This window comes from Brienomyrus brachyistius, chromosome 3 (assembly GCF_023856365.1).
Source record: "Brienomyrus brachyistius isolate T26 chromosome 3, BBRACH_0.4, whole genome shotgun sequence".
NCBI lineage: Eukaryota > Metazoa > Chordata > Actinopteri > Osteoglossiformes > Mormyridae > Brienomyrus > Brienomyrus brachyistius.
In genome coordinates this window covers 12,616,630-12,852,749 of record NC_064535.1, presented here as the reverse complement: position 1 = coordinate 12,852,749, position 236,120 = coordinate 12,616,630, and the positions used below count along the sequence as shown (strand labels likewise).

At 46.9% G+C, this 236,120-nt stretch overlaps 21 protein-coding genes and 2 long non-coding RNA genes across 58 annotated transcripts; 9 read left to right on the top strand and 14 right to left on the bottom strand.

Moving 5' to 3' along the window:
• Positions 1–12,637: 12,637 nt before the first annotated feature.
• On the bottom strand, positions 12,638–19,342 carry sufu (suppressor of fused homolog (Drosophila)). Of its 2 annotated transcripts, XM_049007733.1 has the most exons (13): positions 18,986–19,342; positions 17,606–17,740; positions 17,092–17,228; positions 16,448–16,590; positions 16,268–16,353; positions 15,782–15,854; positions 15,549–15,702; positions 15,365–15,467; positions 14,730–14,768; positions 14,181–14,315; positions 13,882–14,020; positions 13,730–13,798; positions 12,638–13,651 (listed from the first exon to the last, which is right to left on the bottom strand). In XM_049007733.1, exons 1-13 carry the CDS (start codon positions 19,132–19,134, stop codon positions 13,562–13,564), a joined length of 1,452 nt encoding a protein of 483 aa, XP_048863690.1. In that variant the 5' UTR covers positions 19,135–19,342; the 3' UTR covers positions 12,638–13,561. The 2 variants fall into 2 exon arrangements, with proteins under 2 accessions (XP_048863690.1, XP_048863691.1); XM_049007734.1 differs by lacking the exon at positions 14,730–14,768.
• Positions 18,368–32,999, top strand: slf2 (SMC5-SMC6 complex localization factor 2). 3 transcript variants are annotated; one of them, XM_049007729.1, is made up of 22 exons: positions 20,694–20,874; positions 22,186–22,309; positions 22,558–22,886; positions 23,341–23,487; positions 23,616–23,670; positions 23,852–24,660; positions 25,476–25,558; positions 25,641–25,748; positions 25,866–26,033; positions 26,186–26,288; positions 27,098–27,185; positions 27,292–27,433; positions 27,535–27,619; positions 27,719–27,895; positions 28,041–28,135; positions 28,328–28,415; positions 29,580–29,696; positions 29,805–29,882; positions 30,068–30,154; positions 30,308–30,376; positions 30,488–30,662; positions 31,860–32,999. In XM_049007729.1, exons 2-22 carry the CDS (start codon positions 22,189–22,191, stop codon positions 31,880–31,882), a joined length of 3,147 nt encoding a protein of 1,048 aa, XP_048863686.1. In that variant the 5' UTR covers positions 20,694–20,874; positions 22,186–22,188; the 3' UTR covers positions 31,883–32,999. The 3 variants fall into 3 exon arrangements, with proteins under 3 accessions (XP_048863687.1, XP_048863686.1, XP_048863688.1); XM_049007730.1 differs by lacking the exons at positions 20,694–20,874; positions 22,186–22,309 and adding an exon at positions 18,368–18,438; XM_049007731.1 differs by lacking the exon at positions 22,186–22,309.
• Positions 32,996–40,816, bottom strand: pdzd7a (PDZ domain containing 7a). Its single transcript, XM_049007732.1, has 15 exons — positions 40,804–40,816; positions 39,930–40,238; positions 39,676–39,813; positions 39,421–39,595; positions 39,165–39,341; positions 38,861–39,008; positions 38,045–38,105; positions 37,368–37,835; positions 37,005–37,294; positions 36,642–36,733; positions 36,436–36,527; positions 36,227–36,298; positions 35,335–35,859; positions 34,696–34,796; positions 32,996–33,801 (listed from the first exon to the last, which is right to left on the bottom strand). Exons 2-15 carry the CDS (start codon positions 40,093–40,095, stop codon positions 33,622–33,624), a joined length of 2,685 nt encoding a protein of 894 aa, XP_048863689.1. The 5' UTR covers positions 40,096–40,238; positions 40,804–40,816; the 3' UTR covers positions 32,996–33,621.
• Positions 40,817–41,856: 1,040 nt separating this feature from the next.
• sfxn3 (sideroflexin 3) lies at positions 41,857–48,583 on the top strand. The gene is made up of 11 exons (XM_049007233.1): positions 41,857–41,969; positions 43,687–43,854; positions 44,463–44,633; positions 45,366–45,464; positions 45,597–45,672; positions 45,755–45,840; positions 45,926–46,053; positions 46,358–46,407; positions 46,488–46,537; positions 46,721–46,768; positions 46,858–48,583. The coding sequence occupies exons 2-11, from the start codon at positions 43,691–43,693 to the stop codon at positions 46,952–46,954; spliced, it is 969 nt and encodes a 322-aa protein (XP_048863190.1). The 5' UTR covers positions 41,857–41,969; positions 43,687–43,690; the 3' UTR covers positions 46,955–48,583.
• A 122-nt stretch (positions 48,584–48,705) lies between these two features.
• selenou1a (selenoprotein U 1a) lies at positions 48,706–51,669 on the bottom strand. 3 transcript variants are annotated; one of them, XM_049007234.1, is made up of 6 exons: positions 51,562–51,669; positions 49,988–50,161; positions 49,716–49,807; positions 49,498–49,638; positions 49,242–49,406; positions 48,706–49,148 (listed from the first exon to the last, which is right to left on the bottom strand). In XM_049007234.1, exons 2-6 carry the CDS (start codon positions 50,124–50,126, stop codon positions 49,050–49,052), a joined length of 636 nt encoding a protein of 211 aa, XP_048863191.1. In that variant the 5' UTR covers positions 50,127–50,161; positions 51,562–51,669; the 3' UTR covers positions 48,706–49,049. The 3 variants fall into 3 exon arrangements, with proteins under 3 accessions (XP_048863191.1, XP_048863193.1, XP_048863192.1); XM_049007236.1 differs by having other exon boundaries at positions 51,566–51,669; XM_049007235.1 differs by lacking the exon at positions 51,562–51,669 and adding an exon at positions 50,731–51,105.
• Positions 51,670–53,659: 1,990 nt separating this feature from the next.
• On the bottom strand, positions 53,660–58,169 carry ftr14l (finTRIM family, member 14-like). Its single transcript, XM_049007232.1, has 7 exons — positions 58,058–58,169; positions 55,923–56,348; positions 55,509–55,604; positions 55,183–55,416; positions 54,906–55,065; positions 54,645–54,704; positions 53,660–54,425 (listed from the first exon to the last, which is right to left on the bottom strand). Exons 2-7 carry the CDS (start codon positions 56,313–56,315, stop codon positions 53,902–53,904), a joined length of 1,467 nt encoding a protein of 488 aa, XP_048863189.1. The 5' UTR covers positions 56,316–56,348; positions 58,058–58,169; the 3' UTR covers positions 53,660–53,901.
• si:ch211-198a12.6 (uncharacterized protein LOC563253 homolog) lies at positions 58,080–62,826 on the top strand. 2 transcript variants are annotated; one of them, XM_049007231.1, is made up of 2 exons: positions 58,080–58,209; positions 59,567–62,826. In XM_049007231.1, exon 2 carries the CDS (start codon positions 59,674–59,676, stop codon positions 61,297–61,299), a length of 1,626 nt encoding a protein of 541 aa, XP_048863188.1. In that variant the 5' UTR covers positions 58,080–58,209; positions 59,567–59,673; the 3' UTR covers positions 61,300–62,826. The 2 variants fall into 2 exon arrangements, with proteins under 2 accessions (XP_048863188.1, XP_048863187.1); XM_049007230.1 differs by having other exon boundaries at positions 58,158–58,325.
• A 1,184-nt stretch (positions 62,827–64,010) lies between these two features.
• Positions 64,011–69,613, bottom strand: stox1 (storkhead box 1). Of its 2 annotated transcripts, none has more exons than XM_049007228.1 (4): positions 69,147–69,613; positions 66,237–66,389; positions 64,475–66,161; positions 64,011–64,344 (listed from the first exon to the last, which is right to left on the bottom strand). In XM_049007228.1, the coding sequence occupies exons 1-4, from the start codon at positions 69,475–69,477 to the stop codon at positions 64,200–64,202; spliced, it is 2,316 nt and encodes a 771-aa protein (XP_048863185.1). In that variant the 5' UTR covers positions 69,478–69,613; the 3' UTR covers positions 64,011–64,199. The 2 variants fall into 2 exon arrangements, with proteins under 2 accessions (XP_048863185.1, XP_048863186.1); XM_049007229.1 differs by having other exon boundaries at positions 64,011–64,238; positions 64,828–66,161.
• Positions 69,614–73,733: 4,120 nt separating this feature from the next.
• Positions 73,734–87,915, bottom strand: ccar1 (cell division cycle and apoptosis regulator 1). Of its 3 annotated transcripts, none has more exons than XM_049007984.1 (25): positions 87,829–87,915; positions 87,120–87,289; positions 86,861–87,033; positions 86,629–86,715; positions 86,141–86,173; positions 85,880–86,058; positions 85,436–85,562; positions 85,089–85,281; positions 84,870–85,011; positions 84,635–84,790; positions 84,302–84,527; positions 83,033–83,146; positions 82,767–82,933; positions 82,013–82,223; positions 80,999–81,082; positions 80,720–80,908; positions 80,089–80,280; positions 76,491–76,700; positions 76,281–76,398; positions 76,119–76,201; positions 75,725–75,871; positions 75,518–75,638; positions 75,256–75,432; positions 74,225–74,430; positions 73,734–74,146 (listed from the first exon to the last, which is right to left on the bottom strand). In XM_049007984.1, the coding sequence occupies exons 2-25, from the start codon at positions 87,241–87,243 to the stop codon at positions 74,090–74,092; spliced, it is 3,516 nt and encodes a 1,171-aa protein (XP_048863941.1). In that variant the 5' UTR covers positions 87,244–87,289; positions 87,829–87,915; the 3' UTR covers positions 73,734–74,089. The 3 variants fall into 3 exon arrangements, with proteins under 3 accessions (XP_048863941.1, XP_048863942.1, XP_048863944.1); XM_049007985.1 differs by having other exon boundaries at positions 73,741–74,146; positions 87,132–87,289; XM_049007987.1 differs by lacking the exons at positions 82,013–82,223; positions 82,767–82,933 and having other exon boundaries at positions 73,795–74,146.
• A 2,692-nt stretch (positions 87,916–90,607) lies between these two features.
• zgc:110319 (uncharacterized protein LOC796111 homolog) lies at positions 90,608–96,341 on the bottom strand. Of its 2 annotated transcripts, XR_007396841.1 has the most exons (9): positions 96,212–96,341; positions 95,864–95,964; positions 94,825–94,960; positions 94,668–94,734; positions 93,772–93,883; positions 92,224–92,290; positions 91,720–91,894; positions 91,386–91,636; positions 90,608–91,136 (listed from the first exon to the last, which is right to left on the bottom strand). XR_007396841.1 is itself a non-coding variant. In XM_049007434.1 (8 exons), the coding sequence occupies exons 1-8, from the start codon at positions 96,277–96,279 to the stop codon at positions 91,565–91,567; spliced, it is 798 nt and encodes a 265-aa protein (XP_048863391.1). In that variant the 5' UTR covers positions 96,280–96,341; the 3' UTR covers positions 91,209–91,564. The 2 variants fall into 2 exon arrangements, 1 of the variants encoding a protein (XP_048863391.1); XM_049007434.1 differs by lacking the exon at positions 90,608–91,136 and having other exon boundaries at positions 91,209–91,636.
• si:dkey-228d14.5 (uncharacterized protein LOC796266 homolog) lies at positions 96,237–103,136 on the top strand. Its single transcript, XM_049007435.1, has 9 exons — positions 96,237–96,350; positions 97,681–97,791; positions 97,890–98,073; positions 100,018–100,065; positions 100,714–100,785; positions 100,915–100,982; positions 101,076–101,206; positions 101,692–101,869; positions 102,063–103,136. Exons 3-9 carry the CDS (start codon positions 98,009–98,011, stop codon positions 102,248–102,250), a joined length of 750 nt encoding a protein of 249 aa, XP_048863392.1. The 5' UTR covers positions 96,237–96,350; positions 97,681–97,791; positions 97,890–98,008; the 3' UTR covers positions 102,251–103,136.
• A 2,204-nt stretch (positions 103,137–105,340) lies between these two features.
• On the bottom strand, positions 105,341–112,057 carry eif4e1c (eukaryotic translation initiation factor 4E family member 1c). Of its 3 annotated transcripts, none has more exons than XM_049007437.1 (7): positions 111,906–112,057; positions 110,362–110,453; positions 109,956–110,051; positions 109,281–109,344; positions 108,141–108,254; positions 107,874–108,013; positions 105,341–106,293 (listed from the first exon to the last, which is right to left on the bottom strand). In XM_049007437.1, the coding sequence occupies exons 1-7, from the start codon at positions 111,921–111,923 to the stop codon at positions 106,179–106,181; spliced, it is 639 nt and encodes a 212-aa protein (XP_048863394.1). In that variant the 5' UTR covers positions 111,924–112,057; the 3' UTR covers positions 105,341–106,178. The 3 variants fall into 3 exon arrangements, with proteins under 3 accessions (XP_048863394.1, XP_048863393.1, XP_048863395.1); XM_049007436.1 differs by having other exon boundaries at positions 110,362–110,456; positions 111,906–112,043; XM_049007438.1 differs by lacking the exon at positions 111,906–112,057 and adding an exon at positions 111,639–111,763.
• Positions 111,892–128,207, top strand: LOC125738483 (uncharacterized). Its single transcript, XR_007396843.1, has 3 exons — positions 111,892–112,021; positions 112,781–112,837; positions 125,820–128,207. It is a non-coding gene; the product is annotated as an uncharacterized LOC125738483 (long non-coding RNA).
• Positions 114,712–130,575, bottom strand: tet1 (tet methylcytosine dioxygenase 1). Its single transcript, XM_049007432.1, has 11 exons — positions 130,274–130,575; positions 130,129–130,179; positions 123,346–125,467; positions 123,098–123,188; positions 122,228–122,321; positions 121,794–122,002; positions 121,541–121,691; positions 121,297–121,386; positions 120,249–120,380; positions 119,881–120,145; positions 114,712–119,555 (listed from the first exon to the last, which is right to left on the bottom strand). Exons 1-11 carry the CDS (start codon positions 130,313–130,315, stop codon positions 118,708–118,710), a joined length of 4,095 nt encoding a protein of 1,364 aa, XP_048863389.1. The 5' UTR covers positions 130,316–130,575; the 3' UTR covers positions 114,712–118,707.
• On the top strand, positions 128,249–129,859 carry LOC125738482 (uncharacterized). Its single transcript, XR_007396842.1, has 2 exons — positions 128,249–128,598; positions 129,300–129,859. It is a non-coding gene; the product is annotated as an uncharacterized LOC125738482 (long non-coding RNA).
• Positions 130,576–137,883: 7,308 nt separating the features above from the next.
• On the top strand, positions 137,884–143,592 carry slc25a16 (solute carrier family 25 member 16). Of its 5 annotated transcripts, XM_049007847.1 has the most exons (11): positions 138,190–138,318; positions 138,503–138,613; positions 138,917–139,053; positions 139,477–139,569; positions 139,667–139,800; positions 139,927–139,990; positions 140,086–140,207; positions 140,432–140,498; positions 140,594–140,756; positions 140,966–141,034; positions 141,130–143,592. In XM_049007847.1, exons 3-11 carry the CDS (start codon positions 138,960–138,962, stop codon positions 141,284–141,286), a joined length of 963 nt encoding a protein of 320 aa, XP_048863804.1. In that variant the 5' UTR covers positions 138,190–138,318; positions 138,503–138,613; positions 138,917–138,959; the 3' UTR covers positions 141,287–143,592. The 5 variants fall into 5 exon arrangements, with proteins under 5 accessions (XP_048863806.1, XP_048863802.1, XP_048863804.1 ...); XM_049007849.1 differs by lacking the exons at positions 138,190–138,318; positions 138,503–138,613 and adding an exon at positions 137,884–137,957; XM_049007845.1 differs by lacking the exon at positions 138,503–138,613 and having other exon boundaries at positions 138,165–138,318.
• A 99-nt stretch (positions 143,593–143,691) lies between these two features.
• Positions 143,692–154,482, top strand: alox5a (arachidonate 5-lipoxygenase a). The gene is made up of 14 exons (XM_049007840.1): positions 143,692–144,005; positions 147,887–148,085; positions 148,179–148,260; positions 148,341–148,463; positions 148,981–149,087; positions 149,644–149,816; positions 149,927–150,073; positions 150,227–150,430; positions 150,589–150,675; positions 150,765–150,943; positions 152,249–152,370; positions 152,490–152,590; positions 153,576–153,746; positions 154,077–154,482. The coding sequence occupies exons 1-14, from the start codon at positions 143,856–143,858 to the stop codon at positions 154,254–154,256; spliced, it is 2,025 nt and encodes a 674-aa protein (XP_048863797.1). The 5' UTR covers positions 143,692–143,855; the 3' UTR covers positions 154,257–154,482.
• Positions 154,483–155,200: 718 nt separating this feature from the next.
• Positions 155,201–171,500, bottom strand: marchf8 (membrane-associated ring finger (C3HC4) 8). 4 transcript variants are annotated; one of them, XM_049007841.1, is made up of 8 exons: positions 171,098–171,500; positions 165,420–165,610; positions 160,785–160,864; positions 160,037–160,618; positions 158,637–158,817; positions 158,190–158,325; positions 157,937–157,951; positions 155,201–157,370 (listed from the first exon to the last, which is right to left on the bottom strand). In XM_049007841.1, the coding sequence occupies exons 2-8, from the start codon at positions 165,513–165,515 to the stop codon at positions 157,069–157,071; spliced, it is 1,392 nt and encodes a 463-aa protein (XP_048863798.1). In that variant the 5' UTR covers positions 165,516–165,610; positions 171,098–171,500; the 3' UTR covers positions 155,201–157,068. The 4 variants fall into 4 exon arrangements, with proteins under 4 accessions (XP_048863798.1, XP_048863799.1, XP_048863800.1 ...); XM_049007842.1 differs by lacking the exon at positions 157,937–157,951 and having other exon boundaries at positions 171,098–171,490; XM_049007843.1 differs by lacking the exon at positions 160,037–160,618 and having other exon boundaries at positions 171,098–171,468.
• A 939-nt stretch (positions 171,501–172,439) lies between these two features.
• On the bottom strand, positions 172,440–181,176 carry zfand4 (zinc finger, AN1-type domain 4). Of its 14 annotated transcripts, none has more exons than XR_007397154.1 (12): positions 180,777–181,176; positions 179,530–179,784; positions 178,701–178,776; positions 178,486–178,553; positions 178,195–178,381; positions 176,467–176,623; positions 175,502–176,200; positions 175,216–175,270; positions 174,249–174,366; positions 173,369–173,752; positions 173,279–173,323; positions 172,440–173,143 (listed from the first exon to the last, which is right to left on the bottom strand). XR_007397154.1 is itself a non-coding variant. In XM_049009536.1 (11 exons), exons 3-11 carry the CDS (start codon positions 179,705–179,707, stop codon positions 173,617–173,619), a joined length of 1,674 nt encoding a protein of 557 aa, XP_048865493.1. In that variant the 5' UTR covers positions 179,708–179,719; positions 180,777–180,849; positions 181,162–181,176; the 3' UTR covers positions 172,440–173,616. The 14 variants fall into 14 exon arrangements, 1 of the variants encoding a protein (XP_048865493.1); XR_007397155.1 differs by having other exon boundaries at positions 172,440–173,098; XR_007397153.1 differs by having other exon boundaries at positions 173,234–173,323; positions 173,414–173,752.
• A 406-nt stretch (positions 181,177–181,582) lies between these two features.
• On the bottom strand, positions 181,583–196,407 carry washc2c (WASH complex subunit 2C). Of its 2 annotated transcripts, XM_049006471.1 has the most exons (31): positions 196,251–196,407; positions 195,705–195,824; positions 195,073–195,237; positions 194,832–194,900; positions 194,417–194,590; positions 194,111–194,204; positions 193,709–193,770; positions 193,381–193,485; positions 192,998–193,085; positions 192,861–192,917; positions 192,629–192,753; positions 191,945–192,014; positions 190,933–190,992; positions 190,538–190,732; positions 190,278–190,441; positions 190,045–190,146; positions 189,855–189,935; positions 187,748–187,846; positions 187,548–187,655; positions 187,158–187,330; positions 186,892–187,009; positions 186,602–186,763; positions 186,048–186,206; positions 185,762–185,890; positions 185,553–185,633; positions 185,336–185,401; positions 184,692–184,748; positions 184,182–184,379; positions 182,857–183,363; positions 182,340–182,511; positions 181,583–182,221 (listed from the first exon to the last, which is right to left on the bottom strand). In XM_049006471.1, exons 2-31 carry the CDS (start codon positions 195,822–195,824, stop codon positions 182,076–182,078), a joined length of 3,906 nt encoding a protein of 1,301 aa, XP_048862428.1. In that variant the 5' UTR covers positions 196,251–196,407; the 3' UTR covers positions 181,583–182,075. The 2 variants fall into 2 exon arrangements, with proteins under 2 accessions (XP_048862428.1, XP_048862429.1); XM_049006472.1 differs by lacking the exon at positions 184,692–184,748.
• Positions 196,408–196,416: 9 nt separating this feature from the next.
• On the top strand, positions 196,417–200,787 carry LOC125738023 (AP-3 complex subunit mu-1). 2 transcript variants are annotated; one of them, XM_049006476.1, is made up of 9 exons: positions 196,417–196,552; positions 197,482–197,764; positions 197,902–198,073; positions 198,290–198,427; positions 198,536–198,621; positions 199,286–199,419; positions 199,510–199,717; positions 199,894–200,038; positions 200,122–200,787. In XM_049006476.1, exons 2-9 carry the CDS (start codon positions 197,492–197,494, stop codon positions 200,220–200,222), a joined length of 1,257 nt encoding a protein of 418 aa, XP_048862433.1. In that variant the 5' UTR covers positions 196,417–196,552; positions 197,482–197,491; the 3' UTR covers positions 200,223–200,787. The 2 variants fall into 2 exon arrangements, with proteins under 2 accessions (XP_048862433.1, XP_048862432.1); XM_049006475.1 differs by lacking the exon at positions 196,417–196,552 and adding an exon at positions 196,655–196,966.
• Positions 200,788–201,309: 522 nt separating this feature from the next.
• LOC125738022 (vinculin-like) lies at positions 201,310–223,226 on the bottom strand. Of its 2 annotated transcripts, XM_049006473.1 has the most exons (22): positions 222,802–223,226; positions 217,116–217,186; positions 216,288–216,438; positions 216,093–216,201; positions 215,640–215,762; positions 215,285–215,445; positions 212,961–213,051; positions 212,622–212,769; positions 212,387–212,540; positions 212,052–212,227; positions 211,771–211,961; positions 210,910–211,109; positions 210,404–210,532; positions 210,149–210,298; positions 209,548–209,656; positions 209,149–209,451; positions 207,303–207,427; positions 205,731–205,916; positions 203,943–204,140; positions 202,935–203,138; positions 202,707–202,811; positions 201,310–202,626 (listed from the first exon to the last, which is right to left on the bottom strand). In XM_049006473.1, the coding sequence occupies exons 1-22, from the start codon at positions 222,967–222,969 to the stop codon at positions 202,480–202,482; spliced, it is 3,399 nt and encodes a 1,132-aa protein (XP_048862430.1). In that variant the 5' UTR covers positions 222,970–223,226; the 3' UTR covers positions 201,310–202,479. The 2 variants fall into 2 exon arrangements, with proteins under 2 accessions (XP_048862430.1, XP_048862431.1); XM_049006474.1 differs by lacking the exon at positions 203,943–204,140 and having other exon boundaries at positions 222,802–223,225.
• Positions 223,227–230,316: 7,090 nt separating this feature from the next.
• LOC125738915 (urokinase-type plasminogen activator-like) lies at positions 230,317–235,713 on the bottom strand. Its single transcript, XM_049008445.1, has 8 exons — positions 235,592–235,713; positions 234,565–234,658; positions 234,297–234,339; positions 233,463–233,640; positions 233,217–233,368; positions 233,000–233,128; positions 230,901–231,049; positions 230,317–230,805 (listed from the first exon to the last, which is right to left on the bottom strand). Exons 2-8 carry the CDS (start codon positions 234,619–234,621, stop codon positions 230,611–230,613), a joined length of 903 nt encoding a protein of 300 aa, XP_048864402.1. The 5' UTR covers positions 234,622–234,658; positions 235,592–235,713; the 3' UTR covers positions 230,317–230,610.
• Positions 235,714–236,120: the final 407 nt, after the last annotated feature.

The following is a 236,120-nucleotide window of genomic DNA, read 5'->3' as shown; positions in this document are numbered from 1 at the left end:
ACATAGGAAAAAGTTGCATCTGTCTTCCAAGCTCTGCTGCATGTCAGTCTCCCACATATGTTTGATAAAAGAGTGATCTGGAGACAGGCCCCACACAAGCAGGGCAGCCGCATATGAGCATTTGTTTATACATTCAGGTGCAAAGTGCACATCAGAATCATTAATTCTGCTAAAATCAGAGTACCCAGAAAAGTGAAATGTGCACGCAAAAGACGGAGGAAACTAAACCCAAACCCACAACCGGCTGTATTGTGAGGCAATAGTGCTGCCACACTGAGCAAATGTTACAAACAAATTATTCCCCCAAAATTATAAGCTTCTTAATGTCCTTGTAGGCTTTGGGCCAGGGAGGAACAGGCTAGTTTGGCACACATAATTTACAACTCCAGAATTTCCTAATAACACCTTCGTATTCTGTAGAAATCTGAAAGCGGCGTAGGTGGCCTGTATTTGCTGTTTCACCTTTATATGATTGATCAGCGAAAGAGAAAGTTTATACCATCAGCTCAAGAGATTGACTAAGAAAAACAGCTTTGACACTGCCTGGCTCTTTCACCAAAAAGAGTACAGTGCAGAGGTCTACTGCACAACTTCTTCTATTAAAGGCTGACAGACCAAATCAGTGCTATATACCATTTCATTTATACTATAAACCAGTTTAAATATGCACTAGCTTGCAATACAAGCTTCTACGTAAGTGTAAACTGTCAGGTTACACGGCGAAACATTTTGATGACAGAACATTTCCGAGAATGCCGTTGACCTTTATATTACAGATGTTTACATCGCATGAAACAAATTAGGAAACTATCCTACGCAACTTAAGATTTTTTTAGGTCATTCACTGGAGCTCTGCCAAATGGCAGTCTGTGACCTATTTCTGGCTGCTAGATCTTTTGTTGTTGATGATCGCTCCCAGGAGGCAAACGCTGTCTGTAACCTCTATATCTTCACCAGCGACAATAAAGCCAGCTGTCGGTCATCAGCTTCGATTTTTTTCCACATTTAGCCATAGTCCTATACTTTCCACTGAAGAATCTTCAGATCTTCTTCAATTAGAAGTGTGGGATCATTGATATATCAAGGGTTGCTCATGTTTCTTCCATCAGTTTTGAGCCTGCAATGACCTTTTTCCAATCCATGATCTCGTATTGTGTGATCTGCATACAAGTGGCAAAGGCATGGTGATGCTATTGAACCTGACAAAGTTCTCCACCAGTCAGGAACTCGTCAACTTCTCTATATTCCTTACTGACTCCAGTGTAAGGAATTTTCATAAGTAAAAAGAGCTGCCAGGTTGCACCCACCACTGAGAACTTTCCATCATTTGACATGGTCAACACAACGCAAGGTTTTGTCTTCGTCAAAGCTCATGTTGGCCTCCGTCTGGAATTCTCAGTTTTCCGGATTGTCCAACATGTGTTTGCAATGACGTCTGTTGTTCCCATACCATTCCTGAATCCAGCCTGTTCTCCTGACCTTTTTTGTTCCTAGGTGCTGGAGGCTGGGTAACGACCCTAAAACTTTTCCTCACCTCTACATTCATGCATATCTGCATCTCACAGGATATGCAATGAATCTCTGTTTCTCCATGGTAATGAATAAAGTGCCTCTATTCTGTTTTTCAAGTATGTTGGCATAATTAAGGCTCATTGTCGATTCTTCTTCAGTAGCTTCCATGTATCTCACCTCATAAGAAATATTTTGGTCGTCGATGCCTCAGTGGTCTAACTTTATTTCTAAAATGGCTCTGAAGCAATGTCCTTTTCTTTCCATGTGTCTTCAGTAATTTCCCAACAATTCATTTATTAACTGTCCTCTCTGGTTTTCTGTTCTACCTATACTGTATTACCCACCCACCCCCCCACCCCCCCTCGGCTGTCTGGCTCTGGCTTATCTGTCTCGTGATATACCAGGTCTTTTTTGGGTCCATTTCATGAGTTTTTTTTTTGGTCTCCTCGTATCTTTCATTATCACACACAGCATATTTTGTTGTAAAGTGTAACTGCATGGTGTTCCGAGTCAGTGAGATTTATTGAGAATAATGGATTTTAAACATATGGCACGAAATGCCTCACAAGAAATCTTGTCCCTAGTCTTAGGATATAATGCATTTTAGCACAAAATCCACAAATATACAAATGGTACAGAGGTACTTATCTGTCTTAGATATGATTTAAGCTTTGACTTCATAAACTAAATGTCTCTAGAAGTCTCAGAGTTCAAAAGCCTTCTTCTTCATAGTCAAAGTGAGTGTTAAATCCCTCTCAGTCCAATGTTATTAGGGAGGAACGTCTATGGAAACAAACAAAAAAGACACCTGAGAGAAACCATGGTGTTACGTGCTGGAGGCAAACAGACCTGTTTTTAATAACTAGAAGAAGAAGCTACTAGTGAATCTCATCACTTTTCTTACCGTTTTCAAAGCATTTACCTTCAATATCCACATCGGTCATAAACTAATCATGAGTAACAAAAGAGAACTTTGATAGCATGTTGCTCTTTTTCTGCAGAACGTTGCCGGAGGTGCTGTATGATCTGAGATCGGACTTTTTTTTTCCCCGAGCAGGTAGGAAATGCACGGCTAGCGTTCTGTAATTACTACCAGGCTTATGTTCTCCGCTGACAGTTCGCATTGTGATGCATAAGCCCAGAGAATCCCTCTTTTGTTTTTTAAGGATACATGTTGCATTTAACACGCTAGTAAAACTTAGATACAGGCCCTTGGTTTTGTTTTGTTTGTGCGTTGCTAATCGATGTCACCGCTTTTTTTAGAAAGGCTATTTTTAGCACCTTGGGAAAGAACATTGTAAGTTTCATATTTCGGGCGGGAAAAAAATTACACCTGTGAGCATACAGGCGTTTCGACTGATTATTTTCAGTTCATTTGGTAGGAATAGTTCTTTGAACTATTGTATGGACCCCTATTCTAATTAATATATTAATAAACCTAAATCATTCAAGTGTCAGATTTTCTTGTTTCATATGAAAAGTCTGTTATTGAAATTCTGACCTGATCAGGGTTCTAATAATATTACCTACAAATAATTATATATCTCTAGATGGAGGCAGCCCTGCGATGGGCTGGCCCCCCATCCTGGGTTGTTCCCTGCCTCGTGCCCATTGCTTCCGGGATAGGCTCCGGACCCCCCGCGACCCAGTAGGATAAGCGGTTTGGAAAATGGATGGATGGATGGATAGATGGAGGCAAAGATACCCAAGTGCCCCTATTTAGTCCAGCACTGTGTTGCTGCTCGCTGTCACCCTGGAGAAACATGTCAGCACCTCACGAAATGCGATAGCATCTACCGATTTTACACATTAGGGCGTAAAGCAGCCGGTGCAGAAATTGACTCGTTTGTTGCTGTTTGTGGGAGTGAAAAGAGTGTAAACAGCTTCATCTGAAGCGTAAGTGGAGTGTATCGGTGAGACGTGCCGTTTCCCCATCGCCGCTCGCAGAGGGACGCCGCTCAGAGATGTTATCGCATCCCTACCTCCCTTCACCCCACTGCACCACGGGAATGGCAAACTCCCTCCAAGTGTAAAGAAAGCGAATTCCAGGTGCGGAGCTGCTGTTTCTCGCCCTTAGAAAGCCGCTGTCTGCCTGTCAATCTGAGTCAGGTCAGTCTGGAGCCACAGTTTGGCACTGTGGACAGTTTGGAATGCTATTTGGAGTAAGTCGCGTTTAATTAGGCGGCTCTCCTTTGCGAATGGCCATGTTGCCACATTATTATAATCCCTCAATGACCACTTATGGCCAAAGGGCTGGGAAACATCTGCTTAATCTATCCCAATTCACAGCACGTCAGCTGTTTTGGGCGTGGTGAGTGGCTCAATGGGCTAAGTCTCTGCGCCTGTGATCAAAAGGTCATTGGTTTAAGTCCCAGCCTTGGCAGAATGGTCACATGTCCATGGGTTCTTGAACAAAGCCCTTAACCCCCACCCCAGCTCCGGGGTGCTGCATGTGGGCAGATCCTCTGCCATGACTCCTCCAAGCTGTGGAGAGCAGGATGAGGTCAGTGAAGTGAAGCAGTCCAATGTACTTGTGCAAATGACAAATACGGCATGTTTGTTTGTTTTGGTGCAGGAATACCACAGAGAAGGAAGCCATTTTGGCTGTTAGGGGCCCATTGGTGCTGTTTGGTCTGCCCCTTTTATCAACTGCTGTGCAGTTTCCCCGGGGTCACTGTGCCCAATATCATCCCCACCATGTTCCTCGCTCACACGCAAAGATGTTGTCACCATGCTCCGTAAAGATGGACAGGGAAATATTCCCATTGCAGAGCTGCGGGTGCTGAATCATTCATGACAGGCTTTTAGGGTCCAGTGAAAGCCCCCCCAGCAGTCAGAAGTAGGTCTTGGATGCTCGCCAGGTATAACATACCCTTTGTGGCTGTGCTTAGCTCCAGTCAGATGGGAAATAATAAAACAATAGTACTGCGAATTATACTAGGCCCACCTGTCATGACGTTACTGCTGATTTATCTGGTGCCTTGGTTACAGTAGCATGAATTCCCCTGTCTGAAATAGTTTTGGCACTCAAAAAGCATCCATAAAGAGTGAACGGCACTTGGAGCACTTCAAATGATTTTATTGTTAATGTATAATCAACATGCTCATAACAGAGAGCTATTGCCCTTGCTCTTGGCGTTTTATCTTGTTTTTCTACAATGTCTGTGTCACTCCCAATCCACACCAATAATGTACTCTAGGAATAAATGTCCTCACCAGTTTGCGGGGAAACTGGAACATGCCTTTAATGGACTTATCTGTGTGGAAGAGAGACCAGCTACTTTACTTTTCTACTTCATTTTTTTTTTAATTTCCTGTCAAGGTGTAGGTTTGCACGTTTATTTATTTAAATTACTTGTTTAAATGACATTCGTCTTTTCATTGCTAAAGAGGGATCTTTCTGAAATCGCTGCCTCATACGAATCCTGTTTGTCGTTCCACCCAAGTTTTCACACATAGTCTCACCTGGAACGTTGTGTCAGGCCCAAAGGCGAGCAGCACTGGCTTGTGACACTAAAACGGTCCCAACATTCAGTGGGACTCCGCTGTGTATAATTATACACCAGAAAGTGTGGCAACAGGTAACATTTGTGTCTAGAGAACTGTACCAGGAATTTGGCACAGCGGAGGAACACTTTCCTTCATGCGGTTGCTCTGATGTTAATCTGTTTATATTCTGTTTTATCCGATCCTGCTGTGTTTGCCAGGAGCGACTGCTTTACTGTCAAGTGATGAACGGAAGTCAGAAAATACAGAATGCGTGTCGAAACACCTGTGTGGCCATAAATACTGTGCAAAATCTATTTCACGTGCTCTTTAATATGCGTGAACCACTCTTGACTTAAACATCAGAATATGCATGAACAGAAGCTGTGAAACTTAATATTAAACCCCCAGATTATGATGCAATCTCATGTGAAACCTGCCTCTAATTAGGATAGTGACAGGATAGCAATCTTTGATTTGCCTCTAATTCTCTTACAAGTTACCTGATAAGCTTAATAAGCCTTCTAAAAATATCTCTCACGGAGATAAGGCTCTTTTTTAAAACCAAAAAACAGAACCCTCTGATTAAGCACTGTAAACTATGCATAAAGGAAATCTTACATGCTAAAAATCAAAGACAGTATTCTTTATCTTTTTCACAGTCCGTTTTTGCAGGAATTGTCATCATACTTTTGTACCTTTATAACATGTATTGGGAATTTTTGAAACAACCTCTGTGTGACGTGTACATATGAAAATATCGCATAGAAATCCATCCACCTTCTATTGCACAGACACAAGGTCCTAAAACAATCTGTATGCTTTGGTGCTGTGGCAGGAATAAAAAGGAGTCTTACTGAAAGAGTCCTTCTGAAAAAATAGATTTTAATTTACAAATATTAAATATGTTTAACGACGACTGGCCTCTTTATGGACAGACTTGTTTCTTGGGATGTCTTCATCATGTAAATAAATAGTTACACATGCTCAGCTTTTTCCATACAGTCATCTGCATGAATGGGTTTCCGAGTCATGGGTTATATCTGTTACACACGCATATGTTTCCACATGCAGTAACACCCCATTTAAGGTTTCGTCACCATGGTAATTGTTACCCTTGAGAAAAAATCCTCACTTGGGGCGATGGCATGATGTCCTGTGGATGAGATCGTGGCTCCACAGATTACACCTCGCGTGAGTCAGTGAACCTGAAGGGAGGAAGATCTCGGCTGCATTCCGACAGCTGGTAGCGGAATGGTATCCTGGTGAAGTTACCCCAGGTTAACCTTAGCATCTCTGCTCCAATTGTTTTTTAATACCATTAAGATTTAGGGCAAGTCCCTTATAGCAAGTCACATTCCGTAATTTAAACTGTGATGTTACTGAATTGATATGTCAATCAATTATACTTAATGAAGTTCGACATCCTAAGTCGGGGCTGCTCAATCCTGCTCCTAAAGATCTAACGTACCACACCTGATATAGATAGTCAGGTTCTTCAGGAACATCTCAGTTTTAGAGTCAGCTATGTTGAAGCTAAGCTCTGCAGGGTGGAAGATCTCCAGGAGTAGGAATGAACGACGCTGTCCTAGGTTATAAAGCCAGAATTTGCTTTCCTGTTGTTGTATTAACTTCCGAGCCAAATGAAGTTGCACTTCTGACGGGCCAGTGGTGAAGGAATTATTTTATTCACGTCTGAAGAATTACAATGTTGTAGTAACATGTTATTTTTATGCCACCTTCTCTTTCTCCACAGTGTCTAAAAAACCATGAGTTAATTTTTCGTTATATTGTTGTTGAATGTTGAAAAAAATAGCACCGTCTTTCTACCCTAACATCCTTATATGGCTCGAGTGTCAGCAAGTAGAACAAGGGGTCAGATTAGATCGATTATATACCGAACGGAAAAGTTGCTTCGTGTAATCTAATGAGTCAGTGTAGAAGATGGGGTGAAACTGAGGTAAAACCCTGGTCTTTTTGGATTTAACTTACCCATTCAAGTCGTAAGGAGAAACTGATGTCAGAGCAGGAAGCGTGGCCCGAACCCCGGAGGGAGATAAGGCTGAGAGGAAAAGCCTGGCCACCCTGAGCTGGCAGCCGCCCCTCTCGGCGGAATGTAGCATTAAAGCGGGCGCTACACGCGGCTGCGGCAGGGCACGTACACGAGGAGGGACAACGCCGAGGTGAGAGGCAGCCGCCCTGTACAGGCTTGCGTGACAAAGTCTCATAGCAGTTTTACCACTGGCCCAAGCATGTGTGACAGTTTGGAAACTTGGCAACGGCAGAACAACAGATGAGCGCAAACGCAGCACACAGACCGAAGGAGGGGTGTTACTCCATGAACGCTAAACCCTATCAGTCAGAAGCGGCTCTGGGGGCTCATGTGTGCAAATATGTCCTTCTAGCCTCATATACAAGCTTACATAAACTGGCGTGAACCTCGCAAATTGGTGAAGCGCTCACGTTTTACTACAATGTTTACGCTCTGAAGGAAACAGGGTTATCCACCACAATATACTAGATACAATATTTTCACGCCTCACAAGTGATTCGTTTATTTCTACGCAACCGGGCTGCAATAGCTCCAACTCCTAGCTGTCCACTGAGTCTCTCTATGGATTGTAGGATTCAGCTCTACACAAATTTATATAATGATGAGATAGGTACAAAAAAAACAGTTGCGTACAATCAAGGGATAGTGATAATCTGTTCTTTTGCTTATATTTTACATATGTTGCTCTATTTTTCTAAATATATTTTAAGGATATGCATGTTCTACAAAAAGGTTTATTTTGGTAATTAGTGGTCTGTTGACTGATCGGCGTATGTCTGAAGCAGGTCATTGTTCCTTACTGTATGTAATCACTATGCTCGTCTGTCACGGTTTTTCGTTCTGAGTTGCTGTTTGCGGGAGCTTCTTTTATCATTTGATAAAATACAACCCAATTAAAATGTGTTCAGTGTGGGACAATTTGGCAGCTGCTCCCCAACTTACCCCTGAGAAAATAACCACAGTGGCTTCTGCCTTCTGACAGCTGCTGATTTGCTGTCTACCTGCCTGCTTTACATTCTCTGCATAACACAAACAATCCTCGTGCATGGGTGCATATCAGGCCCAGTCCCCGCTAAAGGGTTATAAAGTGAATTGTTCCCCTTTTGTTGGGCATATCCGTGACAGAAATACGATGCTAAAATTAGTTAGTTCCTCAAACACCATACAGGATCATGTCTGTAGTCATTGTTTAGGAAATTAAACAACACGAGTGAAACAACAAATGCTGTAATGATTCTTGGGCTACATTAAAAGAAAAATCAGACTTTATGTATAGATCCTCAGATGATATACTTCAGTTATCCCCATTTTTAGCAGACGCTGATGTTCTCTCAAGAAGGGCGTGATTTCCTCCCTTCTCAAGGAGGCACCTTCTTCACAGAAGGAACCTCGTGGTCTGTTCTCTTTGAACAAGACATGAATATGACAGAAAGGCATTTCGTTCGCTAGCTCTCATGACCCAGGTTTTCAGCATAGCCCTCCCCAAAGAGTGGATCATCACCTAGGTGAAATAAATAAGTGCTTCTGGTGCCATGGGCTCTCAAAAGCTCTCCCTCTCTCCCTTTTTGATATCCACTTAGTTTCTCCCTTCATGCTATGGGATAAAAAATACCATCCATCTATCCATCCATCCATCCATCCATCTAACTGCTTATACTGGTCAGGATTGTAGGGGGCCTGGAGCTTATCCCAGTCCATCACAGGGCACAAGGCTGAGGTATATCCCTGATGAGATACCTGCCCATCACAGGACACAAGGTTAAATTTACACACCGGACAGGATGCCATTAAGAACCAAAATATTACTGGCAGCATTTTTGTATCATGCATTCATAGTCAATTAATCTTTATTAACAAACTTGTGGTGCTTCTCACCAACCTTAAATCTTAAAGCATCTACAAGACAGTGTTGTGAGGTATCATATGCCTTGTGTTCATAAATCAATCACAGAAGTAAACTGAGTAATTCAGTAGTTACAGATGTTACAGAATTGCTGAATACAATGTAGTGTCACATTGGTCCTGGAGTATAAAATGTGGGGTAGTTTTGACCTTGGTTGAAATATCGATCCATCACAGGGGCATGCTTGCTAAATCGTACATTTCGACATGCATTTCTTCAGACTGTGAGATGATAAACACAGGTTGCCCCTGATGAAATAAATATTATTTATCAGCGGGCAGAGTTGGTAATTCCAGAGAGTAAAAGTCCAGACCAAGATTTTGTTTAAATCAACCGGATGAGCATAAAAAGTCACAGTCACAGGGTATTCAACTAGTTGGTTGAAACAAAATCCCGTTCTGGACTTATACCCTCCGGACCTGAATTACCCAACTCTATCAGCAGGTACATAGTTAAAAGTAATGTTTTACAGAAAACAGCACCTAAAGGGTTAATAATGCAGGCAGATTCCCACTCCAGTGCCAAGAAGGCAAAGGTGCCTCCAAAGGAAATGTTCCAGCACTGAAGGGAAGTGTTCCCCACACTGCACCCAGTCCAGACATCCAGTCCAGACATGTCCCATTTCCATCAGGACTGGGGTCAAAGTGAGTCAACAAAGAATTTGCTCCCTCCAGCAAGGTGATGTAACCACATCTTTACAAACAATCCAGATTTTCAGACCAGGTTGTCCTTAGGGTGCAAAAGATCTTTTTAGTGGCAATGGGGGCTCAGTGCATTAAATAAAAATCAAAAGGATGTGACTTAAGGAGCAACCAACAGTTTCAATGAGCAGCCTTTTTGACGGGGAACATAATGGCAACAAATGTTAGTTTCTCAAAATGACGGAATACAAATAAGAAACCATTCACTTTGATAACAATATACGGTTATGAATTAATCCATCCATTCATCCATTCACCTATTCATCTTATTCTGTAGCAAGTTATTCTGCACAATGTCGGAGTGAGTCTGCAGGTTAAGCAGGAAACACAGGACACAAGGCAAGGCAACAACCTGAACAAGGTGTCAGTCCAATACAGCACACAGACATGCGCGCAAACACCCTATGGGCAATTTAAGGACAGCACTTCATCACTTGGAGCACTTGGATTCCATATACCTACAATCCAGCTCTAAAACATAAAGGACCTTACAGCATATTTCATCCCTCCATCAAAATTCAGTACACACTTGTCCTATTCAGGGTCATGAGAGACCGGAGCCTATCCCAGAAGCTACAGGCACAAGGCAGAGAATATAGGGCAGTAACCCATCACAGGACACACACACACACCAATCCCGCATACAGTCACACGGCATATATTAAGGCTTAATGATTGAAATGGTGCTGTGCTGGTTGTTAAATCGTTATATTGTAATTCTTTCCCGAAGCTGAATAATTCCACAGGTCCATTTAACCTCAGGCAGTGTGTTTGGGAGGAAACAGCAACGTTTAATCAGCTGCACTCATGCACCATGCGCTTCTAGTCGGGCTGCAGTGGAAATGGAGGCCGAACGGTGAAGATTAACCTCCTCGTGTGTTTTTCTTCAGTCCCACGGACACACTCCAGTAATCACAGAGCTCCGCCGTCGTGAACGTTCACTTCTCCTAGGCAGAGGATGAGGTTCAGCGGTTGGCCAGGGGAGCAGAGGGGAAACACAGGAATGCTGTGGCTGGCAGGGAGCCAGGTGTCCGGGTCTCCGCAGAGAATGATACTACAGGTTTTCAGACTACTGTAGCAAGGGAGCACCCACATAATTACAAAGAACACGACCTCCGCAATCCTATTTCCTGTTGAATAGTAAGAAATGTTTAAGCTTACAGACATTAATCCATTTAAAAATTTTTCTTTTTGCATCCAGTCCGTAGCCACAAGCCCCATTTAGAGACCTGCTTCCTACTGTGAGCAGTCCAGTGATCTCAGGGACCGTCAGACAGAAAACATGCCATGTCGGTTCCAGGTACTTTGCCTTTTCTGTACAGCGACAGCTGAATATTTTGAATTTTGTTTGTTACAATACCTTTATTAACCCTTAAAATGAAAAGGTAAAAGGAGAGAGGAAAAAAGACTAAATTAGCCCTTTCACATTTAGATGCATAAACACATGCTTGCATATTATGTCAGATAATTGTGACATTCCAATCGGCCTTTTGAAGACTTGGGAACGTGTCCCTTACAGACAAGTGGACACCCTAAGACAATAGGTAAAAATGAATAGGCTTATATAGTGCCTGATACTGTATGATAAGGTATACTGGCTATAGCAACATGAATGCTAGAAATGAATGGTGTTTAAAATTGACATTTTTTGACTGTTTGGTATGTGAGAGGTATGCATCTACACTTTTGCGTGCTTAGAGCTGGCACGCAACATGCTGCGGAGAGCACGCACACAGGCAACCGCTTACACAATTGCAATGAAGACCAGGAGCCAGGAAGTGGCCCAGTGTGGGTGTTTCCCGAGAGACTCACTGAAAGCTAAGCGGAACTTTGGCGATCAGAAACATCACGGCAGGCAGAACATGCTTTAAGATGAAAGGTTCATTACAGACACCAAGGCTACAATGCTGACCCAGCCACTTTGTTAAGGCCCAATGACAAGGAGGACAACAAAGCAGTGGAAGCTAGCTACCATGTAGCTTGTCTTTTTAAAGCCACAGCATTGACACGGACGTAGAGAGAGCAAATTGGGGTTGATTCATCTGTCCCAGGTGTGACACTGGCAGCCGCCCCGGGTACCAAATCCATGTCGTCTTGAAGAGTGTTGAATGATCTGTTGGCCATTCCATCTACTCCCAGTGTCACCTTTCCTGTGTATTAATGCCTTCCCTGGTCCCACAGGCAGAAAGGACTTCCAAACAAAATGGTGTAGTAGTTCTTGGATGGTAGGTAATCTTAATTAATCTAATTGAAATTAATTTAGCAAAAATCTTTTTCTTTATTAAGGTAGTTTCACATTTGATCTCTACTTTCTAATATTTATTGCTCCCAGTTCTCAGTGAAAGCCCATGATGCAGATATAGCAACATGCACTGCAAGTGCTCCCTTAAGAAAAACACTAACACAGTGTATGCAGTCATTTCAAAAGGGATGGAATAATGGAAAACAGCATCAGAAAAAAATACGTTCATTCACAATTTTCTGGAACACTGAGGCCTTCTAGTGGCTCAAATAGGAACTTAATCTGCATCAGCCCATCTGCGGCAATTGACCAAGCTGTTTTTCAGACAAGAATGTGAGAATTATCTCCATCCCTAGCGACAGGTGAAGTCTAAGTAATTAGGACCATCTGCTATGATGTTTGGGGGAGGGATGGAACACTTACCCCACCCTCAAATAATTTCATTTACAGTTTTACAGACTTTCTGTAAAACTATTTGCATACAAGACTAAAGAAAGACTTTAGTGGAAGTCTGGGAAAGAAATGCCAGTATTCATAAGGGTTTGAGCATCCCTTCGGTTGATCAAACATCAAACAGCTGTATTAGAAGTCATGCCCCCACAACCTCCACCACCACAAATTAACGTACCGCAGCTCTTCTGGGTAGCAGTGTCTTCAAGGGAAATAAGGATTCACTGTGGCAGAGAATCCCCCTTTGGTTTGTTGCTAAGTCAAAACAATAATTCAGAGAAACGGTGACATTATGTAAATAGTTTTAATGCTCTTTCAAATGATAAACAGGCAGACAGTTTTCCACCATACAATGCAAAGACAACTGCGAGTCACTGTGCATAAAAACCTGCACTAAAACATTATCGGTTAAAAGAAGGCAAGAGCATGTGAAGGGAGGCTTGCAGAAGCTGTCCTATTTCTGACAGAGCAAAGGTCCACGAGGGCAGATATAAAGGGGAAATGTTCCTACTGACATCAGGGGTTGGATATCAACCTGGCATCCATCAGCTGTAAACGGGAAACATCCAAGTGGACAGCCAGCGACCTTACAGGGGCAGGGTAAAAGAGTTTGGCCACAGTATTGTCTGGTATGACAGGAAAAGGCACTGACTTGGGTTCAGCCCCAAGACGGTCACATGTGACATAAGAGTCACTCAGGTAGTGTAATAACATGCAGGGGCTCTGACTGGGCAGACGCTCTCCTTGTTTATATTACATAAATACAAGCAAACTGTTCTTAAAAACTAACCGATCGACAATTTACAACTTATAAAGAGGAATCTTCCTTGTTTGATTGTTCAATCCACATTTAGCACATAACAATCCTTGGGCACTGAAATATCAGGTTGTCATATTTCACTGAAACGTTAAAGGAAACCTATTCAGTCCTCAGGCATAATAAAAAAAGTCTACCCACCAATCAAACACATTTTTGGCATAATCCCAGAGAGAAACACACAGACACACACGCACTAAAGTATATAGCATTTTTATGGCCCGCAGCTGTAGTGACTGGTCCGGAGGAAAGATTGCGAGACCTGTTGTGTGTTCAGTGTTCACACCACAGGGATGCTGCCACAAGGCACCCAGGGACAAGGGGCTCATCCAGGCCCAGGAAACCTGCCTTCAGGCAGCAGAAGATTGACAGAGAGCTGCCCCATCGGCAGGTTGGCTTACTGCAAAGGACTGTCGAACACACAGTCTGGCAAGATGGAGATCTTCAGTTTCTTGTCAGTCCAGCTGAACTCCCGTGGCAGAGTGAGCTTTGTGGGGAACAGGAATGGATCAGAGATGAGCCAGGGCAGCCCCAAGAGGGGTCAGACAGAGCACATTCATCTTACCTCTTCTCGCACACTGAGGTCTTGCAGGTCTTCCAGCATCTGCTCCACAAACTCCTCCGTCAGCAGCACCTACCCCGGGGAGACAGCATGATGCATCTTCTCCATCTTCAGGCCGTTCTACAGACGGGCTCAGACTGACGCTCGGGGCCTACCTGCAGCCAGGGCCCATGAGCTGCGTAGGGGTGCTCCTCCGTGGCGAAGGCCCCTTCCACGCCCAGGGAGACGAAGGTGATGGCTGTGTCCCCACTGATGCTTTTGTACGTGAAGTGACGTCCATGGAGCAAACGACCCCTGTGGGGAGAGTGGCGCAGGCTTGGAAAGGGCCAGGCTCCTACCCCAAGGCACAGAGCATAACCAACGGATCGAGGCTTCTACCCCAAACACAGAGTGTACGCCATGGAGCAGAGTTCATATCCAAAGCACGAAGTATTTGCTGGATCAAGACTCGTACCTGAGGCACAGAGGCAGAAGAGTGCCAGACTCCAGATTGAACTTGAGGTGAATGCTCTCCAGCTGCCGTGTGCGCACCAGCTCGTGGGGGACAATGGCTGCTGATCTCTCGCTCTCCAGGCTGTCCTTCCGACTCCTGTCAGGCAGGAGATTCTGGTCACAAGCCCTACCCCCTCTGCCCGGCCCATTCTCAATGCACTGATCCACTGATCCACTGAAACTTCAGTGTCTGTAATGCGCCAGACCAACGTCACGGACAAACAGTACAGGCGGTGCGGTGCTTTCAGGGCCTGTAGCACTGGGCCGGAGCATCAGGTGCCCTGCCTCATAACCCAATTGTGCCTGGCCATCTGGTCAGCAGGGGAACGCGACCCAGGGACACCGGTCGGGACACGTGAAGCTGAGATCACACGGTCTCTCCGTGGCGGCAAGCCGGCGCTGTACCAGCAAGGCCGTCTCTGTCTGTCACCTCCTAGCACTGCGCAGCGAGGGCATGGTGCCTGACCACTGCCTCCATATCTTACAGACCTCCTCCACGTTCTGTTCTTACCTTGACGTCTGCTGGCTCTGCAAATGGCCCACTGATTGTCTATGGAGAAATTAGGAGAAAAACATGCTAACCGCTCATGTAGCCACAAGCTGCCACAGCCGGCCAGCACTTCAGTCTAGCAGTGTGCAAAAAATAAAAAAATAAAAATAGCCCCTTCTCCCCACAAAGGTCTGCCGTTTATGACACATTCTTAACTCCGGTATCTACAGGGAAAGATTAACTAGGCTGAAGTCCAGCAATCGTCAGAATGCAGTGGGATGAGCTTGACCACTCGATCACGGGAGAACGGCACCGTGAAGGAAGTCATTGCCGCCTCTGCAGCCCAGAGCTGCGTTTATATCTGAGGGGTGGGGGGAGCATGAGAGGCTGAAGCCACGGCGACAGGAAGGGGTCTGCATCCCAACACGGTGAGACGGGGCGTCGTGCAGGGACAAGAAGCGCAGCAAAACAGTCCACAAGAGCGATAGGTCACGGGACGTCCAGCCAACATCAGCTAAGAAGCCCTGGGAAAGCTTTTGGGGATTTTGGCCTCTCTTTTGGAGTAGATTACACGCATGTGGTGGAACAGCGGCCCAGCCCCAGTACAGTGCTCGATACCACGGAGAGAAGCAGCTCTATGGGATCTGAGGACTTACTGGGCCCGGTCATGGCTCTGCCTCTGGCCGCTGATGGGAGGCAGGACACTCTTGGAATTGATCTCCAGTCCTCTGCGCAGGGCCTCCCGGATCTGCTCCGTGTCTGGGGATGGCGACACACAGTCAGCAAAGGAAACAGTCTGAGCCCCTTCGATAGCAGACGGACAGCTGGACAGAGACCCACCTTTGTCAGACAGGCGGCGGGGCTGCGAGCCGATGCAGATGCTGCGGCTGTCGTCCTCGTCCTCGGGGGGGCGGCTCACGTCGTCCCAGGCACATTTGGCACTGACGCCGCTCAGGTTGGACCCGTCGCTGTCGATGCCCTTGTCCACCCGCTCCTGTCCCCCAAACGGCAAACGCAGGTGAGCCAGCCTTTCACACAGGGCACGATGCACCCCTTCCAAGTAGATGACTCACCTGCAGGTGTGGGTCTATGTCAAATACTGTCTCCCCCCTCCGCATGTCTGTGATAAGCCACGGTCCACCGGCTCTGCACACAGAAAGGTGGTGAGAGAGACCCTGACCTGTGACCACAAATATCAGCCAATAGGAACAGCCATGGGCAGGCTTAAGATACGAAGCATACTGACTACAGTATACTGCTGGTTGTTAGCTGGGTAAACTAACTGGTTGTCATGGTGAAAGTGGAAAAACATCAACATGCAGTACAGCAAGCTCTGGGGCTGTAGACATCCTGGGCAGACTGAAAATACACTGGTTTCATCCTGATTCATTCTTTGTCGCACTGGGAAATCTCCCCCCAGGGACTGGGTTTGTCTATCTAAACACTGTAGTGTTGGAGCATTTCCCGCTGCTCTGAGCGTTTACCCACTCACAGCTCAGCTGTCCAGATTGTGACGAAAGGCTGCCTAAAGAGGCGCGACTTGGAGCAGATCTACTCACACACGGACGCCGCGAAGCAGGTCCAGGACACCTTGGCCGTTCCACTGCTGGGCCGCCTGCAGCTCCTCTGTGCAAATGCCTACGATCTGCCAGAGGGAGAGGCAGAGCACCAGGGTCATCAGGGGAGGAGAGTAGGAGCACAGGAGGCTGCAGGGCCCGAGTCTCACCCAGGATGCTCACCTGCAGGAAGGTGACGAGGCCGAAGGGAGTGCGGACGGGCTGCAGCTGAGCATCCTCCGTCAGCAGCATGTGCTGTATGCGCGACTCGCTGTTGTCCAGTGGACTGTGCCACGACACGTGGTCCCCGCTGCAGAAGGTGTTCTCTGTGGAAGAAAAGCCGGGGTCGGATTCGTCTGCTGGGGTCATGTGAAGGCAGACAGCCCCCTTGCCCTCCCCCCACCAAAATCCCACCAACCAGTAGAGGGAGGAGGCAGCATTGTGATGTAAACAGCCTCAGCAAATATTAATCAACTTGGCAAATAAAGTAGGTGAACTCCTGACTTCTGCAGAATAACAGCCTCTCGATACAATATAGCACAATCTGATAAAGAAGGAGCCGAAAGCCGCATCCCCTGCCTGCAAAGACAGAGACTGTGTGCTCAGGCTATTAGCCAGCCGCAGGGAGAGAGAGCAGGGCACAGGCAATATGCACAAGCTGTAGGGTGCTATCTGTAAGGCAGAATGACCTTCACAGTTAAACAGAGCAGTTATTCAGATGCTGACCCTTTGTGTGGGCTCTGTGTGTGTGTGTTTGTCTGCGCGTTTGTCTGCGCGTTTGTCTGCGCGTTTGTCTGCGCGTTTGCCTTGATACATAACAGCAGTACCTGACTGAAAGACATATCGCGCCAGGCCCTGCATGAGCTCGGCCGGCCACGTGGGCGGCGCCGTTTCACCCGCCTCCCTCTTCAGTCTGAAGGTGAGCTCGAAGCCAAAGCCGCTGGGGCCATCTGGGCCTGTGAACCTGTCAAAAAAAGTTAAACAAACAGGAGCACTGCTTTACCAGGTGATCCAGAGGGAGGAGACAGGCTGTGTGTCCAGAGGGCTGGACACCCACCCCATTAGCAATACCTGGCTCTACGGTCCCATAAAGCGGAAACAGATGTGACTTCTGGGATTTCATGCATATAACAAAAAACAGATGTGGTGCAGATTATATACTAAACAGATGGGGTAAACCTCACAAAATTCAGTTAAACTCCAAAAGCAGTGCAAACAGGACAAGGTACCAAGAGTGAACAGAGCCATATACCACAACACAAAGCCTGGCATTATGTGTGACAGCAGACCTGCTCTTGGGGTATTTGGGATGGTGCCTGTGTGCTGCGGCTGGGTACTTACTCATGCACCCGGCTGTCCCCATAGAGGTCGCTCAGGCCGAAGCTGACGTAGTGCCAGTGCTCCTGCACCTCCTGCGATGGACTGCCCACGTTGCGGTACATGCTGATGTAATCCAGGGGGTCTGGCCCCCCCAGCCTGCGGAACGATGCGGGAGACAATCAGCAGAATAACAAAGAGTGTGTCTTCATACTGGAGCCTAATTTCCACCCAAAATACAAAATAATGGAACTTACCATCTGATTCACAAAATAACACACCACTTAGACTAATGACCTGAGAAAACACCAGGTCCAGAGCTACACACCCACCCACCCCCAACTGCTGACAAGAACCATTAGTAACATTTCAGAATCATTATTATTAAATAGGAAAACTCTGGGGAAAATATAATTAATGCTGGAGAAAGGTCTTGTTTTGTGAACTGTGTGGGCAGGTGTGGATAGCCATAATAACTCTGCATTTGTGTGGCTTGTGTTTATATGATCAGTGTCACCGATTCAAGTGTTGACCTAAACAGAATAGTTACATCTCTAAACAGCCTATATATATATATATATATATATACACACACACACACACACACACACACACACACACACACACACACACCCGTGTGGGTGTCTGTACCTAAGAATGTACCTAAACATTCTCAGCTGTTACCAAACAGGATACTGAACTTTGCCGCGAGAAGCTGCCAATCACAGCGGGAGGTGATAGAGTTCTGGGCTTGTGATTCGCTGTCAGTCAGTCACACGGCCCGCTGTCTCCTTAAAGGCAGACCTGTGGCCATACCTAGCTTGTGTGTTGTTTCTGTCTGATGCATTGTGATACAAGTAAGTAGAACATTAATACTACGCGGTCGTGGTCAACCAGAGACCCCCCTAACGTATCTGTGTGTGCGTGCACCACAAAGAGGAAACTGACGCACTTATTTTCCCCTATCAGCTTTGATCGGAAAGTGGGAATGGAGCGGGGCAAATGGGTGTCCTGCTTAACGGGTCCATATCCAAGGTGGAGCCCCAAAGACGTGTGCCAGCCGATCAGCACGCTTACACGGTTGCTGCAGAGACTTAGTTTGGCATTAATTCAGTCAGCTTCCATGATACTGGGACCTCCACTTGTTTGAAACCGCAACTTCACCCAACTCTTTGGGAGTTGGCCGGCTAATTTACCACGTTTAAAGTATGAATTTAAAGTAGAGTTCCGTTAGCACTTCGTTCCTAAATGTAGACCTGCCGACAAGCAATCGTGTTTTGATAACGGAAGGATTGGAAATCTTGTAAAAGCTTTTGTACGCCCCAGCTAGCAAAACTACATGTCCGATCACCATTAGTTTAATACAGGCTGGGTCCCTGACAGGCCAATGAGCGCCTCACTCACCAGTATTTAACGATGGCAGTCACTTGCAGGGGGTTTGGTTGGTCGGGGTACAAGCGTCTGCTTTCCCCGTAAATAGCTTGCAGACCCGGTGGAAACAGCGAAGCCAGCCCGTGGCTTGCAGTCCCGCTGCTAGGCCGCAGTTCATCCATTTTCTGTGGTGTTCCAAACGGGTGAAAGACCGCCAGAATGGTAACTAATTGCTTTTTAGCTTTGCTTAGCACGCGTCTCTGTATCGGAATTCAATACTAATGAAATATTTCTAGTTTTGTATTATTGCTAAGAAGGCACGTAGCTCCAGTTCAAGGACCAACAGCTTGTTGCTTCCCCCAACAGTATTGGCATATAATTGACGGACACATGCTCTACTCGAATCAGAGTAAAGGGTGGGTGGGTAAGCTCTGTGCAAACTTCCTATTGGGTGTCTCGGAATGCACTCATTGTACAGTGCGCGTAGATGTAAGGTATTTGTAAACGAAATCTGAAAAGTGAAAAATTATAGTATTTCTGCTTATCTTTGTCTGTCCTCCTCGACCCCTTTCTGTACTTTTTCCCCAACATTACTTTTTTTAAAAGAGGTATGCGTTTAAATATGAGTATGTACCATGACATTTTTCCCTTCTCAGTCAATCACTAGCAACATCAAACATCTAATATGAAAACTGTATGATGGGTAGGAGACGAAAGACAAGCAATCCAAGTTGAAAGTGGGGGAGAACCTTGTACATACGAGAATACCAGTTACTGAAGAAATGTATTAATTTATTTAACAAACCCATTTGTCCAAAGCAACGTACAAGTGAGGCATGTAGAACATTACAAATATGTATTTTCTTCAGTGTAAGTCGTCTTCTCTGTCGGCAGATTAGCTTGCTCACTGGCATTTTCATAGACGATTTATAGCGATGCGTAGAGAATTTGCGTTTAAAAAAATCGCTTTGTAGCAACCCCAAAATTTAGGCTATGATATTCATCGCGCATTGTTCCATTTGATTTTGCAGCCCATGGGGTAAATTCTTAACAGAGGTCACACCAGAGCAAATCTGCGCATAAATCACCATTGTACTTCTGCTGTTTTAGGAGCATGCTGGGACCTTAGTTTATGACTTCGTACGTATATAAGCTCACGAGTAAGCATTGCTCAGATATGAGCAACCCTAATAAATTAAATTGTCAGAATTTCCTAGAGAAATGGTTGTAAGATTGTCTTCTTTAAAAAATTCCCCTCCTGTGGTCAGAAAAGATTCTTTAAATACTTGTAATGTTAATAATAGGTGACAAATACGATTTAACTTGAGAATAACAGGAAACCAAAACAGTGATGTTGCATAACGACACTGACATCAATCCGTCCACCATTCCAAACCCCTATCCTACTACAAGGTTGCATTGATATTGGTGGCTGTTCCAGGGTAATGTGTTCCCCGAGACGGGATTTCTCCTTTATCTGGGTTAACTTAAGATAGAAGTTAAGATTGTGCTATAGGAATATTTCTTCCTTAGACTATTATTGGACAATAATTACTTATAGTTTAAATTGACCCAGTTAACACACATTATGCTGCGAAAATGGCTGGGGAAAAACCCTTGTTGGCGACACTATATTTATACTTTGTTTCATCCTTAATGTTATTGCGTAAGCTTTACAATAGGAGTAGATTTAGGACAACTGCTCCGCAGCACCGAAGGAAGGAAACTGGGGCTGAGCTTTTCCGGTCTTCACCCGCGCGCCGCGCGCCGCCGCCAATGGTGGAAAAGGCCGCCTACTCGCGCTTCCAGTCAGATGTACCGGGTGATTTCGGAGCTTGGTTTCGGTCTCGAAAAGCGATGGAAAGGGCGCTATCTAACGAGCCCTTGATTGTTAAACGAATGACCACTGGAATAGGGAAAAGGTAAGGTGCATTTGTCAACCTCTAACGACAGATAGTAGCGGCAACTAGTAGCTATTTAGATAAATAAACGAAATAACGAGCCCGCCCACTTTTTAATGGTGACTTCTGAACAGTATAGATACTCTTAAAATTAAGCTTAAGTGACGCCTTAGCTGTACGTGAGGTGAATACATCGATGTTATCGTCGCACGCCGTAACACGCTTTGTTTAGGTAGGTGACAGAAAGTCGAGGCAGAGAGCGAACAGGAAACACTTCCGTGGAGTGGCCGGCGTTTAGAGGGGAGTGCTAGCAGCCGCCGCGGTGTTGCCGTGCGAGTCGCCAGTTTGGGTGGAGCAGGACCGTGACTTGCTGGTCGCTTTCACGAAAAGGCCTAGAAGTCACCGCGTTTGTCATCAACCTGGCAGAAGCATTTCGGGGGTTGCTCCTAAATACGTATGCTATTTTGGTCTGAAATACATGTATTACTATTTCGATTATTTACATTTATATATGTGGACTAACATTTTGTGCGCTGGGAGCAGCCGAAACACAAATATAAGCACATTTTCTTGAGAGACTGTGCGTCGCGTTTGTAAAAACTGTAAAAATGTAATTGCAAGGCATTGCATAAGAACTTAGTTTAGAATTCTTTTGTTTTTTTAAAGCTGGCAGTCTTGTGTGAGTAATAATTTGAAGGACATTAAAGTGAAATGTATCTGGCCGCCCTAACCAAACAACAGTCTGCCTTCCCGAAATGAAATGGTCTAGAATAGGGGTGGACAATCTTATCCACAAAGGGCCGGTGTGTATGCAGGTTTTAGGGATAACCTTTAGGTCAGCTGTCACAACCCTTGTGTGAGGACTCTCCAGCCAACCATTCCTCTAATTAGTAATCTAATTAGGGAGTTGCAGTGAAAACCCATATATACATTGGCTGTTGCTAGATAAGATTGGCCCCCCTGGTCAAGAACCTCCACTGCAACTTGGTTCTTTGCCCCTATTATAAAGGAGGGCAGATTTCTTGCTGCAGGGATTTCCTGCTTGCACCTTAAACCCGAAAACCGTACAAAGTTATTGAGGAAGCTTTTAGGAGCTGATTTTATAAGTGATATCTGCTTCTTGGTTGCACACCATGTTGGTTCTGCTTTTACAAATGTTCCATCCTAAATCGTACATAAGACGCAGTAACTCTTCGAATGTCCGGCTGTGTCAGTGTACTTTTTATTATATGCCCGTGTAACAGCATCCCCATTGGCATGAAACCATTTGAAATGTGTGTGTTGACTTGGGCAATGGGGGAGCTGTTTCACTATGTAGGCCTGTTCCCCCAGTACATGGCTCTGACTACACGTGACCCAGTGCCCCAGTCCTCTATGACACACATGACCCAGCAGGGCACCACGCCTGGCAAGGGCACAGCTATGAGCAGCCTGAGACAGCACTTCCAAATCGTGGGTGAGCCCTTGTCCCATGTCTGTCGGGCCTTACTTACACCCCAGGGGGCTCTACTGCTGTTGCTTCTGCTTCGCTTAGCCTTTGGGCTATGTCAGTTATGTGCGTGTTCCTGCTCACGATCCCTTGACTGATACCTGCTGCTGGCTGATCTGCTGTCCCTGAAACTCCAAAAGAATGAGAAGCCTTTTTGTTCTTTTTCAGTTGGACAGTTATGGCTTGTGTTATTTGGTTGCATTGTTACCCTACAGTGAGAGACTTAATCCCTTTGGGTGGCCCACGGCATGTGAGAGTGGATGACAAGCGCTCTCGCCACTCCAAGCCAGGAGTGCTGTCCCTGCAGCCCCCCCAGAAGGCAAACCAGACCCAAAGAAGTGCCAGTTCATTCTCAAAACAAGCCTTGATCTTGGAGAAACCCGAGATGAAGATGCAGGTACCTTCTATCTTGTTGAAGAGGATGCCGAATTGCACTTCCACCAGCTTGGCTGCCACAGGATCTGCATCTCTCAGTGCTGGTGCAGTCCACAGAGAGGGGGACCGTGGCTGCAGATCTAGTCAAGTGAGGAGTAGAAGCCTGGAGGTAATGATTTCTGTTCATATTTTCAGTTAGTGACGCATCTTTTTTACTAGCGAACATGCAGTTAACCTGTGTACTTCACGTTTTTGACTCTGAAGCCTGTGTAGTTCACATTGTGACTCTGAATGTTATGTTGTGCTACTTGGAACTTCTCTGTGTACTGCCTGGCTTGTGTAGATTCACCAAATTGCGTTTGTGTGTAGGATATATGTAGATACAGAAAATTGTGCATTGAAGACGGATTAGGTTTAAAGTGCAACTAGAACATATTGGAGTTAAATGCTTACATTCTTTTGGATACTTTCCATGTTTCCATCAGTACTGGTTGCTCAGTCAATCAAAAGCCAGTACATACAGCTCAGGGGCGGAGGGGTGAAACTCCACCAGGCACCAGAGCGCTTTCCCTATGGTGACCATAACAACATGTAAACCTCCCTCTGCGGCCCCTGTGTTTCAGGGAGCTACTCCTGGCAGCAGCACTCAGGTTCCTTCTCGCCCGAGGATACACTCGGTTTTGCCAGCCCTGCTCCCCCAGTCATCGGAGACTCCCCACCAGCCTGAGAATGAGCCTCCAAAGCAGACCCTCAACTCCCAGATTAGACACGTATGCCATCTTTAGTTCTGTTGTCTCCATAGTGTCACTATGCATACAAATTTCTGAACACTGCTGTGAGCCCTGGGGCCAGTTTAAAATGTGTAGAATTTTCCTGACAGTTCTTCCTCTCTCCAAAGGGAGGGGCATCAACAGAGCAAAGCCCTCGGATGAATGTCCCCATTAATGCTGCAGGTAAGATGAAATGTCTTATTTACCACCTGCTGAAAATACCACACCTGCTGTACTTTCGGCAACTTGAACTCTTTGGTGAAGTGCAAAAATTATGAAGGTTTCCAATTTTTTCTTAATTTGCAAAGTAGCTGGTTATTTGGAACATGAGTTTTTGTTACTTAATTCCTATTCATTCCATTAGGTGGCAGTGCTGCTGTATGTCCTTCCTCCTCAGTCAAGAGGAAGGCAGAGCCTGCTGTAGAGGGGACGTGGCAGGGGAAGAGGGCCTGTTCAGTGTTCCTGGGCTCAGGCATTACTGGGCTCAGGCCTACCAGAGACTTGGGCCTGAACAAAGAGCAGAATAGCCCAGGCATCAAGGTGCTGAAACCCGATAAGCCAGCTACACCACTGTGCTCCCAGCAAGCTCAGAAGACCAGGGAGGCTAAGCTGGGTGAGCCAGCTCAAGCAGTCAGTCTAACCCGGATGGAGGCATCCAGAGTACACCAGACGTGGTCAACCACATCGGGCCAGAGAAAGCTGGAGAGCAATGAGACCAAAGGCCAGCCTGCCAGGAAGCCCCACTGGAGGCAGCCTGTGGGGCACGGTATGGACAGCACCCAGAGGCTTGTCTCAACCACGATACCTCCTCCTGACACAGGCACTGACCAGAGTGACACTGCCACTGAGGCTTATGACCCTATATCTGAAACCACCCTGAAAGCTTTACCTGACTCCCCTGTCAAGCCAAAAAGCAATACCAGTTCCAGTGGGAGTGTGGTAGCCCCTTGTGTTCCAGACATTGGGCACAGGGGTGCAAAGGAGGCCCAGGACAGTTGGGAGCTGGAATCGGACTTGGGCCTTGGGGTCTGTCAGCTCAGCAGCAGCAGCAGCGAGAGTGAGGAAGAGCCCCTACTTTCCTTGCAGCAGATCCTGGAGCGCAGCGCTCTGCCCCCCGCCACGCCACAGAAGGGAGCCTTCTCTGAGCCTGGAACGCCCCAGACTAAAGCACCGGTAGGCATCCCCCAGCAGATCCAACCCAGAGCTACATGGATGTTTAAGATTCATGCGGTGTTCTTTATATTACATCTGAGTATTTGTATCAAAATGGGTGGGTAGTGAGTGTTGTGGTTTTTCCTTCCCTGCCAAATCAGAAGTCACAAGCCATTTGTGTAGATCCAAATTCAGTCCTCATTGCAACAATGACGTTACAACCAATGCCGGACACTTGCAAGTGTGTCCAATACTGTTTTACGCCACATTTTATACATTTTCTCATCACTTAACAGTATCTCATCACTTAAGCATCATCATTCCTTCAACCAATCACAATCATTGTTTTCTCCCTTAATCCACACCCCTAGGTGATAAGTTTGTCAATCGTTTCTTTTACTGTTCGGTCCTTCGGCCGAACATAATTGTAGCACAGCCATCTCTACTTGGTTTTTTGAAAATACTCAGCTATGAATATTTGGCGAACTCAGGCGAATTCCTTCCCTTCAGTAGCAAACCTTGGTAGCTTCAGCTTGTTGCACATTGTCTAACTAGAGGGATGATAAAATATTTGTCCTTCAACATAGTGATAAGATATAACACCAATAAAGTTGGATATTCATACATTTAGGACTAACAGAAACTTTGAGACTAACAAGGTGCAAATACTCAATTGATTACATTGTTTTGATTACATTGTAATGATTGCATCATGAGTATTTGGCATGCTTCTTAATAATATCATAATGGTTATGTTCTGCGTTGTATAGTGCTAAATAATATTCCATATGAGCAGATGAGTGGCTCTGATCTGACTTAATGTTTCATCTCTATAGCTGCCACCAATGAAAAGCAGTCAGTTGGGGAATTACAGGAATACACTGGAAGCGATGCTGAAGGAGAAGGAGCACAATGCCAGGTGACTACGCTTGCGCCGCACTGCCTCTGCTTTTTTTGTGTTTGTCGTTAGCAGTCATATTAATGGCACTCTTGCCGGGCAGGCTGAAGGACAGTGAGATGAAGATGCTTCTGTCCTGCAAGGAGGCCATGCTGAAGCTGGAGGAGCAGAGTGAGGAGGTCACTGAGGAGGCCGTCCCTCAGGAGCACCGGTACCCACCACCCGCAGTCCGTGCTGTGGCTGGAAGCCTGCCTACCTGTGTGTGTGTGAGTGTGAGTGAGATTCAGCTGGCACACATGGAGTGAGTTTGCTGTTCTGCCCTCCCCAGGGATTTCCTGCAGAGGTTTTACCTGGTCTCCAGTGCCATCCCAGATCTGCACCCAGGGGAGGAGATCTTCATGTTGGCCAATTGTGGGCGCCTGTTCAGTCTGCAGAACCTTGACCTCCGAAAATGTGCGGTGACCCCACAGAACATGGTTCAGAAAACCCTCTTGCAGTAAGGCGACACCCTGATCGTTTAATGGCTGCCCATGTGCAGCAGTCGATGTGGTAGCGCCTCACTTTTGCTGGGGTGCAGGAATGCTGCTGTTCTCTAGGGTGGAAGGCACATTGGTTATGTCCTCTTAGAGATTCTCTGTCTTTGTGCAGGGCTGATGCTGAGAAGCTTCCCCTGCTGGTGAGTGCAGGATTGCTGATAAAGGCATACCGCTCAGTGCCCTGTCCTCCTCCGGTGTCCTTCCTGCTCTTCCAGGTATGTCTTACTATATATTATTACTATTTCATATCTTTCCCTCATTGGGGAGAGTTAGTGTGGAGAAGCCCAAAGAGGCTTACCACCCAGACTGTTGTATACTGACAATGCAGCATGAGGGTGGATCAGCGTTCGTTTGGCCTGCAATGTCATGGCATTCCCTAAGCCCATTACTTGTTTTACATGGGCCTGTCGGTACCAAGCACTACCAAACCATTCTGCAAGACCATGTTTACCCAGTGATTTAAACATTGTAACTTGAATTTGGTGCCACGATTCAGAATAATATTGCACCAATTCACACAGCAAGATTTGGTGACGGTGGTTTGATGAACATGAAAGTGAAGTTGAACATCTCCCATGGCCTGAGTGAGCACCTGAGTGTATGGAAACGTTTTTCCTCCACCACGTAGTGACCTGACCACTGTTATGCATGAGGAATGGCTCAAAATCCCTCTGACCACTTCGCAAAATTTGTATCTGTCTTTCTCAAAATGAATTGATGCTGTAATGGCGGCAAAAGGAGGCCCTACACTGTACTAATAAATTGTGGTCTAAAACCAGCTGTTTCAATTTCATTGTCCAACTGTGTGTGTGTGTGTGTGTGAGAGGGAGAGAGTTTTTCCATTTAACCCTGGTTTTTATTCATGTATTGTATATTAATTAGCATTTTACTGTCATAGCCAGGATGGGCAGTTGGAAGATGGATAGACAAATGACTGGACATACTTGAGGATATATGGTGTCTCATTTAAAAGAGAATGTTAACTTTTTCTTTAACCAATTGCTTTGTGTTTACTATGTCACAGATAATGTCCATCCATCCAGACAGAAAAACTTCCACACAGATTCTTCGGTCCTTGAAGCATATTGCCATAATGGCTGCAGAACAGATTGGTAGGTCCCGCTTCTGACAAGCTGCTTCACTGTGTGTAACTCTGTTCCAGACCAGCAGTAGGTTGTGATGGCCGGGAGCTGAAGTGCGTCTGTCTCTTGTCTCTAGTGGAGAACCAAAACGGGGAATTTCAAGTATGGATTCCCAGCCTGAGGGAGGTGGCCCTTATCTTCCTCAATATGGGGGTGCCATTCATCACCCTCTTCCCCCTGCAGTCGCTACAGCCCCCTTTCTCAGAGGGTGACCTTTTGTGAGTATAACACCTCCCTCCCCCTCGGTGATGTTTGTATGAATAACATTAGCACTCAGTTTGTCCAAAATCTCTCTTTGTTTTGGTTGTTTGATCTCTAGGCAGAGTGTACTGATCCAGACTGAGCATGTTCAGGATACTAAGCCAGTGACCTTCCCAGAACATAACGTGGAGAACGTCATTAAGGTGTGCTTTAAGGGGAGGCTTCCCTGAATGGTTACTACTAGTTCCCATGAGCTGTGGGTGTTGGGACTAACATCAATCTAAATGTGTGGGTGGGGGCAGTACCTGGCTCTGAGCACCTCGCTAGCCTCCAAGGCCTACAGCGATGATGAGCTGTTCCTGCTGCTGACCGCCATGTGCAAGCTAAGTCTGGAGACCCGGCTGCAGCTCCTGACCATGGAGGACCTGATGTTCCTGCTGGAGATGCTGCTGGACAACAGCAGAGACTGGGATACACAGGTGAGTCTTTGACAGGCTCTCCGCTATGATAGTGATGTCCAGTGAAACTACCTCCTCCGGACCAGGCCTGTCAACTGGAGACAGTGGGTGTCATGGTCCCTGACTGGAGAGAGTTTCAGACTTCACTGTGGTCTTGGTTCTCCAGCTGCCACGTATCTGCCTGGCCTTGGCTGACCTGTCGGACGACCACCACAACCTCCGGAGATTGGTTCATCTGCTTCCGCACAGCAAGAGAGGGAAGTAAGTCGACCAGTGCTTTCTGTTGTTAGTGACTTTGACTTATTGTTAATAGAAACGGTAAAATGCCTGCTGGAAATCAGGCAGGACAGGGGTGAGAGCCTAGTTTCTGTCACCGTTGGTTCTGCTTACTCATTTGCTAGGTTTGTCTGTTTTATGTTGAATGCTCCATTTTAGAATTTCTGTCTTCCATAGGCAGCTCAGGAAGCATGTCAGTGTGACCATTATCTCCAAACTGTTAGACCACAGATTCGTCTATGAACCCACCAACTCTGACTTTCAGGTAACACTGTCTGTCACCTTTAAGACTGGTAGTCTTGTAGTCTCAGCACAGATCCTGCTGTTGTACTCTTAAACAAATGACTGAAATGTCTTGTTGTGTGTATATATATGGGATTAGGGCTGTTGCGATCACATTGTTATGTAATCATAATTATATGGTGCATGCACCATCACCTGGACCTTAGATGATGGGTGAAACATTTGTCCAGATGCTGGCTCTTCGGTATTATACGGACATCTACTTGCGTCCACAATTTGGTATGCAGATGAATTACGTGCCTAAGATATTGAGATGCATCTTTGTGATACCCAAATGTTTATTACATTCACTTAGCATAGCACACTACATACTACTGTTTTTAGTAAATCATGGGAGCAATAAGCACTGAAATGGTAGCAAATAAAGGGATAGACCAGCAGCTGCAACATCTTTTAAAAGAGGAGATATTAGGTAAAAAGATAAAGATGCCGGTGGTGTAGGGGTACTTTTTGCAGTTGGAAGTCTGACATGTTTATTAAATGTAAGGAACTTATACAGATCACTAACTTTTGGGTGTCACAATAAGCATCTCATTAATATTTTAGATACACTACTAAACTGCTTACCAAACTGTGGACGTGAGTAAAGGTCAGTATAATGCCGAAAAAGTGGCATCCGGACAAATGTTTCACCATTTAAAGCCCCATCATCTCAAGCCCTCGTGATGATTGTGCATGTGCCTTATACAGACGTCCTCCTCTACTTGTGAACTTTCAGACATACGAATGAAGAGGACTGTAAGTCCAAATTGTGTTCATTGGGCTACTGTTTCCTGTCCGCGACATCAATTTTTTTTTTCCCTGCACACCAATTCCGTCTAGTACAACTTCCTGCCACGCAGCAGTGTAACGTGCATACTCCCAGCATCCTAGTTCTTTGTACTTGCATATACCTTTAAAATGATGTGGAATAACGGTTTACAAACATTTAAAGTTATGAACGGCCAATCTCGTTCGTAAGTAGAGGAACGTCTGTAATCGCGGTTACATTGTGACGTGATTGCGACAGCCCTACATGGCATGACAGGAAGCAGCTGGTATGAATGTAAGCAATAGTCTGTTGTCAGCGCCTGGGATTTGTGCCTTGAGCCAGCCTGTGTAACTGGCTCCCATGTCCTGCCCCCAGCTGTCAGTGTTGCGGCCGTTCATCCCGCACATGCGCCCCTCACTGCTGCTCAAAATCCAGTTTTCTGTGAGGGAGGGCCAGGCCCTGGAGGATGGAGTCACTTCCCAAGACCAGCAGGTGAACCCAGGGTCTCCCTCAGCTCTGGCTTTACTGCAGAGTCTGTCATGCTTTCATGACGTCTTGCTTCCGATTCATCTCTGAAATTCCCTCTTCTTTTTGTTCCAGGCTTATTACCTCTGCTACAGCCTCCTGATTCTAATTAACGAAGCTACAAATTTTGAGTCTCTTCCCTTGGGCCAAAAGGTAATTGAAGAAATTACTGATTATTTCCAGAATATGTTAAATTAGAATGAACTATCGCTTATGTTGAATATGAGTTATGGTGAACAGTTCTCCAAACCTACATGTTAAGTGGCCCTTTGCCTTCCGCCCTAACTACGGTCGTGTGATACTCTGCTCTCACACATGCTGCCCCCCTTCTGTTCCAGAAACACCTCCATATACTCAGTGCAGAGCTGGAGAAGCACATCAAATGTGACATCAGGGAGACTGAGAAGTGTCTTTACAGGAGTAAGGTGTGCTCCCCACTGGGCCGGGGCCTGTACCTGTCTGTCTGTCAGTCCCCCCCACCCATGGAATACAGCAATCCAAGTGTAAAGCACAGAGGTGTCTGCATTCAGCACAAATGCAATACCTAGTACCATACTGTAACCTTGTCTGTCCTGCAGGTGAAGGACTTTGTGGCGAGGATATACACTCGATGGCAAATTCTTCTGCAGAAGTCCGGGCCTTCTGAGGTACTAGACTGTCTGCAAGACTAAGGCAAAGCTCTGCTTGTAAATGTTATTAATGAAAGGCTTTTAGCTTTTTAACACTTTTTTTTTTTTTTTTTTTTTTAAACTCTCCAGGGTCTGCTGTATGATTACTGGCAACCCTTGCCTGAGGATGCTGGGTCCGACAGTCAGCAGAGCCAGTTAGATACTTGTCAGGATGCAGCCATTTGCACAGATGTGCCCGAGCCCAACCGCAGTTCAAGTCCTTCTCAGTTAGCGGCTTTACTTCCTGACGATGGTCACCCTCTGAGTATGTTATTTACATATATTAAGTGACTGACATCCCATTGAGATATTTAAATAAGCTGGTATTATACTTCGTCCACATAAATCTCTCTTTGGTACTTAGGCCTCAAGGCCTGGTAAATTGGTACCTGATCACCTTGTCAACAGATGGGCTGTTTTCGAACTGTTGATCTTAGGGTTTCCATGCTTTGAGACCCAATTTCAAGGGGTGGAACTTGAGAATTTTTCCTGTTAGTCTACTGGGCTAGTATAGTAAAAAAAAATGTACTACAGCTAGGGCTGGGCAATTTAAATTTCAGCTTAATGTGATCGAATTGTCAAATGATAAGCTTTTGATAAGGACCATTCTTTGATGATGCTCAACAGCCTCTTGCATTACAGAAGCTAAGAATAATAATAATAATAATAATAATACATTTTATTTATAATGCCCTTTACATCCCAAGATCTCAAAGGGCTGCAAGTTAAAATAAGAGACAAAATAAACAGTTTAAAAGATATAGTTCCAGTAAGTCATATGGTACTCTTTTTAAGAATGGGCAACCTATGGTCAACAAATGCACCGCAGTGTTGAATTAGTGGAGCACGCCGCATGTTCCTGTTTTGGGAATATGGAAGGGAAATGTTCTCTCAGAGGAAACTGAAGAAAGTGACAGCTCGGCATCCACAAAATTTAAAAAAAAAAAATAAACCAGGTAAAGAGACATTGGTAGTGAGGTGGTACTTTGGCAATTTAAAGATGAAAACTTGTGCCAACTAAATCAGCAAGCATTACATCATTTGATGCTTTGCCATCATGGCGATCATACAGAATGCAAGTGCTTAGTCACAGAAATCAGCAGTTAGGGTTTCCACTCTCAATCTGAAGAGATTCGGGACAAACGGTGTCCCATACTGGTTTTAAAATGGGACACGGCATTTTATTTTTCAATACGTGATGGCTGACAACTTTACCAGCATGCTTGCAGATTTGGGTGTGAGCAGTAGGGGCGTCTTCTACTAATATTGTGAGACTACCACGTATGTTGCGAGCAACCAAAGGCCATTGCATCTTACAGTAATACATTTTTCAATATATCAATTATTACTTTTAAGTTTACTCATTCACAGTATATGTCATTATTTTTGACATTTTATTTTTTTTGCTTCTTTTTTAGCTCTGCCTATGTCACTAGTAACTTTATGGCTATTTTTGTTCCAGTTTCTACTGCTGGTAGCAGCTAAACGCTGTGTGCCCAGACCAGTGCAACTCGTTCTGGGCCCTGCGACATGGACATATAGCTCTTCTGGATCCTTCATCTCAGGCCCTGCAGCACGGACACGTAGACCTTCTGAGTGTGGATTAGCAACTGCCTTGTGTTTTTGCACGCACAGCCGCTTTGGACCCGGTGGTAATGAGGGTGGGAGGGCGAATGCAGCCTCCAGTTCACCTTAGCACCCCTGAGAACACTTCAGGCCATTTTCACTACTGCTCACTTCTGGAGGTATTCAGAGCTGACCGTAAAGGAACTGTCATGTTTTTAAGTTCAGGTTTGAACAGTAACATTTTGTTTAATAAATATGCAGGCAGGTTTTCAGGTGTTTTACTTCAGAAAGTTAGTAAAGGCGCAATGCTTTGGTCATGTGTTTTGTCGGTGTATGCCATGCAGCCCTACACAAAACCATGGAGTACTTTCGTATGGTCGGTCTGTCTGTCGGCCCTTGAGCAAGTTTAGTCTTTAGCTCAGATCTGCTTCATGCCTCTCACCTTGGCTCATGTACTGCTGTGAGATGTTCAGTGTTTTGTGTTCAGCCTGATACCTGCCTTATTTTAATTGCATTACACACCTTATCTGTGTTTTCTATCAAATGTGGCAAACGTGAAATGTGGACGTCATGCCGACGGTCTCTGCTGTGGTGGGTGGGCGATGTGCGGCGCACTGCACATATGAATCGCCGCCACTCTAAGCATATGCAGCTGGCTGTAACCTGCCGTCTGTGCTGAGGGGCTCATAAGATGGGTCCCTGAACACAGTCCTGCCTCGGTGAAACCATGAGTGTAAAATAGCCTTATGGAAGCTTGCCCAGACTTCTGAACTCTCCTTACTCTTCTGCTAATATGTCATGTCCTGGGTCTCGAGGGAGCCCCGTGCTGTAACTGACGACATCATGCTGCATCTTTCTGCTGAGTGATGTGCTGCTTGTACGGGATGCCACCCAGTTCCTGCCATGCTGCACGTTAAATGAAACACAACAGGCTAATTTGTATTTTACTGCAATATACTTATTGTAATAACCACAAACAATGTTTAAAAACCTATTTTGTAAAAATGAGATTCATTAAATCATTCGGTGTCTTTCCTCTCGATTTAAAAAGGTTCCTCTGTTGTAGACTGGGAATGCTTGTGCTTGTCGATAACTAATAGATCCAGTGATAGTTATCTCCGATCCTGGATGTGAACCTAACATCTTCTGGCTCAGGTGCCCATTTATACGGAGAAGCCATGACATTTGCAGATAATGACTGTAGTACAGTAGAAGGACAGTAGGCATGATGGATCCCTTTATAGGCTCTGCGATTATCCATGATATGTTGTTTCTTCTTGCCCCAGACTGGTGAAGCCATAAGCCTAATTGGCTTTGAATCCCCTAGATTGACTCCAGATCGTGGAGGTATGAGTTTTGTGCAAGGCTATGCTGACTTTCCGTCCGTATATCTGACATAGAGGGGATTCCCTCACACTCACCGACTGTGAGCCATGCCCCATAGATCCCAGCAGGGTACCCCGTTCAGTGGGAGCTGGGGGTTGCTGAGTGTTTACACCTGCCTGTCCTGGGTTGTGTTTCAGTTGAGAACCAAAACAAAGGCTCAAGTGAGGCATATATCTTGCTGGCACCTCCTATGTTGACTGTGTGACAGCAGGGCACCATTCCTGGTCTTTCACCAAACTCCCAGTCAAGCGGCAAGTGATTCCCTGCGTCCGTCACACAGCGGCATCTTCCTGCTGTGGCTCTGGGCGTCTGTGGCCCTTGGGCACTTTAAGCACGAACACCATGGGGTCTGTGGCTTTCTTGCTGAAGGCCTTGCGGATGATGTCCACGGCCTGCTGGTGCGTGACCCCCTGCAGAGACTCCCCGTCCACCGACACCAGCTCGAACCCAGCCTGCCAATACACAAAGACAGGTTCATCCATCAGAGCCGTGGTGGGCAGCAAGAACTATGAGAAATGCTGAAATAAGGCGTCATAGTTTCCTAGACTAATTCCTCTACTAATTGATCCTGGTATGGAAGCTGATATTCTGCTGACCATCACTAAAGTGATTCTATACCTCAAAATGTGTTTTGTCTCCTAAAAATGAACCACGATGAAGCTGACTCTATAGGAGCAGCAGCACTATGCTGATCAAAGGAAATGCATAGATGACCTAAATGGCTCGAAATGGGCGGCCTTGGACTATCCCATGCCCACGAGGATATGAGAGCTGGGTTTTCTGATGTCTAATAGGAGGAAGCCGTGATGGGCATCAGTTATAGGCCTGGGCTTCTGGCTCTGGAGGAACAGGGAGCCAGCAGTGTGGCCAGCGCTGGTCAGTCCCTCAGGGGACACTGGTGCCATGTTCTGAAGGGGCCATTCAAAGGTCATCACTACCATTGTGGATATATGGGTGGAAAAGCAGGATGCCATTTAGGGCCAGCAGCAGGCAGTTATCTCGCTGCCTCACCATTCCATGAATAATGAATGTGTCTCAAGGCCTTATGGAGGGCTGGGTGCTCCTCAGAGCTGTGAAGGGGGATGCTGTCCTGTTACTGCACGGGCCAGTAATCGCCACTTTCCTTCACAGCCTCTCTGCATCTTTACTACGACCCCATTGCACAGACACATTTAGCTGGACCACAGTAATCCTAGTGAAAATTCAGGTAAATGAGGTGGCACCTTTTGATGTGTGTGAAAATCACAGCAAAGCAGAAGGAATGGGACCGTGAGTCCCTGAGCTTGGAACAGGAGCCAACAAGAACTTGGGTGATGATGCTGGGCTGTGGCTGGAGCCAACAGTACCTTAAGCCCTTCACTCGTCGATGCTGCACCTCCGGGAAATATCTTCTCTATCTTCACAACTGGCTGCACCTTGGACTCGATCCCACCCGAGATGCTGATTCCTGGGGAAACATGAGGAGAAGGTGGGACTGGGCTGTTCCTCAGGGGTATCACTAATTCATTCATCTGACGAGGCTTTCCTCACACATACTCCTTAGTGCTGTGTAAAGTTTCACCCAGGGTGCTCTATCATCTGGATCTCAGCTAGCATCCCAGAAGTGCTCACACTCTGGCCTCATTTATTCTGTCTTTCCCAGTGGCCGTTCGTTTTATATGAGCGATTCATGGAATGCTGATGTTATCATATTGAACAGCCCCTGGCTGCTAACAGAATCATAGGTTTCATTTCTTTGCTGCTCCACTACCATCCACCACTACCTTCAGTCATTTTTGTAGCTGTGAAGTACAGGTGAAGAAGACCTTCAGTTTATGGGCCACAGAATGACTTGTTTTGGTAACCCAGTCATAATACATGACCTGGAAAGTAATAAGTCTACTGTATGTATTTTCACTGTATCAATTCTGTATATTTTATTATTCTTTACTAATATTAATTGATCCAGGCCCAGGCAAGCTACGATGACGGAATTGTAGACTCACCCAGGGACTGCTTCGTTTTGGAAATGGTGACACTCTTCAGTTCATGGTCCTGGGGTCGGGCACTGGTGTCACATCTGTCTATCTTCTCCCTTCCTGCGGAGGCCGCCATAGACACCGGGGTTGCAAAGACTTGCGACAGCAGGGGTCTCCGCGGGTGCGCTGGGCTTGCTGTGCTGTGCACTGCACTCCCCTTGGCCTTGGCGTGGCTGTTCCGGAAAGGGGACCTCCCCCTCTCAGGGGCTGGGGACATGGTTGCCACTTCATGGCACAAAGAGTGGAACATGTCATTGCTCGGCGTCTGAAGGGAGGCACGGTTGGTACTTCTGATGGACTCGGCCAGAAGCCAGTTGGGGCGTAGAGGCACAGGTGAGGTGGGATGTGGGCAGAGTGGGTCGGCGGTATGGCCGTCCACCGGTACATCCAGCAGTGGGGTCCCAGACAGCTGCAAGCGTGCCATCTCCTCTGCTAGCTGCCGGGCTCTCTCCAGCTCCTGGGTCGGCTGCAGGTGGAAGCCTCCCCTGTAGTCTGAGATGAGACGAACAGCCAATTAGAGGCCGAGAACTAAGGTCAGGTGGCACTTCCAGCCACGCGGCTGGTAAACACTCAGGCCGCTGTCAGATGGAGGGCTTGGGTTACAGCTCTGTAACGCTGCGCAGTGGACAAAGAGCACAGCGGCTCACTTTCCAGGTCAGGGAGCGCAGCATTAATTACCAGCAAGAATGTGTCCTGCACTCCAAGGTCAAAGGTCACCAGCGGCAACTCTATACAACATGGCAGACCACACGGAGAGCAGCTGAGAGGCCATCATGTAATGTGCCATGAAACTGTTCTGAGCTAAGGACTTAAATGCCTGTAGGGCTGAATAACCTAAGAGCCTCTGACTCCAACTGACCTGGGATGGGCGTGATGAGGTGGCGTCTGGGAGCGAGCCCCGCCCTAGGGGAACGCAAGGCGGGAGACCTGGCTGAGGAGCAGAGGTGGTGTCAAAATACAGAACATTAACAGCTGTCTGCTCACTTAATACTCATCACTCACACAGAGGGCGCCCTCTGCTGGAATAGTGCTGCATGTGCAGAGTGTGGGTGTATGCCGTGTGCTCACCAGATCGACACTTCAGAATTTCGTAAGCCTCCAGCTCGAAAGGAAGAACCAGGCTGTCGAAGCGTCCCAGCTCTGTGGGCTGCAGCAACATTCTGTGGACGAGAAGATGTGGGACAATTCTGGGATCATCTGACTGCCACCAACCACACCAACATTTTGCAGAGCTCCATTAGTGTGACAGCAATCTCCACCCTCATGCAGCCCACCTGATCTCCCGCAGCAACAACAGCTTCTCTGGTCGGTCTAAAATCACCAGCAGGGGGTGCACTAGTTCCTCCACCACCCTCTCTGTAAGAAACTGATGAAAAAACGGGGAAAAAGGAATAGCTGAGACGACAGTCAGTTGTTACATGTCAGTGGTTTTGGGATTCTGAAACTTTGTATTCATCAGTACATGGATATTCTATCTCCTTGTCCCCATTATGTGTGATCATTAGTCCTGTCATGCTACACATACTACCATATTCCACAATCTTGATCAGGAAGCCGTGTGGTTGGGAGTGTGGTATGACCCTCACGGGTTGACATTCAGAATGATGATTTACAGTACGCCAGCTGATGCTGCTCACCCTCCTGCAGTGCCTGAGCACTGCGATGATTTCGTCCTTTTCCAGCAGCTTCTCGGCCATGTCCTCCACCGCATCCAGCAGCGCTAAGCCAGGGAAAGGCTCCTTGTCCTGCGACGGAGATTTGGAGCGGCTCTTGTGTCTCCCTGCGACCCCCGCCTCTTTATGGTCTCGTGAGGCCTCTCTCCTGCGGGCCCCTCTGAACAGCAGGCTGACAAAGGTCTTGGAGCGCCGCAGCGCCCCGCCCTCACGGCCCCTCTGCCGCTTCTGCTGCTCCCTCTTCTGCTTTTCCTCTGCAGAACACAGGGGGGGGGTTAACCAGCAACATGCTAACATGCTAACAGGCCTGCTCTCCACCCATCCTACCTGCCAGCGTGATGTGACTCTGGGAGCGCCGTATGGGCCGGGGCGGCCTGCTCAGGGCCATCAGGACCGCTGTCTTGGGGGAGTCCCCCACGGAGAATGTCCTGGGGCGGCTCCATCCCCCTCTCTCCGCACTGCTGCTCCGAATGGCCGTGTCTTTCAGCAGGACGGTGGCCCCCAGGGTCCGGCTGGTCTCCGTGGGGATGGTGGCACCCCCCCTTAGGGTGAGCTCTGGCTCCAGAAAGTCAGTCTGGATGGCGGTTTCCGTCTTCTGGAAGCTTGGGATGTCCAACGGCTCCTCTGTGGTGATGCAGACGTCGGCCATTTCGGTGCCAAAGGCCGACACGCTTGACGGGAACATAATGTGAGACAGGCCACTTAGGGAGCTGATGGGTGTCCCTGAGGACAGCGACGAGGTGGACGAGTTGCTGTCTGAGCCCTGGGAGGAGGCCTTGCGGGGGCCGTTGGCCACTGGGAGAAGGAGAGAGCCAGCAATAGGCCTCAGTATTAATGCTACGGCCAGCGGGCCCTGGAGCTCTCTGTAACCCTGCTTAAGGAAGCCAGCACAGCACATTACATCTACTTACTGCACGATGTGATTGTCATAAAAGGCAGGGAGTAACCTAGCTGTCCACCATGACTTCATAAACTACACCATATCAGAACAGAAGGTGACGTACATTTGTTGAGCCAGCTGTATTCCGCCACCATTTCTTTGTAAGCGGGATATCGACCAGCTTCCTGCAACAGAAGTATCAGAAGTCAGTTTTCTTGCTAGCCGTTTTTGGTGGCGTAGTCTGGGTGCAGTGTGGCCAGCCTACAGGCAGAGGGCAATCATCACGCAGTAAGACAGTGACAATCAGGTGTGAAGGACAAGATGGCGGTCCTGTCTAGAGGATCCAACTGGCAGCCTGGCATTGCCACACAACTCTGCGGAGGGGGGTAAAGAGATGGATGGGATTTGGCTTAGCGTTACATTTGCCGGGGGAGGGTGATGCTCCGCCGCTCACAACCTGATCCCCTGAGCCTGTCAATAATGCAAGTGGGGGTTTGTTTGTCGCCACGGGAACCTGAGCCCCCGTGCGTAAGGTGAGTAACCAGTGATGGGCTTCACTCCAGTGATCTGTGCACCCCCCACCCCCCATCGGCCCGCATGGCTTCACGCCCTCATTCCACACTCCAACACACTGCCACATGGGTCCACACGGTCAACACGAGCTCTGTCTTCTTTTTTGTCAAACACAGGACAAGTAACTTAACGGAGGTTTCTTTTGCCGTATTCTATTACCTCTTTCAAGAGAAACACAAAATAGCATCTAAATGCAGTGGTAGCTATTATTGTAAATAATAAAGCCACATAAAGGCTGTTAGCCTTAAAAAACGAGTGTGATAAATTGCCCGGAGTATTATTCGGACATGGTTGAAACCAAGATATCCTGCCTAGAAGGAGCCCCAAGCAGCTGGGGTGAGAGTAAGCAGGAAAGCAGTGAGCTCACCTTGATGGTCAGCATGATGTGCGTGTGGCTCTTCAGCACCTCCACAGCACTGCTGTGGCTGATGTCCTCAAAGGTTACCCCGTTAGCAGCCAAGATCTGATCTCCGATTTTGATGCCATTCTGCTCTGCCAAGCCCCCTGGGTCCAGCCTGGCCAAGAGACCCACGTAAGGTAGTGGCTACTAACTTGTTCTTCAAGGCGACCAGTGAAAATTACAGCAACCAAAAAGCAGGCCTGTTCATTGTTAAAACAGCTGACAATCTGCAGCATTCCCAAACGCCCTGGCGGTTTTCTCAGGCATGTACTTTGACACGTAGATGCCAAGGCCAAACTCCTTGCCCCCGCGGATGTTGAAGCCCAGGCAGTAGTCATCTGAGGTGGTGTAAAGGTGCACAATCCTGCGGAGGGCGCCGTCCGAGCTGGTGTCTGAGGGGGTCCTCCCACTCTCTTCCACCACCATCCTGCGGTGAATTAAGTCCACCCTGCAGAGACACGTACACGGACATTCTGACAGCTGTGAAGCCACCTGGTTCCACACAGCCCGCTGAGGGGTGCCCATACCATGTGGTCTTCTCCTTGGAGTAGCGTATTCCGGGCACCTTCCCTACGCGCCGTAGGACCACACGCAGCCGGCTGTTGCCTGTCAGGACCTTCACGGCGCTGCTCATGGTGATGCTCTCCAGGCTGATGCCGTTCACCTCCACCAGCTTGTCTCCGACACAGAGACCCGCTTGCTCTGGGGGAAGCAGGACACGTATGCATATGCACGCTCGCGCCCACGCTCACCTCGTCTGACGTCACGCTGCTTGCTCTCACCCGCAGAGCTGCCGTCCTCCACCTTGCTGACGAAGATGCTGAGGCCATGCTCAGACCCTCCACGCACGCTGAAACCCAGCCGGCCATCAGCGCTCTTCTCCACCGTGACTGTATGGATATCCTCGCTGTCATCGCCCCCTGGGGGTGTCGTATGGACAGGTACAGTGAGACAGGACAGTCCGCCATGGGTGAATCGCTCTAGACGTGTCACAATACAGTACAGTGAGCCGGCCTATAACTGGTTGCAGCCCCACCGCTCTTACCATCCACAGGTGAGTTGATGAGGATGACTCTGCCCATGGGTGAGGAAGATCTAATGCCCCGATGTCGTTGCTGCTTTTTATGCAGGTAGCGTGTGGCTGTGTGAGCGCCCCCTGCATGGCTGCTCGGGAAGGCCCCATTGGCAGATGACTGGGCCATGGTGAGTGGGGCTTCCCCAGCATTGGGTGGGTGTCACCCACCACTGGGCACTGTCACCTGGGCTGTCTGCACTAAAAGTTGTCTCCACACTGCCTCCTGGGGGCCATGCCTGCACCTTCACCTGTCTAAGGCCGATTCCCCATCTACGGTCCAGGAGGCACACAGAATGTCAAACATTTAATACAGGAAGAAACCCCTATCTTTTATGTACCATATCAAACTCTAACCGTTTTCTCATTTGTTTTTCGTCAGCTAGGAGAAGGAGCTTGACCACGAAGCAACATGTGCAAGTTTTTCCAGCACCTCGGACAGCGATTGCGAACCGGCTGCATCTACCGGCAGCCTGAACACAAAGCCGCTACTTGACGCGAGTCGCATCGCTGGTATTTAAACTTGGCTCTCCTTCTACATTGACACTGACGCGTTACGATCGGTTTAGGCGTAAATGTTTCAACTAGTAGCTCATAATTGTAAATAATTTTCCCCAGAGAAAAGTTATTATATTAATTATAACAGTTGGTTGTAAGAAGTCAAAAACCTTGAAATTATCATTTTAAATTGTATTGATTCAGAAAATGTTAGTGACCCAAAACTCCATATACATCCATGTAAGATGCTGCACTGGCTACAGATTGCGTAATGGCTATGCAGCTACGTAGTACTCAAAGAGACATCAAAATAAGCCTTATACGAAACTATTACCGTTACCTTTATGTCTTCCCGTTCTGCCGAATGACCTCACCTGTCAGAACGGTGAGTCTCAGGTGCGCCAAGACCTGCCCCCTAAAACAATCTCATTGGTTTAGCGGAATTAGGCAAAGGCGGTGTCTGGTTCGGATTGGCTCTTCGGGATATCCTTCTTACAAGGCTTGGGGCTTCTAGAACGGCGTGCGCTGCTGAAATTAATATCGCCTACCAGGTTTCAGTTTAAGTTTCTTGTATTACTATAAATAAGAATAATTTCATAATAATAATAAAAACACACAAACCTTTTAAAATTTGTAAACATTCATTTTATTGGCGTTTTCATAGCAGCCTTTTACGTATTTATACTTTTGGTTTAAAACCGTTCATATCACCTACCACACGGCCTCTTCCCGTTGAACTCATTAACTTATTCATTACCTGAAGTAGGAGCAAAACTACAAAATGCTAGTAATCTAATACACTAAAAAAGACACGCCCTTAACTCGTATTTTAAGCCAGCCACATTTTCTGACTTAATGAAAAATTAGTTATAAAAATCATTTAAATTAAAAATAAGTTCCATACCATTGAACACAATTGTAGAATTTAGAGTTGGACTATGTAATTTTAAATTCAATCTATGTAATGTAGCCTGCATGGATTATTAAATGGCTTTAATTGCACTATATATTTTATGCTTCATTTTTCAAAACGTCTGTATAATCTACAGTTCTGTCCTTGATGGTTGCAGTTATATAAATATATATAATGTTATAGTGCCGTTCATTAAATGAGTTACAGGATGTAATATTAAAATGAAATATACACATGTAGGCTAAAACCATATTGATATAGGAACTGCTCACTAAACGTGTTTGATAGCATTACGTTGTAAAATGTATCTTGCTGCTGTTTAAAAAAAAAATGATATTGATGTTGCTATAAAAAGCATCTATTAGCAGACCAATCATGAGGCGGCTCTTATTCACACCCTCTTCACTCAGCCAATCCAGTACGAACGCTGTCTTCCATCATGGCTCCGCCTCTGGCCAGACCTAGCCAATAACTAGGCGGCAGAGCGTCAAGGTAGTTAGGCTGGGAGTGTTCGTGTGCCGGTAGCGTATTTTAAAGGTCATACATGTGACGGTTGTCAAGTTGTAAGGAAAGTATTATTGAAGTGACCCCAGGTACGTGTTCTGACTTTTGTGTATAATGTGCGCGGCACCTCTTCCGTGTTGCTGTTTCAATTATTATACAGAATGGCGTGCCGTTGAGTGTTTAGTCGTGCTGTTACTGACACGAGAGATTTTCACATTTCTTTGCTCGATTTACTAGTTTTATCTCTGTGATATGCTAGCCACAATCTAATCATATGACGAACATCTGAGCAATTAGGAATAGTCTATGTTGTTTTAACGGCTATTGGGGTGGGCTCAGAGAACAGTATGTCTCATGGTTGACCATCTGTCGTATTAGTTCTAGCGATTAAGATCTCAAACCCATTGCAATAATTGAGAATTATCGAGAATTGAAATGTTGAGAACTGACTCGTGTTTTCATTGACAGTCGCTGATCGTCGAGTTGTTTAAGGTTCAGTCAGTACCAATAGCTTCACATCTCCGGTGTTTACTCAGTTTTTTTCCAGTAATCCTAAGGCATGTGGTGAGATCTCTAAATTACCCATAATTTGTTTGTTTTCGTGTCCTAGGCGTCCTGTCCTAGATGTTCCCAGTCTTGTGCTCTATGCAGCTTGAGAGACTCCTCCCATATGCCCCCCTCGCCATTGATTTTATAAGTGGTTAGAAGACTGCTAACCTAGATGCTTAAGACAAGGGCGTAGATTTGTGTATGGCTGGTAGCGGCCTGTAACTAGCAATTTTGTGAGAGTATCGTAAGTGTTTATGGGATGGGAGGTTGGGGCTGATTTAATGCTTACCAATGCTGAGACCAAACCTACACTCTTGTTCTAAGGGGGGGGGGATCAGTGGGTGGCACTGGCAAATCACCTGTAGGATTCAAGGTTTGAGTCCTAACCTTGCATTGTGTATGGGGGGGGGTGCATTGTGGGGACCAAGCGGCATTTCATGGTTGGCATCTAAGTAGCAAAGCCATGAACCCCTAAAACATCTTGCTGTCTCTCCAAATGTCCCTATAATGTGATTTTATTTTTAATTTTTTTAGAAAAATCTGTAACTAGCTAAAGTTAGGGCTCAGTAGGAGTTAAGGTTGTCATTGTTGGAATTAGGGTTTTTTCCATAGAGATTAATGGAGAGTCCTCACTAAGATATGAATACAAATGTGTGTGTATGTATGTATGCATGCATGCATGTATAGTGCCATGCCTGTTCTCTCGGTGTTTGCTTGTTTTCCCCAAAATATGGGTATCTTTGGCCCAGAAATGTTCTCTTTTCCAATAAGAGGTTTTTTTTTCCACTGGTCAACTTAAACAGATCATCAAGATATCAACTTATTTTCCAGGAAGGCTGTTGATGCATAGCTAAGAGCTTTGGTGTTTTGCCCAGAGTCACTCCAGTCAATGAGTAATTTGTAGTAAGTGTTAGAGTAGCTCACCTTGGTCTGCCGCATGCCTGACTTTGAGGCTTTCAAATTGGAAGGGGAGGAAAGTGACGTGTGAGCATAATCAGCCAAGCGATCAGATAGCACTCTCACTGACACGTGATGTGTGAGATGATATCTGCATGCAGGACATTTCCACCATGTGATGTGTGCTTGTGTACAGAGGTGGAAATTTCAGGTGCAGAAAGTACAAATCCAGACCAAGATTTTGTTTCAATTAACCAATTGAGTATAAGGAGTCAGCTGGTTGGTTGAAACCAAATCTTTGTCTGGATTTGTACTTTCTGCACCTGAAATTTCCACCTCTGCCTGTGTGTACCTCTCCAGGACCATGTCGGCAGAGCTGCCCCGTGACATCAACATCCGCGAGCCTCGGTGGGACCAGGGCACATTCATGGGTCGGGCCCAGCACTTCTTCACTGTCACCGACCCTCGAAACGTCCTCCTGTCTAGCGAGACACTGGAGGACGCGCGGGTGACAGTGGAGAACTACAGGTGGGAGGGAGAACTGCCATGAACCTGCCTTACAGTTTGTTACTGACGATGCTTGGTGGTATCTGAGTGGTTAAAAACTCTTTTCTCAATAAATTGCAAATATAAAAAGCCCGATCAACGTGCATGCATGTCAATGGTTCGTTTTGAATTTGCAATTATCTATGGAAATGTACTTGGTGAGAATTCACAGCTGGGTTTGTACTGATATTAATCATTCATATATGACAGGGGTCCCTAATTATTTCCATCGGCAACACAATGTCAGGATTCATTACATCCAAAAAAGAATGCCAGCCAGTGGGGGGGCGGGGGGGGGGTCTCGACAATAGAAAAAACAATTATGCAGACCGGATAAAATTTTGTTTCAGTCTGAATCGGTGATCACTGCTATAGTGCAAAGATTCATATTCCATTTCATGGTTTGCATCTAAGTAGCAAAGTCCTGAACCAATAAAACACATTGCTGTGTTTCTCTATAAGCAGCAGATACAATAATGAAGCACACAAGCACTGTGTATGAGCAGGCAGGACACCCAGCTGCTCTCATGTCTCACGGTGCCACCATACTGGCCTCACTCTCAACCACTTAACTAATCATGTGTCAGCAGGCGTGGCATCGTGAAGCCAGGCCTGACCGAGGACCAGCTGTGGAGGGCCAAGTATATCTATGACTCTGCTTTCCACCCGGATACCGGCGAGAAGATGCTTCTGATTGGCCGCATGTCTGCGCAGGTGCCCATGAACATGACGATCACTGGCTGCATGCTCACCTTTTACAGGTGAGCGCTGCCACGCCCCCACCCCCCATCCAGAGCACGGACGCATTGTAGCACAGAGGCTGCCAGCATCCTGTGTGACGGTGGGGCATGATGGAAGCACAATCCACTGTACAGTTGACAGTTAGGGAGGAAACTTTATTTATTAACTGAACTCAAAGGCTTGGGGAGGGGAGGAATCACGAGGGAGTCAAACAAAGGCAGGAGGGTAAAACAAGGACTAGCAAGAGCTAACATAAACATGACAAAAAAAACCTAACAGTGAAACATTCAAGGAACCTCCACAGAGATAAACAAACATGACAGTGAATGACGTGAGGGAAAGGCAGGCAGTGAAATACACAAATAATGAGGGATTCAACAAGGGACAACTGTGGGCTATTACTAAATCAACCAAAACCCTAAGGACAAGGAGTACGAGGAACAGATGAGGGTATTAAACAATCACTACAGATTCAAACACTAGGAACAAGAGTTATAGAACATTACGACAAACCAGATACATGCAGGAACAAAACAAAGATCCACACTGGAACATAAACGAGGGTAAACATAACAAATAACTCACGAGACTAGGGAGGTACAGTTCTCAGCCACGCAGCGGCATGGGAAGCAAGGAAACCTGGGGAACGTAGAACAGGATGGCCGATGACACCAGCTGGCCAAACAGGGAACTGACAGACAAGGCCAGGACCGATCCTGACACCCCGTGTCTACTTTGACTGTCCTCCACAGGACCACTCCAGCTGTGGTGTTCTGGCAGTGGGTGAATCAGTCCTTCAATGCCATCGTCAACTACACCAACCGTAGCGGGGATGCTCCACTCACTGTAAAGTAGGTTTCCACTGGGGGTTGTGGGCTGTCCTCCCCCTGTGGAATGCAGCTGTACGGCTCGACAGTCATGTGACCCGTCATAACCAGGTGACACAGCTCAGACAACATGTGGTCCTTCCTGTGTTTCCGCAGTCAGCTGGGAGCTGCGTATGTCAGTGCCACCACTGGGGCTGTAGTCACAGCACTGGGGCTGAAGTCTCTTACCAAGGTACTGCTGTCTGCATAGGGCTCCCTGTGTCACTCTTTGCCAGCCTTTGTCACTCTAAGCTCCTTCTCCGCTCTCCCTGCAGCACCTGCCTGCTATTATGGGCCGGTTTGTTCCCTTTGCTGCGGTTGCTGCTGCCAATTGCATCAATATCCCCTTTATGAGACAGAGGTAAGGCTTGGGGGCTGTTAGACTGTGCTGCTTTCGGGGTGTGACGTTAACTGGGCTGCTAACAGGGATCTGCTGCCTTCTTCAGAGAACTGAAGTACGGCATCCCGGTGACAGACGAGAACGGCAACCGCTTGGGTGAATCCACCACAGCAGCCCAGCAGGCCATTTTTCAGGTGGTCGTGTCTCGGATCGGCATGGCTGTGCCAGCCATGGGTAAGGGCTCCCTTTGGTGGCCAAGCGGTCACCATTCTCCTGTATTCATGGGGTGGGAACGCATGCAGTGAAGTATGTGTGTGTGACCAAAACGAAGGGATGGCAGCCAGGGAACACTGTGCTGGAGGTGAAAAACGCTGTGTACCGTGAAAAGAGATTCGTAGCAGTTAGAACACTTGTTGCGGAGGCGTGTGTCAGAAATCAGGCTAACCGGCTAACTGCAGCTAGTTGGCAGGGAGGCTGTGAGGCCAGAGACTCACAGCCAGCCAATGTGAGAACAGTTGTCTGCTCTCTCTCTTCCCAGCTATCCCGCCTGTCATCATGAACGCGCTGGAGAAGAAAGCTATCCTGAAGGTACTTCCTGGGAAGGGCCCGGCTTGGGGGCGCTCTGTGGAGCATCCGTCTTAATGCCCTGTGTCGCCTTCTCTTCCCAGAGGTTTCCTGTACTCAACGCACCGGTGCAGGTGGGCCTAGTGGGAATTTGGTGAGTATCCAGCAGGCCACACTCCCTAGGGGCTGCTGATGGATGTCCTGCACACATGTAACATAGATGCTTGATGCAGCTGCTTTTTTTGGGAGTGATTAAGTCATAACAGACATAGCAGTGCCCCCTTGTGGCCAGGATTGTACCCAACTTAGTCTTCTTTTTTTGCTTTCTTCCTTTCAGTCTGGTGTTTGCCACGCCACTGTGTTGCGCCCTGTTTCCCCAGAAGAGGTACGGCTACATTTAGCTGCCGCCTTCAGCCCTTCGGCTCCCTGCGGTAGGAGCATGCTCACAGGCGCCCGTCTCTTCTCTGTCTACAGCTCCATGGCAGTGAGCAGCCTGGAGGCAGAGCTCCAGCAGCGGGTGGCTGAGATCAGTCCCAAAACTGTCACCGTGTACTTCAACAAGGGCCTGTAGCTGGCCGGCCAAGTGCCGGGCCCCCTACAGGCACAAGAGGGGCGATGCACCGGCAAGCCCACTGGTCATTCCGGAGGTATTTGGACAGTGTGACTTCAAGCCAGTCACACAGTCTGCTTTACAGTTACAAGAAGTCAGTTTTATAAGGCAGACTTGGTGGTATGCCACAGTCCCTGTAAAAACCACATTAGTGTTCCGTATGTGCCATGTGAGGATTTCCATGCTGTATTGTGTTTTAGCCTGAAAGGGGCAGCTGGACCCTGCTCCATTCTCGTCATACAGTCTCATTTCCAGGGTTGCCAACTCTCACGCATCTGGCGTGACAGTTTGTCTCACACACTCGCACAAGATATGTTACGACAAATCTGTATTCCATTATAAACCTAAAATTAGCTACATCAAAATCGTTGGGGTAGTTTGCAAATCATACAGACTATTTACAAGGTAATTAAACTGCTGCATTTACGTAATTGTGTGTGCAGACTTGTCTGGAATTGAAAATCTCACTCCAGCCGCCTGTACAAAGCTGGCAACCCCGCTCATTTCATTTCAGTCACTCCATCAGTACGAGTATTTTAAATGCTCACTTTTGATTTCCAGAAGCATCTGTGCGGGAAACGCAGAGTACAGCTGACAGGGCGAAACCTGGCCGATTGTTACCAATTAGAATGTCTTCCAGCTGACTGTGTGTGTGTGTGTGTGTGTGTGTGTGCGCGTGCGTGCGTGTGTGTGTGTGTGTGTGTGTGCAGGAATCCGCTGTGGGTTTTACACTTGCCATGGTCAGTGTGACCAGCCCGCTGCCTGTGGTGCTTCCCCCTCCCTCTCAGCACACCCCTGTAGCGTATTTACCTCGTGAGCAGTTTCGGAGACGTTGTGACGGTAATCGTGACCAAACCTATGCATCCGTGAGGCTCTTTCAGTGTTCCGTACAGCCGCTGTTGTGCTTTCTGTGGTCCAGTAGTAGAAAACTCACATCAGAGATCCTTTTAAGACTGCGAGCAGGCTGGCAGGACAGCCACCTGTTACAAAGTCTCCTTAGTGTGGCCACTGGCCGTGAGCCTGTGCAGACAGATCTGGCTCTTGCATGGTTTCCCTCTTTAATCTCCAATATGATGGTGATGGTGTCACAGGTCACAACTGAGCACATTCCCTTGATACACACTTATGGGGGTGGTCAGGCCACATACGAAAGAACAACATTTGCCAAAGATTGAATTGGACCTTCTGCACAGGTTCTAGGCCACCGTTTCTCAGCCTGGTCCTCGAAGACCCCCAGATGGTCCACTCTTCTGCTCCCTCACAGTTCTAGCCTAAAAGTAGACTGTCTGGGGGTCCACAAGGGCCAGGCTGAGAAACACTGTTCCATGCCATCGTTTTTAAACCAGTGCTTTGTGGCTTAGGTGTTCAACAGCTTTTAAGTCTTAGTTTTTTTCTTCTCAAAAAACAATACAATCAGTTAGTGTAATTCACTGGATAAATTAGCTTTTTAGCTGAAGCCACCAGCAGAAATCGTTTGAAATGGCTGTTTAAAGGCACAAATGTCCAATATGCAAAGTGACTGAGGGTAATCCGTCTCAGTGTTGTATTGATTGTGTGCACTGTGTGTGTAATAAAGGGATGGGGAACAAACACACTGTCCTTACATGTGTCATGGGTCTCTTGCTGTCCTCATTTAGTTGCCCAGCTCTGTGGGCCTTATAGCGCCGGGTTCTGGGGGTCTCAGTCGTCCCAGTGAGATGCAGTCAAAACCAGAAGCTCCAAATGCCTTTTATTGCGAGCTTTTGCTGCAGCCGGACCTGTCTGTGCAGGGGCGCCCTCAGCCATGGCTGCATGTGTGTGTGTGAAGTATCTAGCCAGCTCCCTCGGCAGAGTTAGGCGAAGGCTGTCATATGCACGCACACTGAGCTGGCTGTGGACGCCCCGGGCACAGCCCTTGGTTTACACAGAGCAGCGAGTGATACAGGTTCAGGACGCTTCTCTAAATTTGAATCTACTTTCTGTAAACTAGTGGGGGGAAGCAGTCACCTCCACGCCGAATGGCGCCCCCCGGTGGAGACCCATGAGAAGATATGAATAAAAGTCTCTCAAAAACACACTAATGTTTCTCTGGCAGGATTTTCCTGGCTGCTTCCAGAACAGAAGTTATGTTGACTTTATCCCCAAACTCCTTCTCGCGGTGCTCCAGCAGGATGCCCTGGAATCAGATACAGTGGCAGTTCAGAAGACGCCTTCATTTATACTCACATCTGAGGGCAGCACTGAGAAGCAGCCGCCGTACAAGGCACACCTGCTCTCCTGCTCCGATGACAAACACGCCGCCCAGGATGAAACCCTCGCCCTTCACATTTCCCGTGTGCCCGTTCCTCCAGGCCCGCAGGAAGTTGGCCCACACTCCCAGACGAACGATTCCCAAGCCGCCCATCTTCCTCTGCGCAGGTCCGTAGAAACGTTGCTGAAAGGGAAGAGGCCATCGGCATTGCGCTACCGGTCATGACAGCACCTCACTGGGACAACGGTGACAGGAGGAACCCCTGACCCCTCACCTTCTCATCCAGAAAGACGTCACCAGAGAAAAACGGCTTGAAGTCCTGGACCTCGGACTCGATGTTCTCCTTCACGACGGCGTAGAGGGGAACGCCAAGCTGGTCCAGCTGGGGCTTGAGGGAGGAGAGCTCTGTGGCCTCCTGTGCAGAAAGCAGTCCACACTGTCACAGCTCCTCCCCCTACAGCAACCCCACAGCCCCCGAAACGGCACCGGTACCTCTCTGCACAAGAATCATCCAGGCCGCCTCACGGCCATGACAACGGCCCCGGATCTCTTCCAAAGGGACCCAGCCTTAAACGTCTTCTCATCTGCAGACAGACAGGCAGCACTCATGGGACAACGGCCTTCCTAACTAAACGTAATACAATCAGACTGCTAACCTTAATGCACAATGGCCATAATCAGAAAAGGTCCTTGAGAGAAGAAGAGCTTTCTATAAGTGGTTCACAAGCAGCCCAGTCCTGCATCAACACCAACAGTTTTCTCACCATCTGCTATTGTTTTCAGCTCGGTCTCCCCCAGGTACTCCACACTGGCCGGCTCTGGCTTATCCAGTAACAAATCAGTGTTGGCGAAGAAAATGCCTGCAATGGCTGCACCAATTGCTCCCAATCCCAGTGACCACATGGCTAGGATCTCCCCCTACAGGGTAAAGGACGGCACTGCAAAAACAAGGTGTCAAGGTTACTTCCATGTCTTAAATTTACGCTAGAGAAATGAAAAACCAAACCTGGACCGGGACAGAATCGGCACTGTTCACCACAGTCATCCACTTTATATCAGATACACTTTTTTTAAAGCAATACTGTCCATCTGCACTTTTAAAAAATGTTGATAGTCTAGCAGTTAACCATCTGTAACCTAGCTTGCTTCAAAAGCTTGCTGTAGTAAACTATTTTGCTGGGGGAGAGAAGAGCAAAACACTATCGGGTCCAAACAGAGCCCTATGAGCAATACTGAAAAAACAGGTACAGTGTTTTACCAGTGAGATTAAAGCAGACCTTAACCAAGCCCTGTCTGCATTAATAGATACCACTGTACTCTCATGTAAACACTTCCCAATTTGGCCAATACAAGAAGCACTGCTGTGTAAATCGTAGCCTGTGACTCATCACACTCGCTTTCCCTCATTCTTCTTCTCTTTGTTTGGCTGTTTGTTATATTTATTCCATGAATAGCACCTTCCAGACCCAGCAGCAACTAGAAAGGTGATCAGCCCTGAATCACTTACCTTCTCCGAACAGAGGCGGCCTGTTCATCAAGCCTTAACCAGAGAGAATGCAGCCAGTGAGAAGCTGATTTCCCTGCAGCCTACCTTTCAATTAATTATTAAAAGCAGGTTTAATCTCAAGGTCATAGGGTCAATGACTGGCTCAAACTTGACAAACCTTCTTATGTAACCCCTATCTGAGGATACAAAGTACATGTATTGTGTAAACACTGAAGGAGACGCGCTTTTGTGCTGCCAGAGACAGTTAGAGCCCCACCAAGCCGCCTCACACCGGATGTACCCGTTCGGCCCCGCAGCACGCCACCGGAAACCGCAAACAGACACGCTTGCCTGCGCTGTCCCCATTATTAGGAACTGCTACGTAGTCGCGGTACAAAGGTTAAAATCCTTTTCCCGTACTGCCTGCTGATTTTAAGCATACAAGAAATTATCACACGTTTTAACTTTTATAACGCCAATGTATACATGCATACAGTGATATCGATCCATGGTTATAAATAAAGCATTAACGGTATCGAATTTAATACGATGATACGGAGTGAACATGAAACAATCAACCACTATAATCATTCCTGTGAGTTTTTTTTTTAGTTTTCAGTTTAAGTGGTCTAAAGCAAAAATGTTTTTGCATATTCGTCCGTTTAACCAGACGAATGATCTTCTGTTAATACGCTTACTACGAATTTAATTAGACGTTCACGATACTATTAGCAGTTTAAAAAGCCCGGCAGTACTGAGGATTATGTTACGAACCTCATCTCATACATGTACACACCTGTCAACAATTCAGACACGATCGGTTTATTAACAGATTAAGTAAAATCATCGTACCTACTGGACAAACAGACCAAGACAGGACAACGATCTACCGATGGTCAGCTAATGCTGCCAGGCATATAGCGTCAACCTATGATAACCCGATCCATCCAGGAAGAGCAATCGAGCACTGTAATGTCCGGAAGTTCTTTCAGGGCTAATACAAGTACATTAATTCAAAACTACTGCAATAAAGAGTCAAAGACGATCATAATTATAATAATAATTATTATTATTATTACAAACAAAAATGATTGGACAAAATGTACTTTTAATCACATCTTTAGGGTTGGTGTGACACTCGTGCTTTCAGACTCACGTTCACGCAAGAATTCTTTCGGCAAATCTGTGTTATTCTATTTTAAACCTAAACCTATCTGCTTCAATAGCGTTGGGGTAGTTTGCAACCATACAGACTATTTAAAAGGTAATAAAACTGTTATATCCATGTATATGCGTGTGCATATGTGTGCAGAGTTTGAATAGAAAATGTCACGCCATCCTGCTGACCAAAATTGGCAACCCTGCATGTTGATGCAGAATTTTCGGTTCACTGCACGACGTGCATGAGCATTAAAAATATGCTCTTTCCGTACAGTTTACACACTAGCTGTTTTAACTGTATCACTTAGTCTTTCATTTGATATAGGTTGTGTGGGTTACTTTTCTAATATAAATGGACAACTTTCGATCCCGCTACACATAGCCTACAAATATTTCTAAATGCTTGCTTGGTCCAATAGCAAGTTAACTTTTTTAGCTCCTCTTACTGGTACGTTTGTCTTAACATAATGGATTTTAAAGAGAGAGCACCTATTACCGGCATCATCATCATATAGTTGGTTATATTTTATTATTATTATTTTAATTTTTTCCCTCCCAAACTTATTTTGGTTAATCGGGTTATTTCCCTCTTAGGTAAAGGAAATCCTGTCGACTTTAGGTACTTTATGTGCTCTGTGACTGCATCAGCACTCTTCACATACTGTACTGTGTTACTGTAACTCATTATCAATAACGATAGAAGGAATCCATCGGTTGGGGGGGGGGGGGGGGGGGGGGTCGGGCTGCCAAAAACTACCTCATCTGCATGCCCCCATTGTCTACAGCCCTGCAAACCAAACCAACCCGTCAGAGCAGCCTTCTCTCACAGCTATGCAGCACGAATCACACATTCGGCATGATCTGAAGTACGTTCATCACATCCTTCTACCATATTTTTAAATAAATATATTGTTCAGGGAACTGATTCTGTAATATACATTTTTGTCGATGGGAAAGTGAACCAACAATACAGTTTTGTTGCCTTTGTTTTATATCTTGAATCCATCCATCCATTTCCTGTAACTGATATACCTATTCAGGGTATGCGGGGGTCCAGGGCCTATCCTGGATTTTGAAATTATTTCACGTTGTGACAAGAATGAGGACATTCATCTGTCCAACCTGCTCTGCCTTATGTCACAGCAGGTGGGCAGTCAAAAACAGGCACAGGCCGTGAAATTATTGTTTGTTTCTTTACTTGGTAGCTAAGTGGTTTGGACCCAATTCATACTCACTCCTGTAATATATACGGTGCAGACGGCTATAATTTCCTGCGCATACTGTAAACCCAAGAGTCTGAGAATAAAAAGACAGTAATTGTTTACTGTACACCCACAGGGCAGGTGTAACTAAGAGGCTTTGGGTATGAGGCAACTCCACCCACAGGCTGCCCTGAAGCAGAGCATATGGACGCCCAAAACAAGCCCTACCAGTGATCTACTTCCAATGGCATTCAGGGAAACCCATTCTAGAAGGAGAGCATCTTCAGTATAGCCAGCATGAGAAGCAGAAAAGATGCAGCTCCACCCATGTGCTCCTGTATAGGTACACTTCACTACCTCACATACCCTATGCATGGCTTCTCCAACTTATATATTAACTTGTATATTAGGCCACATGTAGCAGGAAGATGGAGTGCTGAATGACCCAGTGACACACATTCTCACACATAAACCCACACTGCTGTTCTCAACTTGCCTGTAACTAATACTATCATGTGTTAAAAGTATGGAGTTTTTCAAATCATTTTGACCAATGCAGTAATCAGTAATTATCAGTGCAGTGGGTATTGATTTGACATACATATCCATTTAATTAAAGAGTGTTATGGATGTAAAGTTTTGCATACATACAACTTCATATTGCAAAATCAATATGTAAATGACACAAATTTATGAAGTTCCTGTGAGTATCCTGGGTTTTTTTTTAGCTGCAGAGCAGAAACATATTATTTCCCTATCAAGGTATTGGGAAAGATCAAAAACGCATACGATGTTTTCATAGGGTGGCCTCCTTCATTCTGTTGGGGGCCTAGTGAAGGGATATGGATGACCCATATCCCCAGAGCCCAAAGCCCGGGTACAATGGTTCAGTAAATTTGGTATGGACTCGGTGGATGAGGTTTCTTGTATCGGAGATGCTGTAGTAGCACAGGATTCCAGCCCGGTGATCCAGAAAGACCCCAATCCTGGGGGAATGGGGCACAGCCAGCGCCGTGCTCACACTGTCGTGTACAAAGCAGCATTTTGAGCGTGAGCAGTACAGACTCCAGGACTTTTCGTTCCAGCCGAAGCTGCAGTTGTTGCTGGCGCCTTTCCTGCTGATCCCTTTATAGACCACAGCTATATCTACCTCACTGCCTTTCCAGTCCAGCTCCCAGTAGAATCTGCCATCTTTCAGGCCCTCCAAACACAAAACCTGCTGCCAGTGGTCAAATCTCTGAGGGTGACTGGGATACGACTGCTCTTGGCTCCTCATCGTTAGCTCCGTGTTCCCCTTGGAGAGGACGAGGTTTTTGTGGGCCGTGTTGGGATCCAGCACGAGCTGACAGGAATCTGATGGAAGGAGATGAACACAACATAGTCACAAGACCCATAAAAATGTGCTGTGTTAATCAATAAGGAAGTGGGTTGACTGTCCGGAAGTCACACAGAATGATGCACACTGGACTACAGAAGAGGGCAGCATCAGCCTCTGCACAGGCTCTTTCTGTTATTCAACCCGGAACATTCTGGTGTACAGACAGCTCATGTCCAATAGGAGTGTTTGCTCACAGGGTAAGATGTCATCACTGGCCTTGAGTTCTCTGGTGTCTATAATTTGAATCTCTTTGGCTGTTGGGTGGCAATGAACAGAAGGCAGGTATGAATGAAACAATCACAAACCATTTCAAGCACAGGGCATGTCAGTATCGTATACATTTAGGCACCATAAAAGTGTGAAAGTTCACCTAATTCAAATTTTTTAAATTGTATTCTTGACTGATTAAACAAAAATGCTGTGTTCCATATCCAAAAAGCATACAGACTATATACCTCTAGCAGCAATCTTGTCCATTTCGCCCTTGCAGACATCCTCTAGTTGCATTGTCATGTCCGATATGGCTTTTCTCAGAGCAACAAATGAAACCTGGTGGTTTATACTGATGTTGGACAGATCTTCATAGTTGGAAGGGGCACCAAAAGTCTGCCAGCTCTGTTCAGAAGGGAATGGGGACAGACAGGTACTGTATACTGTGAGTTCCCATTAGGTGTCCTATGAGAGACACTACTCATTGTCTGCTGTGTGCTGCTACAACAGAAGAAAGATTACCTGAAGAAAATGGATGTGATCGTCGGTTTGCGAGAGCTGCTCCAGCTCCGAGTGTTTCCTCCTCAGCTCCATGATCTCCTGCTCCAATCTGCTCAGGACTCCTTCTGCTTTGGAGACCGCAGCCTTCTCCTGAGTTCTGATCAGCTCTTTCACCTCAAAGTGTCTTCTCTCAATGGAGTGGATGAAATCGGTGAACACTCTTTCATTCTCCTCCAAAGCCACCTGCGCAGAATGCTTCAGGAGATGCAGAGAGAAGACACATGATTGGTTAAGTCAGATTTCCCCCAAGCCAGCTCTCTTCCCCCTTCTCCAGCATTTATGTCCACCTTGAGAAGCTCCACCGTCTGATTCAGATCCTGCCATTTCTTCACCTTCCCCTGGATCTTCTGCTGGGACTGCAATAAGGTCGGACCTAGAAGCTTCTGTGAATTTACAAAGGTATGTTGTAAAGCATAAGGCAGCCAGTCTGCAGTGCCTGCCAGCACTTCTCTAACAGTGTCTTATTCACATTGACCCTCAATAAAAGCCCCAAGCTATGAAATAAATGCATTGAATTAACATCGAAAGATTCCATGTACTAGGTTCACAGCTTCAGCTGATTCAGTAGCATACATATTATTATTAAGCACACACCATGATCAGGAATTTTCAGGTAAGAGTCAGCTTAGTCACCTAAAGAGTCACTTAAATTCACAGTGGGCCACACAGGTGGGCAACCAACATGCACTTTATGTCCTTACCTGTTTCTCCGTCCTTTCTACTGCAGCATGGACCGTTTTGTGGTTTTCATGCTCATTCATCATGCAGAGTGAACAGATACAGAGCTGATCTGTACAGCAGTAAATCTCCAGCAGTTTGTCATGACGAGGGCATATCTTGTCCTGGATTTTTCCTGTGGCTTTGACGATTTCGTGCTTCATAAAAGCCGGGTATTCATAGTGAGGCTGGAGGTGAGTCTCACAGTAAGAGGCCAGGCAGGACAAGCAGGACTTGACAGCCTTGCGCTTCTTCCCAGTGCAAAAGTCGCACAGCACCCCCACATCTCCAGCTTTGCGGTGGCCGAGAGATGACCTTCGCCCCTTGCCCACTGTGCCTGGCTGTTCGTGCTCTCCTGTGCCGTTTCTCTGAGACATTTGGTGGCACTTTGTACAGAGGCGTCCTCAACACTGGTGGCAGAGACAAGTTTCAGTGAAACTCAGCTTGGAATGATATGTGCAGGAATGTGAGGTAGGAATGGAGTACAGGTGAGACCAGTACAGCCAGATCCTATTGAAGTTCAACCTGGAGGTGGTACACCTGACCAAGGCAGCCAATCAGGCTGCTAAACTGCAGCTAATGGAGCAAATCATGTCAGTCTTTTTAAATCTTTAAACGTCTATGCCAGATTTTATTTCAGCAAAACAGCTTATTTAATCACACTTTGTTAAGATCGTACAATTAACGTCAAGATCTTTAGAGTAATTTAGTACCATGGCATCAGTTAAATCTGAGAAATACAAAGATATAACTTAGTGGACATAGAAACACACACACACACACACACACACACACACACACACACACACACACACACACACACACACACACACACACACACACACACACACACACACACACACACACACACACACACGATTGCCCTGCATTGAGAAACGTGCCAATACGTGTGTCTTTCTAGAACTGAGCGAGTGCAATGCGCGTTTGCCATTGCTAATCACTGGGAGTTTCTCAAACGGAAGATAGAAGGAAACCCAGAGGGGCTGAAAAAGTGCAGAATTTTTATAAGTGCAATAAATAAATACTCACGTTTATTTGCATATAATTTTATTTATTAATTGGACATATTTAGTTAAGAATTCCCCAGTACAAAAAGTTTATATTTCGTGGTCAAATAACATGTTAATATTTGTGTTAGATAAAAACCATGTTACAAAGAGTTTTATAGAATGGCGTAATCTGATCGAGTTTTATAGATCATAATCCATACCGATGTATCATTTTTATTTCTTTTGCCTAATTTCTTTGCCTAAACAGTTTAATATGCTGTTTATTATTTTTATAAATTTATTTATTATGTTTACTATTTTCTTCTTGAAATATCGGTAATAAATTTATAGGTAAATTAACGGGAAAGGGGGGGAGGTGAAAGCCAATTCATAAAACCCCGTTTAAATGAAAGAAAATCGCAGCACTCTATATGTATGAACACGGAAAAAAAAATAAGGCCAAATTCAAGAGATTATTATCGGCTAATATGTATCTTGTACAGTAATCTTGTCCCTGCTTGGAATCTTGTCTCACCTCCATCCATATTGCATTTGCATTTTACATTTAATGCAGTAAACAAACAAAAAGAAGAATATTGAAATTGGTAAATAAAACTGACTGCATTTACAAGCAGCATTCTGCTCATATAAGAGGCATAAATACCAGAGGGAAACAGTTCAGCAGTTTTGTAAAATCATAAGATTTACCAGATGATTTGGTTATTTGCTCGGTCAGTCGAGTTGTAAACACTTCGGGAAACTTGTCAGATGAAATCACATAAATACTAAACTGAAACCAAACGCAGGTAATTCATGACCCACTTGTGTGTGCAGGGTAATTTATCACGCGACAAAACAATACAATGTACAATATTGTGTGTTTGCCTGCTATCTATTTAATCTGCTGCCTACTTAAATTGTTGCACATTCCTTTTGATTTTTACATTTTTTGTAAATTTGTAAAGGAGATACATGGGCAAAGTTTTTCGCCGTCTTGGTGTCATGTCCAGCGTATCTGCAGAACATACACATACACATACACATACACATACACATACACATACACATACACATACTTCTGAACAACGAAACACACACAGGAATCCTACCAGAAGCGGCTCTGACCTCCGGCCCACAGGGGGCAGCGGCGTGTCACTATACAGGATTGCTTGCGTTAAATCCTTTGCATGAGGACGTCGACGCTGTTGGCGCCCGTAGATCAGTGGCGCCAGCGCAACAGAGAGAAGAGCGGAGAAGGAGGGTGAGCTGACGGACAACCGGCCAAGAGTTAGAAAGCAAGCGATCCAGACGCAAATTTATACGGGAATCTTCTCTTCCCAGCTTCGGGTAGATAAAAAAATAGTAACGGCGTCTCGGGTAAGTAACGAGTGGGTTACGGCGCTTGAAGAAGCTGCAGGCTAGCCGTTTCCGACTACCGTACTGCCGCCTTGCTAGCTGCTAGGCGAGCCCCAGATTCGAGTTTTCCGGCCTTTGTGTGGCGAAAACTGTAGACTAAGGCCGATGGCGGCCGCGCTGGAAGCCTGTGTTTGTGGGCAATGATGTAGATGCACCCGGGCCGTGAGGGGTAGGATGGCGGGCTGCCCTGGTTAGCAGGCCTTGTTGCGAATGCTAACCTTGGCAGCCCCGGTTAGCACGGGCCGCCGCTGCTCCGAAAGCGGCAGTGGAGTCATGTACTCTTGGCTCCGCATGCATTTCGAGGTTGAAAATGATTTTTTTCCAGACTGGAGGGAGCAGGGAGGCCAAGTGTGGCGGGGGGGGGCTCCTCTCCACCTCGACCCGGCTGCTTTGTTGATTATATAAGATGGGGGGGGGCTTTCCTGGGCTTTTATGTCGATCGCAATAACATGGTGTCTTTCAACCGAGTACCACTAAGTTCACGTCAAGGCGCCCCGTGAGTTCGCCGTCGTCGCCCCCAGTTCCGCGGTGCCCGTTACCGTGTGAAGCAGGCGATGGCCTGTCTGGCTGAGCGCACCGCTAAAATGCGCTTTCAAGGGCGGAAGTCGGCGGCGGCCATCTTAGGGCAGCTCTTCGGCGGAGTGGGGCTCAAGATGCCTGCGCCGAGCGGTCTGGCGTACGGCGCGCCGCCGCAATCGCCCCCTCGGCTTTGTAAATAATTTATAAGTAGAATGATCGGCCGCTTCTGGGTGCTCTTAAACTCAAACTCAATTTTCTAGCTTAAGAGGTTGAACCCGGTTTTGCGTGTGGAGGGCCGCGATCGGTTTCGGCCTAGCCGCTGCATCTGCAGGCGTGATGCGTTGGGAGCTTTCTCGATCTGCCTAGGCCCATGCATTTAGTTGGTGGGCTTTTAAACGCGTTAGAAAGGCTGGGGGTTCTTGTGATAAATGTACTTTGCTTTTAAAACGAGTCGCTTAGTGTCGTCGATGCATTTACTGTACGTGAACAGTGTGTCTGTGTGCGCTGCCGTTTTCTACGCAGCTAGTCACCAGGAAGTAGGTTCTTGACAGTCTTGTGGTGATGGGACCCTCCTTTTTGAGTCCTTATTTACGTTTAATCTATGGTGCTTGACGTGTGGGTTGGGGGCGAGGGCGCCTGCCCAATGTCCTGATGTGAGTCCCGTGTCCCTGTCCTCCCCGCAGGTGGCGTGCTTTGCATCAACGTGCAGGGGCTCACAGCAGCGCTGCCACAGGACAAGCCCCGCTCGCTAAGAGCAGCCAGCTAAGCTGTCAGGCTGGAGTCCGTCATAATGGCAGAGTCAGAGACTGAGTGCGACACGCCGGGGCTCGACACCCTGGGCTCTGAGTGTGTCATACCGCATAGTCAGGTCACTGAGGTGCACTATACGTCAGGATCTGAGATCATGGCTCTGGAAGTGAAGCGAGAGCATGATCTGGACCACATTCACGGCGCCCACCTGTCTAAGATCGACATGGGCTCTGTTTCTTGTGTGGATTCCGACCAGAGCATAACAGAGACGGATCACGATTATTCAAAAGCAGAGCACCAGACAGACCTGCAGTGTTACACCGGGGCTGAAATCAAGTGTGTGACCAGTGAGAGCCTGCTGGGTGACATCATGAAGACGCAGATAGGTGGGGAAGATACCACACACATAATCAAGGCAGATGACCAGGCACTAATGGTGGAGACGGAAAATGGTGTGGTGATCCATGAGGCTCAGAGACTGATTTGCAATGAGTGTGGGGAGCTGTTTGACAGTGCCTCTGACCTCCACCAGCACTATGAGATTCACAAAGCGGCCGCCCCCTACTGCTGCATCCAGTGTGGCGAGAGTTTTGCAGTGGAGTCCAGTCTGAGGGAGCACCTAAAAATCCACTTGAAGGAGAGGCCGTACGGTGCAGGGGTGGAGGTGGTTGGCAAGAGTTGCATGGATGCCTTCGGACTGAAGGCCCACTCGCTGATCCATACCCCCGATAAGCCTCACCACTGCTCTGAGTGCGGCAAGAGCTTTGCAGCAGCCATCACCCTGCGGGAGCATATGAAGTTGCATTCGGAGGAGAAGCCCTACAAGTGCTCACAATGTCGCAAGAGCTTCATCCGCCGGCGCCACCTGAAGAAACACCAGGAGATGCACGCCCGCGAGAAGCCGTACAGCTGTGGCCAGTGCGGCAAGTGTTTTACCGCAGCGTCCAACCTGAAGCAGCACCAGAGGGTCCATGTGGGTGGTCCCGGCCCTGGCGACAAACCCCACCGCTGCACACAGTGTGGCAAATGCTTCGCCGCAGCTGCTACCTTGCGGGAGCACGAACGGGTACACTCGGGCGAGAAGCCCTACAAGTGTACCATGTGCCGCAAGAGCTTTGTGAGGAGACGTCACCTCAAGAAGCACCAGCAGATCCACTCCGGCGGGAAGCCCTACAGATGCTCCCAGTGCGATAAGAGCTTCAACCACTCCTCCTCTCTGTCCCGGCATCACCGCATCCACCAGGATGACAAAATGTACAGCTGCACCCCAGGGGGGAAAGCATTTCCATTTGCCTCGAACCTAAAGCGCAGCATGCATCCGGGAGAGAAGCCATACAGCTGTAGCCATTGTGAGAAAAGCTTCAATCACTCGTCCTCCTTGTCGAGGCACCAAAGAACTCACCTAGATGGACAGACATACAGCTGCGATCACTGCGGCAAACACTTCAACCACTCCTCCTCACTGGCCAGGCACCAGCGGGTTCATCTGGATGAGAAGGCCGTGTACACGGCTGCCCAGGCAGAGAAGGGCTTCCCTCACACCACTATCCTGAAACACCAGCGCATTCTCGACGCAGAGAAGCCCTATCGCTGCTCCCAGTGCGGGAAGGGCTTCAATCATTCATCCTCTCTGTCACGACACCACCGGATCCACCTAGACCAGTGATGCATGGGTGGGCGGGCAGGTGCGTCCTGTTGGCTCAGGCGCCTCCCGTCACGCTCCACTCCTTAGCTACTCCAGGTATACGAAGCTGCACCGGATGAGTGACCCTTCTGACAGTCCAGACTATTGGGCCGCGACTCGCACTCGATGTCAGGAGAAATAACCTTTTGCTGACAGCTTGACGTTGGGTGCCGGGCTGTGTTCAGGCAACACGCAGATAACCCTGAACACGTCTCGCGTGAGATTCTGCTCGCGCCTCGCAGAGTGTTCTGCCTGCCCGCCTGCCTCAAAGTTACCATTGACTTATCACAAATTGATGTGGACGGTGCGATTTCCTACCTTCCGGTTCTTTGTGGACTGTAATGGTGTAAATAGTTTGTCGGTAGGTACTCTGGGTTGTTCTGGCCTGTTTACCTGTGGGGTTGTCATGTCCCGTTAAGGGGGATTGTTGAGTGGATTCAGAAAGCTGTCAGCAAAGGATTAAGACTCCAAGCGGCACGGATTCTGTCATCTGGGTGTTTTCCCGCGTGGAGAGCCCCGGGCCGTGTCCCTTCGAGATGAGTCCACGCGCCTGCAACTCAGCCCTCTTTAACTTTCTCTCCACATCTACGTGGCACTTGTCTGCCGAGCGCCTGGCACCGTCCAGTGGCGGATTGGATGCTGGCTCGTGCGTGGGGGGGTTGTTGTGATCCTGTGGCATTCTGAAAACTCCTTCAGAGAGGCCCCAGCCAGGTCCCTGGTACTGTAATACCAAATGTATGCTATAACAATATGTGGTTGTGTATATTAACACATTCAGAATATTCCTTGCAATTGCTTTGGAAACAATGAATTAGCATTGTATAGCACATAGTTAACGTTTATTCAGAATACATTCTACAGGCTATCCAGTTTGACTGTGTTATAGATCGTAGTGTGTACTTATCAAGACAAATAGCATAGCTCGCTTTTACTGAGACCTTAGCATCTTCAGATGTCCAATTCCATTGGTTTGTGCTTTCTACTTACTGTCCTGTGTACGATTATTTTACATACATGGGTTTTTTTAGAATATCATTTGGATTATTGAAAGGGAAACGAATGGGATGTTTTTATGGGGGTGTGAGCGTTCTTATTTGCTTTGGGCTAATTGTGCTTTAGCGCGTAGCATAGACTTAATCATTGTGTTAGAGATAGGTGCCTTATTGCATGCTGTGTAGAATTGTATGCCAAGCTGTTGATGAAAATATTTGTAAGGTTTTGGCTAGCTCTTTTTGTTCCTAAACATACTAACCTATGTTTTCCTTTGACTTCATTGATACGTTTATTTTGGTTTGGCTTCTATGTATATGAAATGTTTCCAATATGTTACTATTGTCTTTTAATTTTCCTGTCTATTGATTGGCAACAGTGTAGATAATTAGAGTAAGTAAACAATCTGGTTGGTCCATACTTTTGATTGGCCTCTGACTGCAGAGGCCCCCCATTATTCCAGCTGTCTCCCAGGTTTGGAGTGACACACGTGTGGATAAATAAAGGTTGTTGACTGTTCACCCTTGTTTGTATTACTGCCTGACTGGTAGGGAGCTGGGGGTCTGCTGTGGGAGGGTGTGGAGCGAGAACCACTTGGCGGACAGAGCCCTTCACGGATCCACTGTAGCTATGATGCTGCTCACTAATCCCTTCAGTATTCATCAGTTGCATATTATGCATTAATGTTAATATTTGGCAGACAACCTTGTGCAAAGCATGAAATAAAGGTGGGATGTCATCACATTCAAATGGCTGCCTGTCTCTGACTTGCTGGGGCATTAGTCAGACAGATGGTTCCAGGTGGGAGGGCTTCGTGGTGCTAGCAATGTTTCCCTCCACAAGCTGCAAGGTCTATTTCCTTCTCTCTGGTTCAGTGTAGGTACCTCAGTATGATGGACTTTCCTAGCGCAAGACGAATCATTGGGGCTTGTGGCGAATGACATCACTGCTGATTCCCTGCACCATGTGATCCCGTGTGTTATTAGGGGCTGGTTTAGTCCTAAACCAAACCTATGTTCTTGAATAGCTCTCCCTACACAATGATGCTTGGTGGTTCAAATCGCCCTCAGAATTAAAGGATATGTTTTAATAGCTATTTATTTGGTCTCTGAAACTTGGTGCAAGTTGCAGACCCGGATGCTGAAGTAGAGTTCAGTCCTCCACAGAATGTAATGCTCATTGCCCTTAGCATTTGGCATTATGCTGCTGTGATGTTGGTGTGTTATGGAGGTGGGGTTCTGGAGTGTTTGTACAGTGCCACACACCCAGGACGTCTGCATTCAGATTGGTTGACCTTCCCCCAGACGGAGGATAAAATACACCAATAAAAACAGTGCAAGCTAATTGGAATGTGCATTTCGTACTGTGGGATACTGAAATTTCAATGGGATTGCTCTTCCATATCTGAGATTTTGCAGCGATTTGTCCACTAGAGGGCTCTGCTGTCTTATCTCCAAACATGATGAACAGCAACGCGTGCAGTAAATGTGCACTTTGTGACAGTGCATGTGTGATGAATTTTGCCGAACTCCTCTGAATGCTTCTGTGATGCCTTTTTAAAAAGCTGATGCTCAGATATTGCTGCTCACTTGCAGATCGCCGCCACCTGTAGCTACAGGACCTACGTCATCAGATTTGTCTATTTACGATTCTTTAAATATTTACTTACCGTGCCATTAATGTTGATACTGGTAACTCAGAAAGAGGGTATATGGTTTTATTGATTGAAAGTACTGTCAAAAGTGGGTAAAAATCTAATGTTTTTTCCAAAAATCAGCATATAAAATTCAAGACTGCCATAAATATACAAATGTTCATGCAGGGACCCCTGGCTCTATTTACACATGTACATCAGCTGGCTGTGTGTCCTGACTGACACACCACTGTCCTCCTCACACATTCATGATGGGTGTGAGCTGCATTAGTGCACCCTGGGGGCGGGGCTGCTGCGCGTTTGGCTGCGTGACCTGCAGGAATTCCTGCCGCTGCAGGCTCGTCAGGGCGTCGCAGGTACTGGGCGTCAGGCTGACCTGAGTCCTGTGGGCAGATGGAGAAAATGGGCTCAGGATACACTACATGTGCAGCAATGGAGGGGGGCGGGGGGGGAGTTTTTAATAGAGGAAGGTTTTAATAAATCATGTGGGGACTGGCTTTGTGGGCTGCTCACCTAGGCGAGTCAACGCCACTGTCCCCTGGGCTGCTGTGGTTCTCCCCTGCCTCTGCTGGTCTGTTCTGATGGGCTTTGATGGCAAACAGCCTGTTGTGGGGCTCAGGTGGCCCCTGGGGTCCATCGTCCAGCCCCGTCCTGCTAGACCCTCCCCTGGGTGGCAGGCTGGGACCTTCTGTGCTGATGGTCCACGCCTGAGAAGTCCACCTGGCCCCACCTACACCCCGGGTCTCAGGTGATGGGCCCGCATTGGGGCCACTGGAGTGGCCCTGGAGAGAACCTTCCCTAGTATCGCCAGGGAAGCCCCTGCCCGGCGCTGTGCCGCTTCCCACCCCCAGGGCGGTGTGAGAGGCCTGGCTGTGGGCGGTGCACATCTGAGATGCTGCACTGCAGTCGGTCATGGAGCCCTCGTTCAGGTAGAGGGAGCTGCAGGTGTCGCCCTCTGGTGGCCCATGGTGGAGCGTCCTGCCAGTGCGGGGCCTTTGAGGCACAGAGATGTCCATCTCCCCGGTCTGGCCGCACACGCTCCTGCGTTCCGAGGTCCTGCCTTGTTTAGTGTCCTCCAGCCTCCCATCCAGGGAGGCTCTGCTTCTGGTTTTATTCTGCTTCAGTTTGTCCTCTATTCTCAGCGTGCTGGCGTCAGGGTAACCAGGACTGCACTCCCCACCAGGGCTTGAGCAAAGGCCCTCGTTGGGGTCTTCCATTACAGCGGACGATCTGCCGGGGTCTGTGTGGCAGGGATCCCAGGACTTTGACCTGTGGCTGACCCGGCTTGCCCTGTCGGGCAGCTGGGCTTTGCCATCCCTTCTCCTCTGACCCCGGTGGCCATGTTTGTGTGCTCTCTCTCTTCCCTGGAAGGGGTTCTCAATGCGCTTCTTGTCCAGATCCTTGCCATCTCCACAAGGCTCCATGCGCCGCTCATCTGCGGCTGCCACCGCCACCACTACCTCGGCGTCTCCTTGCTTCCCAATGGCAGAGCGCCCTCTCCGCCTGCTCCGACTGGCCTTAGCGGCCTGCGGCTGGGGGCCCTCCGTAGAAGTGCCCTTGTGCTCCCCAATTTCCTCCAGCTTCTTCATCAGCACAGTGTGCTTGGCCAGGTTGTGCACGGTCAGCGCAGGGTTGATGCGGCGGATGATGGCATGTTCCAGGTCGCGTGGTAGCTTGTTCAGGTTGTCCTCGTCCCGCACCGGCCACTCCTCGGGGGGGAACTGCCCGGAGAAGGTGGCCAACTCCTTCTTGGCCCTGTCCTTCTTGGCCGGGTTGCGGCGGAAGAGGCTGAAGCCAAAGCGGCGCCCAGGCTTGTCCTCCTGCGCTCGGCTGCCAGCAGGCGTGCTCGTCCGGCTCCCCTGACGGTCCAGGGCCGTGGAGGTGGACCGGTGCTTCACGGAGGCCCGGGGCTCGCTGGGTGGCCCGAGGCTCTTGCTAGTTTGCTCGCTGAAGCAGCTGCAGGAGCCGCAGTGAGCTGCAGCCGCGGCCGCTTCCATGCAGCTCTCGGTGCTCAGCAGGTAGGTGACTGGAGGGGGGGACGGCGGGTCATCTTCCTCGGAGGGCCGGCACCGCTGGTGGGTGATGAAGTATGTCTGCGGGGTCACGATGAAGTAGCCCTCCCCTGTGTGGTAAATCTTCCTGTCCTTGATCAGGGAGCCCAACGCGCTGTGCAGGATGTCCGGCCCCGGGACGGCCATGCCTGGGTGGACGGCGTGCGATAGTTAGCGGCCACTGTGAAGGTGACTCTGCTCCCGGGCGGCTTTGTGTCACCTACCTGGGTGGGCTCTGGCCATGTGGCTGAGCAAAGCCTCTTGGGTGACGGTGACGCGGACGTCATTCATGTCCGAAATGACGGAGCACAGCACCTCTGACAGAGGAATGAACTGGGACTGTGTTATGGGGCTCATCTGTACAGGGCTTAAGTCACCTGTGGGGACAATGCAAAGATGGCCGAGTCAAAGGTCATGGGTAACAGGAAGTGCTTCCTCTGCAAAACTCAGTCTGCTCACTGCCCCCACCAAGTCAAAGGAGGTAAGGACAGGATGTACATCAGCTGTTTTTTTTTCTAACATGCAGAAAATATGAAGGTCTTGCAGATTATATTTGAAAACTATTTTTCCTTGTACCTCTGCAGTCAGTACTGGTGATATCAGCGTACAGTGGAATAAATACTATTATTAGCCTTCTAAACCGATTAAAATTGGCGTGATGCACACTAACTAACGATGTTATAAAAAGCACCTATAATGCACCTACTACCTTTTGAGACCTGTCTTAATGCTCTCTGCCACTAGTACAGATTTTTTCCAATTCACAAATTTATATTCTGGCAGTCGACTGATAAAAAGAATTGGTCTCTCCACAGCTGGTGAAGCTGAAAGCATGACTCTGCCCACACCGTTCCTTGATTGGTCGAGCTATGTGTGAATCCACGGGTCAAAGTTCATTTGAGATGAAATCACTCTGCTGAACCAGAACTGAAGAATCTGTATGAGACATGAATATTTTTTCATGGTAGTATGACCACACCTCACCGCTATTCACTCATCTCCTCCCCTGCTAGGTGTTTAGTTGGGAATGAAACGCTGATACACAAACAGGTGTAGGGGGAGGTGGACAATCTGCCTCCCTGTAGGGGAACACAGCTCAGGACAGTGTGTATGGCAGTGGTGGTCAGTGAGAGGGACTCATGCTGCCATTAGAGTGACACAGGGGGGCTCCCAGCTGTCACTGGATATCCTGCTCTAATTCCGCTCATTGTTCAAGGGATTCTAAGGAAAAACTGGAGATGAAAAGAACACCAGGAATTAGAACTGGGGAAGGGGGGGGCAGTGTCCTTTCAAAGGAGGCTCTGTCCCAGCATGCAGGGGGGACAGTGTCCTACAGGTGAACGGTGTTTGTGGCAGTTGGGGCAGCAGTCATGACGGGGTCTAACTGGCCCGTGCCTGACTTTCCGCGCTGCTGGTAACTCGAGGACGTGCGTCACACACACACAGGGCCTTTGTCGCATGCAGCGAGTGGTTGCAGGCTGCCATGGCAACCGCACGTCATGCCAGGAGCCACGAAAAGGCCCCCACGACCCCCTCCCCGGCTTTGTGTGTGAGGTCTGGCCAGCTCAGCTCTGCGTTTGATGCAATCTCGTAGGAGATGAAGTATGAGGTTTCTAATGGCACCAGTGCCGCAGGAAGTGACATTGAGGCCGGGGAAAAGCCAGGAAGCCTGACCAGTGTGAGGGGAAGCCCGTTTCCAAACTGTGCTCTCAGAACTTAATCCTAATGCTTATGTAAACCGGTGCGTGGGCAGGCCTGAGACAGAGTGTTATTTTGCCGTGTCGTCCTGGCAAAATGCCGCTACTCCCTCCCTGGGGCCTGCTGGCCGTCTGTTTTGTTGGAGATCAGCTCTGGTTTCGGCGTTCATGTGGGAGCCGAACAGGTTGGACAGGGTGCTGTACCAGGCAAGGGCCACTGGATGGCGACTTCCTGCGCTGGCTATCTGACAGCCCAGGCTTTGGCGTTCCTCGGAGGCCATGGAAGGCGGGAACACTCTCACGGTAGGAATTAACTTAAAGCAGCTTACACATTCACAGAGGTGACATCTTTTATTCTTTAGATCCATCAGAAATGGTTAACTGCCTGGAACAAGTTGCAGGTGTGGTGGTGGTGGGGGGGGCAACTGGGAGTGGCAGGAAAAGTAGCCTTTGAGCCTGAATGTTGTGGCTTCTAATTCCAAGGTCAGCTGAGTGATGTCATCATTGTGCCCTTGAGCAAGGCCATTAACCTGCAATCTCTCCAGGGCCGGTCTAACCCCGCCATCCCTAACATGTGCATGTCGCTCTGGATAAAAACATCTGCAGAGTAAAATAAACGCACAACATCAGCCGATCGTTGCCCCGAGGGGCAGAGGGAGTCTAAACGTATAGATGAAATGGTGTTTTGCTTGTGTTTAACCCTTGATTCTGGAATTTGGGAGGGCTTAAGGCCCCAACTGAAGACAAAACCTCCATCATCACTGGAAAATGGTATCCTGTCTATTCCACTGGCCACAGACACGGAGAGCTGTCCACTCACAATCAATGCGACGACTGGTGAACCTTAACACTATAAAGGCTGGGGGTTCGAATCCCTTGATGCACACATGTGCCCTCCCATGTGGGGTGACCCCAAAGTGTGAATGTGCACGCTGTCCCCAGCTTAATGCATCACAAAAGGCATGGGAATGACCTGAGTCTAGCAAGGTGTCGCCCCCCCCCCCCCGCTGTCACCCTCCCCCACATTCCAGCCATTTACGCTCCCCCACAGGCGATGGACACTTAACGCGACATGGTGGACCACCTGGTAGACACAGCGGGGCCAGGGGTCCTGTATATCATACCACCATGCAAGCCCCTGATGTGATCCTCATGTGGCCACTCCTGCATCAGGGACTTCCTTCAGACTGAACAAACAGCCCAAACACTACCTATTATAGCGTGAGAGTATGAATTTCATCACCACATGAATGCGACTAGAGCACCAGCCACACATTCTGAAGTTTCCCAACTCCAACAACTGGGCGTGTCTTGGTCAGCTTGCAGGCGAAAACTGAGACAATTTATCGGTGCTTCACCCCGCGATCACCGCCCCCCGTCTGAACTTGCACTGCTTTTCATACAGGAAACGGACTGAGGCGGCGCTGATGGACGTACCCACGGCTCTAATGACGAAGCCCGTCGGAGATCTCAGCGCCCGGCGCATCCATGCATCCCGCAGCACTTCCACATGGTCCGCGGCTCCCTGCACCAAAAGCACCAGATTCTCAAGCCATCCCTGGAAGCTCACAGCCGCTACCGCTTTGACAAGCCTTTTGTTCCAGAAGCTGCGCAGGTTTTGCGCCTGAAAGTCTTCGAAGATGTCCTGTCCACTCCGGACGTGAGTGCCTTGCGCCTCGACAGCGCCTCCAGCGCGCCGACCGCTCCGGCCCAAGACCAGCGCCAGTGACGCTGCGGACAACTGCACAACCCGCTGAGGCTGCGACATTGTTTCACCTTCGATCACATTCAAAAAAACTTCGTATCGGATCACAGAAGCGTCCGGAGCGCCGCCCGCATAGCGAGACTCGGCCGTCACTCGTAGTTCGCTCGCATTCCTACGGAACACAGCAACTGAGTCGCCGCGCGAGTGCTTCCAAGGTAACCGGGATGACGCTCAGGAGGTGGAGCCAGGCGTGCGACACCAGCCAATCATTAGCTTTCTGCTAGAGATATGGGCGTGAACGGGGTCGTAGGCTCCCGAAGTCAGGTGCATAGTTGCTGTTCATGGTCTGCGAAGTATCGAGTGGCTTATTGTGTAATGTCCCCAACTACTAATGCTCATGTCGTCCTTGGTGGATCAATGCCATTGCATACTGTCGCCTTGCGTTTGCACAGCCGCCGCTTTGGAATTTTCACTGCATTAATGCTGTGGTATTGTCTATGTATTATTTATTTGTAGGCTATTAGTTGTTCTTAGATAATAAGCGGGGAGTAGAGTGTTATTTACAATAATACATGTTCAAGTCCTGCGTCAGTGTAGGACGTGTACAGCCTCCCACACAAAGCCCTCTTTGTTACTGCAGTCTGTGAGTCCTGTTCCCTAGGTACTCAGGCATTGTCAACAGCCAAGAATCACTAAGAAAGAGGCACTGATGGACTATAACACGCTGGTCGAGGGTAAGCAGAAAGAGCTAGTGAGATTCTTCGGTTTGCCCTCAGGTTCCCAGCGTTTTGTAGTCCAATCTTTGGAAACGCTGTAATGTTCTGTGCAGATAGACAGTCTATAAACATCTGTTGTCACAAACCTGTGTTGAGTTTGTTTGTGTGTTCCCGCTTAACACTAAAGTATGTTACGTAGCATTTCTCGCTTTGTCAGGCTACAGTGTAGCTGCATAAATTGCTGTGCGTTTTACTATCATGGCCAGAGGCGGATGGTTCAGGTCCAGAAAGAAACAATTCAGACCAAGATTTTGTTTCAACCACCCAGTTGAGTATAGTCGCAGTAAAGAGTAACTTACTCAACTGGTTGGGCGAAACAAAACCTTGACTCGGATTTTTACTATCTGGACCTGAACTATCCACCGCTGATGTTGGCGAAGTCCCAAGAGAGCCGTGTAATTCTTGTGTATTATTTCTTAAATGAAAATTGTGTATCAGTGGCTAGAAATTACGAGAGTATACGTGTATTTTCTTCTCTGGTGCAGTACTATAAACCAACTACATATATTTCCTATTAAAACAATTTAAATATCTTCCAGGTCTCGGCGGTAGTACATTCTCTTTGAAGTTCAAGTTCACACCTGCGAGATTTGAAGACAACTTTTCATGTCTTGAATGTTGATCTTCTCCCGGTTACAGCAGAACTTAATATTTGATTCTCTTATATTTTCTAAATCTTAGTTGCCGTAAGAATAGGGTTAGCACTGTTGCCTCACACCTCCGGGACCCGGGTTCGAGTCTCCGCCTGGGTCACATGTGTGTGGAGTTTGCATGTTCTACCCATGTCGTTACTAAATTGCCCATAGGTGTGCCTGTGTGAGAGAATGGTGAGTGTGCCCTGCGATGGGCTGGCCCCCCATCCTGGGTTGTTCCCTGCCTCATCCCCATTGCCTCCGGACCCCCCGCGACCCAGTAGGATACGCGGTTTGGAAAATGGATGGATGGATGGATGATTACTTGTCATTGTTGACACACCACAGCACACAGTGCACAACAACAACGAAATGTGTCCTCTGCATTTAACCCATATGTGACAAGTGGCTATCACTACGACAGTCAGCCTGGCCAGAGGGTGCATGTGTCACGATCCGGGATGTAGCTGACGGGCGATCGTGCGGGTAAGGAGCAGGCAGGCAAGCGGGATACGGGAAAACGGGGGTTTATTCGTGGGAATCGGGGCAAGGGACATCAGACATCAGGAAACATCAATGACGGACACAGGACTCGGGTAAGACACGGACTGAAATACACAGGACTGATTGAAAATAATCAGACACAGCTGGGTACAATCCGGAAAACACACGTGGGTAGGCAGGGGGCGTGGCACACAGGAGGAGCCGACGAGCAGGGCATGACAGCATGGTCTTGCTAGAGAACACACTACATCAATAACTTGTCCTAGACTGAGCAGTCTGTTGACCATTTGCTTACTTCCCAATGAGGAAAAACAACATAAAGGAATTGTCAGTCACTTGTAAATGGAGTACAAATGTGCACACACACCTGTGCATTCAACCAATTAAATTTTATGACCGCCTAGAACTGTTCAATTTTTACAGATTATAAATATACTGATCTTACTGTTGAAATAGAACGTATATTCGTATTTTGACAAATACGAAATAACGTGAATATATACACGATAACAGGAAAATTAAGAATTGCGACTCATCTCGTCATCATGCTCCGCAAACGTGCTTGATGGGTTTCGCACGCACGTTTTAGTGGGGTAATCAAAGCCGTGCTCACAGACAGTGACGTTCCATCAACCATGACGTCAAAGGTAAACAATACATATGGATGACCATCATTCAAATAATATTAGAGTTATAACAGCGTAACCGTGATGACCCTTAAAAGCTGATTGATTTGAAGTCCTCCACACTCCTACTTGTTCTGTGTTTGTGTTTCATGCAGACAAACTATGATTAATTTGTCAACAATTTAGCAAAAGTTGTTCATTGTAAATGGAAGTACGTGTACTGTGGTCCTGGTGTTTTGTTTTGATATGACAACATGCTTAAAATAAACAGAAGAGAACTTTATTTTAACATACGTCTATTTGTTTATTCTCACACCGGTTTAGCAGTATTTAACGATTAATCGGAGGATTCATCAAACACACTGGTACCGTGAGTACCAAACACATATTTATCTCCTTTAGGATCGATCTTCTAGAATAAATGCTGCAACATGTCTTCAGTCTACTCCATTACTCATAGTCAATAGTCTTTTGTAAGTTAAATCAACACTATACTTTTTCTCCAGTTATGAGAAATCAAACGCTTTGGCAGATCCGTTTTTCCCTGACAGAGTGCCGGTGATCCAAAGGTCGTCTCCGGGTTTAGGAATGGTACACCGCTTGGCAGCCGCAGTTTTAAAGACGCCAACGTAACCGCAAAGGCCATTTTGAGTGCGGGAGGTAAGTGGAGTAGCGTGAAACCCGCAGAAAGTCAAGCACTGAGCCTCGCGCGTAGTACCTTGTTTGACCACAAGAGGGAGACACACCAGGTGAGGAGAGGGAGAACAGCAGGTTCTCTCCGAGGCGTCGTCTTCTCCTTGATTTTTTATTTACGCATATGAAAACACACCACTGCCAGATAACCTAGCAGGTAACAAAGGTGGCCGCCAACTTCTGAGGGAAGTCGATTTTGCAAATCGCATGCGCTGGGGCTACCAATATTACCACACACTGTCCGAAACGAAGTGAAATTGCCCGGTAAAGTTCGCCTAGAGCGTCACAAGGGCTTCGACCAGCACTGAACCTCCCATGAGGTTCAAGCATTCCAGACAACATAATAATAATAATAATAATAATAATAATAATAATAATACATTTGATTTATAATGCATATAGCAGGTAACACATGTAGTGTTTTAATACAAATCATGTCCAGGTTAAATCACAACAAACTGAGAAAAGCGTGAACTATAGGCCTGATTTCTTAAAGCGCCAGCCCTGTACATAAATGATGCTTTGAAGCAAACGTAGTATCGTACGACACCCTTTATTTACATATATGCTATATATGCAGTCAGAAGCTTATTTGGTTTACTGTCCTTTTGTATCTCTTGGAATTGCATGTGAAATCGCAGCCCTTTCTATTGCAAACCTGGCTCCATCTCTCTCGATCTAAGGCTACTGCTTTCAAGCCACGCCCCCTATCCCACTATTTTTTTGTGACACGCATGGCGGACAAAAACTTACCGTGGACGCGTTTGATTTCTGTATCAGATACCCCTCCATTCCTGTCGCGTTATAAAATAGCAGCTGTGATCATTTTATCTTTTTTACTGAATCACTTCCACAAGGGGGCAGCAGATTCCCTGGAATGAACCTATATAAACTGGCTTTGGGTTTGTAATTGATTAGCGCAAAACTAGCGAACACTCAGCCAATCCAAGAAACCAAACCAAACTTAATTTAATTAAATTTAATTTAATTTAATTTAAAATTCACTACACTGTGTGCTTGATCATAGCCTTAATTTAAACCTATACTCGATAAAAAGTCGAGACTGAGCTGGCATGGTAAAAATTGGGTCGTGGTGCTAAAAGGTTGAGAACCACTGCTCACAAAGTGCTTTGTGGCTGTTCAGTTCATGATGGCACAGGGCAAAACACTTTTTTTTCCCATCAGTTTATTATTGATTAAAGACTCAGGAAGTTTCACCACAAACATAAATAACACACTTATTGCTAAAGTGGAGCTCTACACACAAACAAAAAGTGTGTACGGTCAAATAACTGCAAAGCAAAGGTTGCTTAGCATAGTTAAGAAAAGAACCAGTTCAGTTAAAATCGTTAGAGAAGAATCTGGAAACAGAACTGCATCGGTAAACAAAATTCTGTACATGGCCACAGCAGTGACACCTAACCCACATGTACAAAGGGGCGGCTCAGTCCTCTGAGCCGTTGGTTTGTACTTTTGGGTCGTTCTCTTCCTCAGGAAGGTCCTAGAACACAGAAGACCTCCGTCAGTCTATCTGCAGCAGTGTGAAGTTCACATCAGACCTCTGACTGGGGACGCTCACCTTTCTTAACACGCCCTGCAGTTCCTTCATGACCGTCGTCAGGCTGCACACGGTCTTCTGCAGCTGGTCCTGTAGGCAGCTCTGTGTCTCCTCCGTGGCCGCCAGGTTCTTCTGCGTCTGGGCTAGGCTGCTCTTCAGCTCCTCCACCTCTCGCAGTAGGCTGCTGTTGGCACTTTCCAGCTGGGATATCGCCTTTGCGTCCTCCTCTGCGAAACAGGCGTAGAAAATGAAATTATGCTTTGATTTCACATTTGTAGCACTAGTCAGAAAAAAAAGAACTTATACCTCTGCTTGCCAAGTAAACCTAACTGTAGGTAGAGAAATGGACTCTGAGGAACATCCCCAAGGTACAGACATTAACGTGCCCCCAATGGTACAAAATTGTTCTTCATAGTCAATTTCTGTACCTTAAAATGTACAATTACATTCTTTGACTCCCTACGACTTTTGCACAGTAACGTATATACAGTAAATAGCCTTAAACATTTTCTTTGCCTCCTTAAGACTTTTACACAGTACTGTACATACAAATGAGAGTGTGTGGCTTGGGGTCCAAGCGCAGGGTGAGAACATTTATCCGATGCCCCTGGAGAACTGAGGCCTCAATGGAGTTGAGACTGCAAGATGCTCCCTGGGTTACGATGGTCCGTGTTACGATATTTTGACTTTACGACGCTTAAATGTCTTTCACTTTCAGTACATTATTCAGCAAATTACATGAAATGTTCAACACTTTATTATAAAACAGGCTTTGCGTTAATGATTTTGCGCAACTGTAGGCTAAAGTAACTGTTATAAGCATGTTTAAGGTAGGCTATAGGCTAGGCTAAGATGTTTGTTAGGTGTATTATATTAAAATGCATTTTTGCCTTACGATGGGTTTATCAGAACGTAAGCCTATTGTAACCTGAGGAGATGCTGTATTCTGCTGAGGTTGGGATTCGAACCAGTGACCTACTGATCATTCAGCCAAACACCACTAGTCATGGTCTTGAGTGGCACTCAGGACACACAGCGACAGCTGCTTGTACCCATTTTAGTGTCCTGCAGCATCAGCTTCTGCTCGATCTCCTCCCTGGCTCTCTCGCTCTTGTCCAGCTTCTGCAGCACACTGCCGACATCCACCATGGCACCGTTGTACACGATCAAGCCGCCCGACTCGTTCGGCTCCCCCTTCACCTTGCAGGATGGCAGCAGTGCCCTGTTTCCTGTGCAGACAAGGAACACTGAGTACAGGCGTGTAGACTGGGTGCCACTGGGCACCAGTGGGAGACACCTGGTTTCAGCTCGTACCGGAAAGGTTGTCAGGTGACTCCTCGCTGATGGGCGGGGCGACCTCATCTTTCGGCTGGTCAGTCAGCTTCCGGTAGAAGCACGATTCTCTGATCAGGGGCTTATTTAGCAATTTCTTGACCTGTAGACAGATGCCAAGCAAGTGACAGAAGTTACTACAAGAACTGGTGAGAGTGAAATCCCAGCAATCTCTGAATCACGAGCTACCTGAGCACGAGAGAGGTGCAGCCCCAGTGTGTACATGATCTCCTCCACGTCCTTCTCCAGGAGGTAACCGCAATGGCTTTGATCGAAGTACACGAAGGCCATGAGGAGATCTTTGTCGTGTGTGATCATCTGCTTCTTCTCCTTTTCCTGCAAAGTCAAGAAAGTCTTTAGTGGGCGAAACTGTCGATTATGACTGACCGTGAGCAGCATTAGCCATAACCAACTCATAGGCACAATTAGCGTAACATGGGTTTCGCCCATGTCAATAAATGCATTAATTTGTTTTAATGTGCGTACTGAACATTACATGACAAATACGTGTATTATTACGGCCTTTGTCTTTCGCATTTTTGGTACAGGAGGCAGGAATCCCCACGATGAGGTCAGTAAGCACCTTGTCCTTGGAGGACTGCTCTCTTGACTTCCTGTCATCTCGACGGTCATCCCTCCGGTCCCTCCCATCAGAGTCTTCGTCATCTTAAATTGGGGGGGACGGGACGGTGGTTATTCTACATTACGCTGGATAAACACTAGCCGTAATGGCTCCCCTCCTTACCCTCATCATCCTCAGCCTCCTCAGCCTCCAGGGGGTCATACTCCTCCGCATTCGTGGTGCTGTCCTCATCCTCATCTCTCGACTCCTCTTTCCTCAGTGTTCTCTCCTTGTCTTCCTCCTAATATGACGGCGAATCGAACATTCAAGCGACTGAAGCCCCGTGGTCAGACCCACGCTGCCCCACCCTGCTCGGCCTTCGCCTCCACCCACCCTCTTGTCCTCTCGGCCTTTCTTCGCAGACGGCTCTCCATTCTCTTCCTCCTTGTCTCTCTTCGTGTCCTTCTTCTCTGCCTCCTTCTTGCCCTTGTCCCTCTTGTCCCGCTTGTCTTCTTTGATCGGGACTGCAGCCAAGGCTTTGTAGATCCTGTAGCCAAAGTCACGCTGCAGCATCTCGTTAAACAGCTCGGCAAACAGGGACACCTGCAGGACGAGCAAATTCCGGTGTCACAATCACAATCTATTCAAATGTAAACAGACAAGCAATACAATTCCTGATATAGATACAACTGACTAACCAATATTATGTTGAGCAATTCTGGAAACAACAGCGTGGAATGAAACATGTCACGCCAAACATAGCCGTAAGCAAACAAGATTCAGGGATGCATAGCTACACAGGTATGCTCCTTAACAAAGCTTAATTGCTCATCTTGCATATAAAAGCGTCTTTACATCGGCGATGCTTCTCTATTTCGCACTACTACCTGAATGTACAGTACTACACACAAGTCATAGGCAGTCAAACGAAAAAAAGCTATTGACCTGGGTAGTATGTGTATTGAGAGGAAAACAAACAATTATTAGTAACAATAAAAACAAAAAAACAAAAACAAGTTACTAAGTCTTATTGGATGGCTAGATGAACACTGCTTCAGTTCCCAAACTTCTCTTCCAGGGCACCCCAGCCATTCCATGTGTTCATTACATTTGTGAACCAGCACACTCAGTTAAGCCAATGAGATATTGATTAGCCAATCAGGGTAAGGTAGTGGTTGAGTCAAAAAAATACACTGGTGTCTTGGACGGTTGCGGTAAACGCTGGGGTGACATTTTGAAAGCTGACACAGTCTAAGATGCTGACATCTTATTGATGACCAGACGCAGGCTCGTTAGCTGGACCCTGTTAATGACTAATCTGCAGAATATTTTATTATATTGGACAGGTCTTTCTTGTGGGTCCTGTTTGAGGATCTCCAGGCCTCTGTTATTCTCCTCTGCTTCTGCACCTCATCCGCACGCACCGTGAGTCACAGAATCAGCTGCAATCAGTCACACCTCCTCAAGCCAAACTTGCCCCATTAAAGAGCACAATCTCCAGGCTTCGATCTGTGAGACTCGAGGTCATTTAACTGCATCAGCCACTCGTTTGTCTTGGAGGTAGCTGCCCATTAAGAAACACAAACTGACAGGATGTCGTACGCTGTACAAGAGATGTCAGGGGAGGCAAACATCTGACCAACTCCATCACAAGACTGAACCTGGGCCCACTGAAGACAGATGCAGAGAAGGTACTGGAAAAATTGGAGAACATCATGAACAATTTTGGACATCGCCTCCATGGGGCGCCCCCTTTGGGCAACTTTATTCAATGGCTCATTCCACAATGGTGCTAAGAAGAACTACGAAAGATCCTTCCAATCGACACACCTCTACAACGCCCCCTTTAGACGTGCCAGGCCACACCATCAACCATAACGTGTCAGGACAACATTTTACACATAATAACCCACAAAACTATGTATGACTACATACATCTCTGTACGTCACATTCTTTGGTTATGTATATAAACAAAATTCCCCTGGGATTAAGTGTGTCTGTCTATCCAAGGTTGTGTGCCTGCAGTTATCACACTCTTAAACGTTGTTTCGTTTCATCCTCAAAATGTCTCACAAACAAATGTGCGTCAAAAACAGAAACTGACACCGCACAACAATATACCGGAAAGGGAAAGAGACGCGTCGGAAGTCAGACGCACAAATAACCGATGGCAGGACTATTTTGAGAACGACACCAGTCTCTCTCTCTCTCTCTCTCTCTCCATCTTATTAGGCACGAAATGGCAAGAACAACAAAATCAGAAAATTAATTCAAGGAGTTACACTCCACGCATGGAGACGAATGAAATAAGAGAAAATGTTAAAAGAGCGAGTCATTCAAAGAATAAAATCGTGTCTCCCCCATAAATAATGACCGGAAATTATGCCGGAATCAGAAAATAAAGAAACAGTGGCAATCTTAATGCATATTTGACAGTGAGAAAAAAAATTAAAAATCAACAAGCACACGCATGAGCATATGGAAAACGCTTAGATATGTGGCTCAGAGATTTAACAAAACACACTGCTTACGTTTTCACATTATTCATTACCCTTGATTCTATACATTTTCCGTGTTTTTGTCTGTGGAGCATTACTGTAGCCTCACCGTCAGCATTTCAATGTACAGATGCCTCTAACATTGTGTAATGATAAATAGAAGACGTTTACAAACAGATCTGCTTTCTTACGCTATCTAATTTTATTTTAAATGATGTAAATATATGTAATATAAATGTAATTTACCTAATCGATACATTGAATATAATTCATATTTTATTCTAATAAAATTCTGATGGTAAACGGATAAAATATAAACTGTGAGAAACAGACTGAATGAACATTTCGGCATCACTGCAGTTCTGCTATAACTGGCCGTAGTAGATGCTGGATTCCTGGGTGGCTCAGCGGCACTGAGCTCTGTGGCTCTGGTTTGAGCCGGATTTATGCCATTTGCCGACTGTGACTGGAAGCAGCGAGTCCCGCGGGCGAGAGGAGAGGGGAGTCAGCTGATGGGACCTCTGGTTCCACTGCACTAGCGCCTCCCAGCTGCGCCCCTGCATCTTACGATCAGGGAGACGGCAGCGTGCACTACGCCAAAAGGCACGGCTCGCGCAGTGAGAGGAAGTGGCACTGGGGCAGGGCCTGGCTATGCTGCTTTAAGTGGCAACGGACAAGACCAAACTGGAATGATGGAGCACTCCAATCAAGACAAATGTAGCCAAGTCTCAGATATGAAAAATAGTTATACTTGTGATTCTTAGCAGATTAAAATATAAACAAGCCACTAATGTCACATGTGTAAAGGCATATTAATACTACGATGCAAGTACCCGCTTGTCCTATTCAGGGTTGCGGAAGGGTACGGAGCCTATGCCGGAAGCTAAGGATGCAAGGCAGGGAACAATCCAGGAGGGGGCGCCAACCCATGGCAGAGCACACACACTATCACACATACTGGCAATTTGACAACTCCGATTCACCTTAGCATGTTTTTGGACTGTGGATGGAAACTTGAGCACGCAGAGGAAACCCAACGACCAAACGAAACAAACGTAAACATGCCAGGGTGGACAGTCAAACCTCAGTCCAAGAGGTATGAGGTGACAGTGCTAACCACTGCACCACCATACCGCTGCATGCAAGAATATATGACGGCAAAAAAAAGCATGTGAAAACCGAGTGAATAACACCGGAGGAGTATAGATAACATGTTACCCTGGTTCAGCCGCCCCACAGGTACTAACAGTCAGGCACAGTGAATACAGGAGACCGACAAGCTGATCTGTAACTAAAGACCTTTTGTTGGCTCAGTAGCTGACATGTAAAATGCTATTTATGGCTAAGATCTTATTTGATGTCTTTCAGCACTAAGAGGTTGGTTTTTCAGGACAATGAAGCAGCAAATACATTTCTGACGATGTGTCAAACGAAGCCGGGGCTGACCACAGTCACATGACCTCCCCTAAGGGCGGTGTAGGGTGTCACTCGCCTCGAAGGAGTGCTCCTTGTTGTCTTCGAGCCGATAGTCCAGCAGCACGCTCAGAGACATGATGCTACAGTCGAACTTGCCATTCTTGGCCCCCCAGTTGGGATGGACGATGATGCTCGGCTCCTCCGGCAGGATGTAGCGTCGCTCCCGCCGCTGCCTCTCCTGCTCCTCTAGCCGCCTGCGCTCCTCCTCCTGCGGGGGGGGGGGGGGGCACGGAGCACAGTCCTCTGCTGTGTAAACTAGGGCTGCAAAATTCTGGGAAGTTTCTGTTAATCCCCATATAATCCCCTTAACTTCCCATGGAAAATTTCCAATTTGGAACAGTTCTTCAGGTTAACTTCCCATGGAATGCACAGTCCTCTGCTGTGTAAACTAGGGTTGCGAAATTCTGGGAAGTTTCTGTTAATCCCCATATAATCCCCTTAACTTCCCATGGAAAATTTCCAATTTGGAACAGTTCTCCAGGTTAACTTCCCATGGAATGCAACATTTTCAGAAAGTTTCTGAAAAATTTTCCACTCCTCTGTTGCCCTAGTTAACGAACGCTTCTATCCCCATCATGACAGAGTACAGTCTATGCCGTTTTAAGCTAAGGGCGGCCCACTACCTTTCACCCCACCCCAAGGAGTACCTCTCGGTCATCCTCCGTGCGGCCCGTCTCCTCCTCCTCCGCAGGCCCAGCCTCGGGCTTCTCTGTCTCCTTGGTCTCTTCCACTTGTTCCTCCCCCTTCAGCTGCTTGGTCAGCCGTGCAATCAGCTGTGACTTCAGCCCCTTGGAGCTCAGTGACCGGCTCTCTAGCTCCTTCCGCAGGTCGCTTACCTGTATGACAGTCGTCCCCCCCAACATTACGCCTTCTGAAAGATAACCTAATGGCATGCTGGAATACCCGGACCTCCCAAACACTTGTACCTTCATTGTCTTGGGGTCCAGCTTGGACCAGTGGGTCGGAGTCGTGACTTCCTTGGAGTCATCCTCATCTTTCTCTTCCTCCTCCTGAGGGACGAGATGTTCAGAGAGACGGGAGAACGTCAGTGGCCTGCTCTCCTACCTTTGGGATTGTGACACAAAGCTGATCCGTGCAAGTAGCATGGTCACAAATGAGTCTCTCTCTCCTCCTAAGTGCTCCATTGGGCAAGCATACATTTCTAGGGCACATACAGGTTTTCTAGCCTCTTACAGAGCAAAATGCCACCATCAGCCAATCAAAGCCAGGTCTGTGGAACACAAAAAGGTAATCAGTGATGACAGGTCCAAGCAGGGGATTAGGGTCGATCGAAGCTGCTTTCAAATTGGCCTTGTGTGGATTCTTAGTCCTATGCTTTATCATGCTTCCATATCATTTCTGATTACTTAAAACTATCATTTTGCTTTGTCTGTTACTGTCCTTCCAACAACTTTCCTGGAAAATTAAGGACTTGGGGGGGGGGGGGGGGGGAGAAAAAAAAGGTCTAAGTAGAGCTGGACAAAGACGTAGCATGAAACCGAAAGGGCCAGACAGGAGACAGAACTCAAAAGTTTCTGGAGTTCAGCGGATACAGAGGCGAAACAACTTTAGAGAGGGAAGCAGAGGTACTAAACATCTGTGCGACTGGTCCTCCAGGTTCCAGCAAGCCTTTCAGAGACACGCTTCTACGTGAGAGGCCACCTCCCGGCTGCAGGCGGCCCACATCACAGAGGCAACACAGCAATTCATCTTAATTTAACTCAGGGTCAAACACAGAACACGGGTGACACTGATGGGCTGGAAGCTGTTTTACCAGCGGCCATGGGGGGTGGGTCACGATGTGTGGCGGCTGTGTGACGCGGGGTGGGGGGGGGGGGGAGGGGAGGGGTTTGTGTGCTGTCTGTGATACTTGTCTGTTTGTGTTTGTTTCCTGTGCCTGTGAGAAGCGGAAATGAGAAGACAGGATTAGCGCTCAGTGCCTGTTCTCCATCTGCTTCCTTTCGTTCAGCCACGAGTTTCTCTGCCAGCTGCTCCTTGAGGCCCCGGGACAGCCCCTCCCACTCTGAGCGGGTAGGAAGACAATGCCAAACATCCGGGAGAAATAAAACCACTGTCTCCACATGTGCGCCCACTGTCCGGCCCTTGTGTGTCTCCTCAGGGCGGTGATAGCGAATCTCTGCAAAACGATACCTGTCGCAAAGGAAGAAGCGCATTGGAAAGAAACATCTGTCAAGCATTGAAAAGGCCTAAATCCATAGGCTACACAGTGCCCCAGAGCCCGCCCCCCGCGTCCGTCAGCGCTCCTCTACAAGGCCCCGCCCACCCGCCCCTCCCCCCAAAGGGATCACATCAACCAATCACAGCTGTAAACAGCAGACCAAGGCCCAGACCGGGAGCGTCGGACACAGTAACACCCCCCCCCCCACCCCATCTGCATGAGGCAACCCAGAGACACAGTGAGGTCCAGTTAAATATGTAAGATATTTAACATGGTAGGAGGACGGGGGGGAGGGGAGACACAGGGGGTGACGCTGTTCCTCGTTCTGCGGCCTGAGCGTCGGACACACGGCTGCACGCGGGGTACAAGGGTGGACAACTGAAAACAAGGAGGCGTCCGGAGAGCAGAGGAGAGGAGAGGAGAGGAGGCATAGGTGGAGGAGGAAGCTGGGGTCCGTGCAGCACTGAAAACGCGGCGTGGATACGGCAGAGGGGCCGGCGTGCGGCGGAACTTACCACTGCGTACATAAACTCAGGTCAATGCCTGTCAGAGCCTTACAACAACGTATCGCCGTCTTGATGAGCACAGAGGCGTCGTTCTCGGGGTCGGCCCCGTCCAGCGAGGGCGACCAGTGCCCCCCGATGGCCATAGCCTCGTCTTTGCCTCTCATGCCCACCAGAAACTGCGGCACAGCAGCAGAACAGTCAGCAGGGCTGCCACCCCCCCACCCCCCCCCCCGTGCGACTGCGCAGATGGATTGCATTGCCAGAATGAGGCCTACCTTGATGAGGCGAGCTGGGTGCTGGAAGGAGTCTCGGAGCTCTGGGGGGTCTTCAGCCAGGGCGCAAGACTTGTGGTACAGCTCATCCATGCTGGGGGTGGCCAGCAGCATGACCTGCAGGGAATGATCAGACGGCAGGTCAGTGCAGGCTAACATGCTCACTCAAGCTAACAAACCTTCAGAAGCACATAAACTAACACACTCCCTCAGGTTAACACATTCACTCATGCCAACACGCTCATTCAGGTTTAACACATTCACTCATGCCAACACGCTCATTCAGGTTTAACACATTCACTCATGCTAACACGCTCATTCAGGTTTAACACATTCACTCATGCTAACACGCTCATTCAGGTTTAACACATTCACTCATGCTAACACGCTCATTCAAGTTTAACACATTCACTCATGCTAACACGCTCATTCAGGTTTAACACATTCACTCATGCTAACACGCTCATTCAGGTTTAACACATTCACTCATGCTAACACGCTCATTCAGGTTAACACATTCACTCATGCTAACACGCTCATTCAGGTTAACACATTCACTCATGCTAACACGCTCATTCAGGTTAACACATTCACTCATGCTAACACGCTCATTCAGGTTAACACATTCACTCATGCTAACACGCTCATTCAGGTTAACACATTCACTCATGCTAACACGCTCATTCAGGTTTAACACATTCACTCATGCTAACACGCTCATTCAGGTTTAACACATTCACTCATGCTAACACGCTCATTCAGGTTTAACACATTCACTCATGCTAACACGCTCATTCAGGTTTAACACATTCACTCATGCTAACACGCTCATTCAGGTTTAACACATTCACTCATGCTAACACGCTCATTCAGGTTTAACACATTCACTCATGCTAACACGCTCATTCAGGTTAACACATTCACTCATGCTAACACGCTCATTCAGGTTAACACATTCACTCATGCTAACACGCTCATTCAGGTTTAACACATTCACTCATGCTAACACGCTCATTCAGGTTTAACACATTCACTCATGCTAACACGCTCATTCAGGTTTAACACATTCACTCATGCTAACACGCTCATTCAGGTTTAACACATTCACTCATGCTAACACGCTCATTCAGGTTTAACACATTCACTCATGCTAACACGCTCATTCAGGTTTAACACATTCACTCATGCTAACATGCTCATTCAGGTTAACACATTCACTCATGCTAACACGCTCATTCAGGTTAACACATTCACTAAGACCAGCAGGCCCACCTTAGCGCTGTAACTGTGGTTGGCGTCTGGTGGCTCCAGCACCGCTGTGTTCTTCACCAGGGAATCTACCTCCTTGTGCATGATGTGAAAATTGCAGTAGTTGCCAAACTGGAAGGGTCGGGATAGGGGGAACGCATCCACCCAGGTGAACTCGGCATTGAAGAAATCGCTGGGGATGTACAGGCTCTGATAGCGCCTGCGCAGTTCCATCATGTCGCAGCTTCGCCTATGGGGGGGATGAGCGAGCGAGTCGCGGGTGAGGGGGGAGCAGCGGGGAGCAACTGGGAGCAGCAGGGAACAGTGGGGAGGCACCTGAGGTTCAAGTAAACTCACCCATCCAGGGAGAACTTGGAAAACTGCACGGTGTAGCGAGGGGTGGCCCGACGAGGGCGCCGCGGGGAGCGCTCACGGCGGGGGGAGCGGTCACGCGAGCGCTTGCGTGTCGGGGTCCTCTCTCGGGAGCGTCTCCGCTCACGGTCCCGCTCTCGGCTGCAAAGACAGGCCGTTAGGAGGAGTCGAGCCCAGACCGCGGTTCAGCTCCCAGTCCCATTAGCCGATTCCGGCCCACCTGCGATCGTCCTTCCGGAGGATGAGCTCGGGCCGGTCGTTACGACCGGGAAAGCGGGGCCCGGGGTCTAGGCGCCGTACCGGTTGCTGCTGGGGCATCATCCTGACTGGTGGCTGGAGCAGCCCCCCAGAGAACACGGAATCTATGGTACAAAGATACAGCTATCATGACCACCCAAGAGTTATAACCGGAGACTCCAGGAATGGAATGTCTCCTCACCTTTGGAGGGGGGCTGTGGCAGCAGGGGCTGCGGGGGGGTCTGCAGCAGTGGGGCGAGGGTTGCCGCCGAGATCTGGGCCTGCAGAAGCGAGGGGGGTGGAGCCTGGGTGGGGACACTGAAGGTGGTGGGCGGGGGCAAAGCCTGCAGCATGCTAGGCCCAGGCTTCATCATGGCAGGCCCAGGGGGCTGGCTCTGTAACAGAGGAAGGGGGGCTTAGGAGCTCAGCCTATCACAGACAGGCCAGGGACACCATTCTTCCAAAGCATGGCCGCCAAGACTGAAAACACCAAGCACGGCTACGAGCCAACATGGCGGTCGGCGTCTCCGGACGTCAGCGTGCGCTCACAGTTTGGCTGGCCAGCTGAGGCAGCGTCTGAATCCGCTGGGCGTTCCACTTGAAGGGCATGTTGGGGTTGTACACGGCCTCCACCAGCACCCGGTCCCCCACCTGGGGTGTCTTTCCCTTCACTGCACTGCAAAGCGGTACAGAGTCAGACTACAGTCCGGCCATCAGAGGACAGCAACCACAGGCAAGCAGGCAACTGCGCTACACTGTAAGAAACTCTCCATGACAAAACAACACAGCGAAATTGTAACAAATTACCCGTCACATTGGATCAAACTAACTGCACCAAAATAAACCAGCTGTACCAAAAAAAAACCTGTAACACTGTAATAAATGAGCCACACAAAAATGAACTGATATGTAAAGTGTCCTTCAGAAACGCATGCTGCTTCATGCCGCTCTCGCGATTCAGGGACGCAGTCCCTCCTGCTCATCGCCGGCTACCTGAGCTGGAAGAAGACGTCCTCGTCTACGAAGCCAAAGGTGTCGTGCAGCTTGCTGACCACACCGGTGAACACGCGCTGCTTCTGAGGCTGCGGCTGCTGCTGGTGACTGGAGCGCGGCGTCGGGTACGACACGGTGATCTGCGCGGCCGGCTGGGGACTGGGCAGAGCCACCGGGGGCTGCAAACACACACCGGTCACGCACGCACACACACAAAGGGGGCTGTCTGCTGCAGAAATGCGTCGGCGGTCTCGCAGTTACCTGAGAGAGCAGGCCGGGCTGAGGTTGGGGCATCTGGGACAGGAGAGAGAGAGACAGGCAGGCAGGCAGAACGTCACAGCCAGTCCCCACGCTGCCACCCTTTATACAATTTTATACAAAGCGATGTACAACTGAAAGCAGAGTCCCTGGAACAATTGGGGGATAAGGATCTTGCTCTTAAGGACAGTGAAAACACTCTGCCAACTCTGGGATTTGAACGAGCAACCTTCCGATTACAGGCAGAGTGTCCTAAACAGCTGAGTCACACTATTTGTGTATTCAGTGCAGGCTCATAGAAACGCTGGAATCTGTGGTTGGCCATGCTGGGCGAGATGCCAGCCCACTGCAGGGTGCACACACTCATAGGGCAATGTATAAAAAACAGCCCACCTGCACCTCTTGGGATAAATGGAAGAAATGCATCAGCATGCAGCGGCACTCGCTATTCCCTCTTCCCATAATGCATCTGTGCAACATGGACACACTACCTGGTGAGGGACATTGTACAGGGTCTGCTGCGGTGGAGGGGGCTGGGGCTGCTGCTGATACTGCTGCAAGGCTGTGTTGATCTGCGACTGAAAGGAACAGACAAGATGCTACTGAAATCAGCTGTCACCCACGATATCACATGTCCCACTGGGGAGGACAGATACACACAATGACAGGACTGCAGCCAGTAGAGAGACGGGACCCCTGCAGACTATCGTCCATCTTTCTCACCTGCTGTAGGGCGGCGGCAGCTGCGGCCGCTTGCTGCTGCAGGGTGGCAGTCTGCTGGGACAGCTGGTAGCTGGCGGCAGACTGCGAGCTGAGCGAGGCAGCAGCCAGAGCCGATTGTTGGGAGTACATGGACGGGGAGGCGCCGAGGAGAGAGGGCTGCTGGACACCCAACGCTGTGAAAAACACCCACGTAGGTCAGTCTGAGTCCAATTCGTATGATGCACAAGCAAGCGTAGGCAAAATGAGCAAAGGACAGCACCCGTGTACTGACAGTGCAGGCTGTTAAGATCCAGCGGCTGCCCCGAGTGTCCTGGCTGTGATACGGCCGTCGCAGCGAATTGAGCTGCCCACGGTGGGTTCTTCTGTCCCCCAAACTGAGCCATCACAGCCTTCCGTGCTTCGGCTTCCTAACGACGACACCTGTGCGGTCTATCAGGAAAAGATCACCGAAACATTCACACATTCACCCATAACCGTGGTCAGAAGCAAGTTCGTCACGTGTAGCTGCGACATAAACATGTTAAACAGGCGCAGCGACGTTCATTTTCCAGTACGGCCCATTTTTCTCGTAAGATTACATAACACGTTAACTTAAGTTAGCTGGCAAAATAACCAGATTGTATGCATGGTGGGCATACAGTAATATGAATTCACTACGGACTTCAGATCCTTTACAGCTGTATAATAGTAGACGACAGATTGTAGGCATGCTGTCCCGGCAGCCATCATTCTGTGCCAGTGGAGATTAGCTGGGACCATCGATCATGACGGGCTTGTTTTGTTTTCATGCAGTGTAGGACAGGCCCGAGCTAGCAGATATCCAGAGCGCCAAGCTTGATTAACGACTCAAGATTTTCACCGTATTGCTCTGCGCTTTCTATAACAAACAAAATGACAACGTATTTCTGAACTCCACCAAAACACTGCATTCAACCATTTTTCCAATATTTAATACTACGATGCCCTACCTCAACTCTCCGAAGACGGACCGGCGGATACACGGAGAACACTGTTGGTGCGCATGCGTTAAGGTTACACTAAAGCTGAGTATTGCACATGCGTCAGAATTGTGCTGAGGTCGCGTTGTGCGCATGCGTAAGGGTTCAGTTAGAGGTGTCGTGAGTTGGTTGAGTGGTGTAGGTTTTTGTGTTTGAACGTTTTCTTGCTTATCGTTTATTTTATTATTACTCTGCACTGCGGTTTTTGGTGTGCTTAAATAAAATATATCATGTGAAGTTACTGTTTCCTCAAGAGACCCTGCCATATCTCCATGGCTGGTATTGCGCACAATATGGCTGACGCGTGGGGAATTGCGTAACGTGTAGATCGTCTTGGAATATATTTAGACCTTAGATCTAAGCACACGTGGAACCATTGTGGTTGACCTCTCTGCAGTTGTGGACTGAACCATTTTAAACGTGATTATAGCTTTTCAGAAAAGCACTTGCAAATTGAGAAAGTTAGGCAGGATATGACGCCTTAGTTTTAGACTGAATCGGAGGTCAACACCATGCCAAATTCTAACGGATATTTTGATGAAAATGCAGTTTTAACGAGGGACATGATATTTTAAAAACAAACCTGCAGTTCGCCCTCCGTTGACGTTTGGGGTGCTGTGGGTCGTGCATATCAGGCATTAATTAATGTGATGCATTTTGGATGGAAATTTGCATCATTTTGTTGTACATTTTGATATTTAAACGTCTCAAAATCTGTTCTGCGCTGAGGATAAAATTGTGTTTGACAACATTATACTGTAAATGATTGGTGTTTGGATAAACAAATATCCTAGTTTTTAGAAACAATGTGGTTCTGTGGATAAATGTGTACTGGACATAAGCACATGTAGTGTGACACACTGAGAATCAAGCTAATAGGAGTTTTACTTAGAGAAATATATTTCGAGGACAGAACAAAAAAATAAAATGATTAGTTTAGAGACAGAACTGAAGGTGACTCCAAGCAACTAGAGGAGGTGAAACCAACAAATCAGATGTCTTGGTTCTCCCTCTTATAGTTGCTCACCTTTTCCACAATCTGATTGGTTATCTCTCTGAACTAATAATTTTTCGTTGTGTCCTCGGAACATTTTTGTGTAAGTAAAACTCCCACAAGCCCTCAACAGAAAGCAATATGCACACTGCTTTTTAAAAAACATTGTTGGCATCATTGCACATTCCTAAAAATAACTGTACACAACATACCTCGTTAAGCGATTTCTGATATGGAAAAATTAAGGTGTATTTTTATTATGTGGTGCAGCTGGTCAATATAGAGGTTGACAACCCTGATCCTGGAGTGCCGGTATCCAGCATGTTTTCCATCCTACCTGGTCTCTGATGAACCACACCTGATCTCAGGCAGATAGTAACTCATCAGGTAGGATAGACAACCGGCTGGATACCGGCACTGCAGGATCAGGGTTGCCTACCCCTGATACAGACAATATACCAACTTATTGTGATATAAAATGTATATTGTCATATAAAATGAGAAACTTTGATAAACTATCGATACGGTACGTTGCTTCATAGCACACATCAGCATGGGGGAACACCATATGCTGAAAAATCACACGGAAAGTTTGACTGAGAGCAGAGTACGTCACTTTCTACTGTCTTGGTATTAAAGACCTACATGAGTCATTGCAGAGATTACAGCCCATTCAGAGGAAAATCCAGGTATAGGTGAAGAATGTGACAGTAGCTATGACATGTTTTTTTAAAAAAAATATTTTGTGGAAGCACTTTGGCAATTTAAAGTCAGACGCACAACAGGGTGGTGCTGTGTATTGTAAACTTAAAACACAAAATAGAAATATACAAAAACTAATAGAACTACACTGAAAACTAGCAGACTGGATATCAAATGAAAATTGAGAATATAAAAATTAGATAAAAAAAATCAGAACTATGGTAACGCCATCCTACAACAAAATAATTCTTTGTGTGACTGATCTATCTATCTGTACATTTTCTGTAACCAGTTATCCTATTTAGGGTCTGGGGAGGGGGGGTCCAGAGTCTATGGGCACTAGGCAGGAAACTGGCAGAATGCCAACCAATCACCGTGGAGACTCAACCCAGGTGCCAGAGTCATGGGGTAACAGTGCTAACTACTGTGCCACCCATTTGTGTGACCCATTCATTAAAATAAGATTTCAGTTCGCAGTTCATTCAATGTAGTCTTTTTCATGTTCTGAATCTGCCATTCTTATCTACTATGCTCCTCCATGTGTCTATGCATGTTCTGCCCATCCATGCTCTCTGCCTTACTTCCCACATATCCGGATGGTGCCACGGGCACAGTCTGAGCTGGAGACCTGCTTCAGTCCCACAGAAGTGTGACAACATAGACGTGAATCACAAACTGTAACATCGTGGATGCAGACTTCAATCTGCAACCCCACTTATTGACGGTCTTTGGCTCTGACCTCGAACCACAGTCCATACCTGTCTTTTTCCATAATGTTATCATGCCCGGGGGGGGGGGGGGTTAGGCAGCAAATTGACCTTGGACCTTTTTTCTGTGTGGGAGTTTTTGGTTCCTTTTCATTTTCAGTCTTTTTTTTTCCCTGGTTTTGTATCATTCAGTCTTAATGATGCTGCGATGTAACACACACCCATGAAAAAGTGCCTTAGGACGACTGTTCTGAAAGGCACTATATAAGGATACATTGATTTTAATTGAATTTAATGGGAATCCTAAGGAAATTTTAGACGAAAATGGAGCCTTGAAGTAAAGAGATGAAGATAGATAGATGCTTTATTGTCATTGTAAGTACAATGAGATTTAGTTTGGAACACGCCAGTAGATATACAGTATATTTACTATTAAATAGATTCTGAGATTTATTCTGATAAATAGTATGGGAGATGTATATGGACACTATACACACACATACACAATAACGTGCTGATAAGCAAGTTCACAGAGGTAGAGTTTTCAAGTGGACTAAATGCACATAAATATGGAAGATGCACATGTGGGGTACTGCTCGAGAATGTTTGAGATCAGTGCTGAGAATTCAGAAGTGTGATAGATGTGGGGTAAGAACTGTTCCTCAGCCAGGTTCTGCATATGTTCAGGGTTCTATAGCGTCTATCAGATGGCAGAGGTGTAAAGAGTCTGTGTCCAGGGTGGGTTGGGTCCTTGATTATTTTCTCAGCTCTGCGGCTGCACCGGGTGCGATGGATTTCTTCCAGTGATGGAAGCTGGGTGCCAGTGATGCGCTGGGCTGTCCTGATGATGCACTGCAGGGTCTTCCTGTTCCTGACTGAATTATATCGTGGTAATTATCAATACCGACTGACATAAAAAAAAAAAAAAAATTGCTGTATCACTCAGCTCTATTAACAAGATTTTAATTGTCATTCCAAGTTAATTTAAATCAACTTTATTATTTTTTTTTTACATACGCTGTTACAGTATCCAGTGCAAACAAATGCTTTAAGAATACATTTTGCGATATATACAACATATTTCAAGTACATTCACTTTAGATGCCATCTTACACGTAACTTACACCTTTCAACTGCTTATCCTGCTCAAGGTCCAGGGGAAGGCTGGGAGTAGCTGGACCCCAGCCAGGGCAGCGTCCAGGCGGGGGAACACCTTAGATGGGATGCCAGTCCACAACCAAAATATGTGCAACATAAACAGCAAGATCACAACAGTCCTATTTTCGAGGAAAAAAATAAAAGGCTACGAGTCGTTTAACTTGCGATCCAGCTCGCTGAACACCTTGTTGCTGATTTCATCCACTTCATCCTCCACCTAAAAACAGGCAGCAGATGAAAGAGCTTTACCCAAAGACTGAACGGGGCCACGGCTGGTGATGCAGACGCTGTGGGCCTAACCTGCTCCACGTGGTCCACCTCGGGGATGTAGAACTGCAGCATGTTCTCGATGCCGCTTTTCAGCGTCCGCGTGGAGCTGGGGCAGCCCGTGCAGGAGCCCAGTAGCTTGAGCCGCACCGTGCCCTCCTCAAAGCCCTTGAAGATGACATCACCGCCATCCTCCTGCACCGTGGGCCTGGAGGTAACGCAGTACAGTTATCATCTCAAAGATTAGTGTTGCTTTCAGGAACTGGGCTCTGCTTTGTTTGATCTAGGGACAGTGATACAGTAACACCCTCAGTCACTTTGAGAGCCTTAATTGAGGTAATTTGCAGACAGCTGCAAACATAATGTCCCTGTGTATACAGTTCCTACGCTTTGTAACTCAGACACTTGGTACTAAGAAATGGTACCTCATGTTCGTTCCCAAGATGATGTGCCTCATAACAACACAGTATTTGTGTATGAAACAGGACAGACCTCAAAAGAACGAAACTTCAAATGCAGGTTCCATATGAGCTATACCTGATCCTGGTGTCCAGCAGCTCTTTGATCATAGACACCACTTCATCTTCATCCTCTTCCAAAGGAGCTGCGATGTAGAGAACAGGACAGTACACATTGCCTGTTAGGTGCCCCCCCAAACAACTGTCACGGCTATGTTGCCCCCCACATAGTCAACATTTAATGCTATCCTTTAAGTTAGTGCCAGGAGACTATTGGCACCAACCTGAATAATCTTGGCCATGTTTAGAGCCATTCAGAGGGCAAAGGTCATTCTGGCACAAACTCAACACCCTCTTCAGGCAGAGTTTTTGTCTACTGCCATCAGGGAGAATATAATTTTTTTCTGGGAGGACCAGATCAAACAGGTACCTGAGATCATTTGTTCCATTGGCTGTTGGGTTTTAAATAAGTTATAGGCCCCCTAGCTACTAGAGATATATGTTTTAACAAGGACTAATCAATTTTATTTTTCTTTATGCTACTGTGATTGCAGTATGATGTCATCTATTGTATGCTATGTGTATTTACATATGTCTTTATTTATGTAATTTTATGTGTGTGTTGGTTGTGTTCACTGCTGTCTGCAAACCAAATTGTCACTAGGGGATAATAAAGATAATCCAATCCAATTTAATAGAGGGTATGCACATGATGTCACAGAAGACGGGAGTCACTGTGCTCACACCCAGCGAGTGGCAAATACACTGAGTGGCAGCATTAGTGTTCAGCTTAAATGCTACAAAAATATATATAAAATTGGAAAGGGCAATGTATTGCCGGCCCCATGATAGAAATAAATTTGAGTTTCTCATTATCACGATAAGAAAAATGAGAAAATGGGCAATTTTATTTTGTCATAGTGGCAGCAATACGCTGTCATAGTTATGTGACTGATTTTGTACAAATCAATAACAAGAAACTGTTGCCATCGTTTTACACGCTACTGAAAACTAAAGAAAAGAAAAGCAAATGGATTGTGGTAATCTGCAGAAACAACTGAAATCCAGGCTCCAAAACGTAGATTTGCAGTTGTCATTTTGTGTCAATTGTGTTGGATTTTTGGGTATAATCATACCTACGTTATATATTGCATTGACTACTCATCAGTTAAAAAAATAGCATCATTCATTTATATTTTTATATGTGTAACTGTAACGGTTTAGTCAGCATTTATAAAAAAAAAAACATCCATGATGATGAGTCTTGTGTTAAGGATGTCACTCAGAATTTTCTTAAGTACTGACTTTTTCGTTCCACCTGGCTGATATGGTAAAGACAGCCTCACAGTGTGGAAACCAATGTAAACATTATGTGACTCAAGAGGGTAAAAACTATGACGACCTCACAGTATAACAAACTCATTCATAAGCCTGAGTGATCCAAATATTTCACATTCCACATAAAATGGCTGTTTGGTTCATCACACTGTCACACTTTAGAACAGCTCATGATTAGTTTACAGAACGTCACTGAGAATTAACAGGGTGAATCTTAATCAACATTTAGCTTTGTGCTTTCAGCCGTAGGGTCTGTTTACTTAGTTCAGCCTTCCGGATTACTGCGTACCGCTGTGTGTGTCCGTCTCCCCCGTAGTTATAGGGTTTCCACTCTGAAAGAATTCCGTCACAGCCCCGATGACGCCGCGCTTGATGTCGGCCCATTCCACGTCATCATCCCTCTGCGAACAGAACGACGACGGCCCCACACATTAGACTCATGCAGTCTTCACACCGAGTTAAACGCTCAGCTAAATTCTGCAACATTCTTTGACAGTAACTACAGAAATTCAGTTTCATTATCTGTACATTTTCAATTTGTTTCTCTGGTTTGTGTCTTCAGTGTGATCCATATGATGTCACTGCAGCCGAGGTCGAAGGAATCTTAAGTTATATGACAAAAACACAGCCTATAACTGAAAAAAGGGGGCCGGGCCATGACAGCTGATGAGCCTGATCTTTCATCTCACCTCTGCATTATTACTTACTACTGCACTACCTCTGCGGTTATTTGCACGTCCTTCCCTGATGCACCACTTATTATTTCACTTCCTATCCTAACTTTTCTCTTACTGCACTGCTGTTTGCGTTATTGTCCTCCCACCCACACCTGTCCCTTACCATGTAACTGCAGCATGAGAAGTTTTTCACAACACATTCAGCCCGAGTTCTACTCAAGTCATTTCTTGTATCATACACAGAGCTCATGGGAGTTTTATGTTCTGAGGGCGGAATGAACAATGATTGGTTCACCATGATAACCAATCAGATCTTGATGTGAGGCAAATTGCTCATCTCTCAGAACCAATCATTTTTCGTTCTGCCCTCAGAACATTTTTTATGTAAGTAAAACTCCCACGAGCAACACAGCCCCCCTAATTTTGCTGTGCTGTGTACCATGGCAGTCTGGTCCTGATCTATTAATTCATACTAGTATGTCAAAGGATGTCCATTTAGGAAAGGTACCTTTGTCACTGTGATGAAGTCAGGACCGAAGAACACTGCCTTCACTCCCTCCACCTTAAAAATCTCACTGTGAAAACACATACGAGTCCGGTGAACACTGGCACACGTCCCCACAGCACCTGCAGTCAAGGTGGCAGGGTTCAGTGAAGATGCTGACCTGGCCAGCGGTGAGCTCTTGGCATGACCAGCACTGGAGAAGCTCAGCGTCCCGGTGCCCAGGACAGCTCTGCCAGGCAGAAATTTCAGGCTCCTGGGGTTGGGTGTGTCCTGCGTCTGAACATGCAGCTGCCGCACTAAAACAGACCAATCGCAAAAACGCATCGCTTCATACTGACCTAAAGCGACCCCTATATGGTCTCTCATGCAGACTCAACCTTGTTGATGAAATGAGGTCAGCAGCATTTTCTCCAGGATAACAGTCATTGGAAAGCAGGGTTTCAAAATTTTGGAAACTTTCCATGGGAATATATGGGAATTCATGCGAATAAACTGGTAATTTGCAAAATACAGGTTAGTCTATAACAAGGAACTTAGATGTAGTTTAAAAAACGTCTTGCAGCATAATATTGGTTAAAACGAGATTTAATGCAAATTCAGTTGAATCAAATATGTCATTTTTTAAATCTGTATTAGAAATGTTTGTATGCATGTCTGCTTATGGCAAAAAAGTTTATATATATGTTTGTATATGATAGATTGTATAAATTCTCAAATTTCCAGTTAATTCCTGTTAATTCTCAAGGACATTTTCCAACTTGGAATACTTCCAAAAATTCCCATCTTAACTTCCCATGGAATGGAAAGTATCTAGAAAGTTTTTGGAAATTTTCTGCCGCTGTGCAAACTCTGTTGGTAAGTGTTGTGTTCCTTGAGTGATCAGAATAATTGCTGGGCCGGTAGAGCAGCTACCAAAGGGTAATGTAAACTGACTGTTTAGCTCCTGGATGGACAGACCATGAAGCCCAATGTAGGCTTTACTGCACCAGGCAGGCTCCTGTTTCTGACCCTTACTTGTACAGACATATGTGTATGGAAAAAGGTGGGGCAGAGCCATCTTAACTTACGCCCTTCAATTTGAATTCTTACTCTGCAAACTAGCATTCCCACCTCAGAGCAGATAACACGATAATGTGTTAAGCATCGTTTTTGCGTGATCATTGCACACACGGTTGCACGGCTGCTAAATCCCAGATTACCTGGCAGTAGGCTGACAGCGGCCCTACACCGCAGCAGTGATTTGGTGCAGCTCTGTACGGCGCACCCGGAGTACGGGAGGTGCTTAGCCAGGACTGAAGACCTGTCGGAGATACCGACGACATTACCACCAGGCGGGGGCGTGGATCACCCCGCCATACTCCCTCTAAACATCACCAGAAGTGACCCTGCCAATTAGCCCAAAGCCTTCTTCATAGGCTACCCCACACGCTCAGTAGCGCACGCCCCACCGCCCCCGTTCACGCTAGCTAGCCGTTCAGCTAGGAAACGTCAGCGGTAGGTGAACAACGAACACAGGCGGTGAAATCGGGGAAACCCGGGCACAGCACCTTGTAAGATGCGGGAGGGCGCGCAGCAGCGACATATGGGAAAACCTCCATGTTCTGGTCGCCGCCATTTCAGCTGGTTCTGCCGAGCACGCCGACCGCCACCTCAGACGGGCGCGTTCCCGATGCGGGCGCACGCAAGGTCGCGTGATAGCAGACTCTTTGGGCACTTTCACATTTGTTGCGGCGCTTTGACCGATAACGCTCCCGTTGGGTTATGCACGTGGGAAGAGCGGGCACTGATCGCACTGTGATGCTTCACTATTTAAACAACGAAACGCTTTAAGATTATATCTTAACACGTAATATTATTCATTAGAGCAAAGAAGTATCAGTTGACTGGTATAGGGGTAAAAGTCTAGAGAGTATTAAATAAAGTCTACCCTTTCGTTTTTGTGTGTTCTACAATATAAATACGTTCCTTATTGTAATAGTTTTATTTTTCACATAAATTTTTGATTGGGTGTATTGTGCCACCAAGTGCGTAAACATGGTAACAAACATAGCTCTTTTTATTGTTTATTTTGAAATCTTATTCAGTCTGTTTTATACTGTCTTATAATATCTTTCTACTCTCAAACGATACTGGAAGCTGGTGGAAAAACATTTCACTACATTGTAGTACGATGTATGCTTGTGTCTGTTATCATTTATATTTAAACTTGAGCCGGTAGACTTCATTTCACTTTCTTAGACGTTTGCTATAACCCACCTTCCACCTGAAATCAACAGGCCCAAGCTGAAATGTCTGGGTTACAAATCGATTAAGCACCTTTCTTTCTTTCTTTCTTTCTTTCTTTCTTTCTTTCTTTCTTTCTTTCTTTCTTTCTTTCTTTCTTTCTTTCTTTAATATACTTTCAGTGTGTTCTTTGAAACAGCTTGGGGCCCTTTTGGTCTCAAGTTTTCATGTAGTGTGAATTAAGTAATAGCTGAAATTTATATTATACTATAATTATATTCATATTGGTTATATAATTATACTAATATGGGTTATATTAAACATTGTATTTTAATTTATATAACGCCTTTGGCAGGATGAGCAATGCTATCAAATGAAATTTACACACTGCTTATACAGAAGACGCAGCCTGGTAGGTGTCTCAGTCCTTCTGCAGGTGGTGTAGTGTTGTCCTAACCCTAACCCTACATTATAAGAGTACTGACAATACTACAAAACAAAAAAAACAACAACTGTGATTTATACAAGCCAAATGTCATTTAGACCTAATATAATAAACACTCAAACAATGGGCACCAAACCATCACATTTTTTTTTTTTTTTTAATTAAAGGCTTTACATTTGAAAATTTGAGGATGTGGTCATTTTCACCCTGAAAAGTGAATGTCCACGCAGCAAGACAGGAAGTATAGGAGGGGTTAAGCAGACTTGCTGGCCCAGACCCTCCAGGAACTAAGACTTAAACAAACACACTGATACAGTGCATTGAATCCATCCCCCTCTTGTCTTCCAGCCTGAGACAGGTTTGCTGCAGGGAGTGGCTATAAAGATCCCAGGCCTTCCAGAGGTCTGACGTGAAAGGGGAGGAATGCAGGAGGAGGAGACGACTCGACCTGACTGCCAGGTATCAGGGCTTCTAGAGAATCACAAATAATTTCCTTTGTGACATTTCTAAAAACGACAGGAGGGAAGTGTGGCCTGATGGAGACGGCTCTGTTATAGCCTCGTGACGTGAAGAAGCATCTTCTCAGTGGTCTACAGGAAGTTGGGTCTCCCATGCCTGCATCTTCACTCTGATCTTCAGGGACTCTCTTGCTTCTCAACCCTGTCTTCAAAAAGTCATGGTTTACTGGATCTTCTTACCCATCGCTGTGTCAGTGGTGTCCTTCATTGGGTCTTGGGCAGTGTAAGTCACATTCACTTCTTAGTTTTTTATTTGCTTCTATTTCACATTGTGTGTTGTAGCCATCTATAATTAGGTATCTGGTCAATTCAGTATGACAACAGTGTAGCTTTGGATGGAGCTATCCCCAGGCATTATTTTTGGACCAAATGTTTTACATGTGTGCCAGTGAGGTGCACCGAATATGTTCTCCAACACTACATATTTTAGGATTCATAAAAGTAATATTGAAAAAAATAATACAAATAATTTTCACAGCTCATTATTTCACTTGCTTTTCAGTGCTGTAGCTTTAAATGTGAACTTTGCATGGAAATAATTCAGTGTGATAACTTCATACACAGCCATAAAACAAGAATGTAAATTCTACTCAGAACACAAATGACGGCAGTCATTGAAAGAACCGAGGTCAGGATTTGTGAGACAGATGCCAGGAGGACATTGTTACAATACTCGTAAGCCGGAAAACAGAAAAAAATTGTTTTACTTTTATTTATGAAAAAGAATATAAGTCTCAGATAGCTGTGGTGTGTTGCAGATTACACAGCAAAAAGATGCATGATCAAGTGTATGATTTTCTAGGGAAAACTCAGCAGCTGTGTAAAAGGAGTCAAAAGCTGTAGGTTGTATTTACATCAGAAAACTTCTGCAGACGCCTTTGATAAATAGCATCATTTTCAGTTCATCACAAAATGTATATTTGCATCCAGAAGTACACTGATATTCTTTTTATGTACTGATGCCAAAAGTGTTATCAATACCTATTCAGTTCCTTGATGCCCCACCAAGCAAAAACAAACACACCCACAATATGGCAGAGATCCATCCCTGCCCCTGTGAAACGCAAATAAAGGTTTATGCAACACGATTGCCACAAAAATTTACTGTGCTTCATACCACAGCTAATCTGAGCTTAGTGTTACCTCCAGACTCCACGACCCATGGTTACAGCCTTTACTTCATTGAATCTATTCATCTAAAAACTGAGTAAATATGTTCAGTAAGGGTAAAGCAGTAAGAGAGAACATTTGTGTTACATGTTTCAACATTAGACGTTTAAATATTACTGGCAGTGATTGAAGAGTTCTTACTAGTCTTCTATAACATCACTAGTACAAGAAAATTGTTCTGTCAGGAAGACTCGTTGAGTGCAGTAAGACTTGGGTACGGTTCTCCTGATTTCAGTCCTCTTCAGTGACTCGGGTCTGCCAGTCTTAGACAGAGCCTCCTCCCCTCTGACTTGATTCATCGTAAACCACAACCCTCTATGACGAGTCACCAAGGTAGTTGTTTAGTAAAGGTGTTTGCTTTCGAAACAGGAGGTGTTGAAGATTCATTAATTCACTAACTCCAATATGTAGGTAATATACTGGGTGTGCCTGGTTACCAGAATTGGTTTCAGTGGTGTTCTTAGGGATTTTTACCGCAAACCTTTGACCAATAAGAGCAACAAATTAGAAGCACAGCATTTTCTCTAAATATGTCCTTATTTGATCTGGATAAAGTACTGCTCACTCCCATCTGTGATACTAACAGATTAAGTGTGTTTCATCCATCTTCATGAGGTGTGTGATGAAAACCCTGCTTTTTGACGATGACAGATAATCTACATAATCTCAACTCTGTGTGCATTTCAAAGTATCTTTCATAAGTCAAGAGACATGGACAGATGGACAGCTGTGTCATCTCACAGGCTCAGATGGCAAACTAATCATGTTACGGGGGGGGGGGGGGGGGGGGGGGGGGGGGGGGGGGTAAAGGGTGAGGGGCAATGTTAGGGCGATTCCAAGGGCCCCTAAGTGACAGGGGCCTTAAAAACGTTGGATCATGATTGGATTGGACTGAGTTGGGGATGTAATATGATATTCTTTCATGGAGTGGCGCCCCCTGCTGGCACATCATATGTATCTTCTTTAATAGTTGCTGCCTTCTGTGTCTCTGCTGCAGGTACGGCCTGGCACTCAGCTACGGTCATGTCTGTTCCCTTAGCAACTGGTAAGCTCTTCCACCGCTGAGACAAGCTGAAGACCAAAGAGCAGTTATTTTCTAGAGAGGGCCAAATCTGAGCTTTTGCATGTCAGCAAGGGCCAATTTCAATGATAATATTTATATCTCATGAAAGCTAGAATAGAAGACTTGTTACCAATTACTTTGCCCTATTTAAAATGCAAGCAGAAATAAACAGGACCAGTCAATTTCACATATTAAACATAACTTATGAAGATGACAGCCCAACTTATCCATGTAAAAAAGCATTTTTATATCAATTCTTTCTGAAAAATCAATTATTCTGTTTTTTGGAGAGGCTCTTTATGCATGCCTGTGTTGAAGTATAAATTGTATTTGCATTTATTCAGAGGACTTGACATGAAAAACAACAAACCTTGCCTTTTTTTTTTAATTATTATTATTTTGATGATCATGTGGGACACTAAAAATAACCTTGCAGGCGGGATCTGGCTTGTGGGGTGGCTTTGTCCTTGTCTGCAGTAGAGAATGGCCAGGGGTATAAGAGGGGCCATAATTCATATAGAGGGATCAACGTTATTATTAGCCAATGATTTATTTTGAATTGATGGGGGGGGGGGGTGCCGCTGACAATGGCTGATTCTGTAGAGATGTGCTCTTTGCTTGTCTTCTCAGGCAATACAGGAATTCCTGTGAGCCGAACATGTCCGAGTTGTGCTGCACGGACAGTCACGTACCCACGATAAGGTGCGGGAGGTAGAAAGCCTGTCTGGCACCAGAGACGCCTTGCACTCACACAGAATACCAGTCTGTGCCCCCACCAGGGGAGACCGGCTCTTTCTGCTCCTTCTAACCACTGCCTTTCCCTGATTGCAGCACAAGTGGGACGGGTATCCCTGAGAACTCCTTGTTTACAGCCACCATCAGTGCCGGCTCCTTCTTGTGTAAGTGCATTTTAATGACAGGTGAAGCACCTGATTGGGTAATGTTATGTAACACGGCCAAGCCTATATGCCCAATGTCTTCTCTTTCTCCAGTCATGGTCTTCTGTGTCTTCCACCATGCCCACATTCTGAACAAGTGCAGCACTCAGGCTGTCCTGAGCCGGTTGGCTTTGGGCTTTGGCTGTGTGGCATCCATCGGTGCCTTTGTGGCTGGAAACTGCAACGTAAGTACGCCTTCTGCCTGTAAGCTCTGCTATTGAATACCAGCCTCACAGTTGATATCACCATGGCTTAGGTACGGGTAAGGGGACCTGGATCAGGACAAGCAGCAGGTAATATGCTGCTCACTGGCATACCTGTAAGATACACTCATGGTGTGTATCCACCCATCCATGGGCATAAATTTGGGTATCAACAGTAATGATGTGTCCCTACCAATATTGTTGGAGTACTGTGTGTGTTTGGGGGGGGGGAGGTGAGAGGTTTGGGGCTGATTTAGTCCCTACCAGTGTCGAAACCAAACCTACACCCCTGCATCCATCCATCCACCTACCATCAGTCTGCATCTCCTGGCAATGATCATAAGTAGTTGCTAACTGTTGCTGCAGAAATAACTTTTGCGTAAATGGAGAGAGCCGTAGGTCTCTGCTCGGGAGACAGGTGTGTGGGACTGCTTGCTGACTGACCAACACTGCGTCCTCTGCTCCAGCCTGGATACCTGGTGCTGCTACACTACCTGGGAGCAGCGGTCAGCTTCATTTGCATCTGCTTCTACTGCCTCCTGCTCACAGTGCTGACGGGTAACTGCTTCCTCACGGGCAAAGAGAAAGTCCTTTACCCCGTTCGCGTCCTGTCCACTGCCCTCCAGGTCCTCGTTACTCTCCTTTGTATCCTTTTGAGTGTCAACTCCAAATCACCTGTGGCCTTAAAATGTGTCTGTTCCTTCTGAAATAGTGGCATATTTGGCTGGTTTCTGACTGTAGGACAAAAGTAGTTGTTTCTGGGGACTTCTAGTATTTTCAGAGTTTGATGTTAGTCCTTCTATATTAGGCATTATTAGCCTTAACTAAACCCAACCAGACTGCATCTTCTTTGCACAAGAGCCGTACCCGTTGAAGCACCTGTCGGCTGTGTTTGAGTGGATCCTTAGTATGAACCTGGAACTTTTCGAACTGAGCTTTGTATTTGAGTTCTATGTCTTCTCATCATCCATGTTATCTTCACTGATTTATACAAAAGAAGAGGAGAAGTCCCTCATTATGTCCTGATGACCCTCCCAAGACGGAACTCTGATTTTATTACATCAGTACGCGCCAGGCCATGACAGGGAAGGCCTTCACATTTTAGTGAGATAACCATGTGCTTTTGTTATCCTTTACCTCAAGTGGAACTTCTCCGGATCATCGAAATCAGCTCTTCACAGGGAGCCTTGGACCACTAGACAGATAGCAAACTGATCACCATAACCATTTGTCCCGTTATGTTTGAATAATTAAGTTAGTTTGTGCTGCCTTCAGAGGCAGCCTTTAGGAGACTTTGAGAGCCAACACTGGCATTGCTCTTGAAACCTACATTTCTGCAACAGTAGCACCAGTAGCAGCCAACCAGAAAAGGCAGAACAATACCTCAACACTGAAGATTAATCTCTCAAGTGTCTTATTACTTTAACTTACAAACATGCAACTTATTTTTATTGAATCAGTCACCTTTTAATACTGATTACCTCCTGATTAGGTCCCTGTTTACACAAATGTGATATTGACTGAAACAGATGTTAAAGCTGTTTGAGTGTAGAAGGTGGTAGCACCAAACCAAGCATTGAAAACCCCAGTGTCTCCAGGCCTTTCTCTGACGAATGCAAAAAAAGAACAAATGTGTGATATTTAGATTATATATTTTTCAATGAAGCAGTGATTGTAGAGAATAAATGAATGTTTTTATCTGATTTATTTATGAACTTATGATGTATTATGTTATACTGTGTCTGTGATGGATATGACCCCCAGACCATATAAAGACGACACCCCACCATTCACTAATGTCAGTGTTTATTATGTGCAATTTTATGTTTAATTATCTCTTCTAATACTTGAAAATCTTTGAATCTTCATTGTACAATTTGAACTGGAGTACTGGGGAAAGAAATGGGATTATAGCAAGTGATTCATTATTAAACCTTTTGTAATGCAATTAATCAGCAAATTGTGTCCTGCTGCCAGCCGAACAAACATTCACCGAGCTGAAGGAGCCGGTGTCTCACGGTCATGATGACGGGGAGCACACACCTCTGGCATGGTGAGCGTAACGGCCCGGACTGTCCTGGGCTCCCACAGCTAGGAAAAGAGCCAAGACTCTACTGGAATTACCTGATCTGTGAGGTAATTTCAGGCAGGACAGCAAAGGAGCAACAGACATATTTATGTAACGACTGTGGTGAATTGTAGCCTGCCGGCTGTCGTGTGTCACGCAATTGCAGCCTTGGCACCACAAAACGTCAAGCCGACAAGCCAGACCGGACCTGCACCCACAAGCAGGTCGCACCTGCCCAGCTTAGCTATAAGGAGCTTGGCAACAGACTACTTACTAATTGCTAAAAGGGCTCATAAGGTTTCAATGCTGCCCCCAAGGGAGCTTATTTAGGTGATAGCCTCTCCGGGACTGTGCACGGATAGCAGGTGAGGTCACATGTATGTAGTTTCCGGACCTTAAGGCCAGGAAGAATGAACATTCCAGGTAGTCCACAAATGCAGACAGACTACACGTGGGTTTGGGTACACAGGTCAACCATAGGCCAGCAGTGACGTTTTCCATCCAATCACAATAACTTAAACATCGGCCAACAATCAAGTTGAAAGCTGAGAACTTCCTGCCTCCTTCGCGCTATGCCACACTATAGCCATTTGCATACATTTCACTAATTAACTCCAAACCATGAGCAAACAGTCACACAAATACTTTTATTAAACTTCAGTGAATTAATTTACAGGTGTCCCCATATGTGAAAAAACCTGCTATTCGCCAAATTGAGCATTAAATAACTAACTTCTTAAATTTGAGTTCCTGTGTAATGTATAAACCAAAATAGGGACCTTTCCCATCAACAGGTGAGTAATTTTGTTTAAATCTTCATGTTGGTGTAAAACTCTGATAACTGTAAAAGTGTGTTAGTGTAACCGTTTCAAAAAAAGTCACTCCAATATTTACAGCAACTAGCCAATACATCACTGTATTCTTTGACTCCACCAGCACACCTTGCATGATTAATCAGTAATCGCTGACTTTTTTCCCTTTGACTGCCTAACACACAATGCACAGTGGCTGAACATGCCAGCTCAGGTCAGCTGATGCACAACCATGGAAATACGGAGCAAACACAATGAATGCCCAATCGAAGACACACAACACACTTCATAGTGTATTGTGGGAAACTTCACAATCAGTTAACAACCTTCCAAGACTATAATCAGCTAACACACAACCCTAGGTACTTGACATTAGGCTTACTTGGAGAGATGGTCATTGGTGATCAGCTTTCTAAAAACGTTTTTCACATACAACAGGAGCCTGCAGACATTTCGTGCCTTTCGTGCATAGGAGGCAGCTGGAGTTTAGAACTAGCTCCTATTTGTTCCTATTATCACACAATGTACTGTAAACAATACTTTGCTTGCTCTGGATACTAATTTTTGTTGACTACATATCCCAGCATATTTCTTGGAAGACACACTTGTTGGTGTTTTTGGCTTTAAGTATCACTGCTCTCTAAAACCACTGAACTTCACAAGCATTTGAAAAAAATCCCACAAAAATAAATCTTAGACCCTTTGATTCTGCCACTAGCGTTTACTGGGAAAAGTAAAATTCATTCTCCAGAGGGCTGTTTTTGCGGGTTTCAATTAATATAAGAAAACTGTTCCTTAACTAAACAAGACATTGAGAGCATTAACCCATCATAAGATTTGTAGAGCAGACGTAATGCAAAAGCTGTATAAATACTTCAATGTAAAATACAGATGTGAAACTGCGTGCAAGGACACTGCACATGGTAGGTGCTGCTTCGAGAGCTGACAGCATTATCCAGCCAGCTCTGACTCAGGGTCTGATCACTGGAGTGTAAGAGGCTGACACACAGGTTGGCTTTCCCTTTCTGCAGCACCAGGATAACGAAGCTTGTTAACAACTTTTTCTACAATGGCTGGGATGGCCATGTGTACGTACGCCTACGGATTAATCAGCAATTCATTCACACCTGAGAGCTGATTGAGAGGCCGTGACAAGCTAACAAAGAATCGGCAGTCGTTAGAAATTACTTTTCACATACTTAGAGCGATGACTGCACACAAAGACAACTGCCTGGATGTGGCAGAAATGCAAAGCACTTAACTTTTATTTCAAAGAATCTCATATACATCCTGGAATTACAGATAATAAAGACATTAAGAGCAAAAATCAGTTCACAATGGAGGAGTCTATTTGCATTAACCAAGAAGTAGTGTGAAATATAGCAAACACCGCCAGTATTGTTAGGAGGACAGCAGTAGGAAATGCTGATCGAAGCTGGGGGGTGGGGGGGGGGTATGGATGTCCAGTGCAGCACACTGAGCATGCTCCACACCACAAACCTCCTCCGGAAACAGACTGGGTACATCCTCATCCTCAAGATGTATAGTTCAACTGCAATACTTCTCATAAATATGAAAACCGGCCATTCAAACGTTCTACAAGCCAAAAAAAAAAAAAAACAAACAAAAAAAATCTTAGCTGAGCACAACACTCTTGGTGACGTTAACTACGGTCATTTCTCCAGGGAGCTGCTGCGCGAATTTGCCCCCTTGGGCAGCAGCTATCGCTGCTGCTTCTCGCGTCAAGCTACTGCGGCCAGAGATCAAGAAAAGCGGAAGCTGAGAAATGTGTCTTTTATTGAAGCCCAAGGCTTTTCATGGATGGTGCTCAATAGCCAGCCTGCATGTCCTTCAGAGTTATTGGTTCATACACTCTCGTTCAATACTTTTTACTATATGCCAGCATTTAAGCAGACAGCTGACATTCCGTGATCAGTCCACTGATGTTGGTAGCTGCTGGACTGTGAAATGTTACTTTTTTTAAAAGGAGATCACTACAGTAGTCAACTGAAAAGGTATTAATATGATGAGATGGGTAATTTTTAAACCTACAGCGGAGCCAAAGGGGCTCTCCTCAAACCGTGTACATGTTCTTCGTCGTGGATCCACTTTTGCTCGAGGTGTCGTCATGTGACTGATACCCAATCAATGCTTTGAGGGGGAGATTCAGACGTTCTTTGTAGTGCTGTCTGCAGAGGTGAGGGGGGAAAAGGAGAATCAGAACGCTGACGGTGACTCGAGGGGACACAGCGCCACCATCAGGCAGTTAAAAACATCATTCTGTGTCAGCTCTGTGCTTTGAGGACCTTATGTAGCAGACTATTTGTAAGTGAGGGACCTCAGAACGTCAGCAGCACCTCCTAGTGGAGGACTCAAGTTCTACCGGGAGCTCCTGCACATCCAGCGCTGAGAGAACAGGTCTCTCTTCTCCGTGAAGATATTAAATCCCCATGCAAACAAAGCTAAACAGACACTTGTAAATTTCATTGTGAAGAAATGCATATGCGCAAAAATATTTGGATTTCTCAAAACTGGAGTACGCACGTCGCCTCAGAAATGTCAGAACTATCTTGGAAATGTGCGTACGTGCACGAGCCTGAGATCCTGTCCAGCTTCCACCCGCAAATAACCATACATGGCCAATGCAAATAAACTGCATGCTCATATAATACGCAAATCAAGCCTATCTGGTTGTCAAGTCTGAGGATAGCGGCTGTAAATAAAAAACCAAGATGAGGAATTTTGAAAAGCGTGAGGCAGGGGCACAACAAAATGCTATGTTTGGGAGTCGAAACACAAAATGTTCAGAAGTACATTTTGCAACAATTCATCACATGTATATATTGCTCAACCGATTCTTGTACTTTTGCACTTTCAGATGACATGCCAATCTGCATTGTGCTGTCAGAGTACTTGTACTTTGTGCAATGATAATAAAGATGAATCTTAAAAAGTGTGTTAAGTGTCACTGCACTGCAGGAATTCTGTCAATTCTACAAAACGCCATGAACAAATTGGTCAGTGTGACTGTATCTATCAGGGAGAAACTCACATCTTTGCCCTCAAACTTAAACATGCACATCTATAATAGGGGATGCACAATTATGCGGCTTTGTGCCCGAGCAGTCAGGACGTACTGCAGTACATGAAACTCAAAATGAAGAAATCATGCTGTCAATGTCAGCATCCGCAGATGACTTGTGAATTAATAGAATGGAATTCAATTGAATTGTAATTGAACTGCTTTTGTCATTTCATCTTTTGCATCTAGTGCTGTATACTATAGTGTTGTGCATTTGATAAACTTGGATTTGATTTGTCCTTAAAGCAAATGTCAGTGCAGTCGATTACATTTGAAAAACCGTAAAATTGCTGCAAATGCAGCTTGCATATTTACCTGCTCACCCACAGCGCAGGGAAACTAGCATTTAACGCAAAATAAACAATGTGCAAAGGCATCACACATAGTGCAAAAAGTAATCAAATTAGTGAAAATAATCATGACTGTCCATAAAAAGTTGTTCCCTTCTAATCTTTCGGTTTACATACTCACTAGCTTGATTACTTGATTAACATTTTTCACTGCTAAGTTTTGTCTAATACAGAATGTTGTGTAAAAATCTGCGCATGCACACTTCGGGTGTTTTTTTGTGTGTACGCTACTTTGATAAATGAGGTCCCCTGATGTTTTCCTGCTGCTCCTCACTGCGCAGGTCAGGCAGGGTGAAGCAGGTAGCGAGCAGGGTGAAGTCACTGGAACTGCACCTACCCTATCGTCATGATGGCATCTCTATTCTGGCAGTTTACGGTCCAGATGGATATTTTGTCCCCTTTCGGTCTGACGTTGACCACCGCACCACAGACGTCGTCACTGGCCTCGTCGAATGACTCCCCAATTAAGCACAGCAGCTTAAGACAAACAAACAAAAAACATCACCCAACATATCCCCAACCGCTCTCACACATACAGGACACCACCTACAGGGTTCTGATGTTGCCATGGCAGCACACAGAGCAGAGAAAGGGCTCAGCTTACCGTCTCCATCCAGAAGCGGTCCAGGTCGTTATGCCTCTGCTGCTTGCTAAGGGTCATCAACCAGCGGCCACCCAGCTTATTCCTCTCATCCTCCCACATGGGCTTGATCCCGTCCTGACAGGGAGACATTCGATAGCATGCTAAGTGCAGGCAAATGATGAGGACCACGACGGACACGGCTGGCTGGAGAAGCCCGAATATAAATCTGGCTACACATCATGCACAACAAATTCGACTTTAGGTCAGTGGTTCTGTTAAAAATACAGTCAAGTTTAAGGAAATATCAACTGTATATGCAATATCAACAATTTTTTTTAGTTTTTATTTAATTTAGCACTACGATTATACAAATTATTTTTAGGTATTTCTTGTGTTAAGGTCGTTTCTGACTTAAGTTGTTTTCGTACCTTTTGGATCCAATTACTGAGATAGAGAGGTATTACTACTATTAAAATTCATGGGGGGGGGGGGGGGGGGGGGGGGGCTATTTTTCAGCAAAACTTAAAAATGCTGCAGTATATCACTCAACCTTAGTAACTGCTCATAAAAGTTCTCTCATTGCACTACACTGCTGGTTTTTGGGTTGGTTGCAATATATCTGATGGTCTGCTGGAATATCACTGCTTCACATGTGCCAACTTCAACCGTCTATGGACTAGGCTTAACACAATGACATTAACCTTGCGAGGTGGTGATGTCATTATACGCAGCCGGCAGGAAAAAATGCAACCAACCAATGACAAGAGCCACCATTTTGTCAACAATTTTCATTATGGATTATTATCAACATTATCGATTAGCTTTCCTTTAAACCAGAGCTAGAGAAGATTTTAACAACTCTGAGCTATTAAGTAAGTTCTCCCCAAACGAGCTTGATGGGCAGAACGGCCTCCTCTCGTTTGTAAATTACTTATGTAGCTGTTGCCGCCGTAATTCTGACTATGAGCAGCGCCATAGTACCTAAACCATGAAAGGCAGGAGCCAACAGAGAGGAAATAACGGTGTAAAAGGAGAAGCAGACCAGCACAGGGGAAGGGGAGCGAGGGAGCAGCACGGCTCACTGGAGCCAGCACCTCTAACACCAGAACGTATCTGATCATGACACTTTATCTGGACCATCTACTAGGGCACCAGTCTTACCTTAAACAAGCAGTAGTCACAGCCATATACGAGCTTGCTAGGCTGCTGTATGTGATTGTATAACCTGGGAGAGAGCACACAAACCAAGGTTAAAGGATATTATACAAGTCAGTTCCAACCAAGATATCTGATTGGACAACTGGCGTTCTATGAGTGCTGTTATCAGAGTATGACCGCATTCGGACAATTCATATCAGATATATCACTCCGCTTTACAGGTCCATCTAAAAACTGTGATATTTAAATTTCAATGGTGCAAAGTAGTTGGGAGCAAGCAGTATGTTGCGTGGAATGTTTGAGTTGGTTAGCAACAGTCAACAGATGGGAAATATATATATTTTTTTGCAAAAGCCCATAAATGTTTAAATAAATAATCAAGCAAAATATTATCTGCTGTGACTAATTCCTGTTACCTTATAAATGCTACTCGAACTGCTGTATAAAAGCGATAACATACTCGATGTTGTGCGGTTGTACTCCGATACATTACAGCTGTGATATCATCTGCACTCAGCCTGCGGTCTCATGCCTACAACTAAATAATAGCTGTGAGATACTGGAGTACAACCGCACTCCCTCTCGTATGTTATTGCTTAAATACCTCAGGATTTAGCCCTGTCCTCCCAGAGCTTTACCCAAGGCTGCTGCTGTTGCTGATGATGGATCTATACTTACGCCCAGAAGTCTTCCACTGTGTCAAACTTGGAAATGAGGCGCAGGTTCTCTGTCCAGCTTTTGGTTTTATCATTTTTGAAATACCAGAGAGCCCATCTGCAGGAGGAGAGGAGAGGTCTGAGAAGTTGGCAGTGCTGGGGGCCGTACAGGCTGTGCATAGATGGTGTGCATAGTGTAGAATTAAGCTTTGGAGGAGTCCAGTCAGGCAGCAGATAATCCTGACAGTGACCATGTGGATGGAAACCTGTACACTGAACCACCAGCCAATCACCTTAATGCTCACCAATATACATCAACCATTCATGTTGGCCTTTTTGTATTCCCCTCTATAAACCAGAAGAATAAGTTCCATACATCAAGTAGAGACAAAAAGGGGGAGGGGGCACCATAGTCAGGGGGGATCTACCTGTTCTGCAGGGGGTGTTTGATATACTGTTCAGGGTTGGAGACTGGAGCCAAAGAAGTGTCACTGCTGCCTTCCTCACTTTCGGTTCCACGCTGCTTGAAGAGGGAAAAAAAACATTTATACTCCTCAAAGAATAGAACAGAAGAGAGATCGTTTATCCATCCCAGTTGTCATCTTGGTCTCCGCTGACTCACTCATCTGTCCATTTAGATCAAACACTGTAGCAATTTATAAGCTTTGCTTAAATTAACAAAAGGCAGAATCGTCACTGTCCAAAGTATTACTTTAAAAGCTGATCAGAAATTCACTTTCATGCAGACATATAATGCGGCAGAATTAGTAGCATTCCCAAAACAAATTCTTGGGGAAATCACTTTCTCAACTATGAACATAATTAAACATTTCTTAACTGTTACCAAAGTATTTCAATACCTGACCGAAAAGCAACCAGAATAAACACGATTCCTTACAAAATTTAACAGGAAAATTCAGCATAGTGACCACCAGATGCTGTCTACTTAAATTGTCCTGTGAAATAGTGCAAATTTAGAAGCTGTTATTACGTGAATACAATAAAAATGTTCATACCGAAATAAGCACCCACTGACATAGGGAACCCATCTCATGACTATAATTTGACCAAACACTTGTACACATCCTGTGGTTTAACTGGGTCTCTGCATACATGTATGATGGTCTGGCTGGTCTTCTGTCATATGGCTTGTGACCAGACCATAAAATGACCAGCCCTTTGCATACACATCATATAATATGTCCATAATCTGACCAGACATTTGTATACATGTCCCATGGTCTTATCGATATCTGACCTGCACACTGCATATGTTTCGTGATCTGACCAGCCCTCTGCGGACGCGTCCGATGGTCAGACCGCAATTTAACGGTGCCTTTGCATATACTTCCCGTGGTTTAACCGTATTCTGACCGGCTCTTTGCGTACACGTCGCACTGTCAGACTATAATCTGACGGGCCTCTGCGTACAGATTCCGTGGTCTAACCGAGCCCCCTGCGTGCTTTAAGAGTTAATTCAGACATACGTTGGACAAAAATAGGGTCTGAAAATGCGCATCACGATTATGTTCGTTTTTGGTGTGAGAGTCACCGGGACTCCTCGTTACACAGCTGGTACGGCACACGTGTCTGGGTGTCCAGTGGCGCGGTAGCCGATAGAGTCGGTCCGTGAATCTGCAAGTCCATCTTGCAGCCGCCGTACCGACAAACATCACAGAGACGATACGGCACGCTAAAGCAGCACCATGACGTGGCGGTCCCGGTCCCCGTCCCCGGCACCCCCTTCGCCTCTTGGCCGCCCCTTCAGTCGCCGTTAGCATGTAGCATTTTACTGGAACATGCTGAATCTCGGAAAGCGCGGTCAGAGCGGTTCCGAGCGCCGCGCGTTCCCTTTAACGGTTAATCCGCACACGTGCACGTCAGTGCAATTAAGCCTGAGGCGGCCGCGTGCCTTCCGCTCTGCCGGCGCGTGTCTCGGACATACACCCTGCCGTACCCCCGTCTCTCTTACCGGCTCCGAGGTCGCCATCTTGCCTGTAACGCCGTCCTGCTCGGCAGCCGCCCGTGCGTCACTCGAGCACGCACAAAACTACGGAAGCCTGCAGGACCCAAAGAGATCTGCGGGAGGTAATGGGAGACGTCTCCTTCATGAACATGTGGACGTTAAATTCAAGTTACATTGTGATAGTCCCACCTTTACAGGTGGATACAGTGGCGTAAACTTTTTGTAATGAGCCCCAGTGCAAGATTTTTTTTTTAAGGGGGGGTGGGGCTCTTCATTTTTGGATGTCCTTTCATGCAAACAAAGCCTATAACCCTTATCGGTAATTTTATACTCTATATACCTTGAAGTTTTATAGCCTTGTCATAAAAAATAAAAATTAAAAGCTGGATACTCTGAACAAGAATTGCCAGCCAGATAATCTATGGTTTGGTTTCCGGAAGTTCATAATGCAATGTAACGTTTGTCGATAAATTAACCTAATAAATCAATAGCAGTGGTGGAAGAAGTACTCGATTGTCCACTTAAAGTCCGGATAACACTCCGAAATGTTACTCTAGTAGAAGTCATCCAGTAAAATGCTACTCCAGTAAAAAAAAAAAAAAAAAAAAAAAAGATTGTACTATACATTCAAATGTATTGATCTTACAAAATCATCCAGTTCCTTTAAATTTACTCAAAACATGTTTGAATATGGCATTATAAGTTTACAGTGTAGCACAATATGGACAAATGAGTCGCATGTTTTCTTTTTATTCAGAAAATGCGTTGAGACGTGTCGAGCTTGCTGGCACAGATTGGCGGAATGACATTTTTATTCTGTGGAAAATGAAAGATCGAGCTACGGGCAGAGTTGAGTGAATTTTAAACATTTCTTCTTACAGGTGGTAAATGAGGATACATGACGAAAGGAAGTAACGCCTTGCCTCCTTTAGTCCACAGTAAGACAAACTCTAGTTACATTTTCTTCATTAATTGCAAGTAAATGTAAAACTGACATAAAATAGTTATTACGAAATCCCTGATATCAGAAATTGGATTTTCAAGTAGTTAAGATTTTATTTCTGATATCAACTACTGGCATTATGACCAGTTACATTATAATTCCTGATATCAGAATTTGGTATTTTGTCTTGTTAAATCAGAATTTCTGATATCAGAAATTAGATTTTTAGCTAGTTCAAATTACAACTTACAACGCTGAAATGAAGGAGAAATGTGTTTCGATCTCACTGACAATAGAATTTCCGATACCAACTATTGACGTTTTAATAACTTACTGATATCAGAAATACCCATTATAAATAGTTACAATTGACTTTCTAATGTCAAGAATCTGCATTCCAAATAGTTAGAATTAAATTTGTGATCGAACTAAAGCTAAAACGGCTTGCCATATGGTGACGAGTAAGTTAAGTTTTGGCACGTTACAATACGAAAACATGCGATAGAAATCATGTAGGAATCTCATCCAACTGGAGAAATGAACGTCTGATCACAGCTGCTTGTGAACATTAAAATTAAATCCTGATTTTTAGCACAAGCCTTGCCTTTTTATTACACTTAAATTATTACATTTAAATGAATCGTCTACTAAATGTTTGGACATTAAGAAAAAAAAGGTTAGCGTTGAAAGACTGGCAAAGTGCGATTTCGACATAAGGAGGCTCCGTCTATATTTAAACAACATATTAAACATCATAGTAAACGTCATATTTTCTATACTCTCCTTACGTGTCTGCGTTTCTAGGTAAGCCTCTAACACCATGGCCGTGACCATCGCACTGTTGTAGTTACTGTAGTCTTTTAGCAGACCTACTAATGGATATCCAAGTACCGGGTAGTAAGTAGTGAGAACATAGAGGTTATGGGACCCTTCACACGATTCTTCAGCTGGCCACATGAATGTAAACTGCTGCAATATATAATGCTGTTATATTTGTATATGTAACATCCAAAATATGGGTTTCTGACACAAAAGTCCTATAGCAATGACTGGTTTGGATGGTTGCCAACTCATAAAAGACAGAGGAATTACCACCAACAAGCACAAAATCAACAGCCGAAGATCAAGTGCAAAATATAAATATATATTTATTTAAAAAACACCCAAAAGGTGGGCAATAAATGGGAATGGTACATTTTGTACTGTATGACTTGCAGGTCTGATATTTAATGTTATTGTACAGTAATTCAGTGTAAGCACTCCCAAAAGATGAAGACTGCTTTTTGAAAGAATGGAAGAAACTGCAGACTGTCACTGACTAAATGACCTAGACTATTTTACAGTTACACTAAAATTAGACTTTTTAAAAGCTGGTGCTGGAAAGGTCCTCTTATGTTTTGACAGTTTTCAAGTTATACACAAGTACAGCTCAGATTTCTTCAAGTAAAGCAAGTAATTACAATAGTGTCCATGAGATAAGTATTTTACAGTAAATGGAAAAAGAAGACTCAGATTTTAGTCATACACTGTCACTGATGTTTTGTGTAGCATGTCTGTTTACTTCATCACAATTTTATGCTGTGTCGATAGGAACAAGTCAACAGCATCCTGTTGGTGGATGGCATTGGCATTTTACAGGGCCCACAGGCAAGCTGTCTATACAGAATGTAGGGATAAGTAGCAAGGGAAATAGGAGCCCATCACATGACTCGAAGCTGGGAAATCTGTGGTATTATGCACTGACAATGCCACATTGTGATTAAATCCCCCAATCAAGGCTGATGTCCTGTTCAATGCTGACCATAAATCCATAGGAACACGGGAAAGCATATGAACAGGCTCATTGCAAAGAAAAAGAAAGGCTTTAAATCCTGGACCAAAGTCTTAATTTTTATTCATCTTTTTGTTGCATTTGTTTTAGCTTATTCTGGGAGTCTGTGCATCCATTTCTATATGTCACAAAGTCATCATTATGTTGTTGGTTTATCTATATACAGGGTAGATATTTTACATGCCATTTTTTGAAGGTGCACTGTAAAAATAAACAAGGAATCTTGGACTGCTCCCTAGCAGGTATAGAAATGCTAGATGACAGGAAGTAAACTTCAGTTAATAGAAATAAACACAAACAAGAACCCCGGATTGACGGAGTAGAGGGAACAACACTTTTCTCTTGGACACTTTGTCAGAACCCACTTCAAACTGACAGCTACACGTTTACTGTACAGTTTACACACAGACAGTATTCATTTGGGATTCTAATACAACTGCAAAAGCAATAAAAGGAGTGAACAGAAATGTGAATAATTTATCTTTATCAATCAAAGTCAAAATAGCAACATGTCACTCAAAGGTAGAAAAAAAGACCTTTAGCAAATGAAATGACACACACAAGAAGGCTAGGATGAGATGCCAGCCTGTGGCCCTAGATCAGACATCCGCACCGGACCCAAGCTGTCAAAAAGGCCAAAACCAGGAACTGAGGAAAGTGGCACCTTCCATCCATCTCATATCACATGACGATAGGTCTTACTTCTCAAGCAAAAAAAATCAACCGGTTCTGTGTGTGGTATCAGCAAAAACAAACCCCGTGCAAATGTATGAGCGAGACAAAAGCACCATATCTCATTAAAAGCTTGTGTCTCGGCTGACGACAGCGCTCGTTGTACGCTTGGTAAACTTTCTCACAGCGATAATGCCGTAGCTTGATTCTCAGAAATGGATCCCATAACACCACAGCCAGACGACATGGGCCAGAGCTGGCATATAGCTAGCATGTCATTTATTCTTCGTTCACCCATGCAACAGGCAGGAAGCTGCACTGGGATCAGATTACACTACCCAGGCATCCTTAGGCAGTGTGTTAATGAGCCCAGGTCACATGACACACCAATATCATCAGGCCCCTCAGACCTTCATTTCGAGCTCGGATGAGCCATTTTCCTCTCCTGTTCGGTCCCAGATGCTGTTGTAGGAGGGACCGTGTAACTACAGCAAAGCTTCTGCTGTGATATGACATGATATGTTTTTCACCAGCTATCAGTGACCCAAGTAAACTCATCCACACACTTTCACTAATCCAGACCGGATTTAACAAAACGTACAGTTACGCCCCCTTTGACCAGAATAAAGAGGCAAATTTGTGGCAATGAGCACCATTGCTGAAGTGAGCAACGAAGCCGTCTCCAGCTCGACAGCATGCTTATCTGTGCTCTGATCTCGACCACATAGCACCACGGCGAGACCATATACAAGCTGAATTTGGCTCAAACTCAAAAAAAGCAAACCTGTCTTACATCCACGGAAAAGAATGCGTGTAAACGACGCCTCGCACTCAGACTTCACTAAATGTGCACCTTGATGTTAAATCATAGTCAATTCATCTGAACACTTTATGGATATTTCAAGTTTATCCTAAAGGGATGTCCTTCAGGGGTGTGATTCTGGAAGCAGCCTCACAAGCCTCAGACTGCTCCAGGCCAGATCACCCAGTAGGTAGCTGTACTGGGAAGTAGAGTGCCAGGCATTACGTCATCACAATGCCAGGGCTGGCTGAGTTCAGGGAGAAGCAGAGAAGTTGCAATTGACTACTCGTATTCACCAGAAACGCAAAGATAATGACTGGTGAACAAGGACAGGGAGGTCAGACACGTTGTGCTTCCTTCACATATGGATGTGATGGGAGTCCAATGCTGTGGCGGTGGGGAAGAAGGTACCGCCATCCTCTTCACAGCCAGGCCAAGCGCTTGGGAATTCTGGGTGAACTGGACCCCTCACAGTAGCACCTCTTCAGTGATGTCAGCTGCATGATACATCTAGGTGGTTATGAACATCCTCAGGGTCTTCTCCAGAGAGGTTGAAACAATGTATATAACGTAAACATGATGTGTAACTCAACAATGTGTCAGTGAGATGGAGGCAGTCTTAGTCTCGGCGATCCCTTTGCATCCAAAACGAGTTAAGGAAGCGCCACAAGCTTTCAGTATCTTCCAGAACTTTCACAAACCAGCTGACACCAGCTGGGCTCAGGAATGATCTTCTGATGAATGCCTCTTTTGTAAGCTTTCGTTTGCCCTTCAGAGATGGCAGTTTCACTGTTTGTTCATCACTAAGCACCAGTATGGTCCTACAGGTCTGCCACAAGGTGGTCAGCCAATCAGTAGGAGCCATGGAAGCACCGGAAGGTGACGAGACCAATCACATCCTCACTCACTCAGAGCAGCTCCTACTGGCACTAGTCACAGTAGCAGCATTTCCATTGACTTAGATTTTGCACATTTTCAAGATGTAAATGATAAATTTTAACATTAAAATACAGAAAAACCCCTCAAATTTCACAAAAAAAGTTTTAATGTGCTATTGAGGTGGTTTTTTTGGTGAGTCAAAGTGTTTCGCAAAATGGTGATGGAAACCGAATTTCTGAATTAGTAAACACAAAGCACATGACCTCAAGTGTTTAGCTAATAATAATTAATTCTTCTAGAGCTAGTAACTTGTGGAAAGCCGGCTCCATGTTGAAATATGAGCCATACCCCTTATTTTCCATATCCAAATCTATGCCTTTGATCTTGTGGGATGATAAATGGCCAGAATTATTTGCATGACATCCATTTATGGAAACACACCCTTGGCATTTGCTTTTAAGTTGTGCAAAACTTGAATGGAAACATGGCTACTGTCTAGTTATCTGTTCACAGGAGCAACTCTAAAGCAGGGGTGATTCTAAGATTTTTTTAAGGTGGGAGCATAAGAGGAACATAATTTGAACTGAGAGGCCCACCTTATCATTAGCCAATGATATGTTTTGAATCAGTGAGTGACGGGGGAGAGGGCATTCTGGCGGCCAATCAGCTTTCAGGTGGGGCGGGATCCCTGTATACGCCCCTGCCCTAAAGTGTTCCTCAAAAAGAGCACCCATCATTCGATTGTCTGAATGTTGTCTATTGAAAAAAAGAGACCGAATTATAATTTTGGTTGCCCGATCATGAACGTGGTCTGAAAGCCAGGCCAGGTTTGATGCCTGCTCCCGTTATTGCTTTGCCAAGCAGGGTTTTGGCTGGCGGTACTGGCTATGGGACTGAATGTTTAGCAGCCCCCGTGGGGCGGCGCTGTCATATTCAGGGGTGGCTCTCCCATGCAGCCTGCAGCAGAGGGACCACCTTCTGTCACCCACAATGATTTTACGTTTTAAAAGTGCTTTACTCATTGTCATGACTGTATTTGGAGAATAATTCACATTCAGGCCATGTGAAATGATGCACCTTTTTTGCCACCTTCATAGCCGAAGTAGCACAGGTGGCCTCAGGACTCTCAAAGTCCCTTTTCTGAGTTCAGTTTCACTGGAGGTTCCTACAATGGCACCATAAAATAACTCGATATTCCTAAATCCTATCCTAGAAAATAAGCACCAAGGCCAGCTTCTGATTCTTTAGTGCATGAACCTCAGAAATAAAACGAAGTGCAGAATTTTTTTTTTTTTTGCTTGGATGAACTCTACTCTTGCCTAAACTCACGGAGGCTATACAAATAGCATGACTGCAGCAAACAGGACCACTCAGAAGTAACGTTTAAAAACAGCAGAATAAATAACCTTACTGAACATCCTTATTCAATCTGCATATAAAAACGTATTTAAAACAGCACCTTTCTCTTCACAAACCACAGACAGAAAAGTTACATATGTACAGTCTCTATCTATATGTCAGTACTCACAGTTAAAGCCTCAAAACACCCCTCCACCCACCAAAACAGCTCAGAGTAACACCTGAAAAAAAAACAGACACAGACAGAAGAGAGACGGGACAGGTGTGGCTCTGAGGTAAGGCACCTGTGCCGGGGCTCACACCGTGACTCTGGCCGGGACGGTCAGGCCCAGCGGTTGTAGGGGCCCGTGATCTTGGCCAGGGCATAGGGGGCCATGGTGACCATCGTGTCCTTGTTGAGGGTTAGCGCATGCCGAGTCGGCACATGCAACACCTCTGGCTCCTCTGCAAAAAGCTCCTGCTTGGCCTCTCCATCAGCCCCGCCCACTTTGGCCTTCTTTGCCCTATACTTGGCAGGACTGAGGGGAGCCCCGCCCCAGGCCACACCCTGGGCGTCGCTGCCCAGCCGCTCCGCCTCTTCACCCTCGCGCGCTCGCTTGGCCATCTTGGCCTCCCACAGGGCTAAGCCGTGGCAGGGCTCATTCAGGTTCTTGTGCTGGTAGAAGACGAGCGATATGCGTGTGGGGTGCGCACGGTCCGGCTTCTTGATGGGCGTGGTGGCGTGCAGCTCCCGCCGTGCACACTCAATCAGGATGGAGCCATGTGAGGGGGCCACCGCCACCCCACCAATGTTTCCATCTAGGAAGTTGTGCTCGCTGTCTGACCACACCTCCCGTGCCGGCATGCTGTGTTTGCCCCGCTCACACTTCTCTGACTCGGCCCTGGGACCGGGGTGGCCCTGCGGGGGCGCCCCCTGCTGGTGACCAGGTGGGTCCCCAGTGCAGCTATCAGTTCCTGGGTTCCCAGAATGATACGGTAGAAGCACACTGCTTTTTGGGGACTCCGGAGGGCCTGGCTCCCCTTGCGGGGGGACAGAGAGGCCCGGTTGGACAGAGGATGCTTCTGCACTTGAGCTGGACACAGGAAGTGTGGACCACTGGGGGGCACCACCTCTGCCTGGTGCCACCTTCCTGGCCGACGATTGTGGTTTTGCCGATTTGTTTCTGCTACCTGTTCAGGTGAAACATACCTGTCAGTTGAAATACAGACCTTCTGGAACCTTCTGTTTCATCTATACATCCATGTCAGGTAAAGCTTTACTATCATCTCAGCCAAGTGCAGTACACAGTGCAGCGAAATAACATTCTTCCTGTGAAACAATACTAGGATCGGTGTGGCAGGGACACCGTGAGCCTGGCCCAGGCAGCTTAGGGCACAGGACAGGGATGCACTACAGGAAAGAGAACGCTATGACTCGGCAAATACCCTGAGAGGCACTGGTCATGGTGATCCAATACACTTGTGTCTGGGCAGATACAGCTGGCCTTTGTCTTACCTGGGGTGCCCTGCTTCCCATATGAGACCTTTGTGGCCTCCATTTTCTTTCTGCGGGCGGACTTGACGGGCTCCGCCAGCAGCCGCACCTCCCGAGGGAAGGCGGTGAGCACCTGCAGGGCCCCGGTCTCCACTTTGGCACGCTGCCCTTCAGGATGGCCAAACTCATCTGTGTCAGAGATCTTGTAGAGGGGCAGAACATGGAGCTGCTCATCTTCTGGGATGCTGTGCACCACACGGTTATCCTCCTTGGTTAAAGTGCAGACCTGTGCAATGGGAAACACACAGACATCAACCCAGCCTCAACATCACCCGGCCTCAGCATCACCAGTCATGCTGAAATGCTTTAGTAGCAGGAAGTGGACATACCACAGTGCACCCGTTGCTGATGTTGTGTGTGTCCCGGTGAGCATGGGCACAGAAATCCACACAGGCTGTCACGCCTGAGAAGGGCCGTTCCTGCCCTGTACCCAGCCGACAGTCTGTACCCATGTGCTCCACCTGTACGTTATTGTCACAGCAAGGTCATTACAACGCCCTCAGAAAAGTTCATGTAGTATCACCACAAAAACCTCTGTAGATGATCTAAACTGACTCCTCTCTGATTACATGACATTATCTTAAAACTCCTTAATTGACTTAACCCCCATCTCAAAGTGACATCATCGCAAAGCTAGGTGATTGATCTAAGACTACTTCTTACTAGTGACATGATATTATCGCAAAGCCCAGTGGTTGATCTAAACCCACTTCTCATTGGTTACACGATATCATCAAAAACAGCAGCATTGTGTAAACCAAGTTTGTGGGTAGGCATCATTTCGAAACCACACACAAGTCATAAAAGATATGCAGATATAAATGTTTTTGAATCATTGTGTCACTATTATACATTCAAACATGTCCGGTTAACCTTCTTTACTGCCACTGAGATGTGTGGTGAATGTCACATATAGAGTTACTGGTAGAAGACAGGAATGATTAGGGATGGGGGAGGGGTTTAAGGAATGTGATCTGATGGAAGAGTCTCGCTCATTGGCCAGGTTACCCTGATGGCAAGTTTACCACAAGTTTAACAACATGTTATACACAGTCAATGTAGGCATGTTGTTGGTTGACTGAATAAGTAATTTATATGTTAAGTTTTTACAAAATATTGGTCAGGCATCTGTCTACCTAAATTGAAAGGCATAATGCCGCTGATCACAAAGCTCAGTTGTTGATCTAATCCCACTCCTCATTGGCTACATGACATCATCACAAAACTGAGTGGTTTATCTAATCCCACTTCTCATTGGTTATATGACATTATCACAAAGTTCAATGTTAATGCATCTATCTGTCTGACTGCAATCCCTGAAGCCTGAGGTGGCCATTCTGCAGTTTCTTTTGGGATCCTAAGCCTCTGTAGTCCCACCTGGTTCTGGAAAGCCTCAGGTGCCAGTTTCTTGTACGTAGGAGCAAGTTCTGTGGCTAAGTTCTGGAGGTCATTTTCCAGCTTCTTTTCCTGGAAAGCATCAAAAGCATTGCATGCTCACAAGTTCAGTACCAATATGATCTCACAAGATGCCGCGTTTAGAGAGAATAAGAAGAATAAGCGTCTCTGTTGTAGAGCCCTTGAAGCGCAATGCAGCCCTGGTGCCGAAACACATAGCACCCACCTCCAGCGCACAGCCCCCCTGCAGGCGGAACTTCCGGGGCACCTTGCTGCGAGCAAACTTGCAGCCGTTGAAGTACATGCTCCAGGAGCAGCCGAAGGAGAAGGAGGCGCCGCAGGTTTCTTGGTCCAGTCCCTGGCAAGCACAGGTGCGGCTGTGTGGTGCACAGAGATGTTACACTTTGGCAGGGAGCGGTATATTTGATGCAGTGTGGTATAGATCGACAGGGTGCGGTATACAAGCAGTAGGTACTTACTCCTCATTGATGGCACAGCGTCGGTTTGTCGGCGAGCCGTGCTTGCAGAGCGTCTGGCTGAGCTCCCGGTAAAGCTGGTCAGCCACAAATCCAGGGATGCCCTCCCAGGCCAGGATGAGAATCACGACCACGGCGGCCTGGCAACAGTGCCCTGCGCGGTGCCGCACCAGGCACAGCAGCTTCTCCTCCTCACCGCCCCTACGGATGACCTGCCATGCACACACACAGGTAAACAAAAGCACACATACATACAAGCAAAGACTTCCACCTTGGATAACAGACAGACCCAAGGATTAACCTCCATTAACACACCCAGCACAGTGAACCAGCCTGGAGTTTCAATTTGCCAACTGCATAGGTGAGGCTGAAGAATCCAGGGTTTCATTTGAGAACTCCCCTCCAGGAAGTGATGTCACCACCACTTGTGCACTCACCCACTTAGCAATGGGACAGCCCTGGGAGCTCCGGCCCTCTCTTCCGCTATACACGACCACCTCCATCCGCACCGCCCGGCCCTTCTCTCCATACCTACAATGTACAGCAACATCACACTAGGACACATGTACCAACACACTTATCTTTATCAACATCTATTTATTTATCTTCCTAGTGCAATATTTACTGTACTTATCGTCATATTCACCCAAAATAGCCCTGGGTTGAAAGAATGCCCCCTTCACCTAAACTGTATAACTACTATATATTGCATATGTTACAATTTGTCTGACTATGGCACAGTCAGATGGTGCCTGCGGGAGCATTGAGTTTTGTAATACAGGTCGTTGTCGATTTACGACCTTTACCACTTACGACCGATCGACTTTACGACTTTTCTGAGACCACAGATATGTGGCCATGACTGTGCCACGTCTGGTAGCCCCAGTGTTGCCCAGCGTGAGAGTACGGTAGTTTGCGCCCGACTGCCGGCAGTGTGAGCATCCCCATGAGAAAATTGTGATAAAAAGGTTTAAATAACACCAAACAATATGACTTAAAGGTATAATTTTACTATGCAGTATGCTATACATATGATACATATGGCCGACTTACGACCAAATTGATTTACAACTGGTCAGTCGGAACCGATCATTAGTCGATGACGGTCTGTATATCTAAAGAAACTGCATGTTACTGAAAAGGGGAACAGACAGTGTGACACTGCAAAACACCTGCATAGAGTAAAAACTGCACAAACTCTTTCTGGTAGTTTCATATTCTGCTGAGTTATGTTGCAGTCAATGCACTGGCCATGATGATATTGGTCATTTAAGGACAATGACTGTCACCTTCAGCTGCTTCCTCACCTGTTCTCCATCATCTCCCTCACCGCAGCCACCGTCGGACCTGATCCCAGGTGGGTGTAATATGGCCCCTCCTCCTTCTCAATAATTTGTTCTAATAAAGGAGGGATCCAGGTCACTTCATGCCATAGATACTACACACAGATGCTACTACATACAGCACACTGCCGTAAGGGTTCACCATACAATGTAGTAGAATAATTGACATGCAATGACAACATGTGTCACGGGTGATAACCCACTTCACTTACCCACGCAGTCGCAAGGCGGAATAGCACCAGTGCCTTTTCTGCTTGGGGTGTCAATTACATTTTTGGTTGAGGTGCTCAGGAACTGAAGGGGGGACTCTAGAAAGCTGCTGAGGGTGTTCTTGTTGGGGGCCCACTCCTTGGGAGGGTTGGGCTTATGTCCCCCGGTGTTACTGGCCAAGGTGGACAAAATGGTGATGGGACCAGCTGCCTCCACCTTGCAGCACCCCTCTGTGGCAGCCAGGGGCAGTGTTTGGGAATCTGTGCCGTGGTCTGCATCGGACGTGTGACACAGGTGCCCGGAGGAAGGACGCTTCTGAGGAACTAAGCCACTCCTTTGTTCCACGGCAGTTTGTTGGGCCTGGATGGTCTGACCATTGCGTCCGTCACCCTGCCAAAGCAGCAGGCAGTCATGAGAGAACGCAGAAGCTGTCACACTGGAGGATGTGTTGCTGATGCCGTTCTGAAGCTCAGGCCTTCGGAGAGTCTGTTGCTCTGAATGGTCCCCATTGTGAACTGAAGGTGCTAAAAGAGGCTTCTGCTCCTGCTGCTCTGTGTCTATACAAGGAGGAAAGAAGCCAGGCAGAACAGCCTGAGGTGTTATCTGATGTGCCTGAGCTAGATATTTCTTTAGGTCCATTTGGGCTTGTGGAAGGAACAGAGGCTTCTTATAGTTAGCTCTGGCCTTCTGCTGCCATATGATTTTCTGGATCTTTGTTTTATGAGGGGTTTTGCTATTTGGTGTCCTTTTCAGGACAGGAGCACCATGATAGTTCTGTAGATGGTTCTGACATGTCTCTGGGAACTTCACTTCCTCCTTCTGCACCGCTTGTTTCTTAAATCTTCTAGGTTTAGAAAGTGCAGTATTAGTTTTCTTGACTGCGGAATTCTGCAGACTTTGCAAGTTTTGTAACAGTGAGGGGTAACTGTTTGGACCAGCGTGGGCTTGACTGGTCTCTGAGTGAGACTGGAAGGCAGGGCTCAGCTCGCTCTGTGCTTGGCGGGACTTGATGATAAATGGTAGCTGAACCAGCTGGGCAGCCACCTCCACCTCGTCCTGATTCCTCAACCCTTTGGGACACAGTGACCTCTCTGCCATCCAGTTTACGTTCAAAATGCCCTCACAAACCTGTGCTTCATAAAGGCATCCTTTATCATTCTCACCTTCACTGTAGCGATGGATTTGCTCTTCACAGATGTCACAAGGCAATGTCTTGCCTGCTTCTGAGCTGGCATCTAATAGGTCCTGCCAGCATGATCTTTTTACTGGAGCAATACTACTGGACCTATGGGTAAGAGAGTAGATGACTGCTTTGTGCTGAACTGCAGTGCTGGTAACTGGAACTTTATTTGAGACAAAGTATGATTTGGACTGGGTCAACTGGGGTAATATGCTTTTGCTGTAGGCTGTAGTTGAATGCTTATCTTGTGGAGGGTCCATTAGCGATGGGATGGCCAGCTGAGTTAGGGCCTCCACTGCGATGGCCTGCTCAATGTTGAGGTTTCTCTGCTCAACCAGCAACTGGAGGCTTGGCAGAGACAGTCCTGAATCATCTCCTCCACATACGCCACCCTCACTGGGGGGACTGACAGTGGCACCAGTCTGGATCACACAAGCAGTAGGATCTTCTTCTGGCAGTCCTGGAGGCCTCAGGGAGTCTGGGCAAGGTCTACACAGTCTGGTCTCCATCCCATTTTTGTCAGAAATTGAAAAACAGACGACAGCAGCTAACGTGGACAATGCATCCTTGTAGTCAGTATTGTCATCTAAATGAGCCAGGATCTGATCAGTGGTCCATGTCCAGGAGTTGTCCAGTTTGGGCTTTTTCAGAGGGTGGGGCCCATCCGTGGCACAGTCAGATGGTGTCCGTGGGGGGCATTTAAGGTACCTGGAAAGGTGTGACGGGGAGCCCATTGTACCCATCGTTGTCTCACGTTTTGGTTTCAAGATTTCTCCAGAGGTGGTCTTGTAAACTTGCAGGTCCTGATGGAATCCTTCCCGCAATTCTTCCTCCAGAAGTGCCGTGACATCATCCTGTGAACTCTGACCGTCTTCCGGGCCAGAATGGGTATCTTCCATCTGGTCTGAGTGTGTGCCATTGGCGGAGCTTCCACCTGGGTGGACCTGTACAGGGAATGGATGGGGAGAACACACAGAACTGAGCTACACACCGATGTATGGCCATGTCACATGCTATAATCATGAGACTCGGGTAAATTTAATTTGCCTTAAATGTCACACATAGCTATGCCAATGCCTGTAAGAATATACTGTATTTTTCAGGGGGGATTTGCACTTCGTTGGGGACATTGAATACAAGCCCCCCAATCCACCTGCCCCACCTGCTTGGCAAAGATGACATTTTGTCAGGGGGCCAAAATTTCTACCTGCACTCCTGGCTAAACCTGCCAAACATCGAACTGGAATGCTTGTTACAATGAAAGAATGATGTCATTGGCTTTTCTTTGTTCTCCAGGATGGAAGACCAGGTATCACGACCAGACTCTAGAAGGACATCATATTCTACACCCTCTTTCATCCCTTGCCTTACAGCAAAGCAGCCTGTCATACATTTCCAACACATGTCCGAACTGTGGACTTACTACTGTCCCCTTTTGACAGCGATCTTGTGGATTAGGAAGCAGTATAAGTGTGTGGCACTGTGACATGTGTAAGCAGCTTCCCAGAGGGACCGACGCCTGGCACAGGTCCCACAGCCATTACCCACAAACCCACATATTTGCGGGAGCTGCTCCGGGCTTCAAGATCATCCCCACGACAGGTGATGCAACAGTTCTAGCAAAGAGAAGCTGAGGCAATAACTAGGCAGCCGATGTAATTGCTACAGCTTGGGACAACGGGGGTCAAGTGAGTCGGCTTTCCAGTCAGAAATTCAGGCCAACTTTACAGTCCTATACACCTCTGCAACATTGGCATCTATTTATGAAGGGCTTCGGAGCAACTTCCTTAATGAATGATCAGGTAGTGGATCCAAGTGCAGGAACAGCAAGTTTATTTCCAGAATCATGGTCTACAGACTGGTAGAGGGTCAAAAACCAGCTAGAAGCAAAGGAAGGCAAACAAATCCAAATGGTGACTCAAACCCATGGACCAAACACAGGTCACAAACACAATATGCTCATGGAAGTATTACTTACACAAAGATGTTCTGAGGGCAGAACGAAAAATTACTGGTTCAGAGTGATAATAATCAGATAAGGAGGTGGGTTCAAGCAATTAGAGGTGGTGGGATCAAGACATCTGTTTGATTGGTCCCGCCTCCTCTAGTTGCCTGGACCCACTTCCTGTACAACCTGACTGGTTATCTCTCTGAACCAATAATTTTTTTGTTCTGCCCCCAGGACATTTTTGTGTAATTAAAATTCAGATGAACATTCAATATAGGGAGCACAGGGGAAAATAACCAAATCCAAAGAGCAAGAAAACCAGGAAAGCCAGCAGGAGTCATAAAAAGCCAAGGGTAGAGTTAGCCAGATGCTTTTACTCCATGACAATTAACCAGGCTGACGAGCTACAGATAGAGGCACAGGTAGGAATTCTGAGCCCCCTTACAAAATGTCACTTTGGGCCACCATGACCAATTTTACATATAGTTGTACACATTCAAGGGACCCTGTAAAGTTCTGAGCAACCTGACTCTGCCAGGGTACCCATGCCCCTACAGGTGGGTCTAGTATTCAGGAGAGGTGGGACCAGCACTGAGAGAGCGTGGCTGGATGGGTGCTGAGATCAATGTGGCCTTGGCATCTGCATTGGGTGGAACACTTTAAAAATACATTTATTTGATCAACAAATGTTTACTAATGGTGGCAGCATGGTGGTGCAGTGGTTAGCACTGTTGCCTCACACCTCTGGGACCCAGGTTCCAGTCTCCGCCTGGGTCACATGTGTGTGGAGTTTGCATGTTCTCCCCATGTCGTCGTGGGGTTTCCTCCGGGTACTCCGGTTTCCCTCCACAGTCCAAAAACATGCAGAGGCTAATTGTACTTGCTAAATTGCCCATAGGACTGCATGGGTGAGTGGGTGTGTGAGTGTGCCCTGCGATGGGCTGGCCCCCCATCCTGGGTTGTTCTCTGCCTCGTGCCCATTGCTTCCAGGATAGGCTCCGGACCCCCCGCGACCCAGTAGGATAAGAAGTTTGGAAAATGGATGGGATGGATGGATGTTTACTAATTCTTAAATTGGTTTTATTTCCTTTTGAAATTGGGTTCTTATACATCATAAATGCAATAAACACTTCTTACAAATTTCATACATGGTATGTAATTTATACTCTTAGATAAAGCAGATAAATATATGAAATGTGTTAACACAGACTGTTAGATTTAACAGTTTATTAAGGGCAGCTGGAAGCAACAGATGGCTGTTCATCACTGTGAGATGCACAGGCTACATACATAGACGGCGGGGAGGTGAGGCAGCACCACGATGCTCAAAACCCAACATAAATGTATTCTGCTTTTGTCAGTAGAGCACATTTTTCTTCCCTGTACTGATGACCCAGCTCATAGTTATGCCTCAGCAGGGCAGGAAAGTGGTAAGTATCCAGCCCAACATGCTGCCACAATTGCTCCAGAGCCACACCAGCATAGCAACACTGACCTCATGGATCATAGGGGACACCTAGACCCCAGAACCATTCCAGCATAGCAACACTGATCTCCTGGACCATAAGGGTCACCTAGGCCCCAGGACCACACCAGCATAGCAACACTGACCTCCTGGATCATACGGGACACAACAGGAAGCAACAGAATAGCAATATTGAGCAATTATACAGAACAGAGCAGTAATTAGAAAGCATGTGATCTAGGGCTGAAGAGTAAGGAGCTGTGGCCTGTTATAAAGCAGATAAGGTAAAAGAGTTTGTTGGGAGGGTAGCAAAGATAACACCCTCCACACACACCAGCAGCAGTATGTGTGTGTACTGACTTCAGCTTGAAGGAGTTTTCATTGGCTGAAGTTCTGACCAGCAGCCCACAGCTTGTTGAGTATGGGAAGAAACTGGGAACTGTTGCTTAGCAGCAGAAATGGAAGGTGGGACGTCCACAGAGCCCCCAGGCTCCTGTGTTTGTTTTGCGTTCAGCTCAAGCAGTAGGACAGGATTCCCTCAGCTCCAGGCGAGAGACAGCCTTCAGCTACAGGATTGAGAACAAGCACCGGATCCACAGGAGGTGTCTGAGCCACCTCAGCCAGGAGACACATGCAGCAAACACACCAGTGGCTACTCCAAGGTATTGTTTACCATCCTCATGCAAGCCAAGCCTAGATGCGGGTTTATGGCTCATCAAAATTCTTGATTAAGTCTGATTAAACTGCTAATCCAATAAGTCATATGTTTAAATCAGGTTTCATTGAATGTGTTCGCTGAAGTTTCATTTTACAAGTCACATGGAGCTAGATATGTCTAAATGTCGAAATATTACTGCCTTTCTGCTTTAAATGGATTGAGCATTGTGTATTGTCATTTCTCCATGGCCCTTGAACAATCAAAGCAAACATACATTTAAATATAATTAATTACAAAAAATTACAAATCTTAAAATTGTTAAAACTCCCATGTTCAATTAATGAGAAGGTGAGTTTTGAGAAAAATCTAAATTGTACCAACTGATATACTCTGCAAGGTGATTCACATCATATGACATTACATGGATATTGCAGTTATGCTTAATTAAGAGTTCGGCACGTCCAAAAAACTGGTATATATGATTACTGGGGTTGTACTCTATACTCTGGACATTCTGACTGAATTTAGTACAGCTTCAGTACTTTTCTCAGGGTAACATGTGGTAGGCCTAGCTGCTCAACATATAAACAGTGTTGGCCGATTCCTCTACTCATTCTTTGGAGCAATTTTTTTAGAAGGAGTATTTATAGCGTAGCTGTTCTAGAGGTGACACAGGCTTCACTAAACACCCCCCGTCGCTGGCAGAGCCCAGCCATACATGCGGGTCAGAGACCGCATCAGGACCAGTCACCGTGCCAGCAGAGCGCCCGCCCTCCACAGCAGCTCCCTCTGACATCGTCGCCCTGGCAACAAGAGCAGCATCACCGACAGGAGTCTACGAAGGTGGCGCGAAGTCATAATTCCGAAACTCCGCAGGAGCGTTTTCGTCATCCAGTGAAGGCCGAGAACACATTGAGAAAAGTACACGATGTGCGGGAACATCGTCACAGCAGAGACACACGTGTCCTCTATCAATTCTTCACCCAACTTCATCTAACTCTGGTGTGTAGGCTGGTCTGCTCACTGAAAAGGTCTACATTCTAAACCTCTGAGAACAATCATTTTAAACCACAGGGACAATCTAAATATGCCTTCTGTTAATTTTAGGAAGAAAAAACATTTAAGAATCAACTGTATTCTGGTGAATCTCTAACACTCACACAAACCCCAGAGATGCAGAGCTCCAAGCTGCAGAGCTGCCGACTAACATATTCTCTTGGCTCCGCACTTTTATGCTCAAATAAAAAGTGAACTTCCTTCCTGAAGCCTGTTTGTCAGAGTTCTCATTCATAGCAGCCTTCCTGTCTCTGGGCTGCACTCGGCAAGATGAAACGCAGACCCACAGGTGAGCGCGGTGCTGCGCGGAGCTGAAACGAGAGACGCGCTCCCGAGGCTAACTCTGCAGCGCACGTCTGAGCCAGACCGGGGCTCAGCAGGGACGCTGTGCTTCGCCAAATCACACGTTTGCACCAGACCCGGGCTCAGCACACACCACCACACTACTGGAAACATAAAAATAGTGACCCGCTGTTACCTTGGAAACTTGCTTCTTTTTCCGAGGTTTGACAGTATCGTTGCACGCTTTCTGTAAAACAAAAGCGGCGTGACTGCTAAACAAGGGAGCACCGACAATATGTATGAATAAGACACATCTCCCATGTGTGGAACCTGGTGTTTACCTTCTCTTTCCCCAGAAGTACAGCCTCAGATTTGGGCAGCATACCCTAGGAAGTAGCCATTTTGTTTCCTTCAGCCGTAGAGCAGTCAGTGTTTGTGGCGGCAGGCGGCAGGCGAGCCCGGGGTGTCATGATGAGAGCAGCTGAGCACTGTCCCACGCCATGGCTGAGGCGCGGGGGCCATGCCTTCTGCAGACGCAGACGCCGCCCAGACAGCCAATGACGCACCGCTTAAGCCGCCTGTAAATCATCTCACTAGACCCTCCTAGACAAAGGATCCCCTATGCAGCTACACAGCTCTGCCAGGGTGACAGCTAATCTGTGGAGTGGACTTCTCACAACAGTGGAATGGATCTGGCAGAACGCTTATACATCCTGGAACCGGGAAACCTGCTGCAACCAGCATATTATCAGCAACAAATACAGAGAGAAATGAGGCTCAGGAATGTCCTGAACCACAGCCCTTCCACTACTGACCTACAATCCACCTCCTGACCATCTCACGCCCTTTGCCTACAGTCCTGCTCCTCAGCATCTCATAACAGTATATATAAAAAAAATAACAATGAAATGTGCAAAAATATATAACCAAGTCACATTCACAAGCTTTTCTCTTGGCAGAAGAAAATGTTATGCTGAGAGAAACCTCACCTGAACCTGAATATATAAGCATATAAAAGGTGGTAGGATGTGGCTCAGTGCACTAGGCCTCTGTAGCTGTGATTAGAAATTTTCCAGTTCAGGCCCAGCCCTTTACGCCCTCCCTCCCCCCAGGGCACTAGAAGGTGACTGCCTCTTCGCTGTGACCCCCAAGCTTGCTCTCATCTGTATGGAGAGCAAGATGCGAAAAAAGCAAAAAATAAAAAAGAAGACAATTTCCCAACCAGGATTACTAAAGTGTCTCCATAAACTATGAAAACTCCACATAAAGAGAGGTAAATTCCCCCTTCCCGGAAATCGTGAGACTACAGCACTGTGCCGCTGGGCAAAATACACCACATCCATATTTTTTATTTGTTGTAAATCATGTAGCGCATAAATAAAAGCATGTCACTTCTTTCTGGGTACAGCTATTAACATTTAACATTTATACAAAGCAGTGCAGGGGTGGCACAGGGGTTAGCAATATTGCAGGTTACCAATACTGCCAACTAATAGAGTACTGAGCTCGAGTTTGGATATTTTCCCCGTGTTGTCATACTAAGGTGAATTGGAGTTGCCAAGTCAACCATGTGAGTAAATGGCATGTGTGCCCTGGGTTATTCCCGGCCTCCTGCCCATAGCTTCCAGTATAGGCTCCGGACCCCCGCGACTCTGTATAGGACAAGCGGGTATGGAAACTGGATGGACAATTCAGTGAGATCTCTCATTATGAATGCCTTATGGTAACATGAACTCAAATTTCAAGTATCATGTGAACTTCACTATAAAGGTCTATCACTGAATTACGATTTCTGCTTTAGAGAATCGCCACACATGACAGGGGGCACATGACCTTCAATCCAGAGTAAATATCACACTGAGCTGAAAATGACTCAAGATGGAAAAAGAAAGGTTAGAATAAAGTAGCAGTTTCACCCCCCCCCCCCCCACCCCCTCATTATTACACAGTGTTCCTAAAGCATTCTCTAAAACAAGAACATATGAGGGCTTTTACCAAGTTGCCCAGCCCCAGTGAGTCACCAGTAGCATTCATCACTCTCCCACCTCACGCCCACAGGAAAGGTGCCCAACTGCTGTGTCATGGGCCAGTGAGCACGAGGCTTGAGTGTGACTAAACACAGTGAGCGGAACAGTGTGGTCAAGAGAACCTCCGAGGGAGGTGGCCCGAGGCGACCCAGGAGGACACGACAGCCAGCAGAGTTATCATGCTGCACATTAACAGAGTGCTGTGGTTGCACTTCACACATGCAGAGCCTCATTTGCGGCACCTTTCCTGGCATACAGGGAGCAAGCCATGTGCCGCAAAGGCAGACGACAACGTGCTTCCAGCTTCTTACGGTTTCCCACTGCAAAAGGGTCAGTTTAGTAAAGGCATTGCCAGGTTTGGGGAGCGACAATGACATAAAACCAAAGGGACACTTACTTACTGTTCACTACTAGCGCTGGTTTCCGTTGGCTGCCCTTCGCAGACAACTTACGCTACAAAAAAGAGCAAGTTGAGGGAGGCATAAAGACAATTTCCCCACGGGGATCAATAAAGTATTATTATTATTATTATTATTATTATTAAAATTATTAAGTCTGTGAGAATCACCATCTTATGTTAGATTCAAACGTTAGCAGAGTTAGCATTCGCTTGTGTAAGTTTGCTACGAATCCATTCCGTAGTACCTTTTTAAGTAGTTGCTTAGAAATTTTGTTGTTGGGAATGTGTCAATACATTGTGACGTGCAATTTTATTAATAATGCATTTTATATAGAATATGACCCTTTTCCATCAGAAACACATGAATATTGACACAGATCATCAGTATCCTTGTTCTTTTCACCCAATCAGTACTCAGTAGGTGGAGGTGATTGGAGGTAAGTGGTCCAATTTCTTGCTCGAGAGCAGCCAGGCTAAGACTCACGTGTCCTTCCACTCCCAGCTCACCCCCATTCATGTTACATAAGCAGCACTCTCAAGTGCCTCTGGTGGCCTCACGACTCCATGAGCGTTGGTGTAGAGAAGCTGGGCAGTTGGACTCATCCCAAACACCTGATTAGCTAAAATCAGTGAGGAGTCAACACTTGTACCTGAATGTGGATATTGTGGACAGTGTCTGTGACTGATTGAAGACATGTACCTGTGATTGACTGAGGACAGAGACAGGACAGTGTCTCTGATTGGTTGTGATGCTCAGGGCTGTGTTCATTTAAAGTCTGGATCTGACTCATACCATTGGAAACCTCTGACAAAAAGAATACCCAGATCTTTTGGGAGGTTTATATAATTTTTTTTCTAGGTGTTTTATTTGCTTTCTTTTATTTTTGATCCTGGTACCCTCATGCTGTCCTACAGGGACTCAGTGTGCAGAGTCTCCTGGCAAAGTGACACACTCGGACCCACCTAGAGGAATGGAACTCTCTGGGTGTCCAACTGAGTCGTTTTCCAGACAAGGGCATATATATTCTGTGTGTACCTAGCTTTTTGAGAAGCACACACCTAAGGACACGACAGTGTTTAGACTGAACTGTCAGGCAAGGGAAAATGGCACAGCATGAATGACAGTTTCTCAAAGGCTGAGGTCTTAGGGGGAATTTCCTAAAAATCACTGGAAACACACTGACACTGACAGTGATAGAAATGCCTGGGGTGGCCTGTTTGTGTTTTCGGTGCAATATCCAGCCTCTTAGCTTAGCAAGGAGCAAGTCAAGTCAAGTGGACTTATACCATTTATATAAAGGTATACAGTTGTACAAAAAACGTTGCTCCAGGACTGTGGTGTAACACACACATTTCAGGTGATAAGTGGAGGGTTTCACAATACTGTGAAAGTGCAAAAATACTGAGCAGTGTGAAACAGGGGGACTGGACACATTGTATTGAAAGTGTTGTAAACGATGATTAATAATGCAGCAGAAAAAACTAGATAGCTAAATAATAATCAGAGAAAGGGGAGCTGTTGGTATTCTCAGGAATATGTAGGTGGTTAGGGGAGCAGCTGTGTGTTGAGTTCCCTGGCAGCCGTTGCTGAACCTGGCAGACCTGGTTCAGATGCCCCCTTTCTTCTATCAAATGGAATCAAGTCAAAGAGTTCATGGAAATGGTGGGAGGGGTCTTCCACAATGATGGAGGCTTCACGGGGGCAGTGTTTGATGCAAAGGAAAGTGGTCCCGGTGTTTTTTCCATTTATGCAATATCTTCTGCAAGTGGTCTGAGATTTTGCAATTCCTAAACCAGACAGTGATGCCTCTAGTCAGAGAACTCATCATAGTGCCTGTGTAGAACATGGTGAAGATGGGGTGTGGAAATCTTGTACTCCGCGGCTGCCTCAGGACGCGGAGACGCTGTTGGGCATTCTTGACCTAGGTAGAGGTGTTAAGATTCCATGTAAAGTTTGTGCCAGATATATCCCAGAAATCTGGTGCTCCTGACTAACTCTATCGCAGATCCCTCATTACACAATGGGTAGGGGACAATAAGGGTCTTCCTCAAGTCAGCAATCATCTCCTTCAATTTGTCCACACTGTGAGACAGATTTCCAGCCTGCACTAGTCCATGAGCTGTCCCACCTCCATTCTGCATGCTGACTCATCACCATTGCTCATGAGACCCACTGACATGTCATCAGCAAGGTTGATGATGGTTTCTGAGCTGTTTTTTGCAGTACAGTCATGTGTCAGCAAAGTGAACAAAAGTGGGCAGAGCACCCAGGCCAAAGGGGCACCGAGGCTCAGCAAGGCTGGTGCCTGAGATGTTGCTGCCTAAGCACACTGTATTTGGTCTGGAAGTCCAGGATCCACATGCAACCAACCCAGCACCCAGCAACCTCAGCTTCTATGACACCTTCTGGGGAACTAGCTGCTTTTTTATATTGCATTCCTTCCTGTTCAGGAAGGTCCAGGTATAGACCCGAGGATATGGCACTGACAGTGGAGAAGCTGGGATGATAGGTGAACTGAAGAGGAGCAGGGAGTGCGATGACTTCTTCTGCTCAACCCACTGCTTCAGAATGTCTGATTTGCTGTGTGATTCCGGCAAACTACACTCCAGGATCCCCACAGATGGTCTTTCTCATTTGGTCTGCAGGCTCCACATCAGTTCCACCTCTTCCACTGCCGCCTGTCCCACAGCACCTCTCAGACTCTAGCCGTGTTCACAGGGTATTGGCTTCTTCACAAGAGCTCACACAGTTTTTTGAACTGCAGGAGAGCTCAGAGGTACCTGGCTCTGATATAATTATAATGTTTCTTATTATCATATTATGTTTCTTATTAATGTATATTTAAGTTGTTCAGGTATGTTAGGATGTTAAAGTATACTTACATACTGATTATGAATGTTCTATGAATGCATTATGAATACATTATGAAACTGCAGTGTGAAGCATTGTACAGTGTGAAGCATTACCCAATATTGTTGTATGATGATTTGGATTGGAATATGGATTTTGATATGGATTTTGTTATATTTATGAATTCAATACAATGCATGATTGCATGCTATTTAATTTGTTTAGCATAAGTTCATGTGACCTGTATCACAAAATTGGATTTCTTGCATAGCCGGGTGACATATCGTATTTGAGGTACCCCAGTTTAAATGGACTTTATCTTTGTTCACTTATATTTAAACCCTACTACTTTAAATCCGACAAATTATCTGGCTAAGCAAGAAATCCTGCTTAGTAATACAGGCCCCTGTTCTATTATTGTATGTTACTGGCAGATTTAGGTACGGGCGACATGGGCAGCTGCCCAGGGTGGCATCTAGCCATGGCGCCTGCACAGAAAAAATTTGGAATGGTGACATTTGCGTTTTTCTATTGGTCATTTGACCGTCACATCAATGATATCATAACACTATGTGGGTCAGTTAACATTGTTGGAGTGGGCGTCCGGATTCTAGTTTGTGAGCTAGGCAGGCTACTACTCAGAAGTATGTGATGGGGAGGGGGGCGGAGCTAGGTTGACCTCAGATCACCACACTGGAAGCCCGAGGTAGGGGGAGCAGGGGAATCCATCAAATAGCGCACCTCTAACTATGTACACTACTAATGTAATTAATAAAATCAGTCAGACTATGAAGTGCTACCAAATGAACCACAATACATTCACAAGACTGTGAATATTTCGTTTCACGCACATCCTGTTGTGTCTTTTCAAGTTTTTGCTAAATCTTTAACAATAATATAAAGCCTGTATGTACACCACCAAGGTGAATTGGTTTAGCCTTCAGTCTTGGTTGCCAGTGTTGGGGGATGGGGGATGTATTGATGCTCGAGTGCCAAATTAACACAAATGGATATGAAAAGGTCTAAGCCATCAGATCAGATGCCCCATTTAAAGAAATACAGGCATTTTACCTGTTTATGAGTATAATATTATGCAATCAAATTAAATAAGGTAGTATAACACCTGTATCTTTGTTAGCCAATGGGATATTTTAAAAATGTATATACGTTACCTTCCATTTGTCTTTTTTACTTCTTTTTGATATTTATGAATCTTTTGTATAGGTTTTTATATTTATGTACAGTAATTTTTAATGTTATCATTATTTGTATCATTCTAAATGATGTTAATAAAAATGGCTCTGAATGGAGGGGGGTGGGGGGGTTCACCCAGGGTGTCTCACATTCTAGAACTGCCACTGTTGTGTGTTATTGTGTATCTGGGCATATGGATAAGAAAACAGTATTTACATCACTGTGAGGAGAAGGATTTTATGTTTTACAAGAAAGAAATTTTGGTCATGTAAAGGTACGGGAAAACCACTACATATATTCCTTAAGTATTTTTGATTCACATGCCTCAGGGCTATTAAAGAAATTGTGAGTTATAGGCTACTGGATGTGCATTAAAAACCCTACACCACCGACTTGCCTGGCCACAGCATTTACAATGGGGGTATGGGGGTACAGATTAACCTGCTTACGGCTGCGGTGAAGTTACATTTAACATTTAATGCTATCAATCTGGAGAAAATATTGTTCACATCACTTCATATTAATTCCGTTAATATCGGACCAAAAAATGCAACTACTCTTTCTTACAGCTTTGCAACTTCCACAGTGTGCTTTTGTAATGGTGGTGAACGTCAGCAGCTTCTCCCCAAGTAGCCCACTTCCTCATAATCTGGATGCATGTAGTAAAGAAATACTGACTGCAAGGTGCTGCTTGGAGTTTAGTGGGACCTGACTGGGGGGCTGCAGAATGTACTGTTACCGGCATCACAGGTGACAAATGTTCCCAAACTAGAGAAAAAAGACTAAACTCTGCTGAAGATGAGAGCAGAAACGTGCATCTGTGCAGCAAAGTAAGAACATGACAGGTTATTTAAAAAATAACACTGTGGTCAGTGAAGATGCTCTGAAACATTTTTTCTACCTTGCTACCTGTCAAACAACACAACACTGACCAGAGTGAGCTGAACACCTGCCTTTCCTAATGCCCTGGCAGCTAATCAGCAAAGCAGTGTACATCAAGGCCTAGAATGAACAATTGTATTCGTTTTTCTAAGTACCCCTCAATTTCCTCTTCTCTAGAAAAAAAAAGACCATTAACAGCAATTTTGTTGGTGCTATAAGGATATACTTTTGGCTTTGTAAAGGCAGTTTAATAGTACTTCAGTTAAATAAAATCACAACTAAGTAACATTTAGACTTATCTCATTGTAAAATTATTATCAAATTACACGAAAATGTATTTGGCGCCAACCAAATGGCAGAGCATTAGAGAAGGGGGTGTAAAGATTACACCGAATTAAGGTTTATAGAATGCCTCAAACTTTGCCTCTGAGCAACTGGCTTTTAACAACAGAGGTCTTTCAGGAATGCACATCTAAACAGCGCAGAAGAAACGTAGTCTCTTTTCCTGTTTAACACAAGGACAAAAAACGGGGGAAACGTCCGGAAGTTTGTATGACGCATTCAGCATGCGCTGCAGCATACCGAGGTTTTGAAGGACACCAAAACGAAATTGTATTCGCTGATCCAGGAACAGTATGTCTTTACTTCATAATGGTCAGTTATATTTGGGGGTACGTAAACTATTCTGATCCGGCACATATAGACGCGCGGTATTTGTAATAACGGTAAGAATTTACAAGCCAGACCTCGAACGTCAGATTTGCGCAGCAGATGCACCGGCCCATTATCGGTTTTCAATCTCGCATGGATAGGCGTATTCCACGTTTTGTACCCCACCCTGACGTATCCACAGCATATAGAGATCGGCGGGACTGCCCAGTTGTCGCACAGTTGTGACGCTACACCCTACCCCCGCCCCACGTGCTTTCATGAACTCTGTGTGAGGAAATAACGGCCATGCAGTCACCTTTTTCGGGATTGGAGTGCCTCCTTACGCTGAAGTGATCGTGCATTGGGATCTCTTTGACAGCTGTGGGTGTACATATGACCTGCGTTTTTACATGTCGCGTTGCACGATAGGGTACTAACAGATGACCTTCCGCTTCTATTTAGCTAGTTACACTGGACCACGTACTTCTACTCGATCTATAATAATCTCGTGTTGTAACAACTTAGAAAACAAAAGTAAATATTTTGATCCTTGTTGCGTTTGCAGGTCCACGACCATCCGACGTCTTTGCCCTAGGACCGTGCTGTAACTCCACCGTCGCACTGGCGTTACAGATACAGAGTAGAAACGGACATTTAAGCAGAAGACTTGCGACAGGTGTGAAACGCGGAGGAAGCTGTAGCAACCGGGCTGACAGTGACTGACCATACCTTTGACTGACCTTAGCCAAACTGCCGTTGCCTGTTTATTGTCCTGTTCCCATTTGCCGTAGCAATACTTTATTAATCAGCTTTCTACTTTAGATAGAACTACATCTGGAATAGATTGCATGTAGACTTTTTCATGTTTTTGTGGCTCCCTAAATGCTTTCATTGGTATTTTCTATGGTTCGAATACTGTATGCACTTCTGGCTTCGATCCTTCTTTAAACGCAACGTGATTGTGTTTCTCTGTGTTCAGATTTGCGGGAGCTACGGAAATGTCTGAATTCTAATTGGACAGCATGGTCACGGAGGCGGTTCCTGCGGCTGGCCGAGCGCCTATAGCCAATACCGGCCAGAGAGACTATTACTGGATTCGTTCTTTCTTAGCTGGAGGTAAGGTGGTCATTATGCACAAGGGTTTAACCAATGACGTAGCGGAGAGTAATAATTATAACAATTATACAGTAATTTAAATGCAGATGTCTGTTTATTGGGGGGGGAGATAAATGAAGCCAAGTGAATTTTTGTGGGGTACACACCCCCATCCCCTTGGATCCTATTCCTAGTTTAGCAATTTTAGCAATAATGTGTTCTTTAAGAAACAAAAGGACTTGTGTGGCAGTGTAGTCAAATGCAAAATGACAAACAGCATTAAAACTCCATTTAAATAAGACAAACAATGGAAAATTCAGAAGCATGGTATGTTTACAAAGCCATTAGTAGCTTTTCTGGGCAGGATATTAGGACTGCGGTATAATCGCCTCTCTGTGAGACTGTCAGGCCTGCCTGCACAGACCTGCCTGTTTCCGTTACCAGGTGTTGCAGGATGCTGTGCCAAATCCAGCATCGCACCCCTCGACAGGGTGAAGATCCTGCTTCAAGCTCAGAATCCCCACTATAAGCATCTGGGTGAGTGAGGCAGGGCCGCCATGGTAACGACCATTGCAGCTGCCAGGACTTTGCGCTGTAGGCCAGCTTATGAGGCTGCTCTCTTTGCCGCCCCCAGGAGTGCTGGCCACACTGCGTGCTGTGCCCGAAAAAGAGGGCTTCCTGGGCTTATACAAAGGCAATGGGGCCATGATGGTGAGAATATTCCCGTATGGAGCCATCCAGTTCATGGCTTTCGATAATTATAAGAAGGTAAGTCATGAACGTGTTGGAGTAGAGATATTTTAGATTTGTTACTGTTGAAGTGGATGCCTGATGGACATTTTAATGCATATTTGAACTGAAACGGAGGTGATGATTTTGTGCGTCCTTGTTTAGCTGCTGAGCAAACGACTGGGCATATCAGGACACATCCACCGGCTCATGGCCGGATCTATGGCCGGTAAGATAAGAATCTTAATTGTCACCTGCAGTTCCTCGTTTGGCCTGTAGACTGCACCCTAGTCTAATCTGTACCTCCAAACACTGCCTCTGCAGGAATGACAGCAGTGATCTGCACCTATCCCTTGGATGTGGTGCGGGCCCGTCTGGCCTTCCAGGTGAAAGGAGAGCACCGGTACACTGGCATTTTCAACACCTTCCAGACCATATACCGGAAAGTAAGTCCAGTGCTGAGGTTGAGACACCTGGTTCTCTAGGCCAGTGTTTCTCAACATGCTCCTCGGGGATCCCCAGACAGTCCACACTTTTGCTCCCTTTTTTTTGTCCTTGATTGGCTGGGGGCTGAGATGGTGCAAAAATGTGAACTGTGGGGGGGGGGTTCCCCAGGACTGGGTTGAGAAACACTGTACTAGGCCACTCACATATTGCTTTTCTCTGGAAGGAAGGGGGTGTGTCTGGTTTCTACCGGGGGCTCACTCCCACAATCATCGGCATGGCGCCATACGCAGGTCAGAGGCTATACATGCTACTTTAATTTTAACGTGTCTGTATATACATTGTGGCTGCAGCAGCGACTTCCTGGCTGATTCCTCCTGTGTTGCAGGTTTCTCCTTCTTTACCTTCGGCACACTGAAGAGCCTGGGCCTGACTCACGCCCCGGAGCTGCTGGGTAAGCCCTCGTCGGACAACCCGGACGTCTTGGTGTTGAAGACCCACGTCAGCCTGCTGTGCGGAGGCGTGGCTGGAGCCATCGCTCAAACCGTGTCGTGAGTTTGCTCCCCAAAGCTGCGAAGGGTGACCCACATAATAAGCCATGCCCACTCCACGGCCACGCCCATAGCAGCAGAAAGCGATCTACATAAGCCACACCCACCACATGGCCATGTACATTGCAGCACAGTAAGTCACATACATATCAAGCCACACCCACCCATGCAGGCCTGTACAGCGTGACATGTGATCTGTTTACACCTAGATACCCCCTGGATGTGGCCCGCCGGCGGATGCAGCTGGGTGTGGTCCTGCCTGATGCTCAGAACTGCCGGTAAGTCAGGTTCTGCACGTGCCAAGAGTACAGTCTAGTGTTGCATCAGTGATCCCTCTAATGACTGTTGCCATCTTTCTTCCCCTCTATGTCAGCACACTGACTGAAACGCTGAGTTACGTCTACCGGAACTACGGCATGAAGAGAGGCCTGTATCGCGGCTTGTCCCTGAATTACATCCGCTGCGTGCCTTCCCAGGCTGTAGCCTTCACCACCTATGAGTTTATGAGGCAGATCTTGCACCTCAACTAGCCTCCATTAGGGGGTGCTGCACAGCCTCAGAACCGAGGAACCCTGAGGGCCCCTATATCTCAGCTCCATCCCGCTCCACTCTGCATGTGCTGCCCTGGCTATGGACACCACGATGCCCGCTGCCATGCAAAATCAAGCCGGGCTGGCAGATGGGTGTATAGAATTACGCATTTACCCATATCTACCTTGTGAAGAGCCATGTGAGAAGGTGACGGATGTCGAGTGCTGAGCTGGCCGATGGCTGCTGAGGGTTGTGTGGGTTTTCTATGACCTGTCATAAGGATTCACTGTTGTTGTTTTTTTTTTACAAAGGGAAAAAGCCTTTTTCCACATGGAACCAACTGTCCTTCCTTTCCTGAGTCTGTTTGTGGATATACTGCCTTATTCTGTGTGCGGGTGGGTGGGACGTGGCTGTAGTCACACAGACGGCCCTAAGTGACCATATAGGACCGAGTTGAGCTTGAATGTGGCTGATTAAATTGATGCTGCTTGCAGTTCCGTTCCTCCTTCCCGTCTCCTTACAGTGATCAGTGACGGCCATTAGCTCTCAGTTAGTGATATGTATAAACATTCAAATTCTACTTGATTATCTGTATCATTTTCAAAGACGCAGAGCAGATCTGACTTTGTGCCTAGACTTCCCTCACATCAGCCCCACAGCGGCAGCACTGGGGACAGGAAGCACTGTTTCACACTGCTGGACACTTTGGTACTGCGTCTAAGAGCAAACAAACTGTTAATGATGGAAGCTGCCTTTTAATCTGGTCGTGCAAAAAAAACCATTACCAGAGCTGTATAAAATAACCGGAAGACCTTTACTATCTGGGGAGCGTTTGTGGGATTTTGGCTGTCGAAACGCTGGCAGTGTAGACAGAGCTGGTCATTTCAAAACTGCTTTTTAATTGGTCAGTGATTCAGCTTGTCCACCAATCTCACATTTATGCATAGCACAGCTGGTATAATAGACAGTGTTACTGTGTCTTTTGTGTGGTTAACATGTAACTGTTTACAGTTTTGCATATGTAACTTCATGTGGGAGCCTACTGCTGTCTCTCATCTAAATGGTCTTCAGGTCTCTCTCTATATGAGTGTAAAATGATGCAGGCAGACTGTGCTGAGCCTTTGTAAATCCATCCATCCATCCATCCATCCATCCATCCATCCATCCATCTACTTATTCCAGTCAGGTATACGGGAATAAATATTTAAATATGTATTTTCATAAGTATCTCATGCTGTTCAGAGCTCACACTGTGTTTCGGGGTCTGACTGATAACAGCCTTGTTCACGACACAGCGGACTCTTTCTCTAGATCACTATTGCTTTACTGCTCTGTTGAGTCACTGTACTGGAAGCTTCTTCTCACTAGAAGTGTTCAGGCTGATTTCTGTGCCGATAAACCTCATTAACCACAGCTTATGTGCGTTATGAATGCCTCGGCTTAATTTTTAACACCTCACACTAAATTTAACCACTGAAAACACCGGAGGAGTTTTGCAAACCCAGCAGCTGATGGGACTGAGCTGGGTCAGCTGCAGATTGTGTGCAGTTGGTGCCCGGCAGCCGCTTACAGAACCCAGTTGCTGACCCTCCTGCTTTGCATGCATCTTCCTGTAGCCGTGCTGCCACACACTGGTTGTTACTGTCCCTCATTTGGCTGGGAAATTTGTTATAAATGTAATTTTTGTTTCTTTGGTCAGACGAGCACAAAGCCACTGTGTCTGCAGGCTTCACCAACTTTTTTTTAAAATCCTACTCTGTATGCACCCATATTCTGCACAGGGGCTTTCTAAAAACTGCTGTCATGGTAAAAGATGGCGCAGTCAGATGCACGCATAGTGCTAGACTGCGGTGGTCCAATTGTGAATTTTGATGAGTGGGGGGAGGGATCTCCTTGATAGAATTTTATTCAATAGGAGGGGTTGGTTCCCCACAATATATTCTGCTGACCGGTATGCCAGATTGCCAGTCCGGCTTTGCACATGCTAGTCACGCACATGTAAGACGCACACGTGTGCGTGTGAGACATTCATGAACTCTTGTGTCATTCAGCATTTCACCATTATGTAAGTGCATATCAAAAGAAATAGATACTTTTACTGGTTTTGCATCATTTTATCATGCGGGCAGGTGGAATGTATATCTTTGGTTGATTGTTATATGGAACAGATTTATAAAGAAGCGCATTTGTAAAGGGACAGTCATGACTTTTCCCTCTGTGATTCATAATATGTCTTTGAAGGCCCATTTAAATAATGTTTTATTCAAATCTCTAGAGTAACATTAAAAAGTGGGGTGTCCTCTGACCTCTTCTGTCATCTTGTGTGTGAATGTGTGTGTGTACGTGTGTGTGAATGTGTGTGTGTGCCATATGAACATATTGCTGATTCTGTGGGTGATTATCTCCTTCCGTGAAACCACTTTGTTTACTCATTTGCTTAGTGTAGTCAGGGCGCAGAAAAAGAGACCAATGTAAAAAGAGGAAGAACTGCTATCTCAAGAGAGGCTGCAAGCCTTGAAGCAGAGAGTCTGAAGGAGCTCAGCTGAGGAGCAAGACACCCGCAGCGACATGCCAAGCTACACTGTCACCGTGGCCACAGGGAGCCAGTGGTTTGCTGGGACAGACGACTATGTGTACATCACACTGGTGGGCACGGACAAAGAAAGCGAGAAGACCCTACTGGACAAACCGCTGTATGATGACTTTGAACGAGGGGCGGTAAGCTTAAATTTCTTGGTAGTAGTTGGAGACGGAAAAGCACCTGCAATGTGCCATGCTTTGGGCCAGGAAAGCATTTGCAATTTATCAATATATCTGACATTTTTACCCAAAACACCTAGGATAAGTGGGCTTTGGGGATTTGAACCCAAATCTTTGCATTGTTAGGACAGCACGTTGAACTACCTCTGTTACTTGCATAATATTTTACTAGCTTCTGATGAACCAGTTCAGGAATTAGACATGCTGCTCTCTCTACCTCCCTTCGTCTATGTGTAAGAATATCCATATCCTCTTTTTGTTGAATCGGTATCGGGAGAAAATTACATTTCATTTTAAGCGAGCATACCTTATTCACTATTTATGCCATACTATTACACTGACCTGTATGGTAAAAGTCTAACAGCAGAATCACCTCTTCTGTGTGTCACAGAACTTCCCTTTATGCAGCAATATCCTTTCTGAAGTGAAATGAGCAACTTCACTCCAGGATACTGGCGCAATTTCACTCAGAATATATACAAGAACCAGTTCCCGGCGGAGTCTATGGAGAGACCTAACCTCATCCTAAGAATGAAACATTTCAAATATCATCCATCCGTTGAACCATCTAAGTCAGATCTGGGCATTTTTTTACCTGTGATCATTAAAATAATAATAGAAAAAGTTTTGAAAAGTATTAAGTCCTATGAATAATCAGAAATGCACCTGGCACATCTATACCAGCACACCAAAATGAGCCTCTACAAAAAAACAAAAAGTCTTCTATTACGGCTTTCATGGGACATGAAAATAATCGATAAAAATGCCCCCTGCTGTGTTGTGAATCTTGCATTAGGCCCTCTGCATGCATGCTCTAACTGCTAATCCTGCTCTGGGTCGCAGGGTTTAAATATGTTACTTAAAATGGTCATTCCACTTGCTGTTCTCCCCCTGTCTGCTGATTCGTCTGTTCGTTGAATATTTTTTGCTCCAACAATGGTGTAATTCTGCTACAGGAATGTCATTTAAATCTGAAAGAAAATGGCGGAGGAGAGTACCCTGGTTTATCTTTCTGCTTGTTAATAGCGTGCTACATGGAACGCATGAGGGTGTAAATGGTCCTCATCACAGTGTGTCAACGTGTCAGTACTTTTCTCTATAATGAGTGCACGAAGAGGGCGTTCACTCTCTGTGCTACACTGTTCACAAGTGGCCATTTTGTGAGAACAGTGTGATTCACAGGTTACAGTGGAGTGAAATCGACCCAACAGAATGGGGAAAACATAAGGGAAAAGTAACCCAACATAGTGGGGTAATTGTAGGGGTAAGCGACCCAACAAAGTGAAGTAATTGTAGGGGTAAGCGACCCAACAAAGTGAGGTAATTGTAGGGGTAAGCGACCCAACAAAGTGAGGTAATTGTAGGGGTAAGCGACCCAACAAAGTGAGGTAATTGTAGAGGTAAGCGACCCAACAAAGTGAGGTAATTGTAGGGGTAAGCGACCCAACAAAGTGAGGTAATTGTAGGGGTAAGCGACCCAAGAAAGTGGGGTAATTGTAGGGGTAAGCGACCTGACAAAGTGGGGTAATTGTAGGGGAAAGCGACCCAACAAAGTGGGGTAATTGTAGGGGAAAGCAACCCAACAAATTGGCAAAATTATAGGGAAATGCAACATGTGAATTGCTGCAGTTTACGGGCATGTGGCCTCATACCTCAGATCCTGGTGCCCCCAGGGAGGCCATGTGCTCTGCAGTTGTGCCCTTGGCAGGACATTCCTTTCTGGAAGGGAGAAAGGGAAGGAAAAGAAGGAAAATTATGTGACTTCCTCAGCTGGTCTTCGCTTGCTAAAGTCACAGCATGCAGCAGGAAGCTGGCTAAAATTGCACTCTGCATTTACACGATTCATATCTGGAAAGTGTGTCACGATGCAAAAAGTGGGTTGTGGGATCATTTTGCGTCAAAAAAATTTTTCGTCATAGTTATCGTCAACGACCTTTATTGTCAGACTAAAACAAGACGATAACTAAATAAAAAATATTTCGCTGGGCCTGAGACTATGACGAGGTGTACTGACAATTTCGTCAACAAATAAAAACGAGATGAAAATGTTTGCCAGAGACGAGATACAATCAGACCTGTTGTAGTTCGCATAAGGCAGGGATACTCAACTAAACTTTAGAGGTCCAGTTAGAGAAAAATTCTTGAAGAAAGGGTCCAGAAGATCAACTATTTAGTGTGATATATATATGTATATATATATATATATATATATATATATGTATATATATATATATATATATATATATATATATATATATATATATATATATATATATTTAAGTAGCCTATTAGTTGTTTTAACATTGCATGTAATCAGTACCTGACTGTCAAAATACAATTACTTCAGTACAATTCAAAAACCTTTTGACAACATTTATTGTTACATGACATAGAACTGAACATATATGTATGATTGCCAGTATGTATAGTGTTTTCTCCTTTACTTAACAAAAGTAGGGCTGCATTTCAAAATAAAAGAAAATAAATCAAATGTGAAAACTGTGCATGTTTAAAGTGCTTAAATTAAGCCGTAAAACCCTAATGCAGTCGTGTTTATGTCATATATTTTAGTGTTCATGGACTTAAATTTTAAATATTGGTTTCGATTATCCCATACCGTTAATAAAATTAAAGTCTGGTTTTAATATAAATACATGCGAATTTATCACTTCAATTGCTATTAGAGTAGGATATGGCCGGTCATATTATTTCGAAACATATTATAAAACGTGACATGTTTTCCCTCATATTAGCTTTTTGTTTGCCGGAGCAACAACGCAAACGGAATGACAAGCCGTTTCAGCGCATTTTACTTTTCATTTTAAATAAAACGGGGGGGTTGTGGGGGGGGGGGGGGGTGCCAGCTTCGGCCGGCTTGGCTGGAGTGAGATTTTCAATTCCAGATGTCTGCACACCAGTGTAACAGTTATTACCTTGTAATGTCTGCTTCTGTATTTAACCGTGTCAATACACTTTTGACGTAGGTAATTTTAGCCTTATAATGGAATAATATAGATTTGCCGAAAGATTTCCTGCGTGAGTCTGAAAGCGTGAGTCATGCCAGATGCTTGAGATTTCTCAACCCTGAAAACATACATTTTTTGTTTCACCTGAGTTGATTTATATAACAAATAACTTTGTACAGTTTAAGCGGAAACTTAAACAAACATGAAATCACCAATAAACTACATCTACAAATATTTATTTTAATATTTCTATTTTAATATTCAGAGACAGCAGGCCTGGTGGCATTATAGCCTCTGCACTATTTCTTTGAAGTGATTTTATTTTTGCACTGATGGCACTACTGATTTTACAGTATTCAGTTTCCGGGTAAATAAACATATGTTTGTGTTTCAAATAGGAGTGAAATCTGTGTATTTGTGTACTGCACAGTCAGACCTTAATGTCATTCCTTAACATTGGTTTCATTTCATCTTGGTGAACATAATGACTTTCAGAAATCTAAGGGAAACTTTAAACATTAGACTTGGCACTTTTAATTTTACTCAAGTAAATCAGCTGTAGTTTTAGTTGACTGTAATCATGATATTTAATCAACTAAAACTAGACTAAAACTAAAATAATTTAGATGACTAAATTATGACAAAAACTAAATTACATTTTAGTCAAAAGACTATGACTAAAACTAAATGAAAATTTGCTGCCGAAATTAACACTGCTGTGAGGGCAGCATTACAGAGATACTGCAAGATGGTATTGTTACTGAGTTTTGCTATTAAGAGGAGAGTATTACAGGTCTGTATTGCAAAGCAAATGTTCTCAAACCCCCATAGAGAACAGATTCTGACCATAGTTCATTGCTGTTTTCATGCAAGGTGGACTCGTACGAAGTGAATGTGAGCGAGAACCTTGGGGATATTGAGCTGATAAAAATTGAGAAGAGGAAATACTGGATGCAAGATGACTGGTACTGCAGGTACATCACAGTGAAGACCCCTGAGGGCAACTATGTAGAGTTCCCCTGCTACCGATGGGTGACGGATGAAAAGGAGATCATTCTGCGTGACGGCCGTGGTAAGTTTCATAGAACAAACTAGCCGTGTAGACCTCATGTTGACTCCTGCACGGCTGACCCACCCTGACCAATCCCCTTTTTTGTTCTACCAGCCCACCTGCCTCAGGAAGACAAGACCCGATTGGCCAAGCAGCACCGGCGCAAAGAACTGGAATTCCGGCAGAAGGTGTACAGGTGGGTTATGACCAGGTGTGGCGTGAAAGAATTGCGTCCTATAAGCATAGCTAAGACATTCCTTTCTGGCGTGTGCCTAGATGGAAGGAATGGCATCCTGGATTCCCAATGAGCATCGACTCCAACACCCACAAGGAGCTGCCGCGCGACATACAGTTTGACAGCGAAAAGGGAGTGGACTTCATCCTGAACTACAGCAAGGCGTAAGCAAGGGGAGGAGGCAGCATGACGCAGGTAGTCAGCACACACAGTGTTGGGGAAGTTGCTCACAAAAGTAACCCGTTAAAGACCGAAGTGGAAAGTTCAGATCCAGAAAGTACAAATCCAGACCAAGGTTTTGTTTCAACTAACCAGTTCAGCATAAAGTGTCACAGTCACAGAATACTCAACTGGTTGGTTGAAACAAAACCTTGGTCTGGATTTGTACTTTCTGGACCTGAACTTTCCACCTCTGTCTTTAATGGATTACCTTCATGAGTACCTTTCCCAACACTGATCATACATACCACCCTCACCGTCCACACTCACTGTCACTGTCAAGGAGTGACACGACCCCATGGCAGACATGCTGACGCAGGACTGCCGGACAGGAGGACAGAAAGCAGTAGCTAGTGAAAAGTGAAAAGAGGATGAGAGGATGCCGGGGAGGGTGGTGACCCGCAGAGCCATTTGGGCCTGTCCTGCCTGCCTGTCCTACACAGATTTGCTTGTATGTCTCAGGATTGAGAACCTCTACATCAATCGCTTCATGCACATGTTCCAATCGTCGTGGAACGACTTCGCAGACTTTGAGCGCATCTTCGTGAGAATCAGCAACACCATTTCAGGTTGGCTGTTTGTCAGTATTGTTCAGCATAAGGATGGGTGTGCATGCTCCTGAGTATGGGGGTGGGGGGCAGTGGTCCAGGTGCTTCAGGTTCACCATGCCTGGTCTGGAACTACAGTCCCACTGTAAATAATTGAACATTTGCTTTTTATTTAAGCACCTTGCATTTTATTTGATCAGTGTTGCACATCTCTGGTCTTTTATTATTTTTTTTTTTACAGTATGACTTTCATTATTTATGACATTATATTGTTATTTTAATGCCTTTTGTTTTGCTGTCAGTTGTGGTTTTGTCAGAGTTGACCACCATGCATTTCACAACAGGTTATCATCTGACCTTCCTGCATTCCTTGAATGTAGAAATAACTCAGACCAGGAGTTGCCCCAGAATGTATGTAAAGATCCCCACCTCAGTCCCTGTTTCCAGGAACTCGATCACCCCCCCCCTCCCCAGCTAGCTGCAGTCATAACTGTCACCTTTTATGGATGGTGCTTTAAAAAACAAAAATGGCTTCTTCTGTGGCTTTGACGGAATGGCTTTGTGTGCTTCGTGGCAGAGTATGTGATGCACCACTGGCAGGAAGACTTCATGTTCGGCTATCAGTTCCTGAACGGCTGCAACCCGGTCATGATTCAGAAATGCACCCAGCTTCCGGACAAGTTCCCGGTCACCAATGCCATGGTGGAGGAGTGCTTGGAGCGGGACCTCACTCTGGAGGAGGAGCTGAAGGTGACGGACGGAGGTTCTGGGTCACACATGGGCTCGTCTTCATGCTGATGCGCTGTAGATATGAAAGTCCATGCGGCTAACAAGTGGGCCCGATATTCTGCTGCACCCAGGCAGGTAACATTTACATTGCCGACTACGAAATTATGGAGGGAGTCTCGGCAAACTCTACGGACCCCTGTACCCTACAGTACCTGGCTGCGCCCATCTGCCTGCTTTACAAGAACATGCAGAACAAGGTCCTCCCCATCGCCATTCAGGTATGCGTCCATCAATCATTCTTGAACCCCCCCATCCCCTTCAACACACATGATACTCTGACATTATTGGTCCCTACCATCAATACCCAAATCTACGCCCTTTGAAGAGTTCATTACTATAAATGCTAAGGCCATGTGTCCTCCTTGCTTCAGCTGGGCCAGACCCCTGGAGAGGACAACCCCATCTTCCTCCCCACCGATGAGAAGTATGACTGGCTGTTAGCCAAGATCTGGGTGCGCTCGTCCGATTTCCACGTGCACCAGACGGTGACACACCTGCTACGCACGCACCTGATCTCGGAGGTGTTCGGCATCGCCATGTTTCGCCAGCTCCCTGCCGTGCACCCCGTCTTCAAGGTGCACTATGGGTGGTTCGCCACTAGTGACATCAAAATACACAGAACCTGATGTTTTCAATTTATTATCTGGTCCTGACCAATCAGGAACGCGGATGCTACGGGTGGGTACTGAACCTGGCATATCCGTGTGATGGACTTTGTCTCTGTTCTTCCCAGCTGCTTATCCCCCACATCCGCTTCACGATCGCTATCAACACTAAAGCCAGAGAACAGCTCATCTGTGAATGTGGCCTCTTCGATAAGGTGGCTTGATTTCCACCAAGTTAAAATCTGCTCTGGGTTTTCTATCTGCTGATTGGGCAGCTACTCCAGCTTATGGGTTTCATCTCCAGGCTAACGGCACCGGTGGTGGCGGTCATGTCCAGCTGGTGCAGAAGGCAATGAAGACTTTCACGTACAAGTCCCTCTGCTTCCCTGAGATCATCAAATCTCGCGGATTGGACAGTCAGGAGGAGCTGCCGTATTACTTTTTTCGAGATGATGGCCTTAAAGTTTGGGAGGCAGTTAAGAGGTAAGAGGTCAGGGGTTAGAGGTCAACACACTTTAAAGAGCATTACAGTATGTGCAGCATGCAGATCTCTAAATATGTACTATGTATGAGGGTAGCGTGCAACTTCAGCCACCAGCGTGTCTCCAGAATGTCTTTTGTGTCCGAAGTGTTTACAGATGACATCCTTTAAAGTAGGGCTGCAACTGTTGAGTATCTTCACATTTGAATATTCGGTTTTTGCACGTGACTGCTGACATTTTGAAAATGCTCCCATACTTAGGAGCAGTGGCAGGAATGCCTTCTTGGATCGTACCTGCCATCTTTTCTGTTTACTTACTTGTGTTGTGTGTGTTTTGCTGGCGAGAAGAGTCGTAGTGATACAACAGCAATAGCCTACAACATAGTTTTAGCATCATCACTGAAATATGCATAGATTAATTCAACTCCATTCAATGCATAGATTGTGATATTTGGTCTCATCTGTTACAGAACCTTGTAGGTAGTAAAACTCATGCCTGGTTTATATTTGTGTATGTTCTGTTGTTCTGTCAGCATAGCCACTTCTTTTTCATTCATGAAAAATATATGAATGAACTTGCATCTAGGCTAAACATGATTTTAAATAGAAACATGAAACGCAATAACCACTAAATTACATCACTGCCGTGCATTGTAGATCTGTTATCATGCAAACATGATCACCTTTAAGCCCCTCATATATATCAGGTTGAGTGAGAGACAGATGCATGTTGCCGTCTTGTAGCGACATTCACATTCTGCAGCTGTCAGGTCTGCAGGTTCTCCCTCATCATTTGCTTTAAAACCGAAATAACCCCATATCTCACTTCTGCTGCGAAAGACGGACGGTGGGCAACACTGGATTCCATTCTTCATCTATGCAGCTTCTTCACACGAGAGATGCACGAAATGAGTGCGACTGTGATCCTCCCAAAAGTGCAGATTCGGAACATCCGCTACGCAGCGTAACTTCATAAAGTATTTTTTGATGTGTGCAATAGCAACGTACCGCATATTTTCGCCAAATACCAAAATTTGCAGAATGATTTTATCATTTTATGTACCATTTTAAATGATATTGCTATATCAAACAAGGTTACGCGGTGGTCCGTTAATGGGCCGTATGTGAATTTTGGTTATTAACAAGTTATTCAAATGCAGATGATATTTCGAATATTAGTTGTGGCACTACTTGAAAGTTGGGCACCCCTCTACACCAGGTGCTTACAGACACCAGTGTTAAAGCCTGGGTTTAAGGAGTTCCACCACTTCACCTGGATTGACTGTCTCTGCCTCTGTGGTCTATAGCTTTGTGTTGGACATAGTGGACATCTACTACAGTAACGACCAGGCCGTGCAGGGTGACGAGGAGATCCAGGCATTTGTGAAGGACGTGTGCAGCTTCGGCATGCAGGACCAGGACTGCTGCGGTGAGCTCAGATGGTGGGGGGAGGGAAGGATGGCATGCTACCTTCCTGAAACCTGTCAGTTTACCGAGTACACCGTGTGGCTCCGCTCATGGCTTTCCATCATCACCTCGTCGCTACAGAGTTCCCCAAGTCCCTGCAGACGAAGGAGCAGCTCGTGGAGTACCTCACCGTGGTGGTCTTCACCGCCTCCGCGCAGCATGCCAGCATCAACTTTGGCCAGGTAGGAGATGGGCTGATACCAGGGCTGAGCTGCTACCTCCCATCCCAAGTTTAGCATGAGGTACTGGACTAGCATGTCCACTCAGGAAGCAAAATGAAAGTGAACTGACTGTTGGAGCATAAAGAGAAGTCAGCATGGTGTCCTGCTCGAGGGCGATTTCATGCTATTTGTAACAGGAAATACTCCCCTCTACTGAGTGCCTCACCACGGATATTTTTAGAGACCCTTAGCAGCCATGAAGATACATTTCCTCAGTATGGTTTTCTGTAAACTTCTGTGTACTCTAAGCAGTGCCGTTGATCCTGCAGGTCAAACTTGAGACTGTTCAGCCTGAAACGGACTCATGGGTTTATGGGCATGACTTACTGCCCCCAAATTCTTAACCTTTAACCTTTCTGACTGAAGGAATTACTGTGCATTGGATCCCAATGTTGGTACAAGAAGCATGACAATCTAATGCAGAATTCAACAAAACAAATGACATATTGCACATACATAACCAGTCAAAAGTTTGGACAAACACCTCAAAAATCTGACTGAGATGCCAGAACTCTGTTGAGATGCAAGGCTATCATCAACACAAAAGGTGGCTACTTTGAAGAATCTAAAATATGAAACAAATTTTGGTTTAACACTTATTTTTCTGCATAATTCCACATGTGCTACGTCATTGTTTTGAAGTCTTCAATATTAATGTACTATGTAGAAAAGAATAAAAATAAAGAAAAACCATTGAATGAGAAGGTGTGTCCAAACATTTGACTGGTAGTGTATTAGAGAAACACAATGCTGCATGTCCATCTCTGCATGTCTCCACAAGCTGCGGCCCCCAAAGAAATCTGACCAAAGTCAATGTGAAAATGAGAATGCAGGTCCTCTGGGGGGCCAATACTTCTTCACAGCTCTATATGAGGAGGGTAGTCTTCATACGAGTCTGTTCTGCATGTAGAAGTGCCAGCGAACTGTCTTGTCCCGTTTGCCCCAGTACGACTGGTGCTCGTGGATCCCAAACTCACCACCCACCATGCGGAAGCCACCGCCGACAAATAAGGGGGAGGTCACACTGAAGTTCATCATCGAAAGTCTCCCTGACCGCGGCCGTTCCTGCTGGCATCTGGGTGCAGTGTGGGCGCTCAGCCAGTTCCAGGAAAATGAGGTGAGTTAACAAGGAGAGTCTGACACACAGGTCAGGATAATCCCAGGGACAAGAAATACACTCACCTGGGGTACAATCTCAGGGAAAATTTTGCTCAGCTGGGGGACAATCTCAGGGATAAAAAATACACTAACCCTGGGGGGTACTCTCAGAGGGAAAAAAATCACTAAGCTAGGGGACAATCCCAGGGGAAAAAATTGCTAAACTGGGGGACAATCCCAAGGACAAACATGGTCACCTGGGGGACAGTCTCAGAGATGAAAAATACACTCTCCTGGGGGACTAGCCCAGTGACAAAATTGTAATACATACTTGTAATATTTCCTCTAGCTCTTCCTGGGAATGTACCCTGATGAACACTTCACTGAGAAGCAACCCAAGGCGGCCATGGGGAGGTTCCGTACGAAGCTGAACGAAATCTCCTGCCTCATTAAGAGCCGCAACGAAGGAAAGAAGCTGCCGTACTATTACCTGTCCCCGGACCGCATCCCCAACAGCGTAGCGGTCTAGCCGGGTACCACCTACCATAGAAAACATGTCAAATCAGGGCTAGCAGCTGGCTGTCACCAGAGTATTACCATGTGTGTATGTATATGTGTGTCCCAAGGCAAGTTTGCATTTTACAAATTAAGTTTAATATCAGCTACATTTTTATAGATTTTTATAGAAACGATGTTGTGAAACGCAGCTGCAAGATCACAGGAAGTGCAACAGTAAATGATAGTTCACTAAGGAAGCGTTGTGTAATGAGACTCTGTTTGTGTGTGGCGTTGTATTCTGGGCATGACGGGCAGCCTGGCTCCTGAGAGCCACATTCTGACACATGGACAGAAGTGCCCTTTCCAGGCCTTCACCCAGACACTCTGCCCGGGTCCTCAGTCTGGGAAAGCCCAATGGGAAGCTAAGCAAGGTGATGAACTTTCGCCTTCAACCACAGAGGAAGCAGGGAAGAATCAGTGTGAGAGAGAGAACCCAAAGAAAGTTAATCTCAGATACTGTTGGACTAAACATTTTTCAGGTTATTGAGTGGTTCCAGATTTTGCTGATATCCCAGTAACCCCAGCTTCACAGAAACCCTCTCACCTTCTTCTTCTTCTGGTGAGAATCATGGTAGCAGCATGCCAAAGGCACTAACTCCCCTTAAACACCCTAAACCATCTGGGAGACATCATCCCTCCAGCATGTCCTGGGTGATTCCCAGGGCCCTCCTCCCCATGGCCCGTGTCTGAACAGTTCCTCAAGGAGCTGTCCATGGAGAATCTGTATAAGATGCCCAAACCACCTCAACTGACTCATCTCTATCCAAAGGACTGGCAGCTCAATTTCTAGGTCTCTCTGGAACCTCAAACTCCTCACCATGTCATAAAGAGCCCAGAAACCCAGCAAACAAACCTCAAAAACTAATACATGCATAATAAAGATGAGAAACCTCAAATCAATAGAGAACTAAAAGGTGTTAATATTAAACTTTATTACATTTTGAAAATAACGCCAACATGAATATTTTAAATAGCACACTCAACTCAAACACAAAGGACTCAGTCACAAAGTAAAGTTACAGAGTGTGGAACAGTATCAGTACAGTAATAAGAGCTAACAGGGTCGGATGATTGACACATCAGTCACACACATACACAGCCTCATATGAGAGAGACAGTAGAGTTATTAACCATAGGAAAGGCTTGAAAAGCTGTCTAAAAGGTCACCTGGCACAGAGGCTTCGCTCGCATTAAGTGAATATGAATGGTTACTTTGGAAATGACTTTATTAAAAGGTACAAGTCCCATGAAAACAGGCCAAACAGTACATCTGGCCACACCACATGGCCAGGATTCCTAACTGTGAAACTGTTTCACTGCCTCTGGCCACACCACATGGCCAGGATTCCTAACTGTGAAACTGTTTCACTGCCTCTGGCCACTTCAGAGCCTTCCAACAACACAAGGAGCCCTGCTCCTCGGTCATTATCAAAAGCCTCAATTACCACTTCACAAGACTGACATTTACCAGAGGGCACAGAAAACCAAACACCTTAACAGCACACAGTCTGCAGGCTACTGGTCACACATATCGAGGCAGAAAAGAGGGTTATGGTGATTGTGGGCCAAACCCAGATTTTTCTCAATTACTGATTTACAATAAGAGCAGTTTTTTTTTTTTTTTTTTAAACTGTTTGACAATGTATACCGGGACACCATAACATTCCTCAACAGATGGCAGCATTGTTCTCTTGCCTGAAATGGTCCTCAGTGCAACAGCAGGTAAGGCAACATGAAAATGCAGAGAAAACCACTCTGCTTAGTGTTAGGGTCAGGCTTGCTACAAATAGAGCCCCTGTATTATGGAGACTGATCTCAGAAAACACTGCTTCTAGAGAGCGCTGATCTAGTACGGGCTTTCTGGCTACAACCTCCAGAGAGAAAGGCTGTACTCTCAGACTTCCACCCAGAGAGGCCAAAGGCTACACCATCTGCTCCGCACAAGGCCTCACAGCCTGGGCACAGTGTACAACAGCAGCGACTAAAGACAAAGAACAATACAGGGCAACAGCTGCTGGCTTACTGGCTTATCAAGGTCATGCCAGATGAAGTCAGCCAACAGGCCTGCAGGGGTCATTACAGATGAATTATGGGAAATGACTTAGCAACATTAAAATCAGTAGGCTTACAAATACACAAACTAGATAAACAGAATGAAGAAGAGATCTTCAATAACATACTTACGATTAAAAATAGACAAACTGACAGAAGTCAAAGGTTACAGGTGTCCTGCGTCCTACAGCAGACAACCAGCTCAGCCGAGGTTTGCTTCATCCTAACTGCAGGAAACTTACTTCCTTCTTTATGGAAAGTGCGTGTAAAATCTGTCACGCCCTCAAGCAAAAGACAAGTTCTGATTGGTTCCAAGTGGTCAAAATACAGCATGATATAAATATGTAACAAATACAAAAATCATTCTTGGACCCAGGTATTTGTGACTAGGTACGACTCCCACTATTTCTGAAAACTGGAACGAGTACTTCTGGAGGAATTTGTTGTTCTTAATCCCTTTTCTGACAAAGACGTATGTCTGGGATACAAAAGCCATAGAAAACAGGAATATTTCAGTTGAACTTCAAGTTTTCCTCTTTAAATTACATACACGTTATAAAGCAATTTATATAAAAAGTGCATGAGCAGATGAGGGATGTGTAGCGCTGGGATTGCGGGACTCTGCTCACGGCCTGGTCCTCACACACGTGCCCATGGCCAAAAGTCCCCACCACAGTGCTACCACTGACCACTGCAGTACAGTTCCAGCAGGGGGCGCTGCAGAAAGCCACTCAGATGTGCAGGATTTCCACACTGTAGTCCTCCGTCTCCGTGTACTGGGATGAGTTTGTGTCCGGCGGCATGGGTGCCAAGGCCTCCTTGTCACAGGGAGGCTCGCTGGGCGCTGGCTTCTGGAATACGATGTTCCTGGGCACCTGTGGCCGATTCTGCACATATATCACTCGGTTGTAGGCCTTGAGTCGACGCCACAGCTGCACGTAGACCTTGCACTGCACGTACATGAACACAAGTCCGCCCGTGAAGCCGATTGCTACCACCACCAGCTTAGTCCAGAAGGGCCACTCCAGGATCCCTGTAAGCAGAATCCATGGCAAACAGGTCAGAAGGCACAGCATTCAAGGTCAAAAGCTACAAGGAGGACAACAATAAAACAAACTTCAGAAGCTACATTTGACCTGGTCAGATTCCCAAGATGCACTGCCATCAGTATATATTTTAATAATGCCCCTTAAATCGCAGCCTTCCAGTTCTGCATCACATGGTCAGGGTAATGGGCAAGGTTTGAGGTTCCTGAGTCACTTCACTACCCAGCCCCTTTAATTTTTCAGCAAATCACAAAGTGCCATGCATAAGGGCCAGCTGGAGCACCAATCGCATGCAAGCGGCGGCCTGACAGAGCTACCGAGGTGCCCTGGCAGTTCAAACAGATGCTTTCAGGAAAGCTATGCACTATTATCTGCACATCTGCACTGCATCACCAACAGTTCCAGCTGTTACAGAAACAGCCCACGTTGATGGGCAAGGGGTGAACTGACTGGCCATCAGGGGGCAGCGTTACACACACGGAGTTTACAGGAACCCAGAGAGCATGTGATATGGCATTTTAACAAATGGCATGCAATGAGAAGAAGCCTTTACCTGGAATTCTTCTGGCTGCATGGTCAAAAAAAGGTCAAGCTTAATACATTACTGAAAGATGCGGTTTATACAGAGAAGGTGATCTACAGCAGGCAGACATTAGATATGGCAGTCCCCAGATTTGAACAGAGAAGCAGGTAACGCGATATTGGGATGAATAAATGACAGGGGGCGCTGTGGTCGGCTGGCCTCAAGTGAGAATGACAGATGGCAGATGACAGCCAGCGCTCCAGCTACGTGCCGTTGGCCTGACCTGTTTTGATCTCCTCGGCGGTGCGGTCGATGAGCACGTACAGGGACCACACCACGCAGGTGATGGCGATGATGTGGAAGGTGACGGAGCACACGATCTTCCGCCGCTCGCTGGGCGCCATCTGCAGCTTCTCCCACTGCAGACAGGAGTAGACGCCCGTGCTCATGTCACACCATGACCAGCTAATTGCTATGCACCAGGCCATCCCCAGAGGCTCCAGGAGGGGAGGGGCACAGCGCCCCCTACTTCCTCAGTCAAGTGGTGCAGCCCAGAGCGTTGCCCGGCAGACCTCCCCAAATGCAGCGGCCCCATCCCTTCCCTTAAGCACAAAAAGAGGTTTTGATTGCAGGCAAGGCTAAATAAAACCTGACTGTATGGAGTTCCCTACCAGGCACCCCCCTAGCTGACTGGCTGGACCTACCCCCCCCACTTGGGGAGAATCCTCACCTTACTTAGAGGCTTCAGCTTGGTCTCCATGACGAAGTGGTACTTGCAGAGCTCGCAGCAGCGCGTGTCTGAGCTCTTGATCCACTGCTGCAGGCAGGCCTGATGCACAAAGCGCAGGCTGCCGGTGCAGAGGCAGGGGCTGATCAGCGGACTGTCCTCATCGCCGTCACAATGGCAGATCCTGCCCGGGGTGGGGGGAGGTATTAGCAGCAGGCTGTGCGGTCTGCTGGCTCATACCTTCTACCTCATGATACCCTACAGCGCCCACCAGTGGCAAGGTGGTGCAATGCAACAGAATGGCCAAAAGAAGCTAGCTGCACCAGTGTGGTAGGGGCAGCTTTACAGAGACACTAAAAATCACTTTAAAAGTTATAAGACAATCACCTCCCTCTGTCTCCCCTGTCATGAAAGTTGCACTGTGGTTTCAGGAGGAATGTTACTTTAGTGCACTGGGTACTGTACACTGCTGAGATCACTATAGTGTTTTACTTGACTTGACACTTGGCTCTTCCCAGAATGCTAAGGAGAGCAGATGCTGTCAGCTTTCATAGTTAGAATCCACAAAGTCACTATAAACCACCCTAATAGAGGAGGAGATCAAGCAGGAGGAGAAGCAAAAGGTCACTTGGACAAAGCAGGAGATCACCCTAGGAGAGGAGGTTAAGTAGGAGGTCTCCCTGCGAGAGAGAGAAGTCAAGCACAAGGTTACCCAGAGAGAGGAGGTGGTCAAGCAGGAGGTCACCCTAAGAAAGAAGGCCAAGCAAGAGGTCACACAGAGAGAGGAGGCCACCCTGAAATAGGGAGAGATCACCCTGAGAGAAAGAGAGGTCAAACAGGGTGTCACCCTGAGAGAGGAGCAGGTCATGCAGGGGATCATCAGATATAGGAAGAGGTCAAACAAGAGGTCACCCAGAGAGAGCAGGAGGCCACCCTGAAATAGGGAGAGGTCACTCAGAGAGGAGGAGGTTCAAGCTGGAGGTCACCCTGAGAGAGGAGGAGGTAAAGCAAAAGGTCACTCTGAGACTACAGGTAAACTTGAAGAATAGTAGCCAACATCCGATAAGCTGGACCAGCTGCAAGGTCCTTACAACAGAGACAGCTTGGAGGTAGAGAAGGTGCTTGTAAGACCGGAGTAATGTGCAGGTTAGGTGTCATTCACTCTGCACAGGGGCTCCACATGGAGGTCACGTAGGTGGGGACACAGACCACCCCTCATCACTCAGAGGGGCAGAACAACCTCGGGGTCATGTTTATATGCGATGAGCAGCAAAATATACTAACAAGCAAACTGCAGACTCAAAGACAAACAGGCAGAGGAGGCAGGAGACAGGAGGAGGTGGGGAAGCCATAGCAGGACGCAGGAAGCGGGATGCAGGGGAGGCACAGCGCAGAGCACCAACCTGCAACAATCAGCTGACAGCGAGTAGGGAGAGAGCGGGACAGTTTTGTCTGACGGGGCAGAGGAGCAGCGATCCAGATCACTGTCCCCCTCTGGGGAGCAAAGAGGAGCCACCGGGGGCCACCTGGGCCGCTCAAGGGACGCGTCATCATCACTGAGCGGCTCGCTGACCCCCAGGATGCAGCTTGAGGACTTGGAGACGTGCAGACCGCATGCAAAGCTGCCCAGGCTTCCCACGTTGGAGGGGTGGGGCGCGGGGGCAAGTATCCCCGTCAGCCCTCCGATCAGCTGGCAGGTGTTGGAGAGCAGGGGGGCGAGGGCGGGCGGGGCCAGCTCGCCGTCGGAGCTCGGCCTGTCGATAAAGCGAAGCCCGTGGGAGAGGTTGCCCGGCCGGGGGCCCACGTCGTCCAGCGAGCGGGAGGAACGCAGCGGGCCGCCCGCCCGCAGCAGCGAGAGCCAATCAGGGCTCAAAGGGGAAGAGGCCAGGCACAGAGCGGTCACTGGGGGTCCCCCGCAGGGAGGGAGCACCACCGCAGTCTGCAGCGGCTGCTGGGGGCCCGCACGCACTGCCGTCGCATGAGAGCTGCATGCAGGAGGGGGCCAATCGGATGCGAGAAAAAGGGGGGAAAAGAAAATGAAGGCAAAAGACAGACAGCCACGACAAAGGCAGAGCGACAGGGCCGGCGGATATGCGGGGGGGGCCACATTTGGCGTCCGGGGAGCAGGCGGAGTGGCCTGTCCCAACGCACCTGCAGATGTCCTGGATGGACGGCGTGACGGAGGTCCTAGGCAGGTTGCAGGGCACGGTAGCAGAGGTGGGACTTCCTGCCTGAAAGCCAATCAAACAATGATTCTGGTGAATAAAGTCCTGTGGTCATCATCTGACGGGGAGGTGTGGTGCTTCATTTTTGCTGACTATTCCAAAAGCCTTTCTGAATACAACTAACTGTGGCTCAGCTCTCCAAACGCGTGCACGCAGACACCCGCTGACACAGGGCTCCACCTAGGACTAACTGGGGCTTTGGCTGTATACAATCCCCGTGATGAGGAACTGGAAACAGCAGCATGTTTCACTTCCCCATTGTTGACACTGTTCATTAGCCATATGTGAAGTTCATTTGACACACTGACACACTGCCCCCTGCTGGCAGACAGCTCTGAGACTGAACTCGCATGGAGTCTCCTTTTGTCAATATGGCAACCCTGTATAGCGAAGCGAGGTGTAGCTACCCGGGAATGTGACGGGCAGGAACACCCAGCAGGCCGTCACCCTGCACTCCACCCCGCACAGCGAGGCCAGGAGCACAACAGCCAATGGAAACCCGCAGCTGGTTACCCGAAACAGGGGTGATCTGTCGTTGTGAGGGCTGGGGTGCTTCCCAGATCTCCAGGGGCCAATGGCTCTACAGTGGTACTTCAGTGACACTGGACTAACCTGCTGTACGCGTTCCTGTAGCCGTTACAGCTCTTAATGTCAACAGCATGGAACAGCATGATCGATTTCACATGGGGGCGTGTTCAGTGAGGCCTGGTTTAGGGTGCGATTTCTTCAGCTTGCTGCTCAGCCATCCAAGGAACAGCGAGGCCTGACAGCAGACAGTGTTTTACTTAACTGCCTGCCTACATCTATGCCAAAGCCAACAGCCAGCAGTGAGCTGCAGCTCTGACCTGCAGTTCACCCCACTGGCTCTAGGGGGACTAGAGTGAGAGCACATTCTGTCATCATAGCATTTACATAAAAACCATGATGAAGCTGCAACATGAGGTTCAGGCAGATCATCCAGCCAGCATCAAAACGACATTCATACTTATTGTTATTAGCAATTTTGCAAAGTGATCAGAATGTCTAAGGTGAGCAGTGACACAGTAAGGATTTGGTAACATGGTGCACTGGCATGCAGTGTCTCTGGGAGACAGAGCAGCATGTTCAGCGGTGACTTGGTGGGACATGGGGGCCCTTTTCACAAGCTCACATCCCAACAGAAAGTGACAACTCCACCTTCCGCCTGTTAGTAAGCTTCAAACACACCCACCGCATGCCCTGCTGCTGCTGTCCGGAGCCGAAAGCCGACCTCACGGGCTCGCTGATCTCACCAGACTGACATGGAGGAGCCCCCTTACTTAGACAGAGAGCCAGTGTTATCTTCCTGAGCAGGCAGAGATAAGCGGACTGAGTGGCACTCAGAGGGCACTTAAAAGGACGCACTCAGGTCACAACACCAAACTCAGGCAGCGCTGCAGCCTCTCTAGCTTCCTGCGAGATTGACACTAAGCTGTTTAATGGGGTAACAATGGTATCACATCCCCACCCCCATCTCAGCATGCTGACAGGGGCACACACAGCAGAGCCTGATGGGAAACAGGGTGTTAAAGTCATTCACGGCATTTATTATGCATTATTATTTTGTCTTATTATTGTACATTTATCATTGAATATTTCATTGAAGTCACAGTAATATCTATTTCATTTAGCAATAATGTGTAAATCAAGACCCCTATGTTGATTGTGTTGGTATGACTGTGCGTTAAGACGCAGTCACTTGTATTTTTTGGAAGAAGTTGAATAGAAGGAAGGATTATAAAAACATGGAGCAAAACAGTTTCTGATAATGCTAGTGGAAACTGAACCACTCTTCATTTTTAAATGATTCTATAAAGAAAAGTGTATTTTACTTACATTTACAAATAAAGATTTTTTGTTGTATTTTACCACTTTGCACGTGTCCATTACTTCACTTGAACACTTCAAGGAATGGCACAGATACTGGATCTGTCGGCATAACACAGAGCACCTGGATCGACACTGAGAAGGTCTGACAGCTGTCACATGGCAGCAGCTTGGACCCTCACCCATCCCTCATGCAGCAGCTCTGTGGTCTGGGCCGGACGGCCACTCTTCGCGAAACATGCTTCCTTCCTGCATTCTCAAGCACTACGGTGTCACATTACCCCCCCGGGATATGAGAGAAACCACACCTGCACTCGTCCCCCCCCCATCATGTACACAATCCCTCCTACTGCAATCCCTCCTGCTTCAGTAATAAGACTTTCAACGCAGGGCAGTCAGAAGAACGCAGACCATTCTCTGTGAGGGGAACAGTTAAACTAACAGACATCTCCAAAAAAATCACTGGTAGTGCAGGCATGCAGGAGCGCAAGAGTCAGAATGATGCCAAAAAATAGACTTTTAAAACCAACTTTTGTACCTTGGTATCAATGCCAAATCAAAATTAAACTGATACTACTGAACCTTTACCGATAGTGCAGATTCGGAAGGCCCGCTATGAGATTTGCACACTTTACGAAGTTACAAGACACACTCAAAAATGATAGGATCATACCATTTAAAATGTTTGGCACTGGTATATGGGACAATGTTAGCGTATACTCTATAGTGGACTGGCATCCCCTTCAGAGTGAACCCCAGCCTTGTGCCCTGTGCGGTCTGGCATAAGCTCCAGGCCCCCCAGTGAACCCCAGCCAGGAAGAGCAAACAGAAGTGGCTGTATGATCCACAGAACATGATTTCAACGGAGTGAAATGTCTCCTATTGGAGGGAAGAGGTATTGCTGGTACTACCCCATGAGACATAAAGCTGGCTGAAGCCTTCCTGGAAAGCAGATCCTAATTCAGAATCCTGAACCCCTCTCCCCCCTGGAGGTGCCAAACGCATCCGTCTACCTTAACTACAGTTTGCACACAGAAAGCACCAGCGAACAGGCCAGTATAGCAGGTGCCGCGACAGTGAAATGGCCACGAGGACGGCCAGATCCTCCGCATCGCATTCACATGAGAAATGAAAGCCAACCGTTCAGTTTGTCCACGCGACAAAGAGCCACTTGTGTGCGGAGATGAAGGTTAGGCTCTGCCTGGAATCGGTAAATGATTGGCTGAAGTGTGTGTGCCAGCAGCCTCTGGCATCATGACAGCTGGGCCCAGAAGGAATAAAAAGAGGAGCTTGTTTTTTCCCTTAATAGGAAAAGAGGACTGGGGTCCCCAAATGTACCTCATGGTAGCCCCAGGTGGAGAGGGAACGCTTTAGGGTGCTGAGGTACTCACACAGCCAGTCTGTGCTCAGGTTCCTACAAGCCACAGAAGATCATGTCACTAGGGAGATGGACATAACACAATGGCTCTACTGGGTACAGCGCTGTCTGTGTACAGTCCAGCAACAGCTACACTACGGTAACACGGTATACTGCGGTATCTTCAGTCACCCTGCTCAGCAAACTGTATCGTGAGGAGCCCATCACACACGAACTGCTGCTTTTGAATAGACCTGTATACCGCAGTATATATAGTGAGTGGCTCAGTGGGCTAAGCCTCTGTGCCTGTGATCAGAAGGTCGTCAGTTCTGCAGGTCCTTGAATGAAGCCCTTAACCCTCAGCTCCTTGGGCACTGCAATGAGTGGCTGCCCTTCGCAACCAGCTTACTCTCACCGACAGAGAGCAAGTTGAGGGAGACATAAAGAAAATTCTCACTAGGATTAATAAAGTAATTATTATTATTATTATTATTATTATTATTATTATTAAACGTCTGCAATACATAATTCAAGAACAGTTAGGCAGCGCCAAAAGCTGCACGGTGCCCCGTGTTTCACAGAGTACAGTGACACTTGGCACTGGCACAGCACTGGCTCAGCAGTGGCACAGAGCCTCAGAGCGCAATGTGCTGAATTTAGCACATGGGTATGGTGACGGGAGAAGAAGCTGCGCAGGCCAGCGCAGTGTGTGCAGACCACACTCCACGCCCAGAGACGGCTTTGGAGACAAAGGGAAGCTCTCACGTTACCTACAACACATAAGCTCTGACAGATTTTAACCGTATTCCATCTGTGGGGACTCTCTGCTGATAACTATTCCCATAACTAATTTACATAAGTAATTTACAAACTGAGCTGTTATTTCTGTTACCTACAGTGTAGGTGAAAGGCCAATAAAACAAATAAATCTCAGAGTAAAGTACGACAGCTGGATCAATGTTAGCTACCATTAGACAGCGGTTCTCATATCTGAATGTAGCTTATGATTTGCATGTCAGGTTTACCGTGGAAGTAAAAAAGAAGCGTTAATAAAGGACCATCACAAAGCATGGGGTCAAGCTACATTACTGGTAAACATCCAGGTCAGGTAATGTGCGAGATGGCGACTGCAGTGTGTCTGAATGCATGCATACTGTTCTCACGCATACATATAGTACATACTACGTTAACAGTCAAGTAATTTAAGATGCATCCTGTGTTTGCTATTCAGCTGAGCTGGAGACTTGCAGATATGAGCGGTCACATCTCGCACGAGGTGGAGAGGACAATTGCAGGTGGCTGTTAGGTGGAGCCCGAAACCTCCCTCTCAGACAGACCCCCCCCACCCCCAGCTCTCACCTGCCGGTCGCGCTCCTTGGTCTTGCTGCTTCCCGACAGGCGGGAGGAAGTGACATCACGGGGGATGACGGAGACGTGGTGCAGCGGCATATTCATCCCAGCTGATCGGGGGGAGGGAGGGGGGGGGGCTCACACACTGGGCAGCCGTCCCTGCGCCAGCCGCATGCCGCACTGAGGCACGTGGCGCCGATCTGCAAGCATACATACGGTGCTGTTAACCGCGGGCCGGCCGGAGAGAGAGCAGTCATGGGCAGAGATACGCGTCTGAGCCGCCATCGCACACATGTGCGGTTCTACACTGTGGCCCTACGGAAGGGTCTCGAGAACCACCATATGGATTCGGTGCTGTCAGACATAGCCTGGTTTAAGCCACGGGGAACCAACATGTGACCAGTGAGAAATGGATAACACCACCAATTGAGTCCTCCCTCTCCCCGGCTATCTTCCTCCACTGTGGGTGACATGAGCACTGCACAATATATCAGACAACATATCGGTATTGGCCAATATGCGTTAGAAAAACATCACATCAGGATCAGTGTGACATGTCAGTGTTGGCCGATGCTGATGGCCTATATTTAAATTTTATCGACGTTCAAAGTTAGCTACATCAGAGCTGGAGACATAACTACTAAAATAATAGAGACGGACAATTAGCAATTTTCCGCAAGAGATTTCGCCATGATCACCACTTGCCACTTTCAATAAGGGACGCTACCAAAGATTAGCAGGTTATCGTTATCGGTGCTATTAGATAAAGCCGTCTCAGCTATATATATATTATGAGAATTTTCAGTAATCATGGAGCTTCACTGGCACAGAAGAGGAAACGGAGGCCATACATGAAGGGCCATCCTTTCTGAGGCAGGTCGTTTCACTTCCAGCATCTTGTGGCTGAGTGGACTGTGCTATGCTGGACCGTATCCCATCGTTCTCTCCATCGAGACACTCACACATGTATAATGTTGAGAGCAAAGCTTGAGGTCCGAGGGTCAGGCTACTTATAAAGCGCCTCTGGAGCACTTTGGGGAGAGGGGGGGGGGGGGGTTAAGGGTCTTGCTCAAGGGCTCAACAGAAATGTGATTAGTCTGCTGAAGCTGGAACTCCAACCAGTGACCTTCCAATCACAGGCACAGAGGCTTAACGCGCTGAACCACAAACCGCCCCCACAGTCTGGCCGTTCTGGATGCCAGCCTCAGCACAAGGAGAGCCTTCAGGGGTTCCGCTCAGTGGTTCCTCCAACTTGAGGGATGCGCTTTTACAACTCAATGGATCGGTTTAGCGACTTGGGTACTTTGATGGATTTGTATAGCTTTTGCAACTCACTGTGAAACACATGCAGGTGAAAGCAAAGCTGAAGTCCAAGGGAAGGGTCAGCCATTTATCCTGTGCCCCTGGAACAGATTTCAGGGTTAAGGGTCTTTGCCTAAGCCCCATGTGTGACACAATAACTGGAATAATGCTGCGTCATATCTGCAGCAGGTTTGAGGGGGGAGGTGCAGAAGAAGGAACCACAGAAAATCATACAGAGCAAAGGAGGCCATGGAGGCTGACTTTGGGCTTCTCCAATCAATAACAACGTGGCTCACCGGCCCAAGCACGGCATGCATCTGGGGTCATTCAGGCGAAGGAAGACCTGCGTGATACGTCAGCCCTGCACAAACTGCAACAGCAACAACAACAGTAACACTAACAATGTCCACAACTGTCCCAACACTGCCTCGGAAAAAGGCCCCCTCTTTAACTCAACATCCAAATCCCTATGCTCCTGTGAGGTGCTCATTTCTGGTGGGTAAGACCATGTGACTGACGGCATGATGCCCCAGTGATTACAGGACCATCCACACATGGCTCAAGCCAGCACACACGGCCATGATGACTGTGGCTGGCAATTCTGGATGCTGAATATAGGCCTCCAGAAGGACTTAGGAATAAGCTCCTTAGAATGGCTGTCAAATTACACGACTGGCCATCTTCTCAAAGCATTTACACTCCTAACCAGGTCTTCATGTCTGTGTGTGACGTACTGAGTGAATCCTTAGAAGTAGAAGAGAAGCGGGACAACATTAGTGGGTTACTGGTCATTGACACCAAATTTTGCTGCCAATAAAACCAGGAGAAGGGAATGTTTTACGGCAAGCAAAAATCCATATTCGCAAAACTTTGTGCATATGCTGACAATGGCCAGCTCATTCAAGCATGGTTTAAGCAGAATAATTCATGCAACAATAACATTTATATGCGATAACTTCCATTTTAGTGTGAAAGAACAAAGATTGAAATGTCAGTAAAGCATTTGGAGAGGAAACTCTTTCTAGATTCAGCCTGTAGCTCTTAAAAGTATATCGGTTATCAAATTTTCAGAAATATAGAGACGTAAGTAAAAAGCTGTCCATTACAACTGAGGTACAAAAATAATGGCATCTGCTCAATTTCTGATGCACGACATTCAGGTTTGATGGACTCCCCCAATAATGCGAGGTTAACCATAGATATGCCCAATTTAACCTCTCGAAGTAGCCTAGCCTGTCTTCGTCATCGCTTTGATTTAAATTATTTTGCTTATTGTTGTAAGTAGGGCTGAATGATACTGGGAAAACTTCACAGTGCAACATCTAAAGGGTTCGCGATATATAAGAGTTTTAAATTATATAGCCAAATACTAGAGATTATATCTCTATGGAATGCAAAATATTTCCATACGGCACAAGATTAATATAGTTTCATGACCAGTTCTTCTTTGCTTTTCTTCTCGTCACTTGTTTGTGTTCAATTTCTCAGAAACGCGCCACAGTCTGAGTGAATCAAAAAGCAAGCAGGTGAATTATTGTGAATGTCTCCGAGAGCACATGGACATCTCATACAAAAAAAAAAACACTCCAAAATTTTACATATACTTGACAATGTTGAAAAGGAACCATCATTAAAATGCAAGTCTTTCCAAACTTTGTTTGACTGACCGAAAAAAGTCAGCGCATCTTATTGATGGTGTGAAGGGAACACAGCAGATTATCGCAGTCCTTGCGATATGACAATCGCATGTGCATGAAATGCCATGACAATACTAACATCGCGCATCGTGCAAATTGCTTTGTGTGTCTCGGGTTCACATGTCCACCCTTTGTGTACACCGCTTCTCGAAAGATGATCTGGTTTCCTTTCCCTTTCCAGAAACATGTAACTTAAACATATTAGGGCTGTCAAACCAATTGTTATGTATTTATTGTACTCTGTTATGTATTAAATATAAACAATAGTTTGAATTGTCAAACTAATTGGTAGATTACTCAATTACTGAAATAATTGATAGTGACAGCCCTAATATCAAGCACCTCTAGTAGAAGGTACCCTACAAAAACCCCAGTGCTACCCAAGAACATTCCATAATCTAAGTGGTTTCACTGTGTGGCCATCATAGCATCCTAAGTAAGCACCCACTCACAGCTTCCGCCACTATGCACTGGGAACCACTTTTGGTGGGCTGGGATACCTGGGAGTAGTCAGAGTAGTGACTATTTGTAGATGCCACATAGACCTGTAGGGCGCATTAGCACAGAGGCTGGACCCTCACTTTGATATTCATACAGATGGATGCATTTCCTATTACTCAACAGTAGGATCTGTGGGTCACGAATATATGTCTATAAGCTCTACGCCCACAGAGCAGTTCATACACATAACCACAACGCTGTATACAGACACATGAAGAGTGCGCTGACCTTGTCAACCTCAATCAGAAAGTTGCGGTACCATCTGGGTCACAGGAAAACTGGCCCTTCACTGAAGGAGAGGACAAACACACACCCCAACTGATAGGAAAATAGCACTATGTAACATAAGGGGATGAGACACAGAGGGAAAGTTCTCCTCGACAAAGCAGAGCGAGACAGGGACAGACAGCTCTCCTCGACAAAGCAGGGCGAGACAGGGACAGACAGCTCTCCTCGACAAAGCAGGGCGAGACAGGGACAGACAGCTCTCCTCGAAAAAAGCAGGGGGAGACAGGGACAGACAGCTCTCCTCGACAAAGCAGGGCGAGACAGGGACAGACAGCTCTCCTCGACAAAGCAGAGCGAGACAGGGACAGACAGCTCTCCTCGACAAAGCAGAGCGAGACAGGGACAGACAGCTCTCCTCGACAAAGCAGGGCGCGACAGGGACAGACAGCTCTCCTCGACAAAGCAGGGCGAGACAGGGACAGACAGCTCTCCTCGACAAAGCAGGGCGAGACAGGGACAGACAGCTCTCCTCGACAAAGCAGAGCGAGACAGGGACAGACAGCTCTCCTCGACAAAGCAGGGCGAGACAGGGATAGACAGCTCTCCTCGACAAAGCAGGGCTAGACAGGGAAAGACAGCTCTCCTCGACAAAGCAGGGCGAGACAGGGATAGACAGCTCTCCTCAACAAAGCAGGGCGAGACAGGGACAGACAGCTCTCCTCGACAAAGCAGGGCGAGACAGGGACAGACAGCTCTCCTCGACAAAGCAGAGCGAGACAGGGACAGACAGCTCTCCTCGACAAAGCAGGGCGAGACAGGGACAGACAGCTCTCCTCGACAAAGCAGAGCGAGACAGGGACAGACAGCTCTCCTCGACAAAGCAGGGCGAGACAGGGATAGACAGCTCTCCTCGACAAAGCAGGGCTAGACAGGGATAGACAGCTCTCCTCGACAAAGCAGGGCGAGACAGGGATAGACAGCTCTCCTCGACAAAGCAGGGCGAGACAGGGACAGACAGCTCTCCTCGACAAAGCAGAGCGAGACAGGGACAGACAGCTCTCCTTGACAAAGCAGGGCGAGACAGGGACAGACAGCTCTCCTCGACAAAGCAGAGCGAGACAGGGACAGACAGCTCTCCCCATTTAGATCAGGACACCTGTAATTCCACCAGGGATGTAAGAGCAAGACTATCAGCATGACACAAACACCACACACAATTCTGATACCCAACTTACACACACCATAGGTACCACAATTAAAAATGTGATTCTATTAGTTATACTTAATTATAGTTTCAAATTTCTGCACGTGATTTTAGACAGTTTAAACAGTAATATATTTAGGAAGTGTTACCTTAAGCTGCTAGATTACCCAGCTTTCACACTGTTTTTGTTTTATGCGCAGAGACATCTCCGTTCACTTCATTAACCTGACAAAACTTTCTCATATAATATCCATCCCGTAAGTAGCATGAAACGATGTTGCCCGTTTTTGAACTCGACGTTTATACATATAACTTTCATGCATGATGTAAAAGACCATAAAGAAAAACTAATTCATTCAAATAAACCCAATTTGCATTTTGAAGACAAACGCGTAATGTTCTGCAATGCAAGTTCAGGCGACATAAGAAAGGGAATTTGCAGTACTGCAGTTTAACTCTATGCGATGGCCACTGTGAAGCGGGGGTACCGGGATGAGCTGGCGAGGAGCGGGCCCTGCATCACGGCTTAGCCAGCACTGACAGTAGCTCCCCCAGCTTACTCCACACCGCCTCCCCGGCCCCCGGGTTACCCAACACCATCTCCTCCCAGCCTTATAATAATGTCATTATGGGGCTTACTCTCAAGGCAGGGGAAGAGGATAGAGCAGGAGTTCTCTTCCACACACTACGCACTTCAGCGACTCCGACGGCAAACGAGCACGGGTTTATCGACAGAGGCAGAAAAGGTGACTTACCTGCGGTCCGGAGGCCGAGGCTGGACAGTGTTTGTTTCAGGAAGCCATCGAACAGCTGGCGTCGCCACTTCCGCGTCGAGGTGGAGAGCGCATGCGCGTTTCGCTCCGTACGCCCACACGTGTCAGCTGTATCTAAAGCAGCTTGCTCGTCGTATAGGCGACCTTTGTAACTATGGACTGGTTTGGGCAGTTGTGTACTTTTTTGATATATATATATATCACTACACCCCTCCTGAGTATAGCTGACGATTAACATATCAACACATGTAGTTTCATTCTAATATGTTGACGTGTATAATTTTAACCACTGAAAAATAATCATCGCGGCATACTGAACACGATATCCCACGTGCAATTCACAGTCAACGTAAAACTGCCGATCAACATCCCAGTAACTGTCCACATTACTCCAGCGACGATTCCACTATAAAAACACGACATTCCAGCACTGGCAGTATGCTAAACCGTAGACTGGCTGTGTTCCCAGAATTCACAGTTCACACAAACATTTACTATTTAACGAGCCTTTTCCCATTGAAAGCAGAGGCATACCAGTAATCCCTGTCTTGCTTGGAGGTTTGGAATACCATCAGGCACCTTGTTAGGTGTGAAGCGTTGTAGCTGCGTGGGGTTTTGGTTATATGAATCACGCTTCGCTGTGGGAGGTATTGTGTCACTGGTGCCAAAAAGAACTCGCACACAATAACTTGTACGTAGACACAATGCATAGGAGCTGTATCACACATACTTAGAAAAACAGTCTGTACGATAAAGCTCACAGTTCACGTTACAGATTATATGGTGTAAAATACACTTTAACAATGCACTGGATCTACAGAGGTGGGTCTACAATACCATGACTGCCAGCTTTGGTCAGCTGGCTGGCGTGAGAATTTCAAAACAAGTCTACACATTCATGTACATGGATGTAACAGTTTTATTACCTTGTAAATAGTCTGCAGGGTTTGCAAACACTTTTGATGTAGCTAATTTTAGGTTTACAATGGAATAATATAGATTCGCTGTAAGATTTCTTATGTGCAAGTCAGAAAGTGTGAGTGCCCTGCCAGATGCGTGAGAGTTGGCATCCCTAGAATACCAACTGGTGCTCAGGGGAGGCTCCTTCTTGGACAGACTGCATCACAACAATTGTGGCTGTATCACCCGTGATTGAAGACGAGTGAGTCCGAGCAGCAAAAGCCGTAAGATCTGGCCGTTTGTTTTGTGCTACTTTCACAGCAATGAAACGACTTCCTGTTCTGACCCCCGCACCCTTGCATTCCAAGCTCTACCATAAAAGCAGGGATGGTGAGTGAAACAGCTTGGATTGTAACACACAGTGTTAAAACATGCCACCTGGTTTATTTTTTATTTAACAGCAAAACGACTCATTAAAAACTGGCATCAAAAAAAAATTATGGCGTTACCAGTTTCATACATGTTTTTTATCCCAAAACATTCCAAACATCCACACACTAGTCATTTTATTGCATTCATGTGTTGTTAATGAGAGACAATAAACAGCTGTACTGCTAACAGAATCTGCCTGCTCCTTTCATCCAAGGCTGGATTTACACCAACACAAAGATGGGATGTATCCAAATAAAGAAATACATAAAATACCCTAAAGTTACTGTCAAATAGAGGTATGCATATTAATTATTAAAGTGCATTTTAGAGAAAAACGCAAAAGAAATTTTAAAAAATTAGGTGACTCAGGCTGTCCCTATGCACCCTTTGTCATGCTACAGTTTCAGCCATGTGCCAGATACATTACAGAGTCGATTTCTGAAAGCAGGGTGGGGTCACCCCATGGAGACAGGGAGGGGCATGAACTCAGAGGGGCCGTGTCACACCTTAGAAACGGGGAGAGGCACAGACTCAGAGGGTTAGAGTCACATCATGGGGATAGGGTGAGGCACTGACTCAAAAGGGGCAGAGTCACACTTCACACATGATAGCGATAGGGCAGAGAAGGGACTTGGAAGGGCAGAGTCTCACCTTAGAGAGGGGGAGAGGCACAGACCCAGAGGGTCAGAGTCTCACCTTAGAGAGGGGGAGAGGCACAGACCCAGAGGGTCAGAGTCTCACCTTAGAGAGGGGGAGAGGCACAGACCCAGAGGGGCAGAGTCTCACCTTAGAGAGGGGGAGAGGCACAGACCCAGAGGGGCAGAGTCTCACCTTAGAGAGGGGGAGAGGCACAGACCCAGAGGGGCAGAGTCTCACCTTAGAGAGGGGGAGAGGCACAGACCCAGAGGGTCAGAGTCTCACCTTAGAGAGGGGGAGAGGCACAGACCCAGAGGGGCAGAGTCTCACCTTAGAGAAGGGGAGAGGCACAGACCCAGAGGGGCAGAATCACATCATGGAGGTAAGGTGGGGCATGGACTCACCGAGGAACAGAATCACACTTTACAGGGGGCACGGACTCAGTGGGTAAAGAAACAACTGGCTAGTGTCAAATTGTTTAATTTTGTGTCCATGTATGAGGCTCCCACAATTCAGACTCCAGCGCAGCAGCTTCAGATTTTGGGAAGCTTGGGGGCACTGACGACAGGGAGGCTGTCCTGCAGGATGCGGCGACCCACGCCCTTGTAGTCGAAGCTGCATCCATGGGCCTCTGGATAGCGGTGTGATGCACAGAAATTGTTCCCACACCTGCAGGGACAAGCCATTGACAGCAGGTCAGCCCCAGACGCATGCGTGTGGGCATCTGCCTCTCATCCTTCCTAACAAAACCTTCAACAATCAAGCTATGATGCTAACGAAATCATAAACAGCGTCGTAATGGATACTAGTCGAGAAAATAACTATATTGTGTTGTACTGTTTTCACTGAGCTGGCAGATCTGTTGAACACCTATAGGGGTCTTTCTGCACCACGCCTCCCCACTTCCTGGGGTTAGCACCTTCAGTGTAACCCTCAGCTGGCTCTGCATTCCTCCATTACCCGCCACTAGATACGACAAATAGCTTTTATCTCATGTCTCAGTATTAATGCATAAAGGGTTCTTGTGAACCCTGATGAAGTCTGCAGAAGACTCCAGGTCAGACTGCGGCTAAAGGAGATATTGTACTGGACACTAACATTGTCTTATTTGGGCCTCCACGGTAATCATGCAGCTGGAGTGGGCAGGAGGGGGCTCTGGACACACCTGCACTCATAGCTGGACGCTAATCCGGTTCTCTTCCCGCACATGGAGCAGTGCTTGGAGTTCTTCTTCTTGGGAGCTGCCGGGATCTTCACTGGCGGCAAGCTGCATGACAGGGCGCCTGTGGGACAGAAGTTGTCACTTCAGGTCACTACCTTACGGCTGCAATCTGCCCTGCAGACTGGGTGCCATGCCCTGCAGACTGGGTGCCATGCCCTGCAGACTGGGCGCCATGCCCTGCAGACTGGGCGCCATGCCCTGCAGACTGGGCGCCATGCCCTGCAGACTGGGTGCCATACCCGTACATGGTTTATGGCTTTGTGGTTCCTCAATATCCTCCAGCATCGTGATAGACATTGTGCTGCACCATAGATTAAATCAGACCCACCAACCGACAGCAAAGATCAGTGGAGCCCCCCCCCCCCACTCTGCCCTCTGCCAGGTTAAACCCCACCTCTGGGGCACCTGCATCCATCCAGGAAGGCAACTACCCAAGCAGGTCTGGGTACAGCTTTCTGTTAACTGTGAATTGCAGCCAGGAAAAAGTGATCAGATTCAAATACGTCTGAAATATGGGTATTTGGTTGTTGTGTGTTCTGCAACCTTCGCCACATTCAGGTAGCACGGTCATCATGTAATACTATTTTTTTTTCAAACCGGTCTTTGGGGAACCTCAGGCGGTCTAACTTTTTGCTCCCTTCCAGTTTCCGGTAGGAGCAAAAACTTGTACTGTCTTGGGGTCCCTGAGGACTGGGTTGGTAAAGACTAACTTAATCTATGGAACTTGACAACATACTGCGGCTCTGAGAGACCTCCAGGGCAGCAGCAGCCGACCCCCTAGCTAAGGAGGCTGGTTTTGCCTGGAAGCATCCCATTCTCGGAAGCCATTACTTACTTTATCCTTTGATAATGGGTGTTTCATGCGGAACTGCACATGCGGACTTTGTGCTCTGTGGCTGCAGTAACTCACCTGTTCTTCTCACTGGGCCAGAAGGAACGCCGCAAGCACCTCGGGCACATCCAGGCTGCAGAAAGGGATTCATCAGAGAGGAATTAGGGAAGGTGGCACCTCCTACCTGGCCTCAGGTATATGGGTGTGTGAAGAAGTGACCCTGCTTGGGCCAGTAGGTACCTGCCAGGATGGTCTAGCCCTGCTCTGTGCATGTGGTTGCGTATCAGGCAGGTCTATCGAGCATTAGTCTGGACATATCAGCTGTCATGCACGTGTGTATTTATGCGACAAAGTCGAGACTCACCACGGACATTGGTGCGGCCTCCACAGTGGACACCTTCCTCAGCAGGCTCCCTGTGTCTCCCTGATTCGGACACAGTGATATCAGGCCCGTCACCTCAGAAAAGTCCTGGCCTCCGTTCCCAGGAATGACGACTGCCTGCAGAGGGCCCCCTTGGAAGCACTCGAGGCGGGCGCCACGGGAGGCGGGAACAATCGGCTCCGAGGGAAGGTGGAGGGGAGGGAGCTTGCAGCGCTCAGCACCAATTGGTTGAGTCTCTGGGGAGGCCACGCCCCCGGGAAGCAGTGGCAACAGGGTGGCTGCACCACTAGGGATCTGGGTTGAATTGTCCAGACTGGGTGCTGAGCGGTCCAAGCAAAGAGGTTCTGGTTGCTGAAAGGCCAGCGGGTCCATCAGAACTGAGTCATCTATCAACTGCACTTTGGACTCCTCCCCTGATGAGCTACCCAGTATAGGTCGTGCAGGGAAGACTCTGTCCTTCAGCAGTTTGGAGGTGTCCCCCTCCAGCTGGGACACCTTAGACGAAGTCTGTGTCTGGCCGAGGAAAGGGCATTCCCAAGCATCTGAGGCATGTGTTGAAGGTGGGCCCCCAGTAGGGGGCAGTAGCTGGCCAATTTGGGGAAGTACAGGGAACAGGCGAGGGGTGAGGGTACTGCTGCAGGGGGAGGGTCCCTCTGGAGGATGGGCTCTCAGCTTTGCAGTCTTTTGTACAAATCCAGAAAACACAGAGGTCATATCAGGCACAGGAATATACAAATGACTGGGTAACAGGTTCAGTGTAACTTTATGGGTCTGTGACTGCACTGCCTGACTGTTCCGGATGCTGACTGACATTCATCATTAATTAATAAGCAACATGAAACCCAGACTCTGCAGCCTACCGAAATGCCATGGGGCTCCTACAGAACTGATCCGGCAGCACCAACATGGACCATAAACACGGAGGTACATAGCACTTCCAGCCCTACCTTCCTGCTAAGGTTCATGTTCTCCATCTTGGCCTTCAGCTGTTTCATTTTCTTCATGGTGACAGAGTTTTCCAAGGTCTGCTGAGCTGCTGTAGGGCTTTCGATCTCCCCGTCCTCCTCCGCCTTCTCCGTGTAGAGGTTATACACAGAGCCAGTGCTAAAAGCATCCACACAGAGCATTCTTTTATACGTGTGGCTATGCTTGTAACAATGATGACCAAGCAGGAGCATATGGTGATAAACTGCAGGGTGTGGCTCTGATCTCAGCCTCGGCTCCTGTGTAAATGTTCCCTCGGTATCTGTGTGGGATTCCTCTCATAGTCCTACAACACAAAGTTTGTGCATTTGCATGCAAAAGGTCTTGCGATGGACTGGCTCCCTGAAAACAGATGGGCTGTATTCAAAGAAGCCAAAAACAGTGAGTCAGAGCCAAAGTTAGTGTTTCTCAGAATCACAGTGCCACTAGCCCTCTCACATGACCAGAACTGAAGGACCCTGTAATGTGGTATTTGCCTCACTTCTGTTTCGCTTTGGACCAAAGTGTCTGTTACACATATACAGTGGCATGCAAAAGTTTGGGCACCCTTGCTTAAAATGTCTGTTACTGTGAGCAGTTACATTTTTGTTTTCATGAAACACAGGTGCAAAAAAATGAAAAGGGCCTGAAACAAAAGTCTGGGCACCTGACATGGTCAGTACAATATTAACACCCGCTTTGGCAGGTATCACAGCATGTAAACAATTTTTGTAGCCAGCTAAGAGTCTTTCAGTTCTTACTTGGGAGATTTTCATCCACTTGTCCTTGCAAAAGGCCTCTGCTTCTGCCAGATTCTTGGGCTGTCTTGCGCACACTGCTCTTCTGAGATCGAACCACAGATTTTCAATGATGTTTGGATCGGGGGACTGTGAGGACCATGGAAAAACCATCAGCTTGCTCCTCTTGAGGTATTCCATTGGAGATTTTAAGGTATATTTTGGATCATTATATTGTTGTTGGACCCAGCCTCTTCTTAACTACCAGAATTTGCTGGTATTTATTCAAATCCATACTTCCCTCTACCAATGACATGTTCCCTGTGCCACTGGCTGCAACACAAGCCCAAGGCATGATCGTTGCTCTCCCATGCTTAGTAGTTGGAGAGGTATTATTTTCCTGGAATTCGGCAGCCTTTGTTCCCCAAACATACCTTTGCGCATTGTGACCAAAAAATTCTGAGTTCATTAGACCACAGGTCTTGTCTCCTAAATGCATCAGCCTTGTTCAGATGTTCATTTGCAAACGTCAGATGCTGAATTTTGTGGCTAGGATGCAGGAAAGGTTTTCTTAAGCAGACTACCATGGCTGCTGATTGTTGGGACAAAGTTTGAAGAGTCAGAGAATTTATCCAGCTTTACACTTCGAATCACCTGGGGTTTCCCAACGATGACTGTGAACCAAACTTTTGCTTCAGGCCCTTTTCATTTTTTTGGTATGTTATACCGGTGATTGATGGGAAAAAAAGTAATCTTGCTGACAGTAGTGAAGAAATGTGTCATCTTTAACTTTTGGTGATCAGTTCTTCTGTTCACATAACTATTCACAATAATAGACATTTTAAGCAAGGGTGACAAAAAACTTTTGCATGCCGCTGTAAATGTAATGTAATTGGTACACGGTGCCTAGGCACAGCAGGCATGCGGACTACTCATGATGAAAGAACAGAAGCTACACAGGGGGTTAGAACAAACCTCAACAGCTCCGGTACAGGCGTCAACATGCCATCGCCTCGGTCAACGATGCCGAAGAGATTAATCTGCTCGCCCTGGCAGTACACCAAGAAGGCCAGCTGCTTGTTGGGTGGGCTCCTCTCCCAGACATCCTCCTGAATGCCATCCACATCATCTGTAGCCTCTAGGCTCATTTCTCCTGTGGGTACTGGGAAGATGAGGGCAGAAGTCAGGGTTGTGCAGGCGTCATGGATGAAGACTTGCTCCATGATGCTTAATGCCCTCCACAGCGATAAGGGTGACAGAACTGACCTTTGCGGGTACTGATGGGCCCCCCCTTCATGGCCAACACTAGCTTCAGTGTGCATCCATCTGAAATGCTGAGCACACACGAAAATGTCTGGGATCAGAGTGATGCAATAAGCCTCTGCGACGCAATTATATAAGAGGTCCTTCTCTACAGAGTTATTCTGAAGTTAGGATCAGTAGGACAAATTCATTTAGCAGGACATAGCAAGTATGCTCACCTGTAATGGTGCAAGCGCCTGTCGTTTTGCAGCTCCACACCATTCCATATCAGATGCTGCTGCCCTATTGGAACACCTTTGGGTGGATACAAGTAGCATACTGTTAGCATTCAGAGCCCGGTGACAGGCTTTGCATGGACACCGATATACGGAACGCATGCAGGAGACCGTGCTTCTATCTGGCATTCAAATAACTGGCACAATCCTAAAACGTGAGTATAAAAATTTGAAATTCATAATAGTAAGTAGTCACACTATCCATCCATCCATCCATTTTCCAAACCGCTTATCCAACTGGGTCGCAGGGAGTCCGGAGCCTATCCCGGAAGCAATGGGCATGAGGCAGGGAACAACCCAGGATGGGGGGCCAGCCCATCGCAGGGCACACTCACACACCATTCACTCACACATGCACACCTAAAGGCAATTTAACAACTCCAATTAGCCTCAGCATGTTTTTGGAATGTGGGGGGAACCCGGAGTACCCGGAGGAAACCCCACGATGACATGGGGAGAACATGCAAACTCCGCACACATGTAACCCAGGCGGAGACTCGAACCCGGGTCCCAGAGGTGTGAGGCAACAGTGCTAACCACTGCAGTACCATGCCGCCCCTAGTCACACTATTCTATTACAAATTTACAATAGATTAAAATAGTAAGCAATTTTAAAAAGGATTGTATAATGCATGTCAGTTCCTACACATTCCTACTGAGCAACACGCTTCCATAGTCTGCCTTCTTGCTCTGCTATTGATCATCTTGCAATATGTTCAGTAAAATATGTGACTTGATATAACAGTAAAATAAATATAAATATGTACAGTACCTTCCAGCCTCTGGATCTTGGCCTTAACTGACAGCAGCGTGTCAAAGAGAGAGACCCGAAGCTCAAAGCAGGTCCCTGTCAGAGTCTCAATAAACAGCTCCACCATCCCGTAGCAGGACGCCCTCTGGACTGCCTCTGGACGCTCATCGAGGAAGGGGGGCTGCTTCCTGTGCTCCATCGTGGGCGGGGGCTGTAGGTGGAGCCCAGAGTTGTAGTGGGGAGGACCAGGAAAGTGCCTCTTCAGGGTTCCTCCACCTGAGATACAGGCAGGCTATAGCTGAGCCAGTTAGGAACATGGCGTTTACGATTCAGATTGAGGACGATAGAGCAGCAAAGTCAAGGAGACTACCCCTCCTACTGCCCCCTGCTGGTGGAGGGCACAATGTCACAAACGAACAGGCAGCATATAGTGAGGAGTTCCACATGTTTAGGGAGCTGAACTGAGACAATGGAAGTGAGGCCAAGATGGGAAAAAATACAGGAGAGCTCTGATTTTGGGTCTCTCCCTGTCATGGGCCATGTAGCAAGTGATATTCTATCTATGAACAATCAATCAAAGGACTTCTCCCTCCAAAGTGAAGGAGAAATATCATTTACTGTATGTTGCTAGGAGTGATGACCATTATCCCGTTACATTACAAATGAGTGATGACAAATGATGTTCACTACCAGTTCTTCATCATTTCAGGACAAATCTGTTCCAGTATGTACTAACCATGTCACGACTGATTTACCCTGATTATGTAGAAGAGCAACTGTATATGTCATAATACAAACTCTGAAGTGTTAACACATTCATGAAAATATCACATATAAATAATCTTTGTGAACAGCCTGAGGTGGAAGCCAAGGCATTCAGTCTCACTCCGGATTTGCAGCACTATGTCTACTCAGTTACAGCACTGTGTGATGTGGTATGGAGCAATTCAAGTGTCTATCCATCATGAAATCTAACGGACAATTTCTCTGCACACTGCAGGTGATGTTTCTAATACTGCCACCTTCGTTAAATGATCATCCTCAATGCAGCCGTGGTTGAACCCGTGTTGACAACGGCAACGTAACACCAGGGATGGCCATGAAACCCTAAATCAATTTATCACACATTGCCTTGACGATGAGGGCATAAGAGGCGAACCTGTGGCGACGTGGAAAGCCGCCAACCGTGACCGAAATCATGCTGTCATTATGTCTCTGGATGATACACACTTCGCCCACGCGGACTGTTATCTAGCGTATTATCTCACCTTAAGGGCATCCCTGGAGCGCCGAGGGTAGAGGATGGACGGACCGGCAAATTCGCCGGTCTTCGGTGACAAGCTGCTTTCAAACCGGTTATAAAGAGGCAGTCTTGTTAATTTAGTTTTCCGCGATGAACGGCTACACAGCTGGTTAGCAACCAACAACAAAAGATAAAACCAGCAGCCTGTCTTACTAACAAGTACCTCTGTCCTTGTTTTCAGTGTCACGGCAACTATAATAATAATACAGTCCTTCTAGCATAACAGCGCACTATCAATTAACGTAATAATAGCTCTTTTACCCGATTTTACTTCTCAACTGCCACGATTTTTATTATCTACACGAGACACAAAGCAAAGCTACATGGCAACTGATGCTCATTTTACAGACCTCTGCTGCTGTCTTTCAGATTAATAAACGTCGCGGAAAGACCCGCCTATTAAAATATATCTGCCTGACAGCTAACCAATGACACAACGGCTCAAAGAGCATAAATGTCAGCAAACCAATGGGGTGGGTGCAGAGGCGGGATCAGCGTGTAAGATTAGACGAACAGGCGCTACCATCAGTAAATATCCCGGATGTTCCTTGTCTCCCAACAATAATCACTAGTCACTACTGTTGCTGTCGGCACGGATAATTTCCTCTCATCATTAAGCACTTCCGGAATCCTGTCACGTTTTCTAAGATCTACGCTGACCCGTAGTCTACTGGCTTGTCAATTTCCGAATTTGGTAATCTTAAATTTTTAAGTTACTTTAAAACCGATGCCCCGTATATTATATGATGAAAATAAATAACACTACAGGAGTTTTATATTTCACAAAATATTCTTTAATATAGACAAAACAATATTACACGCAAAGCCATGGAATTTAATTGAATTAAACTGAGAATAAAACAGATATTGTAATTTTGTGGGGCATCCTGATGCAGGAATGAACATACCATACAGCTGTGTGATGGGATACTAAGGGCTCCACCAGCGCTTAAAACCAGTTTATTTATTTTCAAACATTCCAGTACATGTGCTTTAAAGTGCTTTTTTTTAATTAATGGAAATACATTACTAGTACTGTGGTTCTAGTACTAGTACTAAGTACTAAGCCAGAAAACAGCTGAATGCTTGTTAGAAGTTAACCGTAATTCACAGGAAAAGTACAGATAAAGGTGTTGATTACATGCATACTGAGAATGCCTTCATTGTCATTTACAAACAGTCTACAAATGGCATTAACGCAGCCTCAGCCCCTTTGGTCACTCCAAACCACACACTGCAGCAGAGCTCTGGCCGTTGCGAGCTGTCAGTTACCGCCAAGAGCATTCAGTGGGTCGTCAAACAGGCTGTGGCTGGGATTCTGGCTGGGCTGTGGCTCCTGGCTCTGTGGGCTTCGCTTTGATTTGGTCTCTTTGGCCACTGGCTTCACAGGCCCCGATGCGAATATGTCATCTTTTAGGAGAGAACAGGCATGAAACCTCTGTATTCACCCTCAGGCCCCCAGCAAGGCGTAGGAAAACAGCATGAGAAATCCTTTCAGGGTTTGTAATATTTAAATGAAATAACTCACCCATATCATCATCAAAAATCGATTTTTTTCCCAGTTTCTTCTTGGATTTTTTCTCCTTGGGAGCTGAAGTAGCAGTTAAGTCGGCAAAGATGTCGACCTCATCGCCGAACAGGCTGACGTCCAGAGCGTGCTCTTTTTCCTGTTGGGGAGCGCTCTTCTTTCTCCCTGGATCCTGGTCAAACAGGAAAACACATGCAGCCAATCACCAAAGCACTACAAGCCCCGGCACGCGTTCAACAGCATATCCGGGTAAACAGTGACAGCTTTGGCACGGGCAGTGATGCCAACAGCAGAGGTGGAAAGTTGAGGTTCAGAAAGTACAAATTCAGACCAAGGTTTTGTTTCAACCAACCAGCTGAGTCTCTGTGACTGTGATGCTTTACATTAAATCAGTTGATTGAAACAAAACCTTGGTCTGGATTTGTACCTCAACTTTCCACCTCAGTCAGCGGCATCCCTCCAATTCTGATGGTGAATTACAAAAGCCAGCTGTGCAGATGAATCCTGCAAATGCTACCTGAACAGCAGCCGGCTGCGGGGGATTGGGCTGCATCTTTGCTTCTTTTTCAACATCCACCTTTGTGCTCTTCCCAGCTGCAAAGATGTCTTCCTCCTCCTCGTCCTCCAGGAACGCCACCGTGCTGCTCTTCTTGGCCGGTTTTGCGCTGACCGCCCGGAACAGGTCGTCCTCCTGGTCATTCCCGCGCTCCTGGAAGATGGACGCAGACGGCTGCTTCTTCGGAGCCGGCTTGGGTACCGGCGCCTTGCTGGCCAGCTTGGGGGCCACAAAGATGTCTTCGTCGCCAAAGGGATCATCGGCGATGGTCGTCGCTTGCTCTGGAACTCGCTCCCTGTGAGCAGGCCCTGGCAATGCTGGCTTGGAGGGTCTGCTGGCAGTGTGGAGAGCTGGGGGTAGGGAAAGCGGTGCCAGAGTTGGATTGCTGGAGGAATCAGAGATCTGGGCTGCCTGGAGTCTCGCCGCTCTCGTCTGCGGCCGGCGGCGCTCAGCTCCCCTGGCTCGGCCCTGCACAGGAGATTAGGTGTTTATGGCATGAGGTGTTTATGGAATGAACCATACTTACAACCCCCACACCAGTATACTCTGGGTACATACTGCACATTCAGGCAACTTCTATTATCAGTTTCAAAAAGCAGCTAAAAACGTATATTCTTATAACTTATAAATCTTATATTCAGTTTTTAGTAGTGGTGCAGGATATCACATTATATGGTGCATGTGCAATAATCCCCAGGGCTTCAGGTGATGGGCGTAAACAACTGGCCAAACGCTTTTCCATACTATGTGGATGTTTACTTACTCCCACAATCTGGTAAGCAGGTTAGTACTACGCCTAATATATTAATGAGAATCCATCTGCCTGGTCAGAGACTATAAAATACTGATCCATTCCATTACTGATCAACTTTTGAAGCCATCAAAACTGAGTGGAACAATACTTCCTGAAAATATCTGTTTAATTCTTATTCATTTAATACAATAACAAAATTAATTTCTTAGAAATTCCCACGTTTTCAGCTCCAGAATCTGCTTCATTACGAAGGGAAAGTACAGTAACTGCACAGTTTATCAGAACAGAGTTACCAAAAACAGAGCCTAAGAGACCTCATTTGTTTTGTGAGAAAATACCTTAGTTTAACTATATTTGGTTTTGAGGAAAACAGAGCGTGAAAATTACAGTACAAAATCCACACAATACCAAGGCAAAACATCCGTTTTCCTTAGTTTATGCGTCAGCGTTGTTACTGTGTTTCGCCTTTGTGGGGCAGTGTGGAGTGGCACCATATGTAAAGTGTCTTCCTGCCCGTGACCCTGTGACCCACCTTGTTGGCACTCTGTAACGTGGTGACCTGAACGGGGGTGTCGAAACTCACGGCTCCTTCTCCCACTGTCTGGAGGGTGGAATCTGTGCCGAGGGCAGTGGGTGTGGTTGGTGAATGGATGCTGCGAGTTTGGGAAGGGAGCTGTGGCCGAGGAACAGCCCCAGGCAGGAGGGTGCTTGGGTCAATGGCTAGATTCACCTGCAAAGAGCACAGACAGTCGGGCTGGGGTGCCAGCAGGCAGAGAGGCTGCTATTGAAATCACACAAGACATCCACTGTCAGATCCGGATCTGAGTTACAGGACAGAAGACGACCGATGAGAAGGAAAAGCAAGGCAGGAAGCGGAGGTTTGGCAGTGCGCGTCTCAGAGCTGTCAGGAGACATAGTGAGCCTGGACCTGGAGTATCACAGTTCTCTATCGTTAACCAAATTCAAGAGAAGAGAGCTTTAGACATGCGGGCAAGAGCAGCAGGAGACCCAGACAGCGATTAAAGGGCACAGGAAGATTTACTTGGAGTTTTCCAATCCGCGAGGACTGCTCTTTAGATTCTACAGGGGTGGCGGGCTTCTGTGCAATCGAATGAAACAAGTCACATTCACAGAGGGTTACAAATGGGTTTCACACTGTCCAGACCACAAGAACACCACATGTGTTCTTTAAATCTGTACTTGTGAATGAGAGTAAATGATAATACAATGTATCAAACTAAAACAGCAAGACACGAAAATAGTTTTCAACTATATATTCATGAAACTAGCTACTCTACCTGCTCCGTTTTGTTTAAAATGGACATGACTGACAGAATAGTAATTCTTTGGAAATGGAAACCCCCTTTTCTCTGATGTGTACGTTTGTCTTGTTTTTTTGTATATGGTTATGTTGTTGTGTTGTGTATTTTGTTTATCACTGGAGGCTGTTTAAAGGAATAAAATATATTGATGACAAAGAAAAACAAATATTTTGAGACACATATCAGCAGAAGCTCTGGCTCTGGGCCTTTTTATACTCTTAGCTAATCTACTCATAACGACGCACATGTAACTGAGCAGCACTGATTTTCACTGCTGCCCCTAGCTGTGACTGGCCAGCAGCAACTCTTCTGAGAATAGCCTCTAAGCTGAGGAATATGTACTTCAGTGACAGCGCACTCTCACCTGGAGTCCTGCGGGGGGCGGCAGTGCACCCTCACTGCTGAGCTTGACGGGCTTTTGTGCAGCAGCCTGCAGATATAAATACAGGCGAGTAAAATCCAGCAGCCATGAGGCATTATGGGTAAACCGAGGAATGTGTTAACCGGGCAGTGGTACTTGGGCAGACGATGTTGAAAAGAGAATGAACATGACATATGGTTTACTGGAGGAGCAGACCCACCCTGGGCACAGTGAAGAGGTCCTCCTCCTCATCACCGAAGAGGGGGGGTGCCGCCTTGGGGGCTGATCTGGCCTTGGGGCTCTGGGAGGAATCGGCAAGAGCAATGAATGAACACACACACACACACACACACACACACACACACACACACACAAAAACATAAACACACACAGCCCCCGATACCACCCCCCACTGCAATGAAAACATACCGCGTGTTTTGCCGACGCTGCAAAGAGGTCCACGTCAGGCTCGTTGTCTTTCTGCAGCTTCAGACTAAAGAGGATCTCCTCGTCCTGGAAGACACCAGTGCTGGTGGCTCGTGGCCGCCGCTCCTGCACCTGTGGCAGGGACCGCCATGAATGTCTGGGATGCTCCGTGACGTTTGGGGACACTCAAGGACATGGATGCATGACACTGGACACGTGACACGCGGGGACGCCCAGGGAAACATGACGCTTGGCGACACGGATGTATGACGCGTTGCACTCCCAGTACCTTCAGGGGGCTCTTCATGCCCGGCTTTCTGACTTTGGTTGCCGAACCACCGTCAGTCTCCTCCTCATCTTCCTCCTCATCCTCAAAGAGGCTCAGCACTTTCTTCTTGGTTTTGGATCCGGCCCCCATGAGCGGGGGGCTTTCTGGCTGGCCGGCGACCTGCATGTGGGTGGGTATGACAGTGAGCGTCGGCACGCCTGGCCTGTCACACAGCATCCAGGCGGTGCCTAAGGTACCACAGCACACAGACACACAGATACAGACACAGACACACAGACAAACGTTTGTAGTCATTGTTTCTTGTGAGGACTCTTCATTCATTTCTATGGGGAAAAACCCTAATCCCAGCAATGACAACCTTAACCCCTACCCAACCCTAACCTTAACCATAAGTAACCAAATAAAATGCAAGACTTTTGGCATTTTTAGTTTTTTTTTTATTACTTTTATACTTGAAGCCTTGTGGGGACCAAAATTATGTCTTCAAATGATAAAAAGTTCCAGATTTTTATCAAATTGTGGGGAAATCCGGGCCCCACAACACAGACACCAACCTTGAGCACAGCCTGGGTCTCTCCCAGCGCCTCCACACTGTCAAACAAGCTGACGGCCCCCGCAGACTTGGCCTTGTCTTCCCCCTGATGAGCCCCGTCTGGCTCCTCCTTAGCCTGCAGGGGAGGGGGGACCTCAGCCTGGCTGTCTGCAGTGGCTGGGGCCTGGGGGTGTTGCAGACAGAGAGACATATCCTGTCAGTCGCAGAAAAATGAGACTGTACTGCCTTAATACATTCCTGCCATTAGCATGTGCTGAAGTGCTGCTATTTGATTAGCAAGAACGCACTCACGTTCTTCTCACTGTGCACAGTGCTGCTGGAGGCCGGCGTGACACTGAACAGCGAGCCCTTGTCTTCGTCCTCCTCATCTTCTTCCTCAAAGAGAAGGGAAACCCGCGGAGGCTTCTGCCTGTGGAATGATGAGGCAGAGCAAAGTGCCAAAGTGTTCAGCTCAGTCGGCATGGAGGATGGACTGTCCATGTATATGTGGGCAAATCCCATGGCATGAAATCCCATTACATGACATGACAGTGACCAATCCTGGGTTTCAGCCATACCCAGACTCCTTTGTGGCTGCAAAGAGGTCGTCATCCTCATCATCATCAAACAAACTGGCTTTTCCTGTAGCTTTGACGGTGGGAAGCCTGGAGGGGGCGCTCACGCTGCTTTTCAGTCCTCCGGTCTTTGTCTCTTGTTTGACACTGTCAGTTGTATTGCTCATCCACTGATCCTGGAACAGACAAATGAGCATGCAGACCTGAATGTCTTACCACTGCCAACTGGTTGAGTAGTATGACGCAAACATGCAATTCTAGGGTGTTTTACTGCCTGCTGCTCCACTTCCCAGAAGCTCTCAATGATTCTTGTTGCCTTTAAATGCTGAGAGGCATTATGGGAAGACATGAGAGAGTTATATCTACTGAATGATGTCGGAACATGTGCCATACCTCATCATCACTGAAGAGGGCGCTAGACAAGGGCTTGGCTGCTTTTTGCGAGGCCTCATTTTTCCCCGGGCTTGTTTTGAGTTTGGGAGGCACCGTGGCAAACAAGTCCTGTCAATGAAAGCAGCAGAAATGTAACCAACAGGGACGAGCCCCTTTAAGTCTAAACTAAGTGGCTTCAGCCATGACCAAGGGACGATTACCTCTTCCTCTTCGTCGTCAAACAGAGACAGAGCCCGGCTCTGTGTTTTCTGAGCTGGCCCATCACTCTTCGGCCGATCCTTGGCAGCCGACGAAAAGATCTACAAAGGTGAAGGAGACGTTCACAGCTTGCTCGACGAGGAAAAGGGCCAGGTATTGTTTAGATATTATGGATTCCAAATTAGATTCTGATTCTGCTTATCGAATCCAGGCACCATCGATTCTTGGTTCCAATTCTAAAACAGTAAGAAAAAATGCTAAAATGTTTCAGTGATAAAAAGCTGCCTTTATTCTCCTTAAAGGGCTCCACTTGTACTTTGACAACAAAGGTTACTTCAAGCAGTCATGTCATTTCCATATTTTATAAAAAAAAAAAATATGGTGCTTCAAGATAAAATATATAAGGTTAACAACCACAGGCTTAAACTTGGATGTGAGTTTGCCACTGATGTCACTGAGCAGTCGCTTTGTGCCCCAAGATTAAGTGTGTGGGCAACGCAGCCTATTTTTATGAACTGCAGCCTTTGTATTGCCACAATCATATTCGCAGCGTCATATACAATGACAGCATTTATTTTAATTGAAGATGCCAAATTCCTGCAGAATACCACAAATTTCTGCCCGTTTCTGCTTTGTTGTAAGTACTCTGCATCTCATTTTGCCCTCAGCCATGCAATGCGCTGTCACTGTGATAAAATGGCCGTATTGCTTCTCCTGCAGCTCCTGTTTAAGGCTCCTTTGGTAACTTCACTGAACTCTGCTGATATTATGTGATTCCTCTGCCTTGTACAGGTCCAGGAAGATGAGTGTGTGCATCATGGATGTTCCTTAGATTCATCTATACTACAGCACCATTGAATCCTGGAATCTCTGTGTCGGCCCAGCGGAGAACAGTAGGAAATCAATATGCCATTATGATCTTTAATTCTAACACTAACATAACTTAACAGAAGCTATAAAATTAAACTGCTACGACACACTTATATGGCAACAGTGCTTCAGGCTGAGGACCAGGACCTGTGGTCAGGGATTAAACAGCAAAATAATTTACTGATGTAATAAACTTTTTACCCAAAACATTGCTCTATACCAGAAGTTACATAAAGCTAAATTAATAAAAGAATGACTGAATGCAGATACATGCATTACCTTCGCTGCTGTGTGGTTAAAAACATACGGCTTGAACTGCATTTACCCACTTAGACCATGCTTACTGCACATTTGGCTTATAAAGACTTGATTATGGTCTTAGTAACGGAGCGTCTTCAAAGTAAGAATGGTAGCTTGGGTCCTATGTAACCAAAATATTTAATGATAGTAGGCTTAGGCAATATCTAATTTTTTCATGCTGACCAGACATTACACCGAGGTATATGGTATTTCGACTATACAGTATTTTGAAATTCCCCAAGATGCAGTTTTGCTGAATGGAAATACCACTCTATACTGTGTTGAAATTCTACCACTCAAACCTAAATAATATTTCTACTAATAATCGCGTTTCTGGTTTGTAATTGAAAATAGCGTCTTCAAGTACGAACGTGTTAGTGGAGTGGATGCATTAACCTTTACATTTTGATTAAAAATGTGTGTGTAGGAAGCATGTGGAAGAATAGTCCAAATGTCTCATATTCCCGGTTTTTAGAAATCTACAGGTTCTAATATGGAACCGTTTCTCAAACTCTATCGTGGAACCCCCCCCCCCCCCCCCCAAATATGCTTGTTAACCACTGGAGGTGTGGGCGTGTGCGAGCGAGTATACTTTACCTTATGGGGACACAATGGCCAGTTTCCTGGTCCCCATAAGAGAAAACTCAATTTAATCAAAATCTGTGACTGCAATGAAAAAACTAAAAATGCAAGAACTCTTGTATTTTACTTGGTTACTTATGGTTGGGTGGGGGTTAAGGTTGTCATAGTTAGCATTAGCATTTTCCCCATAGAAATGAATGAGCGGTCCCCAAAAAGATATGTTTACCCGACGTTTTTGTGTGTGTGTTGTTACACAAATGCCTGTTCGTGTTGTGTGAAATCAATCTTGGAAAAATGATCTTCTAAAATGTGTGTGTGTGTGTGTGTGTGTGTGTGTGTGTGGTGACCAGGCCGCACCTGCGTGTCCTCATCATCAGAGAAGAGGCCCCTGTCTGTGGTCTTCACAGTGGGCTTGGCCGTTTCTGTGGGCGGAGTCATCTGCAGACAGAAAGCATGGAGATCGAGATGCAAGGAAGGCAAGGAGACTCGGCCGTGATCCAACGCGGCAAACAGGATGGAAGCGGAGAACAGAGCGGGGGTCACTTACCTTCTTGGTGCTTTTATCAGAGACAGGTGGCCGTTTCTTCAAGGCATCCTGTAAGAGGTTGCTGGTCTCAGGGCCAAACATGGAGGTGGCCCCTGCAGGCAGCTGAAGGGTAACAATACACGAGACAAGCAAAGCGTGACGGCCAGGAAAATGAACACACAGGAGAGCGGGCTGCCAGGCTGAAGGCAAGCCACCAGCTGCATAAGCACCAACACACCATCACACACCCATACCTTCTTTTCAGGAATGCTGGTCACCCCATCTTCCTCCGCGCTGCTTTTGTGCTCTCGGCGACCTGCACTCGAGCTCTCACTGAAGATATCCCCCTCCTCATCATCATCTTGGTCTGCCCCAAACAGATCCACCACTTTCTTCTGCCTGGGTTTGTCCATTCCGGCTGGAGGAAGGGGGTGTTACAGCAGCAGAGAGAGCTCCAGCTTCAGTTAAGACATTCCCTTAACAGCAAACTTAGATGTCGACAGTTAAGACGTACCGGAGTGTGATTTTTTGAATGCACTGCCACTGAAGAAGTCATCATCCTCATCATCATCAAAGAGCCCACCCCCCGGGGCAGCTTTGACCCCGCCTTCAGACCTGAGCTGGGCCTGGGCTTTGGGACGGCTAGGACTGGCAGTCTGCTGGCGTTCTGAAGAGACTGGGTCCCGAGTGGCCCCGAACAAACTGTGTTCTGCAGGGAAGAAGAAAAGTGTCACCGTGAGGATGACGACGAGAAGATTCCAGAAGTCCTTTAGTGTGGTAATTAGGGTAAATGTAAGGTCAAAGGTCAGCTTATTCTGACTGTAAGTAGCCAGAAGACATCTTTGCATGAAATGTGATTAAGCTGCTTGCTGCCCGTCCTTAAAGGCCCTATCTGTTGGCTCCCTTTACCTGGGAATATGGAAACAGCACCAGCGGGGATCTTCTTACTACTTTTGGGCAGGACAGACTCTGTGAAATACAAAATTGGATTAAATAAACCATACATACATTGCGCATGTACATTATATGGCCAAAAGTACGTGGATGCCCCTATTAATTAGAGGAATTGCCTAATTAAGCCACACCCATCACTGAGGCAGGTGTATAATTAAACACGCAGTCATGCAATTTCCAGCAACAAACAATGAGCAGCAGGATGGGTGGCAGTACAGGTTTTACAGAAGAGGTTAGTCACTTTCCTCTTGACACCATCATAGGACGCCATCTTCCCAGCAAGTCATTTTGCTCTGCTAGAACTGCCCTGGTCAGCCACAGGTGAAGCGATTGTGAAAGTTAAAATGCCAGGGAGTAAGTTAAGCCGTCTAGTGATGGCTACAGGAGCTCACAGAAATGGAACTGATCGCCCAACATCAACACCCAACCTGAATGGCAGCACATAAATGGATTGCATTTATATAGCGCTTTTCTACTCCTACGAGCACTCAAAGCGCTTTACATTTCATGCCTCACATTCACCCATCGACACACCACTGGCGGAGGCTGCCATGCAAGGTGCCAACCTGCTCATCGGGAGCAATTTGGGGTTCAGTGTCTTGCTCAAGGAGACTTTGATGGGGTCAGGAGGAACGGGGGCTCGAACCTGCAACACTCCGGTTGCCAAATGATAGCATTACCTCCTGCGCCACCATCGCCCCAAAATACCCCACCACCAATGTTCTGGTATCTAATAAAATGCCCCTCCAGGAGAGTAGGGGCTATTAGAGCAACAAAGCATGGACCAACTTCATATTAATACCCCAGGTTTCAGAATGAGATGTTGGATAAGTTAATGTCCACATCCCTTTGGCCATATAGTGTATGTAAGAACTAGAGGACCGGCACACTAGTGGACTGGCGTAACCAAAGTCGCAGTTACATGGCCCACATGACACCGTACACATGGTTGCTTTTCGGAACTGACCTTCACCAGCGGCGGCTTCATTGGTGGGCAGCTTGTGCTGGTGCCCGGGGCCTTCAGAGAAGAGGTCGCCCTGGGGGAGAGCAGAGCGACAGTCACAAGCATAAAGGTAATCCCCCTGCACAGAATGGACCCAGAAGAATAAAGCACTCATGGGACCCACAGTTCTCATAAACCTCACATACCTCAAAGGAGCCTGTATCCTGCATCTGATTGACTCACCTTTATTTAAACATCTACATGTTTAGTTATTAATAGCACTTTTTTCCTATTTTAATTTAGTTGTTTTGTATTTTTGTCTTTATGGTATACTTAACTGTGTACTTCATGCCATGACCTGCACCTAAACAAATTCCTTAAACAATTAAATTAAATGATTCTGATTTTGATAAATAAGACAGCTGCAGCTGTTTCCCAAACCATGTTTCTCTGGCTTCCAGTTAAAGTTACATTGTGAAACCTACTCATACACACACCCTGCGTGACCTGATGGTTCCCAAATGGCACAGATAATCAAAATCAATGTGCAGCAATTTAGGGGGAAGAATATTGTGGGAAAAAAGCTAATTAACGAACTGTTAATGATACTTCGAGGACATAAATCGCTTTAAGGTTCCGCAGAAGGGTCCTCCCAGCTGGGCAGCTCTGTTACTGAGACGAGGAAGTACAAACCCCACAGGAACGCACCTCATCCTCATCGTCTACGTCAAACAGGCCCCTCCCTCCGCTGAAGAGCCCGTCTTTGCCGCCAAAGGGGGAGTGGTCCCTGTCTTCCCGGGAAGGAGGCGGGAACAGTTCGTCTGTGTTCTCTGCTGTGGGGGGGGGGGAGGATGCAGGGATATGGTTGAGATGATGACACAGGTCGGTGTGTCACACTCTGCACCACCACCTCCCACCAGCAGGCGCCACTCACTCTTACCGGCCTTGGTGTCTGTGTCTCCTTTACTCCTCCTCTTCACTGAGGGGACAACGGACCCTGCAACACAGCAGGCAGGATGAAGACGCACAAAGACAGGAGCCGCATGGCTTGTGCAGGGGGGACTGCCAGTCACATACCATTGCCATCGCTTTTGGGACCGCCCGCGTCGTCGCCTTTAATGCGTGCAGTCAGCTCATCTGTGAAGGACGATGGGGCCACAGAGGTCTGGAGCACACAAAGAGACCCATCAGACGCCTCATCTGGGGCGAGACACCCCAACTAGCCTGGGAATCATCCCCATCCAGGGAAAACATGCTAGGTGGGGCTGCTTGCATTGAACCTGAACTTTCCACCTCTGTCTTTAATGGATTACTTTTGCGAGTAACTTCCCCAACACTGCTCATAAGGCAGCATTCGTTGGCTGTCATATGCTGCGTTGAGGCATTAAGAGATGATTGCTGACCATCTCATTAACACTGACCTGTCACATTAACCCAGACACCCCAAAGTGGACGGTTACCTTCCTGTCTTCGTCGTCTTTGTCCGATTCACCAAATATGTCCGAGTCTTCATCTGCTTCATCTTCATCTCTTACTTCATCTTCATCACTCAACACAGGCGACTTCTGCAGGATAACGTCATAATTAGTCATAGCAGAGAATGAGAACGGTCCCACAGTGGCCTGAAATGTCACTCCAGTAGCTGTGCATTGTGCTGCCATGAGGACCCGCCAGGAGGTGTCCATCGGAAAAAAAACCCATTTTATTCTGATCACCATTACGTCACCCTCCCCACAGAGGCAGAGATTAGCCCAGGGCTGTTAGCCCAGTGATCGACGCAGTACTCACATCTTCATCCTTGTCTTCGTCGCTGTCGATGACACTATCCCGGTCACTATCGATGGACATTTCTAAGAAGAGAAAGAACTATTAAATAGTTCTGACACATTAACTGCACCCAGTGATCATCCACAGTTAAAAATCAAAGTTTATATAGTATGTGGTCAGGCAGCAGCCGCTATGTAACGTCTTTCCCTGCCTTCATGAGCTGTTTGATGTTAAACGGTAATATATAAAAATAAATCCCTACAAACTGAATATCGGGTTCATGGTTAACAAGTCAGTGGATGTTCTATAAGGCCCATGACCAGTATAAATAGCATTAAGACACAAACAATCCAGTTTATCCCACAAAAAGGCAGTGTGGCACACAGCAGGCATGTTCTGCAAGGGAGAGACAAGATCCAACACCTTCACTGGAGAGATCCCCCAGACCCACGTCATCCTGCTCCATGAAGAGCTGAGACCCAATCAGGTAAGGCAGTGGTCTGTCCAGGTACAGATCCTGAAGGTGTTGCCAGACAGACAGGGGAGTCAAAACAGTAGTGGATGCAAAATCTCAAGGAATCATTTACATGCATCCGGTCTTTATTGTAAAATAAAAAAATCACAGTCCAAAATTGCAGCTGAAATACTAAAGTAAACAGTTCGTAATTGCTCAGTTATAATGGACCAATCACACGGTCCCAACTGCTGGAATAAGGAGGTCTTCTGTACCTTAGGCTCCAGGATTGGCTCCACTCGACCAATTGCCTCTTCATCTTCTGAATCGGAGTTTCCAGCTTTGATGTCTAGCTGTTCAAAGGCTGATTCCAGCACCTTCAGGCCATAGTTCACTGCCTCCTGCACTTTGGGTATCAACTCAGCTTCTTTCTGCTCCCGGGTTTTCTCCTGTGGGATTAAAAGATCATATTTGCTGTAAATCAGGTCCAATTTCATCTGCAATTAGCAAGTAACTTTGTACATATTTCAGCCAGAGATCCCATTAGACCAGTGTTTCCCAATCCGATCCTCATGGATCCACAGCGGTACACGTTTTGTGGGTCCCCGAGGACTGGATTGGGAAACACTGTATTAGACATTATAGGGATCTTATGCCTCTGCTTGGGGCAGAACCAGTCGTAGTTTTTACCTGCTCAGGATGCTTCTCTGGAGCTTCTGGTTTTGCCACTGGTTCCTCCACCTCCTCATCATACACCCGCTGTTGGGAGACACGAGCAGTTAAACATCTGGATGCCAATGAGAGAAAAATCTACTGCAATCACAGAATTTACAAACAGGGATCCTCCACTACTTAAAGTTTTATTTGAAGTACATAAACCTGCATCACCCCTGGCCTGCTGTCTGTATAACATGGTGACGAAGGAACATACGTTTTCAATAAACTGTGTGTTGGAGAGCATGAGGAAGTCATTGAAGACAGTGTGCAAGCAGGAGTCCGTAGCTTTGGTGTCTCGCAGAAGTCCATCCAGCTGCTTCTCAATCTGATGCGTTTTGGAGAGCATCCTTTGTGAGAAATCCTGGAGGAACAGGAAGAGCTGTGGCAACACAGCAGAGAAGTCATGAGCACATCATTTAACGAGCAGGCATTACAGCCAAGGGCAATGGGCTCACACAGAGAGTCTTTAGAAACATTATTTTAGGTGGGATTATGTGGTGGAAGTTTAAAAAAAATGAACACTGAGATTAACATAACTATAAAAACCAGCAAGGGATTTTTCAAATGCATTTTGTGCTGTCCTGCCTGCATACTTAAGTGCAGATATGTATCAGTGTGCCAGACAGATGGCTGCATTCAGAGCACTTGAATAATTCATATTTAAAACATTCATTTAGAATATTAGGGAAATTGAAAAGCAACAGCTGTTGGACTTCATCTTGGCACACATCTCGGGTTGGTTCACCTAGAGTTATTTGAACAGAATGCGTCCTCACAAGAGGATAGGAATGAAGTGGATGGTACCTCGAGACACCCCCAGCACAAACCCAATCACCAGTTTCTTACACCAGAATCAGCAGCCAGAGACCAGTTGGCGCTGGTTTTGCGCATCTCATCTAGGGACCAAGGCCTCTCCCACACCTGCTCGCTGGGGCCATTGGAAAGGGTCACAGTCTGAGCGCTCATCTGCAACACAGAACCCACAACCTTAGCATACTGTAGCGCAATCCCCAAACCGAACAGAAGGGGAAACTGTGCTGGGAAGCATACTGACATCTTAAAGTAAATTCAGTACCATCAGGATTCATCACTCTCATCAACGGTGGCTTAGATCAGGAATATCCGTCATTAACGTTTCTACACATTCAAACAAACGTGTTTTGCATGACGAATCTAAATTAAAAAAAAAACTCCGAAAATGAACCAAAACTATATGTATATACAAAACTGTAGAATTATATCTATAAGGAGATAGCGAAATGGAACAATGTAGCCTATGTGTAACGTTTTGGTAGCACGTATTTTTATTTTTCAGACCACAACGAGCTAACCTATCAACGACACACATAAAGAGGAAAGCTTGTTATTTCCCAAAACAACTCTCGATCTTACCGTAAAGGTCTTTCGTTGTAGGACTGTTGTTCTGTTATATATCCTAAATGAATCGGTAAGAAGTGTGTATGATTTAAAAAAACATGTCCAAGTTGCAGCTTCCTACGGGTCGCCTGACAACTCGGCCATGTTCCGTTGGCTACAATCAGCTGACAGACAGGGTCATGTGACCGAGGAGCAGCCCCAGCTTGAGAGGGAAGTGTCACCGAGGGAGACGTGCCCAAGAAGAAAATGCAATATTTCTACACCAGCATCTGATGGAAGGATCAGAAATTCTGAATTTCCTGGACAGCGTATATCTGGTATATGATCCAAGTTTTGTTGGAAGGAAAGACTCTTACTTTGAAACATAAGCCTTAGAAACCACAGGAAGTGAGACTTTTAATTTTTTTATTGAAACCAGAGTGCATATTCAGTTATACAGTGCGACATACCTCGGGCAAAACGCGAAAGTCAGTTTAGGCTCTTTGAAGCCGCCCTAGACTGCCTGAGCTAAAAGGTGTGGAGACGCAGCTGCAACCGAGACTCCGCGCTGCTCTCGAAACGCGTGATTTGTAAAGCGAATCACCCAGCGAACCGGTGACGGTCGTCCGCGCAGCCCATGTGCAGTACTGCTCGGGCGTTAGGGGTCGCGCTTGCTCCCGCGGAAGTGCCGCTGCCATTTTGTTGCACGGCGCTAGATGCATCGGGATTTCACAGCACGGGAGCTTCCGAAGGTACTCTTCGATTAACTGGATCTTTTTTTTTTGACGTATCAGATATTTTACGCGTTTATGTTTTGTGCACGGTATCCGCCTTACGCGTGCTTTACGGTTCCCGCTGACCACTTAAGACAGTTGGTCAGTAATGTCAGACTGATACTGAGAAGTTGTTCAGCCGGTGTGATAAGTAATAAAACCACACAGGTCGTTCAGTGAAGGCGTTTTGACTGTACTGTAATGAGTGACAATAACATCGTGCTCAGTTTGAGGTCGGACTGGGAGCTCGGAAGCTGTGTGAGAATGAAACTGACAGCCGCTGTCCGTTCCGCCTTTAATGCGAAACTGCAGGGTTTACAGAATTCGCGTTTGTGTGTTTCGGCTGTTTGCATTGTCGCCATTCTGCGATTTGTTAAGTTCAAATAAACTATCCAGGAGACTCGGGTGAATGTTATTAAACTTAATGGGGTTGCTTGTCTTGACTGTAAACACGGTTTAACTCAGTCCCGGACTTTGCTACTTTGTTTCTGCAGCCGAGGCGAGATGATTCACAGCTTGTTTCTGATCAACGCTGCCGGCGACATATTCCTGGAAAAACACTGGAAAAGTGTCATCAGCCGCTCGGTCTGCGACTACTTCTTCGAAGCTCAGGAAAAGGCATTGACTCCGGAAAATGTCCCACCTGTCATTTCCACCCCTCACCACTACCTGATAAACATCTACCGGGACAGAATCTTCTTTGTGTCCATCATCCAGACCGAAGTGCCCCCGCTGTTTGTGATCGAGTTCTTGCATCGAGTGGCCGAAATGTTTCAGGTGAACTATTCTCCCACATTATCACGGGAATTTCACGTCTGTGTACATGTACATAAACTTTGTAGTCTGCCGCTCTCGAATTAGCTGAGTCTGCATATTCCACGTGATGGAAACGCACTGTTTTCCCTCTAAAACAGGATTACTTTGGCGAGTGTTCTGAGGCTTCCATCAAGGACAACGTGGTAATAGTGTATGAGCTCCTGGAGGAGATGCTGGACAATGGGTTCCCCTTGGCCACCGAGTCCAACATCTTGAAAGAGCTGATCAAGCCCCCCACTGTTCTGCGTTCCATGGTGAACACCATTACAGGTGTGGCACATCTACATACTCCACTCCTCTTAAATCAGATGGGGGCACAGAGGCTTCAAAAAAACCCATTGTCAGTCTTCAACTACATTAGGAAACTTCCTCATTCCCTTGTTTCCTGTTGGTTCAAAACATTGTCAACTCTTGCTAATCCCACCCACCCTGTGTTCCTAGGCTAGTACCTACAGCACCTGTTGCAATAATTTGCATTCTCTTCAGGGAGCACTAATGTTGGGGAAAAACTGCCAACTGGACAGCTGTCTACTGTCCCCTGGAGGCGGACTGGAGTGAAATACAATAACAATGAGGCCTACTTTGATGTAGTGGAGGAAATAGATGCTATCATAGATAAATCAGGTACAATACTCTCAACATTCTGATGTAAAAAAAAATGGACATAATAACATACTACATAGAAGTAAAAGTAAAACACATAGTTTAGGTGCTGATTGCTTTCATTTCTAGGGACTACAGTGATTGCTGAAATCCAGGGTGTCATTGACGCATGTGTGAAGCTCTCTGGGATGCCAGACCTCACACTGTCCTTTGTGGTAGGAGCATCGCCATGTCGATGTGCAGCAGTCCTCCTTAATCTGTGGTCCCGCTGTTGGCCTTTAAGGCATGCTAAACAGTAGATGAGGTGACTTGAAGTAAATATCAACCCATAATGCCCTTCTGGTGCCTCTGAAGATGTGCTTCAGTTGATCTTCCCTAAATGATCGAGATACACTTGATCATTTAGCAGCAACCAGATATTCAAGATCTTACCCTTGTCCAGGGGTGGATTTGCCATTTCTGAGGCTCCAGTGTAGTGACTGTTTGTGGCCAGCAGGGGGCTCTCCAAGCCTTGGGAGCCCCACACAAATGCGTGGTTTGAGTGGCGGTAAACATTGCCACTGCCCTTATCAAGGAGCTCTCAAAATAAACTTTGCTGAACTAAATTTTTTTACACTACAGGCAGCAGATGCATATCTGTTAATTGCACACTTAAGTCCATTACTTTGAAAAGTTGTGTGGTAATCATATCAGTGATTAACTGGATTGTGGAATAGGATATTGCTTTCGTTATCTTGTTTTTCCTTAATTCTGTTTACTTTGTCATCCATCTGTTTTGCTGATTTTAACTGTGCATCCGTAGCTTCTGAATTGACCTTCAGCGTTCTGAAACTTGTAGATGGGAAATCTGAGCGATCTAACATGTCACTATTGCTGTAGAACCCGCGCCTCATGGATGACGTGAGCTTCCACCCCTGCGTGCGTTTCAAGCGCTGGGAGGCGGAGCGCGTACTCTCCTTCATCCCCCCCGACGGCAACTTCCGTCTGGTGTCCTACCACGTCAACGCCCAGAAGTTAGTTTGACTCGAAGTGAAAATGGTGAAGATGGTATAGACAGCAAGCCCCGACAGCCCTTCCCATATACCTCTGTTCCTGTTCTGCAGCCTGGTGGCCATTCCTGTGTACGTCAAGCAGAACATCAGCTTCTTCGAGAGTGGTTCTTCGGGGCGGCTAGACATCACGGTGGAGCCCAAGCAGACCATGGGCAAAACAGTGGAGGGCGTGGTTGTCACAGTGCACATGCCCAAGGTGGTACTCAGTGCCAATCTTACCCCCACCCAAGGAACCTACACCTATGACCCAGTCACAAAGGTACGGTCTACCTCATGAAATGGTAAAATTGATCACTGCCTAGCAACTCTGGGACAGTACAGCCGAACAGTATAAATCCCTGCAATGTTTCGTTCAACTACTCACTCATCCCTGCGTCAGAAGGGGATGGAGCTCAGCTCAGTAAGTGAGGCTTTTTTCCCCTACTGTTCATCCAGGTACTTGCGTGGGACATTGGGAAACTCAACCAACAGAAGCCACCAAATCTAAAAGGTAGCCTTAGTTTACAGATAGGGGCTCCAAAACCTGAGGAGAATCCCAACCTCAACATCGACCTGAAGATCCAGCAGCTGGCCATCTCCGGTGAGGCTGCAGAGCCACTTGCGCGCTGCCCGTTATCCTCAGGTGGCTGCTGGTGATACCATTTTCTGTTCTGTGTGCCACAGGTCTCAAGGTGAACCGTCTCGACATGTTTGGAGAAAAATACAAGCCCTTCAAAGGAGTCAAGTACCTGACCAAAGCTGGGAAGTTCCAAGTCCGGACATAAAGCACCAGGAATCTGTTTTTTTTTTCCTGTGTGTAAATGGGTCCAATACCAAACCAAAGACCCTGAGGTGACCTCATGGGGTCGTTAAAGCCATGAAGTGATTCGTTGGACATAAATCTGACAGACTTGAATGGCTGAAGCACAAAGACCTTCTCAGAGTTACAGTACATGCCATGCAGGTGCTCAGTAGGTCACAAGAAACCAGCCTTGCATTGATGGTGCCAAAAGTTAATGTTAATATCTAACACTTCCAAGGGTTCTTAACTCCTTTTATTCACCTCAGTCTTTAAAATGTGGGCTGATCAGATTTGGTTGTGCACTTGCACTGTATGGACTGGAAGCATGGAGACCCCACAGGGTGCTAAACGAGTAATGGGTTTAAGCAAAGACAGCATGAACATTCAGGTGTTGCTGTGTGTAGGTGCTCGGGCCTGTGAGAAGGAGCGGAGCTTCTCAGGCTGGGTGCTCACGGCTGATGTCCCACCTTTGTGCCATGTGCTACCTGACATGCTTCATTTACACTCTGGATAAGGAAAAATAAATATGCCTTTGGCTTTATTTCGTAGATGGTATGAGTGAATCGTGTCCCCACAATGAAGAGAGATGGCTGTGAGTGTGTGTCTGGGCTGGATGTGTGGTTCTGGGTGATAGTTCAGAGCTATGCCATAAGAAATAAGCAAACCTCCATGTGATCCTAAGAGGATGAGGATTTACACAGCACTGCACTATAAGATGGGAGAACAAGCAGGAGAGCGCAAGCCGAAAACTGACAGATGGAACTGTGTTCTGTAAGGGAAATACAGCAGGTGGTTGTTTTTTTTTTAAATGTCTTGTTTTCTTTGCAGAATGTATGTCATGAGATGGTTCCATGTATGATTAAGCCAAGAGGAATAAAATTAGGTTCGTTATAAAATGGGAATGTTGAAATGTTTAGTACAGTTGATACTGATCAATGGACAGAAGCAGGTGATACTGAGCATTATGGGTAGGAAGTAGAAAGAGACATCAAGTCCCACCACGATAGCTCAGCTAAGTGTAGTCCTACTGGTGGGTGACACTGGGATACTGTGAAGCCAAGAGCCGGTGCTTTTATCAAACGTTTAGTTTTTATTCCAAGGCACAGAGATCAGATGCTTATGAGGCACTGTAAATCAGGACTCCAAGAGTACATTTACATTCAAGACCAGGTGGTTGTCACAGGGTTTCCTAAACCATCTTTCCGACAGTTACGTTAGGAGTATCACCTTCTGTAATCTTTACTTGTGAGGCACAAAGTTTCTAAGGAGTAAACTAGTGTATGTCTGCAGAAGTATGAATGTGTGTGTTATGGAGAAAGCAATAGTTTGTCAGAGAAAAACAACAGCTGAATGAAGGAAATGTTACTCGAGTGACTGGGGATAACAAGCTGCCAAAAACAGTTCCAGGCCCATGATCTCCCCCCCCCCCAGGATCCCTACTACATTCTTCTCACATCTGATAGCTTCAAACAAAAAAGGTGAGAATTAGGTATGTGTCAGGTGAGGACGGGTAGCTTTTAGCAAAGTGAAAAGTGCAGATTTTTTTAATGGTTATAAATCGTGTCTGCAATGCTATGCTAGTAAACCTTCCTATCGACTGGGTGCTTACATGAGTCTCATAAGAAGGTCAGTTATGCTTGGGTTTTTTTTTAGTTTTCATGTTGCTTAGTAAACAAACAATTTTCAGATATTGCTAAAATACAAAGAAAAAAAAATCTGTCTAAAAACAAGATCTTTAAAAACTAAATCTTTGGCTTCGTTTCAAACATTTAAAAAAAAAAAAATCCTAAAATCCAAACATCCCAGAACCATCCGCAAAGCAAAACCCCATTTCAGCTGTTAAATAAATATTACTCCAAGAGCAACATTTTCCTAAAACCTTAGGATCCTCTGGTTAGTGCGCACAGCCGTGACTGGAGGGTGTGTGGCTGCCACACTCCCGGAAATTACAAAAGGAGGTGGAAGGAGATGCATATATACATTGTACAGAGAACAATCCTCGTGGTAAAACTGAAGAGTACCCACCATGTTAAGCTCTGCTGGAACAAAGAAAAGCTTTAAACCCAGCACACCCAGCCATAGAGGATGAAGGGCGATGCAAGCAAATCATATACCGAAAAACCCCAAAGCGTTCCCATGGTGATTCAGATAGAGGGGACCCACCACGACATCCGGCCAGTCGCCACTGCAGTGCTGGGTTCAGTGTTCACACCTCTTGTTCGAGGTGGGGAGGGCCTGCCTTACTGGTACCAGGGGGTCTTCCTGACCCAGCGTAGGGTGCACCCCGCGTCTGTCCGGATCTTAATGGAAGCCGCCTCTGCTTCTCTCACTGTCTCCTTCACGGACTGCATAAGGTTCTGGGCGTTGTGGACCAGCATCTCCGTAGCCTGATGGGAGATGCACGCATGAGCGTATTGGGTAGGGCCAGTGGCATAAGAGGGCACAGGGGGGAGCGAGACGCACTCACCTGCTCCGACTCCTCCTCGCTGATGTTGGTCCGTCCCAACATGGTGGCCTTTACGGTGGACAGGATCTTCAGCTGGGTGCTGATGGTGGGGATCCGCTCGCACACCTGCGGGGGTCAGAATCGGCAAAGTCGACGGTAGGTGAGTGGCGGCACTGTCAGGGTGAGGAACCGGATGAAGAGCCCACATCCTGAGTGAAGGTCAGCAGAAATGAGCTGGGGACTCCTCACCTGAAGGAGGTTGGTGCGGATGCGCTTATCCGTACACTGCTTGGCCACCTCCTTGGCCAGCCGGGTGACCTCATCGGAGGCCTTGGCGATGTCCTTGGCACATTGGATGAGCGCTCGCTTGTTCCCGCTGCCCCCCCGCACCAGCCGGGACATCTCCGCCATCAGCAGAGCCATGCGCTTGGCAGCACCAATGATGTCATTACCCTGGATTTTAGGGGAGGTGAGGGGAGTGGTGGTGGAAATGGCAGATTACTACCTATTAGCACCAAATGGCTCCAGAAACAACGATTCAGAGTAGACCAATCCATCTGAGGTGCAGTTTCCTGACGAGAATCATGGGATACCGAGTGCTGGAAGCAGCTGCTTCGCACGCAACGTAGCGTCACTGAGAGCGCCGGCCATTCCAGCCCTTTATGGAGCTTGCGCACTCCATAAACGATAACAGCATGAATCAGACACGAAACAGGACGTCACACTCACTCTCTGTTTCACCCCAAGCAAAGTCCATTTGACACGGTCCTCTCCGCTGCTGAGGACACACCCCATATGTTATTAGCGAACATTCTAGGTCAGAGGTCACCGCCCACATGCATCATGCATTGTGGGAGTCCTTTAAATGCCACACCGTGGAGGGAGACCAGAGTAACAGCCATGAAGGCCAGTCACAAGCATCACAAAGTTAAATCTGGTCTGCTGAGAACAAACAAGTAGGAAACGACCACAACACAGGCAGCATGGTGTCATCTGGGTTAATTCAATTATGGGGAAACTGTCATCCTTGGCTTCACAGGTTGGAAAGGACATAAGGATTAATGTGGAGAGAGACCGACTCCTCCTGTGACCCTGACATTCAATTGGTTTACCCAGAAGAAAGGGGAGGGACTTGTGAAGCCAGCAGCAGTTTGTCCACACTTGGCATTCTGTTTTAATCGGGGTCACCTGGCAGCACAGTCTAAGGTGATGCAACAACTGCAGGCCAGGGTCCCAAATGACGGGCGCAGGAGGTACCTTACTGGACCACTTGCGCGCTTCCCGGTGTAAAGACTGAGCAGCAGCCAGCATGGGCTGGTTAACGGGCTGATTGGTGGGCATTAAGAGCAGCTCAGGCTCATAATCATCTTCATGGTCTGTGAACTCAGCATCATCCTCATCATAAACATACATATCCGGCCTGGTGGCCTGAAAGCCCTCATCTGGGACATCGGGCTGGGGAGGACGAGCAGGAGCAGGAGGAGGACGGGGAGGGCAGCAGCATGGGGAAAACAAGGAGGAAGTTAGTATGAGAAGGGCAGGATGAATATCGGAGGAGGAGGCACGCCGGAGGGTGGGGTTAACAAGAGAGAACGTTACAAGGAGAAAGTGAGAGGAATGTAAAGGAGAAGGAGGCAGACCTACAAAAGAGGAGAACTTTAGGACAGGAGACCTGCAAAATAAAAGACTCACAAAAAGAAGAAACGTACAGGACAGGGCACCTACAAAAAGGAGACCTACATTACAGGGCATCTATGAAAAAGGAGACCTACATTACAGGGCATCTATGAAAAAGGAGACCTACATTACAGGGCACCTACAAAAAGGAGACCTACATTACAGGGCATCTATGAAAAAGGAGACCTACAGCATGGAATTTGGCCAAACAAAAAAATTAGGTCCAATCGAAGTGTCCGAGAGGCCCTGTAGGGGGTGTTATTGGTGGCTGTGGGGGGACAGCAAGCTGACTCAGCAGATGGCCATGTCTGTTTGTAGGCTTTCATACATTCTCAGAAGAATTATTGGAGCAACTCGCATCAGAAAGGACCCAGGTCCACATTCATAGATGCTAAACAACAGCATCGTAGACAGACTACCTGCACTAAAGAAGCCCACCAAAGCCAATCTGCAGGACTGTAGGGACACCATCTATCTATTAGTGGTATGGGTTTAAGAAATACCATTCAAATCAAGAGCTAAAGTTGAAACCGTGCCCATATTTACCATTGAGGACACTGATGTCAAGTCCTCAGTATTTTTTCTGCAACTCTAATAACCATGATCCATTATAGGGCACAGCTAGGAAGGGCTAACACTTTTCACCTCTGTATTTTTGAAGAAATCCTGGTAATGGCCCTGGTTAAAACATATAGCTCTTCACAAAGAGTATCAAACACAGATCACACACACATGGGCTGGAGCCGTAAGGCCTCAGCATGCGGCTCGCAGACAGCGGGGGAGAGGAACCAGCTGTGACATCACGGTCAAGGCCTTTGAGGAACAGGAAAGGCCACAAACAAGTCAGAAAAGCAACAGTAACAAAGAGGGAGTATATTCCTCGGTAGGTGGGGAATGTGGGAACAGGCCACACAAGAAGTGTTTGGGAAACACTGGACAATGACTTCAGTAATGATCTGAAGTAACTGAGGCCATTTCTTACGAAAGAGTTTAAGCCATTGGAGAGGCCTCAAAAAGTGGCATGCTTATGCCGGCCTATGTTAACTCATGCTGAGCTCAGTACCATGGATCAGTCTACTCAAAATCATAGAGGATGAAGATAGATCTAAAATGCAATCAGTACATTAGAAAGCTAATTAAGTTTTCAAAGTTGGCTTTAATTTCAGTCTTCTGCTGGACCTTGGGTGTGCGGACCATATGAGGGCACAACATACATGGACACAAGTCAGGACACTGTAAATCCCAGCATTCTCTGTGTGACTGCACCCTTTTTAGAAGGTACCATGACAAAGCTATGGGGATGGCTGCAAGAGAGTGTGATGCTGTCAAAGCAGGACCCAGGATGCCCCCCCCCAGGACAGGGCTCACCTTGCTGGACCACTTGCGGGCCTCATCGTGGAGCTGCCTGGCCGCCACCATCATGGGCTCGCTCACCATCTCACCTGCCTTCTGCTCAGGGAACTCCTCATCCTTCTCCTCTGGAGGTGGCGGGCGTGGAGGGGGCACCTCCCCCTCAGGGAGTGGTGGCTTGGGGGGGGCCAGCTCATCATTAAGCTGGGAGTGGGAAAGGGCAGATCCCAATTGGCTCGCACATCATCATTTGGTCCTGAGCAGTTCAGAAACATACACTCACCGGCCACTTTATTAGGCACACCTGTCCAACTGCTCGTTGACGCAAATTACTGATCAGCCAATCACATGGTGGCAACTCAATGCATTTAGACATGTTGACATGGTCAAGACGAACCCCTGCAGTTCAAACCAAGCTTCAGAATGCGGAAGAAAGATGATTTAAGTGACTTTGAACGTGGCATGGTTGTTGGTGCCAGACGGGCTGGTCTGAATATTGCAGAAACTACTGATCTTCTGGGATTGTCACGTACAACCATCTCTAGGGTTTACAGAGAATGGTCCGAAAAAGGGAAAACATCCAGTGAGCGGCAGTTCTGTGGGCGAAAATGCCTTGTTGATGCCAGAGGTCAGAGGAGAATGGCCAGAGTGGTTCGAGCTGATAGAAAGGCAACAGTAACAGAAATAACCACTCGTTACAACCAAGGTATGCAGAAGAGCATGTCCGAACGCACAACATGTCGAACCTTGAGGCAGATGGGCTACAGCAGCAGAAGACCACACCGGGTGCCACTCCTGTCAGCAAAGAACAGGAAACTGAGGCTACAATTCGCACAGGCTCACCGAAATTGGACAATAGAAGATTGGAAAAATGTTGCCTGGCCTGAGTCTCGGTTTCTGCTATGACATTCAGATGGTAGGATCAGAATTTGGTGTCAGCAACATGAAAGCATGGATCCATCCTGCCTTGTATCAACGGTTCAGGCTGGTGGTGGTGGTGTAATGGTGTGGGGGACATGTTCTTGACGCACTTTGGGCCCCTTAGTACTAATTGATCATCGTTGCAACGCCACAGCCTACCTGAGTATTGTTGCTGACCATGTCCATCCCTTTATGACCACAGTGTACCCATCTTCTGATGGCTACTTCCACCAGGATGATGCACCATGTCATAAAGCTCGAATCATCTCAGACTGGTTTCTTGAACATGACAATGAGTTCATTGCACTCAAATGGCCTCCACAGTCACCAGATCTCAGTCCAATAGAGCACCTTTGGGATGTGGTGGAACGGGAGATTCGCATCATGGATGTGCAGCCGACAAATCTGCAGCAACTGCGTGATGCTACCATGTCAGTATGGACCAATATCTTTGAGGAATGTTTCCAGTACCTTGTTGAATCTATGCCGCGAAGGATTAAGGCAGTTCTGAAGGCAAAAGGGGGTCCAACCCAGTACTAGCAAGGTGTACCTAATAAAGTGGCCGGTGAGTGTAGTTCTCAACAGATGGACTGGACAAAGAAATGATGGGAGCAGATCTGAGGGTCACGGAAGGAAACACGCGATGCTCCGGAAGGCCTGCAGACTCACATGCAGCTGGTCCAGGTCTGGGGGTGGAGGGGGGAAGTCCGGCTCCTGTGGCTGGAAGGCCTCCCTAACTTTGGCCACGGCACTCAGGATGCGGTAACTGGAGTCCAAGAAGCTCTTCTGTAGGGCTGCCGTCGCAAAACGGCGAGAGGGAACAGAATTACATCAGATCTACAGCGGCCCCACAGAAAAGGGAGAAGAGAGATGACAGCAGGATCATGCAGAAACCTGACTCTGCCTTCCCGTGAAGAACAGTCCTGCTAAAGAGAGCTCCATTAAAAGTCTGCCTCTTACCAGACGGCGTCTACTGAACCAAAAGTAAACCATTATATGTAAACACTGACTGTTTTAGTACTACTGCATACTCATGGCTGCACTACTAACTATAAAATGTTGACCTCATTCTACATTCATGCGGTGCTCACACAAAGTCTCGGGACACTTGCTCAGTTCTGTAAAGATTCTAAAAAATGCACTGACTTCATAACAAAAGTCCATTGACCAGCAATGTTTAACATACCTGCACGTATGCTCTACACAGACATTCTCTTTTTATTAAATGGCAATTTTTTTTGACTGACTCATTCAGTTCTGTTCTTGCCATTTTGCTATTAATTGCAATTGTAGTCACTGGCTCCCAAATGGATACTAAACACAAATGCCTGGTGCTTTCTGTTATTGCAAAGGTGATACGAATTAAAAAGCACCCAGTGAGATCGCTTGTCAGTGAACTTTTTAACTCAGAATAGCTCTTTTAGAATTTCAGTTTTACTTTATTACTAATTGAAATGAATGTTTTACTTAAACTATTGGTTGTTCCAAACAAATTAATACAGTAATTATTGTGGTACCACTTTACAATAAGGCTCCCCTTTGCCACTTTGTAACATTAATAAAAAGAAAACTGTTATAACTTTTGACAAGTTACAACTTAATAAGCAACCAGATTTTAAACCATTTACAAACTCTTTATAAAGTTAGCCTTATTGTAAAGTGGCACCATTTTTGTTAAAAACCAATAAATCTGCAATATTTTAACTTTATTAAGCATCCCAAGCATCCCATGCTGTATATTGTAATGCTTACTAAACCTGCTTCTGTACATCATAAGCACAGTCACATTCTCAAACTTCTTTCATATTTTTTAATATTTAGTACTTCACATTCTTGTCTGTATATTTATGTAATGTAATCTAGTTTTTAATATTCATATCTACCTCAAAGCATCGCTGGACTAGCACACTCATTGAGTTTCATTCATGTCACAATGACAATAAAGGCATTCTATTCCTAACATGGGGGGTCGAGATTCACCCCGGACAGCAAAACATACCAAGGTGGACCCCTCCCCTCCCCGCCCCCCCACCGTGTCAGCATGACAGATGTCTAGAGTCCGAGGCACTGTTATTTTGGGAGTTTTGGGCTGAACTGTTGGAACCCTTGTTCTATTCTTCTAGAATGAATGACTGAGAGCCTGCAGTCTAATAATAATAATAATAATAATAATAATAATAATAATAATAATAATAATAATAATTGATACTTTATTGATCCACATGGGGGAAATTCTCTTCATGCTTCTCCCAACTTGCTCTCTGCAAGTGAGAGCAAGCTGGTCGCAAAGGGCAGCCACCTGTTGCAGAGCCCAGGTGGCTAAGAACCTTGCTCAAGGACCCACAGATATGCCAAGGCCAGACTCGAACCAGTGACCTTCCGAACACAAGCACAGAGGCTTAGCCCACTGACAAACTATGCATTTGCCAGCTGCTAGCTCTGATCTATAGAAAAATTCTTGTTTTATGGTTCATGGGCACAGGAAGCCTGACACGAGACAAAAGCCTCCCCACACCTGGATCCTGGATCCTGCCGGCCACGCCTTTGGCCTCCATCACCATGGGGGAGATGGTCCTGCTGAGATCATCCGAGGCGGCCTTCACCATCTCACGGAAGCGGGGGTCCTCCGAGTTCTCCACCTCCCGTTTGGCCACCAGCAGAACGCGGTTGGCACGGCGTGCGATGCTGGTGGCCCCGGCGACGAGCATCTGCGGCTGCACGTTGGCCATGGAGACCTGGCACTTGTCGATGTCCTTCTTGATGGCCTCCTCGGAGGCGTCCAGCAGGGACTTAGTGTCAATGGCCTCATCCACCAGGCCTGCGATAGAGCGGGTGAAGCACATACAGCACTCTGTGAAGACACGTCGATCTCCATCCCGTGTGACATCATGAGCGAGGAGACCTTGCAGCCTACCTGTCATCTTTTCCACATTGTCGATCCACTGGTTCTTCATGGTCTCAAAGTGCTCGTAGGCTGCCTGGTTCCCTGGGTTCTTCAGCAGGATGCGGGCGGCTGACACCACCTGAGGGGGAGTAATGATAGAGAGCGCAGGCTCTCAGCCCCAGTGCTGAGCTCTCTGAGGAGATCCCACGCCATTAATTACCTCCCCAGTACACGAGAGAGAAGTATGACCAGTAACAGTGCCTACAGTCAGCCTCATTTATAAAGATGCCTGAGAAACAACCAGTCTCCACACAAACACATATACAGACAGAGACAGGTAAAGACAAGGTCACAGACAGAGAAACAGACATAAATAAATACAGAGATACAGACACATATAGACACAGAAAGAGACAGAAAGACAAACAGACGGACAGAGAGATACAGACACACACATAAAGACAAAGACAAGCAAAGACATGGTCCCAGGCAGACAGACAAAGGCACAGACAGACAAAGGCACAGACAGACAAAGGCACAGACAGACAAAGGCACAGACAGACAAAGGCACAGACAGACAAAGGCACAGACAGACAAAGGCACAGACAGACAAAGGCACAGACAGACAGACCTGGGGCGTCAGCTCCCTTGCGGACTTCACAGCAGTCTGGATGCCCTCCACAGTGGCCTTGTTGGCTGTGCCCACGGCGGCCGCTTTTTCGGCCGTGGCGCCCAGCCTGTTGGCATGGCTCTCGAAGTTCGCGGCCCGCTCATCAAACACCTGTGGCAGGTGACCAGAGCAGACACACAGGAGAACGTGAAGAGACACGGGGACATGTGGCAGCCCTGACTGCGAACGGCACTCATCCCCAAGCCCACTGCCAACCTCGTCCCTGTTCGGGGCGTTGAGTGGAGCGGTGGCTGCCACCGCAAGCAGCTTGATGGGTGTGGTGGTGTCACTGAAAACGTCGGACACTTCCTGAGTCATCGCCTCCTGCATCGTCTTCTTCAGGTCCTGCGAGGATGTTGAATAGTAACAGGAGTTAAGTATGACGACGGTGAGAGTCACTCAAAAAAAAAGACTTATTTACAATGTAAACACGGCCCACAAATTATGCTTTTCAGCAGAAAAGGGTAGGTCAATCAAACCATCAATGGTACATCAAATAATCATGAACATGAAGCAGTAATTGTTCGCATTAATTTCACACTAATTTCAGGTAAAACAGACGCATCTGTCCATGTTGAGCAGAGTATTCGGGGACTGCTGGCTACTCAGAGCGCCCTTTCTTGGGATTAATGTTTATGTGCTGTAACGGCTAATGTACAGATGAAGGCAGTGCTCATGTCAGCAGAGGGAGCCCTTGACCACGGTGCCTGGGGGACACTCACTCTGAGGGCCTCCTGGAGCTGCTGAGCCGTGGCATGGGCCTGTGGGGAGTCGCCCTGGCCGCGGGCTGCCAGCTCCGCTAGCTGGCCCATCAGCTGCTCCACACGTTCGCATCGGGCCAGCAGCTCCTGCCGGCTCAGGCCTGGCGTGGCAATGGCCAGTCTGCGGCCCTCCGCCACTAGTGCACGGATAGCAGCCTGGCCTGGGCAACATCAAGAGAGGAGACAGGCGTTCGCGGGCCCACCGAGACAATGCTAGCAATGTACAGCAGGCGGCATAGCAAATAAGGTGGAAGACAGAAAGACTTCAGCAACAATCCAGCCGTGCAGACAGGCGACAGCGAAAATCAGAAACCGAATCGCCGTGGCGCTAACAAGGCTGTACAAACAAAGCAGTAGTGTCAGACAGGACCCAGAAGGCTCCACTGCTGAGCACTGGGTGACGCCCACAGCTCCTCTTTCTTTCCCGTTATCCACCAGCACAGATAATCGCCACTCTGTGTTATTAATAAGCACACTCCTTCGGCTCGCTGAGTGAAGGAAGTGCCTAAGGTCATCTCGGGAATGTTAGACCGTGACCACAGTGGTCAGTATGAGTCACCTCCTCCGCGGGCTGATATAAACAGGGTCTGCAGTTCTGTTGGCTGTTACAGGCTGTGCAACTGAACATTACATTTTACCACTGATGTGGGCTGGCTGGGTGGCATAACCTGGGGTTTCCCTACGCGAAACCCAGGGGTCCCACTACGCCCCACCCACTTGCCACAGACCAGCCTGGACAGGTGCGTGACTCTCTGACACCTGCCATTTGCATGAACTGCTGTTATTATTACTAAGTTCCTGGTGCCAGTTGGGGGTACTCACCGACCCCACGGTCGTCCACTGTGGGGTTGTCGATCCAGCGCTGGGCCTGCTCCATTTTGCCTTCTAGATGGACGGCGGCCTTAGCGGGCCGGCTGTTGGCCACGGCCCGATTCGTCTTGGACTGCAGATTCTGCAAAGCGGCGCCGATCTGCCTGGCCAGGGCTCGGGCCTCAGGGGTGTCACCTTTACCGCTGCGGGAACACGGAGCAGGTGGTGGGCATGTCTGCAGACCCCTAATGGGCCCCTGGAGGTGGTAACACTCGGGGGTCCTGGCCGCTTACAGTCTGCGCAGCTCAGACAGCTTGGCGGTAAGGGCGGCGATCTCGCCCACGGAGCGCAGGATGTCGTCCCGCTCCTTGGGGTCCTCGCACAGCTCCGCGATGCGATGGGCCTCTGTGAGCAGCGCCCGGATGTTTTCCTCCCCTTCTGGGCCGCCGTTTGGGTCGGCCAGCCAGCCCTGTGCAGACACACACAACCAGGCCCCCAAAATGAACACTGCACAAAAAAGCTCCTTCTAGCACTTTTCTTCATGTCATTATGGTACGTGGACATACCGTGTTTGCTCAGATAAGGTCCTTCTCTAACACACACACCTACACCCAAGGCAGACACACACCTGGGCTGCATCGATTCTCTTGGCGATGGCCTGCTTGGACGTAGTCATGGCCTCCAGCTTGCGGGCTGCATTCTCCACCTTCCCTGTGAGCATATCCAGCCCCTGGGACACCTGCTGGGCCCTCTGCATGGCCACCGGTGAGCCCCCCTGTCCCCTAGAAGGCAGAAACGGCATGTGGACAGAAGGTACCCAACTTCCTCAATAGACCACGAGGAGAGTCTCCACCAGGCCGTACCTCGCCCTCAGCTCCGACACCTGGTCCGTCATCTGGCCCAGGGTTCTGGCTGTGCCCAGGATTTCCCGTCGCTCCTTGCCCGCACACAGCTCGCCCACCTTGCCCGCCTCATCCAGGATCTGCCGTACCGCCTGCTCCCCGGCATCTCCTGTCAGTGTCATGTCCAGGTACAGTGGCAGCACCATCATCCAATCAGCGTTAAGCACATAGGGACAAGAACAGGAATAGGTGGCGTTTAATAAAGCTTTATTAACGTCCATCATAGAAGGACTTATTAACACAGTATCTCCCCTCTCCAATCAGCTGTGGCAAGGCTCCCAGAAGGACTGCCCACTGCACCTGGTTGGCCGTTCGGGTCCCGCAGCCAGCCTTTTGCCTGGTTCATCTTGGAGTTGATGAGTGCCAAGGCTCTCTTCATGGCCTCAGTGTCCTTCATAGCAGAGTGAGAAATTCACCAGTTAGGTCACATGACCATCACACCTGTGCCGGAGCACACAAAAGCGGGGCGGCTTTTAGAAGCTCAATTTTCACAGTCACTTCCTGCAGCCACGTCACACGACGATGTACATGCACGCTCCGTGCTGAGCAGAAACAGCCACGCGTGTGTGAGCGAGTGAATGAACATCACATTGTCACCCTGGGCATCCCCTCCAATGACATTGCAACCACCTACCCAAACCTGATGCATTCTGGGAAGCTGAGCCATACAGTACCATTCTAAAAACCACGTTGTGTCCGATGACTGCACAGTATGCAGCATACGCATGTATTCCCACCCCCCAACCTTCCACGCATGATTGTAGAGCCACACGGAGCCTCACAGAGGGATCCCCGTTACTGGAAGGGAGTCAGGCTCCCAGCCGGCCACCCGGCTGCTAATTATTAAATTACAGCGGATGGACTAAAGGACTCTGCATTAATTATGAGGTATAAAATGCACAGCAAACACTCTGTTCAGAAAACGAGGCACCTGCCATCGAGGCACTAAATCTGTAGGAACAACACAGACCCGCCTGCAGGAGTCAGGGTGGAGCACGGGGCAGCACCGCCCCCATCATTCTGCAAGCTCCACGCTAAATGTTATGAGCATTTCCCAGAGGAGAACAAACACTTTGGAGCAGTTTAAAAGGCAGTTACTAAGACGTACGGCCGCGTTTGCATTTGGCAAGATGGGGCCTCTTTAAATAATTCACAACACTGAAAGTCCTCGCGGGCCCACGACCTGCATTATTCACGGCGGCTAAGCAGATTACGGAAACCGCTAATGGTGTTTGTACGTCTTCGGCGAGAGCGGATCACTGGAGAGTGGACCTAGAGTAATCACACAGCCTTCTGGAGGGGGAAGGGGTGCAGGAGAGTGGATGAGAGGTGCAGAGAAAGCAGGAACGAGAAATAGAAACTGAAACATAAACTGAGAAAGTGAGATACACACACACACGGACACGGACCCAGTTCCATCTGTGAGGGTTAGGAGTGAGGTAACAGGCTTTGCACACACAACACATCCTTTACTGAGCCGAAAGTGCCCAGCTGTTCCCTAGCATGCGTCTCTCCCTCCCGAATGGCAAGGCAATGCCACAGTGAGTCAAGGACACTCTGCCCCCCTTTCCTGACCTGCGAGCCGCACACAGCCAATCAGCTGGCTCTGTGCCGGATCCCTGTAACACTCCCCACCTGCTCAAGTCCCCACAACTCTCCCATTCTGTGACAGCAATACTGCGGCTTGTCTGTGTGTGGCGCCCTATTTTACAGATGGCCGGGACTCGTATATTAGACCTAGTTGTCTGACCTTCCCGGCAACGTCTGCAAAGGGACTCGGGGGGGAGGATGAGGCTGGTGACACACCTTCCCATAATACCGTCTATCTCTGTTTGTCCTCCTGTCACCAAGACAAGATTCCCTGACTCTGGCAGGTAAACATTTACCCACTACAGGCACCTCTGAGCAGCCAGGCGTCTGATAGGCCCTGGGCACCCTGACCATTAAGTTGACCTACCGAGAAAATGTGTGGTTTGCAGACAGGTCAAAGGTCACGGGCACTCAGCCCGAACTGTGGCATCACATGCAAAAAAGGGAGAAAGCATGTTCAGTGATGTTAATTTTTACCAAAAAATAAAAAAAACTAATTCCAAACGTAACAAACAAGCTCCAAGCCAGTGACTCGGATGCTGAGGGCTCATTCAGCTGCAAGCCACAGGCGGACCGCCCACCAATGTGCCGCTAACGCTAATGTGCTATCAATTGCTACCAGTGGCACGTGAAGCAACCACATCACAAGACCTTGAGCACATGGCACACAGAGGCTGCACACATGCACCAGCAGCAAGAGGGGTGGAGAGGCAGGCTTACCTTCTACAGGGAGGAAAAAAAAAGGGAAAGGAAGAATAAAAGAGAGGATGTTTAACAACACATAATGAGCACGCAGGGAAACGCAAAGGGTTTGCTGGGGCCGAGCTTCTGTCTCATCACAAACAAGGCACCCCGGGAACACGTGGTGCACCCCGGGAACACGTGGTGCACCCCGGGAACACGTGGTGCACCCCGGGAACACGTGGTGCACCCCGGGAACACGTGGTGCACCCCGGGAACACGTGGTGCACCCCGGGAACACGTGGTGCACCCCAGATGTCGAGCTGGACAGGGAGGATGGAATAAGGCCTCACCTTGTTGGCCCAGGCATCCTCATCCCAGGACGTGAGCTGCAGCACACGGATGATCTCGTGGATCTCGCAGCTCATTTTCTCGAAGATAAAATTGCGGTTCTTCAGGGCCTCCTCCACTCCCAGACTCCTGGTGCTCTTAGTTGTCACGTAAATCTTAATGGCTGGAAGAGGTAGGCTGTTAGTAAGGTGCTGCCTGGGCTTAGGGTTAAAGGCAGGTTATTAACAGCTCCCTTCTGGGGGATACCATAATTCCGGGTCCAAAAACACATGATCAGACACATAAATCTGTGTTCTGGTCCACACACATAAACAAACCAAGGGAAAAGTACCACGCCCCCTAGTCCGGGAGGGTCACCTGATATCAGTATCGGCAGCAGCTCCTTCACCGTGTTCATGGAGTTGATCAGCATGACTCTGTGCTCCTGGTGCGTCAGCTCCTGCTGCCTCTCGTCAATCATCTTTGCCATTTTCGTCATTCCTGGGGGGGCGGCAGGAATCACAGGACTCTGAGCAAAGTGACAAAAATTGAACCAGATAACCTTCCAAAAGCACACTTCCCCTGAGCCATCCCAATTCAGTCATTGACAGAATTCGCTGAACCCACATCTAATGCTTGGTACAAATATGAAAACCCTTCATTCAGGCGCCAAACAGCTTTGCATGGGTGACTGAGGCCTTTCCATAATACAACTAGAGAGCTACACCAAGAACAAGACCATAGACATGTGGAGACTCCCTCCAGTCTCTTCCCATATCACTCCTGTCCATACTAAGACGCTGGGGCAGTGGGGATGACAGCATGGAGCACCTGGGCCCAGGTTCTTGGTGTAGGTGATCAAGTCCTCCATGGTCTTCACCACCTCTGCCACTGTGAGGTACTCCAGGATGCCCTTGCACACACGGATGATTTTACGGACCTAAAACACACCAAAGGAGAATGGCATTTTAAAAATGCGGCAGCCCGAAAAACATACAGCCAAACCAATACAGCAGGCCCATCTACCTCAGCCTCATCGAACGTGAGGAGCAAGTCTGACGTCCCAGAGAGAATTCCCCGTGATCCATCGATGAGATAATCACGAGCCGGTACAGAGTAGGGGTCCGCTCTGAGCATCTGGGCAGCCTGGACCAGCTTGGTGCATGCACTCTCCACCCTGCAAAGGGGGCGGAGCTGTGACAACCGACTCTGTCCTGCCAGTGCCCCCTGCTGGAGACCCAGTGCAGACAGATTCCTGTAGGCTAAATGGGGCTGGCTGGGGAGCGGCCTTTAGGAAGCTGCCACGAGCATTAGATCCAACAGACACCCTGCAAGAGGAATTGGCCTCCTGGGCCATATTAAGCAGCACGGGGTGTATGAGGAGTCACCTCGACCTCGAATTGAGCTACCATGCATAGAAACGGATTTGGCAGCAGTGGCTGAACAGGGGCCAGCTGTGAGGAACTCTTCAGCTGCCGGTAACAGTCAACCCCTTCTGCTTCCTGGCACACACAGCAGGTGGCATAGAGCTTTGGGAGGTCAGTCCCGTTATCAGCTCCTCCGTGTGAGATAATGAGCTGTAAACACTGGCTCCCCTCTGTCCTGGGGACACCTACCTATAATCATTATCCCCTGTGGACAGTCAGGCCCAATGTCAGCATGTTTATAAACTGGATGAGCCCAAGAACACACACACAGGCAGAGACAGAGAAAGAGAGGGACACACCACACACATACAGACAGTGACACATGACGCCTCACAGAGACAGGAAACGCAGCCCTGCAGCCGTGGAGTCACATGACCCATCTCCCCATGGAGCCGAGGCAATGAAGGCTGTGTGCAAGTGTACTTACTTGATGAAGGCCGGGGGCATGTCTCGTCTCATGATCTGATCCTCCGTGGTCTGGACCGTTTCCTTGCCCACCTATAGGAGAAGACGTGCAGAAGCAAATAGAAGTGAGGAAATGGAAGGATGTCCTGGCAACATGGGTACCACCTGCTCTGCATCCCCACTGTGCTTCCTTCTGACTCTGGCGTTTCTGTACTTAAAAAGGAACAGTCAATACAACTGAAAAACTTGCTAAATTGTGTCACCATGAATGCACGGCTAAAAACATTACACCCCCCGGCCAGTTTTAACCAGCAAGATTTCAAAATAATGGAATAGCATTGCTGCCACAGTATAATGTCCAGGCAGTATGATAGAATGAAAAATTACATACCACCCAAGTCTAATCTCAGCCCAGCTGACAATCGCAGTCCTGGCAATATGACGACTGCATTTGCATAACATGCGATGTTGATATTAAAAACAGATGGTGTACGTGCCTACAAAGGAGATTAAGCTGTAAAACCAGTAAGAGCCTTGCTCAAGGGACCAACTGTGATATTATTATTCTGCCAGCCACGGGATTTGAATCCACAACCTTCTGGAGAGGGATACAGATCCCTAAACCACCGAGCTACACACTACCGCATATTTTTTTTTAGCTCATAAAGCTGTCTGACTTGTATAAATGTTCCTAAAAGACCCTAGAATATGACAGTGCCTAAATGCACTACATGTTCTGTCACTTAGCCCAAAGCATCTCGATTCTCAGTCTCTCCCTCATCTTTCCCGCCTCTCTCTCACAAAAACATGAGACCAGAGCTGAAGCTTTACAATCAGCCACCGGTTCTGCCTCATGAACATTCAGCATGAGTGTCGCTTATCTCCCCGAATCACCCAGCCTCCCCCCAAGCCATAATTAAAGAGAGGGCAGCCAAATCAACTTTTAAATCAAGGTCTCCAGACCAAGGTCAAGGTTCTCTGGTAATCAATAGTGGTAACATTTGCAAAATGCATCCTGGACGGTGGCCTGCATCAGCTCATAAAATGACATACAGCAGAAATGCACCAGAGAGCAATCGTGTAGTTTGATACTGGGGGGGACACAACTTAATAATCTAAATACAATGGTTTGTCTATTGGGCTGATGAATGAAGCAAAATGGTTCTTTTTATGGGGGGGGGGGATGACAAAATTTCCCCCCAGTTCCTACGCCACTGCCAGTGAGAGCACAACGTGACTGGGAGGAGCAGGTAAACACAGACAACGTGCTGCTAGTGCGCTCCCAGAATGCACCTGTTAACTGGGGTCCCCCCTCAATTGGGGCCAGGGCCAACCAGGAGGGCTTATTCCGGGGTGGGAGCGGAGGGGGGGCATTCCAGAGTTATTATTAGAGCTTTCAAACATACCCCTTGGGAGGAGGCCAGCAGGCCCCTCTGGTGGAACACCTAGCTGGGACACTGAGGTTGATAGGGTCCGAACTGCAGCCATCGCAGAATGAACCAGCATGCATGTAAAACTACCGTGACCTAACTGACTGCTTCTCCATATGCTTTTTACCATTTCACCACCATTGTCGCTGTTCTGAAGGCTCCTATCCTTGCAGGCCGCATCTAAAGCCAGCCGTTTCCCGTCGAGGCGCCACAGGGGATGGGCTGCCATCGGACGAGAGACACACACGCACACGCACACGCACACGCAGGCAGCTGTTTAGACAGAATACGAAGAGCTGGCTGATCAGTCCGTTCACTGCCAGCCATAAGGAGAGGTCGTGCAGTTGAGGAAGATGAACAAGCGGGTCTTTGTGAAGCTCCTCGGGCTGGAACAAGAGACAGCCATGTGCCCAGCGAGCTGAAAGTCCCTATGCAGATCTTCAGTGAAAACTTCCAGGAAATGCACAGGGAAACTCTGAAGGCGCCACTGATCAGAAACAGCGTTCATACACACCAGCCAAGACAGGAGTCAGGCTGGGGGACCGGGCTAAATTTAACATGGTCTCCCAGAATGCAGGCATGTGCTGCATCTCTCCTCCAGGCTGGAAAAGGCCAGAGGCAACGGCAGCTTGCGTAACACCTTCCAGATGCTTGTTTACATGACAGCCTGACGTCATTTCTTAGGGATTTTGCTGCCTGCCATGGAGAAGACGCTACAGCTAGTGTCTCCCTTTTAAGGAAGGCCTCAGCGGTAAGCTGGCCCTTTCACACAGGAGACACATCCGCCTATAAAGGGACCTTTTCACTGTCACTGGGCACGTGATGAACCCAGTGTCAGCCTCACAAAGAATTTCATGGTCAAACGAGGACTTCGTGGGGGGTCACAGCCTTGGGTTCAAGCTCCACACAATTTCTAGATCCTCACATAACCCAGATCCTACTCTGCAAACTCCCAACCGCCCTCCCGATCAAACCTGACAGTCAGCATTTGAGAGGCGTGACATCATCACTTCCAAGGTGCCGTTAGAAAGGGCGGTCAGGCACACAAAAGCCCGCTCCTTCTCTGCAACGTGCTCAGACAGGTGTCCCAAACCCCCCCCACCCCACAGATTATTAACCTCCCCAGGCCATTCGCTACTGCTCATTTAAAAACCAGCTCCAACATGCTCCTTCTGTAGCCTGAGACTACAGAGGATCTGGGACTGCAACTCCCAGCATTCCCTGTGACCGAGAGCCTATGACCTTCAATTGACCATTATGAAATAACCAGCCATTGGACCTTTGATCTTCTGGAAGACATTCCCACACGATGGCTGGTTCATGTGCCAATCGGGGGGGGGGGGGGGGGGCAATGCCTCCATCTGCAGGGAAGCCCTCAACTGTGTCACAGGCCATGCAAATGACGCAACGGGTCTGTGAACATCTATCAGATGATCTATCAGCAACCAAGATAAAACCGATTTCCTATCAGGCCTGCCTTCGATTAAACTTGCTCAGACTTTGTCTAGTTTCATCAGTGTGATGATAGGTCACGCGGCCCTGGTGATTAAAAACAAACCCACTACAATGTTGATAAGGCGCCCCCGACTGGCTGAGCTAATCAGAGGGTGGGGCAAGCCCTGGTGTCCATGTTGCCCCGGTCCCTCTCAGATGCTATAAAAAGCAGTCAGGAAGTTGTGGTAGTGGGGGGGGGGGGGGGAACAGATCACAGACAGACCCATGGAGACCACCAAGCCAGACCCCCAGCCCGAGTTCTAGACACATCTGTGGTCCACAGAGGCACGCTGATCAGCCAAAAGCGCAGCACGCCCGGCGAACAGGTGCCCTATGGGGAGTAATTAAGACGCTGACTTCGGAGATTCTCCTCCGAGCCCGGAGTCACCTTCCCAGAGGGGCCCCCGTGCCCCTTGCCCGAACCCTCCCTGGCCTCCTGTCAAGCTGCATCCCCTTTATCTCCTGTCCCTCTCCCCAGCAGCAGACACACACACACACACAACAGGAAGCGATCTTATAGGGTCCAACAGAGACCCAATTCAGCAGGGCCACCCGCATGCTCAAAAACTGCACCGGGCCAATCATCTAGCCCATGTCCTGGGAAGGGACACTGCCATTGCCAAAACGCACAGCGAAGAACCCACCTCAACACAGAGCCAAATAAGACTATATGACACCACCTTTGCAGTGCCAACCTAAGGCTGTACGTAGGATCATAGCACATGGGGGGGTGCTTTAACAGAGACAGTGTCACAAATAAACAGAAGGGGTGGTCAGTAGTAGCAGGGTCACTAGAATGATATATCTGAAACACACACACACACACATCAGATAGCACCTGCTAGCAAGTGCACCTTGACCATTACCCACAATGCCAATGGGCCTTCAGTATGGTTCATTGCCTCGTTTCAGGTAGTATCTCATTACACACTGCTAGTCACCAGTTCACTTCCCTCACAGGATATTTCTGGTCTGGTTTTCCATAGGTGGGCCAATCAATAACACATCAGCATTGAAAGGCTGCGATTGACAAAACAGCTCTGAGGTCCAGCAACAACCATAATGGTTTGGGGATCGCCTTTCAAGGTGCGTGCAAAATAGCACTTTGGAAATTCCCAGAGGAACTCGAAAGGTCTGCTGAATGTTCAGAAAGCTGAGCTTCGACCAACCATCCCCTGGCACACAGGAACACGCCAAGGACACAAAAGCCCTCTCCAAGTGTGGAGGGTTGTCCACCCAGGTGTACAGCATGCACGGGGCTCAGCACGAGGGGGCACTGTAAATGAATCTGCCATTATAAAGACACATGAGGAGACCAAAGGCCATACCGAAGGAGAGCATCACTTTAGAGAAGGGAGATGACCCAGGCACCATTATTCAGCCCAAACAACTCACAACTGGGGGGCAATCTTCTACACCCACCCATTTATAAATCACCCAGAAAATCCCTGTGCTCTTAGTCACGTACTGAGTATTGCTACCAGAGACACTGAAAGTGAATCACTGAACAAGGAGAGCACTCTCACAAGGACCAGGAAACAACTACCATGCCTGCCCCCAGGTCAGGGACCCCTGGTACCTCTCCTCCCTGCTGTTGTAAGACGACTATTTTTAATCCCCCCACCTCCCCTGCCCACACACTAGTGCTGATAGAATACAGTCTGATTAACCAACAGGTCACTTTAAATATGGTCCTCAATAGGACTCTAATATGTACACTTACACTGGAGTAAAGGGTACACCTGAATTCCACTGATTCTAATAAAATATGCAAGCAAAGACATACATTCCCTGCTAAGTTACCATTTCGTTTAAATCACTGCACAGCAATTCCAAATTTCTGCTAAATGTTGCTCCAGCGCGCAATTTTTTAATTTATGTCTTTGAGCGCAACCGGCTAATGGCACAGGATCTAGCTTTAGTCCACCAGCGCTTGTAATGTCAGCACTTGCTCAAGCTCATTACATAAGGCTGACAGTGAAATGTTGCTCCTATTACCGGCTTCCCACGGGTTTGCGGGGGCCTGGCAGGTGTCCATGCGAGTTTACGGCGGCAGTGTTAGCGGGGAAGCGGGCGGTTTCCTCACCTAGCCCCACAGAATCCCACGAGCTTGCGCCTCAGTGATGTCACGGGCCGCGAAACCTAACCCGCGTGTCGTGAGAAACTCACGTGAGGTGCCCCGCAAACGCTGCCGCAAACCCGCAAACCTATCAACAGCGAAATGCGGCGAGTAACGAGAACCTAACTGCTTTGAAACCCGTCACATGCACCAATATAACCCCATAAACAGGGATCGGTATGGCAAACACCACATGGAAAAGTAGGGATACGTTTCTGGGAGAAGTCTGTGCAAGTAGTTAGATACCTAAGCAGTACCAAACACCGACATTTACAGTAAGGTGATTTTAATGCACGCAAAAGTTTTGTACTTCATGGCAAAAGCGGCCGGTGTGGAACTGGCACAGAACATGAGAATGAGACACGAGGGGGGAAACTTCACGCCTCCTTGTCAAGTAAGAAATCAGTGTTTTGCCCAGCCCATGGAGGCGAGGGGGCAGGGCAACTCTTCAGGAAAATGCAGTTTGTCATCTTACAGCTTGCCTTTCAAATAAAGCGCTTTTTACACGGCCGGTCCGTACCGCGTCCTCACGGCGATCACCATGCTCTGCTCACTCCCTAAGTTGATGCTTGTCAAATAAAAGTTGGGATCAGTCACAGCTGCAGGAGAAGCGGGGATCCCCCAGTTATACAGCGTCCCTCCCCTGGTCCCCATGGCATACCTACCTTCACAAGATTGCTGACAGCCGCCTGCACCACGACCACGGGTCCAGTCAGATCTGGAATGGCTTTCCCATCCACCTCGCCCTCTTCGTGCATGATCACCAGGTGAGAGATCTGCTGGGCCACGGGCTCCAGGATACCCTCGATCGTTTTCGTGTGGAAAACCGGCATTGTGAACTGTTAAATCCCCTGGTCAGACGAGGAGAGTGTTCGTCTCATCAAATCGTTTCCCTCCGCTTCCGCAAGGGCAAAATCAAACCGCCTTTCCCGGACAGTTTCGCTTTAAAGGAAAAACTATGAGCCTCGCTACCCCCCCCACCCCCTCCGATCGGCAACTGCCTGAGTGTGTGAACCGCAGCCGAAACCTCCGCTGAGTCAATTGCCGTCCGCTGCCTAGTATTGGGGGGAGTCTCTGTATGTAACCACAAGCCTCATTGGTGCGCTCGACTCACCCCCACCCCCCCCCCCTTCTACCCCACACACCCCACCCCACCCCTTCCCCATCCCGCCTCCTCAGGCCGCCCGTGCGGGAGACGCCAGCGCCTCCCCGATTACGTCATGCATTCCCCCGGCCGAAAAAGGAAAACGTCGGACCGGAGCTGTGGAGTGGGGAGTCCGGCGTTGTGTGTGCGAGGGGTGATTTACATCTGATTTACAGATACGTATTACGTCAGGAAGCTGCAAATTCACGCAGTCGGGCCAACTGTGGGATATCACGCCGATAACCTGCGATCACGCGTCACATATTACTTATGACACATACGATTTTATATTTAAAAATGGAGTGTTCAATATATGCATTGAGACTGAAGGGAAGGGAGGCATAATATAGGGGCGCTGTTGCCGGTCAGATTTAAGATGACGAAAAGCTGACGTTCACGGTATTTTTATGACGCTCAGAATAAGTGTCGCCGACACTCGAGTCGTACTCGGTAAATGGTGGGTCGCGTCGCGGGTTCGCATGTCCCCTCGGACTTTGACAGCACTTCTAAATAAAGACCATGGATATAGTTTCACAGCTTCGATCATCTTTTGACCGCCACCATGGGCTACCTCCAGCAAACCTGACAGAACGTTTCTTCGTTTCATGAGCCAGTCGTGACTTATTCAAACATTGAAACGTATTAAAATAATACTTTCGGTAAGGCGCTGGCTTAAAACATACAGCCTGCATGGGTGTGCCCGCTTTGTCGGTGCACCTATGCGGTGCAGAAGGTTAGCAAACAGGGCGTTTCCGTCTTGATTCTCTATCTGCACGGCTGCCGACTAACGCTGAAAAAAGTGACGATATTTTACTTTGAGTGCTTTCATGTGCTGTGTACAGGAATGAAGTGGCAGATGGTGCCATGACAACAACCTCACCCTGAACATCAATAAAACAAAGGAGGTTATTGTGAATTAAGCAAGCCCTCCAGAAGTTTCACTTCCATCACCACTGATGGTTCTCCAGGGGACAACTTCAGGCTCCTTGATCCCCACCTACCTACCCCAGCCACAAACTTTTCACCCCAGGACTAGTCTGGTATCAAAATTGGGTCCTGGACTTCAGGGTACCCCACACCCCCCAACAGTAAATTTTTCTGAGCTGAGGGGATCAATTTAGTCAGCCCACCTACCCATTGGAGCACCAGAAAAATACCTGGTGTGCCAGCTGGCCAGACCAACCTTGTCCTGCAGTCTGTTACGAGCTTTTGTAGCATCAGGACAGATTTAAGAACATCTTCTGTCCCCAAGCCTCTTGCAATTCCAAAATCTGCATGGCAGTCATATCCATGGCACCTGCACTTTCTAGTACTATTACAGCACTTTTACCAGCCAGTGAATGCATGTTGGGCATTGCTAGGCTCTTAAGACATCAGAGGCTTAGCCCAGAGAGCTAATCTGTCCGAGGCTCATCGAATTGCATTCCTTCTCTCTCAAGTTAAGACGAATGTAACACTACTGAGGTTTTGGGAAACGCAGCCTTAGACTATGGAATGAGAGCTTGATTGTTAAAACAACTGAACTAAGCAAGTAATTCGGGACTTCTTCGGCTTTATTTGGGGCTTCATGCCCCAGGTTTGTGATGCTTCTGTTGTCTAGTGTTGTAGTGTCTTGTAATGCTCTGCATTGTCTTGTTTACGTGCTGTAATTGGGTGTGGCTGAACATAGATGCATTCCAATGCACCTGGAGCACATGGCCAATAACAAATCTTGATTGTCGAGATGCCTGATACGTTTTTTTGTAAGTGATCCCATTCAACTTTCTGCACTGCCCACTGCCGAGACATCACACGGAGGGAGCTGGGAGCCCCCAGAAGAGGCTATGTGGTTAACCTGTGTAGAGAGTGCGACATTGTCATTACTAGAGGTCAGAAAACAAGACGGGTGAGCAAATGGACTCCTGTAAGCTAGTGTAGCCTGTGCAGAGCGCCTTGTGCTGGAGGGAAATCAGCTCTCACTCATGTTCTGTAGCCAGTAGCCTATGAATAGTGCATGACAGCTTAAATAGTGACATGGCAGGGTGAAGGGTGGGCCCATTGTCTGATAACCTCCTTGGTAGAATTTGTCGATAGTCTGCCGAGAGTCTGAAGGTCCCTCTTGGTAGCCTGCTGATCTTTACTGAAGCAAGGGGGGGTTGAAGTCGTAATTTTGCTGTTTCAGATATGTGTTTCATTGGTATAAAAAATATGGGGGGTGGGTGTTCAAACCCATTATTTTGCTATTTGCCTGGTAGAATGAACTGTACTTCACAAAACATGATAATCTGGAGAGTTCAGGTTGCCCATTAGTAATTGAATACGTGCTTGGCTTACATTTGTCCTGAAAACACGCAGGGTTGTGGGGAATCTTGCTGGATGGGGAGTAAGGTTCTATCTCTGGGTGTGTAGGTGCATTCGATGGAGACGAGCTGTGAGTGATGTTTTCAGGCCTCTGTAATAGAATAGACTGGGCCTGTAGGGATCGCTCACACCATAGTGTCAAGGCAGGCCTTGCGTGCCTGACTGTGTTTCCCTGTCCCACAGCTGCCAAATAAGGAAAACGATGGCTGGTGAGACGAGGAAGACCTTCTGAAGAAAAATAACTACATGAGGGAGACTTGAGTAAGCACCCATATATGCAGGTCATTTCACATGCTGTCAGCTTTCGCCTCAGCAGAGTCTAACATGGCCTTGAGCTGTTCTCAGTCACTTTGTTTTGTTTTTTAAATCTTAAGGACCTTGTCTACAGTGACCCATGCTGAAGGATGACTGCCTGCTACAGGACAGGGTCCTCTCAGTATCAACAGTTCAGCAGAGAAATCAGAGTATCTCAGATAGTTTGCTTCTGGTTACTGTTTTACTCTGTTCTCAGAAACGCTGCCATCCTGATTGTTACCATGCTGTTGTTGCTATGGATAGGTGTATGTAGTTTCTGCAGGATGCCACCACTAAACCTCAACTGACAGGGGGGTGGTTCTAGGGGCCTGTGGACACCTTGGTGTGAGGGATGGCAGAGGCCTGCTAGGACGTCACACTTACTTGTGCAGAGGGTCTTGGTAGGTCTTCATTAACACCAATCTGCTTTTTGTGTTGTCCTGCTTTGTGTCTCCCATGATTTACTTCAGCTTTTGGTGTGTGTGCTGTCTGAGCTGATGCGTGGTCTCTCAGAGACATTGTGTCCCCCTCTTCAGATGCTGTGTCCCCTGTCTCAGACGATGTCCTTTGTCTGAGAAAATGTGTCTGCTGGCTCATCGTATGGTCTTGACATGTAGAGCTTCCTCAGGTGTCTGCCCCACACACACACACACACACGCGCACACACACACACACACGCACACACACGCACACACATATACACACACATACACACACAGACATATACACACACACGCACGCACACACGCACGCACATGTAGGGTATACCTATCCTTATGGGGCCCGCTCATTCACTTCTATGGGAAAAATGCTAATGCTAACTATGACAACCTAACCCCCCACCCTGCCATAACCAAAACCAAAAGTAACCAAGCGAAATAGATGACTTTGTGCATTTTTAGTTTTTTCATAGCAGTCTCTGATTTTTATAAAATAGAGTTTTCCCTTATGGGGACCAGGAAACCAGTTCCCATAAAGAAAAAAAAACAGATATTTATCACGTTATGGGGACATTGTGTCCCCATAAGGATAGGTATACCCGCTCACACACACACACACACCTCCTCACCATATACAGTATGCCTTACTTCTTTTCCTGCCACTATACCATCATACTCTAAGACTACCCCAGTTCAAGGCATTAAGTGGCCCTGTGGGTCATATGGAATGGAAGGCAAGTGTGATTGGTTCACTTATACTGCCCTAGTTGCCATCCTGGAGCATGGAAAGTGTTTTTTATACAATTGTCTTGGGGTTTGCACTGTTAAAATACTGAGAAATGCTTCACATTTTTGAAGAAATTCTGTGGAGAGGTATCTGATAATTAACTGCTGAAACTGCTATTGTGTTTAGCTGCCCCTGCAGATTTGGTGTGTGACAGACACCTATCCTGACATTCGTGCACAGACCCTGTTTCTTGGGATACTGATATAAAAACACCTATAAGTAACAGATATACTGGAGTATATCTGGAGTTAAACAACTTTTTATTTGTTTATGTATTTTATTTGTCTGCACTGATGAGCACTGAAATGATACCTTTAAAGCAAACGTCTCCTTTTTCCGCCACTGTGTTTAAATAGAAAAATGGCGCCATCTTGTGTCATAATTTGTACTTGAATGAGTGCTGGTTTATAAATAATAGTGATGATGTCGTTTATTGGTGGTTTCACAATGGATTTGTATGTATGAACTACTGTTTAATAAGATATTTCTGTTATTCCCTTTTATTTCAAAATAACTGGAATGGTCTGGATTGGGGGCCCAATTTGATATGCTTTCATGGGGCCCAAAATGTTTAGCAACACCCCTGGGGCAGGGGGGGCAACAATAAAATTGGTCATCATGGATCCAAACAGAACACAGCATTTAATTTTGCGACGCGAGATCACCCTGTAATGCAGGGGACGGGTGGCCACTCCATTGGCAGGCAGCTGACAAAGCATAAACTCTAGTGGGCAGAAAGCCAGTGGGGTCCGGAGGCTTTGAAACTGATCCGTGGCTGTTTATCGGTCCGCCGGCGGAGGGCTGGGACCTTGCCAGCTGGGGCGTGGTTTCGCGGGAAATGGGGGATACCTGTCCCCATACAGACTGCAATACAGATGTGTGACACCTAAATATTGGTGTGACAGGTAGCACAGTGCCATAAGCAATTTTAACATGTCTTATTATAAGAACCTGATTGATTAGTGATTGCTTTAAAATGGCGGTATGTTTTAGACTAAATGCAAACTCTTACATATAAAACTTGTGACAAATGCTTGTAAAATTATATGGAATTCCAGGATTGTGCATGTTCCTGTTCTGGTCGGTACAGGAGGTTCTCCTATGCAGCTGTTTGGCTGTAACCCCCCCCCCCGATGTGAGATCTGTAATGCATTTCTCTGTGTTCCAGGTCTGCCTGCCATGGGTGAGGTCATGGTTTGGCACAGCCCCAATCCCCATGGCACCTTGTCCTCCAGAGCCCATTCCTGCCATAGTCAATCTGTCACAGTTGCTTTTTCCCACGTCCGCTTAACACGGGGGGGCACAGACAGCTGCCACTGCATGCCGCCAACACTGATGTCACAGGTGTTGTTGGGGATGCCCGGGGGTTCCGTCTCCGTCGAGACTTTGGGTGGGATACGGGCAGCTGTGGGCCTGTCCAGTATGAGACATGGGGAGGGGAGGGGGGTTGGCAGGGGGGAGGGAGAGACTCCAACAGACAGTTCATGTCATGTGATGTTAGGCATTAGGAACCCCTCTGTAGGAGGTCATGGATGATAGGCCTCAAGTGGAAAGAGTTTTGGGAATTTTACACCTATAATACAGAGTATACTTCATGTGTGGGGGGCGGGGGGGTTCCTGACCACCCTTCTATGACCCTCACTTTCCCCACAGTTTGGTCAGAACTGGCAACCTCAGGATCCTGTCATGGTTCCAGGCCTTACGAGCAAAGGGGGTCCCGGATGGGCGATTTGCTGGTCTGCTGAGCAGATGGGATTTGGCAAGTGAGATTACATCAGAAAGGAAAATTGTGAATGATTTTTATGAATCACCACAGTCTAGTGAACCCAAATTCTCTGGCCTTGGCCGTGCTGGTACACGGTTTGACTGGCCCAATGCTGTCTGTGCGTCTTGTTGCTGTCTGTGGGCCTCCTAAGGCATCCTGACTGAAAGCTGTCTGACCCGCATGGAATGTGACAGATGTCTACAACCAGGTTATAGCTGTGCAAACGTGGACCGTGGCAGACATCCTGACTTCATAATGTCAGCCTGTGAGAATTTGTAGATGGACAAAAGGAGCTGAAGCCCCCAAAAGAAAAAAACACTTCATGGAGAATATTTAAAAATGCTTAAACTTTATTTAATCTTAAAAATATAAACCAAAAAATAAGACATATGCCTGCATGGTGGTGCAGTGGTTAGCACTGTTGCCTCACACCCCCGGGACCCGGGTTCGAGTCTCCGCCTGGGTCACATGTGTGTGGAGTTTGCATGTTCTCCCCATGTCGTCGTGGGGTTTCCTCCGGGTACTCCGGTTTCCCCCCACAGTCCAAAAACATGCTGAGGCTAATTGGAGTTACTAAATTGCCCATAGGTGTGCATGTGTGAGTGAATGGTGTGTGAGTGTGCCCTGCGATGGGCTGGCCCCCCGTCCTGGGTTGTTCCCTGCCTTGTGCCCATTGCCTCCGGGATAGGCTCCGGACGACCCAATAGGATAAGCGGTTTGGAAAATGGATGGATGGATGGATGTTGCCTGCACTGATGAGCACTGAAATTATTCCTTTAAAACACACGTCTCCTTTCGCCGCCACTGTGTTTAAATAGAAAAATGGCGCCATCTTGTGTCATAATTTGTACTTGAATGAGTGCTGGCTTGTAAATAATAGTGATGATGTGGTTTCACAATGGATTTGTATGTATGAACTACTGGTTCAGCTGTTTAACAAGATATTTCTGTTATTCCCTTTTTATTTCAACTTTTTAAAAATGTCCGAACCTCTTGTCCAGAAGCCTGGGCTGTGTTTGGCATATGGTCCATGATGGACTCTGAACTCTAAAGTCCAAAAAGCTTCCTGGCTTTTTGAACCAGGGCCGGAGCTGGCATAAGGTTAGATGGGTTGATGGTTCACTAGGGATGCAAGGCTCCCTACAAGGGCTGCCCCAGCAATAAAACTTATTGACCATTTGATATTTGGAAAATAACTGGATTGGTCTGGACTGGGCGGCCAATATGCTTTCATGGGGCCCAAAATGTTTCATTTTAAAAATATAAACCAAAAAATAAGATATAACAATAAATCGAAATAACATTATTTACATGTTGAAGACTTAAGAAATTTAATTGTAAAAAAAATATATATATAAAAAAACAAATTATACATATAATAGTGAATATAAATAACATTACAAAAATACATTTCAATGTAAAACAGGCAAATATTTCAATTCTGTGGAGAAATTATTGTATGTGCCGACATTAATTTATACACCCTGAGAATGAATAGAATGTTTAAAATCTCCTGCTGTAAAGCAGGTCGTAAAATTGATGGTTATATATACATTTTAAATATTAATCCAGGACATGGTCAGAGATGGCATCATACTAGCAGCAGTGTGGCAGCTTGTACCTGTCGTTTTGCTGCCCGCGTTGCTGCCTGTCCTTCTGGTATGATGCCCTCTGGCCCCTGTGTTCTCCCGTGCTGGGGGGGGCTCACTTCTGAGGGAACTTGGCCCCCAAGCTGATGCCTGGAACTCTCGTTTTTTCCTGGATCCACTTGTTGTAGTTGGTGACCTTGGTGTAAACACCCGGGCGGTTTCTCTTGGCACACTCCTCCCCCCAGCTGACGATGCCGAACAGGAACATGTGGTTCCCCACCTTGCATATCAAGGGTCCCCCTGAGTCTCCCTGGGGGGCAGCGGGGGGAAAATGTTGAGTTTATCGTGTCGGTTACCAGGCCGCCTTCCTGGGAGCCGCTTAATGGAAGGTGACGGCTCCTGTACCTTACAAGCGTCTGTAGTCCAGTCGTGGCTGCTGGCGCAGAACATGTTGTCTGTGACCTTCGTCCCATAGTAGGTGTTACTCGTGCAGTCCTCCTGGGCCACCAGCTGCACAGTGCCCTCTTTCAGGTACTGGGAGTACTGCGAAGTGTCTGTTCATAGAAACATTGTGGAAGGCAGGGATAAAACTGGGGTGATTATGTGCTTAATAATCACCTGGCTAAATAAATAAATAAATCACAGGGCCCTGATGGCATCTTACCTATAGTGTTAAAAGAGATGAGGGATATTATTTGCCGACCCTTAACTTTACTGTTTCAAAAATCCTTATCTGAAGGTGTGGTACCTTCTGATTGGAAGCACGCCTTCATAACGCCTATTTTCAAAAAAGGGGATAGAAGTAATTTGTCTAACTATAGGCCAATCAGTCTAACTTGTATAACTGGTAAAGTTATGGAGGCTATAATCAAAGAGAAAATGATAGATTACCTGGACTCCAATAACATTTTGCGGGATAGCCAGCATGGATTTAGAAGAGGTAGATCCTGTTTAACAAATCTGTTGGAGTTTTTTGAGGAAGCTACTCAGGAAGTTGATGATAAGAAGGCCTATGATGTCATCTACTAAGATTTCCAAAAGGCTTTTGATGTTGTCCCCCACAAGAGGCTCCTACTTAAACTCAAAGCGACTGGTATTTTAGGTACCGTAGCGACCTGGATTGATAACTGGTTAACAGATAGGAAACAGCGAGTAGTTATAAGAGGCACAATGTCACAGTGGGCTTGCGTTCATAGTGGGGTACCGCAGGGTTCGATTTTAGGACCACTATTGTTCCTAATTTACATAAATGATATGGATACCAATATATACAGTAAACTGGTGAAATTTGCAGATGACACCAAGGTGGGTGGTGTAGCAGATACTGAATTAGTGGCTCAGCAGCTACAGCGGGATCTTGATTTAATTAGTGACTGGGCCGATACCTGGCAGATGAAATTTAACGTCGATAAATGTAAGGTACTCCATCTAGGGAGCAGAAATATAAAGTACAGGTATTTCATGGGTGTCACTGAAATAAAGGTAGCTGATCATGAGAAAGACCTTGGTGTGTATGTTGATGCTTCCATGTCCCATTCTCGCCAGTGTGGGGAAGCAATAAAAAAGGCCAATAGGATGTTGGGGTATATCTCCAGGTGTGTGGAGTTTAAGTCAAGGGAGGTAATGCTAAGATTATACAATTCATTGGTGAGACCTCACCTAGAATATTGTGTGCAGGTTTGGTCACCATATCTTAAAAAGGACATTGTGGCCTTAGAAAAGGTGCAGCGTAGGGCCACAAAAATGATTCCTGGTCTTAGAGGAATGTCATACGAGGAACGGTTACTTGAGCTAAATCTGTTCAGTCTCAAGCAAAGGAGATTGAGGGGGGACATGATCCAGGTATATAAGATTCTAACAGGTTTGGATGCTGTTCAACCAAATAGTTACTTCAGCATTAGTTTAAATACACGAACTCGTGGCCATAGGTGGAAATTAGCGGGAGAACATTTCAAGCTGGATTTAAGGAAGCACTTCTTTACGCAGCGTGTAGTCAGAGTATGGAATAGCCTTCCTGATAATGTAGTGCAAGCTGAATCCTTGGGTTCCTTTAAATCAGAGCTAGATAAGATTTTAACGACTCTGAGCTATTAGTTTAGTTCTCCCCAAGCGAGCTTGATGGGCCGAATGGCCTCCTCTCGTTTGTATAGTTCTTATGTTCTTATGTTCTTATGTTCTTAGTAGTGATGATACTTCATACGTCATTTTGCACAAGTACAGGTACATTGGAATGCTTTTTTTCACGTATCCCATCATGCTCTCCTTTGAGACACATGCACACATACACAGTTGAGAGTGCAGTTTGGGGTCTGAGCGCAGAGTAAGGACATTTATCTGGTGGGGGTGGGAGGAGGAGGGTAGAGTTGATGGCCTTGCTCCAAGGCACAGTGGGCATGTGACTATTCTACCAAAGGCGGGATTCAAACCAGTGACCATGCAATGGCACAGAGGCCTACGCTGCTGAGTCACCTGGCCTCTAGAGGCAAAGGGACAGGCGGACTCACCATCTCTCCCATATCCAACGACCTGGCAGGAGGACCCTGGGGGCAGCATCTGGCTGGGGGGTGGAAGGCATGCGGTCTGTACCGAGCCCGTCATCTTGGCACAACGGCTGCCTTTGATCATCAGCAAAGCTGAAACGGAAGAAACCTGTGAGAGAGACTCACCCCACTGGAGGCCCCTGGAGGCATCTGCATGTATTGCAGGATCAGGTCACCCTACCGATGTCATTGTTGTAATAAGGCTGAACCTCGTCATTGTAAGCCTCGTGAGTGATGAGTTTCTGCACTTTGAATCTCTGCTCTCTCCTGGCGTCGCTCTTATTGATGGCATTCTTCCCCAGGAAGATGGTCATGTCTTCAATCTTTTTGTGACTGGTGAGGGGGACATTATGACAGTCCTTCAGTCCCTGTGTCAACCGTACCCTTTATCACATGTGTGTCAGTGGCTGTCCGTTGGGACACTTACTCATCATCAACAAAGCAGTGAGCAGCTGTGAGCACCCAGCATGATGAGATCAGGGTCCCACCGCAGTGGAATCTACCCTTCAAAAAGATGGACGCTATCCATGGATGGGACTCCACTGCAATGATACTCCCACCCACAATCTTGAACTGCATATTTTGGTGCTGCCCACAAGTGGTCACTGTGGGAAGATGTGACAATCAAGCTACACAGACTGTCCATTCACAGACAGAAGGACAAGGATGGACTGTCTGCTTACAGAGTGCGGGCTGTCCATTCACAGGCAGAGGAACAAGCTCTGTAAAGGCATGGACTGTGTGCTCACAGACAGCAGGACAAGCACAGACTGTCTGCTCATAGACAGAAGTAAAGGAATGGACTGTGTGCTCACAGACAGCAGGACAAGCACAGACTGTCTGCTCATAGAAAGAAGTAAAGGCACAGACTGTGTGCTCACAGACAGCAGGACAAGCACAGACTCTTCTCACAGACAGAAGTAAAGGAATGGACTGTGTGCTCACAGACAGCAGGACAAGCACAGAACTACTGCTATTCAAGGTACAGCCAGCAGGTGTAGGAGACTGCCACTGTACTCCGGTAGTCATGGCCGTCTTCATGGAAGCACATCTCTGAGCTGTCTGACTGAACAAATGACCGTATGTCTTAAAAGTTCATATGAACACTAAGCTAGACAAACCATTTGTTATCAAAAAGGGCCACTTAGAACCTCAAAAGACAGACACTGGCCTTTGGGCAAAAGGACCAAGTGCTCAGCAATCCCACCCCCCACAGCCAAGGGGCTGTAAGGACCCTCTATACAGAGGCTGACAGACTCACCTGAGTGTTTGTTGACACAGGTCGTCTTCGGTTTCTGGAAACACTGCAATGAGGAAAGCTGACTTACTGCCTGTGCTGAGTCTGACGCACCTCAGCTGGTATGACTTCATATTACATATTAACTGAAATTCTCTGTGTACTATTTATACATCCAATAGCCATTTTGAGCACACATGCACATGACACAAACAGCTGCATACGTGGAAGTGATATTTTAACCACAACGGGGATGTTTTTCCGCTGTGAAGTTGGCCGCCGTATACATTACCGCTTGCAGGGCTGGTGATGAGACAGCCAGCAGGGTGAGAAAGAGGAAGATATTCATTGTTCCTCTTGGCTGCTTTCCTCCTTTTATGGTGTTTCTGTGAGATGGAAATTCAGTTGCAGGCATCAGGGGTGCGAGGCGGATTGCGGGTAGTGGCATGATTGTGGGGACCCTGGTTTCTGTTCCTGCTAATGCTTCTTAATGATCCCAACCACGATCTATAAGCTAAGCGTGCAAATATCAACATGCTCAAGGGCTGTATCATAAACTGAGCCATGAACATTTTGGCGGAATACATTTAATGGGGTCAAAATCAAAATCTGGATATGGATCAAAATCAAATGAAAACAACAGAGATCGACTGAAACGCTGCACAAAATCGAACAAATATGTATAAGAAAAAAAAACAGAATAAAAGCTGGAAAAAGTAAAAAGTACAATATTTATATTTTTTATTTTAGGTGCATTTAATAGTGAATTTGCCGTTATAATGTGAATAAAATTCTTCAGAATAGATTTTCGCTGCTTGGAAAAAAACGGGCAACTTAAGATCCAGTAAGTCAAGTCAAAAGACTCTATTGTCAATTCCGCCATAAGAATTGAAATTGAAATGACATTACTCTCAGACCCCACGGTGACCGCCCTAACAACAACGAGCAAGACAGACAAGCAAGACAGATACGGATATTAAAGTATATATATGTATGCAAAGCTAAATCAAATTAAATACTTTGTGCAAGTTTTCCGCCAAGGAAGAAAACCCCTTCTTTTCCCCTTTTTTTTCCCAAAAGTCCTACTTTGATCCTATTCCCACAAGCCCGGCGCTTTGTAGTTTTGAGGCATTCCACATGAAACTAAATACCTGATAAATCCGTCTCCCCCACATTGAGTACAGTGGTGTTTTCTGCTCTAGTCAAAAACACTATAAGAAAATACCATGCATCCTGTAGATAGGGGACACCACAAATAAAGGCAAACTTATTGTTTTAAGTAAAGAAGTGGATTCACTGAGGCTGCAGTGTTTGCTTACCGGAGAGGTGAATGTCCTTAGTGCTGTCAGAAGTGAGGCTGCAAGAACTGCTGCGTGGAACTCGCTATGGCACGTTTGGACCAACTGCTGTTCAGTTCTGGTCTCGGCTCACCATATAAGCCATGGAAGGGGATGTGGGCGGGGTCTCTGCTGATTGACACATCCACTCTGTGATGTAGTTGCTAGAGAGCTGCTGGAGAAGTGGCTGGCGGATGCATTCTAGTGATTCATTGAATGACACGCTCTCCCACATGTGGCAAATTACATGACCAAAACAGGAAGCATGCCTATAATGGCTATTGCATCACTAGCTTACTTTGGGGCCAGCACTGGCATAATCGCAGTGCAGCACAGACAGCTGGCCTTTGCGCATCAGCAAGCAGGTGGCAAGGCAGTTAAAGTTGCCAATTGGTATTAAGATTAATACTGACCTTGTCAATTCCAGGAGGAAATTATGGTGCGTTCTGTCATTACACAGCAATCCCCTAAAACATTAATGCATGTGAATATAAACTGTGATGGTGTTTCT

Bases quoted from the DNA above. Each gene is read 5' to 3' on its own strand.
- alox5a (XM_049007840.1), top strand. From the start codon at position 143,856: ATGCCAAGCTACACTGTCACCGTGGCCACAGGGAGCCAGTGGTTTGCT. The intron at 149,088-149,643 runs GTTGGCTGTTTG...GCTTCGTGGCAG, and splicing joins AATCAGCAACACCATTTCAG to AGTATGTGATGCACCACTGG. The intron at 149,817-149,926 runs GTGACGGACGGA...TGCTGCACCCAG, and splicing joins CTCTGGAGGAGGAGCTGAAG to GCAGGTAACATTTACATTGC.
- marchf8 (XM_049007841.1), bottom strand. From the start codon at position 165,515: ATGAATATGCCGCTGCACCACGTCTCCGTCATCCCCCGTGATGTCACT. The intron at 160,865-165,419 runs GTGAGAGCTGGG...ATTGGCTTTCAG, and splicing joins CCAAGGAGCGCGACCGGCAG to GCAGGAAGTCCCACCTCTGC. The intron at 158,326-158,636 runs GTGAGGATTCTC...TCCTGTCTGCAG, and splicing joins AGCTGAAGCCTCTAAGTAAG to TGGGAGAAGCTGCAGATGGC.
- zfand4 (XM_049009536.1), bottom strand. From the start codon at position 179,707: ATGGAGCACAGGAAGCAGCCCCCCTTCCTCGATGAGCGTCCAGAGGCA. The intron at 178,777-179,529 runs GTACTGTACATA...ATCCACCCAAAG, and splicing joins CAAGATCCAGAGGCTGGAAG to GTGTTCCAATAGGGCAGCAG. The intron at 175,271-175,501 runs GTGAGTCTCGAC...CCCTTTCTGCAG, and splicing joins AGGCCGCACCAATGTCCGTG to CCTGGATGTGCCCGAGGTGC.
- slf2 (XM_049007729.1), top strand. From the start codon at position 22,189: ATGGCTCTGACTACACGTGACCCAGTGCCCCAGTCCTCTATGACACAC. The intron at 28,136-28,327 runs GTAAGTCGACCA...TGTCTTCCATAG, and splicing joins CCGCACAGCAAGAGAGGGAA to GCAGCTCAGGAAGCATGTCA. The intron at 29,697-29,804 runs GTGAACCCAGGG...TTTTTGTTCCAG, and splicing joins TCACTTCCCAAGACCAGCAG to GCTTATTACCTCTGCTACAG.
- tet1 (XM_049007432.1), bottom strand. From the start codon at position 130,315: ATGCTGCCCAAATCTGAGGCTGTACTTCTGGGGAAAGAGAAG. The intron at 121,387-121,540 runs GTGGGTGCTATG...GATGCTTTCCAG, and splicing joins AGGGGGGCTGTGCGCTGGAG to GAAAAGAAGCTGGAAAATGA. The intron at 119,556-119,880 runs GTAAGACAAAGG...TCACCTGAACAG, and splicing joins TGGGAAGCAGGGCACCCCAG to GTAGCAGAAACAAATCGGCA.
- stox1 (XM_049007228.1), bottom strand. From the start codon at position 69,477: ATGTCGCAGCCTCAGCGGGTTGTGCAGTTGTCCGCAGCGTCACTGGCG. The intron at 66,390-69,146 runs GTACGTCCATCA...TTGTCCCCACAG, and splicing joins CTTCGTCATTAGAGCCGTGG to GTGACTTAAGCCCTGTACAG. The intron at 66,162-66,236 runs GTAGGTGACACA...CCGTCCACCCAG, and splicing joins CATGGCCAGAGCCCACCCAG to GCATGGCCGTCCCGGGGCCG.
- sfxn3 (XM_049007233.1), top strand. From the start codon at position 43,691: ATGTCGGCAGAGCTGCCCCGTGACATCAACATCCGCGAGCCTCGGTGG. The intron at 44,634-45,365 runs GTGAGCGCTGCC...TGTCCTCCACAG, and splicing joins TGCATGCTCACCTTTTACAG to GACCACTCCAGCTGTGGTGT. The intron at 45,465-45,596 runs GTAGGTTTCCAC...GTGTTTCCGCAG, and splicing joins GATGCTCCACTCACTGTAAA to TCAGCTGGGAGCTGCGTATG.
- ftr14l (XM_049007232.1), bottom strand. From the start codon at position 56,315: ATGTCTCAGAGAAACGGCACAGGAGAGCACGAACAGCCAGGCACAGTG. The intron at 55,605-55,922 runs GTAAGGACATAA...GTAAATTCACAG, and splicing joins TAGAAAGGACGGAGAAACAG to AAGCTTCTAGGTCCGACCTT. The intron at 55,417-55,508 runs GTGGACATAAAT...CATCTCCTGAAG, and splicing joins AGACGGTGGAGCTTCTCAAG to CATTCTGCGCAGGTGGCTTT.
- slc25a16 (XM_049007849.1), top strand. From the start codon at position 138,960: ATGGTCACGGAGGCGGTTCCTGCGGCTGGCCGAGCGCCTATAGCCAAT. The intron at 139,570-139,666 runs GTGAGTGAGGCA...TGCCGCCCCCAG, and splicing joins TCCCCACTATAAGCATCTGG to GAGTGCTGGCCACACTGCGT. The intron at 141,035-141,129 runs GTAAGTCAGGTT...CCTCTATGTCAG, and splicing joins CCTGATGCTCAGAACTGCCG to CACACTGACTGAAACGCTGA.
- si:dkey-228d14.5 (XM_049007435.1), top strand. From the start codon at position 98,009: ATGGTTTACTGGATCTTCTTACCCATCGCTGTGTCAGTGGTGTCCTTC. The intron at 100,066-100,713 runs GTAAGCTCTTCC...TTGTCTTCTCAG, and splicing joins GTCTGTTCCCTTAGCAACTG to GCAATACAGGAATTCCTGTG. The intron at 101,870-102,062 runs GTATCCTTTTGA...AAACCCAACCAG, and splicing joins GGTCCTCGTTACTCTCCTTT to ACTGCATCTTCTTTGCACAA.
- eif4e1c (XM_049007436.1), bottom strand. The intron at 108,255-109,280 runs GTAAGACTGGTG...TCTCCCTGTCAG, and splicing joins GTGACTACTGCTTGTTTAAG to GACGGGATCAAGCCCATGTG. The intron at 108,014-108,140 runs GTAAGCTGAGCC...GTTTGTCTTAAG, and splicing joins ACCGCTTCTGGATGGAGACG to CTGCTGTGCTTAATTGGGGA.
- washc2c (XM_049006471.1), bottom strand. From the start codon at position 195,824: ATGAGCGCTCAGACTGTGACCCTTTCCAATGGCCCCAGCGAGCAGGTG. The intron at 193,086-193,380 runs GTAACCGTCCAC...TGTGTGCTCCAG, and splicing joins AAGACGACGAAGACAGGAAG to ACCTCTGTGGCCCCATCGTC. The intron at 185,891-186,047 runs GTACTGGGAGTG...TCCCTGCCACAG, and splicing joins GCATGAAGAGCCCCCTGAAG to GTGCAGGAGCGGCGGCCACG.
- LOC125738023 (XM_049006476.1), top strand. From the start codon at position 197,492: ATGATTCACAGCTTGTTTCTGATCAACGCTGCCGGCGACATATTCCTG. The intron at 198,428-198,535 runs GTACAATACTCT...TTTCATTTCTAG, and splicing joins TGCTATCATAGATAAATCAG to GGACTACAGTGATTGCTGAA. The intron at 199,420-199,509 runs GTTAGTTTGACT...CCTGTTCTGCAG, and splicing joins TACCACGTCAACGCCCAGAA to CCTGGTGGCCATTCCTGTGT.
- sufu (XM_049007733.1), bottom strand. From the start codon at position 19,134: ATGGATGAACTGCGGCCTAGCAGCGGGACTGCAAGCCACGGGCTGGCT. The intron at 14,316-14,729 runs GTAAGAACAGAA...CCTGCCTGACAG, and splicing joins CAGAGCCAGCAGACGTCAAG to GAGTCGGAAGGACAGCCTGG. The intron at 14,021-14,180 runs GTACGAGTCTTG...CTCTCCCCACAG, and splicing joins CTTCTGCCTCTGTGCCTCAG to GGGTCGTTTGCTCCATGGAC.
- zgc:110319 (XM_049007434.1), bottom strand. From the start codon at position 96,279: ATGGCGGCGACCAGAACATGGAGGTTTTCCCATATGTCGCTGCTGCGC. The intron at 93,884-94,667 runs GTACCTTTCCTA...TTCTGTTCGCAG, and splicing joins ACTTCATCACAGTGACAAAG to AGGGATGATGACGTGGAATG. The intron at 91,637-91,719 runs GTTAGGCCCACA...GCCTGTTTTTAG, and splicing joins AGGTGGACCACGTGGAGCAG to GTGGAGGATGAAGTGGATGA.
- ccar1 (XM_049007984.1), bottom strand. From the start codon at position 87,243: ATGGCTCAGTTTGGGGGACAGAAGAACCCACCGTGGGCAGCTCAATTC. The intron at 86,716-86,860 runs GTGAGAAAGATG...TGTTCCTTTCAG, and splicing joins CTGCCGCCGCCCTACAGCAG to TCGCAGATCAACACAGCCTT. The intron at 86,174-86,628 runs GTAGTGTGTCCA...CTCCTGTCCCAG, and splicing joins TGTACAATGTCCCTCACCAG to ATGCCCCAACCTCAGCCCGG.
- pdzd7a (XM_049007732.1), bottom strand. From the start codon at position 40,095: ATGGCCCAGTCATCTGCCAATGGGGCCTTCCCGAGCAGCCATGCAGGG. The intron at 35,860-36,226 runs GTCAGTTGGAGT...GTCTCATCTCAG, and splicing joins CCTCATCACGCCCATCCCAG to ACTACAGGGGAGGCTTCCAC. The intron at 33,802-34,695 runs GTACTGTTGGCT...GTGTATTGGCAG, and splicing joins CGACGAGTGAAGGGCTTAAG to GCTGGGTTCGAGCTGGTGTC.
- si:ch211-198a12.6 (XM_049007231.1), top strand. From the start codon at position 59,674: ATGGCAGAGTCAGAGACTGAGTGCGACACGCCGGGGCTCGACACCCTG.
- LOC125738022 (XM_049006473.1), bottom strand. From the start codon at position 222,969: ATGCCGGTTTTCCACACGAAAACGATCGAGGGTATCCTGGAGCCCGTG. The intron at 213,052-215,284 runs GTGAGGCCTTAT...TCTGCTATGAAG, and splicing joins AGGATGCCTGGGCCAACAAG to GACACTGAGGCCATGAAGAG. The intron at 211,110-211,770 runs GTGAGTACCCCC...GATGTTGCCCAG, and splicing joins AGTGGACGACCGTGGGGTCG to GCCAGGCTGCTATCCGTGCA.
- LOC125738915 (XM_049008445.1), bottom strand. From the start codon at position 234,621: ATGAATATCTTCCTCTTTCTCACCCTGCTGGCTGTCTCATCACCAGCC. The intron at 234,340-234,564 runs GTAATGTATACG...TCCTCATTGCAG, and splicing joins CATCACCAGCCCTGCAAGCG to TGTTTCCAGAAACCGAAGAC. The intron at 233,129-233,216 runs GTAGGGTGACCT...CTTCCGTTTCAG, and splicing joins TTATTACAACAATGACATCG to CTTTGCTGATGATCAAAGGC.